Source organism: Heterocephalus glaber, unplaced genomic scaffold (assembly GCF_053883595.1).
Source record: "Heterocephalus glaber isolate CG9 unplaced genomic scaffold, H.glaber_assembly_v1.0 deba00000331, whole genome shotgun sequence".
NCBI lineage: Eukaryota > Metazoa > Chordata > Mammalia > Rodentia > Bathyergidae > Heterocephalus > Heterocephalus glaber.
In genome coordinates, this window is record NW_028258142.1 from 45037348 (window position 1) to 45300913 (window position 263566).

The 263566-nt window shown below is 39.0% G+C and overlaps 4 protein-coding genes, 1 long non-coding RNA gene and 3 pseudogenes across 7 annotated transcripts; 2 read left to right on the forward strand and 6 right to left on the reverse strand.

Annotated features, from left to right (window-relative positions):
- Positions 1-826: 826 nt before the first annotated feature.
- Positions 827-5623, reverse strand: LOC110344047 (uncharacterized). Its single transcript, XR_002386321.2, has 3 exons — positions 5334-5623; positions 3595-3748; positions 827-2345 (listed from the first exon to the last, which is right to left on the reverse strand). It is a non-coding gene; the product is annotated as an uncharacterized LOC110344047 (long non-coding RNA).
- A 4922-nt stretch (positions 5624-10545) lies between these two features.
- Positions 10546-54711, reverse strand: Elp2 (elongator acetyltransferase complex subunit 2). Its single transcript, XM_004855227.4, has 22 exons — positions 54519-54711; positions 52151-52229; positions 47812-47882; positions 45076-45232; positions 44454-44531; positions 42390-42454; positions 41589-41655; positions 40870-41007; positions 39732-39827; positions 34716-34816; positions 34390-34521; positions 31808-31957; positions 30328-30516; positions 27526-27595; positions 26906-27001; positions 26611-26668; positions 25694-25766; positions 18078-18270; positions 16644-16765; positions 15119-15252; positions 14506-14619; positions 10546-11719 (listed from the first exon to the last, which is right to left on the reverse strand). Exons 1-22 carry the CDS (start codon positions 54654-54656, stop codon positions 11563-11565), a joined length of 2478 nt encoding a protein of 825 aa, XP_004855284.1. The 5' UTR covers positions 54657-54711; the 3' UTR covers positions 10546-11562.
- Positions 54712-55337: 626 nt separating this feature from the next.
- Slc39a6 (solute carrier family 39 member 6) lies at positions 55338-88191 on the forward strand. Of its 2 annotated transcripts, none has more exons than XM_004855226.4 (10): positions 55338-55526; positions 57291-58016; positions 59556-59739; positions 60557-60726; positions 62401-62619; positions 76304-76409; positions 79339-79716; positions 81406-81486; positions 85825-86015; positions 86963-88191. In XM_004855226.4, the coding sequence occupies exons 2-10, from the start codon at positions 57300-57302 to the stop codon at positions 87113-87115; spliced, it is 2199 nt and encodes a 732-aa protein (XP_004855283.2). In that variant the 5' UTR covers positions 55338-55526; positions 57291-57299; the 3' UTR covers positions 87116-88191. The 2 variants fall into 2 exon arrangements, with proteins under 2 accessions (XP_004855283.2, XP_087049438.1); XM_087193312.1 differs by lacking the exon at positions 55338-55526 and adding an exon at positions 56230-56399.
- A 10675-nt stretch (positions 88192-98866) lies between these two features.
- Positions 98867-109886, reverse strand: LOC147830116 (telomerase Cajal body protein 1-like; annotated as a pseudogene).
- Positions 109887-117755: 7869 nt separating this feature from the next.
- Positions 117756-182543, forward strand: Rprd1a (regulation of nuclear pre-mRNA domain containing 1A). 2 transcript variants are annotated; one of them, XM_087193314.1, is made up of 7 exons: positions 117756-118084; positions 145077-145206; positions 147810-147916; positions 148000-148097; positions 151715-151841; positions 151951-152126; positions 153536-153802. In XM_087193314.1, the coding sequence occupies exons 1-7, from the start codon at positions 117934-117936 to the stop codon at positions 153686-153688; spliced, it is 942 nt and encodes a 313-aa protein (XP_087049440.1). In that variant the 5' UTR covers positions 117756-117933; the 3' UTR covers positions 153689-153802. The 2 variants fall into 2 exon arrangements, with proteins under 2 accessions (XP_087049440.1, XP_004855282.1); XM_004855225.4 differs by lacking the exon at positions 153536-153802 and adding an exon at positions 179064-182543 and having other exon boundaries at positions 117770-118084.
- Positions 182544-194313: 11770 nt separating this feature from the next.
- Positions 194314-201095, reverse strand: Rmp24 (ribonuclease MRP subunit p24). The gene is made up of 5 exons (XM_004855222.4): positions 200885-201095; positions 200782-200804; positions 198917-199116; positions 196733-196932; positions 194314-194893 (listed from the first exon to the last, which is right to left on the reverse strand). The coding sequence occupies exons 1-5, from the start codon at positions 200959-200961 to the stop codon at positions 194740-194742; spliced, it is 654 nt and encodes a 217-aa protein (XP_004855279.1). The 5' UTR covers positions 200962-201095; the 3' UTR covers positions 194314-194739.
- An 8980-nt stretch (positions 201096-210075) lies between these two features.
- On the reverse strand, positions 210076-211452 carry LOC147830117 (cytoplasmic polyadenylated homeobox-like protein 2; annotated as a pseudogene).
- Positions 211453-222310: 10858 nt separating this feature from the next.
- LOC101711338 (serine/threonine-protein phosphatase 6 regulatory subunit 2 pseudogene) lies at positions 222311-224612 on the reverse strand (annotated as a pseudogene).
- Between the last annotated feature and the right edge of the window lie 38954 nt (positions 224613-263566).

A 263566-nucleotide genomic window follows, 5' to 3' on the forward strand; every position in this document is an offset into this window, starting at 1 on the left:
ACCTATAAATTCTAAAGATTCTGACAGGCTCACTTAAGAATGTGCACATCAACAATGGTGCAGGGCCAGGCCAGGGATTTAGCTCAGTGGCATCACATCTACCTTGCAAGCACAAGGGTCATGAGTTTGATCCCTGGTACCAAAAAAAAAAAAAGAGTGCAGGGGGTTCGGGGTCTTGGGGCCTGGAATTTATCTACGACAACACAGGGAACCAATCAGATTATGACAAATTCCATGTAGGGGGAAGGGCCCTTGAGCCCCCATAAAAGCAGCCAAGAACACAGGGCCAACAGGTTTTTTCTGGCTCTAGACACCCTACTCTTTCTCACAGGGTAGCCTTCTGTCCTCTTTTCCTCCTTTCATGCAAATAGATTTGATTCTCCCTTCTAAACCTTATATTTCTAATTCTTTATTGATACATTTACAATTCCCAGTTGGCTGGGAATCAGCCAGTGTGGTCACAACCCCCAGACACAACACCTTGAAGCCAGCAGACTATGAACTGAAATGAGTCCAAATAAACCTCTGCTCTTTTAAATTGTGTTGGGTATTTTGTCCCAGCAACAAGAAAAGTGACTAAGACAGATTTTGGTACTGGATTAGTGGGGTTCTTGCTGTAGTAACCTGAATATGTGGTTTAGAAGCTTTTGGAACTGATTCTTGGGAGCAGTTTGAAGAGGTCTTGGAGATGCTATCGGAGAAAAAAATCCCTAGAATGAGGTAAGTCAAGTTTGTGGGAAATTCTGGTCAGATCTCAGAAGACCAGAATGGTCACAGAAATGAAGATGGTAAATGAAAGGGCTGTCGAAGAAGGGGCACACAAATGTTTAAGCAGCAAGCTTTATTGGGGCAGCAGTCTGCCTCCTGCTGGGCTGACTTACAAAATGGAGACCAGCAGCACCATGAGCTGAGCTGGAGGCTTATATAGGGGTTTTGTATGTGGGAGAGTACATAGTCCTTTGATGGGGGTGGGTGATTGCAGTTAGGGCATGTAGCAACAAGTTTTGGTTGGGGGATGGAGTAACAGGCTCCAGGAAGTCCCTATCTTGTGGGAACATCTGGTCATGAAACCAGTGGGGCAGAAAAGCCCCTAACTAGGTAGAAGGTTACTAACTAGGAGGGGTCAAGCCTTAGTTATGCAGAAGTTCCCTGTTTGCCATTACAAGAGGAGAAGAGGGGGGAGGAGGGAGCTTGTTCTTGCGGGGGTTTCAGAATACCTAACATCCCAGACTTTAATTCATTATGGAATTGGGGTGATGGTCTCTCTTTTTGTATCTACTTCCTGCTGATCTGGGATGAAGTTTTGGGGGAATGGGGAGTTGGCTGGGAAGTTGATATGGCACTGGAGCCCCTGTAGTGTTTCTTGGTAGGCCTGGAATTGTTGGAGCGCCAATTTTTTGGGAGCAGCTACGATTGTCATGGTGGCCAGATCTAGCAGGCAGAGAGGAGTGATGAGAGGTAGGTAAAAGGACTTTGGGCAGCAGGACCACCGTGAGGGCCTGAGGTAATGAGGGAAGATTTTGGTAAGTTTTACTCGGAAGGCGTCAGCAACAAAAGGGGGGATTGGTGTTCCTTTGTGGAAGTCAAAGAAAACTATTATTTGTAAAATCCTTTTAACATAATACTCAGGAGGCATGTCCGGCTTAGGGGATTGAGGGAAAGTCAGAAGGTGGTAGAAAAGATGGACTAAGAATCTGGTATGGAACTTGAGGGAAAACCAGGAGTGGTTAAGGAGCCCCTTGTGCCAGCAGGTGGGTCTGATGGGCTGGCGATGGCAGCGGCAATATCCAAGGAGGAGAGCTAGATTTCCCCTTCGGTGCCAGGTAAAATCGGGGGAGGAACCTTTATAAGGGACGCAGAAGGGGCAGGTCTTTTTTGGGTACATGAGGCAGCAGACGAGGCTTCGGACTTTTCCCGGGAGGGATTGTTGGGCAACATGGGAGAAGAATTGGGTCCCCAGGGTTTGAGGGCAGAGGGGCCTTTTGGACATGGGGGAAGTGAAGTGAGTAGAGATAACCAGCAAATAAGGAAGAAAGTATGAAGGGAAATTTTCTCAGGGGAGAAGTCTTGGAGGGTTCCCTGATAGAAGTGGTCAGTTACCCATTGGAAGATCCCCTCTATTGACCCGTCTTGGGGATGAAACCAATGTAAGACTTGTTGCAGGTGAGAAATGAAATAAAGAAATCATGAGCGCAACCAAGCCTGAGTCATGTGTTCCTTGTTGGCAATTGGTTGAGTGGTCCTCAGGCTGGTGAAGTGGTCAGGTCGGGGCTGGTGGGGATTCTTTTATAGTCAGCTAGGAGAAGTTCATGGACCATCTGGTTGGTAAAAGCCTTGAATCTTTCCTGAAGGAAATTTTGAAAACAGCAAAATGAGGATGGGCCGAAGGCCAGGATCAGGCAGGGTTACCAGAGGTCCCATAAGTGCTCCCACCCAGGGTCTCCAGCCTGTGGTGGTCCAACTCCACCAAGACTCTGATTCTTGTATCTCATATTTTGATTCCATAGCCTTGAGGCAATCTTTGAGTCTATCCATGGACTCTCTGACCACCCCTGACCAGTTGGCATAATAGCAGCATTCCTCTCCTAGGAAGAGGCAGGTTCCCCCATGTTTTACAGTTAGCAAATCCAGTGCCCTGCCGGAATTCCAGTGTCCACAGACCTAATTTAAGCAGGACAAAAAGAGTAGGATGCCCTGTGTACTCAGGTAACATAAGAAAAGACAGCATTTTTTTCTTTTTGTTCCAATGGCTAGGTGCAGCAGCTATCAGGCCAATACCAAATATCAAGAGGACACACAGAATTAATATCAAAATGGCCAAGGCAGGGAGAGATATAGTCAATAAAGGGGCACAGTTACTCAGCCTCATGTATGATGACCTATTATGAGGTTTTGGCCTGGGGGCAAGGATGTTCTGCAATCCTGGTCAGCTTGAGCCAGGTAGGTCCTAGAGGAGAATAAGAAAAGGCAGAAGGTGTAGGGGGAGGATCGAGTGAAGGGGGTTTGGTCTTTTTGAGCTTGGAAATGTGGAACCAGGGGGCCTTTTCTCAGAGTTTAACCGCTGTTGGGGTGGTCAAGAGGACCTGGAAAGGGCCTGTCCATTGGGGGAGAGTTTGGCGGGGTGAAGGGTTTTTAGAAGGACCCAATCGCCAGGGGCGAGGGGAACAGAGGAGGGTGGGATAGGGAGAGGTTTAGGAAGACTGGAGTCTGCATGTTCTCTCATGAGATGTCAAACCAGGTTTAAAACAGGAACATAGTCGCCCAGAGCGGGAGTTGTGGAAGGGAGATTGTCTAGGAGAAATGGCCTGCCATACATAAGCTTGAACGGGCTAAGAAAGGTGGGGCTGGAGGGACTAATACAGACGAGAGCAAGAGCAATGGGGAGAAGGGCAGTCGAGGGCTCTTGAAGCTCTAGAGTTAATTTGGTAAGGTGGCCTTTTATGATATGGCAAGACAAAGGCTCAGTGGTCAGTGGGGAGAAAACAAGTCCATCAACTCCAACAATCGAGACCCCTGAGGGACGCATAGGTCTGGGGCATTCAGGCAAGGCAGAATAAGTGACGCCAGTATCAATAAGAAATGAGATCAGCTTACCTGTCACGTGGATAGTTACCCTGGGCTCCTTTGATGTGATGGGTGAAGGAGTCAACATCCCGGGGCACCGTCAATCTTCTGCAGCTAGGCCCAACAGGTCAGGTAGAAATGAACCGGATTCTCTCGTGGGAAGGGAGGGGACTGGCCTCCCACGCTGAGGGGAAAGAGGACAGTCTACCTTCCAGTGTCCCTTCTGTTTGCACAGAGGGCAGGGTCCTGATGGTGGTTTTGGGGACTAAGCCCAGTGGCCGACTCTGCCACATTTAAAACAGGAACCAGGAAGGATCTTTGCCGATACTCGCTGACTGGTCCGGGAGCCTTGTAGGGCAGCAGCCAGTAGCTGGTACTTAGCCCTATCATGCTGGGCTTTTTCTGCCTTTGCCTGATCCTCACGACCATTGAAAATTTTAAAAGCCATAAGTTTTTTTTGAGTATCAGGAGCCAACTGAGATATAAAATGAGTATTAAGAATTAAAGTTCCCTTGGCCCATGCAGGATCAACTTTGGTGAATTTTTGGACGGCCTCAGTTAAGCGAGCCAAAAACTGGGCCAGATTTTCATCATCCCTCTTGGGTAGTTTTTCTGAGTTTATCATAGTTAACTGCCTTAAACGCAGCCCTTCGGAGGCCCACAATGAGGTAAATAACCATCCCACTGCAGAGACCTCGGTCTGCGTGGTCCACCTGATAATTCCAATTGGGTTCCTCCTGGGGGATGGCAGTAGTACCCACGGGATTGGTGTTGTCTGCCTGGTGGACCTCGTCTGCGTGTGCCAGGGCCGCCAGCCAGACCCTCTCTTTCTTCCGGGAGAAGAATGGAAGAGAATAACATAGAGATTGTGTCAAGAGAGATTGTAGGATTTTGTCAGATACCTAAACTCCTTGAGGTATGTGTTGGGGTGTGGAGAGAAAGAGCCTAAGCGCTTTTCAATTTGAGAGAGGTCAGTGAGGGAGAAAGGGACATGGACTCTAACAACGCCCTCAGCTCCCACCACTTCATGCAGGGGCAGGATGGGGGCCAGGGGAGGGAGTCGGCCATCCCGGGACCGTGTGTGTGGAGGGGAGGGAAGGACAGGGGTATCGGGACTGGAGTCGCCCTTGATGGGGGGCTGGAAGGGGAAGTAGGGCAAGTTGGAGTAGAAGGTTCAGGGGGTTAGAGAATTTGAGAGGTGGGACAGGAGGAACACAAAGAGGGGTGAGAGTGAAGAGTGAGGAAGGCTTGAACATAAGGGATTTTAGACCATTTGCCATTGCACTGACAGAAATTGTCCAGATCATGGAGCATAATGAAATAGAAAGTGCTGTTCTCAGGCCATTGGGACCCGTTGTCTAAGTGGTATTGAGGCCAGGCAGTATTACAGTAAAAGATTAGTCACTTTGGCCTAACTGAGTCCCCAAGGCTGAGGGTTTTAATGTGTTTTAGAAGATAACCCAGGGGGGTGTCCCCAGGAGGGCGAGACTGAGTGGTGCCCATTAGGTGTCTGCCAATTAGAAAGGGTGAGGACAAAGGCTCCGAGAAAGGGGTAGGGAAGGAGCATCCTCATTCCTTAACCACTCTCCAGAGATGAGAGGGCTCCGAGCCCAGGGGTAAACCATTCGCCAGTTGGACATCTCCGAGGTGGCAAGGGTTCAGGCTTTCCAAAAGGCTGGGGGGGTGCTCCTGACCGAGCGCTAGGGTTTCTGTGGGGCTTCCAGAGCCCAACAGACAGGAGACCCGACAGAGGGAGACCCTTGACTCACCCATGAAGAGAATCAGGCTGGTGTTGAATGCAGCTTTGGCAATGGGAAAGGACTGAAAGCCCTGGAGGTGTGTCCCAGTTCGGCAGCTGCAGATCCAGGAAGAGGCGATCAGGAGTGCAGCTCCCGGCCCCAGTGGGACGAGGCAGCAGGTCCTGATAGCACCACCTCCTGGGTTTCGGCACCAGAATGAAAGTGTTGCCTAAGAAGGGGCACACAAATGTTTGAACAGCAAGCTTTATTGGGGCAGCAGTCTGCAGCCTGCCAGGCTGACTCACAAAATGGAGACCAGCAGCAGCATGAGCTGAGCTGGAGGCTTATATAGGGGTTTTGTATGTGGGAGAGTACGTAGTCCTTTGATGGGGGTGGGTGATTGCAGTTAGGGCATGTAGCAACAAGTTTTGGTTGGGGGATGGAGTAATAGGCTCCAAGAAGTCCCTATCTTACGGGAACATCTGGTCATGAAACTAGTGGGGCAGAAAAACCCCTAATTAGGTAGAAGGTCACTAACTAGGAGGGGTCAAGCCTTAGTTATGTGGAAGTTCCCTGTTTGCTGTTACAGGAGAACAGTGGGGAGGGAGGAGAAGGGAGCTTGTTCTTGCAGGGCTTTCAGAATACCTAACAGTAAAGACCAGGCTCAGGAGGCTTCAGTTGGGAACAGGCTCTCTGGTAGTTGGATTCCAGGTCATTATACTCTGGCAGAAAATTCCTCAACATTTTTGCTCATGTCCTGGAACTTTGCAGAAGACTTAGGGTGACAGACTAATCTGTTGGAGGAAAGTTCAGGACAGCTCAATATTGGAGGTGTGGGGTGATTGTTTTGGCTGCTTTTAGCCAGGTTTATAGTGAAAATCAAGAGCAAAAGGCTTATTTTTAAAGTTTTCAGTTTTGCCAGAAAGTGCCCACAAAGATAGAGAGGTTGGTTGCTGAAGATCAGCATTAAAAAGAAGCCAAGTGGGCCGGGGATTTAGCTCAGTGGTTTCACCGCCTGCTGCGCAAGCGCAAGGACCCGAGTTTCATCCCCGGTACCAAAAAAAAAAAAAAAAAAAAGAAGAAGCCAAGTACTTTGCATCCAGACAATGGGAAAAATGGCTTCAGGAATCATTAAGACCCTTCCCTCCCTTCATAGGATCAAAGGTACAAAGCCATAACGTTTTCATCAGAGAAGAAAGCCTGGGCCACTGTGCTGGAGAAGGGCCACCATGCTGGAGAAGGGCCACACAGGGAGTTGGTTCCCTGGGGCGCAGTTCATATTGTTCAGCCATCCTGGCATTCAGAGGCCTCTGTAGCCACCGTCAAAGGACCCAGCTGTTTGACCTGACAACAGATCTTGACATCCTTGCTGGTTTTACAGCATACAGAATGCAAGAGTTGTGGGCTTATGGAGGCTTCCACCCCAATTTCAGAAGGCCTGAGATGCCAAGCAGTATGCCCCTGAGATGGCAGTGCGTGAAACTGTGAGAGTGAAGCCAAAAGTGCAGTAGAAACCACAGAAAGTAGAAGCCAGGAACATGGAATGTCTAAGGAAAGCCACAAGGAGTGAGCAAAGCCTGCCTAAGAGAGAAGCCATGAGGGGTGCAACCACCTGCAATGCTGTGGAGGTGGGGCCACCCAAGCTCTTTGGAGTTCACATCCTGCCACAGCCGGGCCCAGGTGCTGGACATGGAACTACAGGGTTTAATGTTCTCCCTGTTGGATTTCAATTTTGCTTTAGGCACATTTGTTTCTATCCTCTTTTTGGAATGGGAATGTTTACCCTGTGCAATTGTATGTCAGCAGTGTTTAACTTTCCTTTTGATTTTTACAGGGACTCACAGCTAAGAATTTGCCTTAATGTGCATCTAATGGTCAGAAATGTTGAACATTTTGTCATGTTTTTATTGGCCAGTTGTACTTCTTCTGAGAAGTCTTTTACTTCACTTGCCCATTTCTTTATTGTGCCTTCATAGGTGGTCTAATTTTTCTCAGTGCTTTATACCACTAGATAGTACTACTTAAGTTACAACTAGTTGCCCATCTCTAGTTACCCACAACTACTTACTCACTGATACCAGTCACCCAGTTAATCACTAGCTATCATGTGGTCAGAGGTGGGGCTTCAGAAGTACCTGGATCTAGAATGTGATACTGAGATTCATTTATGGTGCAATGCTAGGATCAAGGAACACTAGGATTAAGGGTGTGTGTGCTACCTGCTCTAAGTAGCCTGTATAAGATATAAATAAACGGTTGTTGCTTTGTTACCTACTGTCCACCATGAACTGTTTCTCCTCTGCAATGCCTATTTGACATGCTATCCTGCCTTGGAGCCAGGTGATTATGGACTGAAACCTCTACGAACTATGAGCTAAATAACCCTTTTTCTTTTAACTTTGGGTATCGGGTATTTTGTCCTAGCAATGAGAGAAAAGTAACTAAGAATTTGGTACCAAGAGAAGTGGGGTCATTGCTGTGACTATATTTGACCATGTGGTTCCAGAATTTTGGGGGCTGGCTGGTGAGAAGAGTTTGGAAAGGTTTAGCAATGTCAGCTGAAAAAGTAGAGTTGAAACACCTTATGGCAGATTCTGGTCAGCTCAGAAAAACAGGCTCAGGTTTCTGCTGGGAAGGACTGCATTGGCTCTTGGACTCCAGACAATGTATTATACCTTGGCAGAGTTTGTCTGCATTTTGCTCGTGTTCAGAGACTTTGTCTGAGACTAAGATTAAAGGCGGCAGACCAATCCTGCAGAAGAAATTTCAAGACAGTGGAATGTTGAGGAAGTGGCATAACCTCTGTTGGAGGCTTTTAGCTAGATCTATGTTGAGAATCAAGAGCAAAGAGACCAGCAGAATGATTTAAGATGCTCTGAGTTTGGCCAGAAAGGAAGCACAAATAAAGCTGCAAAGATACAGCAGAAGAGATCTGGACTGCTACGGAACAGAAGAAAAGATGGCCTGAGGAGACCACATGAAACAGCAGGACTCTATCCTTTGTAGCCTCAAAATTGCAAAAGTGAAAGACTTTGCTGTGAAAGAGCCCCAGAGCATCATGTTCCAGAATGGCAGTGGCCTAGGGAAGTTGTTTCTTGGGATTTGGGTCATAGACACTGGACCCCTATAGCCAAGAAAGAAGGAAGCCTGGCTACTGCTCCAGGTAGCATCAAACCTTGGTATTATCCACGTGGTGCTGGTTTTAGGTGCATGCAGAATGCAAGAGATATGGGGTCAGGAAGCCTTTTACCCAGATTTCAGAAGGGCTGGGAGGCCAGGCAGTGTGCCTCTGAGAGGGCACTGTGTGAAGCCAAAGGTGCACTGGAAACCCCAGAAGTTTGGAGAAACCAGGTACATGGATTGTCTGAAGACAGCTGCCAAGAGGGAGCAGAACCAGCCCGAGAGAAGCTATGGGAGCTACAACCACTCAGTGGTGTAGGAGTGGAGCTACTCAAGCCTTCTGGAGTTCACAACTCGCAACGGATTGCCAGGGATGCTGGAAGTGGAATTGTGGGATTTAATGTTTGCCCTGCTGGATTTTGGACTTGCTTTGTTCCCATTCCTTGCTATCCGATTTTAACTTTTGGAATGGAAATGTCTACCTTGTGTCCCGAATGTTGCAAGTGTTTAACTTTCTTTTGGCTTGCAGCTAAGAATTTGTCTTAAATCTCAGAGAAGACTTTGGACTTAGACTCTTCAGCAATGCTGAAACTATTAGGACCTTGGCAACTCTCTGAGATGGACTAAATGTCTTTTGCATAAAGAGATATGTGAGTCTCTGGGAGGCCAAGAGAGAAATGTTGTAGCTTGTTTAGTTGTCTCCCCAAAGCCTCATGCAGTCATAGAGGGGAATTTTTCAGAGGTGGCTGGATCTAGGATGTGTGATGGTGGAATTCATTCACGGGGCAATGCTAGGATCAAGGGCACTAGGATTAAAGTTGTGAGTGCTATCCACCCTAAGTATCCTAGATAAACTATAAGGGATAGAAAGAGCCGTGGTTGTCCCTTGTTGCTTTGGTACCTTCTGCCTGCCATGAAGTGTTTCTCCTCTGTGATTCCTGTCTGCTGTACCACCCTGACTTGGAGCCAATTGATTATAGGCTGAAATCTCTACAAACTGTGAGCCAAACCTTTTCCTGAGTGCTAGGTATTTTCCTCAGCAACAAGGGAAAAGTACTTAAGACAGCTAGTTACAAGTAACCAGAACTAGATACCCACAACTAGTTACCAATGACTAGTTGTCCATGACTTAAAACATTGCTAGCTCAGTAAGTGCTAACATACTAATAACTAGCTACCCAAAACTAGTCACCAATCACTAGTTGCCAACTCATTAACCATTGCTAGTTACCTATTAGTTGTCATTGAATAGTTACCCATTACTACTTTCCCAGTAAACTCCTGATAGTTACAACCAGGACCAGTCACCAACTCATGACCAATGACTAGTTGCCCACTTGTTGACTATTGCTAGTTACCTGTAACCAGGACTAGCTACCTACTAGTTACCAGTGACTAGTCCACACTTCATTTAGTTACCCACACTTACCAATGACTACTCAAAACTAATTACCAATAACTAGTTACCAACAACTCATTAAACATTGTTACACTGCCTTTGACTAGCCACCCACTACTGCTAGTTACCAATAACCTGGAAGGTAGCCACTTGTTACCAATGACTAGAGGCCCACTAGTTACCAGTAACCAGGACTAGTTACCAGGTTTGCCCCCAATTAACTAGTTACCACTTAGCAATGACTACCCACTTGATACCAATTAACCACCCACTAGTTAACCATTGCTAGTTACCAGTTACCAATATTGCCAGTGGCTAGTCATTAGATAACTTGTTAGTTACCATTAATGACATACTAGTTACCGATAACTAGTCCACAACCTATTAACTATCACTTGTTACCAATGACCAGTCAACCACAACTAACCATTGCCAATTACCAGTTGCTAAGGACTAGTTACCAACAGCTACCAACTAGTTACCAATGGCTAGCTGCCCACAACTAGCTACCAATGAATGCCATGCTATGAGCAGCTATCCTCTACCATACCTCTCTGCCTGGGAGATGACCAACCGTGCAAGGACAAACTTCCGTGTGAGCCAAAATAAACCTCTCCATCTTAAAAAAAAAAAAAATTAGGTGCTATAGTTCAAACCTGTAACACCTGCAAAATTCCTAGAATAAGTGGCATAATAAGGAAGGGGTCAAGTCAGAGCACAATGTGTGTTCAGTATGTTTATTTATAAAGAATGTTAATCACAAGCGCAAGGTCCCGAGTTCGATCTCTGGTACCAAAAAAAAAAAAAAAAAAAAAGATCTAGGCTTCCTATTTTCTGTGTCCAACCTCTGAAGAAGGTATTAAATGAAGTATCCCAAAGGGATGCTATATTTTAGACAAGGTATGAATGTGTTCCCCAAAAGTTCATGTGCTGGTAGCTTAGTCCCCAGCATTAGTGATGATGAGAGGTGGAAGAACCTTTAAGAGGCAGGACCTAGTGAGAGGCAATTAAGTCTTTAAAAGGGAATAATGCTTTTACAACACAAGTACATTCTTGTTTCAGGGCATTCTCATAAAAGTGAATTGTCACAAGCAAGTCCAACAACTCTCTTGAATCTCTTTGATTCCTGTCTCAACATTAGACCTCCTTCCTTCCCCAAATGGTCTTATCATGATTCCACCCACCATGAGGTCCTCACCAGAGCCAAGCAGATACTGGGCCATGCTCTTGGACACCCAGGACGCTGAGTTAAACAATGCTCTTTTCTTCAGAAATGAATCAGCCAGACATTTGTTATAGCAACACAAAATAGACCAAGAGGGAAGTGAAAAGTTCCAAAATAACACAAAATAAGATAAATTTGGTCATGGAGAATAGATGTTCTTCATCTGGGACACATGGAGGGAGGTCCAAGAATCTCTGAAACTATGAGTGAAGTTCTGGGTATGTGTGTATATGTTATTTAATAAATATAAGGGTCAAGAGCTCTCATCAGGTATCAAGGGTCCAGAAACCAAATAAAGATTACTGCTACCTGACTTAAAAAGTGAAACTTGATTCAACTGTGAAGGTAAAGAAAGATTATTTACATGCCAAACACTTTAAGAACTGATGGTTGTGAGGACTGGGATTTAGCTCAGTGGTTCTGTAGCCTATCCCATAAGCCCAAGGACCTGAGTTCAATTGGCGGTACCCAAAAAAAAAGAACCAATGATTGTGAGCATGTGGTTATTAAATCCATTACAGTGCACATCTGTTAACTCTATATATCTTCACAGTGTGATCTTCACCACAGCTTGCAAAATGTAACCACTCAGCACCTTCTCCTTCACTCTGTTCAGCTTTTCCACTGCAATTCTTCCAGCATAATTTTCTGATAGCAAGTGTATGACTTTGGCTAAAACCAAGATAGAAGAATCATAAAATTAATGTATGTCATGATTACAAAATTTTTTACTAGCTGCTCACCTATGTATTAATTTATGTATGTTCTACTATTAATATTATAAACATGAGCCAGGGATTTAGCTCAGTGGTTCTGGCATCTGTCTCGCAAGCACAAGGTCCTGAGTTCGATCCCCAGTACAAAAACAAATAGTTATAAACATGAATAGAAGTAAAAACCTGAAAATTAAAATGTATAGGTTTTTAATACTACCACTAATACCTTGGCAATTTTATTTTAACTTGAAAAATATTTTACTGTATTTACTTTTAAAATGGCCTCCCTAGGTTTGGGACTGTAGCTCAACAGTAGAGCATTTGCCTAGCACATGCAAGGCCCTGGGTTCAATCCCCACTACTGGGAAAAAAAAAAAGTCAAATGTCTTAGTGATCATTAGAATTCATAAAATGACTATTAAAGTAAGTCTTTCAGATAACAGTGTTAAAGAATTTTTCTAAGAATTTCAACTTTGCATTATACTCTAGATTACTGTTATTTATTTATTTTTTTACATCCCTGTGCGATGCATGGACTTTTACTCAAATTTTTATTGCTGTGTAAAGAAAAGTCTTGGTCTTTAGTGGACCTGCACTGGGCAAGACAACATTATTAATGCTGCCTATTTCCCTGAGAGTCCCCACAAGAGGCAGACCTAGAAAACTACCAAACACAGGTGACCACTACATGTCTATGAAAAGAGAACATCCTCTATATATTTAACCTGCAAAGTAGATCCTCAAACCAAAAAAGAATAAAGTGAGACATCTAAGTAGGTTTTAGAACAGTAAACCCTGAAAACAATACTGGCACACATAAATTATGTCAGATGCTGAGAGTTCCTGTCACCAGATGCACTCTCAGGATAAAAAGGTAAGAATGAAGTATAAATCTGAAGTAATGAAAGACATTTTTTTTTGTTGTTTTTGGTACGAGGGATTAAACTCAGGACCTTGCACTTGCGAGGCAGGCGGCAGAATCACTGAGCTAAATCCTTGCCCTGAAAGACATTTTAAAATCAGCCCACCAGGCTCTACGCAACCACATGCCTGTGAGCCCATGCAAGTGGTCAGTCCATCAGTAATGCTACGCCACAGTTTTTCTGAAATTCTGCTAAAGGAAATACTTCCTTGTGATGCACTGTGGCTTCAGTCCTCTCAATGAGAGCCATCTTTGAGGATGATGTGATATAGAAGGAAAGCAGCCCAGAGTTATTTAGAGGTGAGCTTTAGAAATAAATATAAATGCCAGGCTTAAACACAAATGGTAAGCTTTTTTACAAAGGCAAATAGTGAAAATATTAAAGCTCATTCATTTCATTAAAAGAATGATTGAGGGTCGGGGATTTAGCTCAGTGGCTCCATTCCTGCCTAGCACCAAAAAAAAAAAAAGTTCGTAAGTAATGACATCCTTGAAACAAACATATTTCTTCCCAAGGGAGTTATTTTGAGGACCAGTATGTCTTTGGCTATATAAAGGGCTTTTTTTTTTGGTTTTGGTATTTTTCTTTAAATTTACAATGCTAACACATCCCATTTAAAAGATACAGAGGGTTGGGGATGTAGGTCAGTGGCAGAGTTCCCTGAGTTTCAGCTTTAGTGCCACAAAAAGAAGTAAAGTAAAATTGTAAACAGACTTTGAGAAGCCAATATAAAAGACAGTGATTGGTTATTTTACCTTTGAATTTCACTGTAGCAAAACTAGAAATTTGGTAATTGGAATATCAGCAATATAAATAATATATTGTATTAAGTCAGGAATTAGTTGCATCTTGCAAGTCCTAAGTCACTCTAATACAGAAAAAAAATCTTAAAATTAAAAATCCAAATTCTTGTATGTTCTTTCTTACACTTTCTAATGGACTTCCTGCCAGTGTCCTACACAGGGGCCATAGAAGTGCTCTGGGTACAGGTCAGAGGCACAGCAAGCACTGTGAACAGGAGAGGAAAAGAAAAAGAGAAGGGAGGGAAGCCCAGGAAGAGACAAAGTGTCAAATGCTTTGAATACAGAATTTCAGTGAGTTTCTTTCTGCTTTGGCAAACCAATAGCATAAGTAATTTCAACTGCTTAACCCAGCATCAATGATGGGAAAGAAGCCATAACAGCTGCAGTGATAAAGGCAGAATCTCACTTTAATAAATATAAGATGCACTAAAATGCTTGGCCAATATGGAGATAAACACCCTGGATGAAACAGCTTGTAAATGACAAATGCTCACAAATCTCTCCATTAAGCCATTTACTTTCATCAAGATGCTATCATTTACAGTTGTATCTGAAATTGTATTTGGAACAGTACAGATATATGAAGGCTGAAGCCTAAGAAAATGTGATGCAGAATGATAACAGTAATGTATTGAAAATTTAGACATTTTAGAGAATAAAACTTAAAATGAGTAAAAGAGTAAAACTTAAAATGACCTTTCCAGCCCAGGTGACTGGGCAAGTGGAGGAGGCTATAAACACAGGTACTGTACTCCATGCAAGCTCAGGGGGCAAAGACCATGGCCAGGACATGATGCTCAGGAAGCCCCAGTGTGGCTGAAAGCTAGTCAGGGGGCTTTGAGGGACATCTGATAGTTTGCTCCATTAGAGGATCCAATATCATGAATTCCAAGAGTACCCCTTAGTAGCAAGTATCACAGACAGAGATTTCTGTGCTCTCTGTGAAAATGTGATTGCCACTAAAGAACCTACAATTTATACTTACTCTGGTGGAAGCAAAAATAAGAAGGAAATACCTTTGGTTTGTTTCCATACAATGGACCCAGTCATTTATTTCTGGAACTTGATCAGTCTTTTTCCAGGTATATATGCAAATTTTTCCACATTCTAATCCAACTGCCACCACATATCTGTTTTTAAGGAAGGAGGGTGACAGCGATTAATTTAGTATGGATTTCTGTTATCTCCATCATTACTCAAAGGTAGTTCTTTACAGTGTTCCAACCCTCCCCAGGTTACAGAGGACTATGTTTAAAGGTACAGCCTGATTATGTTGTGTTGCTTTACTGTGTCCCCAGGGAGGCTTATCTCTACAGAGGCTGCAGCCAGAAGCCAGTATTTTCCCAGCTGGCTTCAGGAATCCCTATTCTACTAAAGATGGCTGTTACAAAAATGTACTATAGTCCTGCAGGTGGTGAAATTAAACAACATTCCCAGACACACCCTAATATGTAATTCACTAGTCTGAAGTACTGAGTTCTATCAAGGTAAAAATTCTTATGCGAAACATTAAGCATTTTGAAAATAACAGCAACTCAGAAACAAAGAGAACACATGAATTAAAATAACTGAGGGAGCAAGTGGTCATCTTAAGTGAAACATAAAACCAAGCCCCACGCAGAAACTGACCGTTGGGAAGGGTTAAGCATCCGGCAGACACTGACAGCTGTCACAGGCCCGCCCACATCCAGGACTGAGGAGCAGGGCCCGATGCTATGCTCAATGGAGTCTTCGCTGGGGTCACACTCACCCCACACCACCACCTAACAAAGAGATCACACTTGTAAAACTTTCTTTTTGCAAGGTTTTTAGGCAATGTATTAAGAGAGTCCCAATGGCTACTCTGACATACAAAAAACTCCATTTACATTTGTGTATGACATCCTGAACTTCAGAGCATTTCAAGCAACACAGAGAAGCCAAAGTGTGGCTGACACCAGTCTCTTGAGAAAACTACCAACATATAGTGGTCTAAGATGGACTGCCTCCACTCAGAGACCATGAGCATATCTAATATGCACTGATTCACAGATTCAGTTCTGATTCACAGAAATTCCATCAATCACATTCTTACTAAAAATAATCACAAAATTATGGAAGGAGACCAATAAAGCTAGAGACAAATCAAGACTCTAGCTTTTCTTCTACCTTGCCCACTGTTCAGGGAACTCAGCTATCAAGAAGACCTAACCTTGATGATAGCCCTCTTAAGAAATGAGGTTTCGGGGCTGGGGATTTAACTCAATGGTTTTGCCGCCTGCTGCGCAAGCTCAAGGACCTGAGTTCGATCCAGGTAACAATAAAAAAAGAAAGAAAAAGAAATGAGGTTTCCCTGGAAGCTCATACTTCAAGGGTGTGTAACTGGTCAGACAGAAAAAGAGAGAAGTACAACAGGAACCGGCTGCAAGGTTCTTACCAGAAAGCTCTCACCAATCAAGCACAAATAAATTTCTGACAATATTCACTGAAAGGTGTCCGTTCTGCTTCAGCCCTGATATATCCCTGAGAGCTGTGGCTGAGCCACCTTCTACTGGGTGTGGCTGTGGAGGGCAGAAACAGTCCTACTTCCTCAGGTCAGCACAGGCAAATAAACAAGAGGAAAGAAATAAACGGGCAAATGAGCAGAAGTGTTAGGAAGAAAGATGTTGAGAGGCTGGCACTGAAGTGTTTAACCTGAGTGGCACCATGCCTATACCACTCTCCACTTCAGTAATTTGTATCATGTTTATGACTGGACAGAGGAAAAGAAAAGCTAAATTGCCTCAAGGGCTTCCTTAGTCTCATGCCCTATTGGTCTGTACAAACTGCAGAAAAAGAAGACGAAAACAGTATGTTTCAAGAGTATAGAAACAGAGGAAACAGAGGAAAGAACAGGCCAGGCAGATATTTCCCAGGGAATTAGGGTGAAGATCATATTCAAGAACATATAGCTAACTTGTTTTTCTTTTCTTCAAGCTTAGGTCACACTCTCTGCCTCTATTCTACCACTGAATAAAAAGCCTTTTTATGTATATATATGAAAAACACAGAAGGGATTTCATGAACTGATTTTTAAAGGTTGTGTAAAGCAGAATTATGTGATTTTTAAAATTCAAACACACCTATAGAAATGTTATTTTATATATGAATAAATATTTAGTTCAAAGAAAATTACCTTTTTGTCTCGACTCCCAGTGAAGAAATACCTGCTGTCAGGACTCCAATCACAAGACCAAATAATTCTACTATGCACAGAAGTGATTTTGTTGGTGAAGGCAAAGAGACTGAAAATTGGATCTGAAAAAAAAATATGTACACACCACTCACAAAGCAGAGAAAGTGGTTTTTTTCACCAGTGAGAAAGCTCTGTTTAAGTGACAAAGACCTCCTGAGACTCAGTAATCAATTTATATATGCTCACTTTTGGCAACAGACTGAGGCCAGGCACTTGATCCCTCACTGGAAGGTTGTGGGTATGTAGTTATTTGGGGGTTATTTTTATATTTATTGGTTACTCTCTAGTGGCTGATGACAAACATCTCCCAGTAAACTAAAGGTTCAATTCACGCTTATGGAAGAAGCTTGAAGCAATTTAACCTTACTCTGGAAGTAGCCAGATTTGCATATTAGGCTATGCAAAAAAGATTAATGGGCTGCTTAAATGTTGGAAAAACTTTTTTATGGGCTGGGGATCTAGCTCAGTGGCGCCATGCCTGCCGGGCAAGTGCAAGGTCCTGAGTTCAATTTCTGGTAACCCCCCCCCGCCAAAAAAAGAGAGAAAAACATTTTAAAAGAAATATTTTTCTCACAGGAGTTAAATATAAAGTAACTTCTAAGCCTTATGTGGACTAAACCTAAAACACATAACTGCTTTAATAGCACTTTAACTTCTAAAAAATACATGTTACATGTTAGGAAACCATTAGTGATTCAGAAGAAAACACAAATATTCTTCAACTTACAGAAGTATTCTTGATAAATCCATAGTAACTTGAAAATATTAAGTAAAAAATTCCTTTAATACACCCAACCTACCAAACACCATAGCTTAGCAACACTATGCTGTAAAATACTGCTTGTTTAACGTGCAGCTAGCTGCAAGCTGCAACTTGCTACCACAGCATCATATCCCATCTATGGCTAGCACAGGAAATGATCAAAATTCAAAATCTGAAGTACGATTCCTACCAAATGCATATGACTTTTGTACCATCATAAAGTCAAAAAACCCTAAGTCAAACCATCACAAGTCAGGTTCTATCTGTAATCTATGCTAACACACACTACAGTGCAAGTTTTATATTTCCTATTCTCTGAAATATAAGGGACTCGAAATATCACAAGATCACAATGTATGGAAGTCATATGAATGGAAGCCTTTGTCTTCATCCTATTTCCCTTATCCCAACAACTGATTAATATGGATACAATGGACAAAACCGTTCCACTGATAACCTTCCCAATCAGAAGTTGCTTTACTGGACTGTGTGTGGTGTCATAGGCCTGTAATCCCAGCACTTGGGAGGCTGAGCAAGGAGGATCCCTGCAAGTCCAAGGCCATTCTGTACTACAAAGCAAGAACCTGTCACAAAAAAAAAAATTGCTTTACCGAACTCAGGTGAGATTACATCCTGCCTTTTCCACAATGACCAGGTTCGATCTCTGGAAACAGCTAGTAAGAACTTGTCATTAGGTGAGAAGGCCATCTGCGTGACAGTCAAACTGTGGAAAACTAAATTCTGCACCTGTTTCCAAGATGTAGTGTTCCAAAGAATGATAGCTGCATGCTCTTTCTTAGCTGCCTGTAGGACAGAGATGAAACAATGAAGCTATTTAAACAGAAATAAACCAAAAAGGACGTATTTTTTTAAATAATAGAGCTGGGAATATAGATCAGCAGTACCACACCTGCCTGGCAAGCACAAGGTCCTGAGTTCAATTCCTGGTACCAAAAATAAAATAAAATGAAATATTGTTCAGTTGTAAAACATGCAGAGTTGGTTTATCTTTTTTTTTTTCTAAATGACTCATTCAGCTGTGGTGGTGCACACCTGTAATACCAGTACTCTGGGAGTACTGAGGCAGGAGAATCATAATTTTAAACTCCTGCCTGGGCAATTTAGTGACTTAAGGAGAGTCTATCTCAAAATTTAAAAAGGGATGGAGATTTGGCTCAGTGTGAAGGTCCTCAGTTCAATCCCCAGTAACAATCCCCACACACACATACACACACATTAATGATAATAAATAAATTAAAAATCATTCAAATTAAATTATAAACAAAAACAGGAGACAAATGAAAGGAAGAAGTGACAAAAATCTAGCATCTGTTCCTGATAAAAACTCTTGAGAAAAACAGAAGCTGTAGGGCATTTCTGCAACCAGATAAAGAAGTCATGAAAAAGTTATATAAACATCATTCATTTTTTGTTGTTTTGCTTTGTATGTTTGAGACAGGGTCTTGGTATGCAGACCAGGCTGGACTCAAACTAGCAGCAACCCACATGCCTCAGCCTCCCAAGTGCTGAGAATACAGGTGTGTGCCACTATTCCCAGGTAAATGTCATTCTTTTTTTTGGCACCGGGGATCAAACTCGGGACCTTCTGCTTGCAAGGCAGGTGGCGGAACCACTAAGCTAAATCCCCGCCCACAAACATTATTCTTAATGGACAAAGACTAAATGTTTTGCTCCTGATATGAAGATCAATGCAGATTTCTGCTGTCACCACTTCATCTAAGTATTAAGACATTCACATGGAAAAGGAATAAAAGTTTTTTCATTCATAGGCAACATAAGCATCTATGTGGAAAATCCTATGGTATCTACAATAAAGCTACTAGGACTAATAAATCCACCAAGGCTGTAGGATAGAAGATCAGTATGCAAAAAGCAACTGTATTTCCGTATGTAAGCACTGAGCAATAAGATATAAAACACACAAGAAAAGATAAATCTGACAAAAAAATGTGTCTAAGACCTAACCCTGAAAACTGTAAATACTCCCGGTAATGCTAAGATGTTAACACTGGAAAAAACTAAGAGGAATATGAACATTTTAGGTTGTAATCTCTGAAAATTTTTTCTTTAATTCTAAAATTATTCTAAAGCCAGGTGTGGTGGTGCATACCTATAATCCCAGCACTAGGAAGGCTGAGGTAGGAGGATCACAGAGTTTGAGGCCAGCCTGAACCATACAGCAACAACCTATCTCCAAATAATAAATAAAATAAATCTAAAATAAAAGATTTGTTTTAAAAAAGATAATTTCTGAGAGAAATTAAAGACCTAATAAATAGGCATATTTCATTCACATGTCAAAATATGAATACTGTTAAAATTTTCTCCAAACAGATCTACAGATTCAATGTAATATCCATAAAATTCCTGCAGTTGTTTTTTTCTGTAGAAACTGTCAAGCTGATTATAAAATGAAAAGTAAAAGGGCTAGAATAGCCAAAAATAATTTTTAAAAGTGAGAATTGAGTTGGAAGACAATACTGAGCTTCAAGATGTGTTATAAAACTGTAATTATTGATAAATTACAGTATGGCATGATCCCAAAACATCAGTGAAACGGAATAAAGCCTAAAAATGGACCCATAACTATATAGACAGTGGACTTTCAACAGAGGGTTGAAAAAGCCAGTACAGTGGCAAAGGAACAGACTCTTCAATCAGTGATGTTGGAACCACTAGATACCCACACAAAAGAAAATCAACATGAATCTGTACTCCACACCAAAATGTAAGAATTAAATTAAAATGTTTCCTAAGTTTAAATGTAAAACTTACAAACTATAAAACTCCTAGAACAAAATGTAGCAGAAAATCTTTGTGACCTTAATTTAGGTAAAGATTCCTGAGATACAACATGAAAGGTACAACCCAATACAGAAAAAAATGATAAGCTGGGTTTCACCAAAACACAAGGCTTCTGCTCTTAAATGTTATTAGAAATGAAAAGAGAAGCCACTGGGAAAACATCAATATAGCACATATCTGATGAAGTTGTATCCAGGGTATATAAAGGACTTTTTGTAACTCAGTAATAGGAAAAACCAATAAAGAAATGGAGAACACATATTTCAGCAAAGAAGATATATGGATGGATGGACTATTAGCACATGGAAAAAATGATCAATGTAATTAATCATTAGAAAAATGTAACTGATAGCTATAATAAGCTATTATACATCTACTAGAATGGTTTAAATTAAAAAGACTGACCATACCAAGTGTGGGTGGGTGCAGGGCAACTGGGAACTAATATACTGCTGGTGAGACTGTAAAATGTATATAACTACTTTGGAAAGTAGTCTGAGAAAATTTAAAAAATTTTAAAGTACATCTACCTTATCATCCAAAAAGTCCACTTACAGGCATGTGCTGAAGAAAAATGAAACAGCCAGGCATGATGTTTCATGCCTGCAATGCCAGCACTCAGGAGGCTGAGACAGAAAGACTGCTGTAAGTTTGAAGCCAGCCTGGGCTACACAGTAAGTTCAAGTCCAGCTTGAACTACACAGTGAGACCCTGTTTCAAAAACAAAAAAATAAGAGCATGTACCCATACTTGTGCAAAGACTTGTACACACATTTCTAACTAGTCTCTTGGTAAAAGTCAAGATCTAGAAAATAATCCAAATTTCCATTAATAAGTGAACAGATCAATAAACTGTGGCATATCTACACAAGAGAAAACTACTCCACAATAAGAAGAAATGGATTACTGATATATACAACAACGTGCATGAATCTCAAATAACTATAATAAAAGAAGCCAGACCCCTCCCCTTTCAAAAGAATGCACATTACATAGATTCATATGTTAGAAAATGGAATCTACTCCATCACAACACAAAGCAGAGTCGAGGTTTCTAGGGATAGAGGGTAGGGTGTGAGACACCGTGGAGATGACACACACAGGGAAAAGGAATAACCAAGAGGCATATAAAACTGGGTATTGACAGATATTTTCTTTATCTTAAGTATGGTGGTTATTTTGCAGGTATAAATACATGTCAAAATTTATCAAATTGTCTTGCATATTAAATATGCAATTTAAAATATGTTACTAGCACCTCAATAAATGTTTTAATAAATGTTAATTTAGAAGAAAGATGCCCATACTCGCAATAAGCCAATCTGAAAAGGGATCACAAGTTCCATAACTGACAGTACCCTAAACTAAAAATTAGCAGCACAGCCATTTGAGCTACTGAGACCCATTCTTCCCAACAGTCCCTATAACTAAGTACAGCTGAACATTTAATTCAAAAAGAAACTCAGACTGAAAGTTAAAGGGTGGAAAAAATACTCCATGTGATAGGATCCCCAAAAAAAGCAGGAGTAGCTATCCTCTTTGCAGCTCAAGTGGACTTCAAACCAAAATCTGAAACACTTCTGGTCCCAAGAATTTCAGATAAGCAATACTCAACTTGTATGTACAAATCTATTGTGAACATGTGTTTTCATTCCTCTCAAGTAAAAACTTAAGAACAGAACTGTTGGTTCTTAACAATACGAGAAATTTCTATATTGTTTTCCAAAATGGTTTTGTCATTTTACACTCACATTAGCAGTATTAGACAGTTCCAACTGGTTCACACCTAAGCTGACATTTGTTCTTGTAAAACTTTTAAATTCATCTCCCTAATGAGTGTATAATACAATCTTGTTATTATTATTTTTTTGGTACCAGGGACTGAACTCAGGTCCTTGCGCTTGAGCAGCAGGCGGGGAAACCACTGAGCTAAATCCCCGGCCCCTACAATCTTGTTATTGTACTGATATAGTATTTTTCTGATTCTAGTGTTGCATTCCTTTCCTTGTGCTATACTGGCTATTTATCATCTTCTTGTGTCTACTTTTTAATTGGGTTGTCTATTAATGAGCTGTAAGAGTTCTATATATATTCTGGTCTTAGGTTATATGTATTATAAATATGGTCTGTTTAAGGACTACTTTTCATTTTCTTAATGATGTCATTTAACGTTCTAAATTTTGATGGAATCTTTTTTATCAATTTCTTTCTTTTACACATCATGTTTTTTATATCCTAGGTAATTCTTTCCTACCCTAAATTCATGAACATTTTCCCTTATATTTTCTTCTTAGAGTTTTATAGTTTTAGTCTCTCATATTTAGGTTCATAGATCTTTTCAACTTATTTTTATGTATGGAAATAAAGGGGTGAGGTTAATTTTTTACATATGGATACCAGGTGTTCTAGTACCATTTGCTGAAAACACTATCTTTTCCTCTGCTCTTGAATTGAGTTTATGTTCTATAAAATGTTAATGTTAAATAATCTTTCCAAACTCAGTGGACCATATATATGTGGTTCTATTTCTAGATTCTGTTTTATTCCATTGATCTATGTCTTTCCTTACACCAACACTGCCTTGATTTCTGTAGCTTTAGAGGAAGTCTTAAAATTAGGTAATAAATATCTTCCAACACTGCTTTTTTTTTTTTTACTTTTCTAGGCTCTTTGTACTCCTACATAACTTTTCAATTTCCATATCCAATTCTTCATTTATAGCAAGTATACATAGATCTGAATTTTTATATATACCTTGTGTTTTCTAATCCTGCTAAATTCAAATACAAGTTCTAGGGGCTCCTAGACATTTCTTAGTATTTTCTCTATAGATGATCATTTCATCTACATATAATGATTTTACTTCTACTTTGCCAATCGTATGCTAATTGTGTCTTTTTATTGCCAGACTATTTTGGTTTGGGCCTATTTTCAAAGTTTAATGGACAGATGAAGAGTAGGCATATCTGCCCTTGTTCCCCACCTTAGAGAGAAAACATTGTATCTTTTCCATTCATATAAGGCATTTTTGCTGGAAGTATGGACTACATGGCTTATCTGTTGAGAAGGTTCTGTTCTACTTCTAGTCTCCTGATAGCTTTTACCATGAACAGCTGTAGAATTTAGTCCAATACTTTTTCTGCAACTACTGACAGGATCATATGGCTTTTTTCCTTTCCTCTGTTAAAACGGTAACTTATGGGGCTGGATCTTCCAATGCTGAACCAACACTGCCATCCCTATAACAAAACCACTTTCTACACACTGCCAGATATGACTTCTAAGAGTTTGTTTTCTTAAACCAATTTTTATCTATGTTCATACTTTTTTCTTCTATTATCTTTATCCAGTTTTAGGATTAGCAGAATGTTGATTTCCTAAAATGAGGGGAGAAGTATTCCTTCTTTCTTCTGCTTTAAATGTTTGACATAATTCATCAGTTAAAATGTATATGAGCCTGTTGTTGTCATATAGGTAGGTTTTCAAGCTAGGAATATACTTTCTTCAATAGGTGCTATTCAAATTTTATATTTCCTCCAGTTAGTTTCATTAATTTGTCTTCCAAGGTACTTCTTAGAAGTTGTCAAATTTATTTCAAAAAGGATTTTTGTAATATGCTTTCTATAACTTTTTAAATTCTGTAAAATCTGTACTAATGTCCTCTAAATTTTGATATTGTAATTTTAAAAATGTATAATTGATATTGTGTAATAGGAAGAAAAGGTCTAAAGGTGTAGGGGAAGCAGGAGGGGTAGGGGAAAGGAAAGAAGGGAAAAGAAAAAATATGAGAAAAGGAAACAAAGTCTTTGCAAATAGGGAAGGGTGGAGGGGGTGATGGGAGGGCAAGGGAAGGGGAAAAAAAATAAGAACCAAGATACTCATGTAAAGGTACAAGAACCCAATGATGAATGTAACTGTATTTTATACCTAAAATGTACCAATAAACTTAATGGAAAAACAAACAAAAAAGTACAGTTGACCCTTAACAACACAGCTCTGAACTGCACGGCTCCCCTTACACACAGATTTCTTTTGGAGACTTGCAACAATTTGAAAAAAAATTGAAGACAAACTACATAGCCAAGAAATAATGAAAAAATAAGAAAAAGTGATGTCATATTTGCATAACATATTTGAGGACAATAGACTCTCATATGTTACCATAGAAAATAAACACAAATCTGTTACATGATGACTGTTCTAGGTTTGGGGCCCTGCATCTTCTTGATTCTGGTCCAAGGAAGCTAAATCCAAGAGTCTAGAGATACTTCCCTCTAATTTTATTTCCAAGTGATAAATAAAAAATACATATGCATACATATTACTTGGAATGGGACTGGATACTACTTTGTACCTGTTGATTTTTCTTGCAAAAGTTTTTTTTTTTTACACAAATGCAAAATAAAAGCATAAAGAGTAATGGCGCTACTGGCAAAAAAAAAAACCCTAAAGTAATAACTTTATAGACACTTTCTGTTGCCACTGTAAGGAGTCAAAAGTTATTGTTATGACCTAGATCTAAAGGCCATAGATTTATGGCCTAGATCCCAAAGGGCCAGGCATGGTGGTGCATGCCTGTAATCCCAGCACTTGGGAGGCAGAGGAGGGAGGATTGCTGTGAATTTGAGGCTCCTGTGGGCTACATAGTGAGTTCAGGGCCAGCCTGAACTACAAAGTGAGACACTGTCTCAACACCACCCCAAATAAATAAATAAAAAATAAAATGTCCCACATTTGGAGGGGGAACCTGGTCAGAAGGGGCGGGTCATGGGGGGGCGGGTCATGACTTAAAAGGGTGTATTATTGTCCCTGGCTTCTCCTCTCTCTCTCTGCTTCTTGGCTGCCACGACACAAGCTGTCTTCCTCTGCCATGCACTTTTACCAAGCTGTTTCTGCATTAAAGCCAGCTGAACATGGACTGAACCCACTGAAAGTGAACCAAAATAAACTGCTCCACGCTGAAGTTGCAGATGTTGGGTGTTTTGTCCTAGTGACAGGAAAGACAAATACAACTGTATCTGTGGGCTGGGATGGGATGTAGCTCAGTAGTAGGCCACCTGCCTACCATCCACAAGGCCCTGGGTTCAATCCCAGCCACATACACAGAAAGCGGTATGCAGATTTTTCAACCGTGCACAGGGGCTGGCACCCCACACCTGAACTGTTCAAGGGTCAACTGTACAGTATCTAAAAACAAAAATGTACAGCTAAAATGGATGTAAAATGCAAGTATAACCCTCTGAAAGAACAAAAGGAAAAGAGTTTGAAAAAGTATGATTAAGGAAAAGCAGACATGGTGCTCTCTCACTCTAAAGTTCTGCTTCAATCTTAACCAAACTTAAAGGAGCCTGATGATCCAGGTAACCCATGATCAAGTAGAATCAAAAGTAAAACTTCTTACCTTGCAAGCTGAGGCAAGCACAGTCTTTGAATTGTTACAAGTAACAGAAAATATTTCAAAGCCATGTCCATATCTAAAATTTAAAGAGAAAAATGCATGATCTCTGTATTAGTAAATATATCTATTCTCATAGTTCAAAAATTTAGAAAGTAAAAAGATTAACATCAATCTCTCTAGCTAACACTTTTTCTTTTAAAGATTACATTTTTGTGCAGGCAAATATTTTGGGGAAAAACGGGGAGACTGGAGAAAAATGCCAGTTTCCTAAAAGTAATACAGCTCATTCACAATTAGATTGACATACAGGTTTTTACCTCCTACTCCCATCCAGCCAGCACAATTAACCATCATGGAAAAATTTTGAAGGGACCCACCAAAGACAAAAAAGACCAGGTAGAGCCAGGGATTTAGCTCAGTGGTTCTACCACTGCCTTGAAAGCACAAGGTCCTGAGTCTGATCCCTGGTACAAAAAAAAAAAAAAAGGCAGTTAGAATAACAAAACTTATGTCTTTTTTTAAAAAGGAAAAATATGTTATGCCACTCTATTTAAAAAAGACCAATATGCTTAATAAATAGGAATATAAAAATCAATGTGAGGTTTCTTATCCCTTTGAAGGGCCACTAAAAAGAGCTATAAAGCAGGAAACAAATGTAGGCAAGAGGAAGGCAAAGTACCAAAATCAAATTGAAGCGGGATGTGGTGATGTACATCTATAATCCCAGCACTCAGGAGGCTGAGGCAGGAAAATCATTGGAAGGTTGAGGCCAGCCTGGGCTACATGGTGAGTTCAAGGCCAGCCTGAACTTCATAGTGAGTCTCAAAAAAAAGAAAAACGAGCAAATGAACAAAAAAATCAAGTTGCTGTGGAGGCACATATTATAATAGAATCAGACCAAAGAGCATAATTTAACTTACAGTTTTTGAACTTCAGGCCACAAAGTATTTTGCAGAAGATGATCCTCAGTGGGAGGTTCTATAATAAATGTACAGTATTCCAATGAATTTTTTAGACCAAACCCAGGAAATTCTATAGCACTTATTTAGGTCAGCAGTGATATACCATACTGTGTGTACCAGTGATTTTCTTTTTCTTTTTCCCAGTACTGGGGATTGAACTCAGGACCTTGTGCTTACAAGGCAGGCACAGTACCACTGAGCTAAATCCCCGGCTCTTCAGTGATCATTAAATCATGTTTTTATCATTTCTTACCAGTAAGCAGGGAGGGCTGAAAGGCCACCTGGTGATACTCAAAACCAGTACTAGTGAATAGCTCTTGCTCATCAGAAGGCTGAGAAGCTGTATCTCCTAGTGAAAGAAGCACACCATCATGATCGGAGTGGCCATCTTTATGTCACTTATGCCATCCCAGTACTAAGGCCATCACCCATTAGAAAGCAGTGATATCTCAAAATGGCATACATATTTCAAAGCTTTATCCACATGGTTCCAAAGCAAAAATTATTCTACTGCTCCAGTATTTTCCAAACAAGCTCCTAGATCCATTAACCAATTCCATAAGGATTCCTGCCATTTTCTTTGACCTAACAGTTCAAAGTTTTAGACTACACAACAGATAGATTGTCAAGGGTATCCACATTCATATGTGTGGTTGCAGTGTTCTGTAAAACACTTGGTAAAAACTGTACCTACTTTAATGCTCTACATGTGTAAACAGAATACTTATCTCAAAATGTTTGATAGAGAAGATGTGTGTGTTGTTACTTTAAAAAATCTTCAGTAGCAAACATTAGGTATATCTTATAAATTAGTCTATAACTAGGTTTTATATACCAGTATGGGTTCAATAGTTTTTCAGAACACAATCTTACCCTGAAAGACAGCTTTATTTGATAATCCCAATGCAGGGACAGTAGCTCCTTCTGGAAGGTCACTGTCTTGCTGGAATAAAAAATAACATATATCAAAGTTTTAAAGTTACTGCTACCTCAGGTACTGTAAAAGTCATGCTCATAAATGCTGAAAAACTGTTTCAAGACCCCCTTGTGTGGACATATGCCTACTGTTCCACTTCCTGAACCAAGAGATGCAATGCTGAGCAACCACTCTCGGACAAGGCCTAACCCTTAACTCTCACCCAATCCACAAAGTCAGTCATCCTGTCATGCAAGAGCTCATCAAATCCTAACAGCTCAATGGTTTTGAGATTCTGACAAGAAAGACAGAAAAAGGAAAGCCCAGATCTCCACCTCCAAGAAGGCCTCACAGGCATATCTTTGATAATGATCCTATAAACACAGATGTGTCCCAGAAAGGGAGAGTCATAGTATTTTCACTGACCATATTTAAATAACTGGAAACTGTATTCTAAAACTTGGTAAGAGTGTCACTTAAAGAGGCAATACTCTGCTCACATTCTGCAATTTAAAGCAACCAAGTTGCTACTTGTGGAACCATATGCTAGCCATCAAAACTGGCACCAGACCATATGCTTAGAGTGTTTCTTACAATTTAAACTTTAATACAGGGGCTGAAACTAAACATAAGCATGAGTAATGTGAGTTTAAACCACCATAAAGAATGGCTACCCGGGACATAAGGAACTGCACACTTTATATCTGAAACCAAGAAAAATAACAGAAAAGAGCAATAAACATTCCTATATGGTTATCCCAACACTCAGGGAAGGAGCAAAGCCTGGAATAGAACAAGAGACATTCCAGTGAACAGACTTCCTGCATTTTGGGACACAGACTTCACTGTATAGCTGGGACCGAGCCTTTTGTGGAACCCCATGAAACCACATTTCAATCCCTAGAATTGAAGAGATCCTGAACAGGACTGCCCCTCACACCCATATGCTAAACTACAAATAGGAAGTCAGTAACTACAAACAAGACTTCTCTTTGGCTCTCATTCCCATTGTCCATTATTACTAGGAACAAGCAGAAGAGAATCTTAAATCCTTTTGGTGTAATTAAGAAAGCTCATGGCATGAAGCACAACATGTACTTCAGCAAATGTAGCTACCTAAATGCTTCATTTCAAACGACTCTCACTTTCTTCTCCAGGCTTATCCCAGATGGTGGTGATTTCACTTTCTTCAGTCTCCAGGCCCTCAGATAACTGTTTGTCCCAAACTTCTTTTTATCACAGTCTTTGTGTGGGGGCTTCCAACAGCACCCTGCAGTCTGAGCTGTGCCTGCCTCCCAAGATATTCTATTTGACTTTCTGCCACTGCTTCATTTCCCTCTTCTTTCCAACATATACCCCCAAAGCACTGGTCACCCTTCTGCTTGCTCGCTCTCCTACCTCCCTTCTGCTATCAAGCTCAGAACCAAATCTATTACCCAAGTGTAAGTAAAGGACTGTATGATACACACTTCTGTGTAACACAGTGATCCTCTTATTTAATTTCTCTTCCTTCAAAAGTACTTTATAATTTCTATAAGCCATGTATTTTTTATAAGAACCTCAAATCTTTTATAGAAAAGGGGTATAATCAAAAATAAAAACTTACAAATCCCAAGTGAAGTCCCATTGAATGTGTTCTCATTACTAATACAGTGACTTCTTCCTTCTGTGAAATTTATTTTATCACCTAAAGATTTAGCAATTAACCGTTTTTGTTTTTTTTTAAATTAGTACATATTTGTAGTACATGTTTATATTTCTTGTGTGGAGTTGGTATGTGTATGTAACACATCTTAATTCCTTTTTTCACATTTTTCTTCTCCCCCTCTATCTCTTGATCCCCTTTCCATTTGAGAAAGAGCTATCTTCTTACTATTATCTACCTTTCATTTTGCTCTTCACTTCTAATTTGAGTTTCTCATATAAGACAAACTATGTGATCTTTAAGCGTATGTGTCTGATTCATTTAACATTATGCCTCAAGGTTCCTCTATTTTCCTATGTATGACTCAAGTTTATCTTTCTTTATGGTGGAATAGAATTCCATTATAAGCAAATACCACACTTTCTATATGCATTCATCTGTTGATGGACATACAGGCTACTTCCAAGATTTAGCTATTATGAACTGTGCCACTATAAACATGGATATGGATGATCACTGTACTATGTCTTTAACTCTTCCAGGAAGCTAATTGTGAAGGGAAATAGCTAGGTCAAAAGGAATTTCTAGTTTTAGTTGGTTGAGCAATCTCTGTAATTTCCATAGTGACTGTTCTAGTTTATATTCCCACCAAGAATGTAGAAAGGCTCCTTTTTCCTTGCAGCCTCATCAGCATCTGTTATTATTACCTGGTTTCAGTTGTTAGTTCCACTGCTCCCTTACCCTCATCCTACAGAAAGAGAGTAAGCTCTTTGAAAATGGAACACAGAAGGCTGGGGATTTAGCAGAGTGGTTCCGCCGCCTGCCTTGAAAATAGAACCCAGCTTTTATAATTTATCTTAATTACCTAGCACAGCAACAATATATAATATCCATGTCACAAATGAACACAACATTGCTGCTTTACAGTATTTTGAGCTCATCTGTTAAACAAAATTACTGGTTTAATATTTGTATCATTAAATGCTACAGTGCACACAAAAGTTTGTCAAGCCAATAATGAATGACTTTTGAGCATTTGTAGACTCAAGCAAAAAAATTTAGAATTTAAAACAAAGTGACCAGATAGAAGAAAAACATTTAGAGAAATACTCACATCACAAAGCACATGACTCACTGACTGTCCTGAAATGGCACAAAAATTTTCCACAAAATTCCGAGGTGCAGAAAAAACTCGAAGAACCTTTTCATCTGCTCCAGATACAAAGTGAAACCGATTAATCATTGTCAAACATTTCAGGTCATATCCATGTATCTGAGGCCTTGCAATTTCATGCCAAGTCACCTGCGAATTAAAATAAACAAAAATGACCATATTTCAATAACCAATTCTTTTCAATAAGCTAAATATGAAATGCAAAATTATTTACTATCCAAAGAACTATGACCATGGAGCAGATTCATCCACAAATAAATTTTTAACTATTGATATAACACGAGCTACAGAAAAACATTTCAAATCATCTGACTTTGTTTTGCAGTTGATTATGGATGTTGCTCAAGGAGATGCCATGTGCTAGTGAGATAGCAATGTCACTGACTTCCTTAGCTCTCATAGACTGACCTCTGATCAGTTTTGTGAACTTCTGTCAGAAATTACAGCTGAGGAACCTCATTTTTTCTTACCACACAGCAGGTCAATGGCTTACTAGTGGTAAAGTTTTATGGCCAAGATTGAAACTTTTCTTGAACAGGAATTGCTCTCAATCATTATTATTTAACATTATATGATTTTAGGAATTAGCTTTTACTATAAACTTGATGTTTCCAAATGAATTAAACATAAATTTGGCTGGGCAAGGTGGCACAGCCTATAACCCCAGTACTTGGGAGGCTGAAGTAGGAGAATCTCCATGAGTTCCAGGCCAACCTGGGCTACATAGTGAATTCAAGTCCAGCCTGAACTATATAGCAAGACCCTGTCTCAAAAAAAAAAAAATTAAAATTGCAAGACATATAACTTTATTTTTGGTACTGGGAATCGAACTCAGGACCTTGTGCTTGCCAGGCAGGCATGGCGCCACTGAGCTAAATCCCTGGCCCTAATGGTTGTGTTAAATTAAATAAATACATTTTGACAATTATCATTTCAATTATTATTTAAACTGCAGAGCCAGGGGTGGTAGTGCACGCCTGTAATCCCAGCACTGGGGAGGCTGAGGCAGGAGGATCATCTTGAGTTTGAGGACAGCCTGGGCTACACAGTGAGTTCAGGGCCAGCCTGAAATACAAAGGGAGAGCCTGCCTCAAAAAATTTTTAAAAATAAATAAATAAATAAATAAAGAGCAAAGAGTAGGTATATGTTTAAGTTTTAAAGAAAATGCCAAACTATTTTCCAGAGTGGCTAGATCATTTTGCATTCCCACCAGCAATGTATCAAAGTTTTAGTCAGTCTGCATCTTTACCAGTACTTGTTATCATCAGTATTTTTTTTTACTTTAGCCAATCTGGAGTTATTATATTAGCATCTCATTGTTTTAATTTCATTTTCCTAAAGACTAACAATGTTAGCCCACTTTGCATGTGTTCGTGGAAGTGTTTTTAAGTGGATTAATCAATTAAGAAGACATTTTACCTGTGATTGGTCTTTTCTTTTCCATGGAGCAAAAAGTCGAGTTGTCTGATCAGTAGAAACAGTGATGATAAATTCTCCTTCTGGATCCCACATTAGGTCTTGGACACCATCAAAGTGTCCTGAAATGACAATCTCTGGAGTCCACTCTCTCTGCAATGAAAGTGCTCATGACGTGTATCAAAATAATAAAAAACCATCACTACTCAAAGTAAAGCATTCTTGTCTGGGAAAAAGAAACTAAAGCCCTGGCAACATGAAACACTAAGTATTACAAGACAAGACTGTAAATAATATGATCTGCTTCCCAATCAACCATATTAGAACTTAGGTGTACCTTCTGAACAGTAACCTTGGAAATTTCCCACCCCATCATTTATTCAATATTTTCCAGCACGGACACAACTTAATCCTTCTTAAATAACTCTTCTGTAAAATAAGTACTATAATACTGGCATCTACCTCAGAGAGCATCAAGAGGATTAAATGAATTTATATTTGTATGAAGAACAATGATGGCATGTATTTGTACCCTATATTTGTTAAAATGAATAAAAGAAAAAGTATTACATGAATGAGGCATGATGGCACACACCTGTAGTTCCAGCTACTTGGGGAGATAAGGCAGAGGATCACAAGTTCAAGGCCAGCCTGCACAACTTAGTGAGAACTTGTTTCAATAAAAACAGCTGGGCATGGTGACACATGCTTGTAATCCCAGCACTTGAGAGGATAAGGCAGGAGGATCGTTGTGAGTTTGAAGCCTGGGCTACATAGTGAGTTTGAGGCTAGCTTGAACTACATAGCCAGACCCTGCCTCAAAAAACCAAAACAACAACAAAAAGGCTGAAGCTATATGATACAGTGCTTGCCTAGCATTTGTAAAGCCCTGGATTCCAACCTCAGTACTGTGGGAAAAAAACAAAAAATAGTATTATGTAAAACAAGTTAGTAGATCTAAGTGTGTGTGTGGTGGCTTTATTAAGTTAGAGGAGTTATGAGTATAAAGGACAGAGACAAACCAAACCTAGTTGGTTTATCTACTGAGGAGCTTGCAATAACAACCATATAAACAATGACGACAAAATATAGAAAATATCGTATGATTGGTCCAGTCTCTTTTTAAATAATCTCAAGTGGTAGTAAAATTTGACCACAGAGAAAAAAAGAAATTTGTGTAAATAACTTAAAGGTCATTCAAAGCCAAGTCTGATGAACATAGTCAGTAATTATCTTATTTCTGGTTAAAAAAACAGGCTGTGACAAAGAAATTATATTAGTTTTTTCTGTGACCTAAAAAGAGATTGTGAAGTTAGTACTAATTGGAGTTTATAAAAGATGCTGAGCAATGGATAGCACTTCTGAATTAACCACACCACTTTCGACAGAAACAGTACTAAATGGCAGTGCTTATTTGTTTCCAAAAGTCACTCAGGTGGGGATGTAGCTCAGGAGCAGAGCATATGCCTAGCTTGTGTGAGCCCTAGGGTTCAATCCCCAGCCATGAAAAAGAAAAGAAAGTGGTACTATCTATTACAAATTTAGGAATTGGGTGTGAGATGCTGTACATACAACATACATGTGGGCAAGGCTATATATACATTAGGTCAGGGGTATATGGGAACTCTACTTTCTACTCACCTTTGCTATTACTCTAAAACAGCTCTAAAATATGACACCCATTTAAAAAGCAAATTATCCTCAACACTTGATAAGTCAAATTATAATGACAAGTACAATGAGATTCTGTCTCCTGGTTTGGGTTTCTCCTTAATAATCTGTCTTTTTTCCTGTGAATGCCTTCAGTTAAGAAAATAAAATTTATCTTAAAAAATATTAACCTTAACAGTTTCAGAGCTTTTAATAGTCAAAACACTCTTACGGGTCAACTCCAAGAGGACACAAGTGAAAGAATAAATCCCTTCATAAATTAAAAGTCAAAACCTCATGGATGACAAAACTATTACAAAGCTCACAAAGTAAGTTATGTAAATTCATGAATTTTTACATTAAAGGAAGCTATCAGATGGATGTTCAGAACATACTGAATCATATTTCACTCAATGTTCTTATTTCTTTCATTTACTTATTTAACATACCATAATTCATACATCATGTACAGTACATACTGGGCCCTATTTTTCATGTACACAATTTTTTTTTCCCCTTTGGTGGTAGTGCTGGAGATCAAACCAAGTGCCTCACACAAGCTAGGCAAGCACTCTACGACTCAGCTATGTTCTAGCCCTCTAAATATACCCATTTATACTTGCAGTACCTCATCAATGCTGTACATATTTGTACTTTCTTTGTAAAAACGTCTGAGTTTCTTATCTAGTATGAACACAGTGTCTATAGAAATAAATGTCGGGCCCGGGGATTTAGCTCAGTGGCACCATGCCTGCCTTGCGAGCACAAGGTCCTGAGGTTCAATCCCCAGTACCAAAAAAGAAAGAAAAAAAGAAAGAAATGTCACTTAAATGCTTCAACTATCGTTTTGTACAGTGTTATAAGTAAGCCCTACTTAGGTTTCATCTAGGATTCACTCTATATGACTAGAAATACTTTAAAAGTGCTTTTCTTACTGGGTTGACGGTACTCTGCTTCCAAAGGTGCAGTGCTCCGTGAAAAGCATGAGCGATGATCATGGAGCCATCTTCATTGAATTGGCAATCATAAAATCCCAGAGTATTTCCACCTACTTCACCTACTCGAACCTATGTAGTAATAGACAGAAAATAATTCTCAACCAATAGTCCCATTTCACAACGGGAATGGATTCCAGAGATTAAGTTTCAACTCATCTAATGTATAAAAAGTGTAAAAATGTACAGCTCTTGAAATACAGATTCAGGATTAAGTATTTAGTTTATAAAGTCCAATTTCTTCTTCCTTAAGTATTACATCTTACCTGTTCTAGCCAAACTCCTGACTCTTCATCTGGAGCCCAGAGAATCATGGTCTTATCCATTGAGGCAGATAACAATCTCACTGGCTGCTGGAGAACACCATCTAAATAATAAAAACCAATGCTTTTAGATGACCAACAGGCACCATTTTTGTAGCTTATCAGAAAAAAACAATGGAGATGCTGTACTGCACAAATGTTCACTGCAGCATTGTTTATAATGCAAAAATCTGCAAACACCACATGAAAAGAACAGTTAAGCAAGTCATAGTTATAGTCAGGCAATGGAATATTATAGTATAATAAAAAATAATTAGAATTACATGAATTAAAATCGATAGATTTCTAAAATATGTTAAACTAAAAAGGAACACTGTAAAAGGTAAATACATATTGATAGCAAGTTTTAATAGCTGTAAAACAGTATGTTTAGGGCAATATAAATGCCTAATAAAAATATAAAAATATGCATGGGAATGATATGCACTGAATTCAGTACTATAGTTGCCTTCCAGAAGGATGCATTGGAAAGGCTCGAAACAACATCAGAATCTATAATATCCACTTTTTTTTAAACCATGGAAAATATGTTACCTCTCTAATCCTGATTTCTCTTGGAAGGTCAGATAAAAAGTTAAGTTTTAGCTATCGGGGATCGAACTCAGGACCTTGCACTTTCTAGGCAGGCAGCGGAACCACTGAGCTAAACCCCCAGCCTGAGTGAGGCAGAATTTTAACATGAGTGATCATTTTGATATTTAGAATGGTCTGCAGGGCCCTCGTATAAATGCTTAGTCCAAAATAATGGCCTCTTATTTTTATTTAATAGTGAAAATATAATTTCAAATTATTAGTAAAAATGAGATTGAGGTTTCTTTCTGATTTTTAAATTAAAGATGAACCTCTAAGGTCATACAGCTAGGTGGTTCTCTGGTGCAGGGATGGTAAAGCAGTAACTCCCAGAACAGAGTAGATACTGATACCTGTTTTAACTGGTAGTAAAGGACTTGGGCTGGAAAAATGGAGGTGTTATGGATGCACAAGAAGCCATGAGGCAAGGCTAGATGGGACGAATCAGAGTTGGCCCATAAAGAGAAAATAATTATAACCAAAGCAAATGATATAAGTAAGAGCTGACTGGTCATTACCTGAGCATTAATTACCACAATTCTTTTTTAGAGAAGGGGTTGGGGGAAGAACATAGGCTCCGTCTTACTCAGCTCTACCATCAGCACATTAGGCATCATAAAGCCACCATTCCTTGGTGGCACACTCCAGTAATCTCAGCACTAGGAAGGCTGAGACAGGAGGACTGCTCCAGAGTTTGAGGCCAGCCTGGACTACACAGTGAGACCGTATCTCAAAAAGCAAAACAAACAAAACAAAACAAAGCAAAACCAAACTAAACCCACCACTCCTAAGTGCAGGTTAAGGGTGAAAGAAGAAAAAAGAGAGTCTTAATTTTTCATAAATAATGTATCTTAAAGAGTTCAGTGAAGCTGACTTGAAAGTCAATTTTTTTGAGCCAAGTATGGTGGCACACACCTATAATTCTACCACTGTAGGAGGCTGAGGCAGAAGGATCTCAAATTTGACCTCAGCCTGGGCAACTTAGTGAGACACTATCTCAAAAAATTTAAAAAGGGCTGGGTATGTAGCTCAGTGAAAAGAAAAGTCAGTTTTTCATAAGCCCCTCAGTGACTATTTAAAAACTTTTAAGAGACGAAGATCACAGAGTATGAGATAGTTTTGGCATCATGGCAAGAATCATACTTTGCCTACTTAACAATGCAATTTTCAATGGAATTGAGAATCCAGCACATGAGGAATGAACTTTACCTTCTACCAACTTGAAAGTGTCTTGTCTTTGAGATTTCTAATCACACTCTGAAAAATACTCCAGCTAGTCAGCTTAAAATACTGTAAAACTTCAAAGAGTTACTGCAGCAGCTGGAATTGTCAGGAGAAAATCCTCCACCCACATTGTCACGAACTTGCCAGCAAAGGCTATAGAATTTCTCGGTGCTTTCAGATCACTTTTAGATGGGCAGCCATGCAGTGCAGCAGTGAACTCCTTCCCAGAGTGCACTGTTACAGTTTTTCCAAAGATGTTGATCCTGCTGAGGATGTGCGACAATGAGCTGGAACTGCACTAGGTGTTTCCCTGGAGGCATGCAGTTCAGTTCATCCAGTAAGGAACGTGGCCCTAACAAAGAAATGCTATGCATCACCTTTCAGATCCCGGCTGCTGTACTCTACAAGAACCAGACCATCAAACTAGAGGATCATGAAGATTCACCTGTTAAGCGGCAAAAGACAGATGATCCCCTTTCAGAAGAAAAAACAGAAACTGTTTCAAATACTTATTGGAAGTGTTTTCTCCATCTCACCACTATAATTTTATGTAGTAAAATATAATTTGTATAATTTCATAAAAATTTAATATTGAACTCTCAAATATTTTGCTTTGACATCTTATCATTACCAAATTAAAGTCTGGATGAAAACTGTATTTTTATCTAAATCATACTATATAATTGTATTAGTCAGCTTTCCTACTATTGCTGAGACACAATACTCAACACCCACAACTTAAAGGGAGAAAGGCTGAATTTGACTCATATTTTCAGGAGATTCAGTACATAGCAGGCTCCAAGGCAGAAACATGATGGCAGACAGGCATGGCAGAGCAAAGCTGTTTAGTTCCTGGTGGCCAGGAAACAGCAGGGGAATACTGCCTGAGAGACAGGGGATAGGGACCATAAGAAGTGCCCAAGGCCATGCTTCCATGACACACCCAGATACACCCTGGAGCATGCTTTACTAATCAGGCATTTCCTAATCCAAGGAAGTTGACAAATCAGGACTAATGGTCACAATAATTATTTTATAATCTAAATTATATCCAATTTTTTATTAGATAAATGTGCTTAATGGTGCATGCAGGTAATCCCAGTGGCTTGTGACACTCAGGGAGGAGGATTGTGAGTTTGAGACCTGTCTAGGCAACATGACAAGACCTTGTCTCAAAAAAACCAAAAGGATAAATATGCTTAAATATCATTGGTCTCTTGGAAAGAGTTTGTAGGTAATTGTGTGGGTAATTGTGTACTGTTACAATAGGAAAGCACTAATAGCATTTTATAGTTATCCTTTATTGAACAGTGTAGTAATTTTACACAATTACTCCTATACCACCAGTTATTACAATAAAGGTAATAAAAACTGAGGTTATTAACAGCCCAAGTGCCCATCGACTGGAAACTGGATAAAGAAGGTGTGGTTTTTTTTTTTATAAAATGGAGTACTACTCAGCCGTAAAGAATGAGAAACTAGAGACATTTATAGCTAAATGGATGCATATTGAGGCCACACTCTTAAGTGAAATAAATAGGACACACATGTGTAAATGCCGAATAGTTTCTCTAATTTGAGAAATTGAAAGTATAAATAAGGATGAAAATGATTAAAATGAATAACTGATAATTTGAAATAGGAAAAGGTCTAAGGGTTAGTGGATGGCGGGAGGGGAAGGGGAAGGGGAAAGGGAAGAAGGGAAAGGAAAAATTCTAAGAAAGAAAAAAAAAGGAATCAAAGTCTGTGTAAATAGGGAAGGGTGGAGGGGGTGAAGGGTGCACAGGTAATGGAGAAAAAATAAGAACTAAGATACATCATGTTCTGGTACAAACACCCAATGATAAATGTAAATGTATTTTATACCTAAAATGTACCAATAAATATATATGTAAATTTAAAAACAACAAAAAAACAAAAAACTGAGGTTATTTAGATCAGGGATAAGCAGACTACATCCTGCAGGCCAAGTCTGGCCCTCCATCTATTTGTATGGCCTGAGACCTGAGAATGTTCCTACATTTTCAAGTGGTTGAAAAACAAAAGAATAGTTATTTTGAGACCTGTAAAAAATACTGTGAAATTTGAGAAAGAGCATTAAAAAGAAAGGAAGGAGGTACAGAAGGAAAGAAAGAAGAAAGAAAAGGCAGGGAAGGCAAAAAGTATTCAGGGAAAATAAACTGAAGGCTACTGGACTTTCTGAAGAACAGTTAACTCAAGAGTTAAGGACAATGGGGCCAGGGATTTAGCTCAGTGGTTTTGGAAGCACAAGGTCCTGAGTTCCATCCCTGGTACCAAAAAAAGACTTAATAACATTGAAAGCAGTATCAATAGTCAATTTAAAAGGGAAATAATTCTGAATAGCTTTTGCCTCTTAATGGGTCGACAGATGTTACTAATACTGCTTAGTTTTATTTGAGGTGTTACTGGCAAGCTTAAAGTGACTACAGAATTAGCTTCTATGAATATTCTGTATGCAGTAACTATGGATGAATATTTTCCAAGGAGTGGGGAAAAAATACCAATTCTGGACAGCCTAAAGTGGAATCTGCTAAGATTTTATAATTGACAATGGTTAAGAAACAGAAAAAGTCTTAGTTAAACAAATTTATAAAGCTTGTGAAAATGTTGAGTTTAAAGCCTGTAGCTCTTCACTACATTATTCATCAGCAAGTCCCTTGTGGAAAATATTTCAATCTGTTGTTTCTGAACTAACAGTAACACGGGTAAACTTCATTTGCTTTCACAGCTAACCATTCTAATTCCTTGAGTTAGATCAGAAATTGAAAGTGAGTATCCTAACCTACCCTACCTCAGTTTGACTTTCTTATTAGCATTTTGACATTTTTTGAGCTTAAAAATCAAGATTTAAATTTTTCTTAAGAAGAACCACCCTTAAACACAATTTTGGAACACTGAATGACTGGAAATTAGATGTTGTTGAAGACTTGGTATTTCCTAAAAGAACACAACCTAAGATTAAAATAACTTTAATGTGAAATATACTGTAGTAAAACAACTGACATTTGGAGTCCAATATCTTACTTTATACATCTTTCTTGCTATTCAAAAATTAAACAAGATTTCCATCCTCAAATAAATAAATAAAATAAAATACTGTAAAATTCAACTGAAATAAAGGATTATGGTTATTTTTTTCCCTACCTTTGCAAAATGAAGGTTGCCAATGAACTGCATTCACCCAGTTTTCATGACCAGCCAACACAGTCTCCAGAGTAACTGCAAAGGTTACTTTACTACCTACAACAAAAGCAATGAAGGTATTCTGTCCTCAAAGCAACAACTGTATAACCACATTAGTTGTACAATTATGTAACAAAAATCAGAACAAAACATAATCACTGAGATTCAACAAAAAGAACATGCATTTTAAAATTTCATAATCTCACCCACTGTTTAAAATTATAGGAAAAAAGTTCTAAAGATAAATTTCTCTATAGTTTTCTCCACCCAGTCATAAATATAAAATAATTTTTTTTAAGTTTCTGAAGTTGCTATACTTCACAAACGTATGTTAGGTATACATAGCTTTGATTCCCCAGTAACATAAAAATATGAAAACTTTCATATTTGGGTACAGCTACTTATAATTTGCTGGTTATGTCACTTCTTGGTTCTCCTCATAAAACTTTATTACCAAAATCTCAACTTTAATGGGCTTTAAAACCAAGAAGAGTAATAAATAACCACACACCTATGTGAATGACACTTACCAAGAATTAACTTTATAACTCAGATAAGCATCCAAAACACATCTAAAAATACATCATCTAAGTATAACATTCCAGCAAGATTTACCAGGCGGAATTCTGGGTTTTTTTGGGTACCAGGGATTGAACTCAGGACCTTGCGCTTGCAAGGCAGGCGGCGGAACCACAGGGCTAAATCCCCGGCCCGAGGAATTCTGTTTTAATGCTAGACAACAGGAAAACCAGAATTGCATATGCTATTCAAATACAGAGATTCAAATATATATATATATTACAAATATAACTGCAAAAGTAGGGAAAATTCACACTGGTTCTTTAGGTCTTCCTATCCCAAAACTGAAAATTTATTAACCTTTTATAAATTCATCTGACACTTTCATAAATCAAAAATTAGAATCTGATACTTCTGAAAAACTAAATTTCACAAGACCTAATAATTTTATATCAAACATTTTCACTGTGGGCTGGGGATTTGGCTCAGTGGTTCTGCCACCTGCCTCGCAAGTGGAAGGACCCAAGTTCGATCCCCAGTACCAACAAATAAATAAATAAACAAATATTTTCACTGTTACCTCCATTTTCTATGGTAAAAGTGTTTTCCTTCAGTCTTATATTATCATCTTGCATTTCTGAAGATGTCGATTTTATATAGAGCCTCCATATTCTTATCAGGCAATCTTGTGAACAGCTTGCTAGAAAAAGATCTCTACCTAATTAAAAAAATACATTTTATTATTTTTAAAACATATTCTTAAATTTTTTCAGAAGACTTTCTCCTTACAATATGTACATTTCTAGATTCCCTAAAAAAATACTTTTGTCTGTTTACCCTTCAGTCATTTGATCCATTCATTTTTAATAACATTAATAAGTATATGTACAATACTTTCATAAAAAGTTGTACTTTTACAGATAGTCTACTGAGTTCTGCAAAGAACATTTCAAGAATGTCTGCATGCAGCCAGACAGTACCATCTTGTAAATATCAATTTGTTTTATTCTCAATTAATAGGAGAAAGTTAAGTATCTTTTTTCCTTTTTTTAAAAATTATTTGTTTTTTGGGGGGGAGGACCAGGGATCGAACTCAGGACCTTGCCCTTGCAAGGCAGGCGTGGTGCCATTGAGCTAAATCCCCAGCCCCAAGTATCTTCTTATCTAATTGGGACAATGAAAAGGTATTACATAAAGAAAACTTAAAAATTTTTTAAATTAAAAAATAAGAGGCTGCTTTCTAAGAAGTTACCTATATTTGCCCCCATCATCTGTATGTTAGCAAAAGTTCATACTAACCAAAGGCTGCCCACTCCACACCTCTTATCCAATCCTCATGTCCACAAAGAAAAAGTACTTTCTGAAACTAGTAAGATAACAAAATTCATGGGGATTAATGTAAGCATTTAACATTTTTCATGCATATTAATGACTTCACCTGTCTCAGTCAATTCTACATCATTTTTACTGAAAACATTACCTAATCAGACATAGGCTAAAACGCTCACTTGGCAATAAAACTCAACATGCAATATCTAAACCATTAATTAAACAACACTGAATAGATGTAATAGTCTGTAGTACTCAAGGGATTTAAATGTTTACAAGACAAAAGCTCAGCAATTGGGGCTGTAGTTCAGTGGTAGAATGTAAATCCTAGCACACACAAGGCCCTGGGTTCAAGCCCCCTACCACTAACACTAAAAAAAAAAAAAAAAGATTAAAGCTCAGAAGGACAAATAAACTCTACCAGGATGGCTCACTGTAGGTATGTTAAACCTCTCTTGAAACATTTAAGGAAAACACACACACACACACACACACACACACACACACACACACACACGGGTATTCCTTCTCTTTTTCCCACACCTCGACTTATTTCTCCCTAACAACTCGGCCTAGTAGTCAAGACAGCAGTTACTTGATATACAGAGTGAAAGACCACCTAACATAGGACTGTCAAAAAAGATTTCCCTATTAGACTATTTGGGTTTGAATCACAACATTTCTTAAATTTTATAATTAAAAACAGCCCGTATTAAAATATATTACTAAGCAGAACACTGTTTTAATGTTAAGATAAATATCATTAATTACCTGATCATTTTGTTGCACAAATAAGTGAATTTTGCAGTCATCATCACCACAGGCTAATACTGGTACTGTGAGGGGGAAAATTAAGCATCACTGTAAGTACTCCACCATAAGTATGATCCTCTATGTAGATTCTAAGCCTAGGTGGTGAACACAGACTTCTATTCCCACATTACTGAACAAATGAATTGAAAGTGCTCAATAAATGTTTCCAAGAGCTGAGTGGGGTGGTACATGCCTGAAATTCCAGCCACTCAGCAGGCAGAGGCTGGAATATTACAAGGCCATCCTGGACAACTCAGCCAGACTCTGTCTCAAAATAATAGTAAAGGAAAGGGCTGGGGATGTACCTCAGTGTTAGAGGACTTGGCTGGTATGCATGAGGCCCTGGGTTTAATCCCAAGTATTGCAAAAAACAAAACATAGGGCTGGGGATGTAGCTCAGTGGTTTCAACGCCTGCTGTGCAAGCACAAGCGCAAGGACCCAAGTTCAATCCCTGGTACCAAAAAAACCAAACAAACCATAAAAAGTCTCCAAGAATAAAACAGACACTCTAAAACATTCTATTCAGTTGTTACTTGGTAAATATTAACTATTTTATCACTGAGATAATTAGTATCTTCATTCTATTACATTTATGATAGAAGCAACAGTGAAAAAGAAGCTCAAGAGCAAGCAGGGCAAAAGATTTTCACCATTATCAGCTAAAAGATGAATATGAAAAGTTGTAAGCCCAACTGAATAAATCTGAGTTACTATACAAGCCTAGCACCACAGCTGCTATACAATGATTCATGAGTACATTTGTGACTTGAAGGGCTGTATATTTTGAGAACAAATTCAACACTGAAACAAAATAAAAGCATGTAATTAAATATGCAGCTAAAAAGCTATGAAAGGAGTGACTATAATGAGCTTTCTTTAATAAGATAAAAAAACAAATTCACATTCCCAAAGGATAGCTCTAATGATTCTGGAGCAAGACAAAATAGGAACACAGAAGAAAATGTCCTGCTACTAAATGTGTTTTTCAAAGGTTTTATTTTAAGTCAACTAAAAAAACAAAACAAACAAAACAATAGCTAGTCACTTGTTCTCAATGTCAGTGGAAAGAAATGAAATTCTGTGTTATTAAACCAGAGAGTTTGCAGCTTCTGCTCTTGGGGAACCTTTGCACAAAATGGAAGCTAAACATGAAACCATGGAGGCACAGTTTCTGCTGCAAAAGGCAAGAGAGGCTGGTGCTTCCAGGCCCTGCCTCTTGCCACCAACCTGTCTTCCAGGTAACAAAGGAGGGAAAGAGAATTACTTTATATTAGCTATCATCTTCATGGAAGATAAAGAAAAGATAAAGCCAGATGTGGTGGTGCATGTGATCCCAGCACTTGGGGAGGCTGAAGCAGGAAGATCCTTTGAAGTTTGAGGCCAACCTTGGTTAGCTACATAGTGAGTTCAAGGCCAACCTGAACTGTATAGTGAGAGGAGACCCTGTCTCCAAACAAACAAACAAGATAGGCACAGCTGGGGTGCAAAGCAAAAAGGAACTTTTTCTGTCTGGAGATTTTAACTTGTTATGTAGGATGTGAAGTTGTCATCTTGACAGTAATTTCACAAGGACCATCCTCAGTAATTTTCAACTTATTACAAACCTTCACCTTCTAATTAGATACATTCCCTAAATTATATCTATATACATTCATAATCTAGTTCACAAATAGCAGTACCAATCTTGAGTATATATTAAGTCAGTTACATTTTGAACAGCTACCACATTCCTAGTAGTCTCTCCTTATCCTCATGTTCTATATATTTAGAACACTTGAATATTGTAACAAAAATGTTATCCACATCTGAATTTTTTCATGAATATATTTAGATGCAGAGGAGTAGCTCAGTAATAGAGTGCTTGCATACCACATGTGGGACTCTTTGTTCCATCCCCAGCAACACAAAAAATAAAAAATCTAGATACAAAACTAAGATACATTTCTTTTAGGTTCTGGTCATGTGGAGATAGGCACATACTGTATATTGCTCTTTTAATATACACTTAGCAGAATACTCACCATCAGTATTAGGCAAAAAGAATAAGGAGAGAGCGAGAGCAAATCCATTTCCAAAGGTCAAGGTCTGAAGGCATGTTACTAAGAAACAACAAAAAACACCATGAACAACTATCTCTGAGCTTACCTACCTAGAGAGTTTGGGTAGAATTATCACAGCTCTGGGTGTAAGCATGTAGATGACAAAGGTCAATCCTGAGGCCCCACTGATCATGTGAAATTAAATGGCCAAATTTCAACAATGTTTCAGAGAACAAAACAACTTGTATGAAAAGGCTTAAAATAAATTTACACTGTCAAACAGTTTGATGGAGAGGATTTTTGAGAAAGTATTAAAAAAAAAAATCCAAACATTTAAAAGCTACTTGAAAACCAGGCATGGTGCCACATGCCTATAATCCCAACACTCAGGAGGCTAGGCAGGAGGATTGCCATAAGTTTAAGATCAGCCTGGGGATACACAGTGAGTTCAAGGCCAGCCCGAACTACACAGACCCTGTCTCAAAAAACAAAAAACAAAAACAAAGTTACTTGAAAGTTTGGAAAAACCATATAAATGTTTTTTCTAGTTGTCATTTAATAACTACTATTTAATTTATCTGGATTATAATGTATCCTAACTTACCTTCTGAACCCTTTTTAGACCAGAACCGGACAGTAGAATCTGAAGATGCAGAAACTATCAGTGTGTGTGATGCAGCATCTGATGCCGTCCTCTGGTTAACAGCATGCACCACATAAACCGGTCCTTCATGGCCTTGAAGATGGATGGCTTTTAAAAGCTGAGTCAAAAAGAATGACAAAAGCATTATGATAAAAAGGAATTATCAGTTTTAGCTTTAGTTAGCTGGAATCATAGGATTCAAAGTATAGTCAAACCTGTGTCTCAAAAACAAAAAGGGCTGGGCATATAGCTCAGTGGCAAGGCCTGGAGTCCAACCCACTAAATAAATAAATAGCTAGCTAGCTAGCTTGACAGCCCCCACCACAAACAATACCTGACCTTCAAGAAGTCTGTCTGACCTTATTAACAAAATAAAATGTGCATTCTTTGACACAGCAAAGAATCTAAAGAGAATAGCAGTGTAACAAATATTTAAAGACAAAAGAATGATCTTTACCATATATTGTTTATAATAAAGAAAAATCACAATCAACCTAAAATTATTAATAGGGAAATGATTAAATAAATTATAACAAACACTGAAGCCAATGAAAAGGATAATATACTATACTTGATCTTAGCCAAATGGCCAAGAAGCGACGAAAAAGGATAATATAAGTAAATACATGCCTATTGCTATGAAAAGATGTCCACGACAGTGACATTTTTTAAGAAGATATGCCAGCTTTGTGGAATGCTCTTCCTTTTGGAGTAGACTGATGTCTCCTCCTGAATAAATTCAGGATAGACATTCTGACAGCATTACTACGTTGTTTCAATTTTAGTTAAGTTAGCCTTGTTATCTTACAAGGTAGTGTCTACAGGGTTTTTTTCACTGTGTATTTAATGTTTTGCTTGCTGATAATATCTGAGCGTACCTTGGGACTGAGTAGTTTATTCCCTATCAAACCTTTACCAAGTACTTTTAGGATCCAATTGTGATACTTGTTTAAATCAAGTGTGGCTCTAAAACAGAAAAACAGAACAAAGAAATTTCATTTGATTATCAAATCTATCTGCTCACCAGACAATCAATATTCCCTCTAGCATCTTTCCACTCTTCCTTTGGGTCTTTGTTTTGTTTTTTGTAGTGCTGAGGGTAGAACTAGGCAAATGCTCTGCCACTGAGCGACACCTCCAACCCAGGTCTATTCTTTAAGAGTTTCTTTCAAATGTATGAGATTCCATTTTTACTTTAAAAGATCTCTTATGCGTATTGTCATCTGCTGAAATACAAGTGTTCCCTAAATGCCTCAATTGTTCTTCTAATTACTTAAGCAGAACCCTGCAACTCAAGAAAGTAGCTAATACTCATGTATAAGGGTCTGTACACAAACTTCCTTTAATCATTAACCTTTGACTTATTTGAAAAAATATTTTTAAAAGACTCACAAATAGTATAATCTCAGGTGAGCATGGTGCCCAGCAAAGCAAATGAGGTCTATAGATGACTGTTCATCTTCCTTCCTACCTGCCGGTTTTTCTCAATAAATGTACCTTTCTCCAAGGGCCCTAAGACAGAATCCCATTGTGTTTGATTGCTCATTCCCCCGCCCATCAGATAGATTCCCACTTCTTTGACATCTACCCTCTTAATGCCAAACTCATTTTTCCTTTAAAAAATACCAGATTTTGTTTCCTTCATATTTTCCCCTCTTCTAATTTGCCACACTACCATCAGATTAATTTTCTACTCCTGTGTTTTAGAAATCATCGAGTTCCAAATGCTAATAAAAAGAACAAACTCTTAACACTAGTATTCCAATTCCCACATGATTTCCTATTCTACTTCTCTAGGATTACTGCCCTCAATGTATTATCTCCTAATACTTCCAAAACCATCTTCCTCAGAGTTCTAAGAGATGCCAAGAGATTTAAGGGGGGAGGCAAGTTTCATACATGTAATAATTTTGGGAATTGCTACTTTTGTCCTACTTGGACTCTCTCTCCTTTAACTTCTCCCAAGATAATCATCCCACATTTAAACCCCAACTCAAAGTCCATCTCTTCTGAACTCTTACAGCGCTATGGTTGTGGGGCAGCAAGTTAGCACATTCACCCATGAAGTCACTTGTATTTATAAGTACATTTTGCCTTCAGAACCATGAACTGCACCTGTTTTATGAAGGTCTTTACTTTAACTATATCTTCTGTGTGGCAGATGTTCAAATATCTAATGCACTAACCTTTTCACATTTTTGATTAGCAGTAGGAAAAAACCTAACTGTCCAGGGGTAGAGGACCTTCCATACCATGTGCCATATCATTCAGAATCATGTAGATCTATATTCACCTGGCAACAGCTGCCCTACTAACACAGCAGTACTGATTTTTACTGTCACTGAAAACAGAAAGTTAATGTAAGAACAGCTCGAAAAGTATTAAAAAATGACAAGAAATTCAGAGATGATGGACAGCATATGCAGATGGGGACAGAAATTAGAGGGAGGAGCACAGGGGCTATGAAGTGCAGAAGATACACCATCTGGATTACAGATAAGCAAAAAGGAGGGAACATCACACAGAAAAAAATAAATGATAGGCTGGGGATTTAGCTCAGTGGCGCTGTGCCTGCCTCGCAGAGCAAGGTCTTGCGTTAGATCCCTGGTACCAAAAACAAAAAATTAAAATAAATGAAAAAGAAATGAAAGGAAAAATGAAATTAAAAGATGTCATTTCTTATAAATATCTACTTACCTGATTATTCTCTACTTCCCAGTGAATCACTTGATTGTCAGATCCTCCAGAAAGTAATTCAGTAGAAGGAGCTGAAAAAATTATGTCTCAATAAATATTTTTATTCATTTGATTCCCCCATCTAGTTCTAAAAATTTCAAAGCTACAGAAAACATACAAGAACACCCTATTTTTTACTCTTTATATATATACATACATGTATTTAAACACGTTTTCCAAACATTTAAAAATAAGTTGCTCAACAGATGAAGAAAACATGATACATATTTGAAGTGTGAACAAAAAATGTTTAATTTTTAAAAATTACTACAGTAAAGGGCACATTGTCATTGATCTGTCAAAATGCTACCCTTCATTTTGAACACATTTATCCAACATTCTTGCCACTTTTTTTTTTCTTGCCACTTTCTGAAGCAGTCTAGTTACATGTATAGCAATTTCTGTCATATAAACACATCATGGTGTGTCCTTATCCATCTTATTCACTAGATCTGGCAGTGTGTGACTTCTGGTTCTTCCTCAAAGTCAAAATGACCAAGGAAGGTAAAATATCAGTGTTGTCACTTCAGTACAACTAAAGTCAGTCATAAAAGAAAACTTCCAGAATTGCATGCAAAAGTGGCAAGAACTAGAACTGAGGCATCAGGGTCCTGAGCAGCGGTACAGAGGCGGAGTGGGGGGAAACTGAGGATTGAGAAAATTTGCCTGAGTGTTGTGTTCACTTTCTGTTCCATTATTCAGTCCTCACTGAAGTACTTGGAGTGTGGGTTCGCTTGTCTCCCTCAAAGGTAAGCTGCTTCTGAGTATCTCAGGAAGTCAGCATACAGCAAACTCTCCATGTGTCTGCACTGGGTTGTGTACAGAGCAAAGTACTACGAAAATGAGCATTCCTATTATACCAAGATGGGCCACAATAATCCTATCAGTGTGTGCTTGGTTTCAGGACAGCTGTCACTTTGTTCTTCCGGCTTGCATGCATGAAGGACCCTTGTCTCCCAGGTAGAGGGTCTCAGGTCTGTGCAGGCTTTGCTTCACTTTGCTCTGGTATTTATTTTTTTTTCATGTGTCCAAGCTTCATTTCCTTTTATTATTCTGTGTGAAATTTACTACATTATTTTGATTAGTACATATTTGCAGTACATAGTGAATATAAAAGAAAGTGGCAAGAAAAAAGGAATACCCGTGCTTGAATTGGGGATAGGGTGATCTTGCGGAGAGTCAATGTAAATATGCCTTTTACTATAATTTTAAAAATGTAAACCTTCATTGTTATTTTCTGATCAACCTCATACATAGTGAAGTATTATTCAGCTATAAAGAATGAAATCCTATTATTTGCAAGAAAATGAATGGAACTAGAGGGTTGCAAGGAAAATGAAGTAAGCCAGATACAGAAATACAGGTATTGTATATTTTCTCTCATATGTGGAAGTTAAAAAAAAAAAATGACCTGAAAGTAAAAGAGAAACTACAGTATATTGGACTGGGGAGGAGTCTAGGGGTAGTGTGGAGAGGGCAGAGTTTAGAAGGGTGGATAGACATGACCAACACATGATGTATGCATGTATGGAACTATCACAGCGAGCCCCATTAATTTATACACTATATGTTAATAATTTTAATAAAAAATAAACTGCGAACATTGTGACTGCTGATCCTCAGACTTTTTCATCTATCTCCCAAATATTTTCCTACATAATCTCAATTATAATATTCAAGAATTTTAATAGTGAGCAGTACTAGTGTGTAAATACAGTCTATATTAAAATAACCCAAATCGTTCCAGTAATATCACTTGTAGCTTGTTTTGAATTCAGAATCTAAGGATCACACAGTGCACAGCTGGTAACCACATCTCTGCTGTCTCCTTTAATCTAGGACATTTTCTCAGTTTCCTAATTTTTGTGACAATAATACAGGCCAGTTGTTTTGCACAGTGTCCCTTAATCTGGATTTTTCTGATTATTTCCTTCTTAGATACATGCTAAACACTTTTGGAACAAATAACATACGAGAAAGTATAGTGAGCTGCTATCAAGCTTGACTTATTTTTGAGATTAGACATATATATCAAAACAGCTATTTTAAATATCTACAATTTCATGGAAAAAAGAAAAGGGACAAGTACCAAAAAAAGGGGGGAAATAATATAACTTTGGTTTAGATTTTCCATTCTTTTTTTTTTTCCTGGTATATGTGCTAGATATTTAGGGGAGGCAGCTGAGAGATAGTCTAAAGAGCATAATTAAAAATTTCAGAGGGCTGGGGATTTAGCTCAGTGGTTCCATCACCTGCCTTGAAAGTGCAAGGACCCGAGTTTGATCTCTGATACCAAAAAAAAAATTTCAAGGCTGGAGGATTTAGCTCAGTGGTGCTGTGCCTGCCTTGCAAGTGCAAGGTTCTGAGTTCAATCTCTGGTACCAAAAAAAAAAATTCAGCTAATAAATAGCATTAGACTTGAGCTCACAAGTCCCAGGTTCATGTCCTAACTCGGCCACAAAACACCCGTGACCTTAGGCTTCAGTCGCTTAACTTCATAGAAATTAAGCCATTTATTTCCATGACATTGAGAATAAGTGTAATAAGGTACACAAAAAGAGTATATTAAGAAACCAGACATCTTCAGAATATCAAATGGTATTATTGAAATCTTATGTCCTTAACACAATGGCCATAAAGGATCTCTAAATTACTATATCTACGGAGAGTCCTTTTCTTAGAGGAAATCAATCATAATAGTTACAGATTGCAATGATACACATGTAATTCATTTTATGTAACCTCACTTCTATTTTATTTATTGATTTATTTTTTGTACTGGGGATTGAACTTGGGGCCTTCCACTTGCAAGGCAGGCGGCGGAACCAGTGAGCTAAATCCCTGGCCGTATTTTATTTTTTTAATAAATTTTATTTTATCCCATTCCCTCCTTCAAGCCCCCTCCCCTCCCTATGTACAAATGCTTTGTTTCATTTTTTCCTGCTATTTTTAATCACTTTTTGGGGGGGGGGTACCAGGGATCAAACTGAGAACCTTGTGCTTATGAGGCAGGCAACTGCACCACTGAGCTAAATCCCAGGCCCTTCAATCACTTTAAAGGAAAGATGAAATGCACAAGCCCCAATTAATACTTTTTTTTTTTTTTTTTGTACTGGGGATCGAACTCCAGTCCTTGAGTTTGCGCAGGAGGTGGCAGCAGAAACCACTGAGCTAAATCCCCAGCCCTTTTTTTGTTGTTGTTTTGTTTTAATTTTTTTTTTTAGTAAAACATTTTTAAAATACAAAAAATTAGGGATGGGGATTTAGCTCAGTGGCGCTGTGCCTGCCTTGCAAGCTCAAGGTCCTGAGTTCAATCCCCAGTATTAGCAAAGAAAATGTAATTAATTATTTAAAAAAAAATTCTGAGGATCCCAAAAAGCTTTTGATTATATGGGCCATGTTACTAATATTAAGTATATTAGAAATTAAAACTGAAAAATTTGAAAAATATTTAATAGCTAACTTTGAAATGAGACAGTAGCGCCACACTTGCCTGGCAAGCACAAGGTCCTGAGTTTGATTCCCAGTACCAAAAAATAAAAATAATGAGGAAGCCCACAGTATGTTAACACAAATAATATTTTCATAGGGGTGAGAGGAAGCCACCAATGTATTTCAGAACAAAAAGTTCATAAGGAGAGACACTTTCACATTTCTGCAAATCTCAATGTCTGATTATATTAGACTACAGCTGGATTTTTGTATCTGCTTCTGTATTTTAATTTATCCCATTATCACACATCGTATGGCTGCTAGAAAACTCCACTATGCATGTAACAGATATGTTTGAAAACTATGACTAATTCTTGGTCCTATTATGAAAATAATTCTGACCCTCATGAATCTCTGATCTAGGCCTATGTGTACCTTACTAACAGGTGGAGCAAACTGGGGTTAACAGAGATGCACTGTTTTGCATTTTAAAAAAGCAACAGATTGTCACAGAAACAGATCGGGAAGCTGGGTCTTCTGAATGCCAGTCTCAGCCTACATCCTACTTACAGGTTTTTAATCAAAGGCTGTGGGCTTTTGAGGGGTAGAGTAGGAGAGGGTACTGCCACAGTCAAAGTGTGTCTCTATCTTCACCCTAAACACTGCTGTGTTATCTGTGCTTCAACTTCTACAAACTGAAAAGACAGGTCAGATATTTCACTGGGCATACCATTTTTCTTTTATTTTTCAAACAAAACACTGCATAAAGTAATGCTAAGTTAAAGAGATGGGTTGAAAGAAAAATGATTAACCATACTTTCTCAGAAAACAACTGAGATCAGCCTTTAACAATCAGGTTAATACTTACAGCCATCTTGTTTACAAATCCATTGTACACAATTGACTCGAGCAGCGTGACCATTCAGGTTGCTAACAACTACCCTTTGCTTAAGAGAAGAAAACAGCAATTAGTAAATTTATGCTACAGAGCAATTAAATTAATAAAATCAGATTTCTGTGTTTTTTAATAGTAATAAGATGGAAGTTACATCAACATAGTTGCCTCCCTTGACTGGTAAAACTTTATTAACTGTGGCTTAACCCTTTCATTCACTCTAGATCATTCCTACTTTTCAACAATCTCCACATTCCTAATGTTTTGTGTTCTCATTACATTGAGCTCCAAGGTTTGCATCTGCCTAGTTCAACTTACTCTCCCACAGTGTTCACACACTCCTTTCTTCTCACCTTGACACTCTGACGCTAGAGAAGCATCCTTTTCCTTGTGTTCCACAGGCTTTGGGGACTACTTTTACTATGCTTGCATGAATTTGGGGGTTTCATTAACAAAAACTCCTTCGACAGTGGAATTCATAATTAGGGTATACAAATTCATGGTTCACTTTCCATGCTACGGCTGATCCTGTGGCAGGTTCTTCAGCCCTAGTGAAACAAGGTCTTGAAGCCACACACAACTACTAAGGTCCAAGGGATCCCTGCAAGGTGTACCAGGGTCCCAACAGATCCTCAGCCTGCTGCTTTTACCAAATCATGCCACACTTGAGCATCCTTCCTTCACTCACGTCTAAAGATTTTAATTTTAAGACTACTTTACTTTCTTCTTTACAGCTCCTTTCTCTGCTGTCAACAGCACCAGCTTTATGTCTGCTTATATGCCAACCAGAACTCTCATGGCAGGGGAAAAGGGCCACAGAGGCAAATACATAGAAACTAATGTTTCACACGTGGGCTGTATTCCATTCTCTCTCCCCCTAGATTAAATTCCTTAATAGAAAGGGGTAAATACACATTACCTTGTGCCATCATCCTCTATTCCATAGAATGCTAGTTCATACAGGATTCTCAAAGGATGCTAAATAACCATAATTTCCAAAACTTCATTTTAACGTTTAACTTGCCCTTATTCCTATGTTTAATTAAACACTCAACCAGTAAATATTTAACAAAAAAGTACTTTTTTATATGTTTAAATCCCCTAATGTGGCCATTAAGTTAACATTAAAAATCTGATGGAAGGCATGGCAACAAATCTATTGAACTGCTGCACAAAGATGGGCTTCTATGACTTAGTCCTTGGTTGATGGTAATTACAAAGTGTTTCCTTGGTTTTACGTGCTTTCTCTTGCTACTTAAGAATACATGGCAAAAAAAAAAAAATACATGGCAATTAACAAGAAACAAAAACCAGAAGTGATAAGCAAATTCAAGATACAAAAAAGTGAATAAAAATATTTCATATAGCAATCTGGATCTGCAAAAGATATGAGAATAGACTTAAATCAAACTAATAAAGCAGTAGGATAAGAAATGCATGGACATCTGCACTGCACTTTAATTTTCTGCATTTCATTTTTTTAAAAAGAGATTTAAGGGCTGGGGATTTAGCTCAGTGGTTTCGCCGCCTGTTGCACAAGCACGAGGACCCGAGTTCAATCCCAGGTACGGAAAAAAAAAAAAAAAAGAGGTTTAATTTGGCTTATGTCTGCATTTTACCCTTATACTGAGACTCCCATATTTTTTGTTTGAGACGCCTATTGAGATACAAGAATAACTTTATCATCCTAATTAACCAGGGGAAATGGTATGATAGTAAAACTTGGATAGCATGCAAAATTACTTACTTGAGAAATGTGGTAGGGAGTGTGGTAATTTTTTTTTTAAACTGACAAATTCTGGGAATAGATAACTTCTGGCTTAAAAGCAGTGCTTAGGAGCCCCATCCCCTATGAACCTTTCCCCAAGTGACAGTCGTTAAACTGTGCATTCTCCTAGTTTAAAAAATTGATAATATTTATTTGAAATTCAATACAAGTTCCCTCACACTGAGGGAAATACAGAGCTGAGATTCCATCTATGGGATGATGGCTTTAATTCATACCTAAATTTCAATTATTTTAAAATCCAAATAGATACTTGAATAGTACTACAGATCGTGGGACGGCTTCAGATAAGGATCTCCTCGTCTGGTTTCAGCGCGGAGCTCACAGACCACGGCCAGGACCCGGGCCACGAGGTCCCTCGACGGATGCCGCGCGCAACAGAGGGCGATACCAGCGCGCGCACGGGAGGGTCCCTGCAACGCCTCCTTCCCCGGGCGGACTACACAGCCACGGGCTCTCCGAGGTCTGCAAGGCAATTTATAGCCCCGCCCCAAGTGTGCCCAACAGGTTCGGCCTCAGAAGCACAGGGGGTAGGACATCCAACCATGATTTTACCTGAGGGTCATAGAGAACCACCGAGCAGGACGTGCCAAAGGCCAGAAGTCCTCCGGGCCCAGGGCTCCAGCTCACGGCTCCCCGCACCCGATTCGGGCAGCAAAACACGTGAGCAGCCTCTAGCACAGGCACCACCATGACGCCGGCTGGTCGGCAGCCGAAACCTAAGCGCGCACTTCCGCCCAGGGAGCGGAACTACTCCCGCAACAGCCTCTTGGGCGGCGACAGCCGGTCGGCGCTTCAGAGACGCTGGGGGCGGGACGTGAGCGCCCCGCCCCCTCGGCCCCCCGCCCCCGCCCCCGCTCTCGCCCTCGCCGGCCTTGTGCTTCGCCACAGCTTTCGCCTACGCGAGCGCGACGCCGCACTTTCCAGTTTGTATCTCTCCGGCCAGCGGCTCTCAGCTACCATCTCTTGGGCTGTGGCCCCGCGCACGAGGCACGTCCCACTGGAGTACCTCGGGACCCCAAAGAAAGACCAGTGCTCTAGTGCCAGGGCTGCCCCTCAAGGCCCGGCTCCCATCACCAGACCGAGCTGTTCCGAGGGCCCCTTTCCAGCCACACTCGGGCCTCAGAGAAGCCCAGGGGCGCAGAAGGGTTCGGAATAAAGGATCCCTAAGTGATCCGGTCCACTCAGACCCTGCAGGCACCTCCGGCTCGGCGCCCCTGCTCCCCCGCCTTTTGCGAGCCCGAGGGTCTAGGAAGGCGCGGAAAAGTGGATCGGTGGAGTCGGGGGTTCCAGAGCCGCATTGCGCGTGCGCCGCGGTGCCTGCTGCGGGAGGCGGCGGTCCCCGGCTTTGCGCGGCTCGAGGCGCTGTGACTCCTGGAGGCGAGGGCGCTGGGCGTGGCCCTTGGAGGCCGCTTGGTGGGACCCAGTAGACCGCCGCATCTGCGCACGGTGTAAAGGCTTTTTCGAGAGACCACCGCGGGCCCGTCCCCACCGTCCGGAACTCCTTCGGGGAACCGAATCCGCTCGTGGGGCCCGGTCGTGGGACGGCGAGGCGGCGGAGAGGTGAGTTCCGCAGGTCTGGGAGGCGGCGGGAAGGGAGCCCCGCGACCCAGGGTCCGCCGATCGGGGGGCTGCAGAGAAGGGATGTTGTGGGAGAGTCCTCCACCGGCGCCCTCTCGCCCTGAAGAGCTGGACTTCCCGATTTGGGATGCCCAAATGGGCCTCGGGGGTCCAACAGAATACTTTGGGGTGACGGGCTGTACTTCTCATCCTGTATTCAAAGAAGGTACTGACGCGTTTTAAAAGCTCGTGACGGAAGCAAAGCTTTGTGTCCTCTTTTCCGTTTTCTCCACTCTCCGTGTTATCCTAGGCCTTTTCTTTAGGCTTTTTTTTTTTTTTTTGTCCAATCCACGCAGATCTGCGGGGAAGAGATCCTCTAACCAGTCCGCGATCGCCCTCAGCATCCTCCCAGAGGAAGACGCAGAGCCTTTTGGAGTTGCCCCCGTGCTTGTCCCCACCCACTCCGAGCATCGCCTCAACTCCTGGGAATGATTTTTAGTGGTTTTCTTTTGCCTGTTAAGTGAATTTGTAAAACTTCAGGCCACCAAAGCAGGCGTGGTGGCGTAACCCTGTAATAATTAACACTCAGGAGACTGAGGCAGGAGGATCAGACCGCAAGTTCGAGGCCAACTTGGGCTGTAGTGATTTCAAGGCCAATCAGGATTGCAGGGTGAGACCTTGTCTCAAAACAAAAGAAGCTAAAAACTTCAGGCCCCTAAGATTCCGTAAGGAACCTAGTTCTAGGCTAGTTACCTTCTGGCAATGAGGGCTTGAGCAACACTTGAATTTAACGTACATTTGTTTTCCTTGTTCAACTTGCACAATAGATGTTACCAGCTTTTCAGGTGAGATCATGAATGTGAGAGCCTGGCTCAGGTAAGAACAGCCTTGCAAGTAGTAGGGTTTGGTTGCCCCAGGTTTTGTTTTTTATTTTTTTGGTACAAAACCCAACCTCTGGATCTTTCGCTGGATACATGAGTTTGGTACTGTCAACCATCTGTCCTTAGTGCTGGATATCTAGTGGGTCCTGAGCTATCCTTCTCTCCAGTGATCTGACTATACCTTTCTCTCCTTAACTGACTTCTCAAGCCCCACCTGGATTCCTAACTCCTCCTTGGGTTTCATATACTATTGTGTGAATGGGTAATAGTAGTAGGTTTGTAGCAATGTAGGAACAATACAGTGAGTTTTCATGAATTTTAATCTATTTAAAGAACTATTATACAGTCATTTAAGAGAAAATATACTGATACGTGAAAAAGAAAACAACCTGGTAAAATTGAACAACTTTGAGGAATGGGATGGGGGGAAAGAGAGGCCTTAAATGGATTTTTATATCAGGAGAATATATCAGTTTAAGAAAAAATTTTAAATACGAATTCTGAGATAATTTTTGCTTTTTTGGTGTTTAAAGGTTCTTTTATGAAATGTTGGTGATGGGGTGGTTAGTTAGGTTTGGTTTGGTTTTAAATCATTTTCTCAGTACACTAAGAAGTTGAAGTGTGTCTGTGACCATGTGGATCTCTCTTGTCTCTGAATTATTCTTGATTTTATAGTACTGATTACAGTCTCTGGGCACTCACTGTTCTCCACTTTAGCAATGCAAGGAGAAATCTTAGGACTGTGCCTCTTCACAGTACCTAGCACCACACCAGATGATGCTCTGTAAACTTTGATTATTTGATTAGATGTTAATTTTCAGCTTGAAGTTTTTAAATTCAAATTGTTTTAGAAGTGGGTCAAGAATTTATTTTTCCTCTTTTCTAGGAAGGTGCAATGGCGAGGAATTTATCTGTAATCTTGGTGCTGACCTTTGCCTTGTTGGTCACAAATTCCCTTCATGAACTAGAATCAGCTGCTGCTTTCTCTCAGACCACTGAGAAAATTAATCTAAATTGGGAATCTGGCATTAATGTTGACACAGCAGTGACCTCTCGGCAACATCATCTACAGCAGCTTTTCTACCGCTATGGAGAGAACAATTCCTTGTCAATTGAAGGGTTCAGAAAACTGCTTCAGAATATAGGCATAGAAAAGATTAAAAGAATCCATACCCACCATGACCATGAGCATCACTCTGACCATGATCGTCACACTCATCATAATCATGCTGCTTCTGGTAAAAATAATCGGAAAGCTGTTTGTCCAGACCATGACTCTGATGGTTCAGGTAAAGATCGTAGAAACAGCCAGGGGAAAGGATCTCACCGCCTGCAACATGCCAGTGGTAGAAAGAATGGCAAGGAGGTTGTCAGTGCTGGTGAAGTGACCTCAACCGTGTATAACACTGTCTCTGAAGGAACTCACTTTCTAGAGACAATAGAGACTCCAAAACCTGGAAAACTCCTCAAAGAAGTAACCAGTTCCACCCCACCCAGCATCACAGAAAGGAGCTGGGTGGGACTGCTGGTTGGTAGGAAAACCAATGAGTCTGTGAGTGAGCCCAGAAAGGGCTTCATGTATTCGAGAAACATAAATGACAATATTCAGGAGGTAAGATAAAAGCTCTTCATTACTTTAATATACCTGCTTGTCTGTCTTGTTGTTGCCATTCTTATCTCTAGTTGTAAGGAATATAAAGTAAAATTAAACAGTAAATTTATTGAAGGAAATTTTTCTTCTTTCTTGCAAGGTACTTGGGACATAGTAAGCCTACCATGTTGTAAACATTCCTGATACATAACTTGGGGAGTAGATCTTTGGTGAAATTCTAGCTGCCTGCTAGAATTTTTTTTTTTTGGTACTGGGGATCAAACTTGGGCCCTTGCACTTTCAAGGCAGGCGGTGAAACCACTGAGCTAAATCCCCAGCTCTAGAATTTTTTTTTAATATGTACAAAATGGAAAATGCACACAGCAAGATATTAAGGTTATTTTTGGAGAAATGTTTTAAAAGAGAATATTCATAAAAAATAGAAAATGGAAATGTTGAAAAGTAGGCGTTAGAATCCATGTTTTAGAAAAAAGTGTGGCTGAACAGGCTGAAGGACAGCAAGGGTAGTGTGGCCTCCTTAGCAAAAGGCTAAGAGTAATTTGTAGAGTAATTGAAAATTGAAGTGGCTACCTAGAACTTCATGCTAGATAAGCTCAAAGTCTGGTTGGTAAGGTTCAGAGTTCATCTGGTTTTTCTAGATTATACTTCCAAACTCCACCTATTTCACCTTGAATGAACGATATCAAGAAAAAAAGAATTGATTGATTTACTTTAATAAAAACTTGAGTACTTCCAAGCAGCAGGTTCCTGTACTAAGATAAGTTTGGAATAATCCTACCAATGGTCATAACCATAGCAAAAACTGGTAATGAAGTTTCTTCTTAATGGTGTTGTCCAAGAATTGTGGGAGTTTGAAATATCTTTACAGAACACAAGAAACAGGCAGAGTTTTTGTTACTGTTTCGTTTTGTTTTTGGAGGGAAGGCTAAATTGCCTAAAGGAATTTCTCTTCAAGGTTGTTGCCCAGTTAAATTGTTGAAAACATCTGCCTGCTGAGACAGGTTTGTTTTATTAACCAGCACTGCAAGAGAAATCTGCATAATTTAATAACCTCCCGCTGTAGAACATTATTTTGCCAGGTATGTAGTCAGAACTGAGCTGAGTTTTCAAGTAGAGTCATTGATGGAAAAACATGTCTTGGGCTTGTTGAGGCCACATAGGATAGCTAGTACTAAAATATATTTCTCAATCCCTACTGAATCCTATGTCAGAATTAAAGCTCATTTCCTTAATAGGTTTATGTAATGAGTTAACAGCCTTGTGAATCTTCATTTATCCCCAAGCTGTTTGTACTTGAGGTTTTCTCCCTGTGTGACTAATGACCTAACCACTTCTCTCAGGCAGAAGGGAGCATACTACCACAGTGTCACTTCCTCCACATAGCTAGAGGCAAAAGTTCCAAAGTACTGAAACCAGAAGTTGATTTTAAGTTGTGTTGACTTAAAGAAGTACTTTTAGTAGAGAAAGGGTATGTGATCAAACTACATTTTCTCTGATGGGAATGGCTTTCTATAATGTTCACTGCTTTGTTTCCTTCAGTGTTTCAATGCATCAAAGCTGCTTATGTCTCATGGCATGAGCATCCAGGTTCCACTGAATGCAACGGAGTTCAGCTATGTCTGCCCAGCCATTATCAATCAAATTGACGCCAGATCTTGTCTGATTCATTCAACGAGTGAGAAGAAGGCTGAAATCCCACCAAAAACCTATTCTTTACAAATAGGTAGAATTGCCTCTTTATGTAAAAAAAAAAAAAAAAAACTTGCAATAGATATATTTATGTTATACTTCTTATATTTATATCAACCTATTCATTTTTCATCATGATTCCAGATATATCTCTCCCCAAAATGTGAAGAAAGCAAGTATGTTGTTAGCTTTCTCCTTAAAAAAAAATGTCAGAAAATAAAACTTAAGATGATGCCTTATCTGAGATCATCCCAAAGGATGGGTTAGGATCACCTCAAACTTGGGTTTTTGTATCATGTTACACTTTTTGGGAGAAGGGTCAGAGTGAACTCTGTTACTTAGAGACCTAATTCTGGTGTGTTCTTATTGTGAAACTAGGGTAAGTCCTGATGTGGTATATGTCACATTGCTCAAAAGCTATAAAGAAGAAATAATTGTTTTGCTTACTGGGAAATTTTTTGAGTTTCTGGTTTCCTTCTTGCTCCTTTTCAGATGTATTATTTTAAAAATATTTTTCTCTTTTCTTTCATAATTTAGCTGTTCTGGGAATCTGAAGGTTCAGGCCCTAAGTGAGCTAGAGGCCTGAAACTTTCTCCCCCTCCTTTCACCCCTATTTGAAGAATTTTCAACTTACCCTCCTCACCTGAAAGATTCTTAATTACCAGTCAGGTTGTTCATTTGGCCCAGCAACAGTTTTTCAGTTATTATGCTATTGTCATAGGCCTGTATGCATTAAATTTGTGTTTCTTTTTAACTTCTTTGCTCTTACGTGTTGCATTGTGCCACTGTCCAGAAATCTCTCTGTAAAAGTTTTATTAATTGCATGATTTTCCTTTGCTCTGTTTTAACAGCCTGGGTTGGTGGCTTTATAGCCATTTCCATCATCAGTGTCCTGTCTTTGCTGGGGGTTATCTTGGTGCCTCTCATGAATCGGGTGTTTTTCAAATTTCTCCTAAGTTTCCTTGTGGCATTGGCCGTTGGGACTTTGAGTGGTGATGCTTTATTACACCTTCTTCCACATGTAAGTACAGTAACTTGTCCTCGTGTCCTTTATTATTCAAAATTGAGAATATTTACAGATATTTGATTTGTACTAGAATTCTTTATACCAATATCTATTAAAAATTAAAATTTTGGTTTAGGGCTGGGGATTTAGCTCAGTGGTTCCACCACCTGCTTCTCAAGCACAAGGACCCAGGTTCGATCCTCCGGAACCTCCCAAAAAAATTTTGGCTTAGAAATTTCCAATGATGAATGTCATTATGTTGTATACTTAAAATATACCAATAAAATTAATAAAAAGTAAAAAAATAAAATTTTGGCTTAAAGAAGTTAATTTGAAAATATTTTCAATAACAGCGGCACTTTTGTGCTGCATCTTATTATATATCTTCATGGATTTTTGCTTTTCTCTTTAAAGGACTCTACTAAATAGGGCTGAGGATGTAAATCAGTGGCACTGCACCTGCCTCGCAAGCGCAAGGCCCTGAGTTCGATCCCTGGCACCAAAAAAAAGAAAAGGAATCTACTAAATAGGTTTTTTTTTGGTGCCAGGGATCGAATTCAGGACCTTGCACTTGCGAGGCAGGCAGCGGAATCACTGAGCTAAATCCCTGGCCCTACTAAGTAGTTTTTGACCCTACTTAAAAGTAGAAAATTCTGCTCAGATGTTAGTACTGTATCAGACTGCAACAATGAGTTATCTGCTTATCTCTGTGTGTAGTTGCTACGGAAATAAAATATGTGACCATTTATGTACCCAAGAAGCTCAGAGACTTTCGTCAGAGTTGAATTATGTGTATATTTTGAGATTCATGACATGAGTGAATTCTTAAGAAGTTTGGTAAAGTGAATTTACTTTTCCATTAAATATGTAGGATAAGTCTCAGGCAGAAAATATTTGGATCTCATTTTTTAAAATTTCCTTTATAGTGCCGGGGATTTAGCTCAGTGGTGCCGCTGCCTGCCCCACAAGCGCAAGGACACAAGTTTGATCCCCAGTACCAAAAAAATTAAAATAATAAAATAAAATTTCCTTTGAATATTTTCAGGTAGTGGAAAAGGAAATCATTCTATTCCTAGAACATTATAAATCTCAAGTTCTCTTCAGTAATGAAAAACTATTTTGTTATGACAAGTTCCCTGAGCACCAGACAACAGATATTCAGAAGTATCTGCCACACAAAGTGGCATGTATAAGAAGTGTACTCTGTAATCTCAGTGTGCTCCTAACATACAGTAGCAGTAGTTAGTTACTCCAGTGCTCAGCTGCAGGCTCCCAGGTCAATGTACCTAGGCCTGAGATGCCTGCTGGGCTTCTTACATGGCTAGTCTGAGGATACTGGTATGAGCCTTTGAGTTGGGAATATGAGCTATAAATGTGACATGCCGGTTATATCTAGCAGTTCCCTCTTAATTGTGGCTACTTCAGCTTGTCACATGTATTCTGGGCAGTGTATCTCTTTATGCTAATAGACCCATTCTAGTACATACCATAGTACATAACATATGTTAAACTCTAGATAGCTAGCTGCCTATGGTTCGTTTTATTTTTTAGTGTCCCCTCAACTCTGAAGTGTATCCCATCGGTTTCCAACTTCTGAATGATTTCAGATTTGACCCCACTATCTTGGCCAGTTTTTCTATAATGTGTGAAACTAATGAACTTACAAAACATGTATCATTTTGCTTTTAGTCTCATGCAAATCACCACCACAGTCATAGCCACGAAGAGCAATCAATGGAAATGAAAAGAGGCCCACTTTTCAGTCATCTGTCTTCTCAAAACATAGAAGAAAGTTCCTATTTTGATTCTACCTGGAAAGGTCTGACAGCTCTAGGAGGCTTGTATTTCATGTTTCTTGTTGAACACGTACTCACATTGATCAAGCAATTTAAAGATAAGAAGAAAAAGGTAAGACAAAATGTCCTGGAACCTCACTATTGCTCATTTATCTAGAGTAGACTCTTAACTACATTTTTAAGATAGTTTGCCCAGGTTGTGCTGCCTCTACTAGAGAGGGATTCAGTACCCTGGAGGCACTTTTCTGTCCCAGAGGCATTCCTGTAGAACTGCAATTCTGTATCTTGATAACCCTAGAATTTTCTGTCTTCACTATTCCTGGAAACTCTCTTGGGAAGATAAAGGCAAGAATAAACATCTACATAAATGATGAAATTCAATGTACAAACAGGGCCTTGAAGACCAGAGGGGTCATGGATATACCATCAATAAATGTTCTGTTGTGTTTCAAAGGGTATGTGCCATTTACAGACTTGATTTTTGCAGACTGAACCGTAAAATAGTATGAAGCCAAGCAATAGGCTCTTTTTTTCAAATAAAAACACCTTTGAGACCCCTGAGGTTATCTCCCTTTTATCTATCTGTTTTGTTTTGTTTTGTTTGTTTTTTGAGACAGGGTTTTGATATGTAATTCAGGCTGGCCTTGAAATCACTATGTGCTCCTGGCTGGCCTCAAATTTACAGTGATGCTCCTGCCTCAGCCTACCTCCCAAGTGCTATGCGCCACCACGCCTGGCTTCTTCTTAGCTAATATGATCAGGCAAGTAAGTCGAAAGACTGTGAGAAAGGATTCTGAGAAATCACCAGTGCAAGCTGGGCATGATGGCACACGCCTGTAATCCTAGCACTCGGGAGGCTGAGGCAGGAGGATGGCTGTCAGTTTGAGGCCAGCCTCAAGTACGTAGTAAGATTGTCTCAAAAAAAAGAAAAAGAACAAAATGACAAGTATACATCTCAGACATTTTACTTTGACTTAGTACATATGTATATTTTTTTAAATTTTTTAAATATTTATTTGATATTGATCAGTACCTTCTTTGAGTTAGACAACTGTGTCATGTTTTTTTCTTTTTTTTATAGCCGTGCTGTATCTCATGTACTATTTCCAATTTTGTTTCTCTAAAATTAAGAGATTATATATTTGTAAAATTATTCTGAGTATAGAATCTAGGCTTTGGAAATTTTTTAAATTTTGTAAAGTGATTGCCTTACATAATTTGATATCTTTTTTTTAGCAGCTAGTCTTTGGATTTTTAAAAGCATTTAAGGGCCGGGGATTTAGCTCAGTGGTTTCGCTGCCTGCTGCACAAGCACAAGGACCTGAGTTCGATCCCCGGTACCAAAAAAAAAAAAAACAACCAAAAACAGCATTTAACTTACATGTTCATAGAAGTAACTGTTACAATTGTCATTTCATAGTTGGAGCAACATGTAATTAAATTGTGCAATTATAGTAACAGGTATGACTGGCATGAAGAGGTTTGAAAACAGCTCATGCTTGTTGAGCACCAAGCTGTGGAAAAGAAGTGTGTCTACCCTGTGAATATTTGCCTTTATGTGGGCCGGGGATTTAGCTCAGTGGCACCGCACCTGCCTGGCAAGCTCAAGGTCCTGAGTTCAATCCACAGTACCAAAAAAAATTTTGCCTTTATGGAGTTTACATTCACTAAAATCTCATTTTGTAACTTTTGAATCTTCTCCTTACTGGATATAAATTTAGAATGAAGTTAAGTAATAGTTTATTCCTTCTTAACCTAGGAAGTAATCTGTGTTTCTGTTTCTCAGCTATGTCACTTACACTGGTCTGAGGATACATCCTGTTTCTTTATGTCCTCTAGAATTCAAAATCTTTTTTTTTTTTTTTTTTTTTGGTACCAGGGGTCTAACTCCTCGGGACCTTGCACTTGCGAGGCAGGCAGCCACACCACTGAGCTAAATCCCCGGTCCTTATAAATCATTTTTTTTTTAAATGATTGTTTTTCATTTTGGGGGGAGGGTCATGGGATTTGATTTCTGCTTTTCCTGCTCTCCTGGATTCATTCCAGGTTTGTTTTTTTTTTTGGTACCAGGGGTCAAACTCGGGACCTTGCACTTGCGAGGCAGGTGCCAGAACCACTGAGCTAAATCTCCTGCTCTGATTTGTGTTTTTCTATTGTATTTCTGGCTCAAATGCTGTAATTAATTTAGTATTCTAATTTCAATTTAGTTTTCAAATTGTACCTTAAAGTTGCTTTTCTTTATTTTTTTATTTTTTTGTTTTACTTCTCATTTATTTTTTGTTTTGTTTTGTTTTGCTTTGCTTTGCTTTTTTTGAGACAGGGTCTCACTATGTAGCCAAGGCTGGCCTCAAACTCACAATGATCCTCCTGCCTCAGCCTCCCAAGTGCTGGGATTACAGGCATGCGCCACCATGCCTGGCTATCTTCATTTTTTTTTTTTTTGTAATGGGGATCAAACTCAGGACCTTGCGCTTGCAAGGCAGGCGCTGGAACCACTGAGCTAAATCCCCAGCCCAGAGTTGGTTTTCCTTAACCTGCTTAAATTTAGGATTCTATGTTCAAGTGAGAAGGGGACTTGGTGGGGGTGGGTACAAGAAAACAAAAGGAGAGCAGAAAGAAAAACTGGAGACAGCTTTTGCGGATGTGGAGGGGAAGGAAGAGGGTCAAGGGGAGGAGAAGGGAATGGGAAAAGAGGGAGAAGCAAGTGTCATGTACAGGTACAAATTCCCTATGATGAAAGTGGTCATTATGTATATCAAAAATGTACCAATAAATGTTTTGCTTCAAAAAAAAACACTTGGGATTCTAAGAGATGGGCTATTGTCTAATACAGAACAGTTTATTTTCCAGTTATGCCTCTAATTAGTGAGCTGTAATATTTGTGTCAATTTAACAGTATATTACTGCATATAATTTCTGTATATCACTATAGAGAAACTTAATAATCTCTGTTCTAAAATAGTGTATACTAGAATGTAAGCTCTTAAGACCCAAGGCCTCTGTCTTTTTCTTGTTTGTTTTTTTGTTTTGTAGTAGTGGGGACTGAACCCAGGGCCTTTACACTGAGTTACCCCAGTCTCACTAGGTTGCCCAGGCTGGGCTTGAATTTATAATTCTCCTGCCTCAACCTCCCAGAGTGCTGGGATTACAGTAACGTACCATTACACTCGGCCCTCCGTGTCTTTACTTCTCCACCTCCAATGCCTAGAGGAGTGTCTGGTACTTAATAGATGACTGATACATGTTTATTGAATGTGAAGCATGAAACAGAAAGCATAATTTCTAGACAAAGTCCTCCCACAGGAATTTTGCAAGCATAGCATGGTCTTTTCTCCTTTTAGAATATGTTATTTTTTGTTAAGGACATCCAGATCTTAGAGTTCGTTAATAGTTTTCAATCTCGTTTGATTCTTTCACAAAGAAAAATCTGTTCTTCATATAACGGGTGTTGGGAGCACTTCAAGGACATTCTACTTAGCAGTTTCCTTTAGAATCCAAGCTGCATCCTTGGGAGGTTCTGTATAGCATAGTTTTAGGTCACCTGTTGTATATTTCAGTCTAAAATCTCTAAATTCCAATTAAAATCACTTCTCATGCTTGATATATATAGTTAGATACTTATAACAATTTAACTTCAAACTTTCTACCAGTGAAGGTTATTGTTCACACTGGAAATCAGAGAATCATTTCTGACATTCTTTTCATCCCCATTTCCAGCCTAGTTTTATTAAATATGTTGGTAGCCTTTCCGTTTCTCTCCATCTTCCTTCTATCATTTTAGTCCAGGCCCCAGTGACAGCAGTTATAACCTAACTGGCCTGTCCATGTTACTTTGCTTTCCTTCCCACCAGTCCAGTTTTCACAAAGCAGGTAGTGATTTGTTTAAATGCAAAGACAGGTTGTATGCACCACTTAAAATCTTCTAGTAGCTTCCCATTGCTTTGTAGACAAAGTCCACTAATCCTAACATGATTTGCGTTGTCTGGACTTCTTCAGCTGCCCCAGCCTCATCTGTAGCCAGTCTTCTCTTTGAATGAGGCCCCAACCTGTATTTCTTTTAGTTCCAGGCTGGTCCTGGTCTCTTCCTGCCTCAGGTCCCTCCCACACACACTTACCTCTCTGCCTAGAATACTGTCTCTGTCCTTCCTCATAAAACTCTTGCTTAAGTCTTTGTATAGTTGTCACATTTTTTTTTAAGAGCTTGTCCTGAAACATATTTAGATCTCATTTTTCTTATGTAAAATGTGTTGAAGATTGCAGCTAAAGAATTGTGTAATCGTATACACAGAGACTGTGTATCTTGTTCTTTGTGTACTGCATCACTTAGCATGGGGAGACATAAGTGCTTAATACTTATAGAAGGAAAAACATGGTTAAATATAAGTTCTAGAGTCACTACATGAGAAATGAAGCACTACCAAAATGATTTAAGGTACCTTTAATTGACTTCAAAAACATGTACAGTTATATACAATTTTATTTTTAAATTTTTCACTTTTTCTGACAAAACATTTATTGGTACATCTTAGGCATACATAATGACAACACTCTTTGTAGGGAATTTGTACCTGTACATGGCACATCATGCCTCTTTTTTCCCATCCCCCCCATGTACAAAAATTTTGTTTCCATTTTTTAATATTTTCTCTTTTTTTCTTGTCCCTTTCTTTATTTCTCCCTCCCTCCTCCCTTATTCCCCTTCCCATTTGAACATGCAATTCTTAAAAATTTTTATTTTATCCCATTTCCCTCCTTCCCTCCCTATGTACAAAAGCTTTATTTCCATTTTTTCCTTCTATTTTCACTTTTTTTATCCCTTCCTTCCTTTTTCTCTCCCTCTTCCTTTGTTCCTCTTCCCTTTGAACACTTTCTTCCCATTTCCTAATATCTATTACACATTTTAGTCCTTATTTCCACTTTCAGTTTCTCACACCAGAGAAACAATGCAGTATTTAAACATGTGTGTCTGATTTATTTCACTTATGAGTATGGTCTCAGGGTCCATCCATTTAGCTATAAATGTCGGAAGCTCATCCTTCTTTCTAGCAGAGAAGTACTCCATGTATTAAAAAAAAAGCCCCACATCTTCCTTATCCATTCATCATTGATGGGCATTTGGGCTTGAACATGCAATTATAAAAAGCAGTAAACTTCAAAAATTCCATAAGTTCATTTACTTTCACAGATATGTAAGTACTTTCTTTGAAGCCTCAGAGAAAGTACTAGGGGTAAATGTAAAGATTTCTTTGTGGCTGGAGGTGTAACTCAGTGGTAGAGCATGTGCTGCATGTGTGAGATCCAGCCCTATACCAAAAAAAAAGGTGATTGCCTTTAAAAACTCATCTAGGCCTGCCTTGAAAGTGCAAGGTCCCGAGTTCGATCCCTGGAACCAAAAAAAAAAAAATTAAAGAAAAAGAACAACTCATCTAGGGCTGGGGATTTAGCTCAGTACCGCCGCCTGCCTCGCAATCACGAGGTCCTGAGTTAGATCCCTGGTACCAAAAACAAAAACTTGGGCCTGGGATTTAGCTCAGTGGTTTAGCTGCCTGCTGCGCAAGCGCAAGAACCCAAGTTCATTCCCAGGTGAAAAAATAAAACAACTCATCTAACCTAAGAATATACTCAATTAGACCTGTAATGTAACCTCAGATATGGTGGTGATTTGTTATATTCAAAAATGATTCAAAGGTTATATTCAAAGGTATTAAAAGTTATATTCAAAGATGCTACAAATCTATTATTTGTTTGATAGTTCCTATCATTTAAAATATTACCTTCCACATAAGTAGATAGTATACAGGCCCCATTGTTCAATGTGACCTTTATACAGCATAATTGTTGCATTGACCCAGATAAGGACCATGGTGTTGAGGATGATTAAAAAGTTCAGTGATTTAAAAATAAAATAAAAAGGCCAGTGATAATTTTGAGGCTATTAGAGACTTGCTTGAAAAGAGAACACATAATGGTGGTTTGTTAAAGAAAAGTGTTTTAGTTTCTATAACTAAAAAGCTAAATTTAGGTTTAGATTATAAAAAGTACAAGAAGCAGCTGGGCATGGTGGCACACCCCTATAATCCCAGCACTCTGGGAGGGTGAGGCAAGAGGATTGTAAATTTTAGCCCAGTTTGGTCAATTTAGCAACTTAGTGAGACCCTGTCTAAAATTATGTAAAGGGGTTGGCCATGTAGCGCAGTGCAAAGGTCCAGGGATCAGTACCCCAAAAAAGGAAAAAATGTGAGCAGCATGAAGTTTCATGTCAAAATAAAAAGTGGAGGAAACCAAGCAGTTTGTGAGTAGATCATTAAAACCAGCCTCTAGCTGGTTCTAAATGAATAACCTAAGGTAGAGTTTCTCAGTTTTAATGTGCAAGTGAATCACTGAAGGATCTAATTAAAATCCACATTCTGCCTAATTATTTCTGGGGTGTGGCCTGAGAGGTTGCATTTTGGGGGGGTACAATTTAGATATACATAATGATAACATTGATCATAGGGAATTTGTACTTGTACATAATATATCTTGCTTCATTTTTCCCATTCTCCCTTCAATCCCTCTTCCTTCCTTATTTACAAAGCTTTGTTTCCATTTTTTTTGTTGTTTATTTACTTTTTTTTCTTCTCCCTTCCACATTTGAACATTTTTTCCCTTTTTCTCAACATCTATTATACATTTTGGTCCTTATTTACACTTTTGCTTTCTCACACCAGAGAAACAATGTGATATTTAAACATGTGTGTCTGGTTTATTTCATTTAAGAGTATGGTTTCAAGGTACATCTATTTAGCTAGAAATGTCTCAGGCTTATTCTTCTTGATCTAAAGTAGTACTCCATTCTATTTTTAAAAAATCTTTATCCATTCATTGGTTGATGGGCATTTGTGCTATTTCCAAGATTTAGCAAACTGCGCTGCTATAAACATAGGAGTGTATATGTCGCTGTGGTATGATGCTTTTAATTCATCCAGGAAGATACCAAGAATGAGAATTTCTGGGTCAAATGGAACCTCTAGTTTTAGTTGAGTAATCTCACACTGATTTCCACAGTGGTTGCACCAGTCTGCACTCCCCCCAGCAATGGAGAAGGGTTCCTTTTCCCCCACAGCTCCTCCAGCATTAGTAATTGGTTGATTTCTTAATAATAGCCACTGTTTCTGGAGTGAGATGGAATCTCAGTGTTGTTTTAATTTGCATCTCTCAAATGACCAGTGATGTTGAATATTTTTTCATATATTTATTTGCTGTTTGTACTTCTTCATCTGAGAAGTGTCTATTTATTTCAGGTGCTCATTTTTGGGTTGGGTCTTTAAATTTGGGGGATCTGATTTTTTTTTTTTTGAGTTCTTTACATATTCTAGGTATTAGTCCTATGTCTGAGAAGCAGCTCAGACAAAATTTTTCCCCCACTATCAGCTGTCTCTTTACTCTGTTGGTGGTTTTTTGTTGTTGTTGTTCTGCAGAAGCTTTTCAATAAGATGAGATCCTACTTGTTGATTCTTTGTCACATTTCCTGTGTGATCAGGGTTTTGTTCATAAAGTCTGTGCCTACACCATTGTCTTCTAGACTTCTACCTATTCTATGTTCCAGCAGATTCAGTGTCTCTCTTTGAATACTTATATTTTTGGTCCATTTTGATTTGAGTTTAGTGCATGGTGAAAGAAATGGGTCTAGTTTTAATCTTCAGCATGTGGAAACCTAGTTTTTTCAGCACAGTTTGTTAAAGAGGCTGTCTTTCTTCCAGCGAAGGTGTTTGGCTCCTTTATCAAAGATGAGGTAGCTGAGAATCTTTGGAATTGTTTCTGCACCTTCTTATCTGTTCCATTGATCCTCAGGTCTGTTTTTTTTTGTTTTTGTTTTTGTTTTTTTGCTGTTACCATCCTGTTTTTATCACAGTAGTTTGTTGTTTTTTTTTGTGGTACTGGGGATCCAACTCAAGAGCACTTGCCAGGCAGGCATGTTGCCACTGAGCTAAATCCCCAGCCCCACAGTAGCTTTGTAGTATAGTATTAAGTAAGGAATTATGATGCCTCCCACCTTGCCTTTGTTACCCACAATTGTTTTTGCTATTGTAAGTCTCTTCTGGCTCCAAATGAATTTTAGGATTGTTTTCTCTAATTCTGTGAGATACACCATTAGTATTTTGATCAGGATTGCATTAAATCTGTATAACAATTTTGGAAGTATGGCCATTTTCACTATATTGGTTCATCCTACCCAAGAATAAGGGATAGCTTTCCATTTTCTGATATCCTCCCTTTTTCAGAGTACTGTAGTTTTCTGTGTAGAGGTCTTACTTCCTTCTTTAGATTGATTCCCAGGTATTTCATTTATTTGGATGCTATTATTAAAGGTGTTGTTGCCCCTAATTTCTCTCTCAGTGTTTGTTATTTGTGTACAGGAATGCTATTGATATTCAGTGTTGACTTTGTATTCCAATATGCTACTGAATTTGGTTATTAAATCTACAAGTCTTTTGGTGGAATTTTTTCAGTCTTCTGTGTAGAGTATCACTTCATCTGCAAATAATGATATTTTAACTTCTTCCTTCCTATCCTTATTCTTTTTATTTCTTTCTCTTGTCATATTGCTCTGGCTAATGTTTTTAGAACTATATTGAATAAGAGTGGTAACAATGGACATCTTTGTCTTATTGCTGATTTTAGAGTGAAAGCTTTCAGTTTTTGTCCATTTAGTATGATGTTGGCTGTTGGTTGGTCATAGATGACTTTTATCAGATTGAGATAAAGACCCATCTAATGTAATTTTTTTATGGGGTTTTTATCATCAGTGAGTGTTGAACTTTGTCAGATGTTTTTTCAGTGTCTATTGAGATGATCATGTGGTTTTTCTCCTTGATTCTGTTAATATGGTATATTACATTTATTAATTTGTGTAAATTGAACCATCCCTGCACCCCTGGGATGAATCCTACTTGGTCATGGTGTATAGTCTTCTTGATGATTTACTGCATTCTGTTTGCCAGTATCTTATTGAGGATTTTTGCATCTATGTTCATTAGGGAGATTGGCCTGTAGTTCTCTTTTTTGGTTGGATCCTTCTCTGGTTTTGATATTAGGGTAATACTTGCTTCCAGGAATGAATTTGGGAGTATTTCTTCCCTTTCAATTTCATTAAAGAGTTTGAGGAGTAGTGGCATTAGGTCTTCTCTAAATTTCTTGTAGAATTCAGCAGTGAATCCATGAGGGCCTGGGCTTTTCTTTGTTGATAGGCTTTTAATTACACCTTCAGTTTCATTAACTGATACTGGGTTATTTAGAATTTTTATATCTTCTTGATTCAGCTTTGGTAATTCATGTGTATCAAGGAATCTGACCATTTCTTCTGCGTTTTTCATCTTATTAATTCTCAAAGGTAAGTATTGGTGATCTTCTGGATTTAATTTTATCTGTGACCCATTGGTTGTTCAGGAGGGTATTATTTAATTTCCATGTGTTTAAGGAGTTTTTGTGGTTTCTTTTGCCATTGATTTCCAATTTCATTGCACTATGGTCTGATAATATGCATGGGATAATTTCAGTTCTTTTCATTTACTTAAACATTGTCCATGAGCTAGTATGTGGTCCCTTTTGAAGAACATCCTGTGTGCAGCTGAGAATAATGTGTATTCTGATGTAGTGGGCTGGAACACTGTAGATGTCTACTAAGTCCATTTGTTCAAAAGGTTTGGTTCAGTTCTAATATTTCTTTTTGATTTTTTGTCTAGTTAATCTGCCTGTTTTTGACAGTGGGGTATTGAGGTCCTCCGTTACAATTGTATTAGTGCTCGAGCCGGGGATTTAGCTCAGTGGTGTCGCTGCCTGCCTTGCAAGCTCAAGGTCCTGAGTTCGATCCCCAATACCAAAAAAAATAAATTTACAATTGTATTAGTGCTCGAGCCGGGGATTTAGCTCAGTGGTGTCGCTGCCTGCCTTGCAAGCTCAAGGTCCTGAGTTTGATCCCCAATACCAAAAAAAATAAATTTACAATTGTATTAGTGCTTATTTGATTTTTTTTGTGTCCATTAATGTTTTATGTAGTTGGGTACGCTGGTATTTGGTGCATATATATTTTTGATTGTTATCTCTTCCTCTTGGATTTTTGACTTTACAGGATGTAGTAACCTTCTTTGTCTCTCTTAATCAGTCCTGGCTTGAAATCTACTTTGTCTACAGATATAATAGCTACCCCTTCTTTTTTGCAGGTTCCTCTCACATGGAGTATTTTCCTTCCTTTGACTTTTGGTCTGTGAATTTCTTTTTTTTTTTAGTAGTGGAGATTGAACTCAGGACCTTGCACTTGTGAGGCAGGCACAGTACCATTGAGCTAAATCCCCAGCCCTGTGAATTTGTTTTTTAATTAAATGTGTTTCTGGTATGCAGCATATTGTTGGATCTTACTTCTTGATCTGTTCTGCTAGTCTGTTTCTTTTTTTCTTTTTTTTTTTTTTTTTTGCTACCTGGGATCGAACTCGGGTCCTTGCGCTTGCATAGCAGGTGGTGAAACCATTGAGCTAAATCCCTGGCCCAGCTAGTCTGTTTCTTTTGATGGATGAATTGAGACCATTCACATTGATGGTTATAACTTAGAAGTATTGACTTATCCTTGTCATTGTTATTTTCCTGTTGTTGGTTCCCTTTTATTTTTCCCTCTGTTTAATTACTTGTCTTGCCTGGTGGATTCATTTTGTTGGAGTTCATGGAGTTATAGTCCTCATTATCTCTTTCTAGAATGTCCTTCAGAACATTTTGGCGTGCTGTTTCCATGGTCATAAATTTCTTCAGGTGTTCTTTGTCATGGAAGTATCCTATCAGTTTTGAAAGATAGTTTTGCACTGTACATCAATATGATTTGGAGGTTGTTTTCTTTTAGGGCTTGAAATACTTCATCCCAAGCTCTCCTTGACTTGAATGTTTGTGTTGACAGATCTGCTGTAATTCTGATGGACTTTCTTTTATAGGTTATTTGTTTCTTTTGCCGAACAGCTTTTAATATTCTGTTCTTGTGTTGAATTTCTAGAATTTTGACTATTACATGCCTTGGTGTAGATTTTTTTTTTTTTGATCATGGCTAATTGGAGTTCTATATGCCTCCCTTATCTGTATGTCAAATTCTTTTTCCATGCTTGGGAAGTTTTCTGCCATTACTTCTTTGAACAGGTTTTTTATGTTGTTTGTCCTATCTCCTGCTTTTTCATTGACTCCAATCAGTCTTATGTTCTTCTATCATCTGTCAACTGTTGGATTCATTTTTCATGGTCCCTTGCTGTTTTTAAGAAATTTTTCTTTGCTTGATCACTACCTGCAGTCCTGTCTTCTGTATCTGATATTCTGTCCTTACATTGACTCATTCTTCTGTGTATACCTTCAATGGAATTTATAATCTCCTGGATATCTGTTTGATTCTGTCTGATGGATTCCGTTTCTTTCCTATGTTGGACAATCATGGTTTCCATCATTTTCCTAAGCTCCTCCATTTTTTTATCTGTATCTGTTCTAGAGTCACTACCCATGTCTTTCATTATAGTCACCATTTCTGTAGTTATCTGAGAGATTATTTCTGATTTGCTTTTTCTAGAGCCTCATTCATCTACTTTGTTACTTCTGCTGTTACCACTTCAGAGGGTCCAGGCGGGTTGCTTTCAAATTGCTCCACCTCATTGCCCCCTGGGTTTGCCTTTGGTGAGCTGGAAGTCTGGGGTTGCACCTTGCTTAAGTGTCTTCTCATTTCATTCATATATATATATTTCTTTCATATATATACATATATACGTATATACACACACATATATGTATATATATATTTAGTTTAACTCCTGGGTTGATGTTGTAATTTGCTTATGGCAGGTAGCTTTAGACTAGTATTTAGAACCTTAGGAAAGGACTACTAAGAGATATCTTCTTTGTGTGGCTGGCTTTTGGATTTTGAGCCTGTTGTTAGATCCTATCTCTTCAATGTATTGGGGATGATGAGTTGCTGCCTTTTTGGCCTAGTACCTGGTGCTTTGGCACTGGCCTGTAGTATTGTTTATGACCTTTAGGCAATCTCAGTCTTGGCCTACCAGGAAGAACAACTGATTAAAGCAGTTATGTCACCTTGGCTTAAGACGTACAATCAGCAATAACAATAGCATGAAACACAGCCTAGAGAATGACAAACTGTGCTATTAATTTGCCACTTTTTTTTTTTTTGGTACTGCCAATCAAACTCAGGACGTTGCACTTGCAAGCCAGGTGGCAGTACCATTGAACTAAATCCCTGGCCCTAATTTACCACTTTTAACCATATGAACACTGGTTATATAACAAAATCTAAAAGAAACCAGAAAATTATACACAGCAAATATGCCCTCAACATGGCAATTTCACCCTTGGGAGAAAATTTAAAAGGGTTAAGGGGAAAAAATAGAGAAATAGAAGAGGAAGAGATTAGAAGCAAGGCTGGAGGACAAAGGAAGATTTTGCAAACTTTGGGAGACTGGTGAAGACAGGAGGGAAAGAGAGAAGGAAGAAATAATAACAAGAACAGAGCAACAAGAAAATGAGGAAAATGTTCACATTGATATAAAAACAAACAAGAAATAAAACAAAAAATGAAGAATAAAATGTCCACTTAAGGGCATGTCTCTTCTGTCACTGATAGAGTGGACAGACAGCCCAGATAGATCTGTGTTGATTAATCCCAGCACATCAGCCATAGATTTACAGCAGGATAGTGGATAATCCCAAGAAGCCTGCACCTTTAGTTCCACTGAAGTTTAGGCTGGTTTCTGGCTATGATATGAGGCTGGAATATGATTTGTTCAGCCTGCAGTACTCTGTGTTCCTCCTCCTGGTTCCTCGGCTCTCTGCCATCTTGAACTCTGTTTCTTCACCTCCTGCCAACTTGAATGCAGTTCCACCTCACCCCAACACTGGGTGCTGCAAGATGGAGCCAGCCCACAGCTGCTCTGAGTTCTGAGCTCAGTTGGCCTCTCCCCAAGATGGCTACCAGCCAGTCACCGTGTCCTGGGGGATGTCTGAACCAGAATAACACCAGCCACTGCAGTCCGCTGCATCCACTGGTGCATTTCTCCATGAAGGGGTTGTCAGTAGTCACCATGCAGGTTCAAGCTGCCCCTCCCATGTAGTGAGTTAGGGTTCAAGGAGAACGAGCCACTTGCCCCCCATCTTCTGCATTGAGGTCTTGTGCTTGACTTTCCCCATGGGCTTCAATTCTCACTTCAGATCCTTACTGGGTCCTGGGGAGGCATTTCTTTCCTTCTTCTCTTCCTCACATTGTTATAGTCTAGCATCTGGACACCAAATCTTGGAGAGGCTGTTTCTCTGCTGTTCACCACTCCATCATCTTCCTGGGAAGTCTGAGGTTGCATTTCTTGTTTTGTTTTGTTTTTGGTACCGGGGATGGAACGCAGGACCTTGTGCTTGCAAGGCAGGCGGCGGAACCACTGAGCTAAATCCCTGGCCCCAAGGTTGCATTTCTGACAAGCTTCCAGGGGCCACTTTGCTGCTTGCCTAAGAACACACACCAGATGACCTCGAGGGACGTTCAGGAAGATGAATGTGTGATTTCCTGTATCTCATGCAACAGAGGAATTTTTACCTTTATGACAGTTCTGCCTAAAATTCACTACAAGTGCTGTGAAAAATAAGTACAAACCCTGCCCTTACATGGCTTTTATTTCAGTAGACATCTGTTAATTCTGTTGTCTTTTTCTGTTTTGCTTTCCTGTTTAATTATAGATATACACATGAGCAAATCAATTATTTTAAAGTACTGCGTTCTCTTGCTATTTTAGAATCAAAAAAAGCCTGAAAATGATGATGACATGGAGATTAAGAAGCAGTTGTCCAAGTATGAGTCTCAACTTTCAACAAACGAGGAGAAAGTAGATGCAGATGACCGTAAGTCCCTATGAGTGAGTCTGAGGGCTGGAGGGAGTTGCTTTGTGATTTGCAGCAGTGGGAACTATTTGGAAGAGAGGGGCCATGCTGTTTCAGTTTTGTTCCTTTAAATATCTCAGACTTTTACCAAAAAAGTCAATTATTAAGTTGTTTCTAAGTGTATTTGTTTCTTTTTTTTTTCTATATTTTTATGGGGGTTGCTGTGATTGAGCCCAGAGATTCATACTTGCTGAGCCTGGCTCTACCACTGAGTTACACCCTCAGCCCCTGTAATTTCTTTTTGTTTGTTTTTTGAGACCAGTGTCACTAAGTAGCCCAGACTGGCCTAGAACTTGCAGTAATCATCCTGCCTCAGCCTCCTGAGTGCTGGGATTATAGGTGTGTGTCACCATGCCCAGCCCTGTAATTTCTTATTTTGAGATAAATTCAGAGTCATAGAAAACTTTCAAGAATAATTCAGCTGGGCTTGATATGGTACATGCCTGTAATGCTGGCTGAGAAGGAAGATTACAGTGAGTTTGAGGCCAGTCTGGGCTACATAATGAGTTGAAGTTCAGCCTGAATTATGTATACCAAGATCTGTCTCAAAAAGAAAGAAATGAAAAGAAAATAAAAAAGAATAGTGCAAAGAATTACTGAATGTCTTTCATTCGGATTTCCTAACTATACCTTTATTATTCTATGTATAAGCCCACACACATTTTTTCCTGAACTACTTATAAATTATAAACATGATGCTTCCTTTTTATATATTACTATGGTTCAGCTCAAAATCAGGAAATTTAAGGGAGGGATAATATCTCTCTCTCTCTAAAAAAAAAAATCAGAAGATTTACCAGGTATGTAATCTGAGCTACTCAAGGGGCTGAGACAGGAGGATCACAAGTTCAAGGCCAACTTGGGCAACTTAGTGAGGCTTGTCTCAAAATAGAATTTTACGGCTGGGTATTTAGCTCAGTGGCACCACGTCTGCCTCACAAACGCAAGGTTCTGAGTTTGATCCCCAGTACCTAAAATAAAATAAAATTTTTAAAAGGGGTAGGGATGTAGCTCAGAAGTAGGGCACTTGCCTAGCATGCACAAGGCCTTAGGTTCAATTCCTTGAACTGCACAAAAAAATCTGGAAAAGTATGTTGATATAGTGCCATTCTCTAGATTTTTTTCCAGTTGTCTTCATTCCATCCCTCCACCCAAAGGAAAAAAAATGGTCCCGAGTACAATCCAGGATTGAATGTTGCACTTAGTTGCTTCTCTAAAAGTTTGTCTCATATGTTTTTAGATTCTTTTTTTGCGACACCACTGAGCTAAATCCCCAGCCCGTCTCATATACTTTTATGATTAGTCAATCTGTTTGGGCTGGAATACCCCACAGTGGAATTATATCCCTTTCAGTGACACAATGTGCCATCCACTATGATGCTTTGTCATTGGTGGTTCTAGTTTTGGTCACTTGTTTCTCTACTGAAAAGTTACTATTTTTCCTGTAACAACTGTTGCTTGGCATTTCTTTGTCAACAGACTCAGTTAAGATTCATGTTTTTAAATCCTGCTCCTTGCTATGACCTTCAGAGCCTGCTGTGCCCTTCACTCTCCCCCACTGTTCATTCTGCTCCAGCCCTATAGTCTTTCTGTGAGCACACAGAGTTTGTCTTTGGGCCTTGCACTCACTGTTCCTTCTGCCTGGAATGCTCTTCTTCCAGGTTTTCACATGAATTCCTTCTCCTGTTCGTCAGGTTTCAAGTCAGATACATTCGCCTAAGATGCATTCTCTGATAATTCAAATGCAACAGATTCCGTGGTTACTCTCCTTCATATTACCCTTTTCTAATTGGTACTGGTGCCTCAGATTACCTTGTTTGTACATGTGCTTGTTTACTAAGTGGGGCTCTCTCCCAACAGGAGTTTTAAGTTTCTTGAAAACAGATATTTTATTGTGCTCCATTCTATCCCCAGGGTAGACTAGAAAGCCCAGTGTAATGTAGGTGCTCGTTAGATAGTTGTCTAACTAGGTTTCCTGTTTACCTTCCATTTTCTAATATGCTGTTTTTCTCTAAAGAGTGAGTAAAATGCCTCACCACTCCTCCTAGTCTCTCCCTAATCCTCCCCCTACTCTTCTTCCTCCTCCTCCTTTTTTAAGAGACAGGGTCTCACAGAGTAGTCCAGGTCTACCTCAAACTCACTATGTAGCCCAGGCTGGCTTCAAATTCTCCATCCTCCTGTCTCAGTCTTCTGAGGGCTGGAATTACAAGTGTGCACCACCATACCTGGCTTCACTCATACTGCATCTGTTCCTTCTTCAACTTTTTGAACAGACTTCAGTGAAATAGGAGGAAATAGTGGCTTGAGAATTGGACCACAGGGACAAAGATGCACCCAAGAAAATTGGTAATAGTACAAGACAAAGAAGTAACAACTTTACTGTGGCAAGTTCACTTTTCCTTGCCTAAATAGATAATAAATGCTTCTTGGTGATGATGAAATAATTTAGGTTGTTTTTCCTTGAATTTACCCCTCCAAAAAAGAAGTCATATGACAGGATTATGCAAGTTTTTTATTTTCAGTTTTTGGTATTTTTCTAAATAAAATAAATATTTTAAATATGTAGCAAAATATTTTTTAAGAGTAAGCATATGGTTCTTCTATGGTCAGAAATAACTCATCTTTTAAAATATAGAGAAATAGAAGAAATTAAAGGAAAACCAGTAGGGTAGTTACTAAAAGTGTTTAAAAACCATTCCTAATATATGAAATCATTCAATTTCTAAAATTCACTAAAACCTATTGGTCTTCTCCGATAGTACTCTGATGTTTGGTTCTGCAGGTTTGAGAGATTAACACACTTTAAGGTCATTTGTTGCTTTTTGTCTGTGTCCAATACATTAACCAAGTCTTCTGACTTCATTCCAGTGTCCTTTGTATTTCTTCTTAGGAACTGAAGGGTATTTACGGGCAGATTCACAAGAGCCGTCCCACTTCGATTCTCAGCAGCCAGCAATCTTGGAAGAAGAAGAAGTCATGATAGCTCATGCTCATCCACAAGAAGTCTACAATGAATATGTACCCAGAGGGTGCAAGAACAAATGCCATTCACATTTCCATGATACACTGGGCCAGTCGGATGACCTCATTCACCACCATCATGACTACCATCATATTCTCCATCACCACCACCACCAGAACCATCACCCGCACAGTCACAGTCAGCGCTACTCTCGGGAGGAGCTGAAAGATGCTGGCATTGCCACTTTGGCTTGGATGGTGATAATGGGTGATGGTCTGCACAACTTCAGCGATGGCCTAGCAATTGGTATACATCTGTATTTTTGTTCTTTGTTGTTTGACTTAAAGATCATATTAAACACCCAGTCATATTTTACAAAAGAAGAGGCTCATTTACCATAGGTAAAGATTATCAAAATATTTCTTTTGAGGGCCAGGGATTTAGCTCAGTGGTTTGCACAAGGACCCGAGTTCGATCCCCGGTACCAAAAAAAATATATTTCTTTTGGCTACTTTTACAAAGTGATGCTCAATGAATGTTAGAGATAATTAACTGCTAGGAACTGTGCCTAGCCTGTTACATAAATTCTAACTATCAAAAGTAGTGCTTCATTTGCAGTGCCTTAAGATTAGGCTTTAACTTGGATGGAACATATATGAGTTTTTTTCACCTTATATATTGAATTTCTCTTATCAATAGTATAAACTATGTTTACTAAGGTAAAATCTTTTCCTTTTTTTCTTCTTTTTTTCCTTGTTGTATTAGGGATTGAACCCCAAGGGACACTACCATTAAGCTACATCACCAGCTCTTTTTTATTTTGTTTTGAGAGAGGGTCTCACTAAGTTGCCCAGGCTGGCCTGCATCAGTCTCCCAATAGCTGAGATTACTGGTGTGTGCCACCATGTCTAGCTCTGTCATCTTTTCTTTTATGCTAAAGGAATCTTCATGTATTTGATAAACCCAGTTAGTCTTTACCCAAAGAATTACAGAATTTTTATAATAAATTCTTATGCCACAATTCAGAGATAATAGAACACTTACAAATTTTAGTCATTTAATTCTAGAAGACACCATGGAAGTAATTACAAATTAGGCAGCTGAGGCTTGGAAAAGTGACAAGGAGGCAATGCACTTTTATAGCCAGGCTGAAACGAGCCCATCCTTGGTTCCCCAGGAGTCTGTTGTTCTTTCTCTGCACTATATTGTACAGATCATTGCAGTCAAAGGAGAATATCTAAACACACAGTTTTAATCGATAATTGATCAATTTTTTAAAGTGGGGATATGGGACGACTATTTGTCCTTAAAAGATAGTGAAAGAATGAATGCAAATAATTCTAATGACATAGTGAATTTCTGAGACCATGAATCATTTATACTCTTAACTGCAGAATGTTCTTTCTAAACCTTTTAAATCAGTTTACATGATATTCTTTCTTTTTTGGTACCGGGGATCGAACTCAGGACCTTGCACTTGCACCACTGAGCTATATCCCCGGCCCCAACATGATATTCTTGAATAAGTGTTTTATGTGGTAGCAGTTACTTCCCAGGTTTTAGATCTTCTACTCACTCTAAAGTACATTTGAATTTTTCCTTCTGTTGTACCTACTTGTGCTTTGAAAAATTTAGACCTAATGGGATGTAATCTACGATTTCTTATAAAGAAGATAAGAGCTGGATTGAGAAGTTTGTGTTTATTCACAGCCGAAATATAGTTTCTTTCTTTACCTTATTTTGTGTGCCATTATTGAAACACACTTCTGTAATTCCATCACTTTGGGAGAGTGAGGCAAGTGGATTCTTAAATTCAAGCCCAGCCTGGGCAATTTAGCAATTTAGCAAAACCTGGTCTCAAAATAAAAAATGAAAACAAGGCTGAGATTATAGTTCAGTGTGAAAGCCCTGGGTTCAATCCTTTGTACACCCTGCTCCACAAAAAAAGAAAACACAAAATAATGCATCTAAATTTTTTCTGGTTGATTTTTACAGGTGCTGCTTTCACTGAGGGCTTATCAAGTGGATTAAGTACTTCTGTTGCTGTGTTCTGTCATGAGTTGCCTCATGAATTAGGTAAGAGAGCCATATAAATTTGTCATATGAGCAAAATATCCTGGCTTTTCCTAGTGAGCATTCTAGCAAGCATCTTTGTAACTTCCATCCCTTCTCATGAGTCTGAGGACCTAACTGACTTTCTTTCCATACTGGGCAGAATTCTTTTTTCTTTTTCTCTTTTTTTTCAATTGTTTGGTTGGTTTGTGTTTTTTTTAATTAAATTGTTTTATTGGTACATTGTAGGTATACAACACAATTACATTTCTCATTGGGAATTGTACCTTTACATGATGCATCGTGGTTCTTATTTTTTCCCTATTCCTAGCCCTCCTTTCACCCCCTCCACCCTTCCCTATTAACAAAGACTTTATTTCCATTTTTTCCATTTCTCATCATTTTTCCTTTCCCCTGCCCCTCCCACTACCCCTACCCCTTTGGACCTTTTCTTCCTATTTTACATTACATTATTTCATTCTAATCATTGGTACATTTTAGGTATACAATATAATGACATTCATCAGTGGAAATTTGCACCTTTACATAGTCTCTCTTGGTTCTTACTTTTCACCCTTGCCCCGCCCTCCCTTCAACCCCTCCATTCCTCCCTATTTACAAATATTTTGTTCCTATTTTTCCATTTTCTCATATTAATCCCATTCCCTTCTATCCTTTCCCCTAGCCCTCCCACTTCCTTCCCCTTTGCCCCTTTTCTTCCTATTTCACATTACCTATTATACATTTAGTCCTTATTTACACTTTCAGTTTTTTTTTTTTTTTGGTACCGGGGATCAAACTTGGGACCTTGTGCTTGTGAGGCAGGCGGTGGAACCACTGAGCTAAATCCCCAGCCCAACACTTTCAGTTTCTCACACCAGAGAAACTATTCGGTATTTATACATGTGTGTCCTATTTATTTCACTTAAGAGTATCGCCTCAATGTGCATCCACTTAGCTATAAATGTCTCTAATTTCTCATTTTTTTATGGCTGAGTAGTACTCCATTTTATTAAAAAACCACATTTTCTTTATCCAGTCTCCAGTTGATGGGCATTTGGGCTGTTTCCAAGTTTTAGCTATTACAAACTGTGCTGCTATGAACATGGGCACACATATATCACTGTGGTATGATTCTTTTAATTCTTTGGGGAAGATCCCCAGCAGTGGAATAGCAGGGTCAAATGAGACTTCCAGTCCTAGTTCTTTGAGGTATCTGTTTGGTTGGTTTTTAAATATTTTTTGAAATGGGATTTTGCTTTGTACTTCAGACTGGCCTTGAACTGACTGTGTAGCCCAGGCTGCCCAGAACTCACAAGTCTTTCTGCACAGCTTCCTGTGTGCTGGCATTATAGGCATGCAGTACCATGCCCAGCTCCATGCATAATTCTGACCCAACAAGTTCATAGTTGCCACTCAAAAATCAATAGCCTTCCTGTACACGAAAAACAAACTCACTGAGAGAGAAATTAGAGAACAGTCCCCTTCACAATAGCATCCCAAAAAATGAAATACCTAGGAATCAATCTAACAAAGGAAGTAAAAGACCTCTACATTGAAAACTACAGTACTCTGAAAAAGGAGATGGAAGAGGATATCAAAAAATGGAGAGATACCCCTTGTTCTTGGATAGGAAGAATCTATATAGTGAAAATGGGCAAACTTCCAAAATTGTTATATAAATTTAATGTAATCCCAATCAAAATCCCAACAGCATATCTCACAGAATTAGAAAAAAAATCCTAAAATTCATTTGGAACCAGAAGAGACCTAGAATAGCAAAGGTAATTCTGGGCAACAAAGGCAAGGCAGAGGGTATCACAACCCTTGACTTGAAATTATACTACAAAGCTACTGTGACTAAAACAACATGCTACTGGCAAAAGAACCAGACCTGAGGATCAATGGAACAGACTAGAAGATGCTGAAACAATTCCAGACATACTCAGCCACCTAATCTTTGACAAAGGAGCCAAACATGTTCACTGGAAGAAAGATTAGCCTCTTTAATAAGTGGTGCTGAAGGAAAAACTGGCTTTCCACATGCCAAAGATTGAAACTAGACCCTTATCTTTCACAACACTAACCTAAAATTGCAATGGATCAAAGATCTAAATATTAAAACAAACACTAAATCTGCTAGAAGAGAGAATAGGTAGAATGCTTGAAGACGACATAGTTGTAGGCAGAGACTTCATGAGCAAAACCCAGACTGCACAGGAAATACTACAAAGAATCAACAACTGGGACCTCATTAAAAAGATTTTGCACAACAAGAGAAACCACCAACAGAGTGAAGAGACAACCCACAGTGTGGGAAAAAATTTTTACCAGCTATTCATCAGATAAAGGACTAGTATCAAATATATAAAGAACTCAAAAAAATCAGACTCCTCACATTTAAAGACCCAATCCAAAAATAGGCATCTGAAATGAAAAGACACTTCTCAGATGAATTAGAAACAGCAAATAAATATATGAAAAAACGCTCAACATCACTGGTCATTTGAGAGATGCAAATTAAAACAACACTGAGATTCCATCTCACTACAGAAGGAATGGCTGCTATCAAGATATCAACCAATAACAAATGCTTTAGGAGCTGTAGGGAAAAGAGAACCCTTCACTGCTGTTGGGAGTGTAGACTGGTGCAAACTACTATGGAAATCAGTTCTCAAAAAAACCTAAAACTAGAGTTTCCATTTGACCCAGCTATTCCTCTAGTTGGTATCTTCCCAGAAGAATTAAAAGCATCATAACAAAAGTATATGCACACCCATGTTTGTAGCAGCACAGTTTGTAATAGCTAAATCTTGGAAACAGCCCAGATGCCCATCAGCTGATGAATGGATAAAGATGTGGGGTTTTTTATACAATGGAGTCCTATTCTGCCATAAAAAGGATGAGCTTCAGACATTTATAGCTAAATGGATGGACCTTGAGACCATACTTATAAGTGAAATAAATCAGCACACATTTAAATACTGCATTGTTTCTCTGGTGTGAGAAACTGAAAATGGAAATAAGTACTAAAATGTATAATAGATATTGGGAAAAGGGAAGAAAATGTTCAAATGGGAAGAGGAACAAGGGAGGAGGGAGGGAGAAAAGGGACAAGAAAAAAGTGAAAATAGAAGGAAAAAATAGAAACAAAGCTTTTGTCATAGGGAGGGGAGGGAGCTTCAAAGGAGGGGTGAAATGCAATAAAATAAAATTTTTTTAAAATTTCATAATCTATGGGCTGGGGATTTAGCCCAGTGGTTTCGCCGCATGCTGCATAAGCGCAAGGACCAGAGTTCGATCCCCGGTACCAAAAAAAAACAAATAAAAAAATACATAGTTGCCTATGTGATGTTGCCAAAGAAGTACTTGGCCCCCTGTGTCTTTCCCTATTAAGTATATTTTTATTCCATACTGGTGACATTGGCAATTGTTTTCATAACACTGTGAATAAGGCTGCAGCATATAAAGAAATAATCTTTAAAAAACAGACAAAAATTGGGGAAAAGGATCCTCTTGGAGCTGAAGAAAAGGGGAGTTGATGAGTTGTGTCTTGATATAGTCTTCTGTCACTAGGAATTGAAACCTTCTGTATTGTTTTGGATCCCAGTTCATGTCCTGGTTTTTCTCCTTATGGACACATATTTCTTTACGTATACCCTGACACCACTTCCAGTTTTGTTTTGTTTTTTTCTGGAATTCTACTACTGAGCCATATCCCCACCCCTTTTTAAAATTTTATTTTGAGACAAAATGTTGCTCACTTACCCGGGCTGGCCTCCAAATTGCAGTGTTCCTTCCTCAGTCTCTAGTAGCTGGGATTACAGGTGTGTGCTCAGCTCCATTTTCACTTTTGTTCCTTACTATGTGTTCAGCCATTCAGAAGGCCTCTCTTCTGCCTTCTTGGTACTTATAAACCTCAATATCTCATTTGTTTTCCATATTCAAGATCTCTCAAGCCCCATGAAACCTATCAATCGTTTTTATCTTCATTTATCTTTTTCTGCTTATAACTAACATCACATTCATTAGTTCTTAATTATGTTTCACTTTTACATTTGCTAATCATTTCATGTGTGTTCTCTGCCCTCTCCTTCTCAAGGAGTTACAGGTTCCTTGAAGACAGTACAAGAGTACTGTACTATCTTTGTGTTATTCATCAGTCATTGACAAAGTATAAGCCCTAAAAAAATGTTGGATACAAGAGTTTTTAGTGTATAGAGCTGTTAGGGTTATTTATCTTGATCAACATTGCTATAACCCTGGGTTGGTTTCTTTTTTTCCTCAAAAGTAAGGAGACTCTTGGATAAGTATCTTAAACATGACTGTTCAGTTACTTTATTTCTTTGTTTTCTGTTAAAGGTGACTTTGCTGTCTTACTAAAGGCTGGCATGACTGTTAAGCAGGCTGTGCTTTATAATGCATTGTCAGCCATGCTGGCCTATCTTGGAATGGCAACAGGAATTTTCATTGGGCATTATGCTGAAAATGTTTCCATGTGGATATTTGCACTTACTGCTGGCTTATTCATGTATGTCGCTCTGGTTGATATGGTAAGTTGCTAAGTCAGACGATATTGACTAAATATAATAGAAGTAGTTAGTAAAAGTCATTTAAGAAAAGGTTTTAATTTAAATGCAAGTGATGAGAAGTGATTCTGAATTGAAAAGGTAGCATATAAAAATACAATTCCAGCTGGGTGTGATGGCTCTTGCCTGTAATCCCAGCACTCAGGAGGTTGAGGGAGAAGGATTGCCGTGCATTCGAGGCCAGCTTGGGCTACATAGTGAGTTCAAGGCCAGCCTAAACTGCATAGCGAGAGCCTGTCTCAAAAAAAAAAAAAAAAAACCAAAAACTCCTTTGAGGTTTTTTTTTTGGATTGTTGGTCATATGCACACTTTTATCCTGCCTACTGTGTACCAGGACACATAAATAGCTACCCTCCTCTGATGTATCTTTTTATAGGAGAATTTTCAGGTAGTAATAAGGCTCTGAATTGTCTGTAGATTGGAAGGAAACCTAATAGGAGCCATGTATTGTTGGCATGCTGTGTGTACTTCAGAATGCTTGATGTATCCTTAGTAATGACAGAGGAGATTTATCCTTTTCTCACCAACATTCTCACAACAATCCGAGCCAAATTTATTGATAAAACTGTACTTTATTGAGTGTATCCCTGAACTGGAGGTGAACCATGTGTTTTTTTTAGTTCAGATATGCAGGCTGAAGCTAAACCAGGGAAATCAGTGTAGCTTTCCATTTCCATTTCAGTCCACTTGACTTAACTGGACTAATTTTTTTTGTTCAGAACACCATAAATAATCATTGTTAAACTCCTAGGAAATGCAGTATAACATCATTAGAGTAGTATGTCTGTAGCTATGTTTTAATGAATTGACCCATAGTACACCCAACTACAAATAAAGATACATTTTCCCGAAAATTCGTCTAAAAATTAACTTGCAGTTCTGAAAACCTAAATGTTTTTTTTTCTTTTAAGGTCCCTGAGATGTTACATAATGATGCTAGTGACCATGGATGTAGCCGTTGGGGATATTTCTTTTTACAGAATGCTGGAATACTTTTGGGTTTTGGTATTATGTTACTTATTTCCATATTTGAACATAAAATTGTGTTTCGTATAAATTTCTAATTAGGGTATAAATGTTAGAGTAGCTTTAAAGAATTGCTGTCTATAGTTTAAATGGGTCATAGGGAGATGAGTTTGTATGCTGTGATACATAGCATTTATAGTTAGTCGATTTTGTGATTTTTGTATTGAATATTGCCATTTGTTATTCTGATAAGGTCAGTTATGTTGGTAACATAAAGGTACGTTTTAATATTTAAGTTATTCTATTTTGAAAATAGAAGCTATGTGTGCAATTCATCAGTATTCCCAGTTTATTGTATAAACAAGTGTTTGGCATGACATGATCTGTATATTTCCGGAAAAATGTCTTTAATACTTTTTGTACTCTAAGTTAATACAGTAATTCTCATACTGGATCTAGGCCTCTGAAGAACTGTTAGTTCTCAAGAACATGCACAAAGCTTAAGACACCAATAAAGCTTACTTACTGTAAGCTAAGGAAAAGGAGGGGAAAAAAGAATCTGAGAATCAAAGAGGCGTAGATTTCTTATAAAAATCACAAAATTGTTTATAATATAGAGGGGGAAATTTAGATACAACTTTTAAAAGGTATAGGTAGTATAGAATGCATTCATAAATACTTCGTTGAGTATTACTATTCCTGTAAAGACATAGCACTTTTCATATACGTATTAATTTAGTTGTACATTTCTTTGTATAATAGCAAAATCTAAGTATATTTAATGAATTCAAGCAATATATCACTTGGCCAAGAAATTGGAATTTGGAAGTATTTGTGTGGAGATAATGCAAGATGGGTATAGTAAGTATTTGTATCACCAAAAGACTTCATCACCAAATTATATATCACCGAAAGTTATATGATTGGGTGTTCTGATTGTCTGGTTTACCAAATACCGGAGTATTAAAATTTTGATCTGTGTGAGGACATTAACACCTATTCTGAGTATATTTGACTTCTTGGATTCAGAAAGTACTTTGTATCTTATGGTGCTTTAGTGTCATCATTGTGAGCAATTGTCCTTTTATAAATGGTACTGTAGACATACTAGGGCTTCTGTGACATTGTCTAGATGTTTCTTTCTTACAGAATAAATGCTTCATATCAGACATCACATACGTTTGTCTTTTTTACCATCTTAACCATTTCAGGAGTTTGAGTCTATCTAAGTTATTGTCTAACAAATCTCTAGAACTTTTTCATCTTGCAAAATCACAACTATACCAATTAGATAACTCCCTATCTACCTCTCACCCTTAACCCCTGGTAACTACCATTCTACATTGTGTTTCTATAAAATTGAAATGACTGGTTTTGTAAATTATAAACCAGTTTATAGTATTTTAGCTAACTCATTTATATATTATTTTATTGGGTGACCTTATTCACTTTCTAAATTCTCTATCACAAAGGGCATTTCAAAGAATAGTGGTCTACAGTTGTTCCCAGATGCCTTTAACATTTTTTTCAGTCACCACCTAAAGCTAGAGAACTATTATCAGCCTCCATTCTAAAGATGATCGGAAATAATAGACAATACCCACCTCCTATTTTGTGACCAAAGAAACAATGGAGCCAGCTTTTCTGTTCCCCAAATCAAGGGATGGGATATGAATAACAAAAAAATTATAGTATGGGGAGCCTACAAGGATGAAATGAGGCATCTCCTTTCACTGAATGATTACTCTGCTTCAGAAACTGATACATCTACTATAGCATCACTGCTAGCTAGATCAGTGTATATGGGGAAGTTCCTGTAATAGCTGGAAATGTTCCTCCAGACTGGATGTAGCAGTGCACCACTCAAATCCCAGCTATTTGGGAAGCTGAGGTGGGAGGATCACAAGTTAAAGCCCAGCCTAGACAACTTAGCGAGACCCTGTCTCAAATTTAAAAGCTGGGGATGTAGCTCATCGATAGGGTTCTCCTGGGTGCATTCAGCAGTAGCACCACCAAAAAACTTTCTTTAGGAGTTTGAGGAATACAGATACCATCTCTGCTGATAAAGATTCTGAAGTCGGGTTGGGGGGCTGATATGCTCCCTGACCACCCAAGAAAAGATGAATAGGAGCCATGGTTCCCACTCCAATTTGAACCCATTTTGAGGTATGGAAAACTTAAGCAGTTAGTAGTTAGTTCCCATGGCTCTGTAGGAGCATATAGATTAGAGGAAAATGCAGGAGCTGTGCAGTATGCACTAAATTTAATCTTCGGGGAAGGCTGTCAGACTGAGAAAAAAGACACAAATAAAAAAAAAGGGCCAGGGATTTAGCTCAGTGGTTCTGCCGCCTGCCGCACAACCACACAGACTGGAGTTTGATCCCCAGTACCAAAAATATAAATAAATGAAACATGAAAAGGGTAGATTCAAGCAATTATAAAAGCAGTCTATCAGAACAGTGATATGTAGAGTTTATTTGTAAGTTACCAATCAGTGATTTTCTCAAAGATAATCTTTTGGTTTCATTTCCTTTAATGTTTTATCTTTTAAATTGCTTTGGTTTTCACAATTTATTGTTTTCTATTTGTTGTAGACTTATGTCTCATTTTTAATTGGGAGTTTACATTATTGATTCAAAATCTTTCTAATATAAATTACTATAATTTTCCTTAACACTGCTTTAACTGCATCCTACAAATTTTGATATGTTGCATTTACATGTTTGTTCAGTTCAAAATTAAAAGAATAAGAATACTAATACAAATTTGGCAACTTGGATAACATGGATCAATTTCTCAAAAACCACAAGTTGCTGAAATTTAACCAAGATGAATAAGCATTGTCAATAGTCTGTAACTATTAAATTGAATTTATAATTAAAACGTGAAAGATAAATTTTAGGTGAAGGTGACTTGATTGGTGAATTTTAAAGAAAAATACCAATAGTACGGTATATGAATGATCTTTAGAAATTAGAAGAAAAGGGAGTATGTCCCGACTCATTTTATGAAGACATTATCTTGATATGAAAACATAAAGACAGCATAAGAAAACTACAGACCAAGGAAAAACTCATGGTCATATAAATGCAGAAAAAACATTTGCTAAACATTAACCATTTATGATTGAGAAAAACCTCAAGAAACTAGTTAACATCATACATCATACTTACCAGTTAAAAAGAAATGCTTTCCCTCTAAAATTAGATGTAAAGCAAAGAAGTCCACTCAGTACTCATTTTCAAAGTCATGCTGAAAATCCTATCCAAATAAGGAAAGAATAAAAATGTATACAAGTTGGGAAGAAATAAAATCATTGCAATTCACAGATGACATGATTATCTACCTAGAAAACCTCAAGGAATGTATTAAAAACCTCAGAACTACTAAATTTAGCATTGTACAAAATAGGTTGACTCAAAAATGAATCTCTTTACAGACAATTGGAAGCTAAAAGTTAAAAACAAAGCTCCATTTACAATAGTTTCCCAAAAAATGTAATGCTTGGGTTTAATTCTAGCAAAACGTACAGGATGTGTATACTGAAAATTTTAAAATGGTTATAAATGAGACATATCATGTTCACTGATTGGAAAACAACATAATAAATGTATTCACTTCAATCAAAATCCTAGCAGAATGTTTTTAGATAAGACATGCTGTTTCTGGCAAGGGCATGGAGCAACTGAACTTTCCTACATTGTTGGTGGGAATGCAAAACAGTTCAACCAGTATGGAAAACAATTTGGTATTTTCTCACAAAGGTAAACACGAAGCTATGTTATGACCCAGCAATCTTCTACTGTGTATTTACCCTAGAGTAATTAAAACTTGTGTTTACACAAAAACCTGCACAGCAGTTCTATTCATAATCATCAGAAACTGGAAACCACCCAAACATGCTTCAATAGTTAAATGGAAAAGCAATACTGTGGTATACAGTAATTGTGTAATGCAGTACTGCTCAGTATTAAAAACAGTGAACTATGAATAAAGGCAACAGCTTCCATGACAGTCACAGGCATTTTAGTAAGTGGGAGAAAGCAGATTAAAAAGGTTACATATTGGAAGTTTCCACTTACACAATATTCTGGAAAAGATAATTTGCTAGGGAGAACAGATCAATGGTTTCCCAGAATTCATGCTGGGGACAGTTTGAGTATGAAGCAGTAACACATGAAGTTTTTTGGGGGGTTAGTGGAACCATCCTATATACTGATTTTAGTGGTGGTTATACAAATTTATTCATCTATTAAAACTTACTAGAACTCTCAGGAAGGAAGATCGCAAGGTCAAGCCCAGCAAGAACAACTTAGACCGTCTCAAAAAGGGCTAAGGATGTAGCTCAGTAGGAGAACACCCCAGGATTCAAGTCTCAATGTCCAGTTAAAAAAAAAAAACGGGCCGGGGATTTAGCTTGGTGGTGATTTAGCTGGGTGGTGATTTAGCTGCCGGCTGCCTGGAAAGCGCAAGGTCCAGAGTTCGATCCCTGGTACAAAAAACAAACAAACTTGTAGAATTCTATGATAAAGTAAAATTTCCTGTTTATTGAACTTTTTCTTTAAAAAGGATGCCATAGATTTTCCCCTTTGATTTAATTGTATAATTTATAACATCAAGTACTTTATACATAGAGGTTTTTGGAAGGATACAGTCAAGGGGATATCAAGTTTGGTGTTCTTTATAAATTTCTTTTACTTTTTTTTTAACCTTTTTTGTAGATATATAACAAAATTTACTATGTTAGCCATTTTTTACAAGTACAATTCAGTGACATTAAGCACTTCAACATTATTGTGCAACTGTCACCACCATCCACATACAGGATTTTTTCATCCTCTAAAACTGAAACTCCACACACATTAAATATAATCCTCCATCCCACCTTTCCCCAACCCCTGGCAAACATCATTCTACTTTGTCTCTATGAATCTGACAATTTTAGGCACCTTGAGAACACACAATATTTGTCCATTTGTGACTGACTTGTTTCATAATGTCACTAAAGTTCATTCATCTATGTTGTAGCACATGTCAAAATATCATTCTTTTTTAAAGCTCTATTGAGAATATATAACACATTTTCTTTTTGAGACAGGATCTCACTATGTAATTCAGGCTGGCCTTTGAACTATGTAGCCCAGGCTGGTCTTGAACTCATCCTCAGGCTGAGATTACTGGTGTGTGCCACCACGCCCAACAACACATTATTTATTTATTTTTGGTACCGGGAATCAAATCGAACTCAGAATGACCTTGCCCTTGCGAGGCAGGCGGTGGCACCACTGAACTAAATCCCCAGCCCAACACATTTAGATTTTTATTAAACCTGTGCACCAAGCCCAATTTAATGGAACCAGTCTGCCATCTTGTGGAATTTTAATGCAACTTCAAATTTTACAAATTGAGAGAATGACCAATATAGAAATTAATGCCACTTGATTCAACTATTAGCTATTTCTTTCAATGACAAAGAACTAGTTTCATTTAACATAGCTATGAAAGATTGATATGAAGATAACTTCAAATGTTGCCCTGGACCCAAAGATTTTAGAAATTGTAGGCATATTTCCTATTCCCGAATACAAGGAATGGATTGCAGACATAATATTTTTCCCAAAAAAACTGAGGATTAAACCCAGGGCCTTCACAGTGAACTACATCCCCAGCCATTTTGTATTTTTTTACTTTGAGACAGAGTATCACTAAGTTGCTAAATTGCCCAGGCTGCGCCTGAACTCAGGACCCTCCTGGCTCAGCTTCAAAGAGTGCTGGGACTACAGGCATGTGCCACCACCTTCAGCTTACAGACATGAATTGACTGGTCATGGGAAAAGATGCAGATGAATTTTCATTATATCAACTGTTACATATTGCAGGTTTTTAATATAAGAAAAAAGCAAATTATAATTGTGTACAACATGGATGAACCTTGAAAACATGCTGAGTGAAATAAACCAGACACAAAAAAACAAAGATTATAGTTGTTCTTTTTATTCAACAAAACCTTTATTGAGTATTAAGAACTAGAAATTATGATAGACACAGCAGAGAATATACAGTAAGTTAGTCACAGGGTTTTCTCCACTTAATTTTATTCCTATGGTCAGCCTTTAGCCAATCAGAGCACAGAACTCCTGCCATATCTGTATACTTCTGAAGCTCTTGTTACCACTCTCCCAGCTGAGTGAATGTCTCCATCTTTCTTGTGTGCCACAGAGCAGTGGTGGCAAACCTATGGCACGTGTGCCACCATGGCATGCAGAGCCCTCTCTGTCGGCATGCAAGCCAATTCACCCCAGAAACATTGGATAGTTTTTTTTTATTATTAAAACCTCAGTATTCAGGTTTAGTTGCAGTGTTGCCCCTTTGCAACAAATAAATGTGGGTTTTGGGTTGCAGTTTGGAGACTGGGTTTTTTTAAAAGGTTTGCCATCACTGGCATAGAGGATCCAGGTGCCAAGGCTTCCATAGTTGTCCTTTTCTATTGTGTGGCATTTTCCTTTAAAAATACTGCCGGGCATGGTAGCACCTGTAATCCCAACACTGTGGGAGGCTGAGGCAGGAGGATAGACAGTTTATGCTTAGCCTTAGAAACTTAGCAAGACCCTATTTTAAAAAAATAATATTTTTTTTTAAACCTAGACATAGCTCATTGCAAAGACCCTGGATTCAATCCACAGTACTAGGTGAAAAAATAAAAAGTTCTTTACTCTTCTTTACTCTTACTTTATCCTATCCAAATAGAAGAACACTTTTTTGGGTCTTCTGTAGTTCTCTATATATTTCTCTCTAGTTCTCATCACAGCTTCACAATTTAGACCTCAATTTTATATTGCAGAGGGAGAAAAATGAAGTTTAGTAAAGTTAAATGAATTTGGTGAAAATCCCAGCACTAATGGATGTCAGAGACAAAGCTGAAACCCCTGCCTGTAGCACTCTTGAAAGCTGAAACATTTGGAAATTCAGGTTAGGTGGGATTTCCCATGGGAGAAATAGCACATTCTGAGCTATGAAGATTGGGCTGGGTGTGTGTGTGTGTGTGTGTGTGTGTGTGTGTGTGTGTGTGTGTTTCTCTGCAGTTCACAGGAAAAGTGCATGATTCTGGACAGGGAGGCATGAAGTAGCTGCCTGGTATGCCTGCCAAACAGGCTGACCTTGCTGAGCTGTGCCATAAAATGTCAGGCTTTGAGCAAAGGAGGACCACTGTAGTATCCAGGACTTGGGCTGGAACATACTCTAAACTTTTTTGAGAAAATCTGCCAAATGACTATGTCCCTAGATGTGAAACCAACATTGGGATGGACCTGAAAATATTTGCTGACAACACTCATTCAACTAACCCTTACCAAGCTCCTGCAGTGACCTGACACTGTTCTGTGCAGTGTTTTATTAGTAAAATAGACCAAAATCCCTGCCTTCATGAAGCTTTCATTCTATTAAGAATATGCAGACAAGAAATAAGAGAAATTGGTAAATTGTGTATTGTATTAGAAAATGATACTTTACTTTTTAAAAATTATTAAGGAATCAGCTGTTTCTCCTGAAAAGAGCCAAGGAAGCTACTAACAAGTCTGATAGTTCTCAAGCCTCATCTTGTTTGATCTGTTGGCACAATTTAATTCTTCATGATATCTTTCTTCAAATGCATTCTGTGTTAAATGATTCCACACTACTGTTTTCCTGCCACTGCAATAGCTATTCCCTTGGGCATGTGTTAGCTCATTTCTTTCCATTTGCCCTGCCTCTGAACATTTGAAGTACCTCGAGCTCAGTCCCTGACCCTCTCCATCAGTCTGCACACCTCTGCTTGATGATCTCATCCAGTCTTATAACCTTAAACACTACTGTCTGGAGCCAAACTCCCTAAGTTATAACTCCATCCCAGGCCCCTCTTAATTTTCCTACCTACATTTCTGTTTGTTACCGTTGATTTAATATGAATTCCTCTCCTTTCCCCTCTAAATCTCTGATCTCCCTCTGTCTTCTCTGTCTCAGTTCCTGGTAACCTTGGCCTTCCATTTTCAGCTCAGGCTGAAAATCTTGGCATTTTCTCTGACTTTTTCCTCTCTCCCCTGCCCATACACCCAATTCTGCCTTCAGAATATATCCAGAATCTTCCTGACGCCCCCTTGCTGTGTTACCAATAATTAGGCTCCCTGCTTCAACCTTTGTTCTACACTCTCAGTCTAACAGGACTTGAACTTGTGATCATCCTGCCTCAGCCTTCCATGTTCCCCTAGTCTCTTTTTAGCACAAACATAAATCAGACCATCCTATTTTTCTGTTCAGTGCTTTCCAACAACATCCCATCTCATTCAGCATAAAATCTAAATTCATTGTAGCAATTTACAAAATCCTGTATGATCCTTCTTCTCTCTACACCACATCTCACTGTCTGTTCCCTGTTACTCTCCTTTCTGATTATTCCACTCAACATGTATATATTAGCAGAGAGACATGTTTGGTATTTTTGTGATTCACACAGTGGCCTTCTTTTACCTGTTATTATAAGGCTAACATAAGAAAGTAAAGGTAGGCTCATTTTATAAGTTCCCAAGGCTGGCCTTGAACTTGGGATCCTCTTGCCTCAGCTTCCGAAGTAACTGGGATTACAGGTGTGTACTACCATGACCAGCTGATGCCAATATTTGAATAACATGGGCCAGGGATTTAGCTCAGTGGTTTCGCTGCCTGCTGCACAAGCACAAGGACCCAAGTTCGATTCCCGGTACCAAAAACAATTTTTTGAATAACACTGCGTCAGGAGGGGCAGGGTCATGGATATATATAGGAAGGAATGGGTCATGCTGACTCTAGGGAAGGTGGAGAAAGATTTTACAGAGAAGTTGGTATCTGAGCTGGGTTATAAAGGAGAAATACAATACCAAATTGCTTGGTAAAGAAATTCTGACTTTAGTACAGCTCCCAGCACAGAGGAGACTTCTGGGTCACCATGCCACAGCTCCCAGTGCAGAGCAGGAGGCTTCTGGGCCAACCTACCACCGCTCCCAGCACAGAGGAGGTGAGGCGCTTGGGCTAAAGCAGCACTATGCCCCGCCTGCCTGCCCCTGTTGAAATGAGAAGACACATAAACAAGCCTCAGAATCAGCTTCCAGATCACCTACAACAACCCCAAAGGGAAACAAGATGGAAAACTCTGACACTCAACCACCTGGACTCCCTGAACTAGCAACAAAAGAGGATCTTTAAAAAAAGGAAATCAGATATAATTTCTCACATAGCAGCAGACATTGTGCCCATAGTGCAAGACATGATTAATAAATCTAGAGAAGACACAGATAAAAAAAATAGAGAGCTGAGGAACATGATGGAATCCCAACATAGGAAACAAATGGAATCCATAAAACAGATGCAAACAGATTGCCAGGAGATTAAAAACTCCATTGAAAGTTGAATGAGCCAATGTGAGGACAGAATTTCAGATATAGAAGATAAGATTGCAATTAGTGATCAGGAAAAGAAAAATTGCTTCAAAATTGTAAGGGACCACGAGAAATCAATCCAGCACCTGCTAGATGATGCAAAGAAGAATAACATAAGACTAGAACACTGCCGGGTCAAGCAGCGGCTTGGGCAGAAGAAATTCGGCTTCAGTTCGGGCAGAGAAGGTGAGCCAGTCCCAGCACCCAGAAGGAAGCTCCCCCGCTGCCATCCCAAGCTCCTAGGGCAGAGAAGGTGAGATGCGTGGGTGCCAGAAGCACTGCCCCCGCCTGGGAAATGAGAAGACACATAAACAAGCCTCAAAAGCAGACTTCTGGATCACCTACAGCAATCCCAAAGGGAAATGAGATGGAAAACTCTGATACTCAACCACCTGGACTCTCTGAACTGGCAACAAAAGAGGATCTCGGAAAAATGAAATCAGAAATAGTTACTCAGATAACAGCAAAGATTTTGCTCATGGTGCAAGACATGATTAATAAGTCTAGAGAGGACACACATAAAAAATAGAGGATCTGAGGAATATGATGGAATCCCAACATAGGAAATAAATAGAATCCATAAAACAGATGCAAACAGATTTCCAAGAGATTAAAAACTCCATCGAAAGTCTGCACAGCAGAATGAACCAATGTGAGGATAAAATTTCAGATATAGAAGATAAGATTGCAATTAGTGACCAGGAAAAGAAAAGTTGCTTTAAAATTGTAAGGGAACATGAGAAATCAATCCAGCAGCTGCTAGATGATGCAAAGAAGAGTAACATAAGACTGATTGGAGTCAATGAAGAAACAGGAGAGGGTACAGATGACATAAAAAAACTCTTCACAGAAGTGATGGCAGAAAACTTCCCAAGGAGGGGAAAAGAACTTGACATACAGATAAGTGAGGCATATAGGACTCCAGGTAGCCTTAATCAAAAAATCTACACACAGGCATATAATAGTTAGGATTCCAGAAGCCCAACAGAAGAATAAAGTTCTACAAGCAGTGAGAGAAAAGAAACAAATCACATACAAAGGAAAGCCCATCAGAATCACAGCAGACTTCTCAACGCAAACCCTCAAGGCAAGAAGAGCTTGAGTGAAGTATTGCAAGCCCTAAAGGAAAACAGCCTCCAACCCAGATTGATGTACCCTGCAAAACTATCTTTCAAAATTGATGGAGAAATAAGATACTTTCATGACAAAGAGCACCTTAGGAAATTCATGAATACCAAACCAGTACTTCAAAAAAGTTTAGACAAAATCCTAGGAAAATACAATGAGGATCACAACCCCAGGAAGCCCAACAGAATGAATCCACCAAGCATGACAAGAAATTAAAAGCAAGGGGGAGAATCCAACAAAAAGAAAAAGTCATGACAATGATAAGTCAATACGTTTCAGTTATAACCATCAACGTTAATGGTCTCAACTCAGCAATCAAAAGAAATAGACTGGCAGAATGGGTCAAGAAGCAAGATCCAACAATATGCTGCATACAAGAAACACACTTAATTCAAAATGAAACTCATAGACTGAAAGTTAAAGGGTGGAAAACAATACTCCATGTGACAGGAACCTCAAAAAAAGCAGGAGTAGCTATCCTCCTTGCAGATCAAGTGGATTTCAAACCAACACTGATTAAGAGAGACAAAGAAGGACGCTACATCCTTGTAAAGGGAACAATCCAACAAGAAGACATGACAATCATAAATATCTATGCACCAAACACTAGTGTGCCCAACCATATAAAACAAATACTGACGGACATGAAAAATCATATAAGCACTAATACATAATAGTGGGGAATCTCAACACCCCACTGTCACAAATAGATAGATCAAGTAGACAAAAAACAAGCAACAAAATACTAGAACTCAAACTCTTGAACAAATGAACTTAACAGATGTTTACAGAGTGTTCCACCCCACAAAATCAGAATACACATTCTTTTCAGCTGCACATGGGTCATTCTCCAAAATGGACCACATATTTGCTCATAGAACATGTTTAAGTAAGTGCAAAGGAATTGAAGTTATCCCCTGTATATTATCAGACCATAGTGTGATGAAATTGGAGATCCATAGCAAAAGAAAGTGCAAAAATTTCATAAACATGTGGAAATTGAACAACACCCTTCTGAATAACCAGTGGGTCACAGAGGAAATTAAAGAAGAAATCAGACAGTTCCTCCAATTAAATGACAATGACAATACCACATATCAGAATCTATGCGACACAATGAAAGCAGTCTTATGAGGGAAATTCATAGCAGTGAATACACATATTAGGAAAACAGAGTGAGCCCAATTAAAGAACCTGATGCTGAACCTCAAGCTTCTGGAAAAAGAAGAGCAGGATATTTTTTCATATAAAGCCTTTTTTTAATATGAAACCTTTTTATATAAGCTCACCCCCACCTCCCTCTGTCCCTCCTTGTCTGGTCTCACCCTGGTGGTCATCAGGGTCACTGGGGTCTGGACCTCCCAACACAACCAGAGCTGAAGTCAATACTTGGGATGGACGTGGCACAGGGAAAGCAGGGGAAGGTCTGACACCTGCTCCTCTTCATCCCCACTTTCGGTGGGCTCTGAAAACACACACTGACCAGAGGCAGTGGCTAGCAGAGGCAGACTAGTATGAAGGCTCACTCCATTGGTGCAATCCTTCTAGGGCAGAAAACTCAGGATCAGCTCTGGCTTTCCATCGTTGTCAGCCCCACTGATGTCCCACACAGAGACAGCCCTGCTGGTGCTACACTCACTAGGAATTGCCCGCTCAGGTCCAAATGGAAGTGGATGCATTGATTAGTGTCACCTCACAACTCAGGGACCACAGCAGGTGACTGGGCTGCTGGACATCCCAGGACAGAAGTTCAGCATCCTTTTGGGCTCCTGAGAAGAAGTGGTTGCCATCGGGATGAAAGCACACATGGGTGATGCCCCCTCGGTGCCCACTCAGCAAGGTGAGAGGGGAGCCATCATCCCAAGCATACAGGCCCAGGGAATGGCCGTAGGAGTCACAGGCATAGAGGGGCTGGGTGGGACTGAAGGCTATGCAGGAGATGATGACACTCTGGCCCTGGTTTTTTGCAAAGGTGGCTTGCATCTCTCAGTCTTGGCCAGGCCAGGATGTGGAGAAGACATCCACAGTCCAGTTGAAGCCACAGAAGAGCTGGGAGCTGATAGGTCTCGCACCACCTCAGCAGCTATTATGTATAGTAGCTGCCCTCTTCCTATTGTGCCTTAACCCCTCCCCTGTGTGACATCATGCCAAGATGGTTGTTCCCACCAAAGAATAAACCCTTCTTCCCAGAATGCCCCTGTTCCCGCCTAGAAAGTAACCTAATACTCGCTCACCTCCTACCATCTAGTGACATCACGGGCTCTTCCATTCCCTAGTCACTACCTCACTCAACCCCACCTCAGCCCCTACAAACCCCACCCCAGTCTCTATAAAAGACTCTCCCTGCCCCGGCCATATTGCTTTTGTCTCTCCTTTGTTCAGAGACAGCCCAGCAGATCTAGTCCCCTAATAAAGGCTTGTCGTGGCCTGGTCTGGTCTTGGTCTTTGGCTCTTTTACCTGACAGGAACCATCTGGGGAGAAGCAAAGTGAATGGGCTGCCAGCAGCTCGTCCAGGTGATCATCGGCACGAAATGAAGCTCGGAGCTCTCCAATGAAGGCATCCCAGAAAGCATGATAGCAGCCATTCTTTCCAAAGTGAGGTGGAATCTCAGTGTTGCTTTCATTTGCATCTCTCGAATGACCAGTGATGTTGAACATTTTTTCATATATTTATTTGCTATTTCTACTTCTTTGTCTGAGAAATGTCTGTTCATTTCAGATGCCCATTTTTGGATTGGGTCTTTAAATTTGGGAGGTCTGATCTTTTTAAGTTCTTTATAGATTTGAGATAGTAGACCTTTGTCTGAGGAAGAGCAGGTGAAGATTTTTTCCCACATTGTGGGTTGTCTCTTCACACTGCTGGTGGTTTCTCTTGCTGTGCAGAAGTCTTTTAATAAGAAGAGATCCCACTTGTTGATTGTTTGTGCTAGTTCACGGGCAACTGAGGTTTTGTTCATAAAATCTTTTCCTACACTGATGTCTTCAAGGGTTCTACCTAACCTCTGTTCCAACTGGTTCAGAGTTTCTATTTTAATATTTAGATCTTTAATCCATTTTGATTTTAGTTTAGTGAATGGTGAGAGATACAGGTCTAGTTTTAATCTTTGGCAAGTTGAAGCCCAATTTTTCCAGCACCATTTACTAAAGAGGCTATCTTTCCTCCAGTGAGGATGTTTGGCTCTTTTGTCGAAGATGAGGTGGCTGAGTATGTCTGGAGTTGTTTCTGCATCTTCTAATCTGTTCCACTGGTCCTCAGGTCTGTTTCTTTGCCAGTACCATGCTGTTTTTATCACAGTAGCTTTGTAGTATAGTTTCAAGTTGGGGATTGTGATACCCCCTGCCATGTCTCTGTTACTTAGAATTGCTTTTGCTATTCTGGGTCTATTCTTGTTCCAAATGAATTTTTGGATTGTTTTCTCAAGGTCCATGAAGTATGCTGCTGGGATTCCAATTGGGATTGCATTGAATCTATATAGCAGTTTTGGAAGTATGGCCATTTTCACTATATTGATCCTTCTTACCCAGGAGCAAGGGATGTCTTTCAATGTTCTGATATCATCTTCAATCTCCCTTTTCAGAGTACTGTAGTTTTCAGAGAAGAGGTCTTTGATTTCTTTTGTTAGGTTGATTCCTAGGTATTTCAGTTTTTTGGATGCTATTGTGAACGGAATTGTTTGCCCTATTTCTCTCTCAGTGAGTCTGTTGTTTGTGTAGAAAAAAGCTATTGATTTTTGTGTGTTGACCTTGTACCCAGCTACTTTACTAAATTTGGTTATTAAGTCTAGAAGACTTTTGGTGGAGTTCTTGGGGTCTTCTATATAGAGTATCATGTCATCTGCAAATAATGACAATTTGACTTCTTCATTACCTATCTTTATTCCTTTTCTTTCTTTCTCTTGTCTAATTGCCATGGATAATGTTTCCAGAACTATATTGAACAAGAGTGGTGATAGTGGACATCCTTGTCTTGTTCCTGATTTGAGTGTGAAGGATTTCAGTTTGTGACCATTTAGTATGATATTGGCTGTTGGTTTTTCATAGATGGCTTCTATCAGTTTGAGGTAGAGACCATCTATTCCAATTTTTTGTAGGGTTTTTATCATAAATGCATGTTGGATTTTGTCAAATGCTTTTTCTGCGTCTATGGAGATAATCATATGGTTTTTGTTCTTGGCTCTATTGATATAGTGTATTACATTGATTGATTTGCATATGTTGAACCATCCCTGCATGCCTGGGATGAATCCCACTTGGTCAGGGTGTATGATCTTCTTGATGATCTTCTGCATTCTATTTGCCAGTATCTTATTAAGGATTTTTGCATCTATGTTCATTAGTGAGATTGGCCTGTAGTTCTCTTTTTCGGTTGGGTTTTTCTCTGCTTTGGGGATCAAGGTGATGCTTGCTTCCAGGAATGAATTTGGGAGTATTGCTTCCCTTTCAATTTCAATGAAGAGTTTAAACAGTAGTGACAGCAGTTCCTCTCTAAATGTCTTGTAGAATTCAGCAGTGAAGTTAGTTCTTAGTTGGTAAGTTTTTAATTAGGTTTTCAATTTCATCAGTTGATATTAGGTTGTTTAGAATTTTTAAGTCTTCTTTGTTCAACTTTGGTAATTCATATGTATCTAGAAATCTGCCCATTTCTTCTGTGTTTTCCATCTTATTGGCGTATAGGTTCTGGAAGTAGGTATTGATGATCTTCTGTATTTCTGCTATGTCTGTTGTAATTTCACCCTTTTCTTTCCTAATTGCATGGATTTGGGCCTTTTCTTTCCTTTTTCTGATAAGGTTGGCTAAGAGTTTGTCAATTTTGTTTATTCTTTTGAAGAACCAACTCTTGGCTTCATTAATTTTTTTGTATCATTCTTTTAGTCTCCATTGCATTGATTTCTCCTCTGATCTTTATAATTTCCTCCCTTTTATGAGCTTTGGGTTTGTCCTGCTCTTTTTTTTCCAGAAGCTTGAGGTTCAGCATCAGGTTCTTTAATTGGGCTCACTCTGTTTTCCTAATATGTGTATTCACTGCTATGAATTTCCCTCATAAGACTGCTTTCATTGTGTCGCATAGATTCTGATATGTGGTATTGTCATTGTCATTTAATTGGAGGAACTGTCTGATTTCTTCTTTAATTTCCTCTGTGACCCACTGGTTATTCAGAAGGGTGTTGTTCAATTTCCACATGTTTATGAAATTTTTGCACTTTCTTTTGCTATGGATCTCCAATTTCATCACACTATGGTCTGATAATATACAGGGGATAACTTCAATTCCTTTGCACTTACTTAAACATGTTCTATGAGCAAATATGTGGTCCATTTTGGAGAATGACCCATGTGCAGCTGAAAAGAATGTGTATTCTGATTTTGTGGGGTGGAACACTCTGTAAACATCTGTTAAGTTCATTTGTTCAAGAGTTTGAGTTCTAGTATTTTGTTGCTTGTTTTTTGTCTACTTGATCTATCTATTTGTGACAGTGGGGTGTTGAGATTCCCCACTATTATGTATTAGTGCTTATATGATTTTTCATGTCCGTCAGTATTTGTTTTATATGGTTGGGCACACTAGTGTTTGGTGCATAGATATTTATGATTGTCATGTCTTCTTGTTGGATTGTTCCCTTTACAAGGATGTAGCGTCCTTCTTTGTCTCTCTTAATCAGTGTTGGTTTGAAATCCACTTGATCTGCAAGGAGGATAGCTACTCCTGCTTTTTTTGAGGTTCCTGTCACATGGAGTATTGTTTTCCACCCTTTAACTTTCAGTCTATGAGTTTCATTTTGAATTAAGTGTGTTTCTTGTATGCAGCATATTGTTGGATCTTGCTTCTTGACCCATTCTGCCAGTCTATTTCTTTTGATTGCTGAGTTGAGACCATTAACGTTGATGGTTATAACTGAAACGTATTGACTTATCATTGTCATGACTTTTTCTTTTTGTTGGATTCTCCCCCTTGCTTTTAATTTCTTGTCATGCTTGGTGGATTCATTCTGTTGGGCTTCCTAGGGTTGTGATCCTCATTGTATTTTCCTAGGATTTTGTCTAAACTTTTTTGAAGTACTGGTTTGGTATTCATGAATTTCCTAAGGTGCTCTTTGTCATGAAAGTATCTTATTTCTCCATCAATTTTGAAAGATAGTTTTGCAGGGTACATCAGTCTGGGTTGGAGGCTGTTTTCCTTTAGGGCTTGCAATACTTCACTCAAGCTCTTCTTGCCTTGAGGGTTTGCATTGAGAAGTCTGCTGTGATTCTGATGGGCTTTCCTTTGTATGTGATTTGTTTCTTTTCTCTCACTGCTTGTAGAACTTTATTCTTCTTTTGGGTTTCTGGAATCTTAACATTTATATGCCTGTGTGTAGATTTTGTTTTGATTAAGGCTACCTGGAGTCCTATGTGCCTCACTTATCTGTATGTCAAGTTCTTTTCCCCTCCTTGGGAAGTTTTCTGCCATTACTTCTGTGAAGAGTTTTTTTTATGTCATCTGTACTCTCTCCTGTTTCTTCATTGACTCCAATCAGTCTTATGTTATTCTTCTTTGCATTGTCTAGCAGCTGCTGGATTGATTTCTCATGATCCCTTACAATTTTGCAGCAACTTTTCTTTTCCTGGTCACTAATTGCAATCTTATCTTCTATATCTGAAATTCTGTCCTCACATTGGCTCATTCTGCTGTGTAGACTTTCAATGGAATTTTTGATCTCCTGGCAACCTGTTTGCATCTGTTTTATGGATTTCATTTGTTTCCTATGTTGGGATTCCATTGTGTTCCTCAGCTCTTCTCTAGATTTCTTAATCATGTCTTGCACTACAAGCACAATCTCTGCTGTTATCTGAGAAATTATTTCTGATTCCATTTTTTCCAGATCCTCTTTTGTTACTAGTTCATGGAGTCCAGGTGGTTGAGGATCATAGTGTTCCATCTTATTTCCCTTTGAGGTTGCTGTAGGTGATCTGGAAGTTTGGTTTTGAGACTTGTTTATGTGTCTTCTCCTTTCAAGACGGGGGGGAGGTGTGCTAGCGTGGCTCACATCCTCTGGGCTGGGAGCGGTTGAATGACCTGTTTTTTCTTCTTTTTCTTGCTCATTCTTTTCCGCTACTATATCTAGTATTATTAATTTTCTTTTACCCATTAATGGGATCCCCTGTATCACTTATCTCTCCCCCTTCTCATCTTCCATTGCTTAATATTTCAAAAAAAGGTTTTTTTGGTACCAGGGATCAAACTTGGCAACTTGCACTTGTGAGGCAGGCACCAGAACCACTGAGCTAAATCCCCAGCCCTTCAAATTTTATTCTTAGCATTCTCTGTTTCCCCACCCCATCTATCTTGAATAGCATAACTAATGAGCTTTATGATTCATTTGGTAGTTAACTCTATGCTATTACTGTTGCATAATGTTATATTTTTAGTGGAGGTAAAGTTGTTCCATTTAGTAGACATTTACTATAGGTCAAGACTTATTTGTCTTAGTGTTTATACTATAATTATAGATCTCTTTTTATGACTAAGGGTGATGTATCAGTGGTTCTTACACTATGTCAATATCCAGTTTGTCTTTGGGGCTAGTACAGTTGTTAATTTTATTGCTATAGCCAATACAGTTGTTACTGTCAGTTGGTTTCTTTGGTATGCCAATATCTGGATTGCCTTGCCACAATACTGTGGCCCATTCCCAGAAAACGGAGACAAATACCCTGCAGTCTTCCCTCCCAAATAAATAGAAGTAGCATGATTCTGGGACAGAGACAAAGACCTGTAGTTAGCCAGTCTCACAATGCATCACTGTAAAGCACACACTACCTAAAGAGACCTCCATACTAGTGACCCAGTATTCCACCATAATCAACCCACAAGCCTCAGCACAGAAAACAACAACACCAAAATGAAAAATAGAAATACGAGACGACCAGGCAACAAAATGCCTGGAAAAACTCCTAACTCCCCTAAAACCAATCCATGGGGCATAGATGGGGAGGAAATCAAAAGCCACATGGTCAAATGATTTGAAAGGATAACAGTGCGGATAAAAAAAAAGATTAATAAGGTGTTTGGGGAGTTCAAAGACGATATAACTAAACAGATAATGATCATGAGATAGGAGATTAGGGTATGACAAAAGCTGGCTTGGAAAGCAGGTATTACTTGTTAACTACAAGATCCCAGACACATGTGCAGAACAGTTCTCAAAGCCTTGCATGTGGACTTCTCATGCAAACACGAGGAGGTTTTCAATAGGATGGCCTAGATTTGACATCAGCCTGAAGAAGGAGATCCAAGCACTGCCTCTCAGGACCCATATGTAGACGTTCTCGCAGGTTTCCTGGAGATTTAGACAGCATAAAAGGATACACTGATGCCCTAAAGACCATCATAGCATTCCCTGATAACCCATGCTGTGTTTCCCATACCAGTGTGTACTTTTATCTTTGCCCTCTCCCTCTTTTTTCTATTTACTCAGTCCAAGTTTGCTGTGCAGAGCCAGAGTGTCAGAATTGGAAGATGAGGTTGTTGTCAGTGATCAGTTATTGAAAGAACCTTTAAAACAAGAGAACATGAAAAGTGGATCCATCAGCTGCTAGATGATGCAAAGTAGACTATTCTAAGATTAACTGGAATTAGTGAAAAATCAGAAGACAGCACAAGTGGCATTTAAAAACTTGTTTAGAGAAATAATAGCAGAAAACTTTCCAAACATGGGAAAAGAGTTTAACACAAAGATAAGAGTTTTTTTCTTTTGGTATTGGGGATCAAAGTCAGGACCTTGCACTTGTGAGGCAGGTGCAGTACCACTAAGCTAAATCCCTGGCCCCAGAGATAAGAATTTCTTTTTGAAGAAGGATATAGAATTTCTAAAAGCCACAATCGGAAAAGAACCTCTCCATAATACATCATAGTCTAAGTCCCAGAAGTCCAACACAAGAATAGAATCTTAAGGAGCCAGGAATTTAGCTCAGTGGTTCTGCCACCTGCCTCGCAAGTGCAAGGATCCGAGTTTAATCCCCAGTACCAAAAGAAGAAGAAGAAGAAGAAGAAGAAGAAGAAGAAGAAGAAGAAGAAGAAGAAGAAGAAGAAGAAGAAGAAGAAGAAGAGGAGAATAGAATCTTAAAAGCTGTTAGAGAAAAGCAAAGAATCACTTGTAATGGAAAATCCATTAGAGCTAGGCATGGTGGCTCACACCTGTAATCCTACTACTCAGGAGGCTGAGGCAGGAGGGTCACTGCAAGTTCAAGGCCAGCTTCAGCTACATAGGGAGTTCAGGCCAGCCTGAATTACAGAGTGAGACCTTGTCTCAAAAAACATGGAAACCTGAAACTAGAATCATCTGTAGGCTGTTATTCTGCAGTCTTTGTATATGAACGTTTGTATGTTTCTTTTAATGTGAATACAGCAATGTTGAAACATCTGTATATTAAGTTTATTTATACATTACTTAATTTAGTAAGACTGACGTTTTTAGTTTGTCAGGTTTTTTTCTTTTATCCTAAATTTGATGTGTTAGTCGGCTTTTCATTGCTGTACCAATTACCTGAGAAAAACAATTTAGAGGAAGAACCTTGTATTTTGATTCATGCTTGGCTGCCTGAGGTGAATCAGGATATCATGGCAGAAGGGTGTGGTAGAACAAAATTGCTCACTTTGAGGCAGTCAGGAAGCAAAGAGCAGAGAAAAAGCCAGAGAGGAAAGGTTTGGAGACTAGATATATCCCCCAAGGTCGCATTCCCCAGGATCCAGTCCCTTCAACTAGGCCCCACCTCCTAAGCTTCCATTATGTTACGATTTATATCTAGATGTCCCATGCAGAGTCTCATACACTCACAGGAAGGCCTTTTGAAAGGTGATTGAATTAGGAGGGTGCTATAGCTAGATGTGATGTTTAGGAGCTGGGGCCTGGTTGGAAAAGGCATCACTGAGCACATGACCTTCTAGGGTATTTTTCCTTCCTTGGCTCCTCCCCTCTGTCTCCTTCCTGGGGGCCATGTCTCCAGTAGTTTTTGCCCCAGCATCCCTCTCCACCACATGGTTTCTATATCTGAGCCTGCCAAATGTGGACTGAAATTTCTGAAATGTGAGTCAAAATAAACCTCTCCTCCTTTAATTGTTGGTGTTGGGTGATAGGTCTCCCACTACCTCAGCAGCTATTATGTATAGTAGCTGCCCTCTTCCTATCGTGCCTTGCCCCCTCCCCTGTGTGAGGACATGCCAAAATGGTTGCTCCCACCAAAGAATAAACCCTTCTTCCCAGAATGCCCCTGTTCCCACCTAGAGAGTAACCTAATACTCGCTCACCTCCTACCACCTAGTGACATCACGGGCTCCTCCATTCCCTAGTCACTACCTCACTCAACCCCACCTCAGCCCCTACAAACCCCACCCCAGTCTCTATAAAAGACTCTCCCTGCCCCGGCCATATTGCTTTTGTCTCTCCTTTGTTCAGAGACAGCCCAGCAGATCTAGTCCCCTAATAAAGACTTGCTGTGGCCTGGTCTGATCTTGGTTTTCAGCCCTTTTACCTGACATTGGGTATTTTGTCCCAGTGAAGAGGGAATGACTAAGACATTACCTTCCAATAATGCCATTAAATTATGGTCTCATCAATGGATTAATCCACAGGTGAAGTTGGAGTCCTCATGATCCAATTGCTTTCCAAAAACCCCATATTTGAACACATGACACTGGGTGGGATGAGTTTTAGACCTAAATCATATCCATAAGAGCCCTCATAATAATTTTGGGTTAATTTTTTTCCCATTAAGTTTATTGGTACATTTTAGGCATACAATAGTTACATTCATCATTGGGATCTTGTACCTTTACATGATGTATCTTGGTTATTTTTTCCCCATTCCCCTGCCCTCCCTTCACCCCCCTCCACCCTTCCCTATTTACAAAGACTTTGTTTCCATTTTTTTCCTTTTCTCATATTTTTCTTTTCCCTTCTTTCCTTTCCCCTACCCCTCCTATTTCCCCTTCCCCTTTGCCCTTTTTCTTCCTATTTCGCATTATCAATTATACATTTTGATCCTTATTTACACTTTTAGTTTTTCATATCAGAGAAACTATTCGGTATTTACACAAGTGTCCTATTTATTTCACTTAAGAGTATGGCCTCAATGTACATCCATTTAGCTATAAATGTTTCTAGTTTTTCATTCTTTATGGCTGAGTAGTACTCCATTTTATTTTTTTAAAACCCCCACATTTTCTTTATCCAGTCTCCAGTTGATGGGCAATTGGGCTGTTTCCAAGCTTTAGCTATTACAAACTGTGCCACTATAAACATAGGTGCACATATGTTGCTGTGATATGATTCTTTTAATTCTTTGGGGAAGATACCCAGCAGGGGAATAGCTGGCTCAAATGGGACTTCCAGACCTAGTTCTTTGAGGTATCTCCATACTGATTTCCACAGTGGTTGACTTTTGGGTTAATTAAAAATTAGAGAAGTGGCTGGGGTACAGCCCAGTGACAGAGCATATGCTTAACATATATGAGGTCCTGGGTTCAATCCCTAGTGTTCCCAAAACTAAATAAAATTTGGTAAAAGTTGTGAGAAACTGCAGCCCTGGCTTTTCTATCAAAGGATATACATAGGAGTGCCTCCATCTTAGACACTAGTCCACCTGAGGCTGCCCCTCCCAAACACACTGAAATTATGGGAAATGCTTACTCAATTTAAAATCCTGGGAACAACAACAACAACAACAACAAAATCCTGGGAACATAGCTGCAGACCGAAGATTGATTATCACTAGCCAAGGACTTTCTGTTCCCCACACCTTCTCCCCTCCAGTTCTTCCATCTTCTCAGCAACCCTTTGAATCCTCCCTTTGCACTGCTTAAACTAACCAAACGGGGTAGATTGTAAGCCTTTGAATTCAGCCAATGACTTTAAAGGACAGGTGCTTCCCACACACTAGGGCTTAAAATCCCCTCTTTCCCACCACTCAGCTTGCCTGCTGCCTACTTGTGCTCTACTGCAGAAGTAAACTCTAAACTGCTTTGCCAGGGTTTAGCTCAGTGGTTCCGGTGCCTGCCCCGCAAGCACAAGGTCCGGAGTTCTATCCCTGGTACCAAAACAAAACAAAACAAAAAACTTTAAACTGCTTTGTCGAGTCTTCTTGCTTGCTGCATGCATTCTTTCCGGCACTGACAGTTTGGGAGTCTAGGGGCTCATTTCTAACCATGTGAAAGAAACATTGTTCCTATTGGCTGTTGTCATCATTGTTGCTGTCACAGTCATCTTTTTCTCCTTCCTCCTCCTCACTCCTCCTCCGTCTCATCTTCTTCTCCTTCATCTTATCTTCTTTTTTACTATGGTAAAATTCATGTTTCAGAGAATTAACTGTTTTGAAGTGTATGAGTCAATGGTATTTAGTTCATCCACAATATAGTACAAGTGTCACTTGTATCTAGTTCCAAAGTATTTCCCTCACCCCTAAAAGAAACTCTCATAAGCAGTTACTCCCTGTTCCTTCAGCCCCTGAGACAATCATTTTTAATTTTTGCATTAACCTATTCTGGGTATTTCAAATGAGCAGAATTATAAAATATGTATTATTTTGTGGTTTCAGGTTTCTCTCACTTAGCATAATAATTTGATGTTCATCTATCTTATACTACGTATTATACATTTTTTATATTTCAATAATGTACTGTTCTGATTACTGTAGCTTTGAAGTAAGTTTTGAAATCTGAAAGTGAGTCTTCTGACTTTTTCTTTCTCAAGATTGTTTAGGTTTTTGGGTTGCTTGCAATTCTATTATGTATTTGAGGTTAGTTTTTTCCATTTCTGTGTAAAAGGTCATTGGGAGTTTAAGATGGAATGCCCTGAATCTGAAGATTGATATTGCCTTCTTCACATTATTAAGTCCTTCAATCCATGACGACTGGATGTCTTTTTCTTATTTTGGTCACCAATATTTTGTAGTTTTCAGTATATAGGTCTTGCACTTCCTTGGTTAAATTTATACTTCTATGTTTTATTCTTTTTGATGTTATTGTAAATGAGATTGTTTTCCTAATTTCATTTTCAAATTGTTTATTGCTGATGGCTAATGTGTGTTGTACCCTTTAACTTTGTGAATTTGTTAAACACTCTATCTCTTTGTACTGGGGATTGAACCCCAGTTGAACCCAGAGTTGTAGTTCTGAGCTACATCCTTGGTCCTTGGGAGACAGAGTCTTGCTAGGTCTCTAAGTTGCCCAAGCTGGGCTTGAACTTGCAATCCTTCTGCCTCAGTCACCTGAATCCTTAAGATTTCTATATCTTAAAGACATGAAATAACTTCATGTGTTCTATTAAAAGGGATAAATTTTCCCGCCTTCCTTCTATTTGAATATAAGATATGAAGTAAGTTATAAATATCTAAGATGTAGTTGTAATAGATATTGTAAAACTACAGAAGTAAGTAACAATGTCAAATAAGTATAGACCCTACAGGCTGAAACAGAGAGCCATGGTACACTCATGTACAGAATAAGTGGGAGTTCAGAGCAGGAACAGCAAAGTCAGTCTGAAAAGAAAAGAAGACAGAAGAGTTGTTTTTACTGAGTCACTGAGAGAAAAATCCAGCTGGGAAGAACGAATATACATTACATTATAAATAACATAGATTAGTAGTGTAAGTGCTAAACAAGCCATACAGATCAATGAACAACATAGGAAGGAAATCTTACATGTAATTGGACTGGGTGGGAAAATAAACAAGGCTGAGCTGAGTGTCCAGGTTCACACCTGTAATCCCAGCCAACTGTGGGGTTGATGCAGCAGGATTGCAAGTTTGAGCCCAGCCTGGGCAATTTAGTGACTAGCAAGACCCTGTCTCAAATGACATAAATAAATAAGTAAATAAATAAATAAGGTATATACATCAGTGCAAAGGCACTGTGTCCAGTCCCCAGTAATGAAAACCAAAAAAAGCTGAAATTTAAGGTGTTACTTTTGTTGATGTTTTTGTGGAACTAGGGATTGAACCGCACTGAGTTACATCCTCGGCCTGTTTTTATTTTTAGACAGAATCCTGCTAAATTGTGAAGTTCCCCAGGTTGGGTTACAACTTGCAGTCCTCTTGCCTCAGCCTCCCAGAGTGCTAAGATACCTGGCTTAAGGTGGCTTTTAAACTTCAGGTAAATTGAATGGGAAGGAAAAAGAGTGGGAAGAGTTGGAATCTCAGGTGAAGACATAAATTGGTCTAAGTTGCAATTTGGGAGGCTGCAGAGTTCATGGAAGAGAATAGTGTTAAAGATACAATTGGCTTTGTGAAGATAGGTAGGTTAAACTCTGTTTATGTTAAGGTTAAAAACTAGGTTAAGTGGATTGAATAAACAGAAGGATACATCATGGTAGTGAAGAATGTAAGTGCAAGAATAGACATTGGAGTGAGAGGAGAGGAAAGAAGAGTTATCATACATCTTCAACCTTCTCTGAAACTCAACCTGGCATACCATGAAAAATGGGAAAGATTTTCTACTGATGTTCATCCCTTAAAAAAAATAGAAAAGTGGGAGAGATAAACTCTTCTCATAACCAGATAAATTTATAATCATATTTGATGCCTACTTGGTACAGAGTTCTTGAACAGTGCTTCTCAAAAGAGGGTTTAGCAAATGCTGGTGGGGCTGTGGGGAAACAGGAACCCTGCTCCCCTGCTGGTGGGAGTGTAGACCGGTGCAACCACTGTGGAAATCAGTATGGAGATACCTCAGAGAACTAGGACTGGAAGTCCCATTTGACCCCGCTATTCCACTGCTGGGGATCTTCCCCAAAGAATTAAAAGAATCATACCACAGTGATATACGTGCACCCATGTTCATAGTAGCATAGTTTGTGATAGCTAAAACTTGGAAACAGCCCAAATGCCATCAACTGGAGACTGGATAAAGAAAATGTGGGGTTTTAAAAAATAAAATGGAGTACTACTCAGCCATAAAAAATGAGAAATTAGAGACATTTATAGCTAAGTGGATGCACATTGAGGCGATACTCTTAAGTGAAATAAATAGGACACACATGTATAAATACCGAATAGTTTCTCTGGTGTGAGAAACTGAAAGTGTAAATAAGGACTAAAATGTATAATGGGTCATGTGAAATAGGAAGAAAAGGGGCAAAGGGGAAGGAAGTGGGAGGCCTAGAGGAAAGGATAGAAGGGAATGGGATTAATATGAGAAAATGGAAAAACAGGAACAAAATCTTTGTAAATAGGGAGGACTGGAGGGGTTGAAGGGAGGGCTGGGCAAGGGTGAAAAATAAGAACCAAGAGAGACTATGGAAAGGTGCAGATTTCCAATGATGAATGTCATTATATTGTATACCGAAAATGTACCAATGATTAGAATGAATAATTGATAAAGCAAAATAGGAAGAAAAGGTCCAAATGGGTAGGGGTAGTGGGAGGGACAGGGGAAAGGAAAGAAGGGAAAGGAAAAATGATGAGAAATGGAAAAAATGGAAATAAAGTCTTTGTAAATAGGGAAGGATGGAGGGGGTGAAGGGAGGGCTATGAATGGGGAAAAAATAAGAACCAAGACGCATTATGTAAAGGTACAATTCCCAGTGAGAAATGTAATTGTGTTGTATACCTAAAATGTACCAATAAAAGAATTTAACAAAAAAAAAAAAAAGAGGGTTTAGGACTTTTTGTGGTTTTTTATGGATCTTTCTGGAAGTTTCTTGTATTAATGTTTACAATGTTACAAGGTCCATCTTCTTGTATCCTTTGTGAATGTTCACAGTAAGGCAAGTGTTATCTCAAAATGCTCTGGCTTAATTATGAGCTTTCTGACATTTATTAACTTTTGTTGTTGGGCCAGGGATTGAACTCAAGAGTCTTGTGTGTGCAGCCGGGGATTTAGCTCAGTGGTTTTGCCGCCTGATGTGCAAGTGCAAGGACCCAAGTTTGATCCCTGGTACAAAAAAAAAAAAAAAAAGAGTCTCGTGTGTGCAAAGCACATGATGTACCACTAAGCTATGTCCCCAGTCTTTTGGAATTAAAATTTAACTATGGCATGTAAGTAATTCATGCATTCTTATCCTTGTAAAAAATGAAAACATAAGACAAATTTCTTTTTAAGTATTGAATTTCTAATATTTATTGAATGTCTATAAAAAAGCATCAAAACTTTCAACATCAACTGTTTTTTGGTGTACAAAGTCTAAAAAAGAACAACACAAATAAATTCTTATATGAACTATAATGAAAATACCAATAGCACTTTACAAAAAAAAATCTTCATTTATCACAACTAAGGCAGTCTGCACACATGACAACAACATGTTCCATATACGTGTATTGCTCACACTGACAGCACATGTGTTTTGCTTTCCTGGCCTTTTTGTAGGATATACTTGACATCTCAGTGATATTGCTGTTTTGTCAGGAGTTTTTTTTTTTTTTGTACCAGGGATTGAACTCAGAACCTTGTGCTTGCAAGGCAGGCGCCAGAACCACTGAGCTAAATCCTTGGCCCTGTCAGGAGTTTCTTATTACATTATACAGTGTGTAGTTAACATAAACTTAAAATATCAATAAAATAAAGTATTAAAACCTTAATATATATTGTGCATTTAGAACAGCCATCAACATTTTCACATCAGCTGTGTACTTGCTTGCAAAACCTAAAAGATAACATCAGAAACAAATTTCTAGCCAGGGTTTAGCTCAGTGGTTCTGGCACCTGCCTCACAAGCGCAAGGACCTGAGTTTGATCCCTGGTACAAAAAAAAAAAAAAGAAAGAAATTTCTATATGAACTACAATGAAAATACCAATAGAACTCTACAGCAAAAATAAGCTTTGCTTCAATTGTCACACACAAGGCAGTCTTCACATGTAACAACTGCATGTTTCATGCACATGTCTCACTTATACTGAGACCATGTATGTTTTGTTTTCTTGTCCTTTCTTGTAGGGCACAGCTGACATCTTTTTGGTTTTCCTGTTGTCAGAGTAGGTCTTTGGGATGGTGCCCCTGCCTGTTCACCTGTCAGTTCACCAGTGTTCTCCACAATTTTTTTGCATTGGTCCCTGAATGGGCAGAAACATTTTGTTTTTCCTCTGTTACAATGATCTTTTATGAGTTCCAGTCCCAATCCTCTAAGAAAATTTCTCCATGGTATTTTTCACTCGTTATTTTCTTTGTAAACTAACAAACTATGCTACACATGTTTAGGATCAAATAAAACACAACCATTGGTCAATGCTTTGTGTTTTCAATGACATCATAGTTCCTGCATAACTCATTAACAACATCTACTCTACCTTTAGTTTTGTTGTAGAAAGTTTCCATCTCAGGCTTCCATTTTGTCAAGGCTTCCATTTTTCCTATCAATATTTCCATCATGGTGCAAGGTTGACATTAGCAGTACCAGTTTGTTTTTCTTTGCCATATATGAGGCCAATCTAAATCTTTCTGAAATCTAGATTGTACTATACAATTCTCTGTTTTGAAATTGCAACAATTTCATTTGGAATTTCTGCTTTGTGCCTGTGTACAGTTCCTATGCTGGTCAATATGTGCTCTGTTAGTAAATGTAACATCAATTGGAAACTGGTAAACCAATTGTCAAATGTCACATTTTGATTAGTTTGGGAGAAAAGTTAGTTTGAGGGCAAAAAGTGTGTTCACAACATCATTTGGTTTATTACTATATGAATAAGTACCTGATGGCTGAGTTCCAGGATAAATGTCTAAACTGAAAGCATAATAAGTCTTCACATCTACAAGGGCATAAATTTTATGCCCCCCCAGATTAAACTTGGGACCTTGCACTTGCGAGGTAGGCAGCGGAACCACTGAGCTAAATCCCTGGCCCAATATATATATTTTTTGAGACAGAGTCTCACTATGTTGTTCAGCCTGGCCTTGAACTCACTATGTAGCCCAGGCTGGCCTTGAACTCACAGCAATCCTCCTGGCTCAGTCTCCTGAGTGCTAGGATTACAGGTGTTTGCCACCATGCCTGGCTTTTATGCCACATTTCAACCAATCACTTTTCTATAAGTCTTTTACATTCCTGCAATTACCATGAGAAATCCTTGCTAAGTACAGCAGACCTATGAATGCTTTCAGTTCAGCTAGTGAGATGTCATATACATACATTTACAAAATATGGCTATTGGTGCATACAGTACATTTTACTTGCATATCAGCCTTTGTGTGTTTCACAGCATTTTGTAGAATTTCATCTGTTGCAATTTCCAACATTGAATAGCAGTGCTGGCATTGTGTCTAATACATTTCACCCCTGCCAACACCCTCACTATATCTTTGGACCTAGTTCTAACATTGGATCATTCCATTTGGTTGTGTGGCTATTTTGCAACATCTTAACCAGTCAAATATGTACTCACATTGCTGTTTTCTTCCTCATCTGAATCAAGGAAGTCTCCATTCCTTTGTCTGTATCAGTTGATTTTTGCTCCATTTCACTGTCTCAGGAACTTCGGCTCACATGGCCAATGTCAAAGTTATCATCATCATCATCCATCCACACCACTCTTCTGTTATGAAAACATGTATTTTATCATAATGGACTATCTTCATCATCCATGGATGAGGATTCTGATGATTCATTTTTTACTTCCTTCACAACTTGCAAATCTGGTTTTTCATGTGTCTTTGTACTGAATTGGTCTACTTCAGCATCATCACAGGCAGCAGCTGAAAGAAAGAAAGGCAAAGTTTAAGGGTTCCAATTTTGATCCTCCCTGAGACCACTATTAAAATACCAAATCCACGACATCTTAGACTTATCCCTCTCTTTTTTGTGTATGGTACTGGGGCTTGAACCAAGGCCCTTCAAATTGAAATATATCTCTAGCTCTATTTTTTTTTTTTTTAATTTTGAGACATGATTTCACCAAGTTGCTCAGGCTGGGCTTAAATTTCTGATCCTCTTGCCTCAAACTCCCAGAGTGCTAGGGCGACAGATGTGTAACACTGTGCCCAGCTGATTTATCTATCTCTTATACTGCTATGTGTACTCTGTAATAATGATGTGTCACAATTTAGCCATTTACCTGCTATGAATTTCCCTCCCTCGGGGAAAAAGAGGGGCTTGAACATAGCTAGGAGCCATTCCTTGCTTAGTCTTGTGCAACAGCATGGACTCCATCTGCATGCTGTGTGGCCAGGATCATACACACGCAGATACACAGATGCACACAAAGTAGCTGGTGACTGAGGTAGTCAAACCATCCAGGGTCTCTAGGTTCTCTCACAGGTGTTCAGCGTACAAGAAAGAGGCCAGCAGGGACATGACTGTGTTTTCTTGGTAGTACAAGGTGGCTTCTTTTTGTTCACTCTCTTCTGGGAACAGGAATAACTTGTAGAAGACAGGCAGTTAGTCCTAGTTGTAGAGGTAAGCAGAATCAAGGACACAAGGTACCTTTTACTGTCTGGGTTTATGGATTTCATAAAACTTGGACTACAGGAGAGGCAGGTGCTGAAGATAGTACAGTATTCAGCACAGCTAGGACCACACAGTAGGCATGGAAGGTGGGGAACATATATATCTGAGCTTGGGAAATAAAAACCAGCCAAACAGGGTGAATCCCCTGGAAAGACTAATTTCATCATCCCCGCATCCCCACTCACTAGTTTTATTTTTTGGTTCTGAGGATTGAGCCCAGAACTTCCCACATGTAAAGCACCACTGAACTACACCCTCAGAACCTTACCAGTGCTTTTTCTCCCCTCTGAGACAAGATCTTGATATGTTGCCTCCAATTGTGAGGTTGTCCTCCAATGCTTGCACTCAAGCCTCCTCCTGCCTCAGCTTCCAGAGTAGCTGAGTCTACAGGCTATTGCCACAGCGCTAGTTTATGGTGTATTTTTATTTTTTGTTTTTTTTGTACCGGGGATCGAACTCGGGTCCTTGAACTTGCGCAGCAGTATGGTGTATTTTTAAGTGCAATGATCATGCAAATAGTTTCCCAAAGGGGCTGCAGCAATTTATACCAATGTGTATACTTCTGTAGAGATTTGTAATCACTGTAGTCAAAGACAACCCGTTAGGCCTGACCCAGGCGCCCCCCCACTTTCCGGTCCCGCCCCTTCCGTAGGATTCCACGCCCCTTCCGTCCGGCGGTCCCGCCTTTCGGCCGAGGCTCTTTTCCCAGGGCCAGCCGCGGGAGGGGCGGGGCACGCGCCGGCCGTGACGTCAGTGCCGGCTAGACGCCATCTTGCTAGTTTGCGGCCGGACTTGGAAGTGGTGGTGGCGGTAGCCGTGGTGAGGGCGTGGAGAAGGGTGGAGTGAGTGGGCGAGGCCGCGACGAGGGCGGCAAGATTCTCCTCCCCTTGGCCCTTCCGCTTGGGACGGCGTGGACGTGTTTTCGGAGGGATGTCCGCCTTCTCTGAGGCGGCGCTGGAGAAGAAGCTGTCGGAGTTGAGCAACTCGCAGCAGAGCGTGCAGACCCTGTCCCTGTGGCTCATCCATCACCGCAAGCACTCGCGGCCCATCGTCACGGTGTGGGAGCGGGAGCTACGGAAAGGTGAGTTGCCCGCGCCTCTTGGGCGCTGCCCGCCACTGAAGCGGTCTCCTTGGTACCCCTCCCGGGCGTCCCTGCGTTGGAAGAGCTGTCTCGGTGTCCTCGCGCGGAGGTCCGCGGGAGGGCCAAGGGCAGCAGCGCATCGCGCTTCCTGCAAGTCTGCGCTTAGTACGTATTTATCGGATAAAGAAAATAGAATTTCAAAATTCGACTAATTTAGTACACTAACAGTGGCCGGGTCTTGGAACTCTGCACCCAGTTAGGGCCAGGAACTCAGGCAGTCAGTATTGTTTTCATTCTGTGGGTTATAATGGAGGATAGAGGAAGGAGAATGTAGGGAAATGAAGATTGGTGTGTTTGGGAGTTACTTCATCATTTCTAGAACATATCAACCTACACTTGTAAAATTAATAGAAATAAATTTTAGAATCGCGAGTCTAAAATAGGTCTCGTGATGCAATGGAAAGTACTCTGACTTTGTAAATTTTAGTGGCTCTGGATTGGGGAATTTTCTTATAACTTCTGGATTGTAGATGCCTCACCTAAAAATGGAGGCATTAGATTAAGCGATCCTAGAGTCCTTCCGGCTCTGATTATATACCGCCTGAGCAGCGTCATTGAGTTTGTTGATGGTGGTCCTGTAAATGAACTTTTGAGCAGACGCCTGTTACTGAAATATCCAAAATCGAGTTCACTTCTTCAGAGCAACTTCATCTGAAAAGACCTGATGTACGTTAGTGACACTGAAAACTTAAACTCATTTGCTTAGTTTGTATCCTATTAATTCATTAGGCAGAGTGGGCACTTTTCCTTATTGTTTCGGATATGGATTTTATTTGCTGATTTTGTTTGAGACAAGGGCTTGCTTTGTAGTTCAGGCCGGCCCTGAACTCACTGTGTAGTCAGGCTGGGCTTGAACTTGCGGCGATCCTCCTTCGTCAGCCTCCCGAGTGCTGAGATTACAGACATGCGCCACCAGGCCCAGTTCAGTGTTAAGGATTTTAATAAACCATCATTAATCAAAGTAGTTGCTTCTTTACTGACTCATGTGAACGCCATGTGATAGCTGTAATGGAGTAGAGACAAACTGTGCTTGTGTATTTGTGTCTAAGAAAATATAAAATAATAACATAAATTGAATTATAGCCCTGTTTTTCAGTTTTTGTATATATGTGTATTGTCTTCAGATGAGGAATTCAATCAGCTGTGAGTGGAAAATGTTTGAGAAACATAGAAACACGAACTTCAAGAAATTAGTAATTGACTTTGCTTCGCAAATAGAGTTCAAAATCAGCAACAGGTTTATCCTGTTGGGATGAGAACATTTAGAACCATTTAAAACCAATAAAAGGGCCGGAGATTTAGCTCAGAGGTTCCACTGCCTGCCTCACAAGCGCAAGGTCCTGAGTTCGATCCGCGGTACAAAAAAAAAAAAAAAAGTCCAAGTCTAAAACCAATAAAAGATTGATACTCCAGACCTTTAAGAACTGTTGCAAATCAATAGAAAAATGGCAGCGTTTTACAAGTTTTTCACTTGAGGAAACCTGAAAGGCCAATAAATGGTAGTGATGAGGGGGAAAAAACCACTTAGGTATTCCTTTATCTTCATTAGTTTGGCAAAAATAGACTATCAAAAACTATTGAAGTTGATGAGAAACAGTAACATTTAACACTGCTTGGTGGAAATGTAAAAAGGCATAACCATTGTTGAGATCAATTAGCTCCGTGTAATGAAGATGAAGAAATACACCTTTTCTTTGATTTAGTAGTTTCCTTTCTAGGAATATACTCATAGAATTATTTAGCAGTCTTGTAACAAAAATGGAAACAATTTAAACATTGCATTAGAGAATGGACAATTGTGAAAATTCATATATAGTACTATCCAGTGGTTTTCATAAATTAATTAAAACTACAAAACATGACTGAATTAAAAAACAACATAAAGGCGCGGGGATTAGCTCAGTGGTTCCGCTGTCTGTCTCGCAAGCGCAAGGTCCGGAGTTTGATCCCTGGTACCAAAAAAAACAACAACATTCAAGAAGAACATGTTCAAATGAGAAGGGGAACAAGGGAGGGAGGAGGAAGAAGGGAAGGAAGGGAAAGGGAAAAAAAAGAATGGAAGGGAAAAATTTAAACAGCTTTTGTGGGGATAAAGGGTTGAAGGGAAGAGAGGGGAATGGAAAAAAAAAAAGCTATGTACAGGTACAGATTTCCTATGATGAATGTGATCAATATGTATGACAAATATGTATTAGTAAAAAAATAAAGACACAATCTTAAAGCAAAGTACAGACCAGTATGCCATTTGGTTGAGTTTAGAAGGATGAAAATGGTACTCTGTTGTATAGACATACATACCTTTGGATACAGTAAAACACACATAGTACGATTAGTACTATATTCCAAAATAGTGCTGGGTGTGGTAGTGCACACCTGTAATTCCAGCACTCGGAAGGCTGGGGTAGGAGGATCACTGGGAATTCGAGGCCAGCCTGGGCTACCAAGTGAGTTCAAGGCCAGCCTGAACTACATAGAGACCCTGTCTCAAACAAACAAAAAAATGATAAGATGTACTGTTAACTGGGTTTGATGACTTCATCTATTTAAATGCTTCATGATTAGGAAAAATTAAGGCATATAGATAGATGCTTTAAGAGGAGAGTGATGATAATGAAAATAGTGGTGGTGTTAGTGAACATCTGCTACTCTAATTCTCATGTTGGCCTGTATTAGTCCACTAAAGGTTTCATTTCCTTGATACGTGACTGCCTTTTCAGAGCAAAGCCTTTGTGTCCTCCCACTCCTCTGCAGTTTGTTAATCAACTTAAGAATCCTCATCAGTAATGGTAATCACTTACTGGTTGTGTACTCAGGAAACTATCACTTCATATTTTATTGGAAATTGGGATATTTGTGTCACATACTGGTGATGAAGTAGATAGGGGGCTCTTTTATTTTTTCCTATTTTTCAATTTTTAGCTTCTTTAATCCCTATGGACCTGAAGGTTCTTAAATATTTGTTGAATTTATAATCACTAATAAGATTTTTTGTTTGTTTGTTTTTTGGGGGTTTTTTGGTACTGGGGATTGAACTGGGGTCCTTGTGCTTGCGCAGCAGGCAGTGGAAACCACTGAACTAAATCCCCGGCCCTACTAATAAGATTTTTGATTAGTATGTGGTGCTAAATACTGTATATTCTTAGCTGCTCTAATTTGATTTGAGAAAAAGAATCAAAGTATTTTTATTTGCTTTAAAAATATACAGTAATATAAATCATTAAAATGAAGCAATTCTATTCTGAATTTACAATTCAGTAGCTTCTATATTGTCTGATACTGTACTTGTTTTCCTTAGAGTTAGAATTGAACAAGGGACAATATTTGCAGTTTTATACTTTAAAATGATGGTTTCAGACTGACTTTAAATTTGAGTATATACTTATTGCATCTTTTGTTATTGTTGTTGCTGCTGTTTTTTTGAGACAGGGTTTTACTGTAATTTAGGCTGGCTTTGAACTCACTAGGTAGCCCAGGCTGGCCTTGAATTCCCAGTGATCCTCCTGCTTCAACCTCCTGTGTGCTGGGATTACAGGCGTGCAATACCATGCCCGGCTACTTTTATTGCATCTTTGTTTTTTTTTATTTTTTTTTTTTAAAGGAAACCTTTTATTTTGATATGATCTGATTTGTTGATTCTTTTTTTTTTTTTTTTTTTTTTTTGGTACTGGGGATTGAACTTGGGTCCTTGCACTTGCACAGCAGGCGGCAAAACCACTGAGCTAAATCCCCAGCCCAGTGTCACTATTTCTTAGGCTGGGCTTGAACCTTACAGCCTACATTTTTGCTTTTGTGTGTGATGCTGGGGTCAAATCCAAGGCTTCTGGAAGCTAAGCAGATTATGAGTAAGCTACACGCCAACTCTTACAAGTCTTTATAATGTCTTAATGGAAGACAGTTGGTTTCTCGTGTTTGCTTTTGTATTCAGTCTTGCTGTATCACACATCACATGATGTCTGGAGAAACACCACGATATGCATGTGAGAGAACAAAAGCGAAAAAAGAAATGATATCTTAGCATTATTGTGAAAGAAGTTCTGACTTAATGAAGCTCATGAAATGGTCTTGAGGACCACTAAGGATCCACAGACTGCTCAGAACTAGATCATCTCCTATAATTTAGTAGTTAGATCAAGAAACTAGTATACATTTTTTGCCTTAAGGAGATACATTCCCTTCACAATATTAATTTCCCTGAAAACGTACACTAAATTTATGAAATTTTCCTTTGGCTTGCAATGTAATTTTCTTTAGGTTTTCTTATAATATAAGCTCTTTTTAAAAAATGATTTGATATTATTTTTGCTGCTGGTTAAGCAAATTAACTTTGCATTTCTAATAAAAGTAAAGGTGTGCTCCTATATTAAACAAACATGAGTCTATAGTTTTTGCAGGTTTTTTTTTGATTAAATGAATTTTTCGTTTGAAATGTACAAATAAGATACATTTTATTGATTTCCTTTATTTAGGGCATACTTATTGAGCTCCTTTCTCTGCTAATAGATTTAAGAGTATTCATTGGCTAGAAAAGACACAGCTGTCTTCATGAAACTTGCATATTAGCCAGGGAAGTGTTCTACTAAATTGGTAACTGTACAGTAATGGAAAGGAGAAATACATTTGGGAATCTAGCTTTGTTTAGGGAATCAGGGAAGACTTCTTGAAGTTTTGAAATATGAGTAGAATTTACTACTGGTAGGAGATGTACAAAGAATAAAGACATAGTTTTTATTGTTCCTTTAATTGTTTGAATGTGGGCTTATATAGAACATTATTTAACATTTTACAGAGAACATTTCAGTTCATAAGTCCCTTTGGAGTGAAGCAGGATAATACATATTTTAGATAAATCTTTAGTGTTTTATGTGTGGAAAGAACTTTTAAGTGATTCAAGCTGTACATTAATATTTTTGTTTGTATAAATGTATTAAGAGGATTATAGTGATGAATTAGTCAGTTTCCTGTCATTGGGTCTTTTGGGGTCATTTTTATTTTTTATTTTTATTTTTTTGGGGGGTCATTTTTAGTTTTTCGCCATAACTCATGGCTGCTATCAGTCTTGTTCTCCTTTAAAGCTTTTCCTTTGTCCTTTTAAAATAACTGAGAAAAAAAAATAACTGAGAAAATTAAAAAGGCTTATGCTGTTGTAAGTACTTAGATTTTCCAGGTGTATACATAAAACTGTATTAGAGTAGGCAAAAATATGTACTTAATATAACATTCAAAATAGGCTTATAAAGAGAGGAGAAAAAGTGTTGATGCTATTCTAGAATTTTCTATGCATATACAATGCATCCCCCCCCCCCGCATTCTTTCCTTATTTAGACAAATGGTAGAGTATTAGACTTCTCTTTTCCCTTTAATCTGTTTTTCAGATTATCACATATTGGTAATATCTGTAAGTGTTGCTCATTTTAAAAACAATTGCATCTTATTCCATTTTATGGGTACACTCACATTTATTTTTTTGGTACCGGGGATCCAACTCTGGTCCTTGGGCTTGCGAGGCAGGCGGCGGAACCACTGAGCTAAATCCCAGGCCCCAACACTCACATTTATATCACTGTTCTGTTGATGAACATTTAGGATATATCGATTTTCTATTATAATTTATAAATACTGTACATTACTAAATATTCTATTTTTTTTCTTTTTTGTTTTTGGTGTAAGTATTCTAGTATTAATGGTATGAGTTGGTGACTTAAGAGACCCTGGTGGGGTGGGCATTTTGGTATATGCCTGTAATCCCAGCACCCTGGGAGGTAGAGACAGGAGGATTGAAAGTTTGAGTTTAGCCTGGGCAATTTCTTGAGACCCAGTTTTAAAATATAAAAGGGCTGGGGAGGTAGCTCAGTGTGAAGGCCCTGGATTCAATTCCTAGTGCTGGGGGTGGGAGACAATATTAGTGTGTCACATTTTTTTTTATAAGTTCATTTTTATCCCCTCCATTTCAAATGCCTTTAGCATGTATTTTCATTCATATTTGGGTATATTTCTACACCATTATTTTTTCCATTGGTCTGTGTCCTCACATACAACTATTACATTATTTTCATATCGGATGGGATATTACTTTCCTTTACTCCATTGTTCTTTTTTGGTGGATGGGGTACCTGGGATCGAATTCAGGATCTGGAGTTTACCTGCCAGGCACTGGGCCACTGAGCTACATCCCCAGCACCATTGTTCTTTTTTTCAGTTTGCTTATTCCTTTGTTTTTCTATATAAACTCTAGTATCAGTGTGTCATTTGCAAGAAAAAAGTGTTTTGTTATTTTGGGGGTCAACTCTTAATTTTGTTACCGTAGATTAAAGAAAATTTACATCTTTATGATGTCAAGTCTTAGGCTGAAATTTGTGAAATTTTATTCTGTGTTTATTATGATTGTTTAAATAAGTGGTTCTTCAGCTTGTTCAGATGTCCTTGGAGGTTGTAAAGCTCTGTAAAATACCATGAAATGCACTTTTAAGTTTAAAGTAATTGTCCAACTTGTATTAAATGTATCTTATTTGATTCTAGGTTATGCTAATAAAAGAAATTGTTAAAAGATTAAGTTACTTTACAAGAAAAAACTTAAAATTGAAAAAAATTTATATCAGTGTTTTGTAAATTGGGAAAATGGTTTGTATTGATCTTTGTGATGATATACTTTGATCCAGTTCAAGGAACATCATTCTGCTTCAAAGAGCATGGTTAAAAAAGAAAAACCTAGACATTTAACCCAGCAAGTTGCCCTTTTCTCTTTATTATTTTAAGAACATTCCTCAAAATAAATAAAATTTGGGGTAATCAGGGGCTTTATTTTTTCCAAACTACCAAAAAAAATGAGTTTTCTTACTATACTATGAGGTACTAACTTGAAAAACACTTGGAATGGTTAATTTTATTTTATTTTTTGGTACTGGAGATTGAACTCGGACCTTGTGCTTGTGAGGCAGGAGGCAGAACCACTGAGCTAAATCACCGGCCCGAAATGGTTAATTTTATATGGTTAGCTGAACTGGGCCTCAAGGTGCTCAGATATATATATATACATATTTTTTTTTTTTTTTTTAAGATGCATTTGTAAGGTTGTTTCTGATTGAGAAAGAGGTTATATCTGGGTGAGATTAACATTTGAATCATTAGAATGAATAAAGTAGATTGCTCTATAATGTAAGTGAATCTCTCCAATCAGTTGAAGGCCTGAATAGAACAAAAAAAATTGACTTTCTGGTGAATAAGAAGAATTCCTCAGAAAGTCTGCCTAACTGCCTTCCAGCTGAGACTTTGTTTTTCCCTCCCTATGGGCTTGAGGATCTGCTGCTCACCCTGGGTTTCTACCTACGACTTCAAACTGAGACAGTACCATTGACATGGTTCTCAGGCCTTTGGTATTGGAATGGACCTACAGTGTTGGGTTGCTGTCTGTGTCTCTGGTATATCAGCTACAGGTCTTGGGATTTGTCAGCCTCTGTAATTCAGAATTCTTGGTTGATAGTACTTTCTTCTTTCAGGACATTAAATATGTTGTCTTGTCCGCTGTCCATAATTTCTGATGAGAAATTGGCTTTTAATCTTATCAAGGCTCCCTTGTACACAACAGACATTTGTTTCTTAATTGCTTTCAAGATTCTCTTTGTGCTTTGTGTCCCACCCCCACCCCCCGCCCCCCTGGGGATCGAACTCAGGACCTTGCACTTGCCAGGCAGACGCTGGCGCCACTGTGTTAAATCCTCAGCCCTGTGCCTTGTCTTTTAATAGTTTAAAATGTGTTCCAGTGTGGCTGTCTTTGATTTTTATCCTTTGGAGTCCATTAAATTTCTTGGATTTATAGATTCATGTCTTTCCTCAAGTTTTGGAATTCTCAGCCATTATAGTAGGTCTCCCTTATGGGAGTTATGTTACAAAACTCCTGGATGCCTGAAGCCATAGTTAGTACTGAATCCTATATATACTATTTTCCTATACATATATACACAAACTTGATGCTTTTTAAAAAATCTTAATAAGCACTTATTATGTACTCTGGCTGTGTAACTTGGAGTTTGAGATGCAATGGCAAAACTAGCCAGAATTTCTTTTTCCTTCAGTTTCATGGGTACAAGATTGTTGTTACTGTAGATATTAGCAACCTCAGCATACAGTTACTTTCTTTCCTTATTAAATAAACAGATAGTATCACCTCTCTAATACATTTTACTATTATAGAATTTGTCATTTTGTGTTTTAATGATTCTATGTTGAGTTTCTCATTACTGGAGGACTGAATTTATTGCTTTAGTTCCTGAAAACCTAGCACACAGACATTTCATTAAATATGTATTGAGTTAGGTATTGAATAAATGTCAGAAAGTATGTAGAATCTGAGGCCTTTAGAGTTGAAAGGGTCATTGTGGAATATTTTGCTTTTAAGTGTCTGATTTAGCAACTGCTAACATTTTCATGAAATAGTGGAATCCAGTTATAGTTTCCTCCTCGAGAAAGACTTGAGCAATTTCCAGTCTGTCCCGTTACTCCATTCTCCTATACTTCATTCTTAGAGAGATGCTTTTTGAATGCGTTTTTTTACCTATTTTTGAATTGGGTTTTTTTTGGGTTTTTTTTTGTCACAGTAGTTTACAACAATATTCTGGCTATTAATCTCTTAGATATTGCAATCTCTTAGACTTGCAAATCACTTAAGATTTTTCTCTTAATTCTATGGATTGTCATTCCACTTTGATGATAATGCTTTTTGATATATGTCTTAGTTACTTTTCTCATTGCTGAGACAAAATACCCCACACTGAAAGTTAAATGAGGAAAGGTTTATTGTAACTTACAGTTTGTAGAGGTTTCAGTTCATACTTGGCTGGCTTCAAGGCAGTGTGGCATTGAAGAGGAGAAAGTTCACAGCAGACAGAAAGCAGTGAAGTAGTGAAGAAGCAGCAAGTGACAACAGCAGCCCTCTTTCTGTCTCATATTTTATCCAGGCCACTTACCCTTAGCACTCATGCCCTCAATCCTAGCATTGCATTGTGAATCAATCCCAGCATCACATCCTTGATCCCAGCATCACACACCCTAGATCCAGCCACCTCTGAAAAGTCCCACCTATGACTACGTGAGGCTTTCGGGGGACATCTAGATACAAGCCATAACAATATATGTACTGTTTTAATCTTTTTATTGTTCTTAACTGTGCTTTTAGGTGGCTTGGCCAAGAAATCATTGCAAAATCCAGTATTGTGAAGCTTTCTCCATATGTTTTCTTCTGTGAGTTTTATATTTTTAGCTCTTAAAATAGTTCTTTGATCCATTTTGATTTAATTTTTGCCCCTGGATATACATTTATTGAAAAGACTGTATGGTAGCTATGTTAAGTCTTGAAATCAGGTAGACTGATTTCTCTCATATATTTCAAAGTTGCTTTTAACTATTTTAGTTTCTTGGTCTTTCCACATAAACTTTTAGAGTAATCTTTTCTGTACCTATCAGGAAATATCTTGCTGAGACTTCCGTAAGATTTACCTTAATGTTATATGTAAGTTTAGGGTGCATTGACATTTTTACTATGTTGAGTATTACAATTTATGAACATGGTATATTTCTCCATTTATTTCGATTTTCTGTGATGTTTTTCATCACTTTGTAGCTTTCATTATATAGTAGAACCTTATAAACTCAGTTCATTTATGAAGGCTGGTTGTAACTCAAGTTGGTTGTAAATCAAGCTATTTTTCCCATAAGAAATAATGGAAATACCCATAATGGTTCCCTAACCTCCCAAAATACCCCTTAACTAACCTTTTCATAGTAAAAAAGCGTTGTCTAATTGCGTAATTTGTCAGAAACACTAATAATTTTCCTAGTGTATTCACCAAAAAGTTATAAAATGTGCCTAGTTTACCAGAAACAACAATTTCATATTGTCACCATTCAAGTTGACATCTTTGGCTTGCAGGAAGGGAGGATAAAATGGAAGGTGGTTTTGTTTGGAAGGAGAGTCTGCTTCCATAAGAACATCAGGAATCTGTAGCCCCATAGGAACTGCGTCTGGCTCACTAGGTCTCAACCTTTTCAGAACTAAAATCTGGTCTAAGGGTGTCTGTTTCTGTCTTCTTTAACATTGTTCTGTAGTATGACATGACATTGTCATTAACCAAGTGAATGCAGTGATTGGCTTTTTCTCTGTGTGGGTAGGTCTTCTCTACAAATATTTGTAGCTCTGTCCATTTTTTCAGGATTTCCTTTATTTCAGAAGAAGAACTTTGCTGCACTGATTATTGATGCTCCCCCTCCTCTTCAGAAAGCTCCTCAGTTGCCATTCTCTGTTGCCCAGCCAGAAGTTGCTGAAGTTCCTCTGTAGTTTGTTCCTCTGAGTGCTCCTCCACCAGTTCCTCAACATCACCACTGTCTACCTGCAAGGCTATGGACTCTGCTATAGTGACATTGTCATCAACCCCAGGGTCAGTTGAAGGCTCAGGCTCCTCTACACAGCCTTCAAAGTCTCTCTCCTGTATAATTTTAGGTCACACTTTCTTCCAGGCAGATCTCAGTGTCCTTAGAAAGACATTGGCCCAGGATTTCTCAGTTAGCCCCACACAAGTAAGACTGGCATTTGGGTTATGACTCAAGACTTCGGTTGTAACCCAAGTTGTTCATAGGTGAGGCCGATAATAACTTGAGAGTCCACTATACAAGTTCTATATATATTTTGTTAGGTTTATAGTTAAGTATTTCACTTTTTGGAGCAATTTAAAATTGTATTTTAAATTTTGCTATCAACATGTTCATTTCTAACATATTGGTATACAAATGACTTTTGAGTATTTATCTTGTTTTGTGTGACCTTACTAATCCCACTTACTAGTTATAAGTCCCCCCATTGATTTATTGGAATTTTCATGGCAAATAATCATGTTATCTAAAAATAAGAAGAGTTTTGTGTCTGAACTCTGTGTCTTTTATTTTATTTTTAAATTTTTTGCTTTATTCTTTCTGGAATTTCTAGAAGACCTGTGTTGAATAAGAATGATGAGAGCATTGTTCGCAGTTTTAGAGAGGATGCATTGAGTCTTTCACCATTAGATAAAATGTTAGCTATAGGAGTTTTCAGATGCACTTTATCAAGTTGAGGAAGTTCTACTCTATTGCTGGCTTCTTGTAGATTTTATTATGAGTCTCCACTGAAAATTTTGTTTTTGGTACCTGGGATCGAACTCAGGACCTTGGACTTGCCAGGTGGCGTGGTGCCACTGAGCTACATCCCCGGCCTCTTCACTAAATTTTATCAGAATCTTCTTCTGTGTCAACTGATAGGGTCAGTTTTCTTAGCCCGTTAAAAGGCTGTGTTGCATTGGTTGATGTTTTGATCTTGCAGCAGCTTTGCATCCTTGGGGTGAATTCCACTTGTCTGTTCTATAATTCTGTCTATATATTGCTGAATTGCACTAATACTTTGTTAAGAATATTTGCATAGGTATTAATGAGGGCTGTTGGTCTGTAGTTGTCCTATTTTGGGTACTGTGATTTTGATATCAGAGCAGAACTAAATTCATAGAATGAAGTGGGATGTTTCCCTCTTCTGTTTTCCGTGGAGATTAAGTAGAATTTAAAAAATTCTTCTTTAAACATTTTGTATAATTTTACAGTTGGAAAACATCTGGATCTAGAGATTTCTTTTTTGGGAGTTTTTAAATTGTTAATTCAATTTCTTTAATTGTTGTAGGCCTACTCAAATTATTTTATATTGAGTGAACTTTGGTAGCTTGTGTTTTTTGAGGAAGTGGCCCATTTTGTCAAGGTGTTCAATTGATGTTTCTGGAGTTGTTATAAAATTCATTTATTATCTTGGTATTATCCTTAGGGTCTATATTGATATCTTTGTTTCATTGCTGATATTGATCATTTGTGTCTTCTCTCTTTTTCTCTTTGTTCCTGCTAAATGGGATCCAACTCAGGACCTTGCACTTGCCAGGCAGGAACAGTGCCGCTGAGCTATATCCCCAGCCCTAGTACATTTTATTTTTATGAACAAGGGCAAATATTTCTATAGAACATACTCAAAAAGTAGAAGTAATTAAAAGGTATAGTTTAAATTTTGACAGATATAACAAAGAGTACCTCCCTCTCCTGATTGAGGCACTGTCTGGGAAACCCAGCCAAAACAACATTAGAGATCCAGAATTTCATGACATAACCCCCAAGTGCAAGGCCCTGAGTTTGATCTCTGGACCAAAAAAAAAAAAAAATAATAATATGTACTAAAGATTTGAAACAACTTATATATCATGTAACCTAGTAACTATTAAAAGGAATGAGGATGTTAAAAAGAATTTCATAATGTATATGCTTATGAATACAAAAATGACTTGGATATATGAAGTATAATGGCTTTGTAAAATATGCTCAACATGATCTCATTTATGGAGAAAACATATATGTATATGTGTGTATAATGCTTGCTTGCAAATATACACAAAATGGCCCTAAAAGGATAGATACAAACTAAATTATTAACCCATATATATCTGTGATAGAGGAAGAGAAATAAGAAGATGTTCACTAATGCTCAACCTTTAGTTTTATTAATTAACTTTATGGTGGACTTTTAAAATTATACACAAAAATAAGACTAGAGTTTACTCTTCCATGAATTCATCACCTAACTTCAGCATTAATATTGTATCTTATTTTCTCTTTGTCTGAATTATCCCCCCCCACCCCCAGTTATTTAAAGCAAATACTAGACGGGAGATTTTAATATTAATACATCATATAGTACATAAATTAAGACTTACATTAAACTTACTGTAATCATGAGTACTATTTTACCTAACAAAAGTTAACTGCAATTAATGATTATCTTTCAAACCAAGGCCATGTTCAGTAGTGCAGATTTCCTTCAAAAAATGTCTCAAATAATGTTCAAAATAGATCCCAACAATGTCCACACGTGACTTTGGGTTAACATGTCTCTTAATACACCACTCCTATTTTTTTCAAACAGTTTATTTGTTGAGATTGTGTCACATGGACTGTAGAATTTTTCTGATTATGCATTTATCTTATTTCATCTTCATGATATTATTTTCAAATAATACTTCATTAGCTTTGTTGTACATCACATTGGGAGACAGTGTGGAATTGTTTTATATGTAAAGGTAAGATTGCTCAGTCACTATTGTGAATCATCCATTATTGTGAAAGTTTCTTTCACCTTTCTTTCAGTGATTGTTGCAGCCAATGATAATAGTTGCCTAGCCCCAGGGGTTACAAAATTGTGAATGTATTTTTTTTTTTCATTTTTTTCTGCATACATTATGTAGAATTCTTTTGTAACAGTAGTTCTTAAGAGTGGTTCCCCGACTGGCAGCATCAGTATCACCTGAGAACTTGTTGGAAATGCAGATTCTTGCTTGGGTTCTGTCCTGGACAGAAACTATGAGGGTAAGGAGAAAGCAATTTGTGTTTTAGTAAACCCTCTAGTCTAGGTGATACTAAGACACACTGACGTTTGAGCACCAGTTCTAAAAGTTTTATTTTATCAAGCTGTTGATTACTCTCAAATACAGTTTATATAGGAAAAACAGGATAAACAGTTAAGATTTACTCTTAAGATTTTTTTTTTAGGGGGTGGAGTGGTGCTGGGCATTGAGCTCAGGTCTCACCCACGCTAGGCTAGTGCTTCATCACCGATCTGTAACTACACCCCCCACCCCTTTTTGAGGCAGGGTCTCTATGTAGCCCAGACTGGCCTCAAACTCATAAACCTCTTCCTCGGTCATTATTATTATTTTTAATGTTCTTTGGCTAGCAGTAACTCTTGGAGAGTTGCTTGTGATTTTTGGTTACAACTCCAGCAATTTTAAAGTAGTAGTCTTGCTTTTTTAATATGATAAGATATCCTAGGTGGATACTACATATTTGCTGCCTTTATTGGTAAAATGTTTTTTAGGGACCACAGTATGGGTCCTGAAAGTGCTGGTTAATTTCATTGCATTTCTTTGTTATATTGGCAGAATTGTAGAGTTGCTTTGAAGATTCAATGAGATACATAAAATCATTTTAGAACATTACCCAAGTCCTCAAAACTAGTCAGTGATTATTTTTCAATGTTATGTTACTGTATTTTAGTTGATTTTTTTTTTTAAGTGCTGAGGAATCTGACTCAGGACTTCATGCATGGTATACCAGTGTTCTACCACTGAGCTATGTGATCTGAGTCCCAGTATTATTTTTAAGAAAGCAAAATTTTAGTTTCAGTTCCATTCTAGGAATATAATGTAAATAAATGGGCATATTCCAAAACTTCCAGTTGACTGTGTATTTTATAGTGGTCTACTGGTCCAGCATGAAGTTCTTTTTTGAGACTTTTAGAATTCATTTCATGTATGTCCTAAAATCAAGGTTTTGAAAATTATTTTGTTTATAAACATCTCAGGAACTTGTATTTCTTTTGGTTTTTTAGAATGGGAAAGAAGTACTTTTGCTACATATGTATGGGTATTTTTCTTTAACCAAGCATTCACTAGGTCAGCACTAACAGAAGCCCTTTTCAGCATGTAAATTTAATATATTTAATATGTAATATATAATCTATGTATTTCTTCTTTGTGACTTAATTATTTTATTTCTTGGTAACTTCCCTTCTCACATTTTTTCTTGATCTTCACCCAAATTACACCTTATTGTTTACTATGTGTGCTTGTGTGTGTGACTTAACACTGTTGTAGCTATCTCTCCATATTCAGTATGTACAGCTCTATTTCATTTTTTGGATTGCTGCAGAATATTGTATGGATTGTATGCACGTGCCATGATTTATTTAGTCATCACCTTGATGATATCCTGAACATCCTCCTTTGTGCATTAATGAGAACATATCCATAGGACAAACTCCTAGAAACAAAATGTGTGTAGGGTCCAGGAGGTATATGGATTTACATTTTTGGTAGCTCTTGTCAAGTTAATTATTTTTTTAAGAGGTTGCATTAACTTTTTTTTTTTCCTGGTATTGGGAATTGATCTCTGGACCTTGCACTTGCATTAACTTATTAGTGACCAATATCTGAAGGTCTCTACAGGTATTAATCTTATCCCTACTTCCCGTAACTTTACTGTCACTAATACAAAGTGCATGTTGGTTTTGTTTAACACTTGTTTCTTTGGACTATTGTGCATTTTTCTATAGGTTATTGATTTAAAAGAACTCTAGAGTGGGCTGGGCATGGTGACACACGCCTGTAATCTCAGCACTTGGGAGGCTAAGGCAGGAGGATCACCATGAGTTCAAGGCTAGCCTGGGCTACATAGTTCAAGGCCAGCCTTAACTATGCAAGGATATCTTGTCTCAAAAAACAAAAACAAAACCTCTAGAGTGGGAGAGGAAAAAATGAAAGACACTGATACCAATGCATTGAAAATAACCAAGCATAGCTAGCTCTTTTAGTGTTCTCATGACCTGAATTTGAAGTTGTTGGGATTTCTGAGGCAGCATAGTTTTTTTGTTTTTGCAGTATAGTTTTTTGGGGTTTTTTTTGGTTTTTTTGCAGTATGGTTTTATATGTTTCTTACTATGCTGGGTAATGTTAACGATCAGAAACTAAGTTAATGGAACAAGTAATTAAACGTGCAGTATATTCATTCAATAAATACTGAGCAAAATATAATGAGATTCACACTTGTTGCTTTCAATAGAACTTAGTTTAATTAAGAGTAACTACAATAAATAAAAACACTAAGAATAGATGTGCCATTGGCAAAGTGTGGCGTACTGTGAGAAAGTATCAAGGCTGCCTACTTATGGAGTGTTTGGTCAAGGAAAACTAGAACCTAATTTAGGTGATGTCTGCAAAATAGCTGGAATTGGGAAGTTGTAGTGTTAAGTTGGTGAAGATGGTGGAGACAGGTTTTATAGAACCTTTGATTTATATTAAGGTTTTAAAATATTATCTGGAGAACAATAGAAACTCTTTGAAAGATTTTTTTTTTAAACTCTGGCACTGGGGGTTGAACCTGGGGCTTTAATGCTGAGCTGTGTCACCACCCCTTTTTATTTTTAATTTTGAGACAGGGTCTAACTAAGTCACCAACTTGCCTGGGTTGGGTTTGAAGTTTCGATCCTCCTGCCTAGGCCTTTTTGAAGGATTTTAAACAGGAAGTGGCAGGATCAATTTCTGAAGCGTTGTTCAAAATGTGGCTTCTGAGGACTGGGTGCTAAAAATCTTAGATGTTGTGGCAGAAGTACAGAAATACATTAGTTCTATCCATTTTTCACCTGCCTCAGCTTTTGAGATTGCAGCCAGCTATGTCCGATTGATCTCTGTTCTGGCTGAGACAGATACAATCCACACGAGTCCTCTGTTGATTATGTACTTTCTGTGGCAAAGAAAATTACTAACTTAAAGCCATTTCTGCTTTCCAACCATAAGAACATGTCTTCTCCACAGTGCCACATAGCAGAAGGAGAAATCTTGAAGTTGCTAGAATCCACAGGCAACACTTTCAGAGAACAGACTCTCAGGATACAAGCCCTTTTACACAGTGCAGACTTCTTTTTTTTTTGCGCCTGAGAGAATGCTTATTTCTACCAAAACATGTTTTCAGTTTCATTTTGTTGCACTACATTTTTAAAAAGAGTTTTAGGCATTCAGTAATTTCTAAGGGTTAAGGGACTGAATTGAATTAGATCTATTGCCAGACTTTCCTGAACAAAGAATCAGGAATAAGTTTGGAGAGGACCTAGTAAGTTGGAAATAGGCATACGTTGGGGGACTTAAGCATGAGGAAACAAAGAAGTCTGCAAAAAGGAGTTGTAGAAGGTGGAAGAATTCACAGTCTTTTATAAGCCAGAGTTGAACTCATGTACACACGAAACCTAACTCCTTAGTTTCAGAAAAGAACCAATGATTAATGTGAAAAACATTTTTAAAAATTCTTAAAATGGAGAGTACTCTTAAAGGTGGTATTTGAGCAGTGGTGGCGAACCTACGGCATGTGTCCTGCAGAGGGCTGTTTGTATCATTGAAAGCTCTAAAAGGTTCACCATCACTGCCCTAGAGTTACTCCTGAGTTTGGAATAGATTCTTTTTTTTTTTTTTTTTGGTACCGGGGATTGAACTCGGGACCTTGAGCTTGCAAGGCAGGCGCCGGAACCACTGAGCTAAATCCCTGGCCCAAGGAATAGATTCTTTTTGATTAAGAGTTGTAGTATATTTCAGATTATACAGAAAACCTTTGTTCATTTCCCCTTTGAGTTTCACTCAGCTTCTACAATAGCATTCTACTTTAGGTTCTGATGCCCCTGCCGCCAGTACTGAAGATTGAACTCAGGGGTACTATACAACTGAGCTACATCCCAGACCCTTAAATTTTTTTTTTTTTTTTTTTTGGTACTGGGGATTGAACTTGGGACCTTGTGCTTGCAAGGCAGGCTCTTGCAACCCAGACCCTTAAGGTTTTAAAATTTTATTTTATTTTTTAATTTTTTGGTAATGGGGATCGAACTCAGGACCTTGTGCTTGTGAGGCAGGTTCAGTGCCACTGAGCTAAATCCCTGGTCCATGAATTTTATTTTATTTTGATACAGTGTTCTGCTGTGTTTTCCAGGCAGGTCTTGAACTTGAGATCCTTCTGCCTCAGCCTGTCAAATATCTGGGGATATAGGTGTGTGCCAATGAGCCCAGCTTTTTTCTACCTGACATCAAACAGTGCCTCTGGTTCATTCTGAATGACAACTACTCAAAAGAATTATATAACTCAAGAAGATGTAAGGCTGGGGATTTATCTCAGTGGTGCTGCTGCCTGCCTGGCAAGCACAAAGTCCCGAGTTTGATCTCCAGTACCAAAAAAAAAAGAAGATGTATATTATTTTCTTGTTAGTTGCTTTCTCTTAGAATTAGGTGCAAAATTGAGAAATTCAAATTAAAGAATTTGTAAAATGGGAATTTACATAAAAGAATATAAGAATTTTTCTTCTGTGTAAGTCCCTCCCTAAAAAGCAAAGGAATTGTTAAGAGGCGATTAGATGTGGGCAAGGTGGAACTAGGACAGTGGTGGCAAACCCATGGGACATGTGCCCCTGTAGTCTGTATCGCTGAAAGCTCTAAAAGGTTTGCTATCACTGAACTAGAAGAACAAAGGAATTCCCATAATGCTGACTAATTTTGAATTCTGTCTTCTTTCCTGTCCCTTACAGTTTTCTTCTCTCTCTTTTTTTTTTTTTTGGTACTGGGGTTTGAACTCGGGACCTTGCGCTTGCGAAGCACGCGGCGGCACCATTGAGCTAAATCCCAGGCCCCCTTACAGTTCTCTTAAGTGTTCAGTCTTACCTATGCTAGCTTTTGCAACGCACCTGAAGGTGTTCCACATACAGCCCTCCCACCTCTAAAACTTCAGAATTTCTGTTTATGAAATGAAGCTTAAACTTACTAGTTTGGTACTTAAAATCCTCCCTTTTGCTTCAGCTTCTGACTCCATTACCCTCTGTATATAATGAATAATGCACTGATTAATTCACAAATAGGAGCTTATGCCTGGAATAATTCTTTTCACTAATGTTTCATTGCATTTTTATACTTAAGGCCGAAATAAGCATTTATTTTTTTTTCCATTAAGTTTATTGGTACATTTTAGGTATAAAATACAGTTACATTCATCATTGGGATCTTGTACCATTACATGAGTATCTTGGTTCTTATTTTTTTCCTCTTCCCTTGCCCTCCCTTCACCCCCTCCACCCTTCCCTATTTGCAAAGACTTTATTTCCATTTTTTTTGTTTTCTCATATTTTTTCTTTTCCCTTTTTTCCTTTCCCCTCCCCTCCCACTTCCTCTGCTCCTTTAGACCTTTTCTTCCTGTTAACACAATATCAATTATACATTTTTAAAATTACAGTATCAAGATCTAGGAGACATTACCACAGATTTTACAGAATTTAAAAGAATATAGAAAGCATATTTCAGAAATCTGTTTTGAAATAAATTTGACAACTTCTAAGAAGTACCTTGGAAGACAAATTAATGAAACTAACTCTGGAGGAAATATAAAATTTGAATAGCACTTATTAGAGAAAGTATATTCCTAGCTTGAAAACCTACCTATATGACAACAGCAGGCTCATATACATTTTAACTGATAAATTATATCAAACAATTAAAGCAGAAAAAAGAAGGAACACTTCTCCCCTCATTTTAGGAACTCAACATTGTGCTAATCCTAAAACTGGATAAAGAAAATAGAAGAAAAAAGTATGAACATAGATGGAAATTTGTTTAACAAAACAAACTATTGGAAGTCAGATCTGGCAGGATGTAGAAAGTGGTTTTGTTATAGGGATGGCAGTGTTGGTTCAGCATTGGAAGATCCACCTCCAAAAGTCATCATTTTAACAGAGGAAAGGAAAAAGCCATATGATCCTGCCAGTAGTTGGAGAAAAAGTATTAGACTAAATTCTACAGCTGTTCATGGTAAAAGCTTTCAGGAGACTAGAAGTAGAACAGAACCTGCTCAACAGATTAAAGACATGTAGTCCATACTTCCAGCGAGAATGCCTTGTATGAATGGAGAAGATACAATGCTTTCTCCTTAAGGTGGGGAACAAGGGCAGATATGCTTATTCTTCATCTGTCCATTAAACTTTGAAACCTAGTCCCCACCAAGATAGTCTGGCAATAAAATGGCACAATTAGGATAGGATTGGCAAGGTAGAAGCAAAATCTTTATATGTAGATGAAATGATCATCTCCAGAGAAAATACTAAGAAATCTCTAGGAGCCCCTAGAACTTGTATTTGAATTTAGCAGGATTAGAAAACACAAGGTATATATAAAAATTCAGGTCTGTGTATACGTGCTATAAATGAAGAATTGGATATTGAAATTTAAAAGTTATGTAAGAGTACAAAGGACATAGAAAAGTTAAAAAAACAAACAAAAAAACAGTGTTGGAAGACCTTTAGTACCTAATTTTAAGACTTCTTCTAAAGCTACAGTAATCAAGGCAGTGTTGGTGTAAGGAAAGACATATAGATCATTGGAATAAAACAGAGCATCTAGAAATAGAACCACACATATATGGTCCACTGAGTTTTGAAAGATTATTTAAATTAGCGTTTTATAGAATATAAACTCAATTCAAGAGCCGAGGAAGAGATAGTGTTTTCAACAAATGGCACTAGAACATCTGGTATCTGTATATAAAAAATTAACCTCAACCCTTTATTTCCATACATGAAAATAACTTGAAGGGATCTATGAACCTAAATATGAAAGGCTAAAAGTATGAAACTTTAAGAAGAAATTATAGGGGAAAATGTTTATGAATTCAGGGTAGGCAAGAACTACCTAGGATACAAAAGACCTGATGTATAAAAGAAAAAAATTGATAACTGAGATTCCATCAAAATTTAGAACTTTAAATGACATCATTAAAATGAAAAGTCCTTAAACAGACCATATTTACAATGCATATAACCTATGAGCAGAATGTATGAAGAAGTCTTACAGCTCATTAATAGACAACCCAATTAAAATGTAGACATAAGAAGATGATAAATAGCCAGTAGAGAACAAGGAAAGGTATGCAACTCTAGAATCAGAAAAATACTAATCAGTACAATAACAAGATTGAATTATACACTCATTAGGGAGATGAAGTTAAAAGTTTTAAAAGCCTTGTCATGACCTTTTCTTTTTGTTGGATTCTCCCCCTTTGCATTTAATTTGTCATGCCCAATGGATTCGTTCTGATGGGTTTCCTGGGGTTGTGATCCTCATTATCTTTTCCTAGGGTATTGTCTAAAATTTTTTGGAGTGCCAGTTTGGTATTCATGAAGTTCCTGAGGTGCTCTTTATCATGAAAGTATCTTATTTCTCCATCAATTTTGAAAGATAGTTTTTCAGGGTACATCAGTCTGGGTTGGAGGCTGTTTTCCTTTAGGGCTTGAAATACATCACTCCAAGCTCTTCTTGCCTTGAGGGTTTGCATTGAGAAGTCAGTCTGCTGTGATTCTGATGGGCTTTCCTTTGTATGTGATTTGTTTCTTTTCTCTCATTGCTTGTAGAATTTTGTTTTTCTGTTGGCTTTCTGGAATCCTAACTATTATATGCCTATGTGTAGATTTTTTTTTTTGATGAAGGCTAGCTGGAGTCCTGTATGCCTCACTTATCTGTATGTCAAGTTCATTTCCCCTCCTTGGGAAGTTTTCTGCCATCACTTCTGTGAACAGTTTTTTTTATGTCATCTGCACTCTCTCCTCTTTCTTCATCGACTCCAGTCAGTCTTATGTTATTCTTCTTTGCATCGTCTAGCAGCTGCTGGATTGATTTCTCATGTTTGCTTACAATTTTAAAGCAATTTTTCTTTTCCTGGTCACTAATTGCAATCTTATCTTCTATATCTGAAATTCTATCCTTACATTGGTTCATTCTGCTGTGCAGACTTTCGATGGAGTTTTTAATCTCCTGGAAATCTGTTTGCATCTGCTTTATGGATTCCATTTGTTTCCTATGTTGGGATTCCATCATGTTCCTCAGCTCCTCTATTTTTTTTATCTGTGTCCTCTCTAGATTTATTAATCATGTCTTGCACCATGAGCACAATCTTTGCTGTTATCTGAGTAATTATTTCTGATTTCATTTTTCCCAGATCCTCTTTTGTTGCCAGTTCAGAGAGTCCAGGTAGTTGAGTATCAGATTGTTCCATCTTTTTTCCCTTTTGGGTTGCTTTAGGTGATCTGGAAGTCTGTTTTTGAGGCTTGTTTATGTGTTTTCTCATTTCCCTGGGGGCGGGGTAGTGCTTCTGGTGCCCTCCTGTCTCACCTTCTCTGCCCTAGGAGCTTGGGATGGTGCCAGGGGAGCTTCCGTCCAAGTTCTTGGACCAGCTCAGCTTCTCTGCCCTAGGAGCTTGGGATGGCGGTGGGGGAGCTTCCTTCTGGGTGGTGGACCGGCTCAGCTTCTCTGCCCCCTAAATAGGCATTTATGAACTTGACCGTGTATCTTCTTTTATTCCTAGTACTTGTTGCAGTATCTATGAATATGCTAGGTACTTGTTTATAATTTAGTTTCCCACAAAATAAATGAGACTTTTCAACTTTTTTTTCTTTTTGGTGCTGCTGGGGATCCAACCCTGGATTCCATGAATACTAGGAAAGTGCTATACCACTGAGCTACAACTCTAGCTTTAACACTTGTTAATAAATCTTTATAATAGACACTTGTTTCAAGATAATTGCCTTTTATATGACTTATTTCTATAAGCTGAAATAGATTTGGAGTTGGGCCTACAGGTGGACGACTGGAGTGGCTGTTGCCACGCTTCAAGGCCTTGGGTGCATTGTACAGCTGCCCAGTAGGTCAACCAGTAGCACCTTTCTGGAAACCCTTCAACCTTTGGGACAAAGGCACAAGGTGTCCTGTGGCTGGGCACTGTCCAGCATAGGGCACAGTCAATGATCGTTGTCCTCAGCTTTTCCTACCCACCATTCCAGAGTCTTGAGCTAGAGGACTCTATGGGGTTTCCCTTCCTTGATTTAACAGCAACAATGACATCACATGTGAGCTTTGTATACATTGGACAGTGGAATAATTCTAATGTAGATGACTGTAAAACCTGGAATAGGGCACCCTGGCCCACGTGGTGGTGGACAAATAACTCTTTAAGGAAAAAGAGAATACAGTAAATCCCAGATGCTTTTCCCTCAGACTCAGCATCTGCTTTTTCCATTAGACTCCTTCTGTGATCCCCCCCCCCGATAATTAAAAAAACCCTTAAAAAAGCTATAGTGATACTCATTTCTTCCATGAATGTGTTTATGTGTATATATATTTGCTTATTCAATTTCTTACTGCTGCTTTCTATGGTAGAGGGTTCCGTTGGAAAGATGGGATTTTTTTGTTGTTGTTTGGTTTGGTTTTGGGGTTTTTTTGAGACATAGTCTTGCTATGTAGCTCAGGCTGGCCTTGAACTCACTATGTAGTCCAGGTTGGCCTGGAACTTGTGGCAAACCTCCTGTCTCAGCCTCTGCGGTGCTGAAATTACAGGCATGTGCCACCACGCCTGGCAACAGGAAAGATAGTTCCTTTTTTAAAAAATTAATTATATTGGTACATTTAAGGCATAGAATATAATGACATTCATCATTGGAAATCTGCACCTTTACATAATCTCTCTTGGTTCTTATTTTTTCCTCACTCCCCTGCCCTCCCTTCAACCTCTCCACCCCTCCCTGTCTACAAAGACTTTGTTTCCATTTTTTCATTTTCTCATGTTATTTCCATTCCCTTCTTTCTTTTCCCCTACCCCTCTCATTTCCCCTTCCCCATTGCACCTTTTCTTCCTATTTCACATTATCTATTATACCTTTTAGTCCTTATTTACACTTTGTTTCTCACACTAGAGAAACTGTTCGGTATTTACAGGAGTGTCCTATTTATTTCACTTAAGAGTATGGCCTCAGTGTACATCCATTTAGCTATAAATGTCTCTAGTTTTTCATTCTTTATGGCTGAGTAGTACTCCATTTCATAAAAACCCCGCATTTTCTTTATCCAGTCTTCATTTAATGGGCAGTTGGGTTGTTTCCAAGTTTTAGCTATCACGAATTGTGCTGCTATGAACATGGGTGCACATATATCATTGTGGTGTGATTCTTTTAATTCTTTGGGGAAGATACCCACCAAGAAAATAGCAGGGTCAAATGGGACTTCCGGTCCTAGTTCTTTGAGATATTTCCATACTGATTTCCACAGTGGTTGCACCAGTCTACACTCCCACCAGCAGTGGAGTAGGGTTCCTCTTTCCCCACAACCCTGCCAGCATTTGTTATTGGTTAATTTCATAATGGCAGCCAGTCTTTCTGAGGTGAGGTGGAATCTCAGCATTGTTTTCATTTGCATCTCTCTAATGACCAGTGATGTTGAACATTTTTTCATATGTTTATTTGCTATTTCTCCTTCTTTGAGAAATGTCTGTTCATTTCAGATGTCCATTTTTGGATTGGGTCTTTAAATTTGGGAGTCTGATTTTTTAAGTTCTTTATATATTCTAGATAGTAGACCTTTGTCTGAGGGACAGCCGGTGAAAATTTTTTCTCCACATTGTGGGTTGCCTCTTCACGCTGTTGATGGTTTCTCTTGCTATGCAGAAGCTTTTTAGTAAGAAGAGTTCCCAAGGCTGGGGATTTGGCTCAGTGGTTCTGCTGCCTGCCCCATAAGCTCAAGGACCTGAGTTCTATTCCCAGTACCCAAAACAAAAACCAAAAAAAACAGAAAAAGAAGATATCCCACTTGCATACTTCACAGACCTGGAGAAAACAATCCAAAAATTCATTTGGAACAAGAAGAGACCTAGAATAGCAAAAGCAATTCTAGGTAACAGAGACATGGCAGGGGGTATTACAACCCCTAACTTGAAACTACTACAAAGCTACTGTGATTAAAAACAGCATGATGCTAGCAAAGAAAAAGACCTGAGGACCAGTGGAACAGATTAGAAGATGCAGAAACAACTCCAGACACACTCAGCCACTTCATCTTTGAAAAAGGAGCCAAACACCCTTACTGGAGAAAAGATAGCCTCTTTAATAAATGGTGCTTGAGAAATTGGGTTTCAACTTGCCAAAGATTAAAACTAGACCTATATCTCTCACCATGTACTAAATTAAAATCACAGTGGATTAAAGATCTAAATATTAAAACAGAAACGCTGAATAGGCTGCAACAGAATTTAGGTAGAACTCTTGAAGACATTGGTTTAGGAAAAGATTTTATCAACAAATCCTCAGTTGCCCGTGAACTATGAAAGATAGTTCTTATGTTTATAGATAACACAGTAAGGTTTTAGCTGTTTACTGTATTTATCCCCATTGTCATCTTCATAAATGCATAGGTGATTAGGCAAATGGTCTGTGCAATTGAAGAAAATTAATAATGCTCCTGCCACTTTCTAAATATAAACAGATTACACACCAATTATGAGTTATTGAAGTTAGATGATGACATTCTTTAAGTCTTGCACTGGCCAAGTTTGTTTCATATTCTTTACCTAACAGCACGGACTGATTTCATTTTTTTTTTCTTTTTTTTGGTATTGGGGATCAAACACGGGACCTTGCGCTTGCAAGGCAGGTGTTGTGCCACTGAGCTAAATCCTTGGCCCAACCAGACAGATTTTGTATGTATGTACCTGTTCTTATACAAGGGCCCCAGGAGGGTATGCTTATTGCATATAGAAGTGTAAGATTTTGTTTATGGAAGTGGGATATAAGAATAAGGTGGTTCAAATGTAAATATTTGGTGGTACTTATTTGCCTTATACTTTATCGACACAAATATAGCAGCATCTGTCCATCTACAGTGGAATATAATGTAATGGTTTCATATTGGCATGCTGTATTATGGAGAAAAGAAACAAAGGAAAAAAAGAGAAGTGGCATTTTAGTGATGGGACCTATCTGCCAGTTTGTATGGCACTTACAAACTTCTGATTGAACAGAAATGGTCAAATAAATGTCATTTAAATTGAATAGAAAGCTTGGAAAATAGGTGTCTTGGGAAGAAACCTTGTGAACAACAGAAACATAGGAATTGACTAGGCCAGACCCATTGTTTAGAATCATTTTCTTTTACTAACAGTAGTGTTTCTTTGAAGAATTATAAAATGGTTTGAGTGCCCTTTTGTTAACTTTGTGTCTAAACTTTAACAACAGTTTGTGGCTCTTATTTTAAAAATTAATTAAAAGGCCTGGGGATTTAGTTCAGTGGTTCTGGTGCCTGCCTCGCAAGTGCAAGGTCCCGAGTTTGATCCCCGGCACAAAAAAAAGAAAAAAAGTGAACGTTAATTATCAGTTCTTTTTTGCCTGCTGCGCAAGCGCAAGGACCCAAGTTCGATCCCTGGTAACAAAAAAAAAAAAATTAATTAAAATTCATGTGAAAAATAATTTTTGTGATTTTTTTTTTCTGACATTGTGTTATTTCCACTAATTGTTTGCTTAGTGTAGAAGTTCATATAATTATAAATGGAAGTGTTCAAATTTTTTCCTTGGAAATTTGACTAAGGACATAAATGCTAGGGATTTCTTATATTTTAGCCTGGATTCCACAAGGAGGGGGGAGAGAAAAGAATAGGTTGGTATTTGAACCCTATACCCAATCCATACTCAGTCTTTTCATGGTAACTTAATGATGATTTTGAATCAAAATGAGTATTAAAGCAACAGTAAATTCATTCATTCTGTCTGTCGGTCTGTCTGTCGCTCAATCTGTCCATCTATCCATCCATCCACCCATCTATCATCTATCATCTATTGAGACAAGGTCTTGCTTTGTAGTTCAAACTGGCCTTGAACTTACTGTGTAGCCCAGGCTGGCCTCAAACTCATGGCAGTCCTCCTGCCTCAACCTCCCAAGTGCTGGGATTAGAGGCATGTGCCACCATACCTGGTTTATCAATCCTAAATTTAATTTAGGATTTTGGGTGCCATCTTAATACGACCAATCACTGTCTTATTTCAAATGACTGTATTTTATAAAGCTTATAATGGCTTTAATAAAATTTAAAAGAGGATAAAGCATTTTATACATACATAAAGATTTCAGTATATAAAAACCATTTAGTTTGGGAATGATGATAAAACCAGGAATCAAACATATTAGTTGGGGCACTACTGCAAGGAGATGGGAAGAGCTATAGTTTACCCCTATCTCTGCCTCTTAGGTTCTTCTCTCTCTGTTTTCTCTCCTACATGGTTGATCTCTAGAAGCTATAGAGTGGTCATCCTGGTGAAGTTAGCAGCAGAGACTTGGTAAGTTTGGTAGTAGATTGAGAAGCTGGGTTTGAACAAGACACATAAAGATGTATTAGTGGGTTTAAATAGTTCTCAAAGTGCTTAATTTAGGTTTTGAGAAAGTTTGTCTAAGTTAAATGAGGATATTTTAAGTAGATTTTTAAAAATTTATTTTTTGTTTTTCAGCCAAGCCCAACAGAAAGCTTACTTTTCTCTACCTAGCCAATGATGTCATTCAAAACAGCAAAAGGAAGGGGCCAGAGTTTACAAAAGACTTTGCACCTGTTATAGTGGAGGCTTTTAAGCATGTTTCAAGGTATGATAATTGTTTGGTATCTTAGGTAAACCTGTTTTCAGTGTGCTATATTTCCTTTTGCTAAAATTACCTTAAAGCATTACAATAAAAAAAGACGGTGTTTTTTGAAACTTTCATTTGAAAAGACTTATTTCTAACTAGCCTTTGTGAATGCTAAGTACTTTCTGAGGAGATTTGCTAATATTGTCATTTGGAGTACTTGAATTACAGCTTTCCTTTAAGAGCTGAGTACCTGTTATGTTGGAACGAATTTTATTGAGAATGAATGAAAAGTATTACATTGAAATTTTGTGTGCATATAAAAATACAAATGCTGTTAACTAATATTTCTGAATATATTTAGTACTGTGCTGTTTTCCTCATATCACTTATAATTTTAAGGTTTTCTGGTATGTGGGTATATGTCTTAACATTTTAAAACACTCTGGAAATAAAGAATACTTAAGGTAATTATAAGCTTGTTGAAAAATTTTGCTCCAGATAATTCAGAGGGTGAAAGTATACTTTAGCATATCACTCCTTTAAATACTTTTTTCTGAACATTATATACAAGTATATGATAAATTACTAGACAAGCACTGGAGTGAACTATTAAATCAGTCTAAATTATAGAACTTAGTGGTAAATGGTGATCTGTGTTGATTTATAGAAGGATGAAGATTTACTTACCACATGTCCTACAGTTTTAATCACATTTGAAAAGAAGTAGTGTCAAATATTGTTGCATTTTGCTTTCTAATTATTATTTACCCTTCAATATAGATATTATCTTCTACTATCTCTTTAAATATCAGTGTCTTAGTCCTTTGCTTTTTTTAGGGACCGTATTCGCCACTTGCCAACTTGGTGTTTTTGTACACTGTATATATTTAGTTATTGTGCAGACTCTAATGATTTAAAGTTTCATTTTCTATCCAGATTTTTTTGTTTAATCACAAACCCGTATGTCCAGTTACCTCTACTTGTATGCATCTTAAATATCTCGCTTTGTCTGATACTGAACTTAGTACTTCTGTGCTTCCTCCTAAACATGCTGCTTCTCTGCACCTCTATCCAGATTCTTATGCAAGAAATTAGGTGTCCTCTTCAACTCTCACTTCTCATTCATTGTCAGTATTCCACATAACACACATTCCCTTAGTTACTTTCCTTCCTCTTTTAGTTAAGGAAATGTCTTTCTGTGTAATTGCCATGGTCTCTATTATTTAATCACTTCGGGAAACTTTATATAGGGTTGCAGAGCCAATCATAACACTCCCTTGCTTTTGTGAAGTGTGGAGCAAGACTTAATGGCTCCTTTGTGGCAGTTCCTATCTCTGGACTCCTGTCTCAAATTGCTTCTGAACACTGTCTGTAGTCTGCAGTTTATGCTAACAGAACCTTTTCTTATTCTTTCTACCTTAAGCCTTTTATGTATGTTGCCTCTTTTAGAATTCAATAAAGTATTTATTGATCCCATACTATGTGCCAGAGAATGTAGTAGTGAGTAAGACAAAGTTCTGTTCTGGTGCAGCTTATATTTCAGGGGATGTAAAGGATAATAACTAGACAGGAAATTGTATATTATATTGTCAGATGACATATTCTAAAGAAACAAAGTGGGGAAAGAATTAGAGGGTATGGGGATGCTCGGTTATATGATAAGATAAAGAATAGCTTTTTTTGGGAGGTGACATTTAAACAGACTAAAGGAAGGGAGGCAATGTCATTTGACTCTAGGAGGAAAGAATTCTAGGCAAAGAGAATACTTGGTAGAAACAATGAGACAACTATGTGTGAGGCAAGATTTGTTTGGGAGAAAGTTTTAGGGAGTCTGGACTGAGATGTTGCCAGGAATCAGAGGATGTATGCCTTCTGGCCCAAGGCAAGGCCTTTTATTTCATTCTTGATAAGATTGGTAGCTCTTGGAGGATTGAGAATAATGTGATAAAGAGTTGGCTGTTTTGTTGAGTGAAAGAGTATCAACTGGGAGATTGATGAGAATGTTACCAAAATCCAGTCAAGACATTCTAATGGCTTAGTTTACAGTAGCAGTGATAAAGAAGGTAGGAAATAGTTTAAAATAATGTTTCTCATTTCCCTCTATCTAATCTTCAGATGTTTGATTGGATATCACTTTCTCAAATACTTTTCCTGATCTCTTTTAAACTGGGATAGATCTTTTTCTGTTTTCTATCGTTAGCACCTTGTTCTCTTTTGTAACATTTATAAACAATAGCTGCTATAAAACTCCATTTGATCACTATATTAGAGATAGTGCATTGTTCAATAAATATTTGTTGAGTAAATTAAAAAGTCATTTGTTAGAAATCTTAGTCTCATGTTCAGCCTTCATTGGGTTAGGAACGTTTTTAGAAGCCCCTAGATCCTAAAACTTACATTTTTTGGTAATTTTGTTGTTCAATATGTTTAAAAGGTTTTTAAGGAAAACAGGGAGTATGTCCTGATTACATCATCCTTAACCTGCTGGCCATATAGTGATGCCCAGTAAACATCTGGATTGGTTTTTCCAGAGAATGAAAGAACAACTGTATATAAAGTCACCATTACCTTTTCATTAGCACTGTACAATTTTATTACTAATATTTTTCTTTTTTCATTAGTGAAACTGATGAAAGTTGTAAGAAGCACCTTGGAAGAGTGTTATCTATTTGGGAAGAAAGATCTGTTTATGAAAATGATGTATTAGACCAACTTAAGCAAGCTCTATGTAAGAATTATCTTCATCTCTAACCGTGATCTCTTCATTAAAACATTTTCTTTCATTAAGACTTAAATGTTCTTTCAATTCAGATGGTGATAAGAAGCCTAGGAAGCGAACTTATGAACAGATAAAAGCAGATGAAAATGAAAATTGTTCCTCTCTGGGATCTCCAAGTGAACCACCACAGGTAAAAGATTTTTGCTAATTAAAGTGAGTTCTGTTTCACTTTGTGCATTGAGCTTTATTAATTTTGCTGTTTCTGGGCACAATAAAGAACCTGCAAGAATATGTCTTATTTCCTGGTTAAAAGAGTGTTATGTTAATAGAGTATATTGTATATTGCATGTTTTTCATAGAAATAATTTTGCATAGAAAGGATTTCTGAATGCTAAGTATTATGTATGGTATCTTAGCCACTATTTTTAAAATAAAACATCTGGAAAACATATATTGTGTGACATAAGTGCACTAAAATATTCTTACTTTTTTAAGTATTCTAGCTTTCAAATGTAAAAAATGAGCATTAGAGTGACAAGTTTATATTCATGTAGTTCTGTATAACACTGTGTAGTTCTATGCAAGAATCAATAAACTAGAATCATTATCTTAATACTGTAATCCTTCAGGTCGGTATAGTATGGTATCCCTTAATCATTATGTGAAAGACATTTTGAACTTTTAATTAAGTGGGCGTTGGGTCTTTAAGTTTCCTTCTTTTATGTTTGAAACATATAGGAGGGACAGATAAAATTTCAAAGGAGAAAATGAAGACATAGCCATTCTCTTAAAACAAGGTAAATATCGTTAAGGGCCAGAATAGTACAGAAGTGTAACACATTGTATGGGCCAGAGCCTGTTTCCTGTTAAGTTCTGGTCTAGAAGCAGACATGCGCAGCCAAGAGTTGATATCTTATGCTGGGTGTGGTGGCTTGTAGTCCCGGTACCCAGGAGGATGAAGCATGAGGATTGCTCCAAGTTCAAGGCCAGCCTGGGCTACATAGTGAGTTCAAGGCCTGCCTGAACTGCATAGCGAGACTGTTCCCCAAAAAAACCTACAGGTAAAGACATACCACAGTGCTCCATGGCAAGTAGGGCACTGCACCCAAAGTTATTGCATGTAACCAGAAGCTGGAAGGGGCTCTTTCCCTGGTGAAAGAAAGGTAGTGATTTACTACCTAAAATTGTGACTTTATATTACTCTTAAACCTAGAGAGGCAGAAGAATTAGACCAAGGCTCTCAGCTAGGACTTGGGCCGAGTGGCCTGTTAGCCCAATGACGGATGAGGAATGCTGAAGCTCACTGGCCACCTTGGACTAGAGCTGAAGTAGAAAAGTAGTAAGAACATGACTTTTGGAATAACCAAATATTAACATGTATGTCTGACCCTATTTGATAGTAGCTCATGACAGAATCATTTTGAGAACAGTGTTTTACCTGAGATCTAGATACAGTATCTCCTACTTGCACTGGTGAAAGAGTAACCACAGTAGTTCTTGAGTATTTCTCATTTATTTATTTATTTTTCTTGAGTATTTCTTTCTTTCTTTCTTTCTTTTTTTTTTTTGGTACTGGGGATTGAACTCTGGACCTTGAGCTTGTGAGGCAGGCGCCGGAACCACTGAGCTAAATCCCCGGCCTTTTGTTGAGTATTTAATTAACCATCTGACTTTTCTAGTACTTGTATAAAATGATGTTGCTCTTTGTTTTATAGTGATCATTTCAGATCAGTTATGCTGCTTAATTCTCAGTGGTTCAGCTTTATGGTCATTTTAGAATAGCAAAAATTTCTCTTTGTGGGATATAGTTGAACTCCCCTGTAGTAGGAAATCTTAGACTAGTGTTTCAGATATCTTTGGTTTCTTATCCTTGATCTAGCAGTGAGAATTTAGAATTAACTCATGTAGGAAGGGAGGTGAATGTATGGTGAGATCCAAGTTGTATGAGGCGGTTAACGTATGATGATTGCTTAAATTGTAAAAAGTATTACATTAAAAAAACACATTATGTGGGGCTGGGGATTTAGCTCAGTGGTTTCGCCGCCTGCTGTGCAAGCGCAAGGACCCGAGTTTGATCCCCGGTACCAAAACAAAAAAACACATTGTGTGCTCACTTTGGCAACATATATACTAAAAGACACATTGCCATTAATCCCCCTTCAGACATTCCCATCTTCTCCGAAACATACCACTTTCTGAAGCAATTTGGGAAGTCCTCTTTTGTGAGTGTCTTTAGCTGTGCTATTATGGCTGCATCAATGTCCTGAATACAACATTTACTTTTCATGGTTGTTTTGACTTTGGGGAAGAGCCAGAAGTCACAAAGTTCCAGACCTGGTGAATAAGGTGGATGGAGACACACCATTATGTTTTTGAAAGAAATAGCTGTAAGCAGTGTTGGGTGATCAAAAAATATGAATATGGAAAAATTTTTAAAATTTATTACAGTAGGAGACATTACCATTAATTTCCCTCAAAATATTCAGAATACTCCCCCTTCCTTTGCACATACTTATCCCATTGTTCTTGGGCATGTGTCTTTTACTGTTTTTTTTTTAATTAAACATTTACCATATATATTTTTTAACCATATCTTGTAGTTTTAGCGTAAAGGCACTATTAAGATCATAAAGCCATATTTCTTCTTAGAAATCTAGAAACTTAGAATTTTCTGATTAATTAGTTGAGGGGCCATGAGAAAATAGCTTCTTGGTATGTGTCATTGCTCTGAAACACTCTTTCATTGTAGAGAGAATATATCTTAGAACAAATACATCTTTTTAAAAAAGAGATAACAGTGTCAGAATGTTGCTCCGGCTGGCCTTGAATTCCTGGGTTCAGTGACCCTGCCTCAGCTTCCTGAGTAGCTGAGACTATAAGCATATGCCACCATACCCACTGAGATGTCATCTTGATATATACTCAGAATTAGTAGTATTTTATATTTTTAAAGTATGTAATTTCCTAGTGTCCCTGAATCTGGTCTTAGAAAGCAAAAACAGAAAAAAGGGATGAGGATGGAGGCTAGAAAAGAAAATACTTGGGTTTTTTTTCATAATTTGTATTATGACTTGTGAAATTGGCAGCAAAGAATTCCCCTTTTCCTAATTATAGCTAATATGAAAATAGTGAAATGAAATGTTACTTTCTCATCCTAATTATAGTTGTATGAAAACAGTACAACTAAAGTACTGTAATAATTAGTATATTGGCTAAGCAATATATAATCATTAGATACACAAAACTTAATAGTCTTATTAACACACCATAGGATAGTTGAAGATATATTTTATTTGAACATTTCAAAACTACATTTCTCATATGGATTATAGTATTTAGGACTAGAATCTGAGTGACTCTTCTGTGTTTTAGAAGATGACTTGTGTCTCTCTTTCCAAAATCCAGTTTAATAAAATTTTTTAAATGCTTGCTATGATAATATAACGATATATCAAACATAAAACTTGTATTCTCTAGGTTGAAGTTGTAGCCTACCTTCCCTTTTACCATTGGTATATCTGCCATATAAATCAGTCACTTATCTCACTTTAATAACTAGGTAAGTATTTTTATACTGTTTCTACCACTAGAGTGTGACCTTTTCAAGGTCCAAGGGCCTTGTGTCATTTACATTTTCAGTAGCTAACAAAAGTATAGCTTCTTAATGTGTAAAAGAACTGAATTGTCTTAAGCAGTTTATATTGGAAACTTTGAGCTAACAACTCATAAAAATTAGAAATGTGAAGAAATTCAAGTCTTATATTTGTTTAAGCTTTATTTTGGTTCTGAAATCGTGTAACTTTTTAGACTTTAGATCTTGTTAGAGCATTACAAGATCTAGAAAATGCAGCTTCAGGTGATGCAGCGGTTCATCAGAGGATAGCTTCTTTGCCTGTTGAAGTCCAAGAAGTATCCCTACTAGATAAAATAACAGGTGAGTAAAGAAAATGTGATCCAGAACTCTTGGATCCTGGGTGGGATGTGGAAAGAGGATATCAGTGTTTTTGTGGTATACTAATTTTATTATCCTGTGCTTTTCTTAGATAAAGAATCTGGAGAACGGCTTTCTAAAATGGTAGAGGATGCTTGTATGTTGCTGGCAGATTACAATGGCAGATTGGCAGCAGAAATAGATGATAGGAAGCAACTCACTCGAATGTTAGCAGATTTTCTTCGTTGTCAAAAGGAAGCCCTTGCAGAGAAAGAGCATAAATTGGAAGTGCGTAACCTTTTCCTTCTTTAGTGCTTATTTATTTTTTGATAGGAATTTTAACATGTGAATGTAACTGCATATCTTGTATTTTTGGGTTCATAGACCTTTTTAGGTTGTGGCTCAGGTAAGCTTGCATTTGTGAGTTTTCTTCTACTTGAACTTAAGTAAACTTTGAAATTTGGAATTAGCAGAATTGGTTGTGTTTGAAAAGCATTCATGTGAAATTCCATGCAATGGTAGTAAATTGTCAGTTTAAATATTTATCCTCTAGCCCCAAAATAATGGGAAAATAGCAGTTGGTATGAAGCCTGGTATTAACTATGATAAATTATACTACACTTGTTCTTAGCCAAAAGGCCGAGAAGTGATATGATAAATTATGATTTGATTTATTCAATTCCTTTTCTGAATACATACAATTTTTTAGCTATATAATTTAAGTCTTCAGATTATTTCCTTGAAAGCCGGGCATGATGATGCATGCCTATAGTCTCAGCTGTTTGGGAGGCTGAGGCAGAAGGATTACTTGAGTCCATAAGTTACAGACTAGCCTGAGCAATATATCAAGCCCCTGTCTCCCAAAACCCCATATTATTCCTATGTTCCATCCTTGGTTCTAATAATTAACGTATTCACACCCACTATACCACCTATCTCATATACATACCAGGTAGAAAGTCATTGCTGCTTTAAGCAGGAATTGATATATTGATGATAAGTCTAGGGGTGCAGGAGATAATAAAGAGGAGTAATATTATATTTTCTTTGAGAAGAATAGCCATTATTAGTGGGTAGATGAGCTAGATTTGGTTTTAAAAGAATCCTTCAGTTGACTAGTTCTTTAAATCGTTTACTGCTGTACCAATTTCTTATTCTAATAGTAAGACAATTTTTAAAATGTCTGAGTCCCTTTATTTATAGACAGCTCACTGTGAATTTGTAGATATGTTATGGTACTGTATATATTAAGGTGCTTTTGTTTCTTATTACTTAGTTCTTGGCTCAACAGTCTCTAATTATGCTCCAAATGGTGCTTTGACTGGCTTGTTATTACTACCTGGGAGAGAGCTACTTGATTACTCTCACTCCAGTTTCTCAGCTCTTAATTTAAATTAGTACTGTCCCTTTTCAGTGTGCTCCTCCTTTGCTCACATAGACACATTCAGTTAATGGGACTATCTTCTATCCTTAAAAAGTTTGCCCATTTCTACATGGTAAAGAAAAGGTAGACTTTTCTAAAAAGACATATTTGATAGTTAACTTGTCAGTTTTTGGTCTTGTGGTGAAATGTCAGTCTTAAATATGTTGTTATTTGTTTTGTTGTCTGCAGAATTAAGGGTAAGTAATGTTATACAGTTTTTGTCTTTTAGTCTTTTGGTATGGTTTCTTTAACTACTATCGAGCTTCTGTTGCAGATATTGGACATGGGCGTATCTTCTAACGATGTCATCACCATTAGCATATTTTTCCTGTTAAAAATAAATATCAAACTCAAAAGCCTGTATTGTCTCATGTTTTTGAAAACTGAAGAGAAGATTGAAACATATTATTCTACTTTCTCACTTTAGATTCTGGTCATTTATCACTGGTTTCAAAAACAATTTATGTTTGAAATGTAAGTGTAGAAAATAGATCAAATACCATCCACCCTTCCACAACCTCCTCTTTCCCCAGTGTATTCTAACCAGATTTCATAGTTAATATTCATGGATGGTGAGGCTGATGATGGTAACAATAACATTTACTGTGTATCAGATATACTATTCTAAGCACTTCACATAATCAACTCATTTAATCCTTATAGTAAGATGGATTGCTCATTTTATAGACATGGAACTGAGGCATAAGAAAATAACCTACCTTGCCCAAGGTCACAATGAGCTAGGGAATTGTTTAGAACCTAGTTAATCTGCCCTCCAGAGTCTGTGCACTTGGTCAAAAATACATTTGTTTCCTATTTTTGCTTAAAGAAATGTAAGACTTGGGCTGAAGATTTAGCTCAGCAGTTTCACCACCTGCTGCGCAAGTGCAAGGACCCAAGTTCGATCCCTGGTACCAAAAAAAAAAAAAAGTAAGACTGCAGCACAAACTGAAGCCCTGTTTCTTCCTTTCTTTTTGGACCTCTTCAGAGGTGATCACTGTCTTAAAATTGTGTTCTAGGGACTTTTGTTCAGCACAACTGAATTTTTTATCATATAAAGATGTGATTGAAAAATATGGTGAATGTTTAAAATTTAAAAAACTATTATAATAGGAGACACATTGCCATTAATTCTCTTCAAAACACTCCCCCTTGCTTTAAACACACATATCCCATTATTCTTGCCACTTTGTGAAGCAGTTCTGAAAGCCCTCTATTATGAGTGTCTTTATGAGGTATGATAAAAAAATATGGAAAATGTGCTTGCCAAGTGCCATCCAGTGAAAAAACAGGCATGTAAAAACATATGGCATGTCCTCATCTACCTTACCAAATCTAGTGCTTCTCCTAAGTCAAAATGACCATGAAAGGTAAATATCTTGAATAGATTTAGGACATAAAGGCAGCCTCACCAGGGCAATTGTAAGACACTCACAAAAGAAGACTTCTAGAACTGCTTCAGAAAGTGGCAAGAACGGTGGAATAAATGTGTTTGAAGCAAGGTGAAGTATTTAGAGGGGAATTAATGTCAATGTCTTTTATTGTAACTTTTAAAAAAAATTTAAGCATTCATTGTATATTCTAATTACCTCTATACTCTAAAGAAACCACCTCAACTATGTTTAACTTTTTTTAGAAAAATTACTTTATATAAACTTGGAAGTTATTCAAGCAGAACTTGTAAATGTAACTAATGACTCAGTCTTCCTTGCTACTGTTATGAAATACCATTTCTGTCATACTTAATTCCTGTATATACATGAGTGAGTCTACATGATGGTGGCATGGTCCCTATTCTATCTAGTCTACTGGCCCATTTGTCTTGCCTTTACCCAGATTTTAATTTTTGAATACTTTGTAATATTTGCTTATAATTTTACTCTAATTATTGATTGAGTTTTTTCTCCTATTTTCACTATTTTGCTTTCATACTTAACATTTACAAATGACTTTTATTATTGATTTGTCAGATTGAAGATGTTTTTCAAAAATACACTCATAACGCTATGTAGAATTGATTATGAAGCCTTTCATCTTTGGTTCAGTTATATCTTATAGTTATTTTACTGTATTTTTCCACTGAGATATTTGACTTACATTAGGATATTTGATTTAAATTTCAATATAAGATGAAACTGGATGGGTTTTTAAAAAAGTCGCTGGGCATGGTGGTGTACACCTCTAAACCCAGCATTCTGGGAGGCCATGGCAGGAGGATCATGTATTCAAGCCCAGCTTATACAATATAGTGAGATCCTATCTGAAAAGTTTTAAAAAGCCTGGAGATGTAGCTCAGTGCAAAGGCTCTGGATTCAATGTCCTGTACCACAAAAGGGAGGAAGGTAGGTAGTTAACTAATTTCTGAATAGTTTTTATATATTTTTGTTGTTGTTGTTTTTGTTCTTTTTTTTTTTGGTACCAGGGATTGAACTTGGGACCTTGCGCTTGCAAGGCAGGCTGTGGAACCACTGAGCTAAATCCCCAGGCCCGTCTTCGGGTTTTTTGGTACTGGGGATTGAACTCGGGACCTTGTGCTTGCAAGGCAGACGGCGGAACTATTGAGCTAAATCCCTGGCTAGTTTATATATTTTTTGAGATGTAACAGTTCTCTAAAATTTTTTTATGATTAGTTCTTTTTCAACAACTATGTAATATTTTAACTATTTTTATTGACTGTGCAAGTAATCTTGTTTTTATTACAGGAAAAGAGTTAAAAGACCTAGTCTTGTATATTGGGTCTGTTACTTTGTCACTTCCTTTTCATATAATATGTACATCTTACTATGTCATCGTTTTCCTTTTTAATGTACAGCTGTGCTATAGTTTAACTGCTGTTTCTTTATGACTTTCCACTGCTTTGATTCTTTTTCAACTTGTAGAAGCATTTTTTAAATTTTTAAAATATTATTGGTACATTTTAGGTATACATAGGTATAATGACATTCATCGTTTTACATAATATATCTTTTTTCCCCCATTCCCCTGCCCTCCCTTCAACCCCTCCACCTCTCCCTATTTACAAAGACTATTTCCATTTTCTCATATTAATTCCATTGCATTCCTTTGATATTATAATATTTTAGTGAACATTTATTTAACTATATGTTCACTTTTATAAAGATAAATGTATAAAGATAAAATTGTTGAGTCATGTTAAAGACTTGATATTTGTTATTAATCTTGATCTTCGGTAAGGTTGTACAAGTTTATTGGTGATTCCCAAATGCTATCTGTAGGTCTTCAGTCCTAGCAATTCATTTTCTCCAGAGAAAAATGCCCCAGTTTTAAGTTTGTTTTTATTTTGTAAATTTTTTTGGTTTTGAGAATAGAACCCAGGGGCTTCACACTGAGCTATATTTCCCTACCTTTTATTTATTTATTGAATTTATTTATTTATGTATTTATTTTGAGACAGCATGCTACTGAGTTTGCTAAGTTGCCCAGGCTAGGCTTGGACTCTTCTGGTGTTCCTGCCTCAGCCTCCCAGTGTGCTGGGATTACACAGGTGTATGCCACCACAACTAGCAGGGATAAAGGTTTTAACAGATTCATGTTGAGTTTCTCTTGATCTTATTGTCTACCGTAAGAGTTTTCATTTGTGTTTCAAGGAGCCTGGCTCCTCAAAACTCCTGGGCTGAGCCAGAGTTCATGGAATGAATTGCATTACTTTTCATCATTATCTTTTGTTAGTTTTTTTTTTCATCTTCCAAAAGATTCTTGACATCTGTGTACTGTGGTATCCTTTCTATCTTGTATGTTTCTGTCTTTATAAATTGTTTTATTATTTTAGCTTTTTGGGAGGGAGCAGATAAACAGTTCCATCTGTCATATAATAGAGCATTTTTATGTTGTAATAAAGAGAACTGTAGTATGTTTCATAAGTGCTGCCAGCCACCCTTGTCTAAATGTCACACACATTGCCTACATTTACAACTGATCATCCTGCTCCCTGTAATACCTCCACATAACTACAGCCCGATGAATCTTTAAGAAGAAACACGTCCCATCACACCCCTGTTTAAAACTCTCCAGTGCTTCTCATTTCACTTTTGGATCTATTTTAAACTCGTACGTGGTCTAAAATCAGTCAGGAGTCTGTTTAACCTAATATCATTTCACTGGCTTCCATTGTATTCTTATAGAAAGCAAAGGATATTTTTCAAAAATTTAAATTTTCTATACTTATTTTCTGGTATTTGTCACTAGAATGTGAGCTCTGTGAGACGAAGAACCTTGTTTTGTTTTTTTGAGACAGGGTCTTGCTGTGTAGTCCAGGCGGGTCTTGAGCTCACTATGTAGCCCAGGCTGGGCTCGAACTTGGAGTAATCCTCCTGCCTCAGCCTCCTGAGTGCTGGGATTACAGGCATGCACCACCACACCCAGCTCCTTGTTTTGTTTTTCATATTCTCAATATTGTACATAGTGCAGTACCTTTCTCCTGGTAGGCCTTCATGTACTTATTTTGTCACTAATATTAGGCCTTAAAATGATGAATGAATTGAATGCCACCAAAATTAATCTGTAAGAAGCATGTACTTATATGTGTGTGTGTGTGTGTGTAAATATATATTTTGTATTGGGAATCAAACTCAGGATCTTGTGCTTACCAGGCAGGTATGGCACCGCTGAGCTACATCCCTGGCCCTATAATTATATTTTAAATTGGAAATTTGATTCTTAAATTGGAAAGAAATCATTACTTCATCAATAAAAATGATTGAAAGATATTTGATGTTTTTGAATAAAAATATTCTGTGTAATAGGCTAACATGAAGGGATGATCGAACACATGCTAGACAAGGGCTCTTATCACCCTGGTTAACTGATTTTTTTCTTTTTCCCTTTCCTTTCCCTTCCCTTTCCTCCTCCTTTCCTTTTCCTTTCCTTTCTGTACTGGGGATCAAGCTCAGGACCTTGCCCTTGCCAGGCAGGCACAGCACCACTGGCTAACTGATTTTTAAGTCTTCATGGGATAGGCCAGTACAATAGTCCACCCTTATCTGATATGTTCAGGATACCAGTCAATTTCTGAAACTGTAGGTAGTACCAAACTATAAATACGAAAATTTCATATATGTATATATGCTTGCCTGTATAGTTTAATTTACAAATTAGGTGCAGTAAAGTGGTTAATCGTATAAAACTAATTATAACAATATACTGTAATAAGTGTTAATGTGAATAACTGAAATAGTGAAAACATGAGTAAGAGGACTATAGTACTTAAAACTTACATGGGCTCTGTGTCAAAGGCAGTATCTAGATGAACTTCGGCTGAGCATTTTGACAAAGGAGAAAATAGCCATTTGAAATTATAAAATTGTGTTACAATACTGTCCTTTTTCTCCTTTCATTAAAAGTAACACATTAACAATATGTGAAAAAAACAACAATAAACCGACAGTACTCAGTATACCGTACAGTATATTGAATTCCTACAAAGTAAGAGTGCCACCTAGTGGAACAATAGAAGCTACCAATCTGGATCTTCGGCTCGTGTTTTTGTATTATGTATATTGTAATGTAAAAGTGGAGTTTAATCTCAGTTAAATTATGCAGTGGAAGCCCCTCTGATAACTGCTCCAGTTTGTCCTTACTGTAGCAGCTGACGTTTGGGAGTGAGATTGGAAAGTAGATTAGAAAAAAGAAAAAGTCAGAACCACATTTTGGAGGATACTTTCATTTCAATGAGCAGGTGGTTATAGGAGCAGTGGCATTGGCAGTATGTGGAAACCTATTTGTAGTTGCTGAGAGGATCAAATGGAGAAAGATTTGGAGTAGGGAGTCCAGATAGGACTTAATTAGAAAAATTTGTATGCAGAGCAATAAAGGTTTGAACTATATAGCAGGTGATAGCAGTAAGTTTTTTTAATCGCAAAAGTGGTGTGCATTATAGTTTAGAATCCATTGATAATGACACAGATACTAGCTACAATTTCATTGCCTCTTAACCTTTGGCAAAATTTGGAGACATAACCTCGAGACCACACTCTTAAGGGAAATCAGACACACATGTTTAAATACCAAATTGTTTCTCTGGTGTGAGAACCTGAAAATGGAAATAAGGGCCAGAATGTATACAAGATACTGGGAAATGGGAGGAAAATGTTCAAATGAGAAGGGGAACAGAGGATGGGGGAGGGGAGGAAAGAAGGGACAAGAAAAATTGAATGAAAAATGGAAACAGCTTTTGTAAATGGGAAAAGGAGTTGAAGGGGAGGTGGGAAAAGCGAGATAAATCATGCAGATTTGCTATAAAAATGCTATCATGTATATCTAAAATACCAATAAATGTTTTCCTTATAAACAAACACATTTTGACAAATTTTTTGGAGGCATACAGTCATAGTATACATGACTTTTATATTGTCTTTTTTGCACATTTACTGTAAACATTTTTCCATTTTCTCTTTTTTTTTTTTTTTTTTTTTTTTGCCATGTTGGGTATTAAACCCAGGGCCTTGCACAGCTGCCCTACCACTCTTGCTGTACTTGCAGCCCAGTTATCATTCTCATCTTATTAGCTAAGTTATATTTTGCTTTAAGAAACAGTATTTCTTTCACCAGCTACATGTTATTTGGAATTTGTCTTTTTATTTTCTTGCTACTGGAAAATACTGTTCTAAATAACTTTTTGGTATTTATGTTACAGTACTTCCTTTGTTTTTGCTATGAAAAATATTACCCCAAGTCACTTTACAGCTGAGTCTTTGCTTATCTGTGGTAGTTCTTTCACAAATTCCTAGAAATAGAAGAAAAAATGAAAATTAAAGCAATAAGATTTGGCTTTCATTCTTAAATCAGCTGTGGTTAAAAAAAATGACATCCTACATGATGGCAAGGGGATGTGGAAGTGGGAACTCATATTGTTCATGTAAGTTTATGTGGACTAACGTGGGAAGGCAGCTTCGCAGTATCAGAAGCCTTCATTCTACATATTTTTCTTGATGTTTTACTAGATCACTTGCATTGCATAATGGCCTAAAGTAGGACAAGGTCTAGATGCAATTAAGGCAATGAGAAGGTTTTTTTTTTAATTACAAAATTATGGGGAAATATTTATACAGCATGTGAATGAAGTTTGCCATTTTAAAGCGTATAGAGCAAGAGTGTCAAGTTCAGTCACATTGTTGTATAACCTATCTCCTGAATGTTTTCATTGTGCAGACGTGCATTGAATGGTACACTTCCATTTCCTCCTTTTGCTCAGGCACCAATGTTAGTGGCTATGAATTTGACTACTCTAGGTACCTTATGTAAGTAGGACTGGCTTGTTAGCATTACACCCACTAAGTGCATCCAGACTATAGCATGTGTCAGAATTTTCTGACTTCTTAAGGCTAGACAATATTCTATTGAATGCATTTTATTAACCCACCAGTGGATACTTAGGTTGTTTTCATCCCATACCCTCCTTGGTACTAGAGATTGAACCCAGGATATTTGCACTGAGCTACATCCTTAAATCCTACCTACTCCTTTTTAAAAATTTGAGGCAGAGTTTTGCTAAGTTGCCTAGGTTGGGTTTAAATTTCAATCCTGCCTTGGCCTTCTAGATGTGAGGATTATGGGCATGTGCCACCATGCCTGGACAAGACTTCTTAATCCATGGGTTTAGGAATTATGGAAATAAATGTGAAAGTATGTGTTTAATAGAAATGATAGTCTCTAAAAAGGATCTAAGGGTAATTTCAGTAAGCAAAGTAAATGAGTCAAATATATAATAAAATGTTTAATATTTTTATTCTGTAAAATCTATTCAAGTAAGTTCCAGTAAATTAAGTCCTTACTATTACATAGTTTATGGCTTTTTTTTTTCTGTACCTGGGATCGAACTTGAGATCTTGCGATTGCAAAATAGGCAGTGGAAACACTGAGCTAAATCCCCGGCCCTATGGCATTTGTTTTTGCTATGTAAAAACAACTTTAATCTGGACTTTGTGGCACATGCCTATAATCCCAGCACTTGGGAGGCTGAGACAGGAGGATCGCTGCAAGTTTGAGGCCACCCTGGGATACATACAAGACCCCGTCTCAACAAAACAGCAACAAAAAATCTTTCAGGCTCAGTGCTTTTTGTTTGTAGTGTGTGGATATTTTTGGTAAAGCAGTATTGACATTGTTTTGCTTGTGTAAAATTTGAAACTATCGAATTCCTTTTAACAATTTGCCATTACAAGACAGATCTGCCATCTGCCTTGGGGTTGTTAATCAGCTTATGTATTTTTAAAAATATTAAGCCATAGGGCTGGGAATGTAGCTCAGTGGCACCGCCCTTGCCTAGCAAGTGCAAGGTCCTGAGTTAGATCCCCTGTACTGGGAAAATATGTATATATTGAGCCGATATATTAGCCTGTAGACTTTTTTAAGACCTTGACTTTTCTCATTTTTTGTAATATATTCTAAGTTAGAAAATTGTACAACATTTTTACACGTTAAAGAGATAAGGGCAGAAACAGGCCTATGCTTAGAAACTTCTTTATTGATTTTAGTCTTAATAAACACTTGAAGAGGCAGATGAGCTTTCTGGTGAAGAGTGGGGACTCAGTAATTGGGTTGTTAGCATAGTGACAGGACAACATATTTGACTTCGTTCATAAAATAAGGATAAAAATTGTACCTACTTTGTCTATTAGGGGACTCAAACGAATTGGGTGTTTAAACTACCCAGCATATGTAAATACCTCAGAAGTTTTAGCAACAGAAAAAAAACTTGTAGTTAGTTTAAAAACTTGTTTTGTAGTTAGTGCATATCTGTCATTTAATCAATGAATTTATGTCTCGTTTTGTAGGGATGTTCTATTTTTTGTTGTTTTTTCTTGCTGTGTTGCCCAGGCTGACCTTGAACTCCAGGGCACAGGTGATCTTCCCTCTAGCTTTTGAGTAGCTGGAATGTGGGTGCACAGCACCACACTTAGCTGGAATATTCTCTTTGCATGTCAAATGTCTCATATTTTTCTTCCATCACAAAGAGAAAGTACCTAATTTGCTAGTTGCAGTTTTAGTGTCTTGATAATTGCAACTGGGTTTCTTAGTACCTTTAAAGAATATATTCGGTCAATTTTTGAGTTTTTGGCTTTTCTAAGTCAAGCCTATTTGCTGTGTGTGAAATTTACTTTTCAGAATCAGGTATTTACAAATTTTTTGGTAGTTCTTATGATTTCTTAGAAGCATTTGTTTAACATAGTTCCCCACCCCTAGTGCTATAGAGTGATTAAACTAAAAGACTTAGATTTAAAATGTGGTCACCTTACTTCCTTGCCTGATTTAGAGGTTAACTGTCTTGTAAAGAATGAAATCCGATATTCTACCTTTGACTTCCTTTTAAGAATGAGTTGCAGCTTTCTTCTAGAACTTAATATATATTAAAATATAACCTAAACCCTGGTATATCGCCTTTATCATACAACTGCATAGTAAAGATGTATGTATTTTTACATTATATAAATGTAAAATAGATGAAGAGAAAGAAAATGGAGGAAAAACATACGGAGGGATTGAGAAATGAAATGTGGAGAACTGCAGGGCTGTTCCATTCAGTAGGTAGCCATAAGCTATGTGAGTGGTTTAAGCTAATGTTAAATATAAAATTTAGTTTGTTAAGTACTAATAGCCCCATACACCTATTGGGTACTATGTTGAATAATACAAATACCAGACATTTCCAATGTTATAAGAAATTCTATTCATGACTGATAAAGATTGCCAAAACAGTAAGTTTAAAGAGCTGTATAGGAAGTGACAAATTTACAATATATGTAATATCTCTGCTCCAGTAAGAGAAGAATGCTAGTCAGATTGGCACACATCTGTAATTCCAGCAGTCTTGGAGGCTGAGACAGGAGGATTACAAGTTTCAGCCCAGCTTGGGCAATTTAGTGATGTAGTGAGACTGTCTCCAAATAAAAAAGGGCTGTATCTCAGTATAAAGGCCTTGGATATAATAACCCCCTCCTTGTATCACCAGAGACAGACACTGACTGACTATGGGTGCTCCAGAAGAGGCAGTCACCTTCCTAGAATATGGAATACTGACAGGATTGAATTAAAGAATCTACATCCTCTTCTGTGCTGTTGTAAAAAGTGGGGATATTTAGACAAATCTTTGACATCAGATGTGAGACACTCAGAAGAAGGACGTAAGACCAGCACACTGTGTCTAAAGAGACTAGTGGAAACAATCAGAAGGGTCAACCCCTTTCATCCTCCTTTCTGGGATTAGGTAGCAGTGGTGAGGAGTCTATACTTTATCATAGCTTAGAGCAGAGGAAAAGAATAGTAATCCCTTTGGGTTGGTAAGAGCCAGGAGGAGTTAGGGTCATTTATATGGAAAACTATTTGCTAGGATACTCCATTTTGGATCTTGTCTACTGATGGCACAAGTAGGTTGTACATTCAGTCTGTGGTTAAAAGATTACACAACCAGAACTACCAGACATTTTCAGAAAATACGTAAGACAGCAAGCTCTGGAAAATAGCAAAACTGCTGGTCATAGTAAAGTAGCTACTGAAGAATGCCTGGACATCTGGGTAATTTCTCCCTCTCCTCTGCCCTCACCATGCACAAAAAAACTTGATTCTTTCATTGCCTTTTCTGATCAGCAAAGGAATATTTGGTGATTTTAAGTAGCAAGCGGGGAAACAGTAAGCAACAATATCAGAGTCCAGGTCTGTGAAATGAGAGCAGACTAGGTGGATAAAAGGGAGATATTTTGTGAGATTTTGGAAACCTGGAATTGTGTTGAGTTTAGACTTAATATAGTTAGGTGATGTTCTATCTGTGCTTACAGTGCATTCTTGCTTTTTTTGATTTGAGATAGGGTCTCCCAATGTAGGTCAGGCTGGCCTTGAACTTGTGTCTCAGCCTCCCAAGTGCTGGGATTACAGGCATGTGCTACCACTCCTGGCTGCATTCTTTAAAATGTATAAAAATACATTCTGTGAACCTCCAGTATATCAAAATCAAAAATGTACTCTGAGGTCTGATCCCCCCCACAGTTTTTATAAAAATATTGTAGCTATTGATGACTTATGTCTCTTAGTTTTCAAAGTATTAAAATTACATCTCAGGTAAATTATAAAATATAGACAATACAGTTTTAAGATAATATGTCCTCTTGGCCAAACAGAAATCCTATTTAGTAAGCAGGAAAAACTGATCTGCATGTCTGGAAGGGTTTTGTTTTTAGTGGGTCAAGTAGAGATTTGTGATGCTATGGGATTTTTTGTTTGCTTGTTTTGACTGGTGATTGAGCCTGGAGCTTTCCATTAAACTACATCCTCAGCTTTTTTTTTTTTTTGAGACAGGGTCTTGGTGAGTTGCCTAGGCTGGGCTACAATTTACAGTGCTCCTCCTCAGCCTCCTGGACTGCTGAAATTACAGAGTATGCCGTCATGCCTGGCTATGATGGTTCTTTTGATGCTCATCTCATTTTCATGAACTTTAATCTATCAAGCAAAGATGCATAACAGTTGTCATTGTCTCTTTTTCCTGATGTTAAAGAAGCAGTGTCTGAATTCATGAAATTGTTTTTGCATTTGTATTACTGGAAAATTTGATGCTGAGTCCCAATTGAGTTACATAAAATTCTTATTTTCCTTTAGTGTGGCATATATGGTCAGCCAGATGAAATCCATTTTGTACCTCTGTGGACCTAAATATGCAGATGTGCACACAGCATGTGTGATTTCTATTTTTGTTTCTTGGCACAAGTATCAGCACCCATTTTATTTTACAGATCCTGCCATACAAAACTGAAATACTGATTTTAGCATGATCCAGGTTATCTTTGACATGAGCTCATTTGTAGAAGCTTGAATTAATATCACAAAATTTAGGATTGTTGGTGTATACTACAATAAAATGAAGTTTGTGTGAAAGTTGGTATGCCTTGTAGGTAATTGAGAACTATTGAGAACCTCACTACGTTTGAAAGTGATGAAAGTTGAGTTTCCTTTGAGAGTAGAATACAGGACAAGGCATAGAAACAGACTGAAGATTAATAAGAGAGACGAAAGGAAAATCAGAGTAAATGAACAAACAGTACACCTCTCTTCATGCCTGCCAGAATTTAGTATTTTGTCCCCATTCTGGAGCTGGTATGTCAGATGACTTTTTGTCAGCTCCCTATCTATCCTTGTCTTAAAATTTGGAGTGACCCATCTAGATGTGGACAACCCATCCGGGACCCCTCCTGTCTCTCAAGGGCTATTCTTAGTCCACATTTCTATCCCCCCCCCCCAAATTTCTCTATTCTTAAAGAAACATCTAGGTGTCTGGTACTAACTAAGCTTGACTGAATTTTATTATGTCCACTTTGGCATGGTCTCCTGTATTTCATTCTGTCTGCATTCCCATTATTGTTAGCCTCTTCTGACTAGTCATTGAGCACCATTTCCCTTCATTTGTGCATCTATACTCATTGTGAAGGGGAATTTTGCATCAGTAAACACTGCCCTTGAAGCCTCCTTAACTTACTTGTTTTGAGAGTCTCAGAATTCTTAGGCTTCTTAAGAGAATGAAACCTCCCAATAAAGGAAACATTTCTGTACATTACATGGATTTTTAAAAAAAACTACCTGTCTCTATATAGTACTTAATCTGAAACTGTGCTTTTATACTTAAACTTCATTGTAGGGGAGATAATACATTAATCGTTACTCATGAAATAATACTTAACTAAGTTCTAAGTATTTTTTTATTGGTAGTGTTACTGAAGGCAGTAGGTATTATATCTTTTTTATGAATGAAAACACTGAGGCGCAGAAGTGTTTGTAATTCAAGGGACATTTAAAAAATACCATTAAGCTCCTGATAAGATTTCGATGCATTGTGTTTAGTGTTTTACACACATTAGTGCATGGTTGGGGGTATAGCTCAGTGGTGGAGCATTTGCCTAGATACACAAGACCTCGGGTTTAATTTCCAGCATGGCTAAACAGTTAATAAAAATTAAGATGTCATTGAAATATCATTTTAAAAAGTAACGGAGCTATCTTGTTTGTACAAATTTATGTCCTACTTGGATGTCTATCTTAGTCGGTCTTTGTTGAGTACAGAATGTAAAGTGAAATACGGAACTGGGAATTGGGTGTTATGGGCTTTGGATTTACTGTGTAAACTTGAACACATTTTATGCTATCAAAACCATTCTCTTCTTCAAAATGAGTTTCAAGCTTAATCAGTTATATGATCTGTTCTAGCTCTAAAATTTAGTGCTTTTGACTTTCCCCCCAATATCTGTCTTACAGTTAGGTACTTCTAAGTACTTTTGATGAATTTGGTTTATAAGAATAATATATAGATATTAGGAAATTTCTTTCTTAAGAATTTTCTCATAAAAACCAATAATGCTTATTCTAGAAAAATTGGGAAAATACTAAGAAATAGAAAAAAGAAAAATTACTCAAAGGTTTAGTCAATCACTGAAAATAGCCACTATTAATATTTTGATGTATTTTGTTCCATTTTTTGTATTCTGTTTTAAATTGTTGCATGTGTATGATTTTACTGTTTAAAAAAGGTTGTCGAAGTGGCTTTTTCTGTACTTAACAAAATAAGTAGCCAGCATTTATTGTATCTTTTGTTTCTTTCATATCATACAGGGATAGAATTTTTAAAGGTGTTTATCCAAGTGGGGAAAATTAGTTATGTTTTCTGGCCCTTTTGAAAGAAGTAGGTCTGTGTGACAAATGAGAGGAAAGGGGGTTTACTGTAAAGAATATTGAAAGTTATTTGATTTTTTTTTTTTTTTTTTGGTACCAGGGATCGAACTTGAGCTTTCGAGGCAGGCGCCAGAACCACTGAGCTAAATCCCCAGCCCAGTTATTTGATTATTAAAAGTCCTCATTGCCTCTGTAACTTCAGTTCCTTCTGTGCACCATTATTCATCTGTTGGTGGAGTGGTATTGTTGGTAACTGTACCATCTATTTAACCACTCCTAGTTTTTGAAATAATACTGGTGTTAGAGCTAGAATGTAAGCAATAATAATTTGGGTATCATTGTATCTACCAGATTTGTTGAGAGAAAATTTGAACCTGGTTAAAGTCAGAATTTCTTGTAAAATATTTTCAAAATCTAGTTGTATTTTCTCTTTTTTTGGTACTGGGGATCGAACTCGGGTCCTTGCACTTGGCAGCAGGCGACGAAACCACTCAGCTAAATCCTCGGCCCGCTGAAAAAATCTAGTTGTGTTAAGGTCACATTATAGAGAATGTGATTGCGTCAGAGCAAAACGTGTTTCATTCTTGGAGCATCTCTGGATCTTATTCCAGTATATTCTTGGGAGTTTTGTAGGATTAATAAATAATACATTTTCAACTTGAGATATAATACATGTACAATGGAATGCAAAAATATGTAGAAAGCTGATTATCAGTAAACTTGATAAATTTTGATAGTGTTTATTGTGTCACAGTGTTTTAGTTTAATTTTCTAATTCCTATGGGCATTTTAGTTATTGTATGACTGTTGGAGATATAGCTAAATACATTTATCCTCATTTGATTAAATAAAGTATGTGACCATAAACATCACAAAGGCGTATTAGGGCCGGGGATTTAGCTCAGTGGTTCCGGTGCCTGCCTCAAAAGCGCAAGGTCCTGAGTTTGATCTCCAGTACCAAAAAAAAAAAAAAGAAAAGCGTATTACAGTGTATGACAAGAATGTCGAGGTATGAATCTTTTTTGAGTTGCCAACACTTTTGAAATGAACATACCACACTAGTGTACAAATTTATTTAAAACTTCAGTTAACTAGAGCTGCCTCTGAAACTTACGAATTTCTTAACTCACTTATTCTATAGTTAACTGCATTGTGTATTAGTTAACAATTTGGATAGGTCAAAACATTGTTCCATAATCAGTGCAAGTTGATTAAGGATCACTGTTAGACACTGCATTCTCTCATCGTCCCCTTTCTCTGCCTGAAAACTGCCAGTATAAATGTCTATATTAGGTTTTTCCAAGGTGACTGCATCAGTATAGTGAGGATGTGGCTTAGCATCCCTTCCTATAAGAAAGTCATCCTGGGCCTGGGATTTAGCTCAGTGGTTTCACCGCCTCCTGTGCAAGCGCCAGGACCTGAGTTTGATCCCTGGTACCAAAAAAAAAAAAAAAGTAATCCTGTGTAGCTCTTACCACAGTGATACAGCTAGTATGGTGTTAAGCAATGCCGATGAACTAAGTTTTCCAAATACAGAGAATTCTATTGCATTAGGTACAAGTTAGACCACAGCTGGATTTCTGTATTCAACACTGAATTTCATCTTAGCAAAATGAATTAACTTGCCATGCTTTTGCAGAGGCAGGACCAGAGTGGCAAAAGAAATATAAAATACTTTGAACAGTTGAGAGAACTGGAGAGGTCAGCATTGGGGACAGATATAATTGATGTGAACATCTGTCTAGATACTTCAGAAACTATCAGAAAAAAGTAATTAGGTTTACTTATTTTTTTGTTATTTTTAAAATTTTGTGACAAGGTCTCCCTGTGTAGTACAGGCTGGCTTTGAACTCACTATGTAGCCCAGGCTAGCCTCAGACTTACAGCAATCCTCCTGAGTGCTAGGATTACAGGTGTGCCTCCATGCCTGACAGATTTACTTCTGAGGAGAAACTAGGACCAATGGATGTGTTATAGGAGGCCATCAAAAAAAAATTTTTTTTTAGATGGTTTCATTTTGTAACCAGGCTGATCTTGAACTCACAGTGATCCTCCTGCCTCAGCCTCCCAGGTGCTGGGATTACAGGTGTGCACTACCACACCTGGCATCATCAAGATGATTTTGCCAGTTAAAACTGCCTAATATGAAAGAGCTGTTTAATAAAGCAGTAAATTTCAGTCCCTAATGTCTGTATTTATGGAACACCTTAAAGCCTTACTCCTAGTCAGATTAACAAAACCTCATGCTACAGACCTGTTTACCTTATTGTTGTGTACATCTATGTTTGGGTTTGAATAAAAAAATTAGCAGACATGCTAAAAGGCAAAACATCATCCAAAGAGAGAAGAATCAGAACCAGTCTCTCATGACAGATTTTGGAATTATCAGATCAGAAATTCAGGATAACCTTTAATATGTTAAGGATTCTACTGAAAGTAGACACTATGAAGAACATATTGGTAATGTAAGTAGAAGGAAATGCTCAGAAAAAAATGAAAAGGAAATACAGTACTAGAAGTAGAAGAACACTAACAAAAGAGCGAATTTGATAGGCATCCCAGTACTATAAATTAGATACTGCCAAGGAAAAAATTGGTGAGCCTGAGGATAGGTAGTGGAAACTTAATCCAGACTGAAATTCAAAGAGAAAATATAGAACAACTCATAAATAGTATAGAAATTGTGGGACAGTTTGGAAAAATTAACATAATGTGCTTGGAATATTAGAAGGAGAAAGAATGAAACAGAAGAAATAATTTGAAGTAATAATGGCTAGGAATTTCCAAAATTAATGATAGACACCAAACCACTGATTCTGTAAACTCCAAACATCAAGTAAGATTAAAAAGAAAAACAAAAAATAAAGCTGTTGTTTCCATTTAGGTAAATCATGTTCAAAATGCATAAAACCCAAGACAAATTTGAAAAGTTGGGAAGGGAGAACACCCTATCTATAGAGGAACAAAAACACAAGATATAGTGGATTTCTTCCAGAGCTATGCGAGCAAAAAAAAATATGGTGAAAAGTCTTTAAAGAACCCACCAACCCAGAATTCTGTAACCAATTAAATTATTCTTGCAGAATTTGCTATTGCTAAAGAGGATCAAGAAGAGGTTGACAAGGACAAGAGAAAAATTGGGCCCAGTGTTTGCAGAACTGCATTCTTTTTTTAAAAAATTAATTTTAATTTTATTCCATCCCTCCCTCAAACCCCCTCATCTTCCTGTGCAGAACTGCATTCTGTGGATAGCTTAGCTCTGGAAGATGGCAATAAGTGTTCAGTAAAAATGTTTCAATGACTTTGAGAAATGTAAACCAAATTTTAATCTTGGATCTTCACTCTGGCTTTCAACATATTAAGGGTATGAGCAGGGTTATAGCAAATAACACAATTCAAAAAAATTTTTGCTCCCAAACATGAACCCAGAACCTCTTGTTTTTGGCCTGTGTGTTAAAATTTTGCTCAGCAGTGTTCCATAGGACGTTAATTTTGGGAAACACTAGATTAGATGACGTAATCTTGAGATAGTGTGATTCTTTAGTATCTGAATAGTATAGTAAGGGTCCACTAAAAAGTAAAGAAAAAGAAACATGATCAAGTCAACTTCCTCATTTAAATTATGTAGAGATATTGTTTCTGGTCATTCCCTTAAGTTGGTTCTCTCCTGTTGATCTTGAAGTTGCATACTTGATAGAGGAATAACCAGTGTTACATGTTGCCTCTCAACTCTTGACTTGCTCCTCTGGCCTTCTACCCTGAAGATTACACCTGAGAATTATTGGTAGGTTCAGCTTTCCTGCAGTGTTGGGCACAATTCCCATAGGACTAGTCCATCTGTACCTTATTTTCTATTATGTCTTCATGTTGTTGCTACTATTGTTTTTTAAAAAATTCATCTCAAGGTGCATATGCTATTATTCATGAGAACATGACAACTCTCCACTACTGGTAAAGCCAAAGATGTTTTAATGACAGACTATGTAAGTCACAGTTTGTTTCCTTATTGTTGGACTTTGAGTTTTAAGGACCTGAGTGTTAGACTTGTTGCTGTGGTAATCATATTGTTGATTAAGGTATCTTTCAGTTAGATAACATACTTTTTCAAAATAACCCCTCAAAAATATAATAATTTCTGGGGCCAGGGATTTAGCTCAGTGGTTCTGTCACCTGCCTCACAAGCGCAAGGCCCCAAGTTCAATCCCCGGTACCAAAAAAAATATATATATATATAGTAATTTCAGCATATGAGAAGCAGGACAGTACTGTATAATGCTTAAGCATGAGGACTCTGAAGCCAGTGTGTCTGGGTTTGAGCTCCTTTCCCCTCATATCTGTTGACATTGGATGAAATTCTTAATGATTAGTTATGGGTTAATTTCATCCTCTAGCATATGGCTAGTGATAGCCTCTATGAAGATTAAATGCAGTGCTGAAAACAAAGCTTGGCATTTTAGAAAGCACATGGAAAATGTAATTATTTGGTTTGGGTCACTGTGCTAACTGAAATCTTGGTATGCATAAAGCTTTTTTTAATATTACATATCCTCATTATAGTTTAACATTATTGGTTTTCAAAAACGAGTCCTAGCCATTTAGGCATCAGGTTCCTTGAAGATAACCTGATAAAACATTTTTCCCCTGTTGCTTTGTTGGCAATGCAGAAGACTAGTGAAATTTGGTAACTTCAATTACTATAGAATTGTTAAGAGTAAGAGCCCTGAAATGAACTAAAGGAAGTAAGACTATTTGATGATATCATTTACAACGAAATAATTCCCACTATAAGTTAATATTTTCCTACAAAGAAAGACAACTCTATCTAGTAAGTAGAGGATAACATGAAAAGGAATAAGAAAGGATTTGTCTGTTTTGTTTATTTTTTTAAAATTCGCAATTCTAGAATTAGATAACTAAATTTGAACACTGGTTTTCTAGAAGGTAAGGGCAAACCACTATCATTTGGGCTTTGCACTCCTTCCCCTAGGGATGTTTTGCCTTTTAGCATGTCTGCTAATTTTTTAATTCAAACCCAAACATAGATGTACATAACAATAAGGTAAAGAGGTCTGTAGCATGAGGTTTTGTTAATCTGACTAGGAGTAAGGCTTTAAGGTGTTCCATAAATACAGACATTAGGGACTGAAATTAGACTTGACTAATCCCCACAGTTTTAGAAATTCCTTGATGTCTTTGATTTTCTTCTTGTCCTAGAATTTGTGTTTATGTTGACCAACACTCCAGTTGACTTTTCCTTTCTAACATAGCAAAGAGCCCCAATTCTAGGGCAAGCAAAATGCAGAAAGTTATGGTAGATTTTAAAAATGAAAACCAGAGCTTCTCAATACTTATATTGAAGACAATGGCTTAAGAAAGACTACAGTAACTATGGTTTTGTTTTGTGGCACTGGAAATTGAACCCAAAGCCGTTGCACTGAACTATTACATCCCTTTTTTAAAAATTTGAGACAGGGTCTAGCTGAAGTTGCTCAGGCTGAGCTGGAACTTGTAATCCTCCTGCCTCAGCTTCTCATAGTGATGGGATAGGTGTATGCTACCACCCCTGGTTTTTTTGTGCTTTTTTTGGTACCGGGGATCAAACTCAGGACCTTGCACTTGCAAGGCAGGCAGTGGAACCACTGAGCTAAATCCCCGGCCCCTACCCCTGGTTTTTATGTTAACCTCTTAAAAGAGAGGCAAAGGACATTATGAAATAATGTCAGAAAACAAAACCATGAATAGATTTATTGGAGAACTGGTGAAAGAAATCAGAATTGTGAGGATTACCATCAACCAAAGGACATCTAAAATGTGTCCTGAAAATGTCTGCATGCCACCTTTGAAGATGATTAATTTTATCTTCAGTATTTATTTGTTATTTTCTGATCTAAGAGCCCACTGATTTTAATTCTCAAATATTTAGTTGAAATGGAAACTGAGAAGGATAAAGTAGGTAAAATTTCAGTAGCCAGAACTGAAACAATTTCAGTAAGAATACAAATTGAGATGGATAGGGAGAAATTAAATTGGATGTCTGCATTGGATGCAACTTCTGGAATTCTGTGGAAATAGATGTCATGTGGAAATGATGTGTCACTACTACCATCTTCATGAAATACTGTTGGGAATAAAATCTATCACGCTAGCATGTCCCTGTTTTCTGAGCTGAAAAAGTTCTAGAGCTCTTTTGGGGGGCGGGCAGGATCTCGCTAAGTAGTCCAGGTTGGCCTCAAACTCAAACTGTCAGTGATCCTCCTGCTTCAACCTCCCAAGTGCTGGGATCACAGGCATGCACCACCATGTCCAGCAAGTGCACTTTTTTTTTTAATATTGAGTATTGCTCAACTTAGACATGTTAACTAGAAATGACAAAAACAGAGGGAGTGACTCATCCCTAGTTTTCACAGCATTCTGAAATCTAGAGTTTAACCTTGCTTCCTACAAAAGACAGAACTAGCTCAGCTGGGATCAGGATTTTGCTTCCTGGTTTGGTGCGCTTTTGTTTCTGCTATGGTAACTATCTAAGGAAGTGGGTTAGAAGCCAGTGAGCTTATAGGCACATAGTTTGGAATTACCCACCGCTGATCCCCATATAGGTGCCGTTCAAATTACTAGCATTTGTAAGAAAATGGCAGCTATAAAAATACATAAGTTCAGAAATAGTTAAGTCATTTAAAGCAACTAGAATTTTAGAACAACTATCTGGGTCAACCCTAAAATGAATAAGAGTTCTGAATTTTGGGAAATTTACTCTTTTAGGTGTTCTTAGTACAAGATGATGTGATGCCATTCCAGAATGATAACCACAGATATATAGCACTTTAATAACTCCCACATTGATTTATTTAAGCCTCATAGCTTGTAAAAATAGCCTATTTTATAAAGAAAGAATGAAGAGTTAGATGATTGTTGGTAATTCCTGCCCAAGGTCACATAGGCAGTAAGGCATTATTTCAGCCCAGATCTCCTGACTTCATGGAGTACAGATGGTGGGGCCCTGTTAATCCCCATTGCTCTGCTGGATAATGCAATAAATAAATACAAAATATGTTTCCCCTTAATTATGGATATGAAACTAGACAAAATCCAGTAGTATTTTAAACAAATAACTTGAGTAAAATAAAACAAAAGTGAGTAATAGCATATCGTAGGAAGTTGTGGCTAGAGAAAAATTTTTATGGCAAGCTGGGTGTGGTGCTGCACACTTGTAATCTCAGCACATGCAGGAGGGTCACTGAGTTCAAGGCCAGTGTGGGCTACATAAACCCTGTCTCAAAGTCTGTGGCAGTGGTCATTCTTGACATAGGTCTGAGAAAAATTTTAAGATTTGGATACTTGATATATACTAAATATTGAGTGTAGAGAAGTTTTTCTAATGGTTCAGATTTCAGACTAACACATATAGTGCATGGGGGTGTGCCATACCTCCTCATTGATCAATGTGGAAGTGTCATGGCAGTATAAAGAATCCTCCTGCCTTTGGGAAGATACCACAGACAGAATGTCCAACATACATACATGTACACTGGAAAGAGGTCAGAGAGCTTCAGCTGGGAGCCTGAAGTAAGGATGCAGGGAAAAAAGAAGAAAGGGCTTCAGTCAGAGTGAAAATTTATCTTCACTATAATGTGGGTAAAATTTTGAAGAATGGAAGTGCTTGGATTTGTGGGAGTGCATCTTGGTGGGAAGCTGAAACTGAATAAATTGATTTGAGAATTGTAAGAGACAAAAAAAATAACAGACTGCTTGCCTTAGGATAGTAGTGATGACACTGGCAAGTAAAGGGGAAATCAGTAAATTAAAGACAAATGTGTTCTATAAAACAATGACACTTAGGATTTTTGTGAAAATTAAGATGTGCGAAGCAGTTTGGATCTGGGGAAAATAATTTGCCGTTAGATTTTTTAAAATACATATTATAGGGCAACTTTAGGTTTGTAGGAAAGCTATGGAAATACCAACTTTACTTTAAGGCCTCATCCCCAAATACGGTCACTTTGGGGGTTAGGACTTCAGCATAGATTTAGGGAGAAAAGGACACACGTTTAGTCCACAACAATAATATTTACTGGGATTCCTTGGTGTGTGTTTGTTTTGAGACAGTGTCTCAGGTAGTTCAGGCTGGCTTTGAACTTACTATGTAGCCCAAGCTGGCCTCAAATTCACAGTGATTCTCCTGCCTCAGCCTCCCAGCTTCTGGGATTGCAGGTATGCCTCACCATGTCTCACAGCTCCTTGTGTGCTGTGGTTTTTGTTTTTTGGGAGAAAGGGAGTGGATTCCAGTAACTTTTTTCTTTTTTGAGACAGGGTCTTAGTATGTAGTTCAGGCTGGCCTCAAACTCGAAGTGATCCTCCTGCCTCAGCCTCTTGAGTGCTGGGATTACAGGCGTGAGCCACAATACCCAGCAGATTGCAATAATTTTAAGGTCACTTGCTTATCCTAAAGAAATTACTTTAATATTTCTGTAAGGTGGGTCTGCTAGCAAGAGGTTCCATTTCTGTTTGGAGAAAATCATAATTTTTGAGATAGCTTTGCCAGATTTAAGATTTTTGGTTGGAAGTTTTTTTCTTTGAGCACTTCAAATGTATTTTCCTGCTGCCTTCTGCCTTCTGGTCCTATTGAGAAGCAGAATATTAATCTTTCTCCTTTCAAGATTTTTTGTTTTGACCTTCTGCATTTTTGCTTTGATAGGTCTATAGATTGTTTCATATTTACCTGATTTGGAGATTAGGAACTATTTTCCTGCCTGCTTCTTCCCATAGATATAACTCTTGAGTCAGGGCTCTGGACCTGGGCATGGGTACAGCGGAAAGCTTTTCTCTGAATGATACCCCGACTCTTGGTGAAGAGGAGGGGAAAGCAATCTGAGGTTGTCTCAGCTTGTTGCTTCTGCTATGGAACCACTACTTCCTGAATTGATGACAAGCCTTCTCAGGGACCCAGTTTTCTCAGTGCTTCACATCGAAGGTAGAGTGGATACTGGGCAAAAAAGGATTTCCCCCAGGCTCTTGACTCCCTAGCTCAGGACTTGAATGCTAGGCAGCTGGTGGCAGGGTGAGAAATGCTGCTGACCTGTGCTGGGAATAAAGCCCTTCATCTGGGAGCACTAGCAGCTCTGAGCAGAGTAATCCATGTATTGTGGGTGGCAGCAGTTGAGAAAGTGGAGTCCAGGCCTTGCTGAGGTGGGAGAAGAAAGGAGGGAGCACTGTGGGTTCAGATACCACACACTTGCTATTCTTACTGAGTTTGTGTAAATTTTCCTTGAACAGATGTTTCATTTGCTCTTTGCTCTTAGGACCACTTTCTGAGGCTTTAAATAATGGTTGTGGTTTTTTAAATAGTACTCTCATTTACGGAGAAGCAGGTCAGTAGGGCTCCTCTCAAGCTGTCATGGTAGAGGTCAGTCTCCTATAGATCAGGAGTGGTGAAACAACATTTTTGGGCCTTTGGTTCCTTCTTTTTTTGACTATGTGTAAAGTAGTGTTGGCCTCTTCCTCACCTTGCTCCATTTTATTCTATTACTCAGTGTTATTTTCCTTATTGTATTCATATCTGCAATAGTATTTGTATGTTTTTATGCTTCCCTTCCCTTGAAATGTGCAAAGATAGGAGACTTCTATTTTCTTGAACGTTATATCCCCCAGTGCTTCAAAAACATGCACCCATGTGTCAGACTGTCATTACAGCACTTAACAGACCTGTGGGGCAGAAGGGACAGTAGACAAAGTAGTCATAACATTTTTCTAAAAGTGCTTTGAAAGAGAAGTACATTGGGTGGTGCTTTTATGGTTCTGATCTGAGAAAAGTCTTACTATTAGTGTACATGAGAGCCAAAGTAACATACATGTATTATTGTAAGCATTGTTACCATAATAAACCAGGCTGTGGAACCTCAGTGCCTCTTTCTAGACCACTGGTGAGTCAATATAAAATTTCTAGGGGCCTAGATACACAGTCCAATAATTTACTAGGTTTCATCCAGTTTCTTTAGGCTGCTACCAGGCAGTTCGCCCTTGCTGGCCTCTAACCCCTGACCTGTTCCAGCCTCCCAAGGAGCTGGAACTACAAGTGCATGGTACAGTGTGCCTGGCTTTTAAAGATAACTCTTTATAAGATAGCCTATCTGGATGTTGGAAATTAGAAACTAGGGTTGGCAGAAATGACTGCCAAGGACACAGTACACCTCTCAAAACATCCAGCCCCAAGCAAGCAAGAATAAATTCACTTTGGATGTGTTTAAACAGACAGAATCTGAGTACCTTGAGCTGACCCCAGAGTGTCTTGGGTATTCAAGAGTAATGTGGCTAAGAAATATGAAGGTTACTGATGTGATACAGATGAAGGTATGGGTTCGCTACCACACTAGTATGTTGTGAGGAAGATACATGTGGAGGTGGAGATGTGTAACAGGAGATTGTGTTGAGAAGTATGTGTCCAGAATGAAATACCACTGTGCTTCTGTATGTCACTCTGAGTTAACATGCTGGAACCTACACCACATTCCAATTTGTATCACTGGTAAAGGGAGAAAGCAAGAGGAAACAGACCATACCTTGAGATTATAGAACTGTGTTGAAGTATCTTACAGCATCTTGACCTTCAGGATAGATGAGAAATGCAGGGACATGCGGACATGGTAAAAGTGGACACCTCTAAAGAAAAGTCTCAATAATAGCAAAGAAGCCTCACTAGTGTAGAGAAGTGGTTCACAATTCTAGCTCTGTGTTAACATCATTTTCAGAACTTTTACAAAATTCATATATTCTGGACCCCTTTCCGGATGTTTAATTGATGTGCAGTGTGGTCTGGAATTCTCTTAAAAAATCAGGAGTTCTCAGAAATCCCCTAAATTATTCTGGTGTGCAGCCAGAGTTGAGATACACTCATAAAGAAGTTACATCTGTGTGGAAGTAACAGAATGTTCACTTAACCTTTACAAAATGTAAAGCTGATGGTCATTTAACCCAATCTGTGTTGTTTATGAGATCAGCCTTGGTCAGAGAGAAGGAAAAGACTCCAGTCTTTCTAGAAGGAAGAATACCCATTTTCTAGACCCTTCCAGCCTCATCTCTACTAGGTGATAGAGTATAGAAGGTATCCTCTGCCACCCCACATAGAGGACTTAGTTGAGGATCAGTGACTGTCAGGAGACAGTCTCACTGCGAAGGAGGGGCTGTTCCCACAAAGTCAAAGATGATCTTGACCAGCATTCAGTTAGCTTTCTTCCCTGTTTACAGGCTCTCTGAAGCTATTTTTGAGCCATTGATGTCCTGTCTGCTGCAGTCATGGACCCCTTCTCAAGTTAAAATGTTTTAAAATGCATAAAAATAAAATATGTAACATTACAAAGGAAACATTATATTGGAGTACAGCTATCCAAATTACAAAATTTGTACAATGATACATGCCTCCTTTTTAACAAATAACAGTCTAATTATCCATTCAGTGGATTAGACCTAATTATCCATTCATTGGATCTAATAATCACCATAACTTTTACACCTAGTGATAAATGTAAACTTCAATGTGCAGTGGTTGTAAAAAGCAATTAATATGAAACAACTCCTTTCTGTTGGAGATAGTTATGGATACTGATAATGCTATGATGGTTTATTTCCACATTCACAATTGAAAACAGTGCTAAGTTTCAGTTTAATTTGTAAAGATAAATATATAATTTTAATTATGCAAACTCAATACCTGGAAATTTTATATGCTGGTTAGGCATATTAATATATTAGTCTACAGTTAAAATATTTTTAATGGTTACCAACTTTATTTTTTTTTTAAAGCAAAACATTTATTGGTACATTTTAGGGATACATAATGATAACACTCATCTTGGGGAATTTGCGCCTGTACATGGTACATCTTGCTGCTTTTTTCTTATTCCCTCCCTTTCCTCAAGCCCCCTCCCGTCTCGACATAAAAAGTTTTGTTTCCGTAAAAGATTTTTTTTTTCAAAGAATAGAGTTTACCTATATATTTTCATAGTCTGTGTTGTGATACTAAAACTCAATACTGGAATAACTTTTTAAATTTGGCATTAACAGTATAATACCAGATTTTATGCACAGCATTAACTAGGTAGCTCTTTGAATCTCCAGATGCTAACAAAAATGATTTGATATTGCAGGAATACAAGCGCAAGTTAGCCAGAGTTTCCCTGGTGCGCAAAGAACTCAGGTCCCGGATCCAGAGCCTGCCAGATTTATCTCGATTGCCCAATGTCACTGGCAGCCACATGCATCTGCCTTTTGCTGGGGACATCTACAGTGAAGATTGATGACCATTCTCTTCCTAGGGCCCAGGACTTTGCAAGAGATGGAAACAGGTTAGGTGGATAGTCCTGTAGTGTTATTTTTGTATACTGTTGGGAGAGTGATACTAACAAAAGAAACAAGTAATTTATGAAATTGTTTAAAATGTTGGTTTGTTTACTATTTTATTAGTAAATTAACATGACTTAGTTTAAACAAAGTGAGGATGTGTGTGTATTAATAAGCTCACAAATAGTGATTACTTTCAAGAGATTTTTGTAATTTTTTTTGATCCAAGGCCTTGTGAAAAATTCCATGTTTCTATTTCTTCATGTATTTTCAATTGTTTTTCTTTATTGTTTTCAGTATCTAATCACTGTATACTATCCAGTTACTGAAGAGGAAGAACTAATCAGGAGTTGGTTGAGACTTTATTATGGTATAGGTAGGACTTGATTATAGGAGAAACTAAATGTTCCAACTTAATCTTCACCTTTCTCCCCAACCCAAGTACTGGTTCTGTGCCTCTCCATGCCTTCGATTCCTAGTGGTCAGCAGTATAACACTAAACATGGGCATCAACTGAAGGGTCGGATCAGAGCCTAGAGAACTTTCCCCTGGTAGCAGTCCTTTCCAGCTGCCCAGTGTAGAGTAAACAAATGTTAAATAAGGACTCCTTTGATTACACTGTTTAAAATTATTTGAGTCAATTAATATGAAAAAGCTTTGGAAATACTATAAATTTTGACACTCTACCAAGAGGATAACTTTGGTTCTGGAACTGATTTCTATTTAACAAATCAGTTTTTTAACATAATTGATCCCTTTAATTAAAAAACATACATATATGGAATTAAAAGAAACATACAAGAATGACAGTTTTATTCCCTAAACTATATAACTTTTAAAAAATTGTATTTTTAGCTCTAATAGCTCTAGAACACAGTAATCATTACTGTTTAGTAAAGTAGACTGGAACATTTTTGATGTTTCTGTAGGAATTTTGAGTGACTGTATATTTGGAAATTAAGCAGTACTACACTACAGGGTAGATCTGGTAAATTTTATATTTGTACATTTACAGATGTAAATACAAAGCAAATGTACTTTTACCTTTTATTTCTAACCTTGTGTGTTAGTGCAGTTGCATGCTCTGCAGCTTTCTTTTTAAGTCACATTGTTAAGCTGTGGATTTGTCTTTAATAATGACTTAGAATAAACATTTTTCTTCATTCATTGCTTTACATATTAGACATTTCTCATTGTAAGCAGATTCAAATTAGATAATAAAACATTTTTTAAATCACAGAAGCCAATTACATTTCATTACTCTGAATGGCTTCACTCTGGGTTTTTTTTTTCAGTATTAGAGATTATAGTTAAAATAAATTTACATTGTTAAGGAAAAGGCATACATTTATTAATAGCTAGTAGTTATAGAAACAGTGCTTTTACCAATGTGACCTCTCCCCAAAACAGAAACATATAGTAGTCCCAGACCACATATGTCTTATGTTCCAAAGTGTTTTAGACAACTTTTGGGAGTTAGGATACATTTTCTCACAGAAACAGCAGTAATTGGGTTCCCTATGCACACTACCACTAAAAGCTCACATTGGAACCTAATCCACTTAACTATGGATGTACTTAACTTACAATATGGTTGATAATTTTTCATCATAGACCCTGACGAATATTTAATAACATCACTCTAAGGAGATTGTGTGCAGCAGCGAAACTGACACATGGGGGTGCCTGCCTGCGCTGTATACCTCTGTCCCTAGGTGTAGGAAATAGAAGAAGAGATTCAGCAGAGGGAAAGAGGACGTAACAAATATACAATTAGAAAACCTGCTTATATCTATTATGAAAGTATACTTAGGTTTTGTTGTTGCAAATGTGAAAGCAAAAACTTCTATGTTAATTTATTTTCCATATCTTGACCTTATTTATAATCTGCTAAAGTGGTGATTTACCCATTCAATATATATATATATATATTTTCCATTTAAAACTAATTTATAAACTATGTAATTGTGGGAAGATTTGAAATCTTTTAGAAGTTTGTTGGAATATTTTCACCATTAAAGACAGACTTCTGACTTAGATACTGATTTTAATGCCAGTATCTGCTCTAAATATTTATGATAAAAATGCATTATTTTTTTAAAGAGCTTGATGAGATTTGTGATAAGTAATAGTACTCAAGAGTCTGAATCCCACTCCTTGATCAATCCTCCACATATTTCAGTTGGGTAGCTCCCTAACTGAACATAAACAGTAGTCTCTTCTAGAAGTCATGTTCTCAGCCTTATGATAGTTAACTTAGGCCTTAGCAGTTAATAGTCTTCCTTCTTAAAAGGTAGACTAAATTTTCACAGAAAATGGGGTTAGGTTGGGGGTACTACAATACCAAATTCTTAAATCATGAGCATTTTCTTCACTGTGTACCTGAGGGAAATCATGCAGCTGAGTTGGTTTGGCCTGGTCCCTCAAGAGAAAAGCATGTCACCATATTTGAATGAGGGGTACTGTGCTTTGAATGGATACTATCACTCTTTTCTCCATGAACAGTGCAGATTGCTGTCTGGAGCGCCAGTTTGAACAGATTCCCTGGTGCTCCCTCTGCTCCTTCCATCACTACAGCAAGTAAAAGAACCATATTGAGGAACTGGGAGTCTGAGAAAATGAGTTGTGCTCAATACCAACCTCCCTATGAGGAAAACCGTTCCATATGCAGCTATTTTGGTACCTTTTCCACATGTACTCTGAATCAGGGTTTTTCTATTAGAAATCCTTCGGAATCAGCAAAAGCTGGGATGACCCAGTCACCTTGATTTGCAAATTAAAAGAACAAACCTAGGTTATCAGTTTTCACTGTAAAGGAGAAGCTCATCTCTTCACAGTATAGTGTTGAACTGGTTCTGACACCTCTTTAGAGAGAAAAATTCCAAGAGTAAAAGTTAATTTTAGGGAAAGGTAGATGGTTCTTTCTGAATTTTTCATTCTAAAAATTTATATAATATGGAATAACATAAAGCTACTAAACTGCTTTGTATGCTATTAAGAAATAGCTCCTCAAAATGTAGTCATGTTTCACAGAAGTTGCACTATGTCAAAGCTTTTTAAAGTGTACTCCCAGTTCTCCTCTGTATGGAAAAGGAACATTGTGTTACTTAATGAATTTATTTATACAGAGAATTTGTTGACAACTCTTAATTCCAGCCATCCACACTGTTGTGAGGTGGCAGTAGCACATGGGAAGATGAACTCTCCCTGTTTGTTTATCCTTTTTTCTTTGGCTGTATCTGATGACAGTATAAATGTTCTTAATAAAGTTCTATGTTCTTTTTGAAGTTTCCTCATGTAGGTTGTTTCTGTGACTGATTCGTTTGATGTGGGATGAATTAATGGACTGGGAGGGAAGCAGAGTACAGGAAGTATTCAGCTACGTTATGGCAGAGAAATGCTGGAGTATCAGGATCACCAGGAGGGCTTATTAAACTACGGGTGGCTGGGCCCTACCCACAGAGCTTCTGCTTGAGTAAATCTGAGCAAAGGGCTGATGGCTTTTCTAATTACTTAACGCTGATGCTACTGAGTTTAGGGACCACATATTGACAGCTACTGCTGTAGACCAACTTTAAAGTCTGACTTGTTTCAATTTAAAATATTTAAGCAGTTTCAGGGTTTTATAGTTTATTATGTAGCAGATTCCTTCTGGGCAGAGAATAGGAGCTTTTTGGTGATCTGCTGCTTAGTAGTTGTCTTAGTAACTTTTCTTCTTGCTGAAGTTCAAGGAGGAAAGGTTTATTTCAGCTCACAGTTGGTAGAGCTTTCAGTCCATTGTCCGCTGGCTCTAAGGCAGTGTGGCATGGGAGAGAGGCATCACAGACGAGAAACACTCCATGGCAAAGCAGGGCAGGCAGAGGGCAGCAAAGCAGTGAAGTAGCAGCAGCAACCAAGCTTGCCTTTGTAGTTCATCCAGGGTACCCGCCCTTTTGGCAGTGCCACCCACACCCAGGGTGGGGTACCCTTAATCCTAGCATTGTGCAACCTAGCTCCAGCCATCTCCAAAACTCCCCACCTATAACTGCATGAGGCTTTGGGGGAACATCTAGATACAAGCCATAACAGTAGTGCTTAAGTGCTTTCAAATGGACACCTTCACTTGGTGCCTGGAACTTCCTGCAGCATAGGCCTGGCTGCACCTTAAATTTATTATGTTGCTGGGGATCAAACCAAGGCCTTGCACATGCTAGGCAAGTGCTCTACCAGTGAGTTATATCCCTGGCCCCACTCTTTGAAATTAAAGCAAAATTGGGGAATACTAAGCCAGGCATGGTAGTTCATGCCTGTAATCCAGCACTTGGAAGCTGAAGCAAGAGGATCACGAATGTGAGTCTCACTTGGGGAATTTAGCAAGATCCTGTCTCAAAAAATGAAAAAAAGGGCTGGGATGTAGCTCAGTGCATAGAACCTGGGTTGTACTGCAAGGTGTATGTGTCTGTTTGTATGTGTGTGTACCTTGGGGAATAGTGGAAATCTGTAGGAATTCCTAGGGTAGTGTTCACTAGAGTTCCTTGGTAAGACTTTGATCCATGTGCAAGAAGGACATACAGAAAATCTAAACTTTCTGGTTCTTCTAATCCAGAAAGCTTGGGAGATGTCTTCTTGCTAGTGCTTCTGGTGCTCTTTGGCATCTGATCACTTTATCTGAATTCAGGTGCTAATTCCCATCCACTTCCTCTGCAATAATAGGTTTTATACAGTGGAACTTACAGCCAGAGATTCTATTTCTTATTTTATTTCTTTTGAGATTCTGTTTCTAATGTGGGATAATATGAAAACCTACCTGCAGTGACACTTCTACACACACACACACACACACACACACACACACACACACACACACACTGGATACTGGTGATCAAACTCGGTGTATACTAGGCAAGTGTTCTGCCACTGAGTTACATAACCCCAGCAGAAACTCACATTTTAAATAAGCTGCCCAGATGATTCTGATTGAGGTAATCAATAGACTGCACTTTGAGAACAATGCTCTACAAAGCATAGTTGATAACATGATAATGGCTGCTTACACAAATAAGAGTACTTACTGTGGACCAGGTACTGTTACTGCACATACGCTTTGTGATAGACACTCTGATTATTCCAGTTTTACACATGGGAAACTAAGACTGTCAGTTCTGCATGATCCTAAACAAGTCAAATGGTGAAGTTGCAATTCAAACCCAGCTCTGAGTTTGGCTCCAAGCCTGTACAGTATAAGACTCTGTCAGACATACGAATGAATCTGACTTACAAACGTTCTCCCAGAATGGAACTCATTCATAAGTTGCGGACTTACTGTACACCTTAACTATCTACCACATAGATTGATATGTTGTGTTGCATCTCCACTATCACCAAGTCCACATTTTGTATAACATGTGTCTTACTTTTTTTCATCGCTGAGACAAAATACCTGACACCTAGTGTTAAAGGAGGAAAGATTTATTTAGCTCACAGTTTGTAGCAGTTTCAGTTCATAGTTGGGCTGGCTCCTGGGCATGGTGGCTTGGCAGAGGGGCATCACAGAGGAGAAAATGTTCATGGCAAAGCAGCAAGTGACAACATTAGCCTTGTTTCTGTCCCTTATATTTATCCAGGCTACCCACCTTTAGGGCTCATAGCACTCACACCCAGGGAAGAGCACCCTTAATCCTACCCAGAACTATGCCAAACCAATCAGTAGACTAATTTAGTGATCACACACCTTTAATCCCAGCACACTCTTAGAGCGTAATCACACACTGTAGATCCAGCTACCTCTGAAAAAGTCCTACTTATGACTACATGCGGCTTTGAGGGGACATCTAGACACAAGCCACAACAACATGTTAGGTTACAATGAAATTAACATGCCAGTTTGCAAATTAGAAAGCAACATAGCTAAAAGCACTACTGAAAGACAGCTGCTTGTAGAGGTATGTTACACCAAATTTACTTTTAAAAATTAAAATACATAGTGGTGTATATATATGGTAAATTTTAACATATCTATATCTATCTATCTATCTATCTATATACATATATATGCATACCATGTAGGGATTTACAAGGTAGGCTTAACACAGCCACCTGGAGAGTGGAGAGTTAGGGGTGGAAGAATGCAAAGAGGCTCTGCAGAGTTGCAGGATCCAGTCAGAAGTTAAAGACGTGAAGCTCACTGCAGTCTGGTATAGTCCATACGGATGCAGAAGCTGAAGGATCTGCATTGGAAGGCTGAAGAGTCTGCAGTGGAAGACTTAAGGAACTGAAGATGAATGTCCAAAGGCAATGATGAAAACTGGAGCTCCTCCAAAGAAGCAAAAAGGAAGCCAACTTCCTTCCCTTTTTATTCCATCTAGGCTACAAGTCTATTGATTGTTGCCGCCAATATCCAGGGTGGATCTTCCCTCTTTAGTAAGTCAGTCATCCAGACACACCAAGATCTTGCTGCACTAATCAGCTAGGTGTTTCTTATTGAAGTTGATTCCACAATTAACTGTCACACCATTTTAATAAATAAATCATTGACTAAAATGATCTATTGCCATGCATTTTACAAATGATACATATTTAAATTCTGTGCTTCATGGGAAAGGTACAAAATAAATTTTGAACTAATTTAAATGACCCTGTGTTTAAAGTCTATTTCTTTGTTTAGCAAAGAAAATTTCATCTTATTTATGGAAATATAAGTTGAGAGAGCATTTAGAAGGTTTAAAGGATACAATAATACATGGATTAAAATGTTGTTTTGTAATTTCACTGTATTGACATCAATAGGATGGGAATGGTTCTTTGGTTATGGTTTTGTGATTTGAGTTGTAAGGTTGCACCTGGAATGCTGTTTTTTTCTTTTGGTACTGGGGATCGAACTCAGGTCCTTGCGCTTGCACAGCAGGCGGCGAAACCACTGAGCTAAATCCCCGGCCCTGGAATATTTTTAACTGAGGGAAGTTAAACCCTGTTTTCATTCTTCTTTTTGACTGGATGTTACAATATTGCAGGACTTCAGGTGAACTTCACGTCCAATCCTTGAACTTTCCTTACATAGCTGATAGCTGTGGATGCTCAAGTTAGAGGCAGATGTCTTTGGTGTTTGGCATTCTGCCTGTTTGAGTTGCTAGTTTTTCCATGCCTGGCTAGTATGAAGAGAAACTGTGACTTCTTTCTAGACCTTTTTCTTTGCTTGCTTGCTTTTATACGCATTGATGGAACAGAGCAAGTATAGTTGCAGTAAAATTTTATATCACGATAAAGCATTCTATTTCCAGGTGGGTAAAATTTCTCCACTAGCAACCAATAGGAAGCTGTTAATGATTAAACTTATTGGCCAACTAACCAGCAGTTTTTGCAACATGACATAGAGCTTGAGTTAGAAAAATCTCTTCCTTTTTTTTTTTAGTTTGGTATCTTCAAAGCATAGCACTTAGAAACATAAGCAAAATGTTAATTTTTTTAACATAGGGAAAGTTTCCAGTATGATTTTTTTAAAAGAAAAACTCCCTATTATTTAGTTTTAAAGTTCTTAAATCTGTTTGCGCCTCAGAAACTTTCCAGTTTTAGCTCTAGGAAAATTCCACAAAGATGGTGGAGTGCTAAGCAGCAGCAAATCAGTCTGAGATTTGGAGTCCAGATGCTGGAATGTAGCAATGTGGGGAAGAGAAGAAGAGGGAAGCAAGTCCCTGGGACCCAGGAAGGATCTGAAGTGAAAATTGAGCCCACAGGGAGAGCAAAGGAAGGGACCTCAACACTGAAGAGGGAAGTGGCAAACGGTGCTTTCTCCCTGACACCGAGCTCACAGTATGAGACAGCTTTAACCTACAGAGGCAAGGTGAGTACAAGTGAGCCTCCATAGAGAAACACACCAGTGGAATGGGAGCAGTGGATGCTGCAGACTGCAGTGGCTGGTCAGTGATTCAAATTCAGATGTCCCCAGGAGAGGGCCATTGGCCAGTTGCCATTTAGGGGCCAACTGAACCTGGGACTCAGAGCAGCAGTGGGTTAGCTCTATCTCAGGCCTCCAAGTGTCAGGGTGAGGCTGTCATGGGAGACACCAGGGTCAGGGAGCCAAGGTCAGGGCAGCAAGAGGGACTCAAGGTGTAGTGGGCTAAACAACTTGGGTCCCACCTTCACAGAAACCAGGATGAGCCTGAACTTCAGTGGAGTTGGAACCACAGGGTTGCTGGGATTATCCACCACCCCACCATTATTCTACTGCAAGCTTCCTGGGATGAATCAGCAGGGATCTGGGCTCTGTCTGCCTCCTTGTCTTCTAGTGACAGCATAGACATGCCCTGAAATGGATATTTTTTTATCTTGTTTGTTCTTGATTTTATATGTGTGTGAACATTGTTTCTAGTTCTTTTTGTTGTTGTTTTATTCTGTTCTTTGTTTCTTCCTTCTTTCTTTTCCTCCTGTTTCCTTCACAAGTTTCTCAAAGATTGTATAATCTTCCTTTGTCCTTTTAGTCTTGCTTCTAATCTTTTTTTTTTCCTTCTGTTTCTCTATTTTTTTCTCTTACCCCTTTTAAATTTTTTCCCCTCAGGGTAAAATCACCCTATTGAGGGGATATTTACTGTATACAATTTCCTGGTTTGTTTAGATTTTGTTATATAACTACAAATCTTGTTCATACAGTTCAAGGTAGCAAATTAATAGTTACCACAGTTTGTCATTTTTTAAAATGGAAGAGCTTAGGAAAAAAAATGGAATCCATGAAGCAGATCCAAACATACCCAGGAGATTAAAAATTCCAGTGAAGGACTGGGGATTTAGCTCAGTGGTTTCACCGCCTGCTGCGGAAGTGGAAGGATCTGAGTTCGATCCCCGGTACCAAAAAAAAAAAAAAAATTCCAGTGAAAGTATACACTGCAGAATCAACCAATGTGAGGACAGAATATCAAATATAAAAGACAGGTTTGTGGTTAGCAATCATGAAAGGAAAGATTTCTTAAAAATACTGAGGGACCATGAAAAATCAATCCAACAGCTGCTAGATTATACAAAGAATAACATAAGATCAGTCGATGAACAGGCAGGAGATAGCACAAACAACATAAAAAAACCTGTTACAGAAGTAAAGGCAGGGCCCAGGGATTTAGCTCAGGGGCATCCCACTGCCTTGCAAGCACAAGGCGCTGAGTTCTCAATCCCCAGTACCAAAAAAAATTTAAATAGTTGGGCATGGTGGCACACGCCTGTAATCCCAGCACTAGGGAGGCTGAGGCAGAAGGATCACCTCTAGTTCAAGGCCAGCCTGAACTACAAAGCAAGACCTTGTCTCAAAAAAACAAAAACCAGGGCTGGGGATTTAGCTTAGTGGTTCTGCTGCCTGCCTCAAAATTGTAAGGACCTGAGTTCAATCCCCGGTACCAAAAAACAAAATGAAACAAAAACAAAAAGCAAGTAATGGCAGAAAACTTCCCAAGCATGGAAAAGGAATTTGACAGATAAGTGAGGCATATAGAACTCAAATTAGCCATGATCATAAAAAATCTATACCAAGGCATATAATAGTCAAGATTCCAGAAATTCAACACAAGAACAGAACATTAAAAAGTGTTAGAGAGGGCCGGGGGTTTAGCTCAGTGGTTTCGCCACCTGCTGCACAAGCGCAAGAACTCGAGTACGATCCCCGGTACCAAAAAAAAAAAGTGTTAGAGAAAAGAAATGAATAACTAATAAAGGAAAGCCCATCAGAATGACATCAGACTTCACAACCCCAACTTCTCAGTCAAGGAGTGCTTGGAGTGAACTATTTTAATCCCTAAAAGAAAGCAGCCTCCAAACCAGATTGATGTACCCTGCAAAACTATCTTTCAAAATTGATGGAGAAATAATATACTTCCATGACAACACCTGAAGAAATTCATGACCAACAAACCAGCATTCCAGAAAGTTTGGAAGGATATTCTAGAAAGCGATATTGAAGACTACAATTCCACGAACCCCAGCAGAATGAATTCACCAGGCAAAGCAAGCAATTAAACATGGGAAAGAAGGAAACAAACAATAGGAAAATTATATAACAAGGCTATGTCAGTACATATCAGTTGTAACCATCAATGTAAATGGTCTCAATTCACTAATCAAAACAAGCAGATTGGCAGAATGGATCAAGAACCAAGGTCCAAAAATATGCTGCATAAAAGAAATGCTTAATTTAAAAAGAAATTCATAGACAAAGTAAAAGGATGGAAAACAATACTCCATGTGACAGGAACCTGGAAAAAAAGCAGGGATAGCTATTCTATTTGTAGACACAGTAGATTTCAAGCCAAGACTGATTAAGAGAGACAAACAAAGTCACTACATACTTGTTAAGGGAACAATCCAAGAGGAAGAGATAATAATCAAATATATATGCACCAAATACCAGTGCATCCAACTATATAAAACATTAATGAACATGAAAAATCAAATACTAACAAAATTGTAATGGGAGACCTCAATACCCTACAAATAGATCAATTAGACAAAAAAAAAATCAACAAAGAAATATCGGAACTGAACCAAACCTTTGAAGAAATGGATTTAGTAGATGTCTGCAGAGTATTCCACCCCACAACATCAGAATACACATTCTTTTTTGGTACTGGGGATCAAACCTTCCACAATAGCATTAAAAAAAAAAAGAAAAGAAGTACTTAGGAGTCAATGTAAGGAAGGAAGTAAAAGACCTTTACATTGAAAACTGCAGTACTCCGAAAAGAAAGATTACAGAGGATATCAGAAAATGGAAAGATATGCTTTGTTTTTGGGTAGGAAGAATGAATATAGTGAAAATGCCCATGCTTCCAAAATTGTTACACAGATTTAATGCAATCCCAATCAAAATACCAATAGCATCCCTCACAGAATTAGAGAAAACAATCCTAAAATTCATTTGGAACCAGAAGAGACCTAGAACTGCAAAAGCAATTCTTGGGCACAAAGGCAAAACGGGAAATCACGATCCCTAACTTGATATTATACTACAAAGCTACTATGATAAAAACAGCATGGTACTGGCAAAAAACCAGACCTAAGCATCAGTGGAACAGATTAGAAGATGCAGAAACAACTCCAAACACCTTTTTTTTTTTTTGGTACTGGGGATCAAACTCAGGACCTTGCACTTTTGAGGCAGGTGGCAGAACCACTGAGCTAAATCCCTGCCCCCAAACACCTTCTCTTTGACAGAGGGTCAAACACCCTCACTCGAAGAAAGCCTCTTTAATAAATGATGCTGGAGAAACGGGCTTTCCACATGCCAAAGATTAAACGTAGGCCCATATCCTCACCATGCACTAAACTAAAATTGAAATGGATCAAAGATCTAAATATTAAAACAGAAACACTGGAAGATAGAATAGGTAGAACTCTTGAAGACATAGGTGTAGGCAAAGACTTTATGAACAAAACCCCAACTGCACAGGAAATATTACAAAGAATCAGCAAGTGGGATCTCATCCTATTAAAAACCTTTTGCACAGCAAAAGAAACCACCAATGAATTGAAGAGACAGCCAGATCATGGGAAAAAAATTTTGCCAGCTGTTGCTCAAAGGACTAATACCTAGAATAAATAAAGAACTCAAAAAAATCAGACCTCCCAAATTTAAAGACCTAATCCAAAAATGGGCATCTGAAATGAATAGACACTTATCAGATGAAGAAGTAGAAACAGCAAATAAATCTATGAAAAAAAAAAAGTTGAACATCACTGGTCATTCGAGAGATGCAAATTAAAACAACACTGAGATTCTGTTTCATTTCAGAAAAAAATGGCTATTATAGAGAAATCAACCAATAACATGGTGGTGGGGCTGTGGGGAAAAAGGAACCCTTCTCCACTGTTGTTGGAAGTGTAGATTGGTGCAACCACTGTGAAAATTGGAGTGGAGATTCCTCACAATACTAAAACTAGAGGTTCCATTTGCTCTGGTCATCATCCCCCTTGTTATCTTTCCAAAAGAATTAAAAGCATCCTACCACAGCAATATATGCATACCCGTGTTTATAACAGCACAATTTGTAATAGCTAAATCTTGGAAACAGCCATCAACAGTTGAATGGATATAGATGTGGTTTTTTTATATAATGGATAAACCATAAAGAAGGATAAATTCTGCCATAAAGGATAATCTTGAGACATTTCTAGGTAAATACATGCACTTCAAGACCATACTCTTAAGTGAAATAAAATGGACACATGTTGAAAAATTGCATTATTTTTCTGGTGTGAGAAACCAAGAGTAAATAAACATGAAAATATATAATAGATATTTGGGAAATGGGAAGAAAATGTTCAAATGGGAAGGGGGACAAGTGGGGAGATGCAAAAAAAAAAAATAGAAGGAAAAAAATGGAAACAAAGCTTTGTTAAGGGGAAGACGGAGAGGAGGAGATTGGGGAAAAAAGAATCAAGATATGTCATGTACAGGCACAGTTTCCATACGATGAATGTGATCATTATATTTGAAAGATACCAATAAAATTAATTTTAAAAAATCAAGTTCTTATATAGCACAACAATTGTTTTTTAAATGATTCAGGGCAATGTGTGTACAATTTTATTTTCAGGTATTAATCATAGTCATGAAATAAAATATTCACTACTTAATATTTTTGGCAGTTAATAGACTTTGAATATATTAAGAGGTCAGATACAGTGAAGAGACTTGTTTCCTGTCACTTTAGAAACTAGTTTTATTATAAAAAGTTATATCCATTATTAAAAATCATTTGATTTAAATATTGTACTTCATTTTTGAACTTGGATTTCATTTCCATCTTTGTAGTATTACTCAGTGAAGGACATGGATTTAGATAGATTTCTGTAAGCACTTTGTAAATTTGTCATATTGGACTAGAAATCTCACTTGTTATTAAAAGTGTTGAAAATGTGTACACTTGTTTGTATGCTATTTAATAAAACTTAACTTCTATTTTATGTCCTCTAAAAGTTCTTCTGCATAATGTATTTTCATTTTCAGGATAAATTTGAAACATGACTTCAGTAACTATTTGCAGAAGTGTTTAGATTTTTTTTAAAGTCTCTTTCTAAAAGACTATCAAAAACAAACAAGACGCAAAACAAAACAAAACCTAGTTTTAAACTAAAAATTGTATTACCTTGTTTTTTTGATCCTAGAAAATGTGTCAAAGAACACTGTCAGTGTTATCTTAACCCATGTCATATTCCCTTTAGAAGAGGGATAGCAAGTATATGTCATACATGCTCATCTCACCAGAAGTTTCTCTTGTTTATGAATAAAATCAGAACTTGAGGCTGTCAACCCTCCTTGATGAAAGCTGGAATAGGAGCTGAAAAACATTTTTCCACTAAGCGAAAAGTGTGGTGGATTGCTCATCTTTGAAAATAGAGTCAACTGATTTACAGTGACCAGTAAGAGGCACATGTTTTCTGAGAATACCCATTGTAGAATTCTTCCTTAGCTTTTGAGCATTTTATGGACCTAAGTTGTTAGAAGCGCAATTAATAGTGACAGTGGTAGATGCTGCGGACACAGGGAAAGACTGGGTCAGTTCACCATGTTTTGGTACTTGTATTTAACATAGTTTATACAAATATAAGAAGAGCTGGTTTACCGTGGCCTGTCAATTTTCCGAGGTCTAATGAAAATTTATTATAAACTTTCAAGTGAAGAAAGGCTTGGAAACAAACTAGAATTCAGGGTATTTAAATGATTTCGTTTTAAAATTTTTTCTTGCTGAGTACTACTACCTGTGAGATTCACCATACATGGAGCTCTTGATCATTCATTTTATTTTGAGTTTTTCTTTTGTTTTTTGAGATAGGGTCTCGCTATGTAGTTCAGGCTGGCCTTGAACTTGCAGCAATCCTCCTGCCTCAGCCTCCCAAGTGCTGGGATTATAAGCATGTACTAGCATGCCTGATGCCATTTTATTTCTAATAGACAAATAATTGTATATAGTGTAGTACAATGTGATGTTTCATTACATGTAAATATTATAGATTGAACAATTCAGGCTGAGTAATATATCCATCATCTCAAATATTTATTTCCTTGAATAAGTTCAGCTGTTCTGGATCTATGTATATGTGAGATCATATGGGATTTGTCTGGTTTATTTCAGTTAGCATACTGTCCTCTAGGTTCATCCACGTTGTAGCAAATGACAGATCTTTCTGCTTTTTAGACTGAATGTATTCTATTATGTATATATACACCATGTTTAAAAAATCCATTTGTCAGTTGATGGGTTCTTGGGTTGTTTTCATTTCTTAGCTACTGTAAAGTAAGACTGCAACGAAAGTGTAAGTGCAATGTCTCTGCAACACACTGACTTCAATTCCTTTGATACACATACTCCAAAAGTGAGATTGCTGATCATATGGTAATTATACTTCCAGTTTTTAAAGAAACCTCCATACTGTTTTCCCAAATGACTATACTAATTTATAATACCAACAATGTATAAGGATCCCTTTTTTTTTTTGGTACTGGGGATCAAACTTGGGTCCTTGCGCTTACAAGGCAGGCAGCAGAACCACTGAGCTAAATCCCCAGCCCAAGCATCCCTTTTTAAGAGCTTTCTAGAAGACAGGTTGAGTAAAATCCTAGTTTATCATTAAAAAAAACATGTTCTAGATAGCTGTTACTATATTTTGATATAATTTCTTAGACCTGGATATAAGTCTTTATCAGAGCAAACTAAAGCACCACTTTAAGGTAAAGTATTACTATAGGAACAATAAAGTTGTAAAAGTAGAAATTCCACTATCTTATAGAATCACTTATAATCAAGAATGTTGGGCTGGCAGTGATGCTCAGTGGCAGAGTGCTTGCTTAGCAAGTGTGAGGCCCTGGGTTTAATACTCAGCACTGAAAAAAAAGTACCAGATGTTTACTTTTGCATACAAAATAATACTGTGGTACCTTGCAAATTCTGGTTGCAAATTTAGTTGGACAAGAACCGAATCAAATTCAGTGGTTACGTTCAACATTGACCTTATGGGGAAATTTTATTTGGTTCTTGTCCAGTTCAGTTTGTGACCAGACTCTTGGAGAGAACCGAGTTTGTGAACAGAGATGACACTGTAATGTTTAGATTTTACTTATATATTTATTATGCCCACGATGGTGTTGAAACAAGGATATTTGTTTTCCTGGTCTTTTTTTTTGAATTAGCAGTAAGGCTACAGACACACACAAAAAACTTCATGAGTGAACAGATCTTTCACATGGAGTTTTCAATTTCCTTTTGAAACAAAGTGACAAATAATGAAAAGTTCTAAAAACAAAAGGAAGAGAAGCACCTTTCATACACTGTAGTCCACACAAGCACCTTGTGAAGTCAGTTATTCATTCTAATGACAGATTTTCCCCATAAACACTGAATGATGCCAAGAAAGGTTTGCTCTTGAACCTAGTTTCCATTTATTCAAATAAATAAAAGTTTAAAAAGTTGTTTTACTAACAGTAGTTTCAGAAATTACAGTAGACATTTCTTTATTTTCAAAGTCCAGCCTTCACAGTGAAGATAAGAAATTTCTGAAATCCATCTTTGGATTATTTTGGGATTCGCTCTGAGTAAGCAACATTTTTAGTTGAGAGAAGTGTTTTTTTCTTTTGTTCGCACTCTTTGAGGAGCAAATGGGTGTTGACTGGCCAGATGTCAGTGTTCTGAAAAGGGGGGGGAAAACAAAAAACGGAAGTTATACTGACAAACAACAAATTATTTTTTCTGTTTCTGCTACCAGAATAATTTTCTACTCTTTCATATTATGGCTTTATAGGGGCAGTGGTATATTCAGTACAGTCATTCTCATTTTTAAAAATCTCATGGAGTATCAGGTTTCGGACAACATTTAGGAGGTACATGAGGTGGTCTTAGAAACTTTATCATACCCACAAGATGGGCCTAGGGCAGTGATGGTGAACCTTTTAGAGACCGAGTACCAAACTGCAACCCAAAACACACTTATTTATCACAAAGTGCCAACACTGCAATTAACCTGAATACTGATGTTTTACTTTAGAAAATACAACTCATACATTAACATCTTTTGTCTTAAAAGAAAAACACAATAAAACACGTGCCATAGGTTCACCACCACTGGCCTAGATATAGAATGTTACCAGGTTTGAGTTTTCTTTGAGCCTGCCATCAAGGTTCATGACAGTTCTAAGCAAGGACTTTAAAATTACTGCTTCCTCACAGCTCAACATCACTTTACTTTTCAAGGTGAAGGATTTCAACTTATGCATTCAGGTATCATTCTGTTGTATCTTCTCCACTAGGATGTCAGCTCCACAGGACAGATGATATACTACTAACTGTATATTCCAGTGCTTTTTAACAGTATCAGCACATAGAAGGTGCTCTAGAAACATCCACTGAATAAATAATCCTCATCTAGTCTGAATGTATTTCATTCCCTCCAACTGTGCTCCATCCCTCTCAATGCTTACTTGGGGTTCATCAGTCTCATCTCTCTTCTTCAAGCAGGTATCCAATAGAAACCCTGTCTGTACAATAAATGTGCAGGATCTTTCCATTCTTGCATATATGTAAGCACAGCCATTCCTTGGTATCTATGGGTTGATTAATTCTGGGACATACCCCGCCATAGATACCACAACCCACAGGTACTCAAGTCCCTCACATAAAATGGCAGAATATTCACAAATAACTCCTGTAGAGTTTAGTTCATTTCTAGACTACTTACAATACCTAATACAAATACTATACAATTGTTATACTGTATTGTTTAGGGAATACTGACAAGAAAAAAAGCTTGCATATCTTCAGTAAGACAAGTTTTATATTTCTAAATATTTTGATCTAGGATTAGTTAATCTGCAGATGCATAACCCATGAATATGGAGGGTTGACAACAGCCTGGTCTAAAGGCAACTGAACTGTCTTAAATAAGCCAGCCAAACTTTCTTTTACTACATTTATCCAATAAAGTAAAAATTTCTATGTTGAATTTTTATATTAAATGTTGAAATAAAATTAAGAATGTAGACAAAGTTAAACTTGAGTGTTTCTCTTTGTAATAAAATAGTCCAAAACTTCTTTCATTGCACAGAGTTATATTTACTGACTACCATAGTGACTGAAATATTGAGGATTACTAGAAACATGTGCCTAGTCATTTGGATAACTCAATATCACTTGACAAATCCCTATTCAATTACAGATTTCCACAGGAATTTATTATAGTCTTCTCTCTCTAAACTAAGTTATGGACATGCAAGGAGTTGGAGTGGATATATTCACCAGCAGCTGGGAATATGCCCAAGTAGAGACTGAAAGAGTAATAGAACTGGAAGTCATATGCATTGGGATGAAAGCTGAAGATACGGGATTGTGCAACATTACAGAAGAAAAAGATGGAGGAAAAAAGGGACAAAGGCCTGACCTGCATGGAATATTTAGTTTATATTAACCAAAGGAAATTAGGAGAAATACTTAGTATGGCAACTCAAATAAAGCTGGTGAATTAAGTAAGATACCTGAAAATCCATGCTGGGCTCTTGCTTTTGGAACCAGATACGTCATGATTTACATTTGTGGAACTTGGATTCTTTTTCTCTGGTATCTTCAGGCTGAGCTTACTTGTAGGAGTGGCAGGAATGTTCTTCAATGCTGATAGACAGCTTCTACTTTTACCATGATGTTTAACTGTTCTGTTGCAAGTTTTACAAGTAATCAACTACCATAAAAGAGATATTGGTCCTATAAGTTCTCATAATTTATTCCAATAAATGACATATTCCCTGAATTTTTATGTCAGGGTACTACAGAGATAAGCAACACAAAGGCTGCCCTCTGGCAGCTTGCAATTTAGCAGCAGGAATCAGACAAGACAAATTTAAAATAAAGTTTTCAATAAAAAATTAATGGCAAGACATTTATATTCCAAATAGTTTTTAAAAGGTAACAAAATATGTTTTCTCAGTATAAAATCATGTTTGGGTGGAACTGGAGAAGAGACTGGGGATGATACTCCTAACATTTGGATGTTCTTTGTGTAGCAGCAGACATTTAGTATTTTTTTATAGATGAATTTCAAGCCTTTTCCCAATAAAACATGGCAGAATATCACTGAAAATTTAAGTGAACCCTTCTGTAAGTACAGGTCTAAAGTAACTTAGAAAACCAAATGAATTACCTAATTTCCATCTTTAGCTCTAGAGGCTTTTCAGGATTAATTTTAAGAATCCATTTTTTAGCTAAATTCCTTTCTTCTACATATCTCACTCACATTATTTCAGAATTCAGCCCATGCCTTAGCAGAATTAATCTACACTGATTTAAGTGAGAAGTATTCAGATGTTCTTAAGTAGCTGCAAATGGAAGATGTATATATATCAAACGCCTATGTTGTTTTATTTATACTTTTGGAAAGAGGCTGTATCTGTATTAAAATAATCAGTAAAACACTCCTACTACCCTTCTAGCTGGTATCTGTTTAAAATGTTAGAATGGGGCCGGGGATCTAGCTCAGTGCTTCTGCCGCCTGGGTCGCAAGCACAAGGTCCCGAGTTCGATCCCAGTACCCAAATAAATAAATAAATAAAATCTAAAAATGTTAGAATGTAAGCTTCATGAAGGCAAAACACTGGAAGACAATGAAGAACCATTTATCTTTCCATTTAGGAACATTTTCCAAATATGCAATTTTTTGAGGAGATAAAGTGAATTATACTTACTTCAATATTCTCTTCTGTCTTATCCTTTAAGCATTCAATTTTATGACAAAAAATTGGACAGGACTTACCTATCCAATATGGGTAAACTAAATATGGCAATTTTCTTCTTTTGTTTTTGAGTCTCGCTATGTAGTTCATGCTGGCCTTGAATATACTATGTGGCCCATGCTGGCCTCAAACTCGTGGCAATCCTCTTGCCTCGGCCTCCCAAGTGTTGGGATTACCAGCGTGCACCACCACGCTCTGCTAATATGTCAGTTTTCAATCCGAGTTATTATTAATTATAATCTTAGGCTAGACCTAAGCTGTATAATGTCCAGGCACTTGAATAGTTATTAAATGTTAACACAGAATATGCAGGACAGAAAATGTATCTGATACTGATTCCACCTAACAATCCATAGGTAATCTGATTTTACTTTATTCAGTTTTATATCTCCAATACTAACTGTTGTGTGGCACAAACGACCCTTAATAAGTGCTAATGAACACCCCATGTACTCACCTTTGCTGGGCATACAAGTAACTATACACTGATATGGGGAACTGACTGGCTACCTGCATACATAAGGTCCAACTGTGTAAAGGAACTGACCATTAATTGAAAGTTTACTAATAACTGCAATTCAAGTGAAGTCATACTGGTCAGCTCAAGAAATTCTCAAATTTATGAAAATAATTGTGCCCAACAATGAGATCTGAGAACTCATTATTATTAATTATGAAAAAATTTTAAAAAGCTGTACTCTTGATGCAACACTAATCACTAGAAAAAATTTATATATTTCAATAATCCAAATATACTGTTATAATCTGAGTTATAGACAGTCTGATTTTCTGTTTGTTACCGGGGATCAAACTTGGGTCCTTGTGCTTGCGGGGCAGGCAGCGGAACCACTGAGCTAAATTCCCGGCCCTGCTGATTCTTAACTTTAAGTGAAAAAAATACAAAATTACTCATATATATTAGAACTGAAATCTTACCAATACACTTTTGGAGTCTCTGTACTTTTTCACAATTTTTGCTTCTTTAAAACTGAGTGTATGATTTCTAGCTTCTCGATTAAGAAGTTTCTGTATTCTGGGTGTCAATTTGGCCTTGGGTTTGAGGCGCACTCGAGAGTTATCCAAAACCAACAACTGGAAACAATATGGACATGTTTCTTCAAAAGTGCTCTTGTCATCTAAAATTATACAAATAAATCAATAATTTATTCTGTAAAATCCTGTAAATCCATCCACTCACTCCTTTCAGCAGTCTGAACTCTGTTACCTGGTTTATTACTTGCTACTGTGTAAAAAAGGGCAATTATGTCTCACCAATTTTACCAACATATTTTCCACAAATTAACAAATTGCACTGATTTTGTATTTTTAAACAATTAACACAACCAATATTTACTGAGTACCTAGTGTTTAGCACTGCGCCTAGTTCTAGATTCAACAGCACTACAAAAGAGCAAAGGACATGTTTGTAACTTAGCTCTGCCAAATCTAAAATGCATTCATTTTTACATATTTTAAATGCCAGATGCTGTTCTTGGTACTAGAGCTACAGCAGAGAGCAAAGGACAATTCCTGGAGGCAGACAATACATAGAACATTAAATGTTAAGTGCTGGCAATAAAAAATAAGATAGGAAAGTGGTTTAAAGAGTGTTATTGGAGATACTGTAATTTTTGATTTTGTTTTTTGGGGTTTTTTTGGTGCCAGGGATTGAACTCAGGTCCCTGCGCTTTTGAGGCAGGTGGCGGAAGAGCTGCTGTAATTTTAAATAGGGTGGCTAGAAAAAGGCTTCCTCAAGTGACATTTGCAGGGTGGAATCAAAGCCTGTATATGAGGCAAGAGTTCCCGGCAGAGGACAGGGTAGCTCCACAGGCCCTGAAACATAACAGTGCAGAGGGGGCCTATTGTGGCTGGAGTTGACAATAGGTTAGAGGTCATGTGGGCCTGTCCTATAGGGGAGAATAATCCTTTTCCAGGATATTCACTTTTACTAAGAAATGGGAAGCCATTTATGGCAAAGAATGGACAAGATCTAGCTTAGTTTCTATCAGGATCACACTGAAGGAATGACAGCAGTAATCCAGGAGAGAGGCAGCAATGGCTTGGACCAGGGTGGGAGCAGCAGATGTACGAAAAAGTGGGTAGATTTTGCAGATATTTAAAGCCAATGAGATTTGCTGGCATACTGGATTGGCGTGGGAAAGGAGAGGGTTGTTAAGAAGTCAAGAACAGCTCAAGGTTTTGTGCTAAATAACAAAGGTATTTACTGAAATGGCAAGAACAGAAGTGTATTGGGGGTAATGCTCGGGTTTTGGACATACTTAAGTTTGAAAAGCCTAGCAGACATTTAAAATAGGCTGTCAAGAAGATATCTGGTATATGAGTCAAGAATCTGGAAGCAAGGTCTGGGCTGGAATTTGGAAGCCCTCAGTATGTGTTACTTAAATGCCATGAGATTGAATGAAATCACCAAATAAGTGCAGTTAGGAAGAAGGTCCAAGAGCCAAGTCCTGAGACAGTATTTAGAGGTTGGGGGATTCAGAGGAAGGAGCTAAGGAGATGGGAAGTGCTGGCTCAAGAGGTGAAAGATGAACTACACTGTATGTGATGCCCTGTAAACCAAGTGAAAAACTATTTCAAGAAGGGAGAGCAATGTGCTAAATGTCACCAAAAGGCAAAGTAAGACACAGTAAAGAATCAGGATTTTTCACAAAACTAAGAAGCCCTCTAATTGTTTTTTAATGAGCGAGTCGATCCGCCTTCTCTTTTAGATCATTCCAAGGGCCGTGGGAAACAGAGGGGCGAGGAAAGCTGAACCCACCACAGACGGGCATTCTCCCTACCGTGTGACGAAGAGTAGGCCCAACTGTAAAAGAGAAAGAGACTCGTGATGAGTAAAGGAACATCGCTGCTCGCCTCCCGCTTCCTCTGCCGTCCCTCACTTACAGGAGATAGCGGGCTTGGCCCGGGCAGCTATCTCGTAAGCCTCGCGCCGCAGCCTCGAGATAGTGCTTCTGTCTCATCGCCGCCGCCTCGGCTTCTTCGCCGCCGTGACTCTGGTAGAAAAGAGGGAGTCAGAAGCCAGATCCCTAGCAACACCAAAGTTGACTCCTGGACCCACGCTCCCTCCGGAAATAGGCACGGTCGGCCCAGAGGTTCCGGTTTCCTGCTTCCGGTCTGGCGCGCAGGCGTGCCTAGTGGGAGGCGGTGCTCATCCTGCTAGTTAAGGTGGCCCTCGGTCCAACCCTGTCAGGTCGAGCGCCCAGGCCAGGTTCTTGCCTTGCCAAGCGCGGTAAGGTCGGGACTTCAGAGTCCCACCTGTCTCTCTCGTCCCACTCCGCCTGCTCTCTCTGACTCTTGTCGTTTCATTATCGGGTGATAACCCTCTGAGTAGTTTAAATTCAACTATTCATCTCAGTATTTTGCTCATAACTTTTCTAGTTTGATTTCTGTCATGCACTTCTTTAATTGATAGTAAATGGATTTTTTCTTAAATGGAAGGTAAATGGCTTCTTAAATGGCTGACTTTTCAAGGCGGATAGCCAGTTACATGCTGAATATATGCCAAGCACTTTTCTAAGTCTCTTAACAGGTTTTGATTCATGTTATCCTCACAGCAACTCCATAGCATAGATGAAATGCCACTTTATCGTGTAGGGAAAAAATTTAACATAGTCGCTTCTGTTTCCAGACTGTTCTATTATCCAATAAATCAGAAAATGGGGAAAATAATACATTTCCTCTGCCTCCAAACCTACACAGCCAGTCCTTTTTTTCTCTTCGCTGAGCACCACGCTCCTATGTCGGATGCCTCCTCAGCATCTCTACTTGAATTGCAACTTGTCTTCTCAGGTGCAGTGTGGCCAAGTTAGCAGTCTTGATTTCCCTCAACAACCTGCCTGGATCCCTAGTTTTTTTCCATTTTAGAACGCCTAAGCATCACTGCCTCTTCCTTTCCCTCTGTCACTTGTACCTGGTCTGTCCACAGGTTTACAAGCAGTAAACCGAAGCTCTACCTGCTTCTCTGCACCACCATGTCCACTGTCTTCTCTTGCCTGTGCTCCTATGGTGGTCCTGTAGTCCATAATTTGCTGGCTCCAGTGCAGGATGGCATTGCAAAGGGGCATGGCAGAGAAGAAACAGCCCATGGCAGGGTAGGCAGAAAGCCGCAAGCAGCAACCTCTTTTTCCCTTTTATTTCATACAGGTCACAAGCCTATTGGTTAGTGCCCACCACACACAGGGTGGGCTTTCCCATTTTCCAGACCCATAACTATGGTAAACCAATCAGTGGACTAATTTAGTATCACACACTCTTAATGCCAGTATCATGCATCTAGATCCAGTCACCTCTGAAAAGCCCACCTATAAGCACAAGAGGCTTTGGGGGACATCTAGATTAAAAGCCATAGGAGCTCCTTTCTTCTTTCCTCCCTTCCTTCCTTCCTTCCTTCCTTCCTTCCTTCCTTCCTTTCTTTCCTTCCTTCCTTCTTTCTTTTTTTTTTTCATTCTTTCTTTCCTTCTTTTTTCTGTGGTGCTAGGGGTTGAACCCAGGGCATTCACACTAAGCTACATCCCAAGCACGTCCCCCCCCCCTTTTTAAGAAATTAAATTTTGAGACAGTGTCTCTATAAGTTGCCCAGGTAGGCTCTAACTTGAGATCTTCCTGTTTCAGTCTCCCAGAGTGCTAGGATTGCAGGTGTGCACCACATGCTTGGCAAGGATGCACTTTTGAGTCCAGGTTTCTACAATAGTATTAATTTTCTCTGCATCATTTCACTGCTCCAAAACCTGCACTAGGAGTCCGGCTAAATTACTCTGTCTAAAATATCAAGTTTCCTTTTATCTCTCATCAATACTACTTCTCTTTTCTCTGGAAATTTTGTATTTTATCTGGAAATTTTATACCCCCCACCCAGGAATTATTTTTCCAACTCATCAAGAAGACAGGATGAATTCAAAGATCAGCTAGCACCCTTGGACTCTGTACTTTTCTGAAAAGTCTTTGTAACCATGAACAAGCTATATTTAGCTTGACTATGCATCAGTTTAGCCATCTTGTGGTTTGTATTTGGATGTCCCTCCCCTCCCAGAGCCTCACATGCTCATAGCTGGGGCTTTGGGGAAGGGACTGGATCACTGGTTAGCCCACTGGTGCATTTATAGCTGGATGTGATGTTGGGAGGTGAAGGCTGGTGGGAAGAGGTGGGTCACTAGAGGCATCTACTTGGTTGATCCCTCTCTGTTTCCTGTCAGCCAGCCATGAACTGTTTCTCCTCTGCCATGCCTCTCCTCCATGCTGCCCTGCCTTGGATCCAGGTAGTTATAGACTGAAACCTCTACAAACTGTGAGCCAAAATAAACCTTCCCTCCTTTAACTTGTGGGCATCAGCAACAAGTAAATAACCAAGACACCATCTGGAAAATAAAGAAGATAGAACTATAAATGTGGTTCTAGATATTTCAAGTGTCATTTGTGTACTCATTCACCACATGCCTGGAAGTTGGGGGTCAGAACACAAAAGGGATGGGAGCCTGCCTATCAACATTAGGCCCCTAAAGCCCAAGGAAGACCTGGTGATCCAGGGTCCATGCTGTCTCCACATGGCCACCCTGTCCCCAGTGCTCATCACCAGCATCAATTACCACTCCTTTCTTTCAGGAGGCAAGGTAAAGTTCTCAGGATCATTGTAACAAATTGATATTTTTGACTAGTTTTGATTTTAAAAAGAATTTATACTAGTGGGTCTCTATAGCAGAAAGGGGGAAAATTACATAAGCATGAGCATATCAAAATTCTAAAGCAGTTGAGAATCACTGTAGCAAATATTGATGATGGGGGAGGGGGAGGAAGGCCTGGGGAGAAGTAGAAAAGAATTGCTCATCAATGATTTTATGATTTGGAAAAACATCAGTACTTTCTTGAGTGCCCACTCCTACACCCCAAGGAAATCAAAGCTCTAGTTCTACATGATTGAATTATTTTGCCATAGCACGGACTTAAATCCAGCTTTATTGCACATGTTAGCTGGGATTTTTTCAATCCAGCATAACATTCAGTAATTTGGCCAAAGCCAGTCAAGGAAAACAGCACTGTCAGGGCTACATCCAGGCCCTAGAGCAGGCCTTGTCCAGCAGAGTCTGATGGATTGGGCGAAGGAAGTGGGAAGCACAGCCTCAGTCTTCCTGCTCTGATATCTTAGCATGTGGCTAAAATCTCATGGTTGTAAGGTGGCTGACACACCTCTGGACTCAAGAAAGAAGACAGTCCAAAAGCCAGCTCTTTTAAATCTTTTTTAAATTTAGTTTTTGATTCAGAAAGTGGAGCCTGTGGTTCCTTAGCCAAATCTGAGTGACATGGCTGGCTACCCATAGCTCCAAGAGACTCCATCAAAGTGACCATTTTGCTTTTTCAGTCCATTTAGTACACCTGAGAAGAGACTTGGGTGGCCAGTTAACAGGTATTGAACAAGTAGGGTGTTCCCTTAGTGTCTTGCCACCCTACTCCTTCTTTCTTCTAGTGAAAGGGGATTAGGGTTTCTCCTCTCTGCCAAGGCTGGACCTGACTTGTGCTCACAGCCAAAAGTTCTTTCCCCTTCACCCTCAGGAACTGTACTCCAGTTCTCTCCCATATTTTCACCCTTTCCCTCTTGACCAACTTTTTTCTCATTAGTTTGTAAGCATGTTCAGTATGTCTCATATTTCAATAAACACACACACATGCGTACACACACACACACACACACACACCAGCCTCCTCATTTTTTAGTGCTATGCTTCAGTTGCCCCACAGCCTAGCTTCTTAAGCCATTGTCCATACTTGATGCCTCCATTTGCTCTTATTTACTCTTCCACACATCTTAGCTTTGCCTTTGGCATCATCACTGCAATGTGCCTGTGTCACCAGTGAGATAAAATCAGTCTCATCCTCTGTATTACAGATGCTCTTTGACTTATGATGGTGTTACATCCTGAAATATCGTAAGTCAAAATGGATTGAATATACCTAACCTACTAAACATCATAACTTAGCTACACATAGAGCATAGATTGTTTACTCTCCTGATTGTGTGGCTTACTGGGAGCTCTGACTTGCTGCCACTGCCCAGCATTGCAAGAGAGGATCATACCACATATTGCTGATCCAGGAAACATCAAAGTTCAAAAATCAAAATACAGTTTCTACTGAATGCATATCACTTTTGCACCATCATTAAGTGGAAAAAATTGTAAGTCGAACCATTGTAAGCCAGGGACCATCCACACTTGACCCTAGTGGATATCATTGGTCTTCCCATCAGTCCCTGCTTTCATCTCTCTGTGCTCCTCTGCCTCTGCACTTCTAACCTCTGTACAAATCTCCATCTTGTCTTTAAGTTTACTTGTCTCTTGTTTTCTATGTACATTCGTGTCTGGTTTTGTTTGATTTTCCTTTCCCTGTTCCTGTACTCCCCTTTTGGACTCGGCTGACTGGCAGTCATGCCTGAGCTATGTTTTAAAATTTATGAAGCCAATCAATCAGAAAGTATGTAATAGGCCTATTAATATAAACTAGACACCGAGTTGAGGATGACAGGGCACCCAGCAGAGCTGTAGAAACCATGTCAGGGGGCTGGGGATTTAGCTCAGTGGTTCCACTGCCTGCCTGCCTCAAAAGCACAAGGTCCCAAGTTCAATCCCCAGTACCAAAAACAAAAAGAAGAAGAAGAAACCACGTCAGGGCCTCCTGTGTTTGAGGACTTCCAGCACAAAAACTCTCCCTTAGGGGCCAGGCTGCTCACTGGAGGTCAGCTCTGAGACACAAAAGAATTCTCTCTTGCAGACTCAAAACATGCCTTTCTGTACTTTTCACTTTCTTCATTCTCCTGGACCCTGAGTAAGACAGAGTAAGGCATTCTTGTCTCTCTTCTGCACCACTTTGCCAATATTGAGAAGACCTATACCACGCCATACTTCCCTGGCATGCTTTTATTCCTCTGGACTTGTCATCTCCAAGTTCTTCCCACCGTTCCCCAGGTGACACTGTTCCCAGACTCTTCAGTGACTGTTCTCTCTGGGCCAGGAGTCTGAGTCCTGGAACATGTCCCTACCTCTGGCTACGAGGCCATGATCCATGTGTGCTGTGAGCTGGGCAGAGGACAAACCTGGGGACAGACAGCATGGAAGACCTGGTAGATTCATTAGCTTTTCTAGGCTCAGCATCCTATCTGTAAGATAAGACAAGATGCATTTTTCAAATGAGTTTTGTTCTAAGATCAAATTAAATAATGTTTTTGCAAGTGCACTACATATAATGGGTGCATAATAATTGTTGATTGACTTAATAAAAGCTGTCCCAGTTTCTTTAATCTGTAAAGTCCACATTCATTGGCAAAGATGGTGAGGAGAAGAACCTGTATTAGAGTGGTAGTATATTTTACAAATCATCATTAAAAAATGGGTTGATTTAATTCCATGAGGTAATAATATTTTAAAAGCTACCTCACTGGTGTTGAAAGATACTCGTTATTTTGAAAACTAGTAAGTAAATGAAAACAATTAACTATTTATCCTGTTTCGTATACTGTATACAGAACATCTATACTGTAAATGAAGGAATTTTTTTTGTTTGTGTTTTTGAGACAGGGTCTTGCTATGTAGTTCAGACTGGCCTTTAACTCACTATGTAGTCTAGGTTACCCTCAAACTCCAAGAAATCCTCCTGCTTCAGCCTCCCAAGTGCTGGGATTATAGGAGTGCACAACCATGCCTGGCAGAAATTTGTTTTCATAGAAATACTCCAGCTAATAACTGAAGGAGGAAACACAAAATTAGAATATCACCATTTTACAACCCTGAATGAATGAATGATCTGGGCATTGAGCATCAATAGCTGCTCACATCACAAAATGAGGCAAATAGGCAAGCATGTGCCTGTTGATGAAGAACGTACCATCAACCTTGCCAGTAAAATCAAACTCAAATCTGATCAGGCCTCCAGATCCAGCTACCAAATGACAGAAAATATAGAGAACAGAGAAAGCTGTTAAATGAAATTATGTGCAACTCCACACTAAAAATTGCCAATTTTCTTCAAATAAATTGCAAAGCAAAAGAGAGAGATGGAGGAGGAACTTAATGTAAAGGGACTTAAAAGAAATCTATTGACCATTTGTGATGTGTGAATCTTACTTAAATTTTGATTTAAACAAACTTTAAAAACCACTATCTGGGCCCAGGGATTTAGCTCAGTGGTTTAGCCACCTGCTGCACAAGTGCAAGGACCCAAGTTTGATCCCTGGTACCAAAAAAAAAAATGTTGTTATTCTTAAAACCCATATATTAGAGACATACAGTAAATACTCGCAGTTGAAATGATAGATTCCTGGAACTTGCTGGCAAAATAGTATTGGAAGAAAAGAAAGTTGAAGGGATTAAAATAACACTAGATTGAGGCCGGGGATTTACTTCAGTGGTGCTACCACCTGCTTCAAATGTGCAAGGTCCCAAGTTCAATCCCCGGTACCAAACAAAACAAAAAACCAAAAACAAAACACTAGATTGACCACCACTGGACAATTGTCAGCAGTGAGTTTGTTACCTTTATTCTTTTTTATTTTAAAAATCATTTTATGATAGAAAATTTCCATCATACACAAATTAAACACAATAATACGATAGAAACTCATAAACCCATTACCCAACTTCAGCACTTATCGGCATCCTGGCGTCCATGTCTTATCTGCACCTCTCTCTCACCTTATTCAATAAGTATAATTATGTATGTACATATTTATTTATTTATTTATTTATTTATTTATTTATGGGTTTTTTTGCAGTACTGGGGATCGAACTCAGGACCTTATGCTTTCAAGGCAGGCCTGGCATCACTGAGCTAAATCCCCGACAGTATAACTATGTTTTAAAAATGCTTAGGTAAAATGTGCCTATGCTTAAATGTACCTATCTTTAAAAGTGAATACAGCCCTATCAAGAGAAAAATATTTCCATCACCCCAGAAGATAAAGCACACCCAAGAAAGATTCCCATCACCGCCATCAATTTCCCTGGTGTTCTTCCCTAATCCACAGCCCCTGAAAGAGCCCACCTCTGTTCTCCCTTCTATGCCCCATAGATTGGCTTTGTGTTGCTAGACTTTCATACAAATAGATCCATGAAGTATATGCTCTTTTCACATAAGGAAGGTCTGCCTTTCTAACTTCACATTCATGAAGTAAGTATGTACACTAGCCAGTTTCATCCCTAATGTGCACATCAATAGCCTGTTCTTTTTTTCTTTGAAAAATTTAAAATTTAATGAGAAATACCATTTTGTAAAATAATTTAAGAACATAGGGAGAAAAGCACGAAATTCATACTAACTTAACCAGCAAACCCTAAAGATAATCCCAGTGGAAAAAAATTGAGTACGACTTATTTATGAATATAACATGGAACACTTTGAATCAAAATATTAGGAAAAGTAATCCAGCAATACAGAAGTACATATGCTTGGATTAGTTGAGTTAGGCTGGAATGGAGCCACATGGCTGTAGGTCCAGCTACTTGGGCAACTGAGGGAAAAGAAAAAGTTCACAGGCAGCCCGGGAAAATTATTCAGATACAAGTTATTCATTTAAAAAGGGTCTGTTTATTTCTGAGACAAAGAAGTAAAAGCACCAAATAAACATATGAAAAAATGTTCAACATCACTGATCATTTGAGAGACGCAGATGAGGAACAACACTGAGATTCCACCTCACCCCAGAAAGAATGGCTGCTATCAAGAAATCAACCAATAACAAATGCTGGCAGGGATGTGGAGAGAAAGGAACCCTTCTCCATTGTTGGTGGGAGTGCAGACTGGTGTGACCACTATGGAAATTAGTGTGGAGATACCTCAAAGAGCTAGGGCAAGAGGTCCCCTTTGACCCAGCTATTCCCCTGCTGGGTATCTTCCCAAAAGAATTAAAAGAATCATATCACAGAGATATATGTGCACCTATGTTTATAGTGGCACAGTTTGTAATAGCTAAAGCTTGGAAACAGCCCAAGTGCCCATCAACTGGAAATTGGATAAAGAAGATGTGATTTTTTTTAATAAAATGGAGTACTACTCAGCCATAAAGAACAAGAAACTAGAGTCACTTATAGCTAAATGGATGCATATTGAGGCCATACTCTTAAGTGAAATAAATAGGACACAAGTGTAAATGCCAAATAGTTTCTCTAGTGTGAGAAACTAAGAGTGTAAATAAGGACTAAAAGGATTAATAACTAATAATTGATACTTTGAAATAGGAAAAGGTCCAAAGGGGTAGAGGTGGTGGGAGGAGATTGGGAAAGGAAAGAATGGAACGGAAAAATTATGAGAAAAGAAAAAAAATGGAAACGAAGTCTATGTAAATAGGGAAGGGTGGAGGGGTGAAGGGTGCACAGGTAATGGGGAAAAAATAAGAACCAAGATACATCATGTACAGGTACAAGTACCCAATGATAAATGTAAATGTACTGTATACCTAAAATGTACCAATAAAAGAATTTAAGCAAAAAAAAAAAAAGGGTCTGTTGATATATCAGAGGTAGAATTCCCTAGAATGCAATATCCAGTTCCAAAAAATATTTATTTGCTATAAGAAAAATCTATTTAAATGACTAGGAATTTTAAAGAATAATCACAATTCTTGCAATACAAGATAGAAGGCATTAAAAACCCAATATTATACAAATGGAGGGCACTAAAAACCTGAAAGAGAAACCAAAGGGGCCCTTTGGCAGATATGGATAATACACAAGCTAAGAGGAACTTGGCATGAGGAAATGCAGACTCTCCAGTGTCCTCTCACTGTTTGGATTCCATATCCTATGGCAGTTGTAACCCATGCAATAAATAAAAATAAATGCAACTGTTAGAAGTAAAAGTGTCATTGTTTACCAGTGTGGTAATTGTGTACATGTGCAATTCAGTGACTCAAAACATAGTACTGTTTCATACACATTTACAAGATCTTTGTATTAGTCAGCCTGGAAGGGTACATGTAAAGAACAATGAGAGTGTCTCCAAAGGAGAAGACCTTTCTCTTCCCTTCCCTGTGTGGAGACAGGATGATCTACAACTGTTTCTCAGGGCTTCCATTTCCTGGAGCCACACTTAGGGGCTCAGAAGTGGACATCTGGAAAAACCCCATTCTGAAGGTGCTGGATTTCAAACCTGGAATGCTCTGCATGAACTTGCTGTTTCCCTTGCCCAAGAGGTTGTGGAGACCCGTCTGCTCTTTGCACAGGTGCCTGCTGCAGCAGAGAGCTCAGGGCACCTTCATTACTTTGCTGCTCTGATGGAAGATTGGGCTCCTGTTGCTCTAAATCACTTGGATTCTGGCTATGGCAAAAATTGGCCCTGGAATGGCAGCTGGTAATTCTCTTGGTAATACTGAGGCTGCGACAGTTGCTGCAGGTGGTGTCCCCGGTGGTTTGGCTGCTGTCCTTGAAATACTGAATATTGATCAGGGGCCCTGTGCTCCTCTTGTTGCTGACCTGTTTCCTGCCAGGTGAAAGCATAATGGGGGAAAAAAAGGCAAGGCATTCTGGCTTTGTCCTGCCTCATATCTGGCACTTTCCAAACACTGCATAGATGTATTAGGATAAAGAAATGAGTATGGTGTGTAGGTGCAAGAAGGTCCACTTGCTGGGACCTTCCCTGGATACTCCAGGGAACATCTTGGCTCCCTGTTAATGCCTGTGACTAAAGAGTCACCTGAGCCAACATGACCACTGGAAATCATTTGTGTTTCCAGTGAAGAGTAGTCAGCTCTATGTAGTAGGGTCTCCTGCTCATGCAAAGAAGTCTGATTCATGGAAGAGTTGTCAGATTGTACCTGGCTATTTGGGGACTCCAGGGGCTGAAACCTTTTGACACAAAACCCATTTAATTTCCAGATGGCAAAGATTCTTTTTCTCTCTAGGTGATAGTCTGTATCTTCTATCTTGGAACCAATTCTGAATGACATACAAATGGCAGTGAAGTTGCTTGGCAAGTTCTTCCTTGGTTGTGGAAGTAGGGTATGGATTCTGTTCAAATGCTCGTTTCAGAATCTGTAATTTATCCTTTGTAAATCGGTGTGGAGGTCTTGTTTTCCATCTTCCATGTTGTCTTTCTTGTGCTTCATTAAGATCATATTTTTTGCCTGAAGATTCTTTGGAAGCCATGTCAAATATCCAGTGCACCTCCTCCAAGTAACACTGCTCTCCAAGGTCACTCTGAGAACTGCTGTCCCAGGTGAGGTGAGTGTGGAAGTCGCCTGTTCATTTTTATTGCTGACTAGTTATCTATTTTATGAATCTACACTTTGATTTTCTTTTTTTTTTTTTCAAGAATATTAAATTCTTGTATTGGTACATTGTAGGTATACAACACAATTACATTTCTCATTGGGAATTGTACCTTTACATAATGCATCTTGGTTCTTATTTTTTCCCCATTCCTAGCCCTCCCTTCATGCTCTCCACCCTTCCCTATTTACAAAGACTTTATTTCCATTTTTTCCATTTCTCATCATTTTTCCTTTCCCTTCTTTCCTTTCCCCTGCCCCTCCCACTACCCCTACCCATTTGGACCTTTTCTTCCTATTTTACATTATTGATTATTCATTCTAATCATTGGTACATTTTAGGTATACAATATAATAACATTCATCATTGGAAATTTGCACCTTTACATAGTCTCTCTTGGTTCTTATTTTTCACCCTTGCCCAGCCATCCCTTCAACCCCTCCAGTCCTCCCTGTTTACAAAGATTTTGTTCCTATTTTTCCATTTTCTCATATTAATCCCATTCCCTTCTATCCTTTCCCTTAGCCCTCCCACTTCCTTCCCCTTTGCCCTTTTTCTTCCTATTTCACATTACCTATTATACATTTAGTCCTTATTTACACTTTCAGTTTCTCACACCAGAAAAACTATTCGGTATTTACACATGTGGGTCCTATTTATTTCACTTAAGAGTATCGCCTCAGTGTGCATCCACTTAGCTATAAATGTCTCTAATTTCTCATTTTTTATGGCTGAGTAGTACTCCATTTTATAAAAAAACCACATTTTCTTTATCCAGTCTCCAGTTGATGGGCATTTGGGCTGTTTCCAAGTTTTAGCTATTACAAACTGCGCTGGTATGAACATGGATGCACATATATCACTGTGGTATGATTCTTTTAATTCTTTGGGGAAGATCCCCAGCAGGGGAATAGCAGGGTCAAATGGGACTTCCAATCCTAGTTCTTTGAGGTATCTCCATACTGATTTCCACAGTGGTTGCACCAGTCTACACTCCCACCAGCAGTGGAGCAGGGTTCCTCTTTCCCCACAGCCCCGCCAGCATTTGTTATTGGTTGATTTCATGATAGCAGCCATTCTTTCTGGAGTGAAGTGGAATCTCAGCGTTGTTTTCATTTGCATCTCTCAAACGACCAGTGATGTTGAACATTTTTTCATGTATTTATTTGCTATTTCTACTTCTTTGCCTGAGAAATGTCTGTTCATTTCAGATGCCCATTTTTGGATTGGGTCTTTAAATTTGGGAGGTATGATCTTTTTAAGTTCTTTATAGATTCGAGATAGTAGACCTTTGTCTGAGGAACAGCAGGTGAAGATTTTTTCCCACATTGTGGGTTGTCTCTTCACACTGCTGGTGGTTTCTCTTGCCATGCAGAAGCCTTTTAATAAGAAGACATCCCATTTGTTGATTGTTTGTGCTAGTTCATGGGCAACTGAGGTTTTGTTCATAAAATCTTTTCCTACACCGATGTCTTCAAGGGTTCTACCTAACCTCTGTTCCAACTGGTTCAGAGTTTCTATTTTAATATTTAGATCTTTAATCCATTTTGATTTTAGTTTAGTGAATGGTGAGAGATAGAGGTCTAGTTTTAATCTTTGGCAAGTTGAAGCCCAATTTTTCCAGCACCATTTATTAAAGAGGCTATCTTTCCTCCAGTGAGGGTGTTTGGCTCCTTTGTCAAAGATGAGATGGCTGAGTGTGTCTGCCGTTGTTTCTGCATCTTCTAATCTGTTCCACTGGTCCTCAAGTCTGTTTCTTTGCCAGTACCATGCTGTTTTTTTTTTTTTAATCACAGTAGCTTTGTAGTAGAGTTGCAGGTTGGGGATTGTGATACCCCCTGCCATGTCTCTGTTACCTAGAATTGCTTTTGCTATTCTGGGTCTCTTGTTCCAAATGAATTTTTGGATTGTTTTCTCAAGGTCTATGAAGTATGCTGCTGGGATCTCAATTGGGATTGCATTAAATCTATATAGCAGTTTTGGAAGTATGGCCATTTTCACTCTATTAATCCTTCCTACCCAGGAGCAGGGGATGTCTGTCCATTTTCTGATATCATCTTCAATCTCTCTTTTCAGAGTGCCATAGTTTTCAGAGAAGAGGTTTTTGCTTTCTTTTGTTAGGATGATTCCTAGGTATTTCAGTTTTTTGGATGCTATTGTGAAAGGAATTATTTGCCCTATTTCTCTCTCAGTGAGTCTGTCATTGGTGTAGAGGAAAGCTATTGATTTTTGTGTGTTGACCTTGTAACCAGCTACTTGACTGAATTTGGTTATTAAGTCTAGAAGACTTTTGGTGGAGTTCTTGGGGTCTTCTATATACAGTATCATGTCATCTGCAAATAATGACAATTTGACTTCTTCCTTACCTATCTTTGTTCCTTTTATTTCTTTCTCTTGTCTAATTGCCATGGCTAATGTTTCCAGAACTATATTGAACAAGAGTGGTGATAGTGGACATCCTTGTCTTGTTCCTGATTTGAGTGTGAAGGATTTCAGTTTGTGACCATTTAGTATGATATTGGCTGTTGGTTTTTCACAGATGGATTTTTTCAGTTTGAAATAGAGACCATCTATTCCAATTTTTGTAGGATTTTTATCATAAATGCATGTTGGATTTTGTCAAATGCTTTTTCTGCGTCTATGGAGATAATCATATGGTTTTTGTCCTTGGCTCTATTGATATAGTGTATTACATTAATTGATTTTTGTATATTGAACCATCCTTGCATCCCTGGGATGAATCCCACTTGATCAGGGTGTATGATCTTCTTGATGATCTTCTGCATTCTGTTTGCCAATGTCTTATTAAGGATTTTTGCATCTGTGTTTATTAGTTGGATTGGCCTATAGTTCTCTTTTTCAGTTGGGTCTTTCTCTGCTTTGGGGATCAAGGTGATGCTTGCTTCCAGGAATGAATTTGGGAGTACTGCTTCCCTTTCAATTTCACTGAAGAGTTTAAAGAGTAGTGGCAGCAGTTCCTCTCTAAATGTCTTGTAGAATTCAGCAGTGAAGCCATCAGGACCTGGGCTTTTCTTAGTTGGTAAGTTTTTAATTACATTTTCAATTTCATTGGTTGATATTGGGTTGTTCAGAATTTTTAGGTCTTCTTCATTCAACTTTGGTAATTCATATGTATCTAGGAATCTGTCCATTTCTTCTGTGTTGTCCATCTTATTGGCATATAGGTTCTGGGAGTAGGTATTGATGATCCTCTGGATTTCTTCTGGGTTTGTTGTAATTTCACCCTTTTCATTCCTGATTGCATGGATTTGGGCCTTTTCTTTCCTTTTTCTGACAAGGTTGGCCAAAGGTTTGTGAATTTTGTTGATTCTTTCAAAGAACCAACTCTTGACTTCATTGATTTTTTGTATCATTGTCTTAGTCTCCATTGCATTGATTTCTCCTCTAATCTTTGTAATTTCCTCCCTTGTATGAGCTTTGGGGTTGTCCTGCTCTTCTTTTTCTAGAAGCTTAAGGTTCAGCATCAGGTTGTTTAGTTGGGCTCATTCTGTTTTCCTAATATGCATATTCACTGCTATGAATTTCCCTCATAAGACTGCTTTCATTGTGTCCCATAAATTCTGATATGTTGTATTGTCATTGTCATTTAATTGAAGGAACTGTCTGAGTTCTTCTTTAATTTCCTCTGTGACCCATTGGTTATTCAGAAGTGTGTTGTTCAATTTCCACATGTTTATGAAATTTTTTGAGTTTCTTTTGCAATGGATCTCCAATTTCATCACACTATGGTCTGATAATATACAGGGGATAACTTCAATTCCTTTGCACTTACTTAAACATGTTCTATGTGTGAGTATGTGGTCTATTTTGGAGAATGACCCATGTGCAGCTGAGAAGAATGTGTATTCTGATTTTGTGGGGTGGAAGACTCTGTAAACATCTGTTAAGTTCATTTGTTCAAGAGTTCGATTGAGTTCTTGTATTTCATTACTTATTTTTAGTCTAGTTGATCTATCTCTTTGTGACAGTGGGGTGTTGAGGTCCCCCACTACAATTGTATTAGTGCATATATGACTTTTCATGTCCGTTAGTATTTGTTTTATATAGCTGGGTGCACTAGTGTTTGGTGCATAGATATTTATGATTGTCATCTCTTCCTCTTGGATTATTCCCTTTACAAGGATGTAGTGTCCTTCTTTGTCTCTCTTAATCAGTGTTGGTTTGAAATCTACTTGATCTGCAAAGAGGATAGCTACTCCTTCTTTTTTTCGGGTTCCTGTGGCATGGAGTATTGTTTTCCACCCTTTAACTTTCAGTCTATGAGTTTCCTTTTGAATTAAGTGTGTTTCTTGTATGCAGCATATTGTTGGATCTTACTTCTTGACCCATTCTGCCAGTCTATTTCTTTTGATTGGTGAATGGAGACCATTAATGTTGATGGTTATAACTGAAATGTATTGACTTGTCATTGCCATGACTTTTTCTTTTTGTTGGGTTCTCCCCCTTTACATTTAATTTCTTGTCATGCCAGATGGGTTCATTCTGCTTTGCTTCCTGCAGTTGTGATCCTCAATGTCTGTTCCTAGGATATTGTGTAAAATTCTTTGGAGTGCTGGTTTGGTATTCACGAAGTTCGTAAGGTGCTCTTTGTCATAAAAGTATCTTATTTCTCCATCCATTTTGAAAAATAGTTTTGCAGGGTACATCAATCTGGGTTGGAGGCTGTTTTCTTTTAGGGCTTGGAATATGTCACTCCAAGCTGTTCTTGCCTTGATGGTTTGTGTTGAGAAGTCTGCTGTGATTCTGATGGGCTTTCCTTTGTATGTGATTTGTTTCTTTTCTCTGACTGCTTGGAGAACTTTGTTCTTCTGTTGTGTTTCTGGAATCTTAACAATTATATGCCTATGTGTAGATTTTTTTTCATCAAGGCTATTTGGAGTCCTATATGCCTCACTCATCTGTATGTCAAGCTCTTTTCCCCTGCTTGGGAAGTTTTCTGCCATTATTTCTGTGAAGAGATTTTTTTATGTCATCTCCACTCTCTCCTGTTTCTTCATTGACTCCAATCAGTCTTATGTTATTCTTCTTTGCATCATCTAGCAGCTGCTGGATTGATTTCTCATGTTCCCTTATAATTTTGAAGCAATTTTTCTTTTCCTGGTCACTAATTGCAATCTTACCTTCTGTATCTGAAATTCTGTCCTCACCTTGGCTCATTCTGCTGTGTAGACTTTCAGTGGAGTTTTCCATGTCCTGGAAATCTATTTGCATGTGTTTTATGGATTCCATTTGTTTTTTATGTTGGGATTCCATCATGTTCCTCAGCTCCTCTCTAGATTTATTAATCATGTCTTGCACTAGGGGCACAATTTCTCCTGTTATCTGAGAAATTACTTCTGATTTCATTTTTTCCAGATCTCCTTTTGTTGCCAGTTCAGTGGGTCCAGGTGGTTGAGTACCAGAGTGTTCCATCTCATTTCCCTTTGGGGTTGCTGTAGGTGATCTGGAAGTCTGGTTTTGAGACTTATTTATGTGTTTTCTCATTTCGACTGGGGCAGGGGGCAGTTAGCACCTGCATGAATTACCTCCTCTGAGCTGGGTGAGGTGGGCCAGGGGCCGGGAGCAGCAGTAGGGATGGTGACCCAAAAGCCCTTTCCTGTGGGCTGGGAGCAGCGGGAGGGATGGTGGCCGGGAAGCCCCTTCCTCTGGACCAGGAGCAGTGGGATGGTGGCTCAGAAGTCCCTCCCTCTGGGCTGGGCGTGGTGGGAGGGATGGTGGCCTGGTAGCCCCTTCCTCTGGGCCAGGAGCAGCGGGACAGAAGGTGGCCCAAAAGCCCTTTCCTCTGGGCTGGGAGCAGCGGGACGGATGGTGGCTGGGAAGCCTCTTCCTCTGGACCAGGAGCAGTGAGACGATGGCTCAGAAGCCCCTACCTCTGGGCCAGGAACTGTGGGACTCAGTACCATGGTCTGGTGGTCTGGTGTCCTCTGGGTCTTTGTAGTGTGGAACCAGGTGGCTGCCTGTCTGCAGCGGGGTGATTCGGTGTCTTCCGCACGACTCAGCTACACTTTGATTTTCATTCAACTCTTGGTGGACATTAGATTATTTCCAATTTTGCGCTATTATAAATAAATCTGAGTTGAACATTTTTATACAAGTATTTTTGTAGCCTATGTTGAGTAATTTGTCCAGCAACAGGAAAGCTGACTAATGCAGGTACCTTGATGTGGTTTCAATATACATTTATTTTACACTAATGATATGGGACCCTTTCATGTGATTGACTATGTGTGTGACTTTCTTTGTGAAGAGTATATTCAGTCTTTGGCTCACTTAAAATTGTTTTATTTTTATTGAATTGTAAGAATTCATTGTATATTCTTAGTAAAAGTCTGTGGCTTGACTATCCATTTTAAAATGTTGTCTTTTGATGAGCAGAAGTTGTTATTTTTTCTTTATTTTTTAAATTTTTTTGGTACCAGGGATTGAACTCAGGACCTTGCGCTTGTGCAGCAGGAGCCAGAACCACTGAGCTAAATTTCTGGCCCTGGAAGTTTTTATTTTGATGGTGTTTAATTTCCCATAAAATTTTGTATCAGTTTCTGGTCTCACTTTCAAGTTGTGCATGTATTGATCTGATCAGTCTACCAGTGACTTTGAGAACTGAGCTAACACACTATTGCTCAGGTTACAGATTGCCACTGGGTGATGCATATTCAGAATCTATCCAAAAAGCATTGCAAAGTCTTTGGAAACTTAAATGACATTTGAACCATAACTTTCAGAAGATGAATTGAACTTGGACCTGAACCTAAACAGGTCTATTGCCGAAAATAAAGATATATACATTCTATATAGGAGTTAAATTAGATGTAACCACTGTGGAAATCAGTATGGAGATACCTCAAAGAACTAGGACTGAAAGTCCCATTTGATTCAACTATTCCCCTGCTGGGTATCTTCCCCAAAGAATTAAAAGAATCATACCACAGTGATATATGTGCACCCATGTTCATAGCAGCACAGTTTGTAATAGCTAGAACTTTGAAGCAGCCCAATTGCCCATCAGCTGGAGACTGGATAAAGAAAATGTGGTTTTTAAATAAAATGGAGTACTACTCAGGCATAAAAAATGAGAAATTAGAGACATTTATAGCTAAATGGATACACATTGAGGCGATACTCTTAAGTGAAATAAATAGGACCCACATGTGTAAATACCAAATAGTTTCCCTGGTGTGAGAAACTGAAAGCGTAAATAAGGACTAAAGGGTATAATAGATGGTGTGAAATAGGAAGAAAAGGGGCAAAGGGGAAGGGGAAGTGGGAGGGGTAGGAGAAAGGAAAGAAGGAAATGGAATTAATATGAGAAAATGAAGTGGAAACAAAGTCTTTGTAAATAGGAAGGAATGAAGGGGTTGAATGAAGGGCTGGGGAATGGGGAAAAAATAAGAACCAAGAGTGATTATGTAAAGGTGCAAATTTCCAATGATGAATGTCATTATATTGTATACCTAAAATGTACCAATAATATCAATTAAAAAAAAGAGTTAAATTAGACCTAGAATTTCCTTACATAATATTCAAAATATGCAGGAAGTGATCCAAAGTTATAAGGCAGATTAAAAATCAGAAAAATCTCAACTCATAAAGGAAAAAGTTGAACCAACACTAACACTGAGATTAACACAGATATTGGACTTGTCTGGCAAAGATTTAATGCAGGTTGTATATAAATGCTCTCATTAGGAATCACGGACATTCTTGAAATGACTAGAAAGAGAGAAAGTGTCACCAAAGAAAAAATATATAAAACAGAAATTTTATTTTATTTTATTTTGAGATAGGGCCTCACTCTGTAGTTCAGGCTGGCTTTGAACTCCCTATGTAACCCAGGCTTCTCTCGAACTCACAGTGATCCTCTTGCCTCAGCCTCCCAAGTGCTGGGATTATAGGTATGCACCGCCACGCCTGGCTCAAACAGCAATCTTAGAACAGAAAAATAAAACAAAAATTGAAAATATATTAACTGGGCTTGAGAGTAGAATAGAGATGACTGGGAAGAGTCTGTGAACTTGAAGATAGGATCGACAAAAACCATCTAGTTTCAAAGCAAAAAAAACGTGATAAACAATGAATACATCTTTAGAAACTTGTAGGAAAATCCCCAACAATCTAATATTCCTGTCAACAGAGTAACAGAGAAGAGGAGAATATTGAAGTTCTTAAAAAGTGTTTGAAGAAATAATGACTGAAAATTTCCATAGTATGATGAAAGACATAAACCTACAGGTTCAAGAATCTCAGTGGATCCAAAAGGATAAACTAAGGAAATCTGTGTTCAGAGCCATCATAATCAAATCACTGGAAACTAATACCAAAGAACAAATTCTGAAGGTATCCCGTGAAAACCTCTGCAGAGAGCAATAATTCACATGACTGCACATTTCTTATGAGAAGCCGTGGAGGCCAGAATGAAGTGGCATGACATTTAAAAGATACTAAAAGAGCTGTCCATGAGAATTCTATAGCCAGTGAAAATTTATTTCATTAATAAAGATCACATAAGGATATTCTCAGGTGAAGGAAGGAAAATTGAGAGATTTAGTTCCCAGAAAACTTTTACAAAATTTTTTTTCAGAAAAACTTTCTAAAAGGGAAATGATACCAGAAAAAGACCCTTGGATTATCAGGAGTAAAAGTAACAAATGATTCTGGTTAATATAACTATTTTTCTCCCCTTGAGTTATTTAAAGCATATTTGACAGTTGAAAGCAAAAATTATAGCATTGTCTTATGGGGTTTTCAGTGTATGTAAATGTAGTATGTAGACAACATAACATAAAGGGGGAGGGTAAAGGAGATTTTACAGTGGTAAGATTATGACCTTCCATTTGGAGTGAAAACATTTTTTTTTGGTACCGGGGATGGAACTCAGGACCTTGCACTTGCAAGGCAATTTGTGGCACCACTGAGCTAAATCCCTGGCCCTGGAGTAAAAATATTAATTTTAAGCAGACTGTGAAACTGTTATGTATATCATTCCTAGAGAAGCTATTAAAAAGCCTATATGAAGAGATACAGTCAAAATTGTAGTAGAATATTAAAATGAAATACTAAAAAGCATTCACATGATCCAAAAGATGGTAGAAAGGGAAAACAGAAGGGCAAAAACCAGAAGGAATGAACAGGAAACAAGTAACATAATAAACTTAATTCCTGATATTAGTAAATTCTCTTGTCTCTTTTTTATTTCTTTTCAGTCTTATATGCAATTTATCAATTTTACCTTTTAAAAAACACAACCTTTGGCTTTAATTTCCTCTACTGATTTTCTATTTTTCAATCCCATTTCTTTCTCTCCCCACTCCTTCTCTTGACAGGTTCTTGTTACATAGTTCTAACTGGCATTGAACTTGTTATGTAGCCCAGGCCAGTCTTTTCACCCTCCTGCCTCAGCCTCTTGAGTGATGGGATGACAGGTGTGTGCCACCAGTCTTAGCTAATTCCATTGATTTCTACACCAATTTTTATTATTGTTTTATTTCTACTTATTCTGTGTTTGATTTCCTTTATTCCTTCTGGGTCATTAATGTGAAACTTTAGGTCATTGATTTTAGGCCTCTCTTCCAAATATGCTTTTTTTTTTTAAGGTAGTGGGGATTAAACCTAGGGCAACATGTCCATGCTAGGCAAGTACTCTACCACTGAGTTACACTGCCAGGCCTTTTAAAATTTTAAGTCAGGGTCTCAATAAGTTGTCTAGAGTGGGCTCAAACTTTCAACCCTTCTGCCTCAGCTTCCCAAATACCTAGGAGTACAGGCATGTATCACCACACCCAGTTCTAATCTACCTTATTTTTTTTTTTCTTGGTATCAGGGATCGAACTCGGGACCTTGTGCTTTCAAGAAAGGTGGCGGCACCAGTGTGCTAAATCCCCAGCCTCTCTAATCTACCTTTTAAAGACTGTAAATTTCCTTCTAAACATCTAAACACACAAATTGTAATATATTACTTTTTATTATCATGCAGTTTGAAGTATTTTCTAATTTCCCATATGATGTCTTCTTTTACTCAGGTATCATGTCATTTAGAAATGTGTTGTTTAGTTTTAAAATATTTGGGGTTTTCTTAGGTATCTAATATTTATTGGTTTCTAATTTAATCCCATTATGGTTAGATAAGAGATGCTGAATTGTAAGATTTTAATCTTTTGAAGTACAGATGGTCCCCGACTTACCTGAACCTTGTGTTTTGTTTTGTTTTGTTTCAGTAAGAAGGGTACAACTTTTATTGGGGTGGGAGTTTGGGGATGCCCTGTCAGATGATCTCAGAACATTAGGATACTCAGGTCAGGGTCTCTCAGACCTTTCCAGGACAACACAGGCCCAGTCTGGTGCCTGCAGTGCCCTGCTGGGCTGCTCCTATTTCCTCAGGTAGCTCCCACCAGTCAGCCAGACCATCTACCCGGCAATGCCCACAGGCCCTGCTGGGCACAGGGGCACCCACCAGGCCAAAGGATTTTTAAGGCAGTCAGAATTTTCATGCTGGTTCAACCCCAGCTCCCAGGGCCACCAGGTAACTATGACCCTGAGCCCTGACCCCACATGGCCAGAGCAGCTCCTGTCCCATGTGCATTCATGGGGGTCAGGTCTCCAAGCCCAGGCCCTCACCTCTGCCCTGAGCCAGGGGGGACCCTGTGCTGCAGCTGGGTACAAAGCGCAAAAATCTCAGCTCTTCCTGCATATTTAAAAATTATCAGTGAGAATCAAGCCTCGGTGTCCGTGCCCTTCTTGCTGGTCAGGTCCTGGTGGCATCTCAGGGTCTAGGCCGCCCTGACTGCTGCAGGCAGAGGTCGAACGTCTGAGACTTTATTGCTGTGATGGGGCCTGGACCAGGTGCATCCTCTGTCCTTGAGCAGCACTGAGTGACTGGGCCAGGCAGTAGAGACACAAGCTTTGGTCATCTGGTTCCAACTGCCAGCTTTACCAAAGCAGCATTTATTTTAAAATTAAATTAAAATTTAAAAAATGAGTTGCATCACCAGGTAGTTTTCTGATTAAGGACACAGCCCGACTGGGGAGGCCACAGGTGATGGCAGCAGTGTTACACAGGATTATTTAAGGGAGCTCCTTCTGGCGGGGTGTCTGTCTCCCTGTCCTTTGTTATACTCCCCAGGGGCCCACTGTAGCTGGGACTGGTGTGACCTCCACGATGGTCTCTGCAGGGATGGCTACAACCACCGCAGTAGACATTGCTGGGGTGGCCAAGGGAGGACTTGCCTTGTTCAGTGCTTGAGTGGCCATGGTGGCCTCTGATGACACAGCCATGGCCAGGGCAGAGGTCACTTTTGAGGGCACAGGGCAGGCAGGGTCTGGCGCTGTGCTGTCCACACACTTGGCCCTGCCAGCAGCATCCTCAGTCCTGGGTGGTGAGGGCACCTCCTGGCCAGGGCCTGAGCTCACAGTTTCCACAGTGCCAGCTGCTTTTTCCTCATCCTCACTGTCAGAGCCCCCAGAGGAGCTGCTGTCAGAGGCCACCAGGGAGCCTTCCTGGTGACACACACATTCTAAGCACAAGGGGAGGCCGAACTGAAGGCTTTCTCTGGGCCATTGCTGCTCCAGGCTTGTTCTGGTCTGCCTCTGAGCCTGCCTTCCTGTCCTGGCCCCTGTGCTCCAGGACATTCTTAAAGCAGATTTCTGAGCTGTGCGGGGCTCCAAATCTGGCTCTGGCTGTCACCTGGGCAGTGCTTTGAGTTTCCTCATCCTCCCAGATGTCCTCCTCCTCATCATCAAAGGGCTGGATTCAGTCACTGCACCAGGCTTCAAACAGAGCCATCCTGGGGCTGTCCCTGTCTGGGTCAATGTTGAAGTTGACCTCAGCAATTCTATCAAATGGAGCGTTGATGTTGTCATCCTGGTCGGCAAACTCCTCAGCATTGAAGCCAAATTGATCCATGAAGTCATTTGCTGGATCTTGTACTCGGAGAATGCCCACTGATGTGTCAGCTCATTAGGAAAAGCACCCTCATCGTCCTCATCCTCACTGGAGGAGTGAAGGTGGTGAGTGCTCAGCGGTTCCACAGTGTTCCTGCCGGTGGTCTCAGTCAGTGTCTCCTCTACGAAGCTCTCCCAGCATCCACAACAATCTGCAGAGAGCCCTTGGATGACCTTGCTGATGTGGTTCTGCACCACTCAGTTGGCGATCCATGTGAGGTGACCCGTATTCCCCTGCCTCATGCCACCGGCTGCCTGTGTGTGGTCATCGGCTTCTTAGGCCTCCAGGATCCTCTGCACCAGGCAGCACTTCTGGACAACAGCAGCAAGCCAGCAGAGCTCCTGATGTTGGGTGTGTTTGTGTGCAGCCGTGCAGTCATGAGGCGATCACCATGCAGACAGGTATTCCCCAGGGGCTCCTCCAGTGCTCCAGTGGTGGTCAGGATCACTTTCTTCTTTGGTGGGTTGAGGAGGAGCTGGTGGAAGTCCTTCAGCCATGGCTCAGTGCCATTCAGGACACTGCTGCTGAGAGTGTGCAACCTTGACAGTCCCTAAGGAAAGAGTCCACCCAGCCCTCTGTCTCAGCCCACTGATGGCTCCAGCAAGGCAAGCAGCACCTGCATTCCGCTGACCAGGCAGCTCTCTGTCTGGTCTCCGTCCAAGATGTTCTATAGAAACTGCTTCACACAGTCCTGAGACTCCAAGTTGTAAGGAGGGGATCTGGCTCTAGTCTCTTGCAGCTGACCACCCCGGTCTCTGCTCAGCCTGACAATGTTGCAGAGTGCCTGAGAAGCATTCGACTGCCTATCTTCATCCTGATCCAGATGGATCAGTTCCACAAGTCTCTGGATGATTTTCTCTTCATTAAGCCAGTGCAGGGCCTCCTGCTGGAGCCTCATGGGCTCCACACAGCTGACTAGGCATAGCAGCAGGTCCATGAATGCCGAGGTGGCCATGTGCTTCAGCACAAGGCTGATGAACTTGTCCTTTTTCTTCAAGAACATAATCACCTGTTCAGTTTTTCTTGCAATGAGATTGCCAGTGGTGTTGCTGAAAAAACTGGCAACCAGAGGGCTGAGTGGTGGTTCTTGGTCCAGGAAGTCATAGAAGGTTCAGCAGACTCATCCCCACCTAGTCTGTCCTGCCAAACATCACAAGTCAGAAGCTCACAGGCTGTGTTGGGTATGTGAAGTGGACCTTCCCTTCCATGTCCAAGGGCATCCTGGGTGATGAGGTTAACCAGGTCCTCCATACACTGCAGGCTGCACAGAAAGTCCAGCAGCTTCCAGTTCTGAGCCTTACATTCTTGCTGGGGTGTCATCTTCGTCCATTAACCCCTGCAGTGTCACATGCCCCTTGTCCAGCAGCTTGTTGATATGCCATGTGGTATTCAAGTCAAACTTCTAGAACATTGTAATGATCACGGAGCTTGAACTGACTATGTAGCCCAGGCTAGCCTCTACCACACAGCAACCCACCTGCTTCAGCCTTTCGAGTTGATATTACAGGCATGCATCACCACACCTTGCATCAAGATCTTGGTTTTCTGCCTTCTATAGACGTTTTTTGTTTAAATTTTGTATTCAGGCAAAATAGAAAAACATTTGGATTTTTTTCTTGTAGTATATCCAACTTAAAAAAATTTTTTTTCATTCAGTGGAAGATTTTTTTGGGGGGGGGGTACCGGAGATCCAACTCGGGTCCTTGCGCCTGCTCAGCAGGCAGCAAAACCACTAAACTAAATCCCCGGGCCCAATGGGAGATTTTTAATCTCTTTACCATATGGGCACCACACGAGCCTGGTCACTCAAAAGCTTGGCACAACTCCACGTCGAAGGTCATGTACTGCAACTGCCCGGCGGGCTGGGGGTCGCGGCGGCTCCTAGGAGGTCCGCGTGGAGGGCAGGGCACTGGCAGAGGCGAAGCCCAGGCAGCCTGGGGCGGGCCGCACTCACATGGGCCAGGCTGGGACAATCGGGGCCGCGGGCAGCGCTCAGCTCGCTCCAAAATGGCAGCGACGGCCCCGAATTTTAGTCTTTTCTTCGGTTAATAATATGTGGCCCTATACTTTCTGGTGACACTGGGCAGCAGTAGTAGTTACAGTTCCCAGTCAGCCAGTCAATCACCAGGATAATCTCTACAGGTTACTGTGTTGCTGAAGTGTGATGTTTGCTGAGTTAAATGTAGTAAAACAATTTTTTTTTACTTATATGTTAGTTTCAACTTGGGATGGATTACCTAGATGTGACCATAAGTCAAGGAATATTTGTATATTGAGACTTTATGACCAAACACGTGGTCTATTCGGTAAATGGTCCACGTTAGTTGAAAACAATGTGTATTCTGCCATTGTTGGGTGTGGTGTTTTATAAATATCAATTAGGTGGAGATAGTCAAAGCAGGGCAAGACTTTTCCTGTGAGGGGCCAGATAGTAAATATTTTAGCCTTTCTACCTGATACCGTCTCTGCTGTATTTATTCAGTTCTCTGAAAGCAGTATAGACAATCAGACAACATGTACATGAATGGGTGTGGTGCTTTCCAGTGGAATTTTATCTGGGAGATTTTGCCAGTTGGCCTCCTCCAGAAAGAAACCCACGGAACCTGTTGGCACCTTGATTCTCCAGAGCGATCTGCACAACACTCCTACCTCCAGAACGGTAAGATTTTACATTTGTATTATTTAAGCCACTGTGTGGAAACTTGTTATGTTGTAATAGAAAACTAATAGAACACACACTTTGAAGCCACTCTCTCCACAGAGTTCTCCCTTCCAGGATTTCTCGTAATTTTCCCATTCACCGCCCAGACAGTTTTCTGTTCTCTTCAGTCCAGTCAGCTGTGGCTTGGCGAAGCTGGGGCTGCTCAGGGATTGGAGGTTGTCCTCACCCGAAAGGCGGGGCACGCACAAGGCTCCCCAGTTTCGGCTCATCTTTCAGGGTGGTCTCCACGCCTTCTTTTGGTTAATCTCCAATGGCTTCAAATTATTTTTGAAAGAGTTTTTGCTCAAATTTTATACTTTTTATTTGCAGATATAGTACCTATTATCAAATGGCAGTTCCTCATTATGCTCTACTACTTACTTTTCTGTTTTCAGTTTTCCATAATATGAAGAAACAAGAAGCAGAAAGCAACAGAGTCTTAAGTTTTTCACCACCACGGAAACCAGGGCCTTCACACTGAGCGAAACCCTGTTATTTATTTTTTTTCTTTTATTTATTTTGGCAGTGTCTCAGGCACTGAATTACCCAGGATAGGCTTACATTTGCGATCCTTTTGCCTCAGTTTTCCACAGTACTGGGATTAGAGACAGACACCACCCCTGGCTGAATTACCCTCTTTTAATATAGTGCAGAAGATGAAATAAAAATGAAATGAAAAATATATAAAAGGGAAACTTTTAAGACCTTTGACATGGGAGTGAAGACCCCAACCTGAGCGGCTAAGAGGACAGGAAACCTTGTTTGGCCTGCTCGTCACATGCAGTTCCCGACAGTCACCAGCAGGGGGAAAAGTAGTTTTGTGTTTCGAATGGATTCGGGCCCCGCGGCGCCAATTCCCTAATCTGAGAGAAACCGGGGAGGAGCGCCGGGGAGACCTCGGTCAGTGTGCAGAGAAAACCGCCTAGAGAAGCCACTCGGAACGCAAAGGCCCCGCGAAGCTGGGTGCACGGATCCCCAGCAGCCTTCTCCTCCGAGGCACCGGGACAACTTGGCCGGGACTCTCCGCTGACCGCCCAGCCCGGACTCGGGACTGCAACCGTGCAAAGCCTGCTCGGAGCGGCGCAGGCAGCGGGGGACCCAGGTGTGGCCGCGCCCGGAACCGAGGGGACCAGGTGAGCCCAGGTCTGATCCAGGTGACCGTGCGCCCAGGTCCGCGAGAGACCGGTGGAGCTCACGACCCGCTGAGCGGCGGACCCAGGGGAGCCAGGTCTGGAGACTCGGGTAGCGGTCAGAGTCGAGGCTTTAGGACTCGCGCAGTCGGGGGGCAAATGGGTTGAAGCGGAGAGCTGAGCGCCCCAGGTCCAGACCAAGGGCCTGGGCACCGCTGCGTCTTGGCTGCGGCGGCCGGGGCGATCGCGTCCAGGATCCCTTTCCACCAAGTGGCTTCGCTGGAGGAGCGGTAGAAATAAGTCTGGCTAACGAGGCGGCGGGAGAGAGAGTGGCGGAGGTGCGGAAAGTGGTTACTGTATCAGAGCCGAGCACCGGCAATTCCCTTGCGGACCGTGGCGAGACCGTTCTGTAACCGGGGAAGAGCCTCAGTCAGCTCCCTGAGTTGGGAGTCACTGCGTGGGCGAACGAGCTGCAGAAGGGGAGAAGCAGCGCCGCTTTGGGGGTGCTTTGAGAAAAAGTGGGTGCTGAAGTGGACTTAGATTGGAAACGGAAAGCAAAGAATAGACGGTAAGAAGGGATTTTAAAAAGGAAACCCTTGAGAGCAGCCCGCGGGGTCCCCCAGCTCGGTGGGGGCGCCGGGCACCGTGTGGATGGACGTCTACCGGGAGGGGCGCGAACTCTGGCCGAGCCCAGGAGCCAGAGGAGAGTTCATTGGCTGAGAATCCGAGCTTTATGGTTGTCCTGGAGGTAGGAACAGAAACGAGGGCTGCTTTAGGCAACAAGTTTCCTTCTGACAAATCATCAAATGGTGAGATGCAAACGTTTAATTGGATCAGATCAGTTTCAAGGCGCTGCTTTTCTGTACCTTGAAAAACATTCCAAGAGGAATTTCTAGAAAAGCATGATGTGTAAATAACTAGCTTTTAGGACTGACGTGTTGCCAAGCAGCACAATAAATGATTTACTTACTCTAGGTCTCCATATTGTGCGCAATAGTAGTAGTACTTACTCTAATTATATTTATAAAAAGAAGGTGTCCATTTGTGTTAGACAGCTAACTACTCGTTTAAAATAGATGGGACTATAAAATACTTCAATAAATTCAAATATATGCAAAAGTTTTGCCAAATTCTACATGAAAATGAGCGAAGTAATAGTATAGCCGAGTTCAGCTACTTTTTAAAAGAAATCTGTTGCATGTGGCTGCAGCCCTTTCTCCTGTTCTTGCACTCGAGGTTGAAGTCAGCCCACCCTTGCACACTCACACCTGTGCACCTGATCAGCCCGGCAGTGCCCACCTGTGCTTCCCATCCTCAACTCGCCAGTTCTAGGGACCTCCTGTGCACACCTGTGAACAAACAGCCTCTTCTTGTTCTAAAAACCTGCCTGTTCGCTCTGTGTCTTAAGAAATTTGAGAGGAAGGGGAAAAGATGATTAGCTTTGGGCCTCAGACATGGCAAGAGGGCCTCAGTGACTGGACAGGGATGGTTGACTGAATGAGAAAAAGGATAGGAGATGGGAAGGTGACCTCAAATGATGACCTTGCCTGAACTTTGCATGCTATTTCTTCCTAAATGGTGAGGCTTCCAGGACAGGCACTAGAGCTTAGTTTTAGTTGAAAGGCATGAAAGGATTTTTCTCTAGCAATATTTATATGTTCACGAGTCCCCAGGAACTGATTCCCAGCAAAAGTGCTTGCCACTAAGCTGTTAGCTAGAATTGTACTTTAATATATTTTAGATGGTTCTAACAGAAGTTAGCAATTTATCATAATATGTGCTATTAGTTATATTTTTACAAACGGGATATTTTGCATTGCAGGTTATTTGTGTAATTCCATTTGTTGGTTGTTCATATTTGAATCTGAGCCCTCTGTGTTTTATATAATGGGAAAGCCAAATAATGTTTACATAGGTGAGATAGAGATCTGTATTTCTGCTCGTGTGTAAATACTCTGGCAGTGGGCAGTCCTCAGCTGCTGTGACAGCTCCTCTGTCTCATTAGGAGCCTGGCCTCCTCCTCGCTTTCTTTTCTGCTCTCCTCAGTGGGCAGCTCTCATGTTCCAGGTTGCCTCATGGATGCAAGATGACAGTTGAAGCTTTCTTCAGGCATCACACCCACATTCCAGGCAGGAACAGGAGAGAGGGAGAGGAGCAGAAAGGTAGCTTATTGCTAGTAAGATTTAACAACTTGCACTTAAATTTTGTGGTAGACTGCAAAGACAGCAGCCAACAACTCCTGCAGGCTCATGTCACTTTTCCTTTCAAGAAGTGGAGTCAAAAAAAAAAAAAAAAGAAGAAGAAAGAGAAGAAGAGTCTCTTCCCCTCGAGTCAGAGCTGGCCCTGTGACTCTTGGGATCAGCCACGTGTAAAGAATCTTAGACTAAGGGAGTGTTGGCACAGGCTCCTAATCCCAGCACTCTGGGAGGCTCAGGTAAGAGGATCACAGCCTGAACAACTTAGTGACTTAGCAAGACAGTGTCTCAGCATTTTAAAAAAGGATTGGGGGATGTAGTTCAGTGTGTAAATGACATTTTCTATGGAAGTTCATCATAAAATTGAGAGTTCTTTCCTACTGAAAGGTGTATTTTTAATGATGTTACTACATTGAAAAGCTTCTTTAGGGGCTGGGGATTTAGCTCAGTGGCACCACGCCTGCCTTGAAATCGCAAGGTCCTGAGTTCCATCCCTGGTAAGGGAAAAAAATTTTTTTAAAAAAACCTTCTTTAAAAATACTGCACAACTCTTTTAAAAATTGTGAAGAGAGGAAACTTAGCTAGTGATATTCTGAAGGTAACCCAGCCTTCCTATATTGTATGTACGAGTTTTGCTTTGGGTGTTGGGGAGTCTGGGAGCAGAGATGATTCCTTTCCTGTTATGAGGGGGTCACTTCCCTACCAGGTCACCTGATCACCCAGTGCTACCTTCAGGTGGTCCTGAGACTGCTCGCTTAAGACAAGAGTAGCTTGAGAGAATACCAGTGATGTCTAGGTACCTTTGAAAACACATTTTCAATTCATTCTAAGCTATGCCTTAACCCAAGGCATGAGCCATCTTCGTGTAGGGAGAGCTTTTTTTGGTGTGTGTGTGTGTAGTAGATTCTCTCATAATTGCTTATTTAATAGCTCTGGGCGGAGATGTTGCTGATTGCTGATGGATTTATTTGTTTATTTTCATAAGCGTTTATAGGGAGGGCATGATCGCTGTTCTGCTAACAATGTACCTCTAAAATTACTGCTTGCATAATATATTGCATTATATATTATTCTCATACAGAAAAATTCCTCACAGAGGACTTTTGCCCTTCCTAGACTATAAAGCACTGCACAAATGTACACAGCGCAGGTTAAACACCTTATTCAGGTTAAACACATCCTTACTTTCTCTTCATACACTTGCAGGTCAGGTAACATCACGTGTAGAAAATGATGGGATTTTTGAGTTTGAGGCTGACTTGGATTTTTATACCCCTAGTTAGAAAATAGCCTCACAATGTAGTGCAGCCTTTCAATATGGACAGAAACAGATAGATGCAAAGACAGAAACAAAACCACTCATAATGACTTTTCCTAAAACAACTAGCTTTTACTTATTTATAATCTACTCTTATAAAGTGCAGACAGGACAGGAGGGTGTGAGACCTCTTGTAGGGTGTGAGAACTTCTCTTGTCCCTTTCCTGGGGACATTAGGCTGCTGCTGCCAAGAGTCTGCCACCCTCCCTCCAGCACTTTTTCTGTGTAGTCCCAGCATACGCATGCGTGTCTTGTTTGTATTTTAGCACAAATGGGGTGGCGCTGTATGCGTTGCTATGGCCTCTGCATTATATCGCAGTATCTCAGCTGGAATGGGGTCTCACTGCAGCAGAGGTAGCTCTGTTTTTTTCTTACTGCTCCATGGTGTGCCCTGGAAAGGCAGGGCGATGACTGACTAACCCCATGAGACAGCATCCCCAAATATGGGTGGGCTGTGTCTAAAGCTTAATGCTTCACTAGACTTTTTTTAATTACAGGAAAAAGCATGCTATTGTAGTATGTGTAGCAAATCAAATATATACTGTTTTAAGAAAAACAATAATCTATTCTTTGCATCTAATTATACCCTTGGACATACAATCTGAACAGTTTTATATATAATTTTCCACATCTTTCTGTCTACCCCAATGTATTTGTGTTGTGTGTAAGGGTGTGTGTGTAAATGTATGTGGGCTTTTTTTCTTTTATGTTTTTGTTCAAAGATAAATTTCTGGACTGGGGTTGTAGCTCAGTGGCAGAGTACTTAGCTAGCATTTATAAGGCCCTGGGTTCAATCCCCAGCACCTTAAAACATTTAAAAAATACAAAATACATACCTATTTTCTTTTATCCTTTCCCTGTAAATAATGTGCCCATGATACATTTCTGTAAAGTATGTATAAATATAACTAACTTTTTTCTTGGCTGGCTAATATTCATGGACAAAGATATCATAATTTAGTCAGCTATTCCTCTATTATGAATATTTGGATGGTTCCAGTTTTGTTTTCTTCTTCCATTATAAGCAATGCTGGTGCTTTTATTTCTATAGGAGAAATTCCCCAATGTGAGACTCCTGAATCAAGATGTTGTGTATCTCTACTTTTAGTAGGTGTTGTCAGATTATTTTCCAAAAGATTATAAAATTTAAACCTCTCTTTCAAAGTGGAGATTCCTCCAAAACTAAAAATAGAAATTCCACTTTGACCCAGCTATTTCCCTTCTAGTTATCTTCCCAGAAGAGTTAAAGTCACCACATTACAAGAATACATGCATACCCATGTTTATGACAGCACAATTTATAATAACTCAATCTTGGAAACAGTGTATATACCAATCAACAGATGAATGGATAAAGAATATGGTATTTATGCACAATGGATTACTACTCTGCCATAAAGAAAGATAAATTTGAGTCATTTGTAGGTAAATGGATGCACCTTGAGACCATAATATTAAATAAAATAAGTCAGACACATGAGCTTAAATATCACATGGTTTCTCTTATAAGAGAAACCCCAAAATTATAAATAAAGGGTAAAATGGAAGGTAGATAAATAGGAAGTAGAGAGATCTTTTTCAAGTGGGTAGAGGAATAAGAGACAGAGGAAGGGGAAGGGAGAAGAGGAAAGGAAGAGAAAAAAAAGAATTGAAGAAAAACATGAAAATAAAAATGGGAAGGAGCAGGGAGGGAGGGGTAGGGGACAAAAAAGGGAAAGAATTAAGATGTATTTTGTACATGTATCATCTCCCCATGATAAATATAATCATTATGTACTGCAATATGTATTAAAAATAATAAATAACCCCCCCAAGTAAAGTATGATGATGATGATGTATATCCTCATCAGTGCTAGTTTATAGCAGTCTTTCAAATGTTTACCCATTTTAATTCATGCTGCTCTTATAGTTAGTGGTACTGGGTGTCTTAGAGGCATACAGGCTGGTTGTTCATATCCTTTGCCCACATGTCTCATGGGTCTAAATGTAAGGCTGGAGTAGGATGCAGCGGAAGGGAGCTGCATGCAGGCAGGGATTTACGATGGGCAGGATGTGTGTAACTCGGGGCCTCTGAGCTGTACAACTCCAGGGGTCAAGGTCACAGAGCAAATGGATCAGGAGTGATGATTCCCATAGACCCCCACAGATTGTGCCCCTAGAGCTGAGCACTGCCAAGGCCCTGGTCCTGCTCTAGTGATAGCTCTTGCTAGGTTGCACTACAACATGTGGATTTGTGTCCTGTCTTTTCAGACCTTGAACTTACAGAATATTCACTCTGCAATGCTTTATAGTACTTGGCACGTAATCGGGCCTCCAAAATGTTTGCTGGGTATCAAAGAACCTTCAAGAGCTGGCGGGGCTCAGAAGGTGTTAGTAAGTAGGGACAGGCCCCGTGTGTGCCTGTGTGCATGTGTGTGTGCGCGCGTATGTGTGTAGCTGTAGGATTGGCCTCAGAGGCTGCCACCTGGAAGCTCAGCCTGGGGATAAAAAGGAGGTGCGGCAGGCCAGAGCCCTTGCTCCTCATGTCCTTCCCTCCAAGATAGGGCCCTGTCCCTCTGATTCATAATTCCCTGAAAACTCTCTCCCACCACAGCAGAGGAGCCCAAGGCCACTGGGATTGTGTTAAATGAGGCCAATTATTTATTTCCCATGTTACTTTCCGAGAACATGGGGTCAACGGATCAACACTTGACTTGTGTGTGGTCAAAAGGGACAACTCTAAAGACAGCACTCAGAAAAAGCATAAACAACTATTAATAATTAAAGGGGGGTGAAGAGTGTGTGTGTGAGCGGAGAGAGGGATGAAGGGGTGGAGGTTGGTCATCAAAATGGAATGGGCAACAAGAGCAGAAAGGATCACATTTCACTCATTTATTCACTTTCTTCTGTTCATTCATACAAGAGATTTTAGACAGGTTCAGGGCTCTCATTCTTTTTGAGGTCAAGAAATTCTCTGAGAATCTGGTGAAAGCTAAGGACACGTATGTCACAGAAACACATCTACATATACAAAAGGCTTGCACGTGATTTGGGGGGCGTGCTTCACCACTCCCCTGAGAGCATGAGGCTCCTTGGCTTTCTGCCTATAGCCTCAGGAAGAAAGGTAACTTCCTAAAGGGTTCTGACACCTCTACCCCACAAAAAGCTAATTAAAATATTCACCAAGCATTGAGGTTTACTTAGTTGGATAGAGTCACAGAGAAATGGTCAAGGAACCAGGCAACACAAGTCAACATTGCTGCAGCACATGAATGCCAGGTGAAGATTAGAAAAAGCCATATAAGGAAGATAAAAGACAGTTTTCACTTTGGACTTGGGAAAAGCATCCATGCTGCACAGAAGCCTGGGACCACAGTTAAATGCAAAAACAAACAGCAAACAAACAACAGAAACTATTCAGACCTATAATCATAGCATTTGGAGCTGGGCACCTCTGTAGAAGGTGCATAATGCATTTACCCTCAGGACATTCTTGTATACTCACTCCATCATTTTGTCAGATTTTCCTGTTCTGAGCCTAGATGTCTTTATCATCGCTTGATAGGAAAAGGCCTTGCAGGGTATCAACCTCCTCCTTGTGACTGCTGGGGATGCAGGGCTTAATGTTGCTGAAAGCCTTCTGGAAGGTGACTGGGGGAGCAAAGGAGCATCTACTGCCATCAAGGGGCTGGGATTTCCATTCTGGGGGCTTCCAAAGGTCCTTATCCTCTCAGGCATGGCCTGTGAGTGTGAATCTTCTCATGAAGACCATTTCCTTGGTGTCTGCAGATTTTCTTTTCTCAATCATCAGTAACACCTCAACTGTTCTGGGTCTCTGAACAGTTTTCTGGTTAATAAATACCAGTCCTTTATATCTCCATGCCCTGAGCCTTTGAACGGACATCTTTCCAAAATCTTACACACAGTGATCAGAATGGCCTGCCTTGTTTAGGGAAGGGGCTGGGGTGTGAGCCCAGAGAAGGTGGTTCATGCCCTAGGAGGGACCACTTGTGGGCTCCTAGGAGTTCTAAGTGTTGACCTTATTCCTATTTATCTCCTCACTGAAGTGCAAAGGAGAATGTGGGGCAGCAGATTTGGAGGTGGCTTAATGGGGCTGCTTTTTCTTCAGAATGAATTAATGAGTTACAAGCCACCAAATCCACCTGTTCCATAATATGTAGCACTTTCTTAAATGCCAGGACCCCCCTTTTCCTTTTCTCTGCTATTTTCTGTATCCTTTGATTTCCCAGTGACATCCCTGTCAATATGCATGTCCAACATCTTCAGCCTCTTGACTACCTTACTGATACTGCAGTTGCTGCCAACTGCAGGAAAGGAATCCCTCACTCTTACCAGGTTTTACCCCAAGCCCACCTTGTTCACTGAATGCACTGTTGCAAGACAATACCAGACTACAGTTCCACAGTGCCTTCCTTGATATTTACCTTTTTTTCTTCTGAATTGAAAGAAAAGGCAATATTTGAGAATGACGTCATTGACATTTGGAAGCTGAAAGTTTTGTGAAGTACTGGATCTGTTATGGTGTCTCTTAGCTGCAAACCCACCCTCTGCTACTCTGCTCTGTGATGCTGGAGCTGTGATCTTGCAAACTTTATGTGTCCAGTTAGGCTTTGCCAGCAGGGGACGCTAGATGGAAGCCACCAGGCTTCCTTCCACTTAAGTGCCCTCCACCGTCCAGTGGAGGAAGCCAGAGGCTCTCGGTTCCTGTTTGCAGGGCCAGTCTCACAAGCACCCCTGAGAGACACGGGTACCAGCTTCCAGGGCCTCCTCCTCCTTTCCCTCTGGTCCAAACTCAGAGCTACCAACACCCAGTGGCCTGGGCCCTGGGCCTGGATCCTGCCTCTCCAAGCAACCTAGAAGCACCAGGGCTGGGGGAAGCAGCTTGCCTTCTTGTGTCTGAAGAACACACCTACCCTCGCTGGAGAGCTTTCTCATGGATGTTTCATAAAGTGGAATTCTATGGCATTTTATTTTCTGAGTGATGTCATGGACCGTATGGTGAATCATTGAGGTAAAAATGATGGAAAAGAAAATGATAACAATATTCTTGGACTCTTTTTTTGCTCAGGGGGATCCTGACCTCTAGCAGTAGTCGCTTGCTGTCCTCAGGCAAGCCCCAGGATCGGTGATGACTTTTTTTGTGGTGCTTGGAAATGAACTCAGAGCCTCACGCATGCTAGGCAAATACTCTACCACTGAGCTACATCCTCAGGCCCTATGGTGACAATTGGACACAGCTGCATAAATCTAATGCAGTAAAGAAAGTCTCTTTCTCTGCCACACATTGGTTTATACTGTGCAAACAGCTGGTAAAATGTGACACTTTGGAGAGGCTGGAAGATTAGCTTTTTCCCCCTGGGAACCTAAGGTTCTATTTTTTAAAAAATGGGTGCTTTTGGCATTGGAATATGCAGTAAAAGTCAACGAATCCTTTCTTTTTTTTTCTTTTTTCTTTTTTCCCTTCCTGCCTCAAATCAGAGGCATGGGAAACTGGAAGCAACACTACACAAATCCATTTCATCAGCCTTAGACAACTGCCCAAGAGAAAGAATGCTTTGAAATGGATTTACTTGAGAACACCACACATTGTCCAACAACTCCACGGTCTGGTGATTCCTATCATGATTTTGTTTGAAATAGACAAGTCATCATTCAGAAAATGTACAGGGCAGGCAGATATATTTGTTTTGCTTTTGGCTAAGCACTGAGCCCATTTTACTCTAAGAATCTCTCTCCTCTCTGACTTCTGTCTCCAGAGCAGGGCAGTGGTCAAGGGCTTCACCAATGAAAGTTCGAGTCTGCTAGGAGTCTGACATGCTGTCCTTCCTGCTTTCCGATGTCCCACGACCCGGGTAACGTCTTCTAGGTTAAGTTTCCTTTCTAAAGAGCCTGAGGAGGGCTTTGCTGCAGGATTTGAGGGGTGTATTAGTCTTCTCCTGTTGGTGGGGCAAAATACCCAACACCCACAACTTGGAGGAGATGTCGATTTTGGCTCACAATTTTTGAGGGCTCAGTCCATGATTGGCTGACTCCAAGGTGGAAACAGCATGGTAGAAGGGCATGGTCAAGGAAAAATGCTATCCCATGGCAGGTGGGCAGGCAGGAGGCAGAAAAGAGAGAGAGAAGAGAAAGGAAAGAGAGAGAAGTCAGGGAGGGTAGGAGAGGAAAGAGGAGAGGGAGAGAGGGAGAGAAGGAAAGAGAGAAGCCAGGGACAGGAATACCCGCTTCTGGGTCACACCTCCAGTGACCCACCTCCAACCATTGAAATCATCAATGGGTTAATCTACTGATGTGTATAGTAGTCCCATGATCCAATCACTTTCCGTAAGTCCCAACTGTGAACATGGGAGACTTTGGAGTGGGGTTGTTTTAGATCTAAACTGAACTGGTGATTCCAGAGAGGGGAGTGTGAGATGGAGAAGGAGTGGAGGTTTCCTCTGTGGGTAGGGGCTCCATTTTGTCAGGACCCAGGGTTGCCACATACCCAGCACCTCCCAGATGGTCTATAAGAGGCCTAGAGGGGTCACGTGGCAATGTGGACAGGTACAGCCGAACTGGAAGTGGAGATGCTGGCATGGTCCCATGGAGCTGTCCCCTGTGCTGTGGCTCCAATCAGAGTTGATGCGACAGACCCAGTCACTAGGGGTGAGCAGCTGGCTTTGGAGCCAGACCACCTGAGGTCAGGCCCTGGTCACCATCATTCATTAGCCATGGATTGAGCAAGTAACCAGCCATCACTTCCCTCATCTGTGGAATGTGGGTAATAATAGTACTGAACTTACCTTGTGGAGTATGTGATCCTCAGATTAGCTCTGGTTACCCAGCAGCATTCTCCTGTTCTCTGTTGTGTGCAGATCTCTCTCCTTTTATGTCTTCATGTAGGTGCAACTTTCCATGCTTGCATAGTTCTCCAGGGAAATATGGAGGCCTGTGCCAGCACACACTGATGAAACACATATTCTCTCTTCTGCTGCTTCATCAGACTCTAGAGCCTCCCACCCCTCTAAGAACTTCCCTACATGGTCTCCCTTCTACTCTTTCATCCCTCTGCTCTCCACCTTTTTGCCCTCTCCACCCTCAGGGTCCAGAGAGGCTGCAGAGCCCATGCCCTTGGTGTGCCTTCCTGCTGTTACTGGCCACGGTCCTGTGGGGCTGATACCATATTACTCCCTTTGAAAAATTCACAACAACTCATTGTACTTTATTGCAAGTGCTGATGTCAACATTTCTCTGCCAGAGTCTGATAGCATTCTAACCTTCATGTACTTAGATTAATGCTGAGATTTTTGGTGAAGCTCTAAGTTTATCTACAGATAAACCAAAGTGGTTTCACCCACTCTGGAGTTACTTGCTGCTAAGGAAAAGCATCACATCTCCTGACAAGCATGGATTTCCTGTTTTCTGATTGTAAAATAATTTTTGCCTTGACTGACACGATGGTCTGAGGTAAACTCTATGTTCCAGTGTAATGAATATTCTTCATGGATATCTTCTGATATATCTCTCTTTCCCTTGGATAATTATTTTAATTGTCCCATATATAGATAGGCCTTTTATTGTAAAGTATCTTTTCTCCATGAAACTATACAATCTGTGAAGGTTGTTCAGTCATTCCTGAGAATAGCACCTTTCAAAGCCAAAATCTGGAAAACTTGTTACATGAGATGTTGATAGTTTTTGTTCTTTTATTCTTTAACAATTCAAAGCTATGTGGCATTTCAGTTAGGATATTTCTGCTTGCAGGTTACAGAAAATCTAACCCAATGCACAGGTTTGAGCATTAGAAGGGATCCTTGGGTTTTGTGACAGGTGTGTAGTGGACTCCAGCTGTGGTTTGATCAGGTTCTGGTTTTCTTTTCCCTTGCCTACATCCTGCTCTGGGCTGGGCTATCTTCAGGGTGGCTTCCTTGAGCAGGGCAGGGCTGCTGGCTCCATCTGACAAAGACTCTACTTGAGCCATCTTCCCTCTACAGGAGCCAGCCCTGAACCAGACAGCCCAGCGAAAGGAACAGGGTGTCCCCGATTGAGTGAAATCTGTCAGACCTGCTAAAGCCAGGCAACCCAGGGGTGCTTAAACCCACAGAAAGCCCAGGTGCAGCTGGGTGTGATGGTGCAAGCCTGTAATCCCAGCTCTCTGGGAGACTGGGACAGGAGGATCACAAGTTCAAGCCTAGCATGAGCAATGTAACAATTTAGTGAGAATTGTCTCAGAATAAAAAGGGCTGAGGATGTGGCTTGGTGCTCAGGCACAGGCTCTGGGTTCAATCCCTAGTAACTGCAAAAAACAAAACAACACCAAAACCCTCCAAAACAAACCCAGGTGCTGTGCAGTAGGGGTGTGTATACAACATAGAGGGAGGTTTACTGCTTACTTCATCTGACAGCGCTAATGAACAGAGAATTAAGGAAAGACTCAGACTATTATGAGAACTACTGTAACACTGTGCATGTGCGTGTATCTGTTTGGGATGGACAATGCTGTTGTTCTTTGACAGGCCTTGTTAGTTCTGCCAGAACATGCTCACTCTCTGGGGTGGCTCTGGAAAGAATCTGCTGTGCGATTTCTCGGGAATGGGCCAGGTGGAACAGTTCCTGTGGCTCTGTTCCCTGTGTCTTTTTTTCACCAATGGTTTGCAGTTGTATAGGTGCCATCGGCCAGCTGGCAGCTTGTCTGAGATCTGAGTTCAGCACATGAAGAAGAGGAGAGGATCAGACCATGCTCAGGATCAGCCCAGCGCTCCCCTCAACATAACCTATAATCCTTTTATACCAGAAAGACTCTTAAAGGAACAAATATACTTCTGCAAAGAGCACTCTAAAGGGTTCTGGGCACTGGTTCCTCTCGGTTAACCAAGGAATACTTCAATTTGTTTTAGAAAATAAATATTTTTTCCCATCACTCATATTTTCTTCTATCTGGTTATAATTCATGTAAGTGGTTAATAGATTTATGGGAATAAAGAACTCTGAATGCACACACACGCAGATGTATTTGGGCACCCACACGTACATTTGATCAATTTAAACTCAGAAACTGTGAAAGTAAAGAGCTTGATTTGGGCGTCTTAGGAATAGCAGCTCGGGAGGACTCAGGTTCAGAGAGTGCTGAGTCCGTGTTGCCAGGAAGGCAGGAAAGTGGGAGTCTGTCTGGGCTGTGGCACGTGGAAAACGAGTGGGGGCTGTGCAACTGATAGAAGACAAGGAAAAGAATGTATAAGCAGAATGGAAGCATCCATAAGACAAGAGCCGAGTAACCTCTTAACATGCATTTTGAGTGTCTGGGTATAATGTGTTTACCCGGTCATTCTAGCCAGACCAGAGAGGCCTGCAGTCAAAGAGAGGAGGTGACCAAAATTCCCATTCCAGGTGGGTGCTGGGATTAGGCCTAAGTCCTGCTTCCTAACTGATGCTGGGTTCCATTTTGAAAAGCTCTTTCAATGTTGCTTTCACTGTAATTTCCCTTTATTTTCACAACACACATGTACTTTCCAACACTCAAGGACTCTTTCCTTTCGCTCCAGCATTGTTTTTGCCAGCCATCATTTTACCTGTGTTGTGGTATATTCCCAAGCCCCAGCTCTACAAGAGGAACCAAAAATCACAGTGCTCCTCAATGACAAGGCCACTGCTGCCATCCTCCAGGAGACATCTTTGCCATTTCTTTACCCTGACCCAAATGACCTGAGGGCCTGTCCATTGCCGGCAGGGCCAGAGCATCTACATGTCACCATAGCTTGGAGCTGAGTAGAACCTTGGTGGCTTTGTCCTTAACAAGGAAAACCAGGCCAAGGTGGCTCAGGCTCTTTTGATAACAGGAAAGGTGCTGTGAACTTCAGGTGTTGATGTCACCTTCTCAGTCACTAGTGTCAAGCTTAGCACCTTTCCCTATTTGCATAGCTTCTACCTACAAAAGGAGGAGTGAGGAAATGGGAAAGGCCATTGGCTGAACCCCATGTGTTTTTGGTGATAGCAGAAGACAAGCGTGAACCAGGACAGTTGCTTGCGCTGAGAAGCAGGACTATACATCTGTGCCCATGAGTGAGACCCATCTGCATGGGTCCAGTTGGTGGGGGTGGGTGCAGGCGTGTGAGCTCAGCTGTGGGGTCCACCACGGCAGTTGAGGCAGGGACTGGGAAGGGCAGGTCAGGACTGGGGAACCTGCTCAGCTGCTCAAAGGGAGCAGCCAGTACGCAAACTGTGAGGCTGCAAGGGCTATAGTGGCGCTGGGTTGATGTGCCTGGGATATGGCGTGAGGTTAGCTGAGGCTCTGGTTCTTGGGGCCCAGCCTGGTGGTGAGACTCCTGAGGCCAAAGAGCTATGTCATGTGAATGGTGATTTCGAGAAACACCAGGATTTCTAGAAAAACTCACTTTTGGCCCATATGCTGTGGTTCTGTGAGTAACTGGTCAGGTTTTAGGTTTTATGACCCAAGAATAGAGAGCAGGCCTGCAGATAGAGGTCCTACTTGGTGGGATATATCAGTTAGGGTTCACTGGAAGGACAGATTATATATACATGTATATATGAGATAAGTTTACAAATATAAACTATATATATTTACTAAGCAGGCTTACAATGGCCACTTGCAGAGTCAGGGGTGGGAGAATGCAAAATGGCCATCTATGCACAGGAGAGTCAGAAGATCCGGTTGAGGATCAAAGACTGGGAGCTCACTGCAGAGTCCAGTGCAAGTCCTTGTCAGGAAAGAGAAGGGTCTGAAGGAACTGAAGACAAATGCCCAAAGGCAATGGTGAAGAACAAAGACCAGAGCACATCCAAAAAAGCAAAAAGAAGACTCCTTCTTCTTTCCCTTTTTAGTCCATCCAGGCTATAAGCCTATTGGCTGGTGCCACCCACATCCGGGTTAGGTCTCCACTCTTTAGTTTGTGGCTTATAAGTCAATCGTCCAGACTCACCCAGAACTGTGCTCCAGTACTCCACTGCATGTTTCTTAACCCATTCAAATTGACATCACAATGAACTAGCACAGGCTTGGCTCAGAAGAAGCTGGCATTCGGTCCATACTTGCAGAGCCTCAGGGATACCTGCTTAGGGGCATTTGGCAAGGCAGAAACCAAGGGCAATGGTGTACATATAGGTGTACAGCTTCTGGCCTGAACAAATGATATGAGTGCAGCTGAAATCCAGCCAATGCTCTGCACCCAAGTCTTACCCTGGGTGCAAGCCTGGGCCTGTGCAGAATTCCTCTTTGTACCTGTGAGAAGTACTGCATGGGGTGGTGGTGGCCCTGAGGATGCTCACCCCGGCAGGAGCTCTTCCAGGGCAAAGACTGCGTCCTCTCCTTGTTCTATTAGAGGGGCCCTGCACAGAGTTTCAAAAAGCAGCCTGGGGATGTAGCTCTGCAGCACCTCGTCTGCCTCGCAAGCACAAAGTCCTGAGTTCAATCTCTGGTACCCCCCCAAAAAAAGAATTTAAAAAAGTGTAGGGAGTAGAAGATGAGCCATCCATTCCTGGGTATTGTGTTCTCTTTCACCAAGTTTGGGGGATAGTTTGCCATTATTTCTAAAAAACCTTTAACTTCATTCTTTTTCTTCTCCTTCTGGAACTCTAGTTATATGTACATCATGCCTTTTGGTGGTGTCCCATAAGTCACTGAGATTTTTTAACATCTTTCCTTCTATCTCTTCAGATTAGATTATATTGATTAATCTTTTTTCAAAATCATATGTTCTTTCTTCTGTAATTCCCAATACGCAATTAAGTCCATCCAGTGAATTTTTTATTTCAGATGTAATTTTGAGCCTAATTTTTATTGTAACTTTATTGTTTCTATTTACACATAGAGATTTATCTGCCCTTTCACTGTAAGCTTATTTTCTCTTGTATCCTTGAGCAGAGTTTCACTCACTGCTTTAAACTTTTTGTCTGATAAATTTAACATGTTGGTTGTATTATGATCAGTTTACACTGATTGCCTTTTTCTCTTACATATGGGGTGCTACTTATTGGGGGTTTTTTGTGTCAGTGTGTGGGAGGGTGTGTGTGTGCACATATAGACTTGTCCAAGGATTTCTATTGTGTCCTGGACATTCTGAACAATGTGTTCTACAGATTATGGATTCTGTTATAGATTCTCCAAAGAGATTTAAATTTCTGTTTTAGCAGGCAATGAACTTGGCTGAACTCAAATTTCAAAATCTATCTTAGCTGTGGTGAGCAATAGCTGACATTTTATCTAATTGTTTTAGCCTTATGACTACTGTATGTAGCTCTTTGGAGCCTGTTTTGTACATGCATAGTTGCAAAGCATTCAGAAATTTATACTTTATGTTCTTTATTTGGAGACCTTCCACTGTATCTCTCTCCTTTTATTGATTTTCCTTTTCACTTCTCAGATGTGATAATATCCCTGCACTTCATTCTTTGGTTCCCAAGCCAGGAGGAGGTGCCATGGGTGAGGTCTAGTGGCCCTTGAGTGGGAACCTGTGAAAACCAAAAACTCATTAGTACAGGTTACTTTTTTCAGGAGTAGACATCTATCCAGTTTCTGTCTGTTCTTGACCCCTTTCTAGTGCCTTTAAATTGTTATATTTAGATAGTCTCAAAAGTATTTTCTCCAGGTTTTATAGTTGTTATCTGCAAAATATTTGGTTTTATACAAACTACTGTACCATTGTCATGTCAGTTGTCTTTTGACTTTGTTTATGGTGTTTCTTTGCCATGAAAAAAAATGTGTATATATACACATACATACATATATATATATATATATATATATATATATATATTTTTTTTTTTTTTTTTTTTTTTGGTACCGGGGATTGAACTCAGGACCTTGCACTTGCAAAGCAGGTGGTGGCACCACTGAGCTAAATCCCTGGCTTCTTGTCTTGCTTCTTGATTTTGTGTCTCAGTGAAAAAGCCTTTCTTCATACTTAAGTTAATGAGAAATACACATATGTTTTCTTCTAGTGCTTGGGTGGTTTTGTTAAAACTTTTACATTATTTTCCTAATACATTTGGAGTATATTTATAAGGTATGAAGTGTGAATCTTACTTCTTTTCTTTATAAACAGTTTATAAATTATCCCAGCGCTATTCATTACAAAGTCAATCTTTGTCCCAATGTTATGAAATATAACCTTTATTGTATTCTAAATTTTCATATGTACTGGAGTCTATTTTAAGCTTTATATTCTATTTCATTAGTCTGTTTTTGTATTCACTCACCAGTACCTCACTATTTTAATTAGTCTTTAATATGTATTTTAATATAGCATTAATCCTGTCTTTTTTATTGTTCGATAATTTCTGTATGTTTATATTTCTATATAAAAATTAATAATGTATATATCATACATTTCACCCACTTAAAGTTTGCAAACCACTATTTTTAGTATATTCACAGGATATTGAAACCTTCACTATTATCTATTTAAATTTATTTATTTATTTATTTATTTATTTATTTATACTGGGGATTGAACTCAGGACCTTGCACTTGCCAGGCAGGTGCAGTACATCCCTGGCCCCTCTACCATCTATTTTAGAACATTTTTGTCCTTTCTAAAAGAAAACCTATACCCATTTCCAGTCAATTCCTATTTTCTGTTTTACCCTCTCCTGGTTTTAAGACAATCACTAAAATTTCTGCTTTTATAAATTTTCCCATTTAAGACATTTTATGTAAATACATCCATACAATATGTGATCTTTTATGACTGACCATATAAATTTTAAGGTCAGTTTACCTAGCTTGATAAAAAAAATGCTTCTTGGTACTTTTTTTTTTTTTTTTGGTACTGGGGATCGAACTTGGGTCCTTGCGCTTGTGCAGCAGGCGGTGAAACCACTGAGCTAAATCCCCCGCCTTGGTACTTTTATTGACATTTCATTTCACTTATAAATTAATTTGAAAAGAACTGACATCTTTATGATGTAGAGTTTTCCTACCCAAGAGTAAGAACTGTTTTCCCATTCATTGAAATCTACTTTTCTGTCATCAGGAGCTTGAAACTTTTCTCATTTAGATTTTGTACATTTCTTATTGGTTATTCCTACATACTGCATTTCATTTTTTATTGCTATTTGTAAATGGGATTTGTTCTACCATTATATTTTCTAACTAGTTATTGATGGTGTAATGAACTCTTATTTCTAAAGTTTAATTTTACTGTATTTTTCATCACTGAATTATTGTTGAGTTAGTTGTATTGATTCTCTAGGATTTTGCAGATATATTCTCATATCTCCTGCAAATAGAAAGAGTCTTCTTTCTTCTTTTACACTTCTCTAAGTCTTGCGCATCTTTAAAAGCTTTCCCTTGTCTAGGTGCATGGGGTACTATCTGGAATACAATGGTGAACAATAGGCAAGAAAGAAATAATTCTCATCTTGTTCCTTATCTTAATAGAAATGCCTCTGATGAGAAACACATTCTTTCATTACTCTACAAAACCTGAATGGCTTATTTTTGTTTCTTTAATGAATGAATGAATATTTATTCCTCTGCTTCTTGGACTAATGATTAGCCTCAAATATTTGTTTTAAATTAACAAATCTATTTATTTCATGATATTAGAATGCATAGAATTGTGTTACAAACTATATATTAATGTACCAAATCTGTTACAACTTCTTCAACTTGGGCTACCTATGCTTTAAAATATTTTTGTTTATGGGGCCTGGGAGTTAGCTCAGTGGTTTTGCCGCCTGCTAGCAAGTGCAAGGACCTGAGTTTGATCCCCAGTATCAAAAAAAAATTTTTTTTTAGTTTATTTAAATGAATAAAATATTACCTTTTTGATACAATTACTCTGAAAAATTTTATTGCAATATTTACTAAAGCAATACAATATGATCCAACAACTTTCTCCTGTGCATATACCCAAGAGGATGATTTCTATGTCCACTAGAAGACATTTGCTAGATTATTCATAAAAACTTTAACAGTAGCTAAAAACTGAAAACAACCCAAATTCTCATCAAAAGTAAAATGGATGCATTGGGATATATTCAAGTACTGGAATACTATACAGACAAGAAAGAACAGTCTGTACCTACTTGTAAGCATGTGGATGAATCTCACAAACAATGATGAGTGAGCAAAACCAGACACAAAACACTACTCATTTGTTCATTAATGTAAAGTTAGAAAGCAGATAAAAGGAACTAGTGGTTCTGTGGTTATGGAACAGTGACTGGAAGGAAGCATAAGGGAGCAGTTGGGGGTGACATTCTACTTCTTGATCCAGTGTGGATATCCTGGTTCGTTTTTCATTAAGATTTCTGAACTTTTCTGCATATACATTATACTTCAATAATAACTTCTTTTTAAAGTAATAGTGTTCACTGAATTCCAAATGCCAGGGAATGAGGAAGTGAGCTTTTTCTTGTTTTGGACCTTTGGGAAGGAGATTGATAAAGTTGAGAAAATTCTCAGTTCACTGCAGCACTGTCACTCCCCTCCTCTCCTTTTGGACCAATAAAATCACTGTGCCAATAGAGATCAGAGCTTCGATATTTAGTATTTGTATTTCCTTACATGCTTTGAATATTGCAAAAGCAATTACTCCTTTTAAGTAGAGGAACCAAGGCCTCATAAGCGGCTCCTGGTAGACCGCTCTGTTTTTCAAAGAGAATGTCATTCTTTACTGAGCCCAGGTTGTCAGGATTCATGGATTGGGTTTTATGGTCAGTAACTGTTTCAGGTGGGAAAGCAATTTCAAGTGTCCCACTTGTATTTAGCAACAGCCCCAAGGCTGTAGCATACACTACAGCCCCACAAGCCAAGAATTATACTGAGACTGCTGGAGTATGGGAAACCTGGTCCCTAGACTCCACCTGGGTCCCCGGCCTGCTGCACTGCTTTCAAATAATTACAGTCCCAAGGTCAGATCCTTAGCCTGCTGTGGATGAGGACATTCACTCTGTGACACAGTCTTTGCTTTATAGGACCCTCAAGAAAAGAAATGCAACCTACTTGAGAACAAGAACCTGGCACTTCTCAGTATGTGACTTATTTTTATCTTAGGAACACTGTGAACCAGGTAAGTTTCTCTATTCTGTGCTGGAAGTTTCTTAAGGCCAAGTGTGAATATTAAACATGTGTACAAGGCTTAATAGTATGCATGTTTATAAATCCCTGATTCCATTTTATACTTTTATCCTTGTTTCATTCCTTTTTTTCTTCCTCCTTTTAAATTTTTTTTGTGGTAGTGGAAATTGAAGCCAGAAACACTGAGCTATATCCCAATCCCCTTAAAAAACATTAACAAAAAATTTTTTTGATACAGAGTCTTGCTGAGTTTCCAGACTGGTCTCCAACTTGTGATCTTCCCATCTTAGCCTCCTGAGTAGTTGGAATTACAGGTATACACCATTATCCCAGAGTGTTTATATTATCTTGATGTATTTTATGTGTCTTTTTAGCTTGGCATTCAGTGGTGTGCTAGAATATGCCTGTCAGATATGGAATGTTGTTTCATCAGCTAGCGTGGGTACTTGCTTCAGTGGTAATGGAAATAAAAACTAAAGAGGGCCGGGGATTTAGCTCAGTGATTTCATCGCCTGCTGTGCAAGCTCAAGGACCGGAGTTCGATCCCCCCTCCCCCACAAAAAAACAAAACTAAAGCAACAGTATGAGTTTACAGTCAAAAGCTTTAATTGGAAAGTAAAAGAAAATGGTAAGAGACTTTAGCTCTTAAGAGGTAAAGGAGAGGACAAAGATCAAGTGGCCCCTTAACAAAGGAAAGTAAGAAAATAGTGAAAGGGTTCCAGCTTGAGTAGCTAGAGACAGCAGCTCTGATGAAGAGGAACAAACTAGCCCACTCATCAAAACATGAGGCCAGGTTTTAAGGATTAGCTGAGATAGGCCAAGGTCTGGTTCATCATTATCTCAGTTCTGATTTCTATAACTCTGGAGCAATCCACATAAGCTGAAGGGCAATTTGGTTCCCATGAAATGGTCTTTTCTTCTTAGCAGGGTGATTTCATCATGAGATAATCTGTGAGGCTCCATTTTTCCTGGAACCCAGGTGACTGCAGGTTTACAACAATGGCCACAGACTTCCAGGCATCTATTCAGGGAGGGAGTCTGGAACTGAGTGTTGTAAAAGTTGATGACTGTATAGCCCTGCAAATTCTGAAAATTACTTTAGTTACTCTTATTTTAGTATCCTTAGTCTCAAAGGGGAATGAGATAGGTTAGGTAAATTTAGGACTAATAAACCCTGTTTTGCCAACTTTTAAAACAATGATTAACATATCTATATCCAAAGTTTTAAGGTAATATAGAATACAAAATGAAAGTCAAACTTTGTTTTGCTTTTAGTTACCTAATGGGGATCTGTAGGCCCAAGTGAAGAGTCATGGCTTTAGCAAAACTCACTTTTGATACATTTGTGACAGGGCCATAATTCATGTATCTCGCTGCTGGGTGGCTCTGAACTACTGGTGATTCAAGCTGGCCAGAAAGTGTTAAGTCCCTGACGCCTCAGAAGAGAACACAAACCATGCTTTTAAAGAATAACAGAATAAGAGCCCAGGAGTTTGTTCTCCTTCTGTAACTATGATGATCTCTGGGTCATTGTGAGTTCCTTTGTAAACAATTGAAACCAGCCATAATAGAAGTGTTTACACCATGGGTACAGGTAAACACTACCAATAGCTCTCTTTTTCCTTCCAGGACACTAGTTTGCCAGTATACCACTATTTATATTCTTTCTGGAAAACGGAGTCTAAATAAGTGTGTTTTGAAAATGTATTGTGAATTATCTAGTTATTTAAATGTTGTGTATTATTTAAACTTTCCCTTATTTTTAGGAGCAGCGGCACTGTTTTGGGTCAAAATATTTCAAGAACAGTAAATTTATAAGATTATTTTTACTAATGGCAAGGGGAAAATAGGCTTCACCTCAAATGTGCTTGCTAGTCAATTTGGCTATTGTAGTTCAGCTATCCAATAAAGGAGGATATTTGTGTAGGTGAATATGGTGAAAGCTGATTACATTTTTGTTTGTCACATTTTAAGTTGTATTCTGGAAGAGGTAAGATTTTGGTAAATCTAGCAGTATTAGAAGCCAGCTGGTATCGAATGCAGTATGTGATGGTTGCTAAGGGACCATTCAATGCAAATTAGAAGTAATGATAGCTCTGGTTTAAAAGGGCAAAGAATTAGGGCTGGAAAGGAAAATGAGTTCCTACAGAGGACAAGGGTTTTGCTCTGACAAACGAGAATGTCTGCTACTCATCTCCTCTTTCTGCTTCTGGTGTGGGTAAAGAGCCATGGAGGTCTGGGGACAAGCAGGGTTGATGAAATACTGCCAGGACTTCAGGCTGCTCTGATATCAGAAAAATCAGCTTGCAATGGAATTAAGTAAAATAACTAACAGAAAGCAAATTTGTTATCTAGAATAGATAGCCTGACAATTGTGAACTTCAGCAATAGCATGAAAGAAAGAGAGAAAAGCCCCTGACAGTAAAATGGCAACCCCTGAGTCACAGACAACAATACTGAAGGCAGCTAGAAAGGCCCCCAAATTGAAGATTCCCCAAAGCCATTGCAGCAGGATGGCATGGCTCATTGACCACGGGAGGAGCTAATGACAAGTATGCACTTACTGCCAGGCACACTACTGGGCTAATCAACTCTACTTTGTATTAGGCATCTAATCTCACAACAGATGAAAACATGAATCATACAGAGGCACCCAGGGTAATTGCCCAATAAGCCCAGAGGAAAGAGCCAGGTTTTGAGCCTCTGTTCTCACCTGTTCAGATCAGAAAGGCTTTGTATTGATGGAAAGGGGCTGGGGTACTGGTGATGGGCAGCCTGTGAGTGAGGAGCGGTGAGGTAAGAAGTGTGAATCAGAGAAGGCCAAGGGTAAATTGAGTGGTCAGAACCAGACAGGAGACCTACTGTCTTGAACCAGAGAGAGACAGAGAGCCTAGAAACCCAGAAAATCTGTCATCAACTGGCCCCATGGTCCCATACATCCAAGCCACTAAGGGTTGGTATTGTTAAGAGGCAGCCACAGTGTTGGGATTTGAAGAGTTGGGGTGATTAGTAATAGGTCCAGCCAAGGTTACTCAATCCTTGCCTTTGGTAGTTCAGACATCACTGCACTCAGAAGAGCCTGTGCCAATTCAGGGCAGTCTTCTAGACGACTATGCTGAGTCGCATGTTATATATATGGCCCTGTAATCCAAGAGGCGGATTATCATCACATAATCCATCTGGCAGGGATTGGAACAGAAGTTCAGAGTCCTGTAGACAGCCAGGATCAAACCCATACAAGTACCAAGCTAGAGTTACAGGAGAAAATGGGAATCCCTATGTAAAGGAAAAAGAGTGAGCACAGAAAATTTGGCTGGATGAACACTGTGGTTTCATTATAGTTTGAATGTGTCTCCCAAGGCCTCATGTGTTGGAAACTTGGTCCCCAGCATGGCGATGTTAAGTGGTGGTGGGACCTTTAAGAGGGGAAGTCTACTGGGGTTGATTAGGTCATTGGGGGGTCTGCTCTAGGAAGGAACTAATGTAGTTCTAGGGGACCCAGATTAGTTCTCTCAAGAGGATTGTTACAAAGGAGCAAGGCTAGCCCCTCCCCTGTCTCACTTTAGCTTCCATCTTACCATGTGATCTCTCCCTTTTATACTCACTCCTGCCATGATGACATTTGCCATGAGGACCTCACCAGAGCTGGCCAATGCTAGCATGATGCCTTCCACCTCCAAAATTGTGATCTAAACAATCCTCTTTTCTTTGTACCTTACCCAGCTTCAGATATTTTATTATAATAATAAAAACTGTTCTATGATAACGAGCCAGCCTTGGTTCTTCCTGTGAATTCCATCTCTTCTTCTCTGAAGACCGCTACTATCAGAGTGCCAGACATAGTGCTCTTCATGGGCTGAAAAAATCTTTGTGTGTTGAGGCTCAGTAATTATGGATGAAATCAGCACCCAAACCTGGGGATAAACCTTGTTATATCTGAGGAACTCTTGAAGCCAAATGATACAGCCTCAGCTTCTGCAAGTGGCTTTGGAGTTTCCAGATCCAGCAGCATCAAAGGCAAGCTCTGGCTTCTGAGAAGTGAGCAAGACATCCTGGAGCTGGATGGGAGCAGTGACCTTCCAGAGGATTCATGCCTTCTCAGAACAGTTTCCTTTTTTTGTAACAGTTTTATTGAGATATAATTTACATATCACCACATTCACCAATTGTACACATGAAGTATATAATTCAATGGATTTTAGCATATTTTAACAGTTGTTAATATACTACATAGTCTAACTTTAGACATGTCCATCACCCCAAAAGGAAACTTCTGGCTTGCTTGCATTTATATTTTATTTTTACCCCTAGGCCTATGCAAGTATTAATCTACTTTCTGCAAACAGTGTCATATGGTGATGAAATAGGAGCTGTTTTGCAAACACAGCTTCTGCTGTGTACCTGGAGTGAAGCAAAACACAGACAAGTTAACTATTTTTGTATAACTTGATGTCCAATCTAAAAAAATGAAGAAATTTGGTAACTTTAATATGCTAAAAGATAAGTAACCTATTACCATCTTTTAATACATATTTTGTGGCATATCAGATCAGAATCATTGGCTGACTTGAAAGTCTAAACTTTTATGTTGGTAGATAATTGTAGAGCTTGAGAGAGTAGAGTAATTGCTTGGATTTTTTTGTTTGTTTGCTTATCATTTTATTTTTCTCTGAAATTCCATGTCATTGCCTTAACTTTACCCTTGCGTATTCCATGAATATGAGCTCCTATTACAGTACAGACCTAGTTGGGTTTGTTTTGTTGTTGTTATTTTGTTTTGGCAGTTTTGTGGGTCAATACTGGGGATTAAACCCAAGGCCTTTGCATTGGGCTATATCCCTAGCCCTTTGCTTGTTTTTATTTTGAGAGAAAGTCTTGCATTTTAAGGAAATTAGTCCAACATTTGAGCTTTTCAGATGCACTTGAGCCCTCTTTTTCTGTGGTATTAAGTGACCAAATGTGGATCACTCTCCTCTCCTCTCTCTTCTCTTCTCTCTCTGAGGGCCCTTTGTTCCTGCAGTTCTCCTCTTTCCCTTTTATGTTATCAAGTTTCTCCTCTCTACTAGACCATTTCCAACAAATACAAGCTTGCTGCAATTTCTTCCATTTATAAAAAGTCCTCTCTGACTTGGCCTCCTATTCAGATACTTCCCATTCTCTGATTCTCTTTTCAAAAAATTCTGTGGTGGAACTGCCTATGTTAGCTGTCCCCACCTCTTCTCCTTTAATTTCTTCTTGAAATTGCTCTGGTCAGGCCTCTGCATCAAAACAGCCTAGAGCCTTGTTGCCAGTGACCACAGGCAGCAAATCCAATAGTTCATCCTCTGCCTCCAGTGGCTTATCACTTGCATATGATGCTCTTTCCTTCTTGGAAGGCTTTCTTCCCTCCCTTGGGAATAGCACTATCTCTTGACTCCTTATCTGCATCTCTGCTGCTCTTAATCATTCTGCCTTGCTGGCTATTGCTCACCATATCATTACTACATGGTGGAGATTTCAAGAGTTATTCATGAAGATTCTGAAAATGTCAGAAATGCTGGAAATATCCTTGGACTAATTTTTTCTCCAAATTCACTCCCTCCCTGGATGGTTTTGTTCAGTCTCATGACTTGATTTTAATAAATTCCATCTTATCAATTTTTTCTTTCATGGATTGTGCTTTTGGTGTTGCATCTAAAAACCTCATCATTAAGCTTCCAAATCACATAGATTTTAATCTATATTTTCTTCTACAACTTTTATGGCTTTATCCTTTAAATTCCAGTCTATGATCCACTTTGTGTTACTTTTTGTGAAAAGTGTAAGGAGGTCTGTGTGTATTTCTTTTTTTTTTAATAGACATCCAGTTTTTCCAGCACCATTTGTTGAAAAGATCATTCTTTCTTCACTTAATTGCCTTTGCTCCTTTGTCAAAGATCCATTGACTATATTTTTGTGGGTCTATTTCTGGGCTCTCTATTCTTATGGCTTTAAATATCATTAGATGCTGATTATATACCTACTGCTTCCCTGATGTCTCCACTTGAATGCGTACAGACATCTCAATGGAGCACGTCCAAGTTAACATGCTGTCCCTCACCCCTGCCACTCATTCCTCCTCCCATCTTAGTTAATGGCTGAGGAACTTCATTGTTCCTGGTGCTCAGAGCAAAAATCTTGACTTTTACCATTCTTTCATACTTCTCATCAAATAGGCCAGGAAATTCTGTTGGTCCAACCTCAAAATAAATCAAGAATTCAGACATTTCTTACCTTCTACACTGCTACCGTGCAGGTCCAAGCCATTTTCATCCCTGGCCTAGGTCACTTGATGGCTTCCTAACTAGTCTTGCTGCTTCTGCCCTTGCTTCCGTATAGTCTGTTGTCCACAAAGCAGCTAGCGGTATCCTGCTAAAAGTCACATCGTGTCATTCTTCTACCCAGTTCCCTGCAACATCTTCCATTTGGATCCAGAGTAAATTTCAAAGAGCTTAGAGGGTCTGCTATGGTTTGGATATGGTTTAAGTGTCCCCCAAGGCTTCATGTGCTGCAACTTGATTCTCATTGTGAGGTATGAAGAGGGCAGGAACTTAATCTGACCGTGGCATTTAGAGACGGGACCTTTGGGAGGTGGTTAGAAATAGATAGGGTCTCAGTGGGGAGCTCCCATGGTTGAGTCCTAGTGGCTTTATGAGAAGAGGAAAAGAGTCCAGAAGAGACACACAGATACACATTAATTTATTGACAGCTGGGGTCCCGCATTTTATCAGTAGGCGTGTATGTTTTTCAACTATAAACTAGATTTTACAGAGAGACCTATTTTTACTACATTTTCTAATTTACTTGTAATCATTGGTAAAGGCCGTTAGATGACGATCTAATATTACTTTTCCTCAGCATTGTCTAACAAGTCAATCACGCAATCAATATAGAACAGAAACATAAAACCTTGACTACAAAAGTAAAATATCCTTTTAAAGAAACATCACCATCATTTTAACAAAACGACAATGTTTAAGAACTCAAAGTACAAAGCATTTACAAGAGGCACAATCAGTGACAAACAAGAATGACAATTTTGGTTACTTAATATAATTTATCAATCAATAAAAGTAAATTCTTACCTCCTATTAATTATTATCTTGGTGGAACCTCCAATAATATTGCAGGAAATATGAAATATGAAATATTGTATGTCTCAACCTGTTAACTATAGGATACACCAAGTTCTTGTTCTCTAGAAATCAAAGAATGAGTCCTAGGGATGCTGGAAGTTAAAAATAGGAAGATATTTATTGATAGGTAAGCTCCTGAGGGGTAGGAGGGGTCCCGAGTGGGTAGCCCAAGGACCCCACTTGACAGAGAAGTTTTATAGGGTGAAACGCACGTGGGTACAATGTGGGCCACAGCCATGAACATCCAATAAGGTTACAAGTAGAGTCACTTCAGTAATGGTGGTCCAATTGGGAAGCAAGTCACGTAACAAGCATGGACGGAAAGAACAAGGATTCTCCTAGGAGGTGGTGTGTCCAGAGCTCTCTGGTCACCCCCAGGGAGGTCGATGCCTATCTATACTTCACTAAGCCCAGTTCTTTGAAGAAGTATATGGGTCTGGTCATCTTGTCTCCATCTTGAGGCCTGGTTTTCAGCTGATGTGCAGCTGTGGTGTGTTTCACCTTTGTCCTGGGAAGGGATTGGAACAGAGGTTCAGAGTCCTGTAGACAGCCAGGAGCAAACCCATATGAGTACCAAGCTAGAGTTAAAAGAGAAAATGGGAATCCCTATGTAAAGGAAAAAGAATGAGCACAGAAAATTTGGCTGGAGCATCCCACAGTCCTGCACTTCATTGTGGTTGAAATGATAGTGGTTCCCTGGGCCAAGTGGTCACTGACTCACGGGCTGGGCTCGACATGTAGGGTGACGAGGCTGCTGGAGGCTGGAGATGGGGTGGCTGGAAGAGGCTGAGTAGCGCGGCTCTGTTGTGCTCCTGAGCGACCAGAGTGCAGCGGGGCAGCCTGCAGGCCTCTGAGGAAGCCTGTTCCACCCCACAGGACAGCATCGTTTGGATGCCTCCCCTCCCAGAGGACACCCGGCTAGCGGGCGGACCTTGGGGCATCAGATAAGGGTGGCCACTTGTGCAGCTTGTTCCTGCCTCACAGAGATTGGTGCTCTGAGCAGAGCCCTCCCCACTCCAGGCCCCTCTGAGAGCGCAGCTGACAGGAGGAAGCCCTGCTGGTTGTGAGGTTGAGGCCTGAAGTGGTCTGAGTGCCACCAGAATGTCACTGAGTGATGGGGGAAGAGCAGCGGCACTGAGCATGGCTGTTCATTTCTGGGTTACCAGAGGCAGCAGATGTGTTGCATTAGCTAAGTAGAACATCTAAGGGAAAGTAAACAATGTTTTGATGACTGATTTTGCAAGTCTAGGTCCACAAAGAGCAGCAAGGTCACTTTTGATTCCTGAGACCACTTTACTCAAGAGAGAGATAAAAAAGGAGTAAACACTTTCCCAAAAATATTTCAGATATTATTCCAAATATCTCCAAAACAAACTTTTCCCTTTTCTTTCCCTTTTTCTCACCCTCTTCTCCTTCTTCTCTTCCTCACTCACCTCTCCCCATCCTCTTCCTTCTCCTCCTTCCTCTTTCTTTCTTTCTTTTTTTTTTTTTTGATGCTAGAGACTTAAATCAAGGCCTCATAAGGGCTCTACCATTGAGCTACATCCCTAGCCTCCAAAATTTAATCTCATTGTTACTTGGTTTCCACAGTGACCCATAAGCAGAGAGATGGCACTCAGCCTGAGTTGGAATCTCATCAAAATATACTGGTGAGCTGAGTTATGAAATCAGATAGAATTTTAGAGACAAAGAGCATGATTTAGTCCAATCATTCATCATATATAAGATGAGCCAGGCTCGGAGAGGTTGATGGCTTATTTAGGGTTACCATGCAAGTTGTAGGTTGTGGTAGACAGAACAATGGCTTCCAATAATGTCCGTATCTTAATCCCCAGAACGTGTGAATGTGTTCCCTTATAGGGCAGAGAGTCTTGAGATGGGAGACTTTCCTGGAGCATCCAGGGATAATAATCGCAAGGGTCATTCTAAGAGAGAGGCAGGAGGGTCAGTGACAGAGAGGGAGATGTGACAGCAGAAGCAGAGGTCAGAGTGATGTGGTCAGGGGTCAAGGAGTGGAAGTGGCTTCTAGAAACAGATACTTTGGTTTTCCTCAGGCCTCAATACTGGGGTACCCTGTAGCCTGTAGGACAGTCTCTTCCAGTACAAGGTGGAGGGAAAAAAATTCATAGCTGTTTCTCACTGTTATGGTTTAGATCTTGAGTGTCTCCTAAAAGCCTCATGTGTTTGGAAGGTGATTGGATTACGGTTGTGCTATACACATTACTGGATGAATCCACTGGAGAATTCAGAGCTGAATGTGTTGTTAGGAAATAGGGCCTGGTTGGAAGAGATGGGTTGCTGGGGTCGTGGCCTGAAAGGGTTTATCTCCCTTTCTGGATCTTCCCTTCACTCTCTGCTTCCTGACTGCCAGGAAGAGATGTGAACAGCTTTCTTCCACCAGAGCCTTCCACAATGCCATTTTCTGCCTTGGAGCCAGCTTACCAGGGACTGCCCATGAGCCAAACTAAACCTCTCCTCTCATTTCTGGGTGTTGAGTATTGTGTTTCAGTGATGAGGAAAGGGATTAAGACACGGTATGAACCTTCATGGTGGACTCTGGGGAAAAAACCACCCAAACAGCACAGACAATACTGAGGGACAGTTTATAGGCAGAGGAAGTCCGTCTGGGTCCATCCAGATATATTGTTCCTCTGGCAGTAGTCTATATGAAATTAGTTATAAAAGTGAATATTTACATGGACTGAAAGACTTAGAACTAATCACCAATTTTTACAAGCTGTAAATAGCTTAAGTAGCATTAAATCCAGGAAAATGTCCTATTAATAACAGCCTCTCTGTCCTCCCCCTTTGTTGGGTGCATACTCTTTGATTACCTAACAGACTCGACATAGACCAGTGGTGGTAAACGTATAGCACATGTACCACAGCAGGCTGTATCACTGAAAACTCTAAAAGGTTCACCATCACTGATACAGTCTATACAAGTAATATTCTACTTAGTAGGATTTTAATTAGTGTCATTTTCTTGAGGAGATTTATCAAATTTATTTCTCTTGGAGCCACCAAACTCCAGGATAAGAAGAACCATATATATTAAAACATGACCTCATTTCTTAGGATACATAAAAGATGCAACTTCCACATAGATGCACTCAGTGTTGGTGGTATCTTACAGGTTATGTCCCACATACAGAGAGTCTGATAAAATTTATTTTACCTAAAAAGGGAAGAGTATGATGTGTTATCATCACAAAGTTCATTACTGAGACTATTCTTGGCTAGGAAGAACTTCTGTTCTGACTAGGGTTGTTGAGAGCTGAATCCTCTGCTTACAACTTCAAACATCTGATGATTGCAAGAATATCCCACAGTGGTCTGGCTGTGTCAAGCCTCATTTACTCTTCTACCCACATCCTTCTGTGGATCGGTGTCCTAAGACACGTTCTTGTTGCACTACATCCATTGCTTTCAACCTTCATGGCCAGGGAGGTGGCTAGGAGTAGTAGGACTTCTCTGGAAGAATTTTTTGCATCAGGACTCTGAGAAATCACTTCACTACACAAGGAAGTGACTGTAAATTATATAAGTAGAACCCACTAATCCTGAACTAAATGTTTCCCCAACCTTATTTCCCTTCTGGAACCCCCAACACCTGTGATCACGTACTTACCCCACCATCACCTTACTAAAGGAGAATGTGACATAGAGAAGGTCAGAGTAGAAATAAACTATGGACTCGCTCAATTGTGGTTAAAATATCTTACCTTTAGGAATTCTACAGCAACGTATGGCTATGTTTCTAGGGTCTTGGAAGCAACCTGTACAAGAGAGGGACCCTGAAGCTGGAGGTTCAGAGGCCCGTGTAGCCAGCTAAAAGTTATCTTCCATGCATAACACCAAGCCAGCCTCCACCTCCTCACTTGTAGATACGCCTTTAGGGTTGTGTTGACCTTGAGGCCTGAGCAAGTGGGGACTTGCCATTTGTTGCCAAAAGACCACTTAGAATGTTTTACCTATAGCAAGGGATGGTGCCTCAAAAAACAAGCAAAAAGCAAACAAACAAAACCATGTTTCCACCATTTGAGAGGCAGAGAACTTCTTGAAACTTTTTAAGTTTTTCTAGTATCTATTTATTATGAGTTTGTTTGTTTTTTCTCCTCCGAGACTAGCCATTTTCTTTTTTATATCTTCAAAGACACCTTGCTGATATTTTAGTTGTCTGGTGTTAGTCACTAACTTAGTATTTTATAAAATGAGGTCCTTGTTTTGTAGAGAATTTTACAGTATTCTGTTGAGTAAAATGGTACAGATATGCTAGAAAAGCTTGGCAGTTGCTTATAAAGCTAAACATACAACCCAGCCTTTTTAATCTTGGGTTTATTTCCAGAGAAACGAAAATTTACATTCATACAAAAACCTATATAGGAATGTTCATACCAGTGTTATTTGTGGTAGCCCCAAATGGGGAGCAACCCAGATGTCTTTCTGTGCGTGAACAAGTAAACAAACTGTGATACATCTATATCATGGAATACTACTCAGCAATTAAAAGAGCAGCAAAGTTAAGGCTGAGGATGTAGCTCAGTAGTAGAGCACTTGCTTAGCATGGGTAAGAACCTAGTTTCAACTTCTAGTCCCATTTAAAAAAAAAGGGAGCAAACAACCTGGATGGATCTTGAGGGAATTATGCTAAGAAGAAAAAGGTTGCATGCTAAATGACTCCATTTACATAATACTATTTAAGTGACAGAAATAGAGATGGAGAACAGATTAATGGTTACCAGGGTGTGTGTGTGTGTGTGTGTGTGTGTGTGTGCGTGTGCGTGTGTGTGTATGTTTATAAAATGATAGCTCTAGGGATACTTGTGGTACTGGATTTGGTTTGGTTCTTGACTTGGTGGTGGATATGCAAATCTACACATGTGGTATGGTAAAATTGCATAAAACTATATACACATAAGAATAAATACAAATAAGTGAGTACATATTAAACTGGTAAAATCTGGGTGGGTGGATTGTATCAGTGACAACTTCCTGCTCTGATATTAATACAGTTTTACAAGATGCTACTATTGGGGAAACTGGGTGAAGGGTATATGGATCTCTTGTTTGTCTTTCATTTGTTTGTTTGCAGTACTGGGGATTAAACCCAGGGCTTTTATATTGATCTATGTCATCATCCCTTTTTATTTTTTATTTTGAGCCAGGGTTTCACTAAGTAGCCCAAACTGACCTTGAACTTGTGGTCCTTCTGCCTCAGCCTCCCAAGTATCTGGGATTACAGGTGTGTGCCACTTAGCCTAGCTCTTGGTATTATTTCCTAAGAATTGCAGATGAATAAACAATTATGTCAATAAGAAGTTTAACAAAAGAGAAAAGTTACCTGGGTATTTTGATGGCTATAAAAAGATGAACTTCAGTAAGTACAGGATCTGAGCAAACCCTTTATAGCCTCACAACCTAGTAACCCTGGGGGGGTCATCTCTACCTTGTTTGGCAAGAGTGTTTGTTGTCAGTCACTTTGTACCAACAATGTCAACTGCTAATCAAGAACTGGGTCAACAATAAATCTTCCCCATGAGGGAAGACAAGTCAAATGTCAGGCACTGGTACTATCTCAGGAAGATTCTTATGGATCCCCAGTGCTGGCTATTATAATGCTATTTAAATACATACAAGCTCTAATATATATAGAAAGCCAAAACAAATTTATGAATAGAATGTAGTAAAACTATACTATAAACTCAATATAATTTAAATTAGTAGCATTGATGAATGATGTAATCATGCTGAAACTCAGTTGCTGCTCACAAAGTATTCAGAGTTTCCTACCATCTTCATCCTGAACTGAGTTTCTCTGCTTGCAGCTTAAACTTTTCAGGAAACCATGTTCTTTCTAGGGAACCAAGGGATAAGTAAGAGGAGGCCTCAGACTTTTTGGAATAAATGTACTAGGGACCTTTTTCTCTACCTCAGTAACATGTCATTGTGCTCAGACATGACTGATAAACTTGGTCATCTAGTTTCCTGGCCTTTGTAAATCTGGCTGTTGGGGGCTGGGGACTGCTTCTGCAGGCTGTCCTTTCATGCAATAACAACAGAATCTGACAGTCATGGCAAGACTGAAAAATGATGAAAAGCAGATACAGAAACTAAATATTTTAGCCATTGAGAGGAAAAGGCACGGTGCTTCTGAGAAAAGCACAGTATGATTGCACAGGGTAATAAATAATGTCCACAATAATGACCCTGAGCCATAAATGAAAGGTTGAATTATGTTGAGACTCTCATGTGTAGGAAGGCTGGACAGACCCATCTGAACCATTACATACTTTTAGTTCTAGTCTTTGAAAAAGCACACTTCATCTATTTCAGTGCTTGTGCATTTGTGGATATTCCTTCCCGGCAGGGAGAAGGATGGCTCTGTGTGTGTGTGTGTGTGTGTGTGTGCGCACGCGCGCTGAGATGTGGGAGGGGAGATTGAATTCTATGACATTCAGAACAAATGGCCTCATGCGATTAATAGTGCCCCTTCTTACTCCTAGCACTTAAGGCTGCTACTAATTGTCACCCATTTCAGGATTTTGAGGTGACCCACCTGACCTTCTGAGCTTTCATCTTCACACCTCTTTGTGCCTCTTATGACAGATAATTATGGTTGAGTATGAGCGTCAACAGGAAAGCAGACCTCTTATCTTGGAGTTGGGCACTTAAATGAGCATTTTAAAGCAAATTATTAATAGCTGTGCTTGAGAAAATGATATCAGCAAAAGCTTTTGAGACATTGAATTGTTGTATTCTGACTGTGGAAGAAAAAGGCCATTTCAATGATAAATAGGGAAAGTTTCAAGAAGTAATTTAATTTATCCTACAAATATTCATTACTTACCCAGAATATCCAAGATATCTTATTAGGGACCACAGGATACACAATTCAGTTCCTGATCTAACAGAGTTTTACAACGCAGGAGTTCCAAAAGCATTTATTGTGTAAAAAGACCTACATAGACCTATAAAGAAATGTGAAAATGTGGCACAATCTGAATACTTGAGGAGGTAAAAAGTGGGGTGTCGATGGGTGAAGCTGCCCCTTAAGGGATGAGCAGCACAATGCTAGGCAGAGGAAGGGAAGGGGGCTACTCATGGGGAGATGGTGTGGGCAGGGCTTTGGTGGAGGGAGGCAAGAAAGCAATGAGCATCTCTGGATCATGAAATGCCCATAGGGAGAAGGTAGACAGAGACTGGGTGCTTTTAAGGAAAGCAGTTTAAATGCCAGGCTAAGGAGTTGAGCTTTGCTGTTTGGGGAATGGGGTGACTAACAAGTGATACAAGGAGGAAGACTGATTAGGAGCCTGGGTAGATGGCCTGAGAGGGGAAGTAGTGATTTTTGAACAGTGTCAGGGAGCCTGGCAAGGCTGGCTCAGGTATGTCTAGGGGAGAGCAAGCCTCAGTTTGGTCTGAAGGCAGCGATCAGAGCCTGACTCACCCTTTTGCAAGATCCCGCCTTGTGTGATATTTTGATAAGTGTGTGCAAGTCACAACAGGGAAAGGCCAGCCTCCAAGACAGCTGACGTCCAAACTGAAGGGCTTCCCCATTTGACATTTGGAACTGTTCCCTCAGGCTTATGGTCTCATGAAATGTGTCTTGAATCTCGAAAGAATGCAACCTCCTACCTGGAAGTCATAAACTTGCCACGAGAGTTGGTAAGGCCCTTCCCACTTGCTAAGAGTGTGCCTGGCATACAGTAGGTGCACAGGAAATGAAAATGTTTGTAACCATGGTCAGATCTTCAATAACTGGTTGGTCATTTAGCCAAATAAGCTGAGCACCTACAACATGCAAGGAGCCATGCCACCACTGTAACTGCCAGCCGCAGTGACTGTCCCTTTTCTGAAATCTGCTGTGGGTAGGGTGGGGTGCATCCTTGCTTTGGCAAGTTCATCCTGCTGGGACAGGACAGAGCAGATTCACCTGCTGAGTGGAATCTAGACTAAGCACCAGAGATGAGTAGATTGAGCATCACCTCTGTGGGGAAAGTGGAGTGTTAGCATCATGTCATCTCCAAATGTGTCATCACTGAAGCAAACAATATTTCAGGTAATCTTAGTCCATTCAGGTTACCATAGCAAAATGCCACAAACTGGGTGCATTATACACAATAAAAATACCAAACATAGTTTTAGAGGCTGGAAAATCTAAGACCAAGATGTTGGCAGATTTGATGTCTAGGGCCACTTCTTGGCTTGTAGATAGCTGCCTTTTCACTGTGTCTTCTTATGGCTAACAGGGAGATGATATTTCTTGTGTCTCTTCTTAGAAGGGCACTAATCCCATCAAGAGGACTTTGCACTTCTGACCTAATTACCACCCAAAAGCCTACCTCTTATATGTCACACTAGGTTTCTACAGATGAATATGGAGGAACACACACATTCAGTCCACCATACTGTTACATATGGCAGCACAGCAGTACTATTCAGGGGCTCTCCATCTGTGCCAGGCCCTGTGCACCAAGCACCTTATGACATTACATAACTTTGTGGCCATTCTATAAATGCAACATTACTCTCACCCCATTTTACAGATCTAGAAACTTGTTTTTTGACTTCAAAGCTTAGGTCCTTAACCCACACCCTTAACCTCTCTGCTGTCCCTTTCTGTAGAGAACCAGGAAGGGGACATTGCCACGATCTCTGCCAGGGTCCTGGCCTATGAGCCACCACAGCATAAGGGGAATTCAAGAACAGACAGATACAGGAATCTATGGGACACAATGGAAGCAGTTCTACGCAGGAAATTCATAGCAGTGAATGCCCATATTAGGAAAACAGAGAGAACTCAGAAAAATAACCTAATGCAGATCCTCAAGCTCCTAGAAAAGAAGGGCATAACAAACCCAAAGCTCGTACAAGAGAGAAAATTATAAAGATCACACCAGAAATCAATGCAATGGAGACTAAGGAACAATACAAAAAATTAATGAATCAAAGAGTTGGTTTTTTGAAAGAATAAATAAAATTGATAAACCTTTAGCCAACCTTATCAGAAAAAGGAAAGAAAAGGCTCAAATTCATGCAATTCAGAATGAAAAAGGGGAAGTCACAACAGACCCAGCAGAAATCCAGAGGATCATCACAATACCTACTTCAAGAACCTGTACTCTAATAAAATGGAAAACACAGAAGAAATGGACAGATTCCTAGATACATATGAATTGCCAAAGTTAAATGAAGAAAATATAGAATTTCTAAACACCCTAATTGCAATGAGTAAAATTGAAAATGTAATAAATTTACCAACAAAGAAAAGCCCAGGTCCTGATGGGTTCACTGCTGAATTCTACAAGACATTTAAAGAAGAACTATTGCCATTACTCTTTAAACTCCTCAAGGAAATTGAAAGGGAAGCAAGGCTTCCAAATTGATTCCTGGAAGCAAGTGTTACTTTGATTCCCAAACAGGGAAAGACCCAACCCAAAAAGAGAGCTACAGGCCAATCTCCCTAAATGAACGTAGATGCAAAAATCCTCAACAAGATACTGGCAAACAGAATACAGAGTGTCATCAAGAAGATCATACACCCTGACCAAGTCAGATTTATCCCAGGGATGCAAGGATGGTTCAACATCCTTAAATCAATAAATGTAATACACTATATTAACAGAGTCAAGGACAAAAACCATATGATCATCTCAATAGATGCAGAAAAGGCATTCGACAATATCCAACACCCATTCATGATAAAAATGTCACAGAAAATTGGAATAGAAGGTTTTCATCTCAACCTGATTAAGGCTATTTATGAAAAACCAACAGCCAACATCATACTAAATGGTCAAAACCTGAAAACTTTCACGCTAAAATCAGGAAAAAGGCAAGGATGCCCAC

Coding starts and splice junctions, on each gene's coding strand:
- Elp2 (XM_004855227.4), bottom strand. CDS start 54,656: ATGGTGGTGCCTGTGCTAGAGGCTGCTCACGTGTTTTGCTGCCCGAAT. Junction 27,596..30,327: donor TGAGTCATGTGCTTTGTGAT/GTGAGTATTTCT, acceptor TTTTTATTCCAG/CAAGACAGTGACCTTCCAGA. Junction 11,720..14,505: donor TGTATGGAAACAAACCAAAG/GTATTTCCTTCT, acceptor TCTTGGTTTTAG/CCAAAGTCATACACTTGCTA.
- Slc39a6 (XM_004855226.4), top strand. CDS start 57,300: ATGGCGAGGAATTTATCTGTAATCTTGGTGCTGACCTTTGCCTTGTTG. Junction 58,017..59,555: donor TAAATGACAATATTCAGGAG/GTAAGATAAAAG, acceptor TGTTTCCTTCAG/TGTTTCAATGCATCAAAGCT. Junction 59,740..60,556: donor AACCTATTCTTTACAAATAG/GTAGAATTGCCT, acceptor CTGTTTTAACAG/CCTGGGTTGGTGGCTTTATA.
- Rprd1a (XM_087193314.1), top strand. CDS start 117,934: ATGTCCGCCTTCTCTGAGGCGGCGCTGGAGAAGAAGCTGTCGGAGTTG. Junction 151,842..151,950: donor CCTACTAGATAAAATAACAG/GTGAGTAAAGAA, acceptor TGCTTTTCTTAG/ATAAAGAATCTGGAGAACGG. Junction 152,127..153,535: donor AGAAAGAGCATAAATTGGAA/GTGCGTAACCTT, acceptor CTTCTGTTGCAG/ATATTGGACATGGGCGTATC.
- Rmp24 (XM_004855222.4), bottom strand. CDS start 200,961: ATGAGACAGAAGCACTATCTCGAGGCTGCGGCGCGAGGCTTACGAGAT. Junction 200,805..200,884: donor GGCCAAGCCCGCTATCTCCT/GTAAGTGAGGGA, acceptor TCTCTTTTACAG/TTGGGCCTACTCTTCGTCAC. Junction 194,894..196,732: donor AGCCCAGCATGGATTTTCAG/GTATCTTACTTA, acceptor CCCCCTTTTCAG/AACACTGACATCTGGCCAGT.